The 288358-nt window shown below is 39.3% G+C and overlaps 8 protein-coding genes and 2 long non-coding RNA genes across 13 annotated transcripts in view; 5 read left to right on the top strand and 5 right to left on the bottom strand.

Moving 5' to 3' along the window:
• Positions 1–2919, top strand: part of LOC121655503 — a 22307-nt gene extending 19388 nt beyond the window's left edge. Inside the window, exon 3 of the long non-coding RNA XR_006013224.1 lies at positions 2897–2919. This is a non-coding gene — a long non-coding RNA (uncharacterized LOC121655503). The remainder of the gene's footprint in view (positions 1–2896) is intronic.
• Positions 1–13267, bottom strand: part of LOC121655501 (inositol polyphosphate-5-phosphatase A) — a 161901-nt gene extending 148634 nt beyond the window's left edge. For both annotated transcript variants that reach the window (XM_042010199.1, XM_042010198.1), the window contains exon 1: positions 12767–13267. In XM_042010199.1, the coding sequence (XP_041866133.1) occupies positions 12767–12844 (78 nt within the window). In that variant the 5' untranslated portion in view covers positions 12845–13267. The remainder of the gene's footprint in view (positions 1–12766) is intronic.
• Positions 13268–39652: 26385 nt separating this feature from the next.
• LOC121655833 lies at positions 39653–55833 on the top strand. 2 transcript variants are annotated; one of them, XR_006013318.1, is made up of 3 exons: positions 39653–39738; positions 55236–55301; positions 55399–55833. It is a non-coding gene; the product is annotated as an uncharacterized LOC121655833 (long non-coding RNA). The 2 variants fall into 2 exon arrangements; XR_006013317.1 differs by lacking the exon at positions 39653–39738 and adding an exon at positions 51049–51117.
• Positions 55834–76968: 21135 nt separating this feature from the next.
• On the bottom strand, positions 76969–87407 carry pwwp2b (PWWP domain containing 2B). 2 transcript variants are annotated; one of them, XM_042010942.1, is made up of 3 exons: positions 87005–87407; positions 83230–84952; positions 76969–80894 (listed from the first exon to the last, which is right to left on the bottom strand). In XM_042010942.1, the coding sequence occupies exons 1-2, from the start codon at positions 87142–87144 to the stop codon at positions 83230–83232; spliced, it is 1863 nt and encodes a 620-aa protein (XP_041866876.1). In that variant the 5' UTR covers positions 87145–87407; the 3' UTR covers positions 76969–80894. The 2 variants fall into 2 exon arrangements, with proteins under 2 accessions (XP_041866876.1, XP_041866875.1); XM_042010941.1 differs by having other exon boundaries at positions 83234–84952.
• A 648-nt stretch (positions 87408–88055) lies between these two features.
• LOC121655657 (leucine-rich repeat-containing protein 27-like) lies at positions 88056–96982 on the bottom strand. The gene is made up of 9 exons (XM_042010442.1): positions 96433–96982; positions 96222–96352; positions 95917–95975; positions 95483–95632; positions 94519–94714; positions 89660–89762; positions 89085–89173; positions 88378–88498; positions 88056–88283 (listed from the first exon to the last, which is right to left on the bottom strand). Exons 1-9 carry the CDS (start codon positions 96646–96648, stop codon positions 88176–88178), a joined length of 1173 nt encoding a protein of 390 aa, XP_041866376.1. The 5' UTR covers positions 96649–96982; the 3' UTR covers positions 88056–88175.
• Positions 96983–98482: 1500 nt separating this feature from the next.
• On the top strand, positions 98483–232614 carry LOC121655782 (serine/threonine-protein kinase 32C-like). Its single transcript, XM_042010623.1, has 12 exons — positions 98483–98927; positions 143813–143868; positions 182019–182170; positions 201325–201498; positions 211262–211299; positions 213306–213395; positions 213602–213705; positions 213840–213956; positions 219399–219524; positions 219830–219958; positions 224622–224689; positions 230218–232614. The coding sequence occupies exons 1-12, from the start codon at positions 98846–98848 to the stop codon at positions 230417–230419; spliced, it is 1338 nt and encodes a 445-aa protein (XP_041866557.1). The 5' UTR covers positions 98483–98845; the 3' UTR covers positions 230420–232614.
• LOC121655783 (placenta-specific protein 9-like) lies at positions 232609–245579 on the bottom strand. Its single transcript, XM_042010625.1, has 3 exons — positions 245301–245579; positions 236426–236517; positions 232609–235997 (listed from the first exon to the last, which is right to left on the bottom strand). Exons 1-3 carry the CDS (start codon positions 245362–245364, stop codon positions 235848–235850), a joined length of 306 nt encoding a protein of 101 aa, XP_041866559.1. The 5' UTR covers positions 245365–245579; the 3' UTR covers positions 232609–235847.
• Positions 245580–253781: 8202 nt separating this feature from the next.
• LOC121655280 (L-threo-3-hydroxyaspartate ammonia-lyase) lies at positions 253782–258973 on the top strand. Its single transcript, XM_042009817.1, has 10 exons — positions 253782–253916; positions 254304–254420; positions 254766–255007; positions 255124–255289; positions 256075–256174; positions 256280–256355; positions 256507–256632; positions 256869–257036; positions 257129–257186; positions 258875–258973. Exons 1-10 carry the CDS (start codon positions 253782–253784, stop codon positions 258971–258973), a joined length of 1287 nt encoding a protein of 428 aa, XP_041865751.1.
• Positions 258974–261828: 2855 nt separating this feature from the next.
• tmem254 (transmembrane protein 254) lies at positions 261829–265181 on the bottom strand. Its single transcript, XM_042011130.1, has 4 exons — positions 265045–265181; positions 263400–263503; positions 262743–262802; positions 261829–262567 (listed from the first exon to the last, which is right to left on the bottom strand). The coding sequence occupies exons 1-4, from the start codon at positions 265129–265131 to the stop codon at positions 262447–262449; spliced, it is 372 nt and encodes a 123-aa protein (XP_041867064.1). The 5' UTR covers positions 265132–265181; the 3' UTR covers positions 261829–262446.
• A 3804-nt stretch (positions 265182–268985) lies between these two features.
• On the top strand, positions 268986–271193 carry LOC121656099 (dorsal root ganglia homeobox protein-like). Its single transcript, XM_042011145.1, has 3 exons — positions 268986–269007; positions 269621–269805; positions 270268–271193. Exons 1-3 carry the CDS (start codon positions 268986–268988, stop codon positions 271030–271032), a joined length of 972 nt encoding a protein of 323 aa, XP_041867079.1. The 3' UTR covers positions 271033–271193.
• Positions 271194–288358: the final 17165 nt, after the last annotated feature.

Genomic DNA, 288358 nt, shown 5'->3' with positions numbered 1-288358 from the left:
AGAGATCATGGATGCAGCTGTGTTGCGTATCTCTATGAAGCTCATGAAGCTGATATTACGGTGGAAAAGTAAGGACGTTACTTTTTTGCCATTATTCATTCATATAAACAAATAAATAAAAACATATTTTGTATGCTAAAGCTCAATAGGTTTTTAAAAAAGAAAATTAAAGAAAAATCACTTTGAAAAGGAAATTGGATTTGGTTTGGTAAAATATGAGATTTTATTTCTAGGCCGTATCGCCCAAAGTTTTAGTTGTGTGTTTTTTTTTTTTGTTTATTTTTTTTAAGAAAATCCACAGGTTTAGGAAAGCTTCTTAAAAAAAAACAAAAAAAAAACAGCCTGAGGTTGTAACAGGTTGACGGCCAGGCGAGTCTAGACCTGGAGGTTGTTTGGTAAATCCTGCCGGAGACGGGATGCCTTAGGTAATCACCCTCAGCTTGGGCTGCAACAAAAGTCCTTTTGACCACCAACATTTTGATACGACATTCATTCTCGATTAAATCATCTAGTTTCTTTAACAATAAATTTTAAAAAAAGCTCAATTCTACACCTTTGAATCATTTTTTGTTATTTTGTAATATTAATTGGCAGTTAAAAAAAAAAACACCCTCTATTGATTTGAAAATTAAAAAAGCCTTTAAGTCTTTGCATTTATAAAGCAAGAGGCAAGTTTTTGCTGAAATGTTTTTAAAAATGACTCAACTTGTAAAAATATTTTCAATAAATTAAAAAATATGGATGTGAGATTTTTAAATTACATTAGTTATGTCATTCTCACTTCTGGCCCAGTTACTTAGATAACTTGGTTTTGTCTCTAAATGTCATAATCTAGTTAAGAATAACCTAGTTAATGCTTATATATGTGAAACGTTGCTAATTCTTTTACTCTGGTACCCAAAATGATACTGTAACAGTGGAAACTTTTGACACTGTGTGGTTGTCAGAGGTTAATGCTTTGATTGAAACAGTGTGGTCAAATCACACATCTTATAAACTATTTACTTATGAATGAGTCTTTGGCCTTGTCAGTGCAATCAGTGGGGGTGTGAGGGTTTTTTCCTTTCTGGCTTTCCCAACAAGGATAATTATGGCTCTTGGAGTGAACCCAAACTTCCCCTGCTCTGTGTTGACACTCCCACCCTTATCCCAGTTCCTTATCTGGGTCCAGTGGAGCCTGGCTGTTCATTGTCCCGTTCCTCTCAAACACATCATCAAATCCTCCTGAGCGGGGTCAGTGAACTCTGCAAAAAAAAAATTGGCTGTGTCGCAGCACTGTAAAGTCCCCGTCTCGTGTCATACATACAGAGATTCAATGTGTGTTTCTGCATGTGGATTCACTTGTGAGCGTGTCACTACTCCTTGGAGAGCCCCACTATAAACCCTCCTGTCTGGCTCTGTGAGCAACTGTTTATTTTTTCCTGGTAAAAACGCTCCTGTAGGTTTGAGCCCAAACAGACTTTTAATGGAAGCAAGGTGACCTGATACTAGGGAGACGGAGCTAAGACAAACAACCTGATGAGCCACGGATACAAACAAATTGAAGGTACAACCATGCAGTTGCTAGCCTTCAGTAATCTGCCGCCATGTGTCAGCGCTGAACCTCCTGCATTAGGAGACAAACGGAGGAGCTTCTTTTCTCAGGTTAATTATATCATAATAAGAACTGAGACTTCCTAATTTGGATAAAGATTAGTGATGAATCACATCTACATCCACTGCATGACCTCAGTAATGTTCCAGTTTTGAAAATACGAGCAAGCAAATCGTCAGCTCAAAGACAAAAACTGCAAGCAACTTGCGTCAGAGCGCATCATCATCTGCATCATCATGCAGAACCAATCAGTGATGGCAAATTAAACTTCAATTCTCTTATTGGTTTTAACAGCAATGCATCATTGAGAAAATATATTATAATGAACTGTAATGAAAGACAATTATATAAATGTGGTAGGAAACAAAAGAAACTGAAGAAACATCCATCATTACAACAGATTTAAAGGGTCATAACAACAGAAGAGCTACCAAAGTAAATTGCTTGCAAACGTCTTTTGTGAAGCAATTTATTCCCACAAAAATAAGGGCTAAAATGTTCAACACAGCTAGTGAGCAATGTTAGCTTCCCACAGTTTGGTCTTTCACAGGATCGACCCTAAGGCCAGAATTCCCATAGCCGCTGGCCTGAGGAATTCAGCTCTGGATTGTATCTGAATCTTGTGCTTTCCCAAAATAAATTCAAATGACTACTAGAAATAAAAGAAACCAACTACAAAGTAGCTCGTTATAAGGACAGTCGGCCACTTCATGCAAACATTCCACCATAGGAGTGACTATGTCGTGGAAACCCAGAGTACAGTGTGACAAATACAATGAAGATTACCTTTTATAACAGCAGCCTCAACTCTTCACACCGGGCTTGGCTATGTACAGAGTAGCCCACAGATGCAGGAACATCTTTCCACTATCAAACTGAGGTTTCAATGCAAACTAGTGTACCCTCAATAATACACAACATGCAAAGTATGCAAAGCACATTTTATTGCATCCAACACTTACACAATAATCATATCCACAGCTCTGGCACCATCATATAAAACCAAGTAGGGCTGCTCGATTATGGGAAAAATTGTAATCACGATTATATTGTTTGAAATTGAATTTGAAAAAGTTGTCTGTGGTAATACAGACTAGTTTCTTTCCACCAGGTCCCCATAGCTATTGTTTGTCTCAGACCAGCAGCATGTTCTGCCCGGTGTGATCTGGAAAAAATGAGTCTGGAAACATTTCGTTTTCACATTGAAATCCGTGTCAATAAAATGTAGCGTGACAGTTATATACGGCTCTATGGAGAGGCTTGACCACAGGTCTGTAGCGGTGGCGAAACATTGGACTGTAGCCACGTCCTTCATAACACCCTCACTACACTCATCATCCAGGGCAGCAGAGACTCTCCACTAACATGGAGACAAGATGGCCGTGATGCCGTTTGTCCAACGTGTTGATGAGTTTCTTAAATCCGGTTTGTTCACTGTGTTAATTGAGAAAAAAGTTGTTTGTTTATAACGTTTGTCTCTCTGTGTCTCTGGGAGCTGGTGTATTACACGTCTGCGTGAACGAGCGCAACATTTCAAATGCACGAATGTCGCCTGTCGCTTGGCTGGAGGAGGGCAGCGATTTTCGCGGTCGGGGCTGTGGGAGGAGTCTGCAGCAGAGCGCTGCAATGCCAGTGGCGCTCGATTTCCAACTGAAAAACAACACAAGAGGAAACTGCGAAGGACAAAAATTAATTGTGATTAAAATTCGATTAATCGCCCAGCCCTACTACCAAGGTGTTTATTAAAGCTTGTCAACTAAAAATGCATACTGTTTTAACCATGTATACATACATATTGAGCAATGCTTGAATTTCACCAAGTTATTACACATTTTTTCTGTAAATTTAGTGTTTGTAATGATGTCAAAAGTTAAAAATTCTGTTTAAATGTGAGGAAACTTTGAAAGTAAGCACCAAGCACAAGTATCTAAATGCACAGAGGCATTATTTGGCCAGGACATCCTGGCCTGCATGCCCGTAGAAAGCAGGCTACAAAGACACTTTAACTTGTAAACTGATGAAGCCAGGAATCAAACAAGAGAACTGAACTATTCTTCCAGAGCTCACCAGGTCGGTTTCCGTTGCCATCGAGTAGTAGCTGGACTGTTAATGCTGCAGGGCGCATGTGAGGATGAGGAGGTAGCAGCAGATAAGACATGAGAGTTATTGTTAAATCTGCAAGTTCAGGTTGGTGAAGGTGAAGGCTCTTCTTCGCAAGCATGTCTAGCTCTTAAAATATTTAGCTTGTAAAAGAAACAAACATCTTATGTAAACATGTTTTAACAAGACACACCTTTACATATAATCATAACTGTGTGGGTGTGTGGGTTGCGGCCATGAAAACTTATTGTATTGTATAATTGTGACCTGATGAAACAAGACATCATCAGCAATTTAACAATGTCTTCATTTACCAAACAGGGACTGTAGCATGTGGAAGAACCACACACAACCACAGCAGCCTGGTACTCTACATCCTACTCATGCTGGTCACCAGCTTGGTCACAACCTGCTGTGGGATAGCATCCCATTCTTCAACCAGCATTTGTCACAAGTAAGCCGATGTGGTTTTAGTGGTCAGTCTGGCACAACAGCAGCCTAGACTGATCCAAAAACGTTCAATGGAGCTGGTTACAGAATCTCATCTCAACATCTCTCTGCTTTGAGATTGCCTCCAGTGAGGCAGGGGCCTGCATCCACACAATGTAGAGAAGATTTGACACGTTTTTCATGGGCACAACCCACATACCCAACATCTGCTGCTCATCCCACATATTCATTTTCAAATAGGCCTGTCGCGATAAGCAATAAGTCAATTAATTGAACGATAAGAAAATAAGAGCACGATAAGTTTGCCGGCCGCGATAATTTTTATTAGTCCCCCCTTTACCATAAACTGTGTATGACAATAGGTTTCACTATGGCGTATTTCGACTCAACGCTCTGGTTTGTTGCGGAGTGATCTCTCTGGTGTCATACTTGACTGCAGCATGTTGCAGCACGAGCCGGTAAGCCGCATTTGTTTTGCAGGGCTGCCAACACGCAATGGCCGTGAGACTTGCGCATTTAAGTGGCTTCTCACGCTCCTCAGCGCTAAACCTCCGATTCTCATGCTGAAATATGTAAATAAGTCGAATGGAGAAATAATAGATGCAAGCACCTCCTCTTTTATCATTTCGCTGCTCCCCACATGTAAGCAGAACACACACATCTAGCTTACGACGTCAGTACAAAGCCCCCACTTCCTGGTCTACCGTAATAACCCCTGTAATCCGCAGGCACATTACGCAAATAGAGTCAGCCTATATACTAGTGTTGTGCGATGTGTCTAACTTTGTGTGTGCGATCCAGCAGCTCAGTGCGTGTGAGAGTGAGCGTGAGCGCAGAGGGAGGAGAAGAAGAGCTTATGAGGAACGAGAGTAGCAGAAGAAGAAAAGGTGTGAAGAGAAGAGACGGAGCGGTTAGGCAGAACAGTCAGGAAAAACAATAACGGTGCGTTATAATAAAGCCGTTTCTCAGCACAACCGCTGTTTCCTTTTTTTTATGGTGCTCCACGCCGTGAGCGGCGAGAGAAGAGAGTAATTGGGAGTTAACCCCGAAGCCAACTCCACTTCGGCCCTGGAGAGGACGGATCTCCCCCGTGTCCTCCGACTACTATCGGCGGATAAGAAGCGGGAATGGTTAACACTAGCGTATTTGACAAAATACACATTAAGAGCAATGCCGGCTAATCGAGAGGTTTGGGAGGATTCCCAGTGGGCTGCATTACTTTTGGGCCGGCGTCCCGGCTTATGTGAAAAAGGCGCTTTTATTTATTTAGTTTATTGATCTTTGAAAATGTGTACTTGCATTATTATTATTATATTAGTTGAGAATGGTCTCAAAATGACACATTAGCGCTTTGCGCAATATTATCGTTTATCGCGATAATTTCTGAGAAAATTTATCGTACAGCTAAATTTGTTATCGTGACAGGCCTATTTTCAAACATTACAAACATGGGTCAAATTAAAAGGGAAATAAACGGGGTTTCCAACATTATAAGACTCGTTGCTAAGCAGCATTGTTACAACAAAGAAGTAAACCACCATCATAAATTTACTTGTACTAGATTTATAAGAAGCTAAAGCTAAATTAAGTATGCCAGAAATTGTTCAAAAGCAGAAAAAGTTAAACAAGTTGAGCTAACAGAGCAAAAACCTTAAAATAACTTGTTTTAAAAGGGGCAGTGCTGGTGTGTTTAATTACCGTTATTCAGTTAAAAATCTTTTTTCGGTCCAAGTGCTTAAACTCACTTTCTGTTTAAACTTTAAACAAATGGAAAAACTAACCATATTTAAATTTAAATGACTTTCAAAGTTAAAAAGCTAATTTAATAAATACATGACGTAAAGTTGAGTTATTGTGTTAAAATGTCATTACCTCAGTATGGACCAATAGTCATGATTTTCTAATAACGACAGAAACCTTAAAACATAAAACACTTTACGTTTCCAACTCAAGATCATCGGAAACTTGTTGGAGTTAAGCTTCTGTTCTTTGCTGGTGGTATTTTTTCCAGTTTTTCCCAACATTTTCCCCCCTTTTGAAATCCTAATTTGGTATTATGACAAGACAGAGGAGGGCAGAGCAGGGAGCAAACCAAAATAGCATCATCTGAGCTTTCTTTCATAAACTTTTCCACTCCTGCAGCAACGCAGTGGAAAGGGCTTTGGCAGAGAGAGAAATGCTACAATCAAACTGTCACATGAACTTTTTAGTTATGGTCTTCTACTGTGAAGCTAAAAAAAAAAAAGGACAAAAGCATAAAGAGCTGGGTAATAAATAAATCCTTCACATGAAGAATAAATGCACTGCATAAGTTTTGCAAGGACATTGCTAGAGCTAAATATACACACCATGAAGGACTAATTATATTATTCAGTTTAGGGAGTTAATGCCATCCACCATGTGACTAAAAGCTCCAGGATCTACGCTGGCCGCAGTCATTTATTTAAATAATCTAAAGGAAAATGTCTTTGACTACTTTCCAACCATGTAAAAAACAAGTCACAAAGAATACTGGAAGATATGTTGACGTCTTGGTAACGGGGGGTGTTTTAACCATTTATTCTCCATATTCACTCAGTGAAGTCTGAAACAGCCTCAACCAATGAGCTGTCAGCGGACAGGAGAGTAGAAGAAGAAAAAGAGACGTGATGAATAACAACAAATATGTTGAAAACCCAAACCCGCAAGGGGAACTATTCATAGTAATCTGTTACATCACCATATGGTCATAGTGGCTTGGAAAAACAGAAATGTGTGTGTATGTGTGTGTGTGTGTGTGTAAAAACAGTGCTTGAACTGAAATTTAAAAAACTAGCTTTCACTGCAGTGAGGACACTTGAAGGGAATATGTTCACCAGCATTAGGATGACTTGAATAAGGAGAAGTTATCCCACACAGACTGGCAACACCAGCTTCACACCCTCCGCAAAAGATTCTGCTTATCAGATTTTAATCATCAGGATTAATCCAGCTGAGCATCCCATTGGAAAATCTCCAAAGGTCATGATATGATCTCCATAGCTGTCTGTAGGCCGGATTCAGTAACTACTGGGTAATGACTGAAATCACACCGGCAGTGTGTTTCCTCTGAGCCACAGAGGGAAAAGGGTGTTTTGCTCTTGCTGTATAAAAGCAAACAAGCCAACAGTGTGAATACACAGAAGGCGAAGCATGAGTTTTAGGAAGTCGCATCCTGTTACTGTAATAATCAAACTTCACGCTTCAGGAGCTAAACGTCCGTCTCATTTCAAAACAAAAATGTTGCCTTTAGCGTCATGGTGTGGTTAATTGGTGACACCCATGTGCTAACAGCATGTCGTCCACCTCTGTAAACACTGCAGGGCTCTCAGATACTCAGCTGTGACTGATGTGGTGATGGCTCTTCCTCATCATCACCTTCATCACCTGTTCTTCCAGTTAGTGTGACTGGCCTGTTGTTACTCTTCTCCCATCTACATCAGAACATTAAGTACTTCAAACAGAGAGTATCTTTTTCCTGGGGAGTAAGAATCCTGTGGAATACATGCAGCTTATCCCACAGAAGTTAAATAAGGGGATGGGCGTATCAATACTTTAATATCTACCAATAAAAATATGTTTTAACTATCACAATGTACAATCACTGTGCTTTTACAAAAGATGAAATTCTTTCTCGCTTTGGAAATATTGAACAAATAAAATGACATGGCCCTGTCTATACCCACTGTGTTCTCAATGTCACATGATTACGGCAGCCAATCAGATGGCACAAGGTCTGATCATGCTGGTGTTTATTTGTTTTTTAATATTTCACTAGCTGCAGGCTTGAGCACTTTCTTCTTTCAATTTAAGAAAGTTAATTTTAGATTAAATTGTAATCTAATTATTAACATAATAAATTTCATTTTATATATTTTATTATGAATTTATGCGCATTTCTTTCAAGAACTTATGCTCATGAGTTTTATTAATATTTCATATCGCCCTTACAATAAAAGGTATTAATGCACACTGTACCGTTGTGTGATTTTCTTTTAAGGGGAAAAAAGTATCTGACTTGGTGTCGATGACAAAGTACCACGAATTGAATATTATATCAAAAGGAAAAATGTTTGTATTGCCCATCCTTAGATCAATGTTACATTACTTGCTTGAGACAGATTAAAGAAATGTGTTACAAGGTGCACAGGCTGCACACTGAGCAGACTTTTAAAGCATCACATCTTTTAAGAACTGCCAAAAAGCAAGTAGTAAAATAATAATAACCAGTAAATACAAGGTTAAGAGTGGAATGTAGGTGGTGGCAGGGGGAGGTTTCTGGGTTGAAGTGTCGACTTTGATGATGCTTGTTTGGCCGAGCCTACTGGATCAGAGAAATACAAATATACTGAACAGAGAGCGGAAAGAAAAATAAAGAGGAGAGGAAGAAAAGAGAGAGAGGAAAAGAAACAACCCATTTGTTCCCTATTATCCATCTCTTACTTATTAATATTAGCTAAGCCAATAATAATAAAAATAATAATTTATTAGTATTATCTTCTTTTTTGTTTGTTTTGTTGTTTTGTCTTTTTGTTATTGTTGTTCTGTTTTTAGTAATTGTTGTTATTAGATTTGTTTGTATTTTTTACTGCACCCACCTTGACAACAGGTCCTTATCCCCCATCATATACATGTGCATATTCTTTTTTTAAATATATTCTTTAGTATTTTTCTTTTATTTCTAATAGTTGTTTTCTTTATTAAGTATACAATCATGATCAATAATAAAAAATACTCATTTTAAAAAATGTTACACGGGCTGCCAGTGTTTAGCTTCAGGTAATGGCGGCCTCTCTAAATATTGGCACTTCAAACCTACAAGCTCCATCTTAACTCACTGCAGAGATGACGGGCCAAACAGAGAACGGGGGAAGAATTTCACCTCCCAAAGACAAAGAGGAGCGTGTCAGGCTCAAATGGCAGTTAAAGGTTAAATGTTGACGGCAGTTTTAAACACAGCACAAACCAATTTGCTCTCATAATCAGATTAACTGAGAAAGGCTCACAAAGTCAACAATAGGAAAAAGGCTGTTGGCTTCAGGGCGACTGTCACTGGCCTGAGATGGAGTTCAAACAACTACTGAAACTGGAGCCTGAGATGATCCGAGTGGGCCTAACAACACGCCGGGCCTGACCGCTGGCACAACAGCGGTTTAAAACATTCAGGTTCCCGTTTGTAAGTCCAGACGTGTGCTGCTGTGGTGGGTTTAAATGAATACGTCAGCAAAAGCTGGATTAATGGTTCAAATGGAAAACATATTTTGCTGTAAGATAATCTTTTTTAATTCTAATTAAAAATTTTACATTTTTATTCTATTTAATTAAAAAAAAAAAAAAAAATGATTAGAAATTCCAATCATAAGAGTCATAATGAAGGTGAACCGTCTGGACTGTTGATGGAATAAATTTTCCCATAATCATTTCATTGTAAAAATCAAATGGTTTACTTGACTATTGTCTAGATGTGCAACAAATTTTTTATTTATTTAAAAAACAATTAATAATTCTCTGCCATTTAAATCATACTTGAAATGTCCATTGTCAGTATTGTAGAGCATCATATTGTCTCTGTACCGTCTATGATTCAGGCAAAGAAAGAAGCGTACATGACTACTGCACAACAGCCGGTAGCCGCTGCGCAGGGCCGCTGCTAGCCATGTGGGTGCCCTAAGCACAGCTACTTTTGGTGGCCTCCATTTCTTTTAAATGTAATAGCTGTTACAAAATATAACTATGCATTCTGTGATGTTTGGGGGTTTTTTAAAAATTTTTTTGTCATTTTTACTGATCACCACTAAATTCAGCCCTATGACAGGTCTATGCATAAAAAAGCTCTTAGGTAAAATAAAAACTGAACCCTGAAAATTGTAGAGAGGGACTTTCTTACGAAAAAATAACTAAATAAACCTGTGCTGTATGGACTAACACTGCCAAAATAATGGCAGAATTTAAAGGGAATTTTGCCTAAATGGACAAAAATCTCCACAGTGATGCATAATTTAACTTTCTTCTTGTTCAAAGTATTGTTCCAGATCTACCACAAGACCAGCAGAACCAGTATCCTAGAATCACATTATAGAACTGTGAGATGGGAAGATAAAATCTTAATAAATTAATAAAGGTACTTTTGCATTGACAATGCCATCAGTATTTTTTTTTTTTTCCTTCCATCATTGACTACGAGATGTTTAATTACAAAATTCTCCAATTCTCCTGTGATTTTGTGATCTTGCGGATCCGGCTAGGTGGACTGCACTCACGGGCGCTCTACATCTAACACGCTCCCGGTGTGAACTGACCCGCCGCGGAGGTCGGAGCGAAACATGTAACTGTCATGTTAAGATCGTTACTGTCCCCAGAAAATCAGTTCATAAAAGATAACACAGTCATGACATTTACAGAGTGTCATTGAACATATCAGAAGCCCAATCAATGCAGTGATCAATGATGTGTCCCCTTTATCATCTCTGATGGGGGGGGGGGGGGGGGGGGTGTCTCTTCATTTTTTCCCTGTTTATCAGTCTCAGGGCGATCCTCCATGCAAGTCAGTACAGCAGACAGTCAACAACAGTGGATGAGACCTCGCTATTTACAAGGCTGTAAAATCAGTAACTTTGCTGTAATTATGAATATAATTAATGATTTTTTTTAACCCTGATTTTTTTGGTGCAGCCCTTGGAACTAGTGCCCTATGTGCAATGCATGGTGGGAGCGGTGGCACTGCTACAGAGTACAGCAAAAAGAAAAAAAGAGAGAGAGAAAAAAAAAAGTACAAGTCTTTATGACACAAATAAAAATTAATTCACGAAAGAACATAACACCTTTGGCTTCTGGACAATTAAAGACATTACCATGATTTTAAATGTTTTTACAATTTAATTAAATAAATCTGAAAAAATGTTATTTTTGAAAAATTTTGCCAGAAAGAATTAAAATTTGTTTCCCTGAGGTTATTAAATTGTAAACGGGGCTCAATTTAATACCTTGATTTCCAAAGCACCTGAAGTAAATACTACAGTATCAGTACTTAGGCAAGATAAAAAGTTTCCAACTGTTTAAACATGTGGAAAAAACTTTATCTACGTCATTCTAGCTGGACTCAAGGCTTCCCTTCTACTGACCTCATGGACCAATCAATTACATCCGTCCACAATCATCTGATTTAATTTTAATCCAACACCTTTGGTCAACAAGGAAAAAAAAAATCTGTGTATATTTCAAAACGCAGGCTTGCACACTGGCACTCCTTGTTCAAACACACCACGACTGCATGTTGAATCTGTATGAGAAGGTAAAAAAATGTACTTATTGTTCCTAAAGGAAAAAAAATCTACATTTTCTATGTTAAGATCAAAGAAGAGATATGTTGTGTTTTGAGGCCTGACACATTTTTTACATTCTATCTTGAAAGGATCAAGGTCAGGCTGTGCTTCACACACACACACACACAACACATAAGAGATCTAATACTGAAAGCAGAATTAGAAAGCAGTCCACAAAGACTTCATTCAGCCCACATATTCAAAACAAGGGGGTACCAACACATTTATAGACTTTAGACTTCTTTATCCATAACCAGCTCACCCACTCATAGCAGGAAACATGCTCCAATGTGCTTTTGGGCCTGGTCTGTTAAAGGTTTAGTGTAAGAGGGAAAAAAATACACACACACCAGACACCCAAAGCATGGGGCTTGTGAGAGACAGGCTATTTATAGGCTTACTCCACTGAAGAAGCTGGCTCTTCCCTCATGTTTGGGATCAACAATTCACATGGGTGAAAGGAGGAAGTGGGGGGACCCTCTATTGAAACAACATTGAATTTAATATAAAGTGGATGAAGTTGAAGTGTTTTTTTGTTTTATTTTTATCTTAATTTTGCGCAATCTAATTCCAAGCGGTAAATACACAATGACAACCCTCAGATCCTTAAGGGAGCAGAGACACCTATCTCATAGAATATGCTTCTGATTTATTAAGAAAGCAAGTATGTGGTATTATCTAGTCACAAATCTGAATTCAGCTTGTTATAGTGTCAGCTCTTGTACAGCTTTTGCAGATGCTCTGGAGTTGACTCTATATTGATTCATAGAAAACCTAGAACTTAGTTTGCCGCTATTTGTGATGCATAAAAGCCAAAGCAAAGGTTGGCAAGCATCTCCAGAAACCATGTGATGCACACAAGCAGATTTACATCTGCCTTAACAAAAAAGAGACACCTTCTGGAAGATGTCTGCATCACCGAGTACTTTAAGTTGCAGGCTGGATGATTTTACTAAAGCAGAAGCATCTTTTATGTCATTCATACGGGATAAAAGGGCAGGAGACATGAAAGAAAACGGGTTTCACCTTTGACACATATATAGAGCCAGCATGTGTCTTTATAGTTCTCAGAGGCCCGTGTGTTTAAACGGGATATTATAACGGTTCAGCGGCTGCGCGAGCTACCGTTCGCGACTTGAAACACTAGCGTCGTGACCAGCTGAGACGTTATTTAGCATAACGTGGAAACGGAGGCAGCATGTGAAAAAAAAACATGCCCAAATACAAGGTTAGTGTGAGGAGACAGCAGTGACAGAGTGTGTTTATCAATGGAGAAACTCACATCCTCGAACAGGGATCCAACGTTGGCTGTCACCAGCAGTATTCCTGTGCCTTGCGCTGTTGTCAGCTTCCCTGCCATAATTCTCTATCAGGTGAGTCGGCGACTTGTGCAGCGGACTTTGTAGGTTAAGAGGCGTGTGGAGACAAAAGAGGAGAGGCCGGAGAACGTCTCGGGAAAGTGGTTAAAACACTGTGAATCTGCGACTGAAGCCGGGGTTGAGGCGGCTCGGCTGGAGCATATTTTTTCAGCAGTGGCCGTGCATCTACTAGGAGTTGCTTTGCAGTTGAAGGTCCGTTGGTAGCGGTGGGTTTGGTTTGCGGCTGTGCTGCTTTTTTTTCTCGCGCTACTTTTTCACCTTCAGAGCCATCGCAAAAGTTTCCGTTTTTAATCCACGGCGAGTGCCTGGCTCTTTTCAGCGACGAGTGTTTCCCTACCTTTTGAGCTGTGTAAAACTCTCCCTCCTAAAGCAGGACGCTTTTCCAGGACCATAGCCTTCACTGTTAAGAGAGGATAGGCTGGAGTCCTTCGCTGCTCTGACGTCACCGCGCCAATGGAAACACGGGGCTGTCTTAAAGGGCCAGCGCACCGTAAACACGACGGCTGTGGACTCCCATGTCGCGGCGTCCATTATCGGACACATCGGGTTATCCCAATTTGTTTTTCACACTTCGATCCGTTTTCAAGTATTACTTCGAATTATATTTTTCTACGTTCAGGCGATGAGAAAAAGCCAAATTGAAATTTGTCACTCTTTTTGTAAACAGGAATGTATGGAGATGTATAGTGTAAGACTATAGCACTATCAGATGTGAGGAGGATCACATGGTTTTCGCCTAATTTTCTTAATCAGGAGAACCTGGAGCCCACCTGTGTTACTCAGCCATGACCAAAATGACGTCTCCGCTTACAAAGCAGCAGCCATAACTTTATTTCTGCTTTCCCTATTTGCTGCACTTGCAAGAATTGTTAGGATGTGTAAATATCTGTAGGTGTTAGTGCAGCACACAGCAAAAAACGAAAAGTTCGCCTACAAAACCACTCTTAGGATCAGCATCCCTTTGGGAAGATGCAGCTCTAAACCTCTATTTAACCATAGCACAATGAACATTATCTCCACAAAGGCCTATGACCAACGTTTTTAAATATTACTTTCCATTTTATTCCAGTTTAATAAAAGAAAACATTTTGTTTTTGTGTTTAAATTGTCTATGTATTCATGATAAAATTTTGCAGGAGATTTTTATGTATTCTTAGATTTACTTAGTTGAATTAGGTTATTTTTGTTTGTTTCTTTTGAGAAAGTCTATTTTGTTATTTAGCTAAGTTTCTTATACTTATACAAACCATTTGTAGGAACTAGCGTAATGTGCTATTCTATATGTGTGACTGATGCTCTTAACTATACGAGTACTGGTGTTTATTTCTTGATCTGAGATAAATGCAACACAACACGGCTCAAGCTTACAGCTGAAATAAACAAGTCTAAAGGCACACCAACTGACACTGCAGCTCACTCAGTGATGGATTTGTTTTGACAAAGATGAGTGGGCAGGGATGAAACTCCTTCTCTACCTCTGAGGTACTCTGACAAGTTCTGGCATGTCAAACAAGCCAAAGTGTACCAAGTGAGTCAAGTGTAATTAGGATGTTCTTGGAAAAGTCCTTTCTGTTTACACACAGATTAGTGTCAAGAATTCTCCACCGGATATTTCACTGCAGAGACAATTAAGCAACATACCTGAAAATGTTGAAATTGTTTAATTATGTTTCATATTCTGAGATGGTATCTTAATTTTTTTTATATCTGATGTTTAACATCATTATTGTTTCCATAAGTGATTGATGGTTTCATGAAAACCAAAAAACCTGAAGTTAAATTACCTGTTGTAATTTGTGACAGTCAGAATAAGAACCGATCAAATTCTCTAAATGATAAAGAAGCTTTGACATTTCTTTTATTGTCTTTTTTAGCATAAAGTATTTTGACTTTATGAAAAGAAACAAGAAAAGAATGACCCACAATTTCTTAAGGTTGGTTATTTTGACACAGTCAAGATTTATGGACAACCCCATTCCAAGTAAGTTTGGAATTAGTGTGAAATATAAATATTAAAAACAATCAAATAAAAAAATGACTTGTAATTCTCATAAATCCATATTTTATTCCCAGTGGAATGTAAACAATATTGATGTTAAATCTGAGACATTTTACCATTTCATGGAAAATATAAGCTCAACTTTCAATTTGATGTCAGCAACAAATCTCAAAAAGTTGGAAAAAGGACAAAAAAAGCTGTGAAACTGATTGGCTCAAATAAAGAACAACTGGAGGACGATGCATCCACCAATTGGGTTAATTGGCAACAAAGAGAATTTCAAAGAGGTAGAGTCTCTCAGATGTAAGGATTGATAGAGGTTCACCAATCTGTGACAACTTGTCCAAACATATTGGAATATTTTTTTTCTCAACCTAAAATTACAAAGACTTTGAAGATCCCACCATCTACAGGATAGTAAGATTTAGATAATCATAAGGGGGAATCTCTGTGCACATGGGACAAAGCTGAAGGTCAAATATAGATGCTGATGATCTTGGGGCCCTCATGCAGCACTGCATAAAAAACAGACATGATTCTCTATCGGAAATCACTGCATGGACTCAGAAAGACTTCCAGAAATCGCTGCCTGTCAACACAGTTCAACCTGAAATCCACAAATGCAGGTTAAAGCTCTATCATGCAAAGAGGAAGCCATTTGTGGATAGGATCCAAAAATACCCCCGTCTTCTCTGGACAAAGCTCTTAAAATGGTCTGAGGAAAAGTGGAAAACTGTTCCAAGGTCAGATGGTTCAAAATTTGAAATTTTCTTCGGAAAACATGGTTCAGCAGACTAAAGAGGAGAGGGAGCATTCAGCTTGTTATCAGTAGACAGGTGAAAAGCTGCATCTCTGATGGTATGGGGCTGCATTAGTGCCTATGGTGTGGGCAGCTTCCACATCTGTGAAGCTCCATTAATGCTGAAAAATACATGGAGGTTTTAGAGCAACATCTGCTCACATCCAGACGTCTCTTTCAGGGAAGGCCTTGCAGATTTCAGCAAGACAATGCTGAACCACATCCTGCATCCATCACAGCAGCATGGATGCACAGGAGAAGAGTCCGGATGCTGAACTGGCCTGCCTGCAGTCCAGACTTTTCACCAATAGAAAACAATCAGGCCACTATAAAACTAGAAATCCAACAGCGAAGCCCCAGGACTGCTGAGCAGCTAGAATCCTGTATTTATAGGTTTATGAAATTGGTAAGTCATTGTATTCTGTTTTATAAACAGAACATAAATTTTGTAGCATCCCAACTATTTTGGAATTGAGGTTGTAGATAAATGAGGTCAAAGTAAAGTGAGAACAGTTGTTTTGAATGTGAGAATCCATCTAGTGAGAAAAATATGTTTTGCTGTTGTGAACAGCCTTGGCAATTAATATATTTACACGACGACCCACTTTTCCTTGCCTGCTTGAAATAGCACAGCTAGATCACATGGAGCAACACATTCAATGTACTGTATGTAGTTCATCTTTGGAACAGTTATAGTTTCACTACATCAGACTCACAGCCAAGTATGCAGTCAGATTTTCTTTTAAACACAGCTGTTTTTTCCAAAGTCCTTTAGAATTCCCCTGCTGTGCTGCCTTGGTCATGTGATGTTTTCCGTCAAGGTCAGGTAACAAACAGAAGAAAAGACATAGGATGTCATTTGTTTTTGACTATTTGACCACACCTGATAGTCTCACATCATCCAAGCAGTAAATATGAACATCTACATTAGAATATTGTGCTGAGTGCAGTTTGCACAGCAGCACATGTTGAGTTTTAAATAACTTATAAACCTTACTAAATTCTTTTTTTATGTTTGCTTTGTGTTTTTAGTGACGCTGAGGGATTTTTTTAGCAGGCATAATTTCCAGCTGCTTCTTGCGAAATTTAAACTAAGTTCAACTCTTTCCCATTACTAAGCAAATGTGACGCAAATGTCTCAAAGCAGAAAGAGTTGATTGTTCATCATGATAAGTCATTTGATTTACATTTAAGGGTGCCGTACATATTTAAAAAAATCATACATGAATTTGTTGTGAAACTGACCTCAAAATCTTTGAAATGAAAACGTGAAAATTACAGAGATTCTATACAGTGAAAAGCTTGAAATGTGTCTCAAGAGGAGTCAGTAGCTTTAGAAACCATATTAAATCACAGAGACTGATTTCAATTATTGCAAGCATTGAAATAAGCTGTTTAATCCATCTTTAATCCTAAGATTTCGACCTAACAGATGCTCCCTAGGCATTTCCTCTATTCATCCATCTATTTTCTGTACCCACTTCATCCTCTTTAGTGGGGTTGGACTTTTACCTTGTTTATCTACACCCTGTCCAAAAAAAAAAAAAACCTAGGATATTATGTAACATTTACATAAAAGCAGAATACAATGATTTACGAATTTCATGAACATTTATTTTATTCCCAGTAGAACATAAACTACATATCTGATACTGAAGCTGAGACATTTTAATATTTCATTGAAAATATGAACTCATTTTGAATTTGATGGTAGCAATACGTCTGTAAAAAGTAGTTCCAGGGTGATGTTTAGCATTGTGTAGCATCCTCTCTTCTTTTAACATCTGTCTGTAAACATCTGGGAAGTGAGGAGACCAGCTGCTGGAGTTTTAGGGAGGATTGTTGTCCCATTCTGGTCTGATGCAGGATTCTAGCTGCTCAGTAATTCTGGGGCTTTGTTCTTGTTTTCTTTGTTTTATAGTACCCTGATTGTTTTCTATTGGTGAAAGGTCTGGACTGCAGGCAGGCCAGTTCAGCAGCCGGACTCTTCTCCTGTGCATCCATGCTGCTGTGATGGATGCAGGATGTGGTTCAGCATTGTCTTGCTGAAATCTGCAAGGCCTTCCCTGAAAGAGACGTTGTCTGGATGGGAGCAGATGTTGCTCTAAAACTTCCATGTACTTTTCACAGATGTGGAAGCTGCCCCCGCCATAGGCACTAATGCAACCCCATACCATCAGAGATGCAGCTTTTCACATGTCTACTGATAACAAGCTGGATGCTCCCTCTCCTCTTTAGTCTACAGGACACGGCGTCCATGCTTTCCAGAAAGAATTTCAGATTGTAATCCATCTGACAACAGAACAGTTTTCCACTTTCCTCACACCATTTTAAATGAACTTTGTCCAGGGAAGACATTGGTGTTTATGGATCCTGTTCACATATGGCTTCATTTTTTTGCATGCCAGAGCTTTATCCTGCATTTGTGGATTTCAAGGAGAACAGTGCTCGCAAACAGTGATTTTGGAAGTCTTTCTGAGTCCATGCAGTGATTTCCAGTAGAGAATTATGTCTGTTTCAATGCAGTGCTGCATGAGGGCCCCAAGTTCAACTGGATGCAGATTTGACTCTCAGTCTTGTCCTTCACTTGTCTGCACAGAGATTCCTCCTGATTCTCTGAGTCTTTCGATGATATTGAACACTCTATATAATTATATGCTTGGAAATATTTTTTTCTGAAATTATTCCACAGTGTTTTAATACAGTGTTTCACAGATTGATGAACCTCTGCCCATTTTTAGATCTGAGAGGTTCTACCTCTCTGAAATGCTCCTTTTATATCCAGTATGTCACTGACCTCTTGCCAGTTTTACCTTATTAGCTTCTCCAGTTGTTTTTGAGTTGTCCCAGTTACGTTTTCAGCCTTTTGTTGCTCCTCTTCCTATTTTTAGAGATGTGTTACTGCCATGAAATTCAAAGTGAGCGAATAATTTTATGACTTGTTAAAATGTCTCAGTTTCAGTATCTGATATGTTGTTTATGTTCTACTGGTAATAAAATATTGGTTTATGAGATTTGCAAATCATTGCTGTCTGTTTTATTTACATTTAACACAGTGTCCCAGTTTTTGGGGAATTAGGATTGTTAATTTAAAAATAAAAATCTTAGAGCGAATAATGGGGAAAAGAATAATAGCCTAAGTGTTAATGTAATTTGCCTTAACATGACCAGGCTCAATCAGCTGTGATTGGAAGACAACTAACTTTTTTTTCTTTTTTAAATTAATCATTTCCAAGCATATTGCACCAACATACATTTGTCCCATTCTGTTGTATGTAGGATCCTTTCACAGACCAAATGTGGACCCGTGCTTTGATATAAAATTAATTCCTAGGTTTTGTCAAGAGGCACTTGGCAAATGTCACATTACAGTTTTTGCCTGTTGCTTGAACTCTAAAGACACCTGCTTAGACCAAAGTAAAAAAACTTGAAGCTTTTGTTACTATACCTGTGTCAATGGTTTATTTCCCAGTGTTGTGTCTTGTGTGCTTGTGTGTAAAGCTTTGACACAATGAGCCGAAGGTTTGTAAAAAGTGTTCAAGCAAAAGGCAAAAACTGTGATAGACTAGAAAGAAGTGCACGGATTTTGACAGAAACACTTAGAGAAGCAGCCAAGGCCTCATGTAATGGGTTATTTCAAATGAGAATGACTGCTGGTTCTTTCCTGGCATCACAACACTTGTTTGTTGATGATGTCCAGATCCAATATTAGCTCATTTGTTTACTGACCCAAAGCTGAATGGCGAGCTGCAAAAACACAAGAAACCTGATCTGAAGCTGCAATTACAAACTTCAAAAGTCTTGTAGAATACAGTCATGCAAACCTGTTTGGGCACAGTTGTGATAATATTTCAGATGTATGTGAAATATTATGTTTCTGTCGCTACTTAGATTTTGAACATCTGGCTGAGGCGAGGTGTGACATCATTCTCAGATCATCTGTATTATTTACAAGCATGCTTTTCACGCAGCATGATGTGATCCCTCCTGATGGGTTTGAGCGAGCCCAGAACCATAAATAGATCACTCCAGTCAAAGGTAGTTTGTGGTCATTAGCTCATGGAAAGTCATATGACACGCTTAAGGACCGTGCAATGTCTTCTAAAAGTACAGACAAAGTAATAAAATGAGGATGAGCACTAACTTTATTCAGTAAACTCAATAAATGTTTAGGTTTCTTCAGTGCTAATGTATTACATTTTGTGTAAACTGAACTGTATTTCACCACATTTCCATCCAGTGGTGCAAAGATGGCACAAGGAAATTGAGGCAATCCTCAGATGATAAAGATGGTTGCCACTGCCAATGTTAGCAGCATCAGGTGTGTGTATGAGTGTGTGTGAGAGTGTGTTGTGGGAGTGGAGGGCACAGTCATGGATAACAAAGAGTCGTTGAAAAGAGCCGAGAGATTATTGCCAAAATGAGAGTGCTCACAGCTGTTTTTGGCACGAGAGAGAGACTGAGTGTGTGTTTGTGTTTTGAGGGGGTGTATGTTTATTTATATGGTGTCTCGCCATGTTCTTTATGCGTGGACATGATAAGCCACAGAAAATCTATAATCAGTCACTTAGATACAGAAGACAATGATGACATTAAAAGGGTAGGAATCAGTGCCAGCACTGCTGAGTGTGTATACACACACACAGGGATTTAATTAAAATGAGATCAGACCGGCTTTGAAAATAATCCAAATTTGATCATATCTTTTTTGCTGAATTTAGACCCAACACTGCTGTAGTAAATTAAGTAGCATTAGGGTTGTGTAAAGTGTCAGAACTGTGATAGAAAATTGTCTGTGTATCATAAAGCTTAAACTGTACTGTGACTGAGGCTCGATAGATTTGCTCCAGAGGAGCTTGAAAGAAGATTAAAAAAAATACTATTGGCCATCTTGACAGGGAAAAAAGAAAGATTTTGAGTAAAAGAAAGAGCAAAAAGAAGGAAATGAAATTAGTGCCTGCCTAAAGATAAAGCTCAGCAAGCACAGCATAAAAAACAATTTAAGCTAGCTGGATTTTTTAAAATCCACATTAAGGATGAACTTGCTTATGAATTATTATTAATAATGAATAAATATTATGAATGAATTACCAGAGCTTAAATGTGTTGGCATTGTTCATTCATAATGTTGAGTATCCTGTAGATCTCTACTTAAAACTTCAAGGGATAGCATAAGTTTAATGAAAGTGTTTAATGGAAGGTGGAAATGGAAATAGAGCTATTACTATTGACACCTGAGAAAAAATGAATGTTTTTTTGTTTTGTTTTTTTCTTTGAATATATTGGGTCACTTGTTTCTTAAAAGTTAGATTAAATGATTGAAGCAACTTTTGCATTTATCATAACTGGAGCTAGCTTAGCTTAGCTTAGGATTATTTCAACTTTCATGGAAATCAGGAGTTTGGAAGAGTCTGAATTCACTGAAAAAAACATAAACAACCCCAAACCAGTAGAAAACTTATATTTTTCTACTGTTTCTGTGTACAGATAAGCACACTTTATGTGTTTAATAGTCAACTACATAGGTATTGTTGCTTTTTTAAGTCAAAACACTATTTGTCTAAAAATGACAATCAAAAAGGCAGAATGCAGAGAATTATCTCAATATGTTTCTTTTGTATGGCAACGTTACCTTATAGTATTTGCAAACCTCATGTTTTCCAGACTTTATTTTTTTAATTTTATTTTTTTATTTACTGCCACAGAATGATAGCTGATTATATGCAGCTGTGAAAAAGTGCACAGTGCACTGGGAACAAAAACTTGCTTTTAGTAACACGTGTAATTGTCATGGCAGTATAGCTTATTTTGTGTTTGTTTAAAGCATCTTTTCAGCACATCCTGAGAAATTAACACTTTTATTTCTCAAGCTGCAATATGCAAACCACAAGGACCAAGGTTGACTAGATGTTAGGCCGAAGATCGACAGCAGTAAAAACGATTTTGTAGACAAGACGTGTGCTTGGTTCTACTTTAAATTCCGTTTTTTTTTTTTTTTTTTTTTTTTACTGCTGCTGTATTTTTTTTAAATTATGATCTTAAAATGAACTAAATGCTAATGTGGTATGCTAAATTTTGCCATGGACAGATTCAGGTTAGTTGTATCAATCAACCTCCAGTTGTTATAACAAACTAAACTGTTTTTGACTGTTTTTTCAAAGACAATTTGTCTTTACAGCACATTGAAGACAGCAGTTTGAAGACATCATATTTAAGTTGTGCTTCATGGATGGGTGTGGGCTTTTCCTTTGTGACTTCTTTATTGAGTGCGGCAAAACCTGTGGTCAAAGGACGTCTCAGTCCAACTGAAATAGGCTATTATTAGATAATAAAAGGTAAACACATTCATTAGCAAGATAGGGGGACCATTAAGAGGAGAGGAATCATGAGTTTGGTGCACATGTTAATGCCCTGGTGAGCTTGAAAAAGCCTGGATGTCTACAAAAGGCAGAAGAGGATCCTTTCTATGGTATTGCACATTCTATTCAAGAGAGAGATATATTATTCTCATTAAACTATTTCTACCCTGAATTTAAAACTGTATTGCTGCAGTCATGCTAGGGCCTGCATATCACCAACCTTTACTTATTGCTGATCAAATACCTGGAGGGAATAGTGAGTGGAAATGGGCCTAAAATAACAGGACAAATATGCATGGAGCGCTGTGTGCATACAGATAACAACACAGGTAATGTGTTCCACGAGGGTCAGTAAATACTACACCGTTAGCTTTTGGAAAGAAATCCCACGGGGAGGGGATGTAAGGAGGGAGTAATAAAATTTGTGTGTGTTTCTGTGTGTGTGTCCACTGCTGATAAAGTTGTTCTACTTACTGGCCGAAAGCCCCTCCTTCTGCGCTCTGGGTAATGGAAAAAATTATGTTGAAATTCCAGACTGCAAGCAAGTATGTGCACTTTGACCCTGACCTCTCTACTGCTTAAATTCACTTATCTAAAAATAGACAAACCTGGAAATAATCAGGCGCTCACGTGTTCCTAAGAAAGCTGGGATCCAGCCACGCAATGACGTTCGAAGACTCGCTCAGCGTGAAGTTTTATCTCCAGCTGCACATGGGAATCAGTCATGTAAACCTGATGTATGCATCCCAGGAGAGGCTGTTTATTAGCATGGGAATATAACATGAGAAAACAGTTAGGGAAGGTCTGTGTACATATTATCGCTGGAGGAGTGTGGATGAAGTGTCACTGAGTCATGTCACTCCAACATATTTCCATTTAAATAAAATGTTTGCCTAAAACATTCTTAGATGATTGGTACCAATCTATAATAGGTTTTGTTTAGTTAATAATAAAAGATGTTGATCATTAATACTGCCTCAAGTGTGTACAAACTGAAACCTGCATTATCAACCTTAAACAAATTGAAAATGATCTGTGAGCAAACATGTGCCAAATATTTGCTTATGTATGCATTTAGCAGATGTGGAGCAGTGTTAGAAGTTGTGTTACTGGCAAGGTGACCCTTTTAGGTAAGATTTTAGCCCCAATCAAGGTTTGAACCAAAAAAAGGAAGCTGAGTGATTGAAGTAAGATGAAGTGCGATTGCATGAAGGGTCTTACCTGCAGTAAACAGCAGTCAGAGCACTCTCAGTTTAGAGAAGCAGCTATTCGAAACACTCACTATTATGTCCACCTTGCTACTACTGTGTTGGTCTTTTTCCTTCAGAACTACCTTAGTTCTTGGTGTCATAGATTTAACAATGTGTTGGAAAAATTCCTCAGAGACTTTGCTCCACATTGACATTACAGCATCACACAGTTGCTGTATCCATGATGAGAATTTCTCGTTCCACCACATCCCAAAGCTGCTCTACTGGATCGAGATCTAGTGATTGTGGAGGCCACTGAAGTACCACAAACTCATTGTCATGTTCAAGATGATATGAAGCCATCAGAAGATGGGTACAGTGTGGTCATAAATGGTTGGACATGGCTCGCAACAATACTCAGGTAGACGTTGGTGTCATGCTCAGTTGGTACTAAAGCCCCTTTTCCACCAATGGGTCTGGGTTGGTATGCATTATTTTGCATTTCCAGAGGCACAAACTGGGAAGGGTGCCAGAATACGTATATGATTTTACCAGTCCTACACTTTTGGGACCTTCTGTTGGGGACCCAATCTTACTGATCCTAACCTAAAGGGCAGAGCTTGACACATTGCAATCCGTTGAATATGGAAAGAATCCTCCCTCGGAACTAAGAACAAAGTGGCAACAGCTCCATGTTTAATATACGGTGGATTTCTTTGTTGTTAAAGTACATGTCAAAAAGAAAGACACAAACTTCTGGATGTCATCCATTCTTGTCCTTTGTTTCTGTGTCATGTTCTTCTTTGTTATAATTAAAAGAAGGGGTCACAACACTAAGACATCCCTCTATTTGGTAGCTATCTATCAATATCCGGCTAATATCCTGCCTACCATGTAAGGGTAAGTTGAACAGTGGAAATGCAACAGAGATCAGTGTTTACCAAACTGCACCAAACCTGGCCTGTCCCGAGCCTTGGTGGATGTGGGGCTTAAAGTGTCCAAAGTGTGCCAAGAAAATATCCCCCACGCCACACACTACTACCACCATCTTGAACAGAACAAGATGGATCCATGCTTGTTGTTTTCACCTGACTCTGAGCCTACCATCTAAATGTAGCAGCGGAAATGGAGACTCATCAGACCAGGCAAATGTTTTTCCATCTTCTCTGGTCCAGTTTTGGTGAGCCTTTGTGAACTGTGGGCTGCTCTTGGTTGTGTTGTTATGGCTGATAGTGCTCTGCTGTGGATCATAGAATTCAAAACGGACAACGTCGAGCGAAAGTATGTGATTAATAGAGCTACTGTTCACTAAGTTTTTCACCTGTTCTGCTGTAGTATTTATCATTTCTGGTGTTTAGTGCTTTTTATTATTAAACAGATTTTTGTTGGCTTTTTTCAGCTTCTCTGGACTTGAACTAACCTTCAATCAGCATACCGAGCAATGTGCAGCATCAACTCTGAAACTATGTTTTTCAGATTTTTGAATGACCTCATGTCTATTGCACTAAAAAAATCTATCAAATTGAAATAGTTTGTAATATCTTAGACTTAATATTCCCCCCAAATGCCTGACATACTGTACATAATTTAAAAGTTTTGGTGTGTGTCCTCAGCCTTGCCTCCAAGCACATCACATGCTGTAAAAATTAAAGCTTGAAGCTAATATAAATTATGTGACCTTGTGCTAGGGTCGTGTGTGATGTGTGTTTCTGCGGCATAATATTATTTAGCAATTATTTTAATAAGTGATTCCAGTGAATTTTGTAGAAATAGTTTCACATTTTGTACATGAACTCAAAAGACCAGAATACTTCATTTAAGCTTTCTGTGACTTTGTTATGGGATTTTGAAACTCTCACAAGTTTCATGCTTGACACCTCTGGATTTATTTGGCTATTTAGCTGCAAATTACTCTATTATTCACTGACCAACTTTGTCCTCATGCCCCTTGGTGCAGGGCAGATTTTTTAGAGTGGGTTTGGTTAAATGTTTGTGCTGAAAATCTCACATAAGAAAAGATAAGATAAGATAATCCTTAATTTGTCCCACAGCAGCAAAGGTGATAGTGTAAAACCAGTGTAAAAAACAGCATTAGCGATAAGAACGAAAACTGTACAGAACAAAAAATATATAAAGAGTCTACCTAAAAAATCTATATAGAAGTCTATATATTAAAAAAGCATATATACAAAATAAATGTACATTATTGCACAAGTGTTTATATTGCACGTTTGTGTTTTCTGTTGTGGCTGTGTGGCTACTGGGAGCAGTGCAGATTGTAGAGTATGACAGCAGCAGGAAGGAAAGACCTGTGGTATCTCTCCTTCACACACCGCGGGTGAAGTAGTCTGTGACTGAGGGAGCTCCTTAGTGTTGTTAAAAAGTCCTGCACAGGGTGAGGCCTTTCCTCCATCAGAGACGAAAGCTTAGCCATCATTCTCCTCTCCGCCACCACCTCCACTGGATCGAGGGGGCATCCCAGGACAGAGCTGGCCCTCTTAACCAGTTTGTTCAGTCTCTTCCTGTCAGCAGTCGAGATGCTGCTGCCCCAGAAGACCACACCATAATAGATGGCTGATGCCACCACAGAGTCAAAAAGGATATCAGCAGTGTCCCCTGAACTCCAAAAGACCTGAGTCTCCTAAGGGGTGCACCAAGTGATTGGACTATTTGATGAAAATATGGTGGAAAATGTTTTGTTTTTTGGATAAGATAGACATGAACAAACTTTAGCTAGAAATTAAAGATGGTATGTGAGCAAAATTAATTTAATACAAAAAATAAGGAAATGTGTGTTTGGTGGAGAATTTCTCCCTTTTAAAGCAGCACGGCTGAACTCTGGCATATTTTCTCACTTTGGTGCCCCCTAGTGACAGCTGATTCAGCATCCATCTTGCATCCTGTGTCTTCTCTGAGCTCCCTCCAATCAGCAAAAGTCAGTCTAATGTTGACTCTTATTTCTTGTGCATTCACTTTTTCTCTTTGTTTTCCTCGCTTCCTCCAATAATGTCCTCTTGGGTTTCTTGACCAGAATGGCCAATGTGTTGATATTGCAAGAGATATTGGTTAGGACCCCCAGTTTGCTCATTCCATAGAAGCATATCTTCCAAAAAAATAATTTTTATTACAATAAAACCCACAGTTTTTTTTTTTACAATTTAGTACAATGACAAAATAAATAAATAATAAAAAAAAACTAAAAATTACAGCTATATTGAACGAAACACAACGCCTGTCCATCCCAGTTTTACGTTCAGATTAATATTTTTGTGTCATCAAACCATCATAACTTTGGTTTTACATGGTCTACCAACATCAAACAAAAACCAGAAGATAGTTTAAAACCTGTACTTTCCAGTGAAGCTCACAGCTGCTGCAGGTGACCTACTTTTGTTCACCATGTCACCATGAAAATGTAATTTGATCCGAGCCATCTACCCTCTTACACCTGCATGGTATTGGAAGTAACAACATTAGATAAACAAACTACTTTATTTAAAAATATCAGGTTACTTAAATCATGTTCAAGTTCACCATCAGGTTAGTGAATGGAGAAACTGTTACCAGCGATCCTGATGAAAGAGATGTTCCTGCTTCTATGAACACAGTCCTGTGACAGGCTACCAGGATCAGTCAATGTTAGCCTCGGATTTAACTCTCCATCCATCCTTCAGTTTCACTTTTATGACAGCAAGGGAAGAAAAGCCTTTATTGAAGTGTCTCGTGATTTTTATGCAGTGTGTAAGGACAGAGATGTTATCCTTGGATCTGTGATCACACCGGCATGATGTTCACAGAGCCTTATTATCTGTCATTTACACCTTATTCATAATTTGTAAATTGGTTGATACTGGAAAATTCTTCTGCATACCGCTACAGGGAGCATGAGTACCACCAGTGGTACGCGTACTACAGTTTGAGGACGATAGTGTTATCCCATTATGATTTCAAACTTTCACTATTTCATTATTAGTAACTGTTGAACCTTTGTTAAATGTTTGTTCCAAAGAAGAAAAAAAACAGGCCATTTTGCTTGCTTTTTCCACAGTGTGAACATGAAAGGGTTAAAATAACAAGTATAATGACTTCCCTTTCTCCTTTTTAATATCATATTATATACTTTTTATAATGACTTTTGACCTTATGGATCCTTCTCAACAGTCAAGATGAAGTCATGTTTGAATGAATTAGGCAGCATTAAAGAACTGGCTGTTCTCAGCTGCCGTCAGACTCAAAATCACATATTTTTTCTATTTTTACTTTATTTAATACAGTGTGTTTCATTTGGAGAACATTGTACAATTTCTAAGTATATTTGGAGTTTTTAAGTAGCTAACAGGTATTTCATTTACTCTCCAGTTTTTCTTTGATGTAAGAATAGTGACCAAAAAAGTTAATTAACCCTTTAAAGTTGGACAAAAGAAAAAAATAGGGAGAAAAGTCTGATCTTTTTAATCTGAAGACTTTATTTTGCTCTTTAACTAAATGTTTTTAAAAAAATTACAAGAATAAATTTTGTATATTCATATTATGTACATTTTTACAGTGTGATGTCAAAATGTTTGCAGTGCATTGTTGAATTGCAATTGAATCCACCAGGGGCAGAAGACATGTATCAGACCAGGGTTTTGAGCCAAGATTGTACCATAAAATAAAACAAAAGGTCTCAAAAACTGTCTGTATCAAAAAACATTTCATACAGTATAGGGTTAAAGTGCATAATCAGCTGCCATAGCTTAAACCAGCTTCATTCACACTGTATACCCTTTTCAAGTTCAATAAAGGTCAAATGGCTCAGATATCCCTGTCTTCATCAGTCTTATTCAGCTTTAAAGAGAAGGTGAAGAACTGTTATGTCCATTTACCATTCTGTCTTTCTGACTTTCTCTGCGATTTCTGGTTTTGCTCAGCTTCTCCTCCCTCTATACCTGCAGCTGCTCTTAATGGGATTATTGCACACCTGTCCTGCATCAACCCATCAAACTTTGCAGCATAAAATCCAGTTTCTCCAGACACTCTTTGCCAGTCTGGTATAACAACGCTCCCTGTGGTATTGAGCCCCCTCCAGTTATTTGTATTCGTGGACTTTTCCTTTGTCAACATTACTCTTTTTAAATAAACCTTTCTTTTTTGCCTGAAGATCAACCATCAAGTCCTTCCGCTGTGTGGTGTCATGACAAAACAGACTGGCCAAGAGACAGATTCCACTGATCCACCTGTAATGCCACAGCTACTGTTCAGTGCTTGATCAGTCTAAGTCGCCTGTGTTCAATACCCGGCCCCTCGCCGCCTGCATTCAAGCCATGGCCCCCTCGCCATCTGCGTTCCAGCCCTGGTTCCAGCCCCGGTCCCTCGCCGTCTGCTTTCCAGCCCTGGTTCCGGTCCCTCGCCGCCTGCTTTCCAGCCCTGGTTGTGGTCCCTCGCCGCCTGCTTTCCAGCCCTGGTTGCGGTCCCTTTCTGCCTGCTTTCCAGCCCTGGTTCCAGCATCTGTCCCTCGCCGTCTGCGTTCATCCCTGGTTCCAGCCCCGGTTTGTCACAGCCTGCGTTCCAGCCCTGGTTAAACATTGCCTGTGTTCAAGCCTCTGTCCCTCGCTGTCTGCTTTCCAGCCTTGGTTCCTGGTCCCTCGCAGCCTGCTTTCCAGCCCTGGTTCCAGCCCGGTCCCTCGCCACCTCTGTTCCAGCCCTGGTTTTACATTGCCTGTGTTCAAGCCTCTGTCCCTCGCTGTCTGCTTTCCAGCCCTGGTCCTGGTCCCATGCTGCCTGCATTCCAACCCCACCAAGGCTTGCTCCTTTTCCTGCGTGGGTTCCTGCAGACAACGCCACCTCTGGTTCCCATTCCCAAGGGGGTTCCCGAGAGGGACTTGTTGACCATCTATGGCCTACAGGCTGTCTTCCAGAGCCCAGTCTGCTGTCGTCATGGCCTTCAGGCCCACCACTTGTTTTCCACCCGTGGGCCGGCCTCCTGAGCCCAGTCTCTGCTTGTCCCCCTGGCCACCCTCCAGAGATCCGGTTCCTGGACTGTTTTTTATTCTTAACTGCTCAAAAACTGTTCAGATCTGAACATTTGCTATGTGTCAAGATGCAGTCTGATCCTGTAAAATTACCTCAATATCACCAAATCTACTCCTTGAGTTTCCAACGAAGTGTTCAGTTGATGTACTGTAGGGTTTTTGATTAGTATCTTTCCTGGTCCTTTTACCTGACATGAACTCCATATTATCTCTGTGGATTGTGGTAATATGGTTGTGGGTCTTTTCTTTGACAAACAAAAAAAAAAAAGTTCTGACATCCATCTGCTTGGACTTTTGAGGGACATTTCATGATGTAATGAGGACTTCAATTTATCAATGTGTCAATTTATCTTCCATGTGTAAACATGTGACAGTATTGCCATCATTAACGTATTTTTCCTCTTTCCACAGATTTTCCTAGTTAAAGCTTGGAGTGTCTGTTTTCTGTCCTGTCCTCTCCACCCCAACCAGTCAAGGCAGATGGCTGCCCTCCCTGAGCCAGGTTCTGCCGGAGGTTTTTCCTTCCTGTTAAAAGGGAGTTTTTCCTTTCCACTGTTGCCCTGTGCATGCTCAGGCTGGGGGATTGGATCGAAGTCAAGATTTGATGCAATCTGTTGGTTTTCCTTAACTAGGCTGTTTTTAATTGGCTCACACTGATTGTCATCCCTAACTTTGTTTTGAATTGACCCTATACAAATAAAGCTGATTTGAATTGGAACATAATGCATGACTTTCTCTTCAGCCCTCTGTAACCTTGTTCGTTTCAGTTTGAGTGTTGACTTATATTCAACATTTCAGAATTAAACTTTTCCTTTAGCTGGTTCCTAAATTTGATCAAACATCAAGTCCAGTTTCTGCTCATTTGTCTTTCAGTTATTTGTGCATTTCCACTTATCAAAGCATATTTTCTGTTCAGACTCTTTGACGTCTTCTGTAATTGTTTATAACCTTCTAATTTTTGTTTGTACTTGCTCCAGAATTTTTCCACAACTGACTTTTAAAATGGTAATTTTATTAGGTCCACATGTTCAATTGGTGCTTCACACATCAGCCAATCACATGGCACCAACACATTGCTTTTAATCATGTAGACTGCTAAAGATAAATCCATCTTCCTGTAAAAGACCTGGGAAAACATGTCTTCATTACCTGTGGACTGAACTATTGCACTTTTCTATATTTTGGTCTTTAGCATTTATCTCATTGCCTGCAGTTAGTCCAGAACACTGCTGTATGCCATAGAAAGTGTGGACACATCACTCCAGTTTTAGCAGGTTTCTTTTTACTGCATGTCTGTTTTTGCATAGATTTTAAGATTCTTTTACTTTCAAAGTTTCAAATAGTACAAGACCCCAGTCATTTAACCAGTCTGCTCCACTTTTATAAACCCAAAATATCACTGAGATCACCCACCCTGATGGTCTTACTTTAATCAAGTACTCTGTTTAAAGTAATCCGGTCTGAGAGCTTTTTGTTTTAATTCAATCTCAGTTTGAATGTCTTAGGGTTTTATGTTTATATTGTGATGTAAGCATGGGTCCATCCTGTCCTTTATCAATGGCTGTAGGTGGTGTAATGGTGTGGTGGATATTTTATTTGTCCACTTTGGGACAAAGAAAGCACCATTTTAACACCAGCGTGGCCTGGTTTAACCACCACAGCCTACCTGAGTATTGCTGCTGACCATGTTCATCCCTTTATAACCACAGTGTAGCATCTTCTAAAGTCTGAATACACTGAATATATAACTACTTTCTTCTTTTAAATGATCACATGCCTATTTTCATTCACCCAGTTGTCTTTTTTGTGGGATTTCAGGTTTACTACTTTAGAATTATCCTTCAGAGAGTAATGACTATTTTATATTTTTCATTTTCCATTTAGTTAATTTACTTAAGAAATATGTTAACCGTTTCCTTTTCATTTCTATAGAGGCTGGTTTCTACCAGATGAAATCATCTGTGGCCTCAATACTCCACAGATTCCAACGACAGTTTGTTTCTAAGTATCAGAGTAAACATGAGCTGGGCACTGTTATCACTTTGTGTGAAAGTGATGTTTAAAACAGACAAAGAAGAACACTTTTCCATTACTGAGCATCAATATGAGACACAAATAAGTGTGTATCTAAGCATCCAAGAGGCTTAATAAAACTTTCTTAAATTTTTTTTGTCACACAGGATTATATACAGATTTAATGAACAGACTGATGTAAGAAATATTAATTAATCATTCTGAACTTTAATTTGGACATTGTTATAAATTTAAATGTCTAAATCAGGGGTGTCCTGCTCCAGTTCTCGAGGGCCACAATCCTGCAGGTTTTCGATGTGGCCTTGCTCCAAAACCACCTGACTCAAATTACTGAGTCAAAACTTAATAGGCTGTTGGCTCTATTTAATTTGAGTCAGGTGTGTTGAAGCAGGAAACACTGAAAACCTGCAGGACAGTGGCCCTTGAGGACTGACTTTGGACACCCCTGGTCTAAATTAATCATAAAACATACAAAGTCCAACATAATATATGTCTTCATTGAGTCAAATCAAAGAATAAGAAAACACTGAAAATGAGTTCAGCTTATTGTCCCACAAAAACCAGAGCACAAAGTGGACATGCAGGCCCACGAAAAGCTTGGAGGGGTTTCACTAAACCCCGTCACATCACTTCAGTTGGGTCAGTACACAAAATTGGCCTTTTTTTGCCTCAACTGTGTCCTTACATCTCTGGCATATTTCTCCACCTCCCTCTCTTGGCTAGAGTCGATCCCACTGCAAGGAAACCTATTTTTGATCTCCCAGTGGGTATTTTATAATATCGCTCTGTACCAATTTATCCTCCCATACCAATTAATTTGGAACATGATACTCTGCTGGGACACAGGTCAGTTATTTTCTGAAAGAAGCCTGAAAGATGGCCTAAATCATATTTAGCTTAGAAGAAACAGACTGGTTCAACAGTCCCTGCTCCAGCACGTTGCTAATACATGTAACATATGTAATCAGAACATAATTATCTTTCAGATAAATTTACATTAAAATAAAAATATAAGTGCTAAAATGCATAAAGAGGTATTTTAAACTACTGGGGAGAGTAAAAAAAAAGTCTAAAAACAGTAAAGTATTTGTGAACTTACTTGCTAGAAGCTTCTTCCAGTTCTAAAATTTCAACACCCAATATTTATTCACTAATAGTGGTTCAGATTAAAAGAATCAGGTTCTGTACTTGGCCCCAGCTCTAGGAGGTGTTGGTGTCCTTAACTCTGTTAAGATTATTATACCCTATGGTTTTACCGCTGATTATCTTTTAATTTCTATACAGCAAACAACTGATTCCAGCTACAAAGCTTTCATAAACCAGTCTGCACTACCTGAACAGCAACAAGCAGCAGACAAAGTTAGTTAAGACTAGTCTGACTCCCAAACTAGGACTAAAAGGTGAGAAAGTTTTGGAAAGATTAGACAGTTTGGTAACTTATTCACCAGTGAAATAAAATTATTTATCTAAGTCTTGTTTTTGTAGTGCTGCATTAATCCCATTTGGTCAATATGCAGCTTGAAAGATCAGATGATCTTAGTGAGTAAAATAACAACAAAATAATAACTTATAAATGATGAAAACTTCACACATTTCTTTTTGTTTTAATGCAAAAATAAGATCTATTAAATAAGAAAGATATAAAAGACTTAAGTTATCCTCCTGCCTTGTAAATGTTTTATATCTAAACATAAACGTTGCAGTCAAGTAGTCAAATTAGGAATTACTTACTTTTGATAGATAAATAAATAAATAAATAAATAAAATCCCATATGGAATTTTTACATTTATCAAATTCATCCTGTGGGCCAGAGTTGGCCCTCTGGCGGGCCAGGTTACAGGAATCTATTGGGAAAATGTTCTTAAGTCCAAACTCTTAGCCCAAGAGCTCTTATTCACCGAGACCTCTGGTCAGCTGACTGGATACAGATTCTACAAGTAGAACTGACCGAAAAACACGAGGCTGATGGAACCCGAAAATGATGTTGCACACGTTGAAAATACAAGAGAAACAGACACTTACCAACTCTGCAGTTGAACTGTTGTCCTGGCGTGTAAGAAGCCTAATATACTTGCTCGGGCAGTGGTTGGGGGACAGCCTGGGTGGGCCTGGGCACAGTGAATCTTGGGTTCAAGCCCTTGTATCATGCATTGTGGTCAAGTGTTGTCAATGCATGGTGGACTTGTAGCACAAAAAATATTTCTCCCTTGGGGTGGGGTGGGTGGGTACATGTTGTTCTTGTCATGCCCAGTGGGGGTTTTCTTATCTGTCTGAGGGGGAAGTTGGTCCGCTGGCTATATCGCTGGAAGGCTGCCGGCCCCAGAGGTATCCATGTTGCTACACCTCAGGGAGAGTGGAGGGGAGCTCCTTGGGGCTGGGCACTATTGGGCATAGTTGCATCGATATTACTGTAGATCATCTTAGCCAGTCAATTAACACTTTAATAAAGTTACATAAAAGGTTTCCTTATGAAAGCTTCTACTTCATAGTAGAAGCTAAATCAGACTGGCCACAATTAATGTGCGGTAGATATAACAAAATGTGGGGGCTTCTTCTGAGAACTAAGGTCCTCATGGTATGTACACCAAGCATCTTAAACTGCTTCTTCCTTCCACCTGGACATTCCTGGCAGCTAAAATAAAGATGCTACACTGTGGTCATCAAGGGATGAATGTGGTCAGCAACAGTACTCCAGTAGGCTGTGGTGGTTAAACCAGGCCATGCTGGTACTACAGGATGCACCCGGTGTGGTCTTCTGCTTCCGTAGCCCATCTGCTTCAAGGTTGAAGGTGTTCAGAGTTGTTATTTTGCAGACCTTGGTTTAAACCTGTGCTTATTTGACTTCCTGTTATCTTTCTATCATCTCCAACCAGCCTGCCCATTCTCCTCTGACCTCCGACATCAATTACATCTACATGTATAAATGCATTGAGTTGCTGCCATGTGATTAGATATTTGTGTTAACAGTCAATCGAAAAGGTGTACCTAATGAAGTAGTCGATCATATTTGGAAAATTATACTATATTGTCCTGCTCTTATGTCTTTTTTAATAATTTTTTTCATGGCAGGGGGAACATTACTCCACAGTGTCCTGTAATTATAAATACATTCATATTAAATCTCAAATTTTCCAGATGACCAACGCTAGTATTGCTTTACACACTTATTTTTCATTAAATTATTGAGCTTGTCAACTTTAGAGCTAAACCTGAAACTGAAGCACTTATATTCCCTTTTTCTGTAGCTTGGAATTACTTTCCATGACATCTTGCTTTTTGATACCTGAATAAATAAAAAGATACCTCACTCTGTTAGTCTTGGAACCGGTACTTGCCTTTGAGTGATGTTTCTGTCTATTTTAGTGGCATCTAAAAGCCGACACAAATTTCCAGATAACAAATCTTTATGGCTGACTCTATCATCTTTCATGAGTCAGTTTTATACTCAAGGCAGGGCTTTTCACCAATTAGGGTGTACTCAGAAATACTTGTGTGCGTCACAATGCTATTGTCACTAAAAAAACAACAACCATTTTAGGAGCTGTAGCCCGTTAAAAACACAGAGGAGGTTTCCGTGTTCAGGGACAAGATCACCTCTCCATTCATTCAAACCATAACTGGCAATATGTCAAGCCAACGACCCTGTGATTCAGACTTCTTGTAATGAGACAGCTGTACTAAATATAAACTGCAGGGATTAGCCCCCCCCCTTCCCCATTTTTTCTTTTTCTTTTTCTGCTTGTCAAACACAAAGCTCCCCGAAGGTGCTGAAAACAGGCCTGTGTGTATCTAGGAAACGGCTGCTGCCAAAATGGGAAACAAGCCGGGTTCTGTCCTGCTCTCCAGAGCCTTATGTAAATGTCCTGGCAGAGTGGGGCTTAATTGACATCAACTGGTGGCTGTGGCTGGACTGGAAATGATTGAATTTTCTACCTTGTGACCTACAGATGTTTGCCTTCAAGTTTATAACAGCACCTCCCTGTGTAGTTTTAGAAATGGGGAGAGATGGTAAAGCTATTTACCACAAAGCAAGTTTTAAAACTATAGTTTGCTGCATGCTGCTCATCATTTTAATGTAGAGAGAAAAAAATTGAAATTATAAATGTTGAAATAATGGCTCCTCAATGCAAATCCTGAATCACAGCAAACATGATTAATTGAAAGAAGGCAACTCATTCTTGCTTTCATCCAGGAGATGGCAGTAGAGGTCAATATTATTTGCAACACAAACCATCTTGTGAGAGGATCCTCTCATCACACACTTTTTGTCTCGTTAAGAGTAAAGATAATCTTCATAATCTCTGCAGTCTTAAAAAGAGACGACTGAAGAGAGAGACGGGTTGCCAGAAAGGAGTTTATTTTAATTATTTATTTAAAAGGGACTTGTTGCACATTAATAAACACAAGTGAAAAATACAAAATATAAATGTGCACAGTTAGCCTAGCAGCTAATTTGCATATGTTGTCCCTTGGCAGGTCTCAGACAACTACAATACATATGAATAACAACAAAGTACAGACAAATAGTGAAGTGCAGACAGGTTGTCGTAAATATTGTCATGGGTTTTTGTTGGAGTTTCTGTTTCTGTCCTGGTTTCCTGTTTTATTGTGTAGGACTGAGGGGTGTCCAGCTCCAGCCCTCAAAGGCCACAATGAGTCAGTAATTAATGTGTTATTGTTCAGAACTTCATAAGCTGTTGGATCCATTTAATTTGAATCAAATGTGTTGCAGTAGGGAAACATAGAAAACCTAAAGGATGGCAGCCCTCGAGGACCAACTTTGGACAACCCTGGTGTAGGTGATCCCTGTGTTCATGAACTAGTTTGTTCCTAAGTTTTTCATTTCCTGTTTTATTTTGTAGTTCATTCCCTTCTGTAGTACATTTTATTGTACTTCCTGTTCTCTACACACCTGGTTTCATTTGTTAATTTTTTTTTCACCTGTTCGTTTAGTTTTGTTCTCCCCTTTGGTTTTTTTGTGTTATGTGTATAAAACTGCATCATAGGTTTAGTTTTTCAGCCCTGTTTGACCTAATTATCATGCATGCACACCTCTTATTTACTATCATTAAACCTTTAATTCCTACATTTTGGTCCTTCTTCATACTTCACGCATTGTGACAAATATTGCATGAAGTGCATATTTCAAGTGCATGAGACCAGAGTGCAGTTTTAAAAATATAAAAAAATACAATCACCACATCGCATTTAAGTACATTTGCTACAAGTACTTATACACAATTGTATTGCTGCCAGTATGCAAGATTAAATAATTAATATTTAATTAATTAAAATGGAAAAAAGTTTAGTGGAAGGGTAACCGATCACCTACCATGAGGGGAAAGAAGTGTTTACCATTAGGAGGACGCAAATCAATCAAAAGAGCATCAATAAAGCCGAAGTCGTAAAGACACCAGTTTTCAGTTCTATGGTTAAAAGGTGCAGGGTGAAAAAAAAAAAAGAATATATCATTAAAAACTGTTTTTATTAGTTTTTGGTTGCTTTATTAAAACACCTGTTGTGTTTTTATTTTCTTAAAATGAGCCATTTATATCTACATACATGATTACTGCCATATTTGTGCCACCATTTTTTCTACGGTGTCTCTGAATGGACAAACAACTCTGTGTATGAAGTGAGAAACCTCTGAGCTTTAAAACTATAGTACCAGCTTTTTTAATAGGTGCTAAAACACTGTTTAGGATAAGCAACGCCTCAAAGGAACCATAGAAGAAGACAATACACCTACACAATGTTGAAGTAGTTACTTGTAGTGCAGTCATTACTGTACCTGAGAGAACTGGATCCACTCAAAGATAAAAACGTGTTTATGTCTGGATTTGGGTGCCAAGAAGGAAAGACATCAATAATGATTACAAAAAAGTAATTGTTATACAGTTTGGGAGGTGTGATAAGGTGAGTTCCTAACTATTTGAAGTGCAAGATTATTCTTAGGTGGGAAACATGTAAGACAGTTGTCAGTCTTTCCAGAAAGTTCAGCCTTGCAGTATTCAGAGAAATAGCAAAAAGTGCAAAGGCTAAATTTCAGACTCAACAAAGTCGCTGTTTAATGGTAAAGCTGATGCAGTTGAAAAAAGAATGAACAAATCTGGCTTGTTTGGTAGATTTTTTTGTTTCCAAAAATTAAAAATGGCAGTGCAGCTTGATTCCCGCGATGGACTGGTGACCTGTCCACTGAGTGGACCGTGAACTCATCTGTATACCAAAGTAGTCTAGAGCAGGGTTCTTAACCTTTTATGTGCTGGGGCCCAGATTTTCCCGTACAAAGTGGTCCAAAGCCCATTAACTGTATCGGTTTCATTTGTCTCACTCTTTGTATTCAATAACTAAATTAAATCCACTTGCAGTTTAACAGCTAAAACCTTGTAAAATATGACATAATAAAAAAAATGTAAAAAAAAAAAAAAAAAAAAAGAAGATACAGTCACAAAGACATTTATGTCACATGTATGGGAAACTGCACATACAACAAGAGGTCTAATAGGCTATTAATTTATTGAATAAAATCAGACTAACAAGAAGGCTTTTAAAAGCTCAAGCCAGGCTTATTAACACAAAATCTATTAAATATTAGATTTTACAGCAGCAAAAACAATGAAGGATGTAAAAAAACTGAGAGGAAAAAAATGGAAATTTGATCAATAAATTGATGCAGTGAATAAATACATTCGAAGTAATAATATTCAGATTAAAAAGTAAACAAAATTATATTTCATTTAGATATTTAATTACAAAACATAATTATTTATTCATTTAATAAACTTGACGTTATCTGCATCTGTAGCTTAATTTCTTTTTTCTTTCCCTCTCTTTCTCTCTCTCTCTCACTCTCTCTCTTGTGTGTGTGTGTGTGTGTGTGTGTCTGTGTGTGTGTGGCTTTCCCACACATTTTGGCGTTAGCTTACACTCCCTCTAGACCAGGGGTGTCCAGCTCTAGTCGTCGAGGGCCACAATCCTGCAGGTTTTCGATGTGTCCCTGCTCCAAAACCACCTGACTCAAATGAATGAGTCATTGTGCAAAACTTAATAGGCTGTAGGATCTATTTGAATCAGGTGTGTTGAAGCAGGAAACATTGAAAACCTGCAGGACAGCGGCCCTCGAGGATCGACTTTGGACACCCCTGGTCTAGACCTTGCTACCTCCATTTAATACAACCATAATTAATTGGATTATTCTTGTGAAATATTTTTGCCTTTTAAGAGGTCTTTGGGACCATTTTTGTCTTCATTGTTTTTTTTCAATTAGGAGGGGGACTTTATTACGTTAATTACAATTAATTAATTGCAAATAAATTAACGCATTAAGAAATAACACATTTAAATGCAGTTTGAATTATAAAAACAATGCAGAACATTAGTCAGTGCACAAGTTCCTGGTACACCGATTAGAGTAGTGCACACATTATTGTTCGCCGCTATAATTAGTGAGTTTTCAGACCCCTCTAGCGACCCTATTTATAAAAAATCGACTAGTGACAAATCCAGTGACTTTTTCTGATGTTATTAGGGACTTTTGTGGACTGACGTGAAAGCACATAACTGCAGGCCACTCCCCCGGTGCAAAAGCACTCACAGCTGCAGTGTCAGAGCGGCAGATGTTTCCTTACGAAGTGAGGACTGAAGGAACTGAAATGCACATTGAGTGTTATATGGAGCTGTTATACAGTCTAATGGCTGCAGTAGTGCTCCTTCCTGGCCTGGGGGTGTAGCTACCTTGCTCTGAAGGAGCTGCTTAAAGCCACTACAGCAGGATGCATCATGTGGGTAGAGTTGTCCATGATAGATGTTAGCATGGCCTACATCTGTCTGTCTGCTGCCTCCTTGATGGAGTCCAGTGAACAGCTCAAGATAGCTCCAGCTGTTGGGATAGTTACTCTAAAAAAGTAATTAGTTATTTGTTACTCATTACTTCTGTAAATTGTAATGAAAACTAGTTACTGCATTTGAAGAGTAACTTTACTGCTTATAACTTTAATTTAGCATTTCTTAACTCATAGACATGGACAAACATCGTAGCCGAATCATCACTGCCTGTCTGCGTAGTGTTTACTTTATATTGTAAACAAAATGGCTTTAAAACCACAAGAACAACATCCCTGTCTGTGGGAAGAAATAAACACACTTGTCTCAAAATAATTTTTTATCTAGTGTTTTTCTAAATCTGGGTGATTCAGTAGTCGACAGGAGGAGCTCGTCTCCTACAATGAACCCTGCAACTAGCTTGTAAATTTCTGTCTGTCTTACCGGCTGCTGCGCTCCAGGAAATGTTGAAAACAGCTTAGCTTGTTTAGGCGGGTCGGCTGCTGAAGGACTCCTTCCACTGACTGGCGAGGAGGATCTTTCACCACAAGTTTGGACTGAAACTGGACTGAACTGAAAATAATGTGAATATCGGCACTGACCAAAAGCCCCTGTCTCCGATTCTCCAGCTTTTCATTTTCCTTGGTTGGTGCACAATCAGGTATGTCATGCAAATTGATCTTTATGGCAACGTGCCCAGGCAAGCATACACACAGGAAGCAGCATGCGTGCACCACTTAAAACAGATCAGAACTTTACACACAGGCAAACACAGCTCGATTAACGCAGAAAAACGCGTTACTGTAGTCCAGTAAAGTAATTTCGTTACCAATATTTTAAGTCTAATGCATTACCTTACTTCGTTACCCACAAAAGTAATATTGTTACTTTGTAATGCGTTACTCCCAACACTTTTAACCAGTTTGTTAAGTCTCTTCCTGTCTCTGTCTGTGCTGCTCCCTCCCCAGCACACAATGGCATAGAAGGCTGCAGAGGCCACAATGGTGTCATAAAATGTCCAGAGCAGAGCTCTATGTACACCGAAGGACCTCAGCCTTCTCAACAAATGGAGGCGACTGTGGCCCTTCCTGTACAAGGTGTTGTTATTATCTTTCCAGTCCAGTTTTTTGTTGACGTAATGCCCAGGTACTTAAATTAGTCTAACAAGGCAGAGTCATTGGAGAACTTCTGCAGATGACAGAGTGAAGTTGTAGTTAAGGACCGAGGTGTACATTGTGAATAGGAACAGTGAGAGCACCGTCCATAGGGGACCCTTGTGCTGCAGACTACCACATCTGATTCACATCCATCTGATTCAGTGAGATAGTTGATGGTCCGAACAACCAGTTGTTGGTCCACGCTAGTTTTCTCCAAACTCAAAGAGCATGACTCAGCTCTCACATGGGTTTCCAAGTGAGACCTGACCCGATGCAGCAGGTAGATGATGGCATCATGTACCGCGATGCCGGGTCTGTAGCCGTCTGCAACTGGTCCAGCAGAAAGCTCACCCGGGTAATAAGATCGCCAAGGACAGTACTCTCCATGGTCTTCATCAGATGGGAGGTCAGAGCGATGGGTCTATAGTGGTTTTGGCTATTTTGGGAGCCAAAACCAAAGGTCTTCCACAAGCCCAGGACTTTCTCCAAACAGAGGCTCAAGTTGAATAAGTGCAGGACCACCTTACTGAGCTGGTCTGAACAGTCTGAACACCCGAAGGCTGATGGTGCCTGAAAGTTTTTTGTGGCCCTCTAAGTGGCGCTTGAGACCCAAGCATGGCGCATGGTTAAAAATCACTGGTCTAGATCATTGTTTCTTAATTATGGTCCTTACTGCCCTGCACACCTGATTCACATTAATGGACCTCTTAATGAAGTTCTTCATAAAATGTGGAAATATGTAAAGCATGCAGGGTAGTAGTACTAGAGGACTGGAATTGAAAAACACTGGTCTAGAGTAAAATGTGTGCCCATGTGTCTGACAGCTAAAGGTTGGCTAAAGTTTTTGTAACAGACCCCAAACTCTTTTAAATGCAGTGCCAGGACCTCAAGACAGCTGTGCAAAAATGCACGCCTGCAAACCTCAAAGAACTATTATTGACGGCAGAGTGGAGTCAAGCTAAACTGTGGCAGGAAGATTACTATGATATTGTCAATGCTGTCAAAAGTAATCCATTTATTGTAGGCAATATTAATAAAAGTGAAGCTGTGATTGTGTCCCCACAAGAGGTATATGAGATAGTGATGAAGTTGGATAACAATAAGGCATCTGGTGCAAACAAGATAACAACTTACTACTAGTACTTTTTTAGTACTTAAAAAATCTAAGCAGGAAATTGTGTCCCCTGCTTTCTATTTGTTTTATGGGATTTCTAATAAATGGAGTCTTACCTGACACATTATTGTTTTAGTGCCAATTGTAAAACATAAAGCTGGCAAAATTAATAATAAAGAGAACAATAGGCCCATAGCTCTGACCAGCACTTTGTCTAAGGTGCTGAAGAGGGCTATTTTGAACAAGATGGAAGAGTTTTTGCTGACCTCTGACAACCAGTTTGACTTCAAGCCCAAACATAGAACAGACATGTGCATCTATACTTTGAAAGAAATGTTGGATTTGTATGGTCTCTTTGTACGCCCAACAGTCTATGTTTGTAAAATGGGGAAATTATTTATCTGCACCATTTAGTGTGTCAAATAGAGGGAGACAGGACAGCATTTTGTCTCTCTTTTTGTTTAATGTATATATGGACGACTTATCAAGACTTTTAAATGGCTGTAGAACGGGCTGTAGGGCTGGCAACAGCACCATCAACCACCAAGAGCTGCTCTCAGTATGGCACAGACTTTGATGTAAAATATAACTCAAAGAAAACTGTCATCATGATCTTTCGGAGCAGAGAGGGTTGTAAGCAAATGCTTCCTGACTTTGTTTTGTCTGGTAAGAGACTGAATGCCAGTGATGAGTGTGAATATTTGGGGGACAATGTAACTGCAGACCTGTCTGATGATAGAGACAGTGCAGAATGCTTTATGGACAGGCCAACATGCTAACCTGCAGGCTTGGAATCTGCTTACCAACTGTAAAGATTAGACTCTTCAAGGCCTGATGCACTCCAATGTATACGGCCTGCATGTGGAGGCACTACAAAAAAAGCAGCATGCAGAGGGTCATTGTGGTATATAATGATGGTATACAGATGCTGCGTAGGGTCCCACGATGGAGCAGTGTAAGCCAAACGTTCGTAAATGCAGATGTTCCCACTTGCACTGCGGTTCTGTGCAGACTCATGTTCAGGTGTATGTGCAGGCTGTCAGACTACAGCATTATCACTACGTTGACCAATCCCGGACTGAACTCAGTGCATTACTTATCTATTCTATGGACTTACTGGAGTTTAAGCCTAAATAGAAAAGCATGTTAATTGTTTTATGTGTGTTATAAATATGGATTGTATATCGTGTCTGAAATAAAGTATTGAGTTAAACTGAACAGCAGCAAAGATGTAAAAATCAGAGGACGAAAGTTCCTCCTTAATAATGTGGAAAATTGATAATGTCATAGAGAACACACTGGCTTTAAGTACCACTGTTAAATAATTTACTGTAATGTGTCTTGAGGTTGTTTTTGCCTAATTTTAAAAAAACCTGATAAAGAAGAAAACCTGATTGAAAGATTTCACAAACCTGTAGGATCCTAGCAGCAAAGCTTGTTTGAACAGTGAGACTCTACCTTCACCTTAGACTTGTAGCTTCTGAGGCATGTATACTTGTAGCTACAGGTAACTCATTTCAAAGTTCAGTGAGTCTATTTCTTGTTGCAAATTCATGTTGTCATTTCAGGTTTGTTCAGTGTGAAATGGTTGAAATGCACATCAAAAGTAAGATTTTATGCAGTTTTGCTGAGTGTGAAGCACATTTCATCACCTGCTATGATCAAAGATAAAATAGAAAAATCAACAGCTGTGAAATTAAGATACAAATCTTAATTCTGGTAAACGCTGTACTGGCATTTAAGAAATATTTCACACTGTATAGGAAATGTGTTCCAATAACAAAGAGACGGCAGTATGAACTTTCAAAGAGCAAAAAATTTACTCCAAAAGCAGAGTTACATAAACTCTGAACTGAGCTCTTTTCGATTGTCGCACCTATTCACTCAGATTAATTTGACTTGAACTCTGAGTTTATTTTAAGATCAGTTTCTATGAAAGGTTTTTTCCTAATAAACAAATATCTTTCATTATAAAAATTTAGAACATTATGAGGAAAGCTGCCGAGTTTATGTGCAAAATCTGAGAAAAGCAATTCAGTAGAAAGTGGTCGAAGTGACCTTCAGGTTTAAAGCCAAGACCATAAAGATGAAGATACTATACCTCTTTCAGCGCCACAGACATATTTCATGACATTTAACAAAAAATTATCTACTTAAATACAAGTCTCTTCAGCTCCCAAAACTAAAGGAAGAGCTGGCCCTTCTACAACTGGAAAAATATTCTGTATCAGAGGATCTAAGATGCATCTACCTGTGATGTAAACCACTGTGAAGCTAAATGGAAAGATACTGAAATAAATCTAGATTTACACCCAGTTCACCATTTGATCAGAGATTAAAAGCAATATCAAAAACTCTACAACTATTTGGACGTTCATCCCAAATTTTAAATTGTAAATATCATATAGAAAGGCCAAAAGATACAAACTGAAAGACATTTACAGACCAGTATGACTCAATCTAAACTTAATAATTATGGTCGTGGATTCATCCAGTGGACAATAAAATGAATCACAACATTAAAGGCTTTGGAAAATAATGGAGGACAATCACGTTTTTAGGAAATAAGAGACAACTTTTGCTTAGATAAACATGATTTCTTAACATATTTACAAGCAATAGATTATCATAAATGAAGAATAAATGTTTTAGTCAGAGCCTTTCATGTTTAAGAAAATATAGAATGATGAATGTTAATGTTATATATATAGATATACACACACTTTGGCACTCATATGGTTATAACAGCTGAGATAAACTGAACTATGAACTAGTTCATGAAAAGTACTTGCTACAGACTGAGCCACAGGGGCTTTTTCTGCAAGCCTTGAAGACAAGCAGACAATTAGTTTTTATAAAGATTTAATCTAAATTTTGTCTACAGCAGAACTCGTTTGTCTAGAAGTTGCTGATCAAGTCAACAATGATTTAATGTAGTCAACTACCAATCTGGTGCCACAAGGTGGCAGTGTTAGATTTATGAAGCCAGAATAATGAAGGTCCTGCAGTTTGTGATGACATTCACAGCTGCATGAATCTCCAGCTTGTTTTGTGTTTATCGTCTGGATTTGGTCGATCTACCGTTATTTCGCTTTGTGATCTTGCAGTCAAGACAAATGCACGTTCATGCAGCTAAAAACTGCTCATTTGTAAATTAAGCCCAAATTGTTCCCCAGAAACTTTCAGATTATTTTGATTAATTGCACCTAAGGAGGCTTTAAAGGGTCATCCTTGGTGGCGTCCAGGTGTTGCCATGGAGATGTGTGGCTAATACACACACTGAGCAGGACACCCATCATCCAGTCCAGATGAGGGAGCAAGATAACATCCTGAGTGACAGGTCTGTGGCAGCTGGGTGGTGAAGGAGCCTCTCCACCACCCCCACCCCTCATCTGAGGGTCCATTCGCCAAGGGAGGCGTTTGTTACTGTGTGACAGCTGTCACACTCCCCTCTCACTCTCGCCCCTTCCTCCAGCACAACTTTCCACATCATTACCTTTCACCATAACCTGCTGACCCCCCAAATCCTGACACTTGTCAATAAAATGAGGACAGAGGGGGGTGTGATTAAAGTCGTTCAGTTTACAACTTCTGTGAGGCAACAAATTAATGCAGATTAACATCACGGAAAAGGAATCCACATAGTAGAGAAGGAAGCACTGAAGAGGACAACATACACAGTCTGGAAACCTTTTAATAGAAACCTATGAAAACTAGCAAGAAGCATGGTTTATGAGGGACAGAGGAGGATGTATGAATGGATAAATGTATGACTGAGTGAGAGGGAAGATGGATGGATGGATGGATGGATGGATGGATGGATGGATGGATGGATGGATGGATGGATGGATGGATGGATGAAGATGGAGGAAAGAAGGGGAGAATTGATGAGGAAGGGAAATAAAGGGAGGGAAGGGTGGAGGGCTAGGAAGGGAGGAATAAATGAATAGAATAGGGAAGGAAGATTACAATGAATGATGTAGGAGAGAAGGATGGGTGAATGGATGAGGGCAGGAGGAAGGGATGAATGGATGAAGAAGAGGAAGAAGGATGAATGATGAATGGGTGAGGATGGGAAAGGATGGATAATGGAGGGAAGGATGAATGAAGTGGTGAAGGTTAGGGGGAATGGATGGCAGGATGAGAAAGAGGGGAGAAGGATGAAGAATAAATGACTGAGGGATCAGAATGAGGATGGATGAGAGCATGAGTAAGGGAAGAAGAGATGAGTGGATGAGGAAGGGAATGAATTCAGTGAATGAGGGAGGGAAGGACTGCTGAATAAACAGATGAGGGTGGGGGAAGGGAAGGATGAATAAATGGATTGAGGATGGCAGGATGGATGAACAGATGACAGTGGAAAAAGATGTATGAAGTAAAGAAAGATGGATGGGTGAGACAAGAGAGGGAAGACGAAAGAATAAATGTGGGAGGGTGAGGATAGATGAAGGGATAAAGTACAGAAAGAGGACTAGATGATAGAGGGAGCAGGATAAACGAATGAGAGAGGATGAATGTGGGCAGTGAGAGTAAGGTCGAGAGAATACTGGTCTCCACTGGTGAGCTGAAGCAGGTAAAAGATGCCTCACCAGGTGGTCTGAGGTGTGACTGAAACGTGTCCTTGCTTCCAAACCAAAGTTATCAGGTAGATTTAATTTGTGAGGCGGCATGCAGAAAGACATTGACACTTACCAGCAAATGCATGACAAGACAAAAAGTTTGAAGGTGCCCAAACATTAAAAGAAATCTACAAAGTTTTGTTCCTCTTTATCAAACAGAAAACGATTTTAAATTTTTTTATGTCATGTTTACATTAGCATGTTAACATTAGCTGATTAGCAAATGTTTTGTCCTCAGCTCTGCAAGTAATACATCATAAATTAGACTAAATGACGTTTACTTGCATGCTAACTTTAGCTAATTAGCAAATATTAGCATGCTGGTTATTCTCACTCAGGGACTGGGGACAAAAATGAGCTCTGGCTAAATCCGGTGCATTTTACATTAATAATGTATAGTAATGTGCTCTGTCGCTTTTTAAAAAGATAAATAATCTCAGACCCAATAGATATCAAGCGATTTCCAGTGTCGTAACAAATGCTATTCAGTCATTCCAGCAGAAATGTTTCACTTCCACTAGAGATCCCTTGAAAGTTGTAATTTCACAACATTTTCATCATTTAATGACACTTCTCTGATTTCCTAATGTTTCTTGGCCCAGCTGTTAAACGACAGTCGGTGGTTGGAAGTTATAAGCAAACAGTGAGTCATTTTAGGTCTTTTAGGTATCCTGCCAACTCAAGAGTTAAGTTACATAATGCAAAAAAAAAAACAAAAAAAACATCATCATTTGTCCATAGAGTGAATTTTAACTATGTGTGTAAGTATGTGACATAAAAACATGAGCGAGCTGACAAAGCGATGAAACAGGCACAGTACAGAAAGCAGATGTTGCTGTTTATTACAGGATGAGTCAGAGTCATAGACATGTCAATTCTTCTCGATACAACATGGCTGTGTTTCATAATGTAGCTATTCTGGCTTTATTAAAAAGCCAATATCTTCCTTATGCTATCATATATCCTTAATAAAAGTGTTATCTGGATAGTTTGTTAGACATGGGACTGGTACTGATGTAACAACTTGAGTCAAGTCTGTGCAAATTTTTCCCTTTTCAAAAAAAAAGATTCAGATAAACATTTGTCACACCTTTTCTGAGTCAGGAACAGGAACGTGCTGAATAGGAGTATAAAATGTGCCTTTTTAGCAGGTTCATGTGAAGCATTGCATCAGATTTCAATGATGTTCTCCTTTCTTTGTGAGAACGGTTTAATCTTTAATTGCAAAGAAGTGGGATGACGACTTTAGGCAGGAGTAACCGCCTCCTCTCAAGGTTGTAAATGCTCTGTGTGGGATTCTTTCCTGTAAACGCACAAAGACATTCTGACTGGCGCTGCAGACCACTCTTGTGCTGCAGAGTGCAGAGAAAAGACTATGAATCACAGCATTTCTGTGATTTGTTTCTAATTTGATCCAACATAGAAAAAAATCTGAAATGAAATGCTTTTGATTCACTTCCTTCAAGTGTGGTTAAGCTGAATATGATATTCAAATAGCTACAAAAGAGTCTGAACATTTTAAGAGGGCCAACAAACATTTTGTTCACCAAGTAAAATGAACTGGCCAGCCTAGTTGCTGAGTCACACCCTGAGTTTCTTAATCAGGGAGGATGTTAATTCAATGACACAGTCCTTCCTGCACGCACCCTGTCTGTTAATTCATGGTCTCCTTACCTCAATCTCAGCTTATACAACACCTTAAAAGAGTGTAAAGACAGAGTTAAGGCCCATTTATGCTCCCTTTATGTGTGCAAATAGGTATGTGCATTTCAAAAGTCACTGCTCCCGTACTTCTGTACATCCTTTATGTTGGGATGGTGGTTAGGCAGTATATCCACCAGAGGGCAGTGCAGAGTTTACAGTTCATTGCAAGTATTAGCCAATAATAAACATGGTGACAGTGGACAAGATAATGACTGTACATTCTCAGACAGAGATGACAAGAAGCAGCACACTGACAGCAGTCGTCTCTACAGCCATTAAGTATGTTAGTGACCTTTTCTTCTTCTTGGTTTCTTTCACTTGTCACACATCAGTAAACTGCTCAGTACTGCCACTATGGTTTCAGGCAATACGCATCCAAAAAAGCTATAAAAACAGACCAAATCACGCACATAAAGGACAGAGGAAATGGACGAAAGGCTCTGAATCCACCTTCAAAATAAAACAAATGGTCCTTTAAGGGCTATTTGTGCTCCCTTACGAACGTAAATAGGGACGTTCGTTTCAAACATTGTCATACTTCACCATCCTCATACGTCCATGCATGTTTTGCTTTGCCATGGTTGTTAAGTCCCATCCTCCACTAGTGGGCAATGCTAAGGTCAGAGTTCACTCTCCCGAGCCGACATCAGTTTCAGACACAGCGCTAATGAATCACTATAAAGTTGTTTCCAACACGCCCTAAACACGTGCATAGTCTTTCTTCAAAAGCTTGTGCAGTTTCTGCAGTTGTTGCAATTTCTGCTCATCTTCATTCTTTTTCTGTTTTTTTTCCCCTTCTTAATCCTCTTCTTCTTCTCTGGTTTGTTTCTTTTTTCTGGTCGCTGTCAGCTATTCTGTTCAGCGCTGCCCCTGCGATTTCCTGTGGTATTGCTCCGTCTTCTGCGTCAAGCAACTGATAGCTAAAGGCCCATGTATGCTCCCTTAAGTACGTAAATAGGGACATTGTTGCAATTGTTGTGCTCATCTTCATACTTTTTCTGCTTTTTTTCTATTCCTGATCCTCTTTTTCTTCTCTGGTTTGTTTCTTTCGCTGGTTGCATCTGCTCAGCACTGCCCCCACAATTTCCAATGGTATTCCTCCATCTTCTGGATCAAGCAACAGATAGCTAAGCTCAGGGAAAACTGACCAAATTATGCGCGTAGCCGAAGCAGGAGACAGAGGAAACTGTCCGTCTGTCTGCGTATCCGTTTTCTGTGTTGAGCATAGATGTGCCTCAGTGGGAAATCAATTAACAAGTTATTTAGTTTTTATCTAATTTAAGACCTCTACAGAAATCTTACCTCTACAATTAAGAAAGATGGTGGAGAAAGACCTATTAATGTGGCTTATAATAGACATGAAGTCATATATTAATACCAAATGTAAAACACTGACAAGCAAACATGCAAACCTTTCTGTTTCCACAAAGTACTAGAAGTTTCCACTTCTGATACCAACTTTTTGGTATCAACTGTTTTTTAGCTTTAGTGGGATTTATTTCACAGTAGCTTGAAAAGAAATGGATCAGAGAGAGTGGGGAATGATATGCAGCAAAGAGCCCCAGGCCTGGATTTATATCTGGTCCAGCTGCATTGATGAGGTGTAGCTCTGTACATGGGATGGTTGCTCAACACAGTCCCACTGGTAGTTTTAAAGAAACTTGATTTATCTCAAAACAACAAAACAGTCAGTGAGAGTCCTGAGACTGATGATATATATATATATATATATATATCATAAATAAAATTTCAATGACTGTTGTTCCCAATAAGACGTGAATGAAAATGGAAACAAAGAAAAGCGCCCACTGATGCCCAACAATGTTTATGCCCTCACTTCTGGTGTTTTTTGTTTATTGTTTTACTCATTTTCAAATAAGACATAGTGCACTTTAGGGGGAATCCCGTCCGATGTGATTTAATAGCAGTCTGGGATGGCAAACAATTAACTGCCACAACCAACCAGAGCCTTCCCAGATATGATATAATATCCCAAATATTCCCAAAAAATTAATACTAGAAGAATGTCTTCCTTTTTTCTCTACTGTCTGACCACCACAATACCTTTGTCTCTTCAAGGTTTGCTTCTGATTGACCCGTTTTTTGACATGAAAAGAAATGTGCAATACATGTAGTACTTTTATACAAAAGGAACCTGATTTATCGAATAGTCTCAAACTGTCATTTGCAAGACTTTTTCTGTTTTTCTGCAAGTTTTTGCACCACGAGGAACTTGTGACTTCTCAGAGCATGGCACTTTGTCTTTGTCTAAGAAATGTCTCCAAGAACTGCAGGGCCGTGGCCCTCGTAGGAACGTATTGAGTAGGCCTGCTCTAGATCAGTGGTTCCCAACCTGGGATCACCCATTTTGTTATGATTGTCTACAAAGTCTTTTCTTTATCTACAAGCTGGGGCAACTTCCTTACCAGTTGAGCACATTGAAGAACAAGAGAAAGGAAACTTCACAAAATAACACAAAATGCAGACTTAAACAGAATTTAAACTTTTTACATGAAATTTCCATGCAAAACCTAAAATTTTTCCCTTTGCACAGAAAAAAAAAGCAATTAGACAAAACACAAATAATACAGGAAATGGATGCCAGGCCTGTAGTGGGTGCTGAAACTTTGCAATGACACACTCCATGTGAGACCTACATGCTCATCATACTTGAAGGTGGGAGGTATATTAATTATCTGACACATGTAAGCTATGCATCTTCCCACAAGAAGCAGGTTTAGTTTTAGGACCAAATTACTTAAAAGATTCAGAAGCACAATGCAGAAGATGGAGGTCCGCCACTGTTGTTGTTGTGATGGTTGGGGGTGCACAAAGATTCTCGTTTACGTTGACATGGACAGGATTCACCTTGCATTTCAAGGGCATTTCAATCTGAAGCCTGTTCTCAAACCTTTGTCCAAACAAAAAACTCTTCTACCGTGTAAATGAGAGCCTGAAATTTATCAAAATGTTTGCTTTATACTGTTGTTGTGTAAATGGGGTCACAGCTTCTGTTAACAATGGGAGAGTGTGTAAGCATCATTATCTCTCCAGATCTTGGCAGAAGGTGTTTTCTGCCTCAGCTAGCAATTTGCACTCCAGTCCAATTACACACAGTCCATTCAAACTAGCTTTTCTGTACCCACAAAATAATATATCTTTAGTTTTAAATTACTTAGAATAATATGGAAAGAAATGGCTGACATTCGATGAGAGGCAGGTCACACTCTGGATGGGTCACCTGTCCATCAAAGCCTATACAAATGACTGTACCGTTTTACCTGGTATATTTAGTTTAGTGTGTTCACATGTAATTCTTAGGTTCCGCCACTAGATGGCTGACCCGGATGTAGTAATGTATCACATCCGGCAGGCAGTGTGGCTCAGAGAGGCTCGGCATCACGTTGCTACTGTTTGAACTCAGTGATAGTGTGCGTCCATCAGAAGTGAGTAATCGTATATGATTCACTCTTGCCTTGTATAAGCCCCTATACTCTGCTCCTCTTCTGTTTCACTGAGAGTAATGGCAGTTTTAAGTTCTTTGAGAGTATTTTGGAAAGCTAACTGTTAGCCATTCAGCATAGCATATTTACCGCCTGTAAGCCCAATTTGATGCAATCGGTCTGTGTCAGACCTGGCAGTCTTTCACATAACACTTCCATTTTATTAAAGATAAGGCAACGCAGGCAAAGACGATGCACAGCTGTTTACAACAAGGATGCAACCAACATGGCGATTGACTGCGGCTATCCCGAGTGTGATGTCAGCTGACACAGACCAATTCATGTCCGTGGTTCATATTACATCGTTCATGTGAGATACATCATGCTGAGTGCATTAACAGTTGCTTTATTATTTACAGGCATTTATGTTGTATATTTAATAACCAGTTATAATCAGACATTTAGGCACATGTTAATCCCTGTGTGGACAGTTACATTCACCAGGGGAAACATGTACTCACAATTTTATTTCTTTTATTATTCTTTGTAGAAAACCACACACCACACTATACACACACATCTCCCCTCTCATCAATAAAGACTGTTCAACGTTGAATCCTGGACCTAGTCATTCCATCCTTCCACCTCACCTCACCTGAACATAACAACTGTTGTCCTAAACCGACACCCTGGAGCGATTGCTAATCCACCCACAAATTAGCTACAGTCCTCCCTACAAAGCCTTTAACATACAGATTTAATCCAAGTGTATACAATGAAAGCGACAGTACTCCATGCAGTACTGGGCTTTTACAGGATAGCATTATGCCCTTTGTACTAAGGTGCTTCACTGCAACCCCAATCCAAACCAAAGAAACTTTAAAAAGAAAATGAATGACTACTTATAGTAAGGAACAAATGACAAATGATGGTGATAATAATCAGAAATGTTCTTTCCTTTATCAGATGAAATAAGAGGCATGCAAAGAGAGACCCTCCAATCAAGGGTTGGGTTTATAACTGTGTTATTTTTACCTTTGTTCAATCATTTTATTTCCGGATAACTGCACTCTGCATGATTCACCGAGCAGGCATCAAACTGGTCTGGCTCTAACTCTGTCCAAAAGCTTTCACCACTATAAATTGGACCCTGAATAGCTTTATAATTTCAGAGTTGTTATCAGTAGGAGAACAGGTTTGTGTGTTGTGACAGGAGCAGTCTGTGCACCAGGGGGCATTAGATACAGATATTCTATTTCACCCCAGCTGAGGAGGGAAAGAGTGATGATAATTAATTCAGATGTGCTATCAAATTAAATACAGATTGCACCAGATTTAATTAGGGGGTGAGTAATTGCTACTCTGATTAAGGGCGAATCAAAGATACATTCATTCTGGTGGATTCATTTAAACACTTGAAGGATAATGTTGAATGCTTGAAAGCTGAAAGGCCTTACTGGATAGCTCAAGCAGATATTCAGCACAGAGGCAGTCATTGATTTCCACCCGGCTGATGTGTGTGTGTGTGTGTGTAAGTCACTCCTCTGTGGGCTGGAGCTGTCGTGGATGAGATGAGTGGAAATCCTGTGAGAGGGTGAGGTGGCTGTTAGGTACCAGGGAATACCTCAGGGAATAATGGGTGAGAAATATGTTGCATTTCTGCTCAATTTCACCACCATCCTTCACTTATTAAGGATGGAAGGGGATCATTTATGTCTACTCAAGCTAGCTGAAGTAAATGAACTAAACCAGTGATTCGTTTCTTCCATATTCTTATAACGTGCCCACAATTGCTATAGCAAACGAGGGTGCATTTACACCAGGATAGTCTACTAGACTCAGAAAGATTGAGGAATCGGTTTAGTTGAGGGGAGCAACAGTCTTCTGGACTGAATTTGCGCTCACGCTGCACTGCTCAAACAAACTGGACCTTTTTTTAAAAAAAAACGTATCCCATTCCTCACCAGGGGCACTGCTACATCAAGAATTACTGAAGCAGAAGCCGAGACACACAACGAAGAAGAAAATTTACTCATCTATTGCTTATTGCAGGACGACTTCTGTTTCTACCAAATGACAGCAAAACATGAAGCTGCAACACATCCCAGACGTCTTGGGTTGGTCATATTTCAATAAGAAGTTTTACGGCCCACCTACATTCGCGATTTTAGGTGGACCGAGTCCACCTCTAATCTGGTCTGATCTGATCTGGAGTTTGTTTATTCCAGGGGTGCGCAAGGTCAGTCCTCAAGACCTACTATCCTGGAACTCTCAGATGCAACCCTTCTCCTATACGCTTGAATCAAATGGCTCAGTTCCCTCATCCACATGTCATTCAGCTCTACAGACGCATGGTAAGAAGCCATTCATTTGATTCAGGTGTGTTGGGGAAGGGTTACATCTACAAGCTGCAGGATAGTAGATCTTGAGGACTGGACTTGGGCACCTCTGGTTTACTCATTCACAATTTTCCAAATGAAGCAGACTTTCTGGGCAAATGGTCTAAGATTCTAATCAAAAAGGCAGGTGTGAATACACTCAAAGACGGAATCTCCCTATTCCAACCTGTGTTGGTTTTATTAACATTTGTTTATTCAGGTAGTCCCATTGAGACACTCGGACACATAGAGAGACTACTACACTATTACAGCATCCATAAATCTTCTATCCAACATGTTTTTCTTATTTATCCATTTAAAGATTTCTAGTTAAAATACTGCAGTTATAGTATAACATGGTAATTCATTAAAAATGTCAGAAACAGCTTGGACAACTTGTGGAATGCAGATGAGCATGTCAGGGGAATGCTGTAATCCTACAGATTCTGTGGCCCAAACTGAAATTATAAATGAATAATTAAATGACCTGTGAAGGACTGGAGACCTGTCCAGGGTGTTCCTGCCTCTCACCTGCTAATTGCTGGGATAGGCACCAGCGATCCTCTGAATTGGAATAAGCAGTATAGAAAATTGATGGATGGATAATTAAATTTCCAATATTGAGTCCAAGAGTCAGTATTTATATGCCATCATCATTTATTCTTCACCAGTAACACATATACTGACACATATGTGTCTGCACAGGGCTAGACATGAGGAGGAAGGACTCAAATGTAGAGCTAGGAGGCAGGAGATGGGTGGATGTAGGAAACAAGACTTAATTAATCAAAAATGCTGCAAAGGCAAGACATTTAAAAAACTTAAAACAAACCAAACTCAGGGAACCAAATGACTGACTGTCTCAAGCACTGGTGAAAAATAACAAAACAACGATCTGACAATGAACAAAAGAAACCAAGGAGTTTTATTATAAAGGAAGCTGATGAATTAGAAGCAGGTTAGACAGTGAAACCAGGTGTGACAGGGGAGCAAGAAGTAAAAGCTAAAGAGAACACAGAAAGGAGACACTCGTGGTCTGTAAGAACAGAAAACAGGACATTGAAAGTTGTCTTCATTTCTGCTTTTTTGTGCATATGAAAGGTTCAACGAGATTGAATGGATAGGTTTGAGGAAGCTGGCCGAGGCGGTGAGGAAGTATGAAAATCTATACAACACTTCATGTGTAACATATCAAGACATGGACATGCAAGCCCCCACCAGGTGATGCAGACAAGGTTTCTCATGTTGTATGAAATTTCCTGATCAGAAACTCACCTTAAGAAAACAAAGATTTATTTGGTCTTGTGGTGTATGTACAGGCGTGAAGGAAATAAGAGAAGACTAGAAACCGAAACCCGAATCAGATAAAAATGGACTTACACTAGCAAAAGCCAGGTGTTCAGTGTGTGGTTAGAGCCTGCACAATATTTAAATAGTGAGCCACAAACTGAGTGCCCCTGATTGTGAGGTAAAAGTAGCACATCACCATTGTTGCCTGGGAGTTAAAAACTAACTTCCAGCAACCAACGCTGCCACAGTTTCCCTCTGAACTTAAAGTCTTGAAATCATTTGGAAAGAAAGCTGGACTAAAGTTTGTAGAGCACTGACTGAGTCCAGCGTTAGATCTGATCCCTTGTGCACTGTTCACATCCATCATGCTAATGTTGAGAGTGCTAATACAGCTAGCACATATGACAATAACATATACAACATAAAAATATAGATATTGATGTCTTTTTCTAGCCAAAACTCGGTACGGTCAACAGTAATTACAGTGGGGACAAAAAAAGGATCCACCTTATGAGGAAGGTTAGCTCTTTTAAAGTTTCTAACAGACCTTTATGTAATTTTTTATCATTCCTTTACTGGACGTCTTTTTACATTTTCTTTTATTTGTTGGTTTTAGGTGAAGGACAAGAATAGTCTCAGCAGAATATTCAACATCTGGTCCAAGATCACAGGAGTCCAGATGACTGACCTCAGCTCTGTCTGGAAAAAAAAGAACCGTCCAGAAAGCCAGACAGATTATGAGCTGTTCTGACCACGACCTAAACCACGAATTCTGTTTAACTCCCTCAGGACGGCGCTACTATGCCCCTCGTAGAAAAACAACCAGATAGACAAATTATTTTATTCCTTCTGCCATCATGCCTCTTAACGCTGCTGTTTGCAGCAAGTAGACATGGCCAGGCATGGTGTTTATTGTTTTATTAATTATTTATTCTCCATGATGACCTGAGTCTTTGCTGCTTTCTTTTGTCTTTTTTTTGTCCTTACATGGTCATTGATTGCCATTGATTGATAGCCTGAATGTTTATGTTTATGGTTGTGATTGTTTTTATGTTACCCATCTGGTAAACTGAATTGCTCTTTGGGGATGAATAAAGTTTGAATCTTGAGTATCTATTGTCTGATTTTATGCTGAATTTTATGCTGCTTGGGCTTTAGTTTGTATTCTAGTTAGCTTCTGCTTCCTGTTGTTCTGTTATTGGTTGTTTATGTTATTTATTTTGCTCCTCTGTCTTGCTCCTAATTCATCAGCCATTTTGTCTCAGTTTCAGTCAGTCAGTCAGTCTGATTTTCAGTCAGTCCATTAGCTTGAATTCTGGTGACCTGTCCAGGGTGTACCTACCTCTTACCTGCTAAAAATGCTGGGATAGGCTCCAGCTTACCCGCACCCAGTAATGGACTAAGCGGTACAGATAATGAATGAGTTGGCCCGTTCGTCCATCTCTTGCATCCTTTACATGCATATTTGCATAATTTCAGAGGCCTTGCGGATCCCTCACCTGATGCAGTTAATGTAGCAATACCTCTAGAAACTGTGGGGTCAGTGTTGAGCCGTTTAGCTAACATGCAACCAGCAAAATTAACAAATCAGAGAAGTAGAAGAGGAAGAAGAAGACAAGGACAACAACTGTAGAGATGGCGAGAGCTTTTAAAGTAAGGCTGAGTGAGTGTGTCAGGCGGTTGCAAAGGACTTTATAGTGGTGCATTATTGCCACCAATCAGTGTCTGTAACTGATGTTAGAACACGGAAGTGAACTCTGGACTCAGCACTGCCCACTAGTGGATAAATTGACTTCATAACCATGGCAACGTAAACGACATATGAAGGTCGGTGATGTAACACCTGAAACCTATTATGTATGTAAGGGAGCATAAATGGGCCTTAATGTGTTGGATAGAAAGAGAGGTGGGTGACAGAAGTGGTCCAGGGCAGGTTGGCTTCATATAGGATTGTTATTTAGAAGACTAGGATGAGCTACACAAGCTAACAGCCACTACCTGGATGGAAACCTGTGGAAGATAAACTGCAGCGTCCTGATAAGCTGTTGTGTGACAGGCCAGCTGGCTGATGCAATCTCTGGAGTCAGGTGGGGGAGGAGCACCATGCCCAGAAACACACACAGAAAAACATACATACTAGCCAAGACTGAAACATACAGGAGGAGAAAAAAATACAAGAAAAGAAAACAGTAAAAATGTAGGCTCACATAAGTAAGACCACAAATCCCAGCTATGATAAAAAGAAAATGAGTTTAAACGCTTTACAATCCGGTGTAACAACATTAAAGCCAGCAAAATCACTTCTTTTGAATGACAAGTAAGGAGTAAGCTATCCAAAATGTTCATCAGTTCAGAAGGTTTTAACTATCCTTTGGGAGTGATTATAAATATTTAGTGCTACAGAGCTCACCTCAGCAAAGAAATGAGAGCTAAACCTGTAAATTGATAAAATCATTATTCAGCCATCATTAGTCATGCCCTGTGCAATATGTGCAAACAGATGAGATATCTCTGATTAGGTTGTAAATTGTCTGGAACATGGTAAAAATGATTTCATAGGAAGTGTGTGTGTGTGCATACACGTGCATGCGTGCTACTGTGTGAAAGATTTTAATGAGTGTTTTTTTTATTGTTATGTAATTCTATTTTGATGTGTAAAGGCTTGTTTTATTTTTAATATGCATGAATTAAAATATGCCTATATGTTTTTTTAATCATGTAAAGCACTTTGTGTTGCCTTGGACAGGAAAAGCGCTTTATAAATAAATAAAGTTTGACGTTTGAAGTGTATCAGACTGCGTGTGCTGCTGCAGAAACAATGTTGTTTCACCCACAGGAAATTCTCTTTTACCAACAATTGTTTCCACCTCACAGTGTGTATCAGCTCGGCTCAGGTGGTATCGGTTATACGGTACTACAAGCAACAGAAAAGGAAGTCATAGATAAATAAAAGCTGTACTGTACCATATAATGGAAACAAAAACACTAACAGAGGCACTACATATGGACAAAAAAAGATACCTTCTTCTTGATGAGAAGGTTTCTTCTTCACACTCGACCATTAAGCTTAATCTTTAACAGTGACAGAAGGAATGATGGCCCTCTGATCACATTTTATTTTGTTTAATCTATTGTCTTGTCTCTTGTTTTAATTGTATTTAACTGTTTTTAACTGTCTGTGTAATTTATTTCATTTCTATCTGGATGCTCCTAAATTAGCTTTGTTGTGTTATTGTGTCTTAGTAGGCTTGACAGGTTACATTATGCATCTTTGTACCAATTAAAACTAAGTACATCCTTACTACTTCCATGGGAATTAATGGAAATTAAAGAAGGGTAAGTAACAACCAGGTGCTGCCAATCAAATACACTTGATTAATTGATCTTTAGCACGAGCACTTCTATAAAAGCTATTGCTAGTTTGCAACTTTTAGGTATGTTAACAAAATGTCAAAACCAATGAGTTCTGCCTATCAAGCTGAGAAAGGTTTAAAGGCCATTTCCTAACGATTTGGAGCTCATCATTCAGCAGTTAGAAAATGCTATTTTTCAGAAGTGGAGAACAATGAAGACGACTGCTTATCTTCCCAGGAGGGAACGTCCCAGTAAGTTGAACCCAATGTCAGTCTTTGCAATGCTCTGAGAAAATGAAAATTTAAAGGTCCAATGGACATCAGCATTTTTGGTAAAAACCAAACACAGCATCTCAGTACAAACACCTCATACCAAATGTCAAGCATGGTGGTGGGGGGATGATGATTTGGGCTTGTTTTGCAGCCACAGAACCTGGAAACCTGGGCACCAGTCACTGTCAATCATGAAGTCTTCTATATGCCAAAATGAGAAGTATCCTCGAGTCACATTTGATTTGAGGATACTTGCCTTGAGGCAGGTTTTAGCTGTCTGACAGCAATATATACAACAGCAAATCTACAACAGAATGGCTATAAGGTTGAGTCCAGACCTCAACCACATTCAAATGTTTTGGTGGAAACTTTAAAGTAGCACTACATAAATTTTCAACATAGAAACTCTTCTGATTAATTGGCATTTATTATGTACATTCTTGGAGCCATCATTGCCCAACAACATTCCAAGTCTGGAATTTGTCATTTCATTCCTGAAGAAACCCAGGAGGACATTATTGGAGGAAAAGAGGAAAAGAAAGGGACAGATAGAGTAGGAGTCAACACTGGACTGACATTTACTGGCTGGAGAGAGCTCAGAGAAGAGACAGGATGCAAGACAGAAGCCAAATTAATGTTTGTTAGGGGGGTGCCTTAGTGAGAAAATCTACCAAAGTTCTCTAATGGGGCTTTAAGAGAACTGTGCATAAACACCAATGAACAAAAGCAATGTTTTAAAGAAGAGTTAATTTCTCTACAATGATATAAGAGGCTGCTAATATTATACAAAAAACAATTACTTAAAGTTGTTGCTGCTAAATATGTCTGAATTTTGAAGTGCATGTAGTTTTTCCACACTGTCTGTGGTATGTCTTAGATTTTATTTAACAAGTAATAGCACAATGTTATACAAATAAGACTTTCTTTTATGTGCATTTTTATATATGCAGGCAAACATACATGTGTACTGTAAATGTTGCAGTTTCTGTTTTAATGCAAAATTAGTAAAAGTTACTATAAAGAGAGACTTTAAAATCCCTGTCCACAGTGTATCTACTGAATTTCTGTATGATATTGCATTTTTTTGCTGGCAAAACCAAAAAGAGTTCCCGTTTTTTGCTCCTTTTACACCACTGTGATACAATATCTGACCTTTATTCAAAGCGACTGTAAGTATTTCCTGGAAGGCACCATAGGGAACTGAATCCTCAAAGTGAACTTGATGCCATGCCCTGAGGCGCAAAAGGGGAGTTATAGATCAAAACCTCCATTTGTTATTACCAATGCTCACGTCTTCTTGCCTTTGCCTGAAAACATGTTTATGTTTCACTCAAGTGAGAGCGTCCTTGATGAGGCCTCGATACTGAAGCCTCTTAAAAATCTCTGTTTCACATGGACAAACAGAGATAATGACTGTGCAGTTATGGGAATGAATGTACAGGTTGGCATTTCCTCCCTCCGGGAATTCAGCCCACAATCAAAACCTGAAACACTGACTCATCAAGATACGTAGAGGGAGAAGGCCAACAATAAGGAAAGAAAGAGCTCTTGTAGTCACTTTTGCACGTTTTCATTTGTGTCAGTCGTTACTGAAATGGAAAAACTTTTCTACTGATTCAATGTGATCTCAGGTGCAGATCTCTGGGTGTTTTTCCAGATGTGGGACTGAATATAAAGTGAGGGATTTGGAAATTACATGAGCAGCTTCTTTTACCCACTAGTGGGAGGGCAGAAGACTTAGCAAGCTGTGGTTATGCTCTTTTGGAGCAACATCTGATGCTGGTCTGCCATACAAGGCCAAAGAATGTGAACTATGAGGGAGGGCAGGCAGTGTATAAAGAACGCTGTCTGGCCTTTGCATCTCAGGATGCATGCATTTACTTAGTATGGTTGGGAATTTTCATAAAGGTAAAGGCAAGCATCCACACACACACACAAAGACTTAAAAAATATCGACTAATTAACCATTCCCAGGACTCAGGAAGCTATGCAAACTCAGCTGCTCTGACTTACAGTAAGAAAGTAAGCTTCTCAGCTTAACCACAACCTGAACACAGATTTGGTTTCTTTTCTTTCAAAGAGCTGAGCTAAGACTATTTCCACACACCCTGAAGGACTGGTGGAAACTCACAGTTGCTTATACCATGTCTTATTTTATGATTTTTTATCTACATGAACTATTCATGTCTGTACCGAAGCTCCGGTTAAATCACGAGCCTCCTGGCTCATATGAACTGAGGGGAATGTTGGGGAGGATGATAATGGCTTCATATCTTTTCATAGCCATAAAATTTACAGCATGGATGAGTTTATTTCCATAGAAATAATCAGTAGATGGACATTTGCCTCATCTTTCACTGAATGAGCCTTGAAAAACCAAGATGCAGTACCAGTTAAAAGATGGAGGAAGGTTGGTATATTAGCTTTCAAAATTATTTTGGTTGCTTTAATAATTTATGCTGTGGTCACATAAGTTTTGTTCCCATGGAAATGTTTGCATTTGTTTTGGGAATGTTTGAACACTGAATTCAACAAAAACCTCTCTGAAAAGATCATATAAATGGTTTAGGCCATAAAAAATAAAGAAGTTAGAATTGCACTCTGTTTACTTTATTTTATGTCTAAACTACATAAAACATGAACTTCTGGCAGTTCTAACAAGATTCACGGTTGACGATTATAGGGGAATGCATCTGACCGAGGCCCAGACTGTGTTTCTGACACAGCATCTTTCAGACCCGTCAGGTCAGATTTATGGTGAAGACGACTTGATGAAGTTCAATCTGAGCATCAGAACAAAGAAGAAAGAGGATTTAAATGACTTTGAACGTGGCATGGTTATTGGTCTGAGTTTTTCAGAAATTTTCACCCACAACCATCTCTAGGGTTTACAGAGAATGGTCTGAAGTAGAAAAAATATCCAGTGAGCAGCATCCAAGATATGCAGAACAGCATCTCTGAACACACAACACGTCCAACCTTGAAGCAGATGGGCTACAGCAGCAGAAGACCACACCAGGTGCCCCCTGTCAGCTAAGAACAGGAAACTGAGGCTACAATTCACACAGACTCACCAACACTGGACAATAGAAGATGGAGAAATGTTGCTGGTCTGATGAGTCTCCATTTTAGCTCCACATTCAGAATTTGGCAGAACCAACATGAAATCATGAATCCGTCCTGCCTTGTATCAATGGTTCAGGATGCTGCTGGTGTAATGGTGTGGGGGATATTTTCCTGGCACAATTTTGCCCCTTAGTATCAATTCAGTGTCATTTAACCACCACAGCCTACCTGAATATTTTTGCTGACCATGTTCATCCCTTTATGGCCATAGTGTAGCATCTTCTGATGCTACTTCCAGCAGGATAATGCACCATGTCACAAAGCTCAGATCATCTCCTGTGGTGGAACGGGAGATTCTCATCATTGATGTGCAGCCGGCAAATCTGCAGCAACTGTGTGATGCTGTCATGTCAATATGGAACAAAAACTCTGAGGAATGTTTCAACACCCTGTTGAATCTATGACACCAAAATTAACCCGATACTAGCCATGTAGACCTTATAAAGTGACCAGTTAGTGTATAAAATTCATAATACATGTGAAAAAAGACAGTAAATAAACTTTAAATATAATTTGTCTAATCCTAACTGGTATGATTTTTATATTAATGCCTGTGTCAGCTCACTCTCATCCCATTATTAAAAGGCTGCTAATCCCCCACATCCTGTTAACCTCTCACACACACACACACACACACACACATACAAGCTGACTAGCCGGACACTGCTAGACACCTGTCCCTTCCAAGTCAATTAGATTTCAGCCTCTTTTAGAGGAGAGAGTTTTGGGAGCCATCCGGAGCTCCACTAAGCGCCTGTTGTGGTGCTGCAAAGTTAATAGTCCGGATTAGTCAGACAATGGATGTGGAGGTGGGATCAAGCTGCGAGGAGGGAGGGTTCACAGATGGGATCAGCATAGCTGCAGGGCTGGGCTGCAAACACACACACACACACAGAGGGACACAAAAAGTCAACCAAGCATGTAAAAAACCCACACTGGTGTGCATATCCAGGTATATAAAACACAAATCGGTCTATTACAAGCACTGACTGCTGTTCTCATATTTATTTTTCACACATTTTCTTCACAGATAATAATCACTTTATCACATTGCAGAGGAACAAATGAAACAATCGCATTTTAAGACACGCACACACATGTTACCTAATCCATTTTTTCCCCTGGAAACAGCTCCATCGTGACCAATTACATTATCATATTTCACAATCACATAAAAAAACTGTTCAGATTCAAGATATTTGTTGCTAGTTTCTGGCTCCTGATACGTACAGTTAACCAACGAGAACAGGACTTACGTGTGAACGTGTATGACTCACTATGTATGAGTCAACGATCTCCAAATATCCTTCTATATTGTGCCAGATGCCTTTGATGTTGGAAACAAACTGTGGTTGATAATAATTGACAGATAAAGAGGAACTCGAGCAGCCAGAGGGCACACATGGATTTAACTATAACTCTGAGAAGCCAAACAATTAGAAATACACAAGTGAGTGAATATGAGACAAATCAGAGATGAAGGATGAGTTTTTAAGATGCTTATGTATTAACACCTCTATGACAGCATATGCAAAGAATCTCCCCTCCTTCCCACACATTTCAGGATATTAGTGTCAGCTACTCACAACGCTAATATCTCTTTCTGGGATTATTTGATGGCCACATTCTTTTAAAAGAGGATTATGAAGGAAATTTATATGTCTTGCTGCTGTTGCATCAAGTGAATACACAATCAAGTACAGTCAAAGATTAACATGTGGGTACAAATGATTCTCAGGGGTTTCATTAGTTCACATAGCAGCTGGACTAATTTTGGCTTATTACAAATAAACACAGGTGAAGTAGGGTTTCATTTTACAAGGAACTTTTCCTCATATTTTTTATGAGCAGGTCATGGAATATTCCAAGCAAGTTTTAGCTCAGAAAGCTAAAACTAAACAAGTAATATCATTAGCATATGGCTGATGCTATTACTTGGTTTGCAAGTAATAGCATCAGCTGCTCTGCACAGATCAGTAATATCAATTATTGAGATGAGAGAAATGTTGATAATTTGGCCAACAGGTTGTTTCATATAATAAAAACTGTACAACAGTGCTCTGAATTAAAACAGGAATTCAGCATAATAAGATCACATATCCTTTTGGTCCAGCTATTTTGACTTCCAAGGGTAAGTCAGTGTGTTAGCATGCTAACATGACAATTCTAATGTTTTTAATGAGCTAGGATAATGTTTAGCACTCTATTTTTCTTTTGAGTATTCTTACATCTGCGTATTTGTACATAATATAAAACTAAGCCTAGGCTAATCCAGCAGGTCATCTGTGTAACTGCTTCTGATGACAGTACGTCTATCCATCGGCTATATTCACTGTATCGCGATGTTTCTATTGCTGGCACTATAAATGTAGCATTGTTTTGTCATGTATTATTGCTAATAACCTATCAGCTAATCACTGGGAATTAGGTTGTATTTTGTGCCCTGTTCAAAGCTCCAGTAGTAAACCTAATTTTTCTTTTCCCCCTACGCTGATATGTAATGGCATATTTCAAAACTGATATTAAAAAAGCTCCCAATATTAATATGAGGCATAATCACCAACTCCAGACCTCTTGAGCCAGTGTCCTGCAAGTTTTCAATATGTCCATGCTGCAGCCCACCTGACTCAAATAATGGGTTGTTAAGAGGCTGGTGCAGACCTTGACAACAAACTATTTTATTTAAACCAGGTGTGTTGCAGCAGGGACACATAGAAACTGGGAGGACACTGGTCTTGAGGTGTGGAGTTGGTGAGCCCTGCTATTTAGGCTATGAAAAACATTCTTGGTATTAATTTATGTTTGACTGGATGCATATAGCACAGCTCCTCATTACAGGCCTTCAGATTGTAATTTTTATTTTATATAAATGATTTTAAACCATACATGTGTTTGTCATTTCTAAAAAATACCATTTGGATTGGATTTGGATCACAAGTTCAGAATTTGTTGTAAGAAATGTGACAAATTTCTCTAAATCTTGTTGGGAAAGTTAAGTTTTTTTTAAATAAAGTTCTAAGAACTTGTAGGTGCTTTAGGTGGAAATGTGGCTTTGCAGCATTTAACTGCTGCATGACATGTTTGTATTCATATTGATGCACAAATTCATATCTCTAATTCTCACAGCTACAGTGCAAAAATTAATATCAAGTTTCAACTTGTTTACTTGTCACATGCACATGCAAGATGGTAGTGAAATGCAGTTGTACATGCACATCCATTTACCACAAACAACACAGTATTAAGTTAAAAATACAATAAATATAAATATAATAAGCCACAGTGCACAGATTGTGCAGTGATGTGCTGCTTAAAGAGTGACTATATATATATTTATACAATATCATGAATATGTCATTCAGCTATAATATCACTTTTTATATCTTTGTTCTAACTCTTGGGAGACATGAAAGTAATGAAGATGCAGAGTGTGTCAAATGGCATGTTTTCTTGAATTCTGTTCTGAGAACACAATTTACATGATGTTCACATTGTTTTCATTATCATTGGACCCCTATCTTGACTAGTCAAAGTATAATATACATATATATAAATACAACTCTGTTTTACCATCTTCTTTGTGTTATTTGACTATAACTGTTATCAGATATAACAGTCAAGAGGCAGTTAGATAATGGTATGACCTTTAAACTTGCTGCATTTCCTGATAAAGTACATGGGAATTCTTGATATGTGAATCTGCCCCAACAGGCTGTTATACAATCATTAGTCATCTTAGTCTAAATTATCCTTTCCTTTTTGTTTCTCACACAGATGCTACTAACCCCCTTCCTTCCAATGATGTTACTAACATTTGAGTAGGTTTTGGATTCTTGAGGATGTTGTGCGTGACTGCTGTGTTCAGGAACACCAGTACAGTCAGAGGACAATGAAGGAGGTGGAGGCTGTGAATAAAAAGATATGAGAAGGCCAGATGGGTGAAACATAAGACTAAGTATTGGTTTATGTGCTTGGGATAAAGATAAATTAACACAGTGACTTCTAATTATTTATTTAAATCAGCATCTTTTAAATGTTATGAGGAGATGCTGAGGAATTGCTCATGATTTCTCCATGGTTTATCTCTCAGTGTGAATGCCCATCCCCCTTTGAGCTGCTGCAGTCAGAGCAGGCAGGCTGGTAAAAGTTGGGGGCAGGGCGGCTCTCCCTGCCTGCCTTTCTGTCTCTGGAGCCTGTTGAGAGCTGCTCAGAGAGGCCAGGAGCTGCTGCTTATGGCTGAGCAGAGCCACAACCACATCCTGGAAGATTCAATAAAGTCATGCATGCCCATGGCCACAGACTTGGTCAACCTGAAATAAAAACGGCCCTGACAAAGAAGTATTAATGTTTACTCAGCCTTTCGACTTGTGTCAATATTTGAGGAAATCCTACGTGTCTGACAGGGTGGGAAGAGGCATGACACACAAACACACCTGTGTTTCAAGGTTTAAAGTCTACGTGACGGCTGCTTCCTGCCAGACTTAGGACTACCAAGTAAAATGTCAAGTGGGGCCACATGCAGATCACTGAGTAATGTATCTAGTCTCTTCTTGAAACTATGTGGAGCAAGGAAAGGCTGCATATTTAAGAAGCACAACCAAATAAAAAGAAACTGCACAATGTAGCTCCATGGTACTGTCCTGTCTGGAGCTGTAATTGTTTTAATAGTCAGCTTGGAGACATGCAACTGTTCTGAAGCACACATTTCATTCCACACACCAAACACTTCAAAATTAACCACAGAAATGGACAAATGTACCATTTTTATTAACTTAATAACATTACAAAGGCAGAGAAATAAGAAAAGGCATGCTGATAACTGAATGCAAAGAAGATGCTGAAGTGATCGAATCCCAAATGATTAACCTGGATCAATAAAAACGACTTCATTTACAAAGCCTGGCCAGCAAACTTCGGTAGTCAATACAGATGGCAGCAGTGAGAAATGACTAGGAGGCATCAAGGACAAAGGAGGTGACAGCTTTCCTGTGCTTGGCTCTGGAGACGCGCCAAGGCTGGGTTTTGAAGCTAATTTATCATTTGTCGTGCAACACTATAGACAGGTGGAATGTTTCAAATAAACACAAACTTGTTTGGCTGCATGGTTTTCTTTGTTTCTACACTAACAGAGACAACAGTGACGGTGTCTTAGAGAAATGCTAATAACATTTTATGATATTGTTATTTGTTTTTTATGATATTGTGTCCTCATCAACCTGCTGGTAATTTACAAATGCCAGACAGGGGCAGCTCAGTTTTGCATTACTGTCTCCTTTCATAAATCAAGTCGGCATCATGGGATTAGCTGAGTGATGACCAGTTTTGGCTCTGTTCCTACCTTCCTTGCTGGCATAAAGGTGGCAGATTAACTTTGGCCACCCTGTGCTGCCTTTGACCTTTCACACATGACACAATGCACAACGAAGGTGCACCAGTCCCAAGTTGAGAAGGCATTGTGAAAGGGGCTAAACTGGACAAAAAAACCTACAAATAATCTTTAGCAGTTTTCAGGCTTGACGATAAAAGGGTCCAGTTGGTTTTCATTCATGGTCAAATGACACTGTGGCAGTAATTTATCAGCTCTGATAGTGGTGGAAATATAACACCCTGGTGGATTTTTTCGTTTGAGTAGTGACAACAAGTGCACCGCAAAACATTGACTGAGGGGTAAAGTACAACCCTGCTGGTATTCGTGCCATCATGAAATGACTGCTGTAATTATGTGTATTTGTTAGTTATCTTAAAATCTGCTGTGATGTGAACATGACATCTAAATAATTTTCCCTTTTGGATGATAGCCAGAATATTGGGCTTCTGGTGAAGCCAGTGGTTATCCAAATAACGAATGTCTGTGCCAATGCTTCCTGTTCCATTTTCCAAACTGAAGGCTGATACATCTTAAAACATATGGGAGCTAACTGAGAGTTATAAATTCCAATTATAGACTTATTTATGGTAGACAGATTGTTCATAAGCAAAATTAATAAAACAGAATATTGAAAAAGCTGCTCAACAGAATAGACAACAAAACACATTACAAAGTGAACAAACAACAAAGTGTGTTCAGAGAGAGGCTTCTTCAGCTCTGCTGCAATAAAGAGTGGTACAGGAGGTCTTACCTGCCCTCAGCTTTAACTCAACAAAGATTGTTGTGACTAATGACCAATTCCTGATTAATTAAGTGGCACATTGTAAATCAAATTCTGCCAGTGTATTTGTTTTTGTGATTATAAAGTATAATTCTGTTCTGTTTTTACCATAAAACCTTCTTCAATATGATTATTCAACAATACCTGGACAAGTGAAAAACCTTTGGCACAAAAAGATAATCTACACTGAAACAAAGTCCTGCAATTAGTTCTTGATAAAATCAAAAGTCATGATGTTTTCTTTTTTCTTTTGGTCTTGAATAATCACTCAGTTTGGTCCATATGCATAAAACTCTGTAGTTTAAAAGGGATATATTGTTTTTTTTTTTGTAAACATCAGAAATCAGTGTCTAACTTGCAGGTGACGGCATTCAGAGAGTTGTCAGATTTAGCTTTAGAGATAGCTTTTAATTTGTCTATCTAAAATAACTCAAGCCAAAAAAAAAAAAAAAATCAAGCATGAGATGTGTATTTTTCCATCGGCATTAGGCTGTTACAGAGACTGGGTGTGTATAGTATGGTGTTGCAACCTGGACCACATTAGAACATTCTGTGGTTGAGAAAGTGAGAGACAAATTAGGCAACTGTCTCAGGAAGTAACACATCATTCTAATTTATCATAATAATAAAACATGTTAAGTTTGCTTGAAGTGCTGTGAAAATTTTGATGTTTGAGTTGTAGGTGGCGAAAAGGTTTGCTCTTTTCATGGCTTCTTTCTGAGGAGGTTTTAGCTTTAGTTTGTCCATCTGGAATCCTTATAACTCACTAAACTGAAAGCTCTGACCACTGTCTACTGCAGGAAAACAACACATTAGTGCACTCATAAAAGTTCATAAGTACAAAACACATATTGTGCAGCCTGTTGACCAAGTAATATGACCTTACAAGGATCTGTGGATGATAAGGAAGGAGACACAGCAGTACAAACATAGGCTCGGTATGTTTTCATCACCTGAAGGCTAGGAAATGTATGTTTTTCTGGGGCTAGTATTCTAAAACAAGACCCAGCTCCTCCTGCAACCCTTTAAAAAAAGCCAGAGACACCAGAACTATGTCTAAATACTTATTTTCTTCTTAAAGTTGCATCAGCAAGGTCTTCTAACACCACCGCAGCCATCCAAGTACATGACCTTTACACATGGCTGCTGTCATTTAAAGCTTCCACAAATTAGAAGGAATCTCTGCTAATTTTTTCATGTTAAGTTTTGTAAGAGATTTATTCAACTTGACCATTTTAGCCTTAATCTGTTAAAAAAACAAAAAAACAACTAATGTACATGTGTGCAAAAAAATGCATCAAGTGCACACATTCTTGTGATAAGTTTAACTTATAATTTTATAGCTCTAATTTCTTATGTCATATATATATATATATATATATATATATATATATATATATATATATATATATATATATATATATATATGTATATATCTTCCTCTGTTTTACCACATTTAAATTTCTTTCTAACATCTTTTTGTATGAATCAGGCCTCCAGGGGACTGTCCTATTAACATCCGGATCATGTTACTCTTCATACTCCTCACTCTGGACCACCCAATGTGCCTGACCTGGAATAGCAGACGTGCTATCTGTACAGCATCAGGGCAGATTTGCTTTCTTAGCCTTGGCTCAAAGGTGTGTGTCTGCATCTTCTCACACTGAACTCATATAGACCAGGCTTCCTCCAAAGGTAATTAAGGCCACAGCTTGCATGAAGGCATATCATTAGCTGTAATTGCACACATGCTCCCACTGTCATGTGACCACCCCCCCCCCCCCCCCCCCCCCCCTCCCCTTTTTTTTTTTTTTTCTTTGTTCCAGATTTAGGCTGCACTGATCCATTAAGGAGCATTGCACAGCTTCACAGGCTGTGAACATGATCATGGAGGGGTTGAAATGATGCTACTCCATTTCAGTGTACGTTGTATTGAAATGTGTTCACATCTGGCAATGGGAGGAAATCAAGTTCTGAGTTTGAGTGTGTTGTAAAAATGCAGCAGTGAAAACAATATGAATGGATGGTGAATTTCAGTGTCAACTCCAGGAAATGGAGGGATTTCCAAGGAGAGATTATGTTTGTTGTGTAAGCACATCCATGTGCATAGGTGCATGTGTTTTTATATCAACACTGGGACTCTTGTTCCCTCTAGCTTAGTTGTGGGACTAGTTAGGACACGTTGAACAACAAACTACAGAGTTTCACATGGAAAAGTAATTAAACTGTTGCATCATTATGGCTGGTAACTCACTTTAGAAATATCCACCCTTAATATAAACAACTACAGTACATCAACGTACTCCACCTTAATGGAGATGGAATTGAGGGTTTATGCAATACCAAGTGGGCTACTGTTTCAGTATCAATGTCACTCTGTCTGCAAGTTGTTAGTGACAGTTTCAGAGCCTCTAGATGAGGCGATAAAGCCAGCAGACGTATGTTTTTATAAAAAAAAAGTGAGCCGTGTCAGTTTTTTTCTTCCCTGACCTCAGTGCAATAAACCACAACCTGTGTTTTGTGTTCTCACTGTTACAGAACCAAGCTGGATTTACCCAGATACAGCAGAGAATGCTGATGAAAACATCCACTGCATCAAAAACTGAACATTAGCACTTTCTTTTACCTGTGGCAGTAATTCGGCCTGTTTATTTACTTTAGAATATGTCGTATCCACCCATATCCTTCTAGTCCTCCACCATGGTGCATCGCGTTTGTACAGTCGTCCAAGATGGACAAATGTGATGACGACATCTGAAGTTGGTTATTTTTGTTGGTTTGCATAGTGCAGAGATGGTTTGTAACACATGCACATGTGGTCAAAGTTTAAAGCTGAATTTTGACTGTGGCACGTTGTGATGACTACCCACAGAGCCAACAGACACTAAGCTTATGCTGTTTTCTCTTTGAGATGGTTGAGTGTGAAAAGTGATGGGAAAATTCCAGACACAAGTTAAGGATAATAAAAGAGAAAATAAAGTGTTGCAGGGAAAGAAATGAGTTCCAGGAAGTATTTTTCCATCATCAGTTTCCTGGAAACTGTCAGAAAAAAAAGACTTCCTCCTTCATGTCACAAACTGGAGAAAAGATTGTCCAGTCCAGGTTACCTCAGCAACGATGGTGACTCATCCATCCTCACCTGTCTGACTCAGACACCTTAACCTTGTACAAGACTTGAGTATCTTGTGCATTTGTAGTCACTAACAAGTCTTGTGAGGACCCAGTATCACGCCCTCCTGATGTAATGTTGCTACTTTGTCATGCTTCTTTTGCACACGGCTGTTATGCTTTTATTGTTTTATGTAAGGCACTTATCTATTCCCCATCTCATGTCCGGTAAATTTCCAGTTATCTATTGGCCATCACAGCGTAACTGGCTCCACAGATATCAATCGAATCCAGAAAAAAAGCCGAAACAGAATAATGAGCTTAAGAATCAGACAATGGAGCCTCTTTTAAAATGTTATTTCGAGTTGCACAATAAATGATCACACAGGGTATGTGGCAGATACACACAAGTCCAGAGTTAAAACCAGTTTAGGTCATGTTCATGGATTACTAATGCAATGAAACAAGATAGTTATTGGATGATTACACTTTCAATCTATCATTAAGGAAACTAATAGGACCATTTTGCTGCTGCAGTGAATAAAGTTAATTAGATGATATGTCCACTGTTTTGAGGCTCAGTGATTGGGCTAAATCCTTGATATTCAAGGATCCACTGTCTGCATCAGACTACCCCTCTGTTCTCTGCAGAGCCTAAAGTAGAGGTGGAACTGGTTACTGTGGAAACAGAGCTCATTTACAAGACTGAAATCCCCATATTTGCTTTCTGGACCCAACTGCCTTATGTATCCACAACCTCCTTTCCCCTTCTGCCATTCTTCTGATCACTAACAATGTGTCTGTGTGCTAGGACCATTATTCCTTTTTTTTTCTTTTTGCAGAGGGCAGATACATCTTCTTTGCCTGCAACATATACACCACATAAAAACCAGGTACTTACCACCTGCCAAAACATTTAGCTCAGTACTTGTGGCTTTTAAACTCTTAAAATGAAGGGTGGATATAATCAGTCGGTTATAATGAGAAATTTATTCTATTAGATGACAGTGGAAACCGTTTCCTACAGAGCCCCTCTGGTGCTTTCAGATGAAAATATACTTCACTGCAGGCTGCAGTACCTCCAGCCAGAGGCTAGAAGAGACAACTGTCGCGATTTGTGCAGTCTCTGATGTTTTTCGCTCGCAACAGACAGTGCTTGACACCCATGTCTTTGATGGAAGGAAGAGAAGTCCCTATAATATTCTCTGTTGTGCTCATCACTCTCTGGAAGCCTTTTCAGTCGCAACATAGACAGATGCCATTGGTTAGTATGCTCTCTATGGTGCTCCGTTAGAAAGTCATGAGGATTTCTCATCCTGTGAAGGCTGCACTTGCTTAATCAGAGAGTGCTGTTCTGGGTCCAGGATAAATTGTTATGCACACCCCAGGAACTTGGTGCTTTCTACCACTTCCACTGCTGTGTTAATAATCAGTGGAGAGTGGCAGGGTGGGCTCTTTTGTTTTGTCAACATTCAGGAGAAGATTGTTCCTCCTGCACCAGATGCAGCACCCCATCTCTGCAGGTTGGTCATCAGTTTTCCAAATCAGGCCCACTACTGTAGTATCATCTGCATATTATATGAGTGATTAGTAGAGGACCTGGCAAAGCAGTGGTGTATCATCAGTGTGAAGCATAATAGACTCAGGACACAGCCCTGAGGAAAGCAAGTACTCAGGTTGATGACTGAGGAGGTGCTCTTTCCCACAAGCATGGGGCCTTTTCAGAGAGGAAGTCCAGAATCTAGTTACACAAGGTGGTCTTGAAGACATGGGGTTCAGTTTGCTTACCAGATGCTGGGGAATGATCATGATGAATGCAGAAGTGAAATCAGCAGCATTTGCACATAAGTGTTCTTTACCTCCAGGTGGTTTAAGGTCAGGGGTAGTGCAGATGAAACGCATCCTCTGTAGAGTGGTTTGCACAGTAGGCAAACTGGAACTGGTCAAATGTGGAGGGGAGGTGGGAGGTTATGTGCTACGTTTGGGTTCCCTTGTAGTTTGTGATCACATGGATGCCATGCCACATATTCCTGGTGTTTTATTGGATCATGGAAAAACCCCTGCATTTTGAGTCCATGGGCATGCTTTGCTTGATTAGCAAGATTTGCTCTTGCTGATCGTAAAGCCTCTGCAACACCAGATTTAAAGACAGTGTTCCTTGCTTTCAGCATAGCGCGTACTTACATGATGGATGGCATACAGTCATCCAGGGTTTGTGGTTGGCCCATGTAGTGATGTTCCTCATGACACTGATGTCCTCTATGCACTTCTGTAGGTATTCTGACACATAAGTAGCATATTCACCCACATTGATGCTCTAGTTGTATGTTGTTGCTGCTCTGAACACATCCCAGTCTGTACACTCAAAACAGTTCTGTAGTGCTTCCATAGCTTCCAGACCACACTCTCACCTGCTTTACAGAGGGCCTCACTCTGACCAGTAGAGGCTTGTGGCTTATGATGGGATAAGCATTACTGAGAGGTCATGGATAAAAGTGTCTGCTAAATGACTGTAGAATAGGTGATCTGAAGAACCAAGGTGGAGCGGGGGTACTGCTCTGAATGCCTTTCAGATGTTACTGTATGCCAGGTCTAATGGTGCATTTTAGTTGTCTTGGGATTCCGAGTCGAGAGTAGGTGACGACATTACCAGGTAGTTGGCGTTCCAGTTACATCAACTGTAATGATTAGCTCCTGAAGACCTGGAAATTCAGCCACACACAGAGGGTAAAGGTTTGAACAGAGTAAGGTTTATTGAAACCGGGAGAATGGTGGGGAGAAACCAAATGTAGTCCGTTAGGAATGGCGGGGCAATCCTGAGAGGCTGTGTGTAGAAGAATCCGGAAACGACTCCAGACATTATGGCGCCACTTATCCAAAAGGCATAGTCAAGGGCAGGCAACGTTCAAACACAAAAAGGCAGAATCAGGCTACTTATCAAGGGGGCAGGCAAATCTCCATGGTCGTTCCAAACAAGGGTCAATATCCAGATAGGCACTTGACAAGAACAAATCCGGCGTGGGTCAGGCAAGAGAAATCCAAAGTCGTGACAGGGTCGATAACAGGAGGTCTGAAACAAGAAAATCGCTGGATGACTTTTACAATCTGGAGAGAACTCAGAGAAGAGACATGATCCAAGATGGATGCCGAATTTGTTAGTGGTTGTAAGGGAGCTCCTCAGTTAGAAAATCAAGTTCAGCAGTGCCACTTTAATCACCAGAATTAAGTGTCTCTGAATAGTTATGACACTGTGCTTAATTGTAAGAGATTGCATCATGAAAACACACTATCTTGTTCTGTTATATTTAGCTGCTTTCAAATAGGATGAGAATTTATGTCCCCCCAGAGTTACCAAAGAGTAGGAAGACTGTTGTGTGTTTAGGTGGGATTTGTAGTTTTTGGGTAACAGTAAGGAGGTGGAGCTGCCATTGAATGGCATACCTGGTGTCCGTCTCTGGTTTTTGTTTTGTAGGAAACTATTCAGTTAGGCAAACCTAAGCTTGGGTACATCATTAAAATTAAATCAAAGATTAAAATAAAGCTGAATTATATTAAAATCATCCAGGTTACTTGTATGCTATAGCTATAAATTCCCATGCATAACTAAAGTGTGGCCACGAGTTACTTATCAGATTCTCATGGATTTGTAATCCATGGCCACAGTTTGGTAATGCATGACCATTGATTAATATATTTTCTATTGATGTCACCGGATGGGCTCTATAGTTTCCATGCTTATTTACTTATTTCCCTCCCTTTTAGACCATTTTTACATTCAGTTTCTTGCTAATTTTCTTAATATTGTTTTCCTGTTTTGTCTATTTCCATTTTTTCTTGAAGTGCTTATGATCACTTTGCCATATTCTTGTGTTAAGTGTGTTTAGTCTTGTAAGCATGCATAATCATGGAAAAGAAAAGGTACTCTTCTCAATAAATACATTGGTAGAATATTGGTAGAGTATGCTGTAAAACCAGTTATGTTTCTCTTCACAGCCAAGCGATCCACAGTTTAAAGCAATGTTGGCTCCACTTCAATGAAAACTGGCCCCACCATGACAAATCTCTCCACAGCAGTCACTGCTGCTTTGCTTGCACGTCTCAGAGCAAACAGAAATTCTTTGTTTCACACATGTTGTGTGGAAGTATATGTGTTGGTTTCCTTGGCTCCTAAGCAAAGTTCCGACAGTGTTTGCAACCCTTCATTAAGAAACAACCATTAAACAAAACCCGGACCTAAACAAAATCTAGACAAACAAACAAACAAACAAAAAACACTACATTCTATAGCTCTAGAAAATTATATTTATGCAATGTAAATAGATGGTGCTGGCAGCAGCTGTGCTGTAGCAGAACTACAACAGGGACTCCATTCAAGCTGTATCTCTTGCATCAGTGGGAGACACACCTTTGTCAATTATGCTGGTTGACTTCTTTTTTACCCAAATAGGTCACAGGGACCAGCTTGCTATCTCGGCTGCTTGCAGTCTTTTTGTTAAACTAGGCTAACAAACTCCTGACATCTCTTCACAGTGAGCAGACAGAAGACTGATGTGTCTAGTACAAGAGACAAAGCAAGACAAACAGCATGCTTGTCATACTCTCCTCGTTGGAAACTGATGTCTAGCAACTGTTGTTTTTATTTTTTATTTTTTTATTACATTGTTGTGAAGAATATATTCAATTTTCAAAGCAGAATAATTGCATAATTGCAAAACAATTACCTAAAAATAGTTGGGATAATGAACTATCAACAAAATCTGAGTAGCCTAAATCCAAAAGACACTTCCACAGGAAGGACTGATCTTAATAAAAACTCTTTAGTGCAAGCAACCCTAAATTTGGCTGCTCGCTGTTGAATCAGTCAGTTTACTTTGAGCTTTGGTACTGGGGAAACACAGCAAGGCAAACACAGCCATGTTAGTGCCATGAAAGAAAAGCAGGCAATGAAACTATGATGTGATCGGGAAATAGACATGGGTCACCTCACCTTGACCAGCCTATCCACTGAGCTCCACACACTTTATGCAACGGACATACTTTAACCAGTCCTATTTATGACATGAAGGTAATAAATCAACTGGCATGACATGACCACAGCTGACGCCTGAAGGTTGGGCGAGGAGTGTGCGGTAAAGAGGAAAAATAAAGAGGTTTAATATTTATCCTTTGCCAGTCAAACCTTAGTTTATTTGTAGATTTTGAAAAAGTCTCAAATTATATTTGCATTAAGCAAGAAGAGTAAGACCCAAAATCTGCTTCACCCTTTTTAGCAATGCAAACCTGAGCACATGATACTAGATGACTAATGATCAGGCTGAAATTAGAGGGCAGGGAGTTATGACCTTAAACAAACCCAAAGGTTATGTTAATGAGAGCAATAATGTGTCTCATATAGGAAAATTAAGAATACTGTAAGTGGTGTATTAACTAGGTTAGAGTAAGAGTAAACAACTGTCATGTCCAGAGGTAAATAAATCATCTATGTTGACAGTAAATCAAGCTAGCTGGTCTTCTTGCTAGCTCAAGCTAACTCTGCTTTCACAGTGACAAACTATTGAACATTTAAAAACGGCATAAAAAGGAACCTAACATTGTGGATATTGTTAAGGCTAAAAACCAAGGCTAGGAGAATGGTTGAAATGCATTAACCTGGCCTCCTACCCAACAAAACACCCAATGCTAAAAGCAAAGTAGCAGTCAGTAGGTTTTAGTACATGCTAGGTGATCCTCTCCTAGCATGCCATTAATGACATTAATGTTCGCTCTGGGACATAACACAGGACAATCGACTAACTTTCCCACTTCAAACCTTTTTAGAATAAAATTTCTACTTAACATTGTCATTCCGCTTTACAATTTTTTTAAATTTTAATTTGCCCAAATGCAAGGCTAACATGCTAACTTCCCATTAGCATGAATTGTGAGCAATTTTTTATACTAATTTAAAGTATATATTCATGATATAAACACCGAATTTATCTAAAATACACAAGAAAAACTTATTTTCACTGTAACAAACCATGAAAGCTATAAAAGTTCATTTCCACTGTAACAAAGCTGAGGTTCGTTGCATTGCCTGGGACTTGTAAATAGGTTGTATAGCACACTAATTGGTTTTCATATACATTTGCCCGTTAATTGACAGTTTGGTACTTTAAAGAATTACAATCATGCACAAAGGTTGAACTGTTTATTTAATACTGATATGTGGTTTGTTTTACAGATACCTGCAAAGACAGCTGTTAACAGTGATAAGCAGAACATTGTGTGTAAATTTGAAGTCCATAGGTAATTTAATGGAGTAATGGAGTTTTACTTACCTGGCGCATGGCCTCTCCAGGGTGACCGGGCAAATGGGTTGCAGGTGGCCTGGATATCTTTTGATGATTTGGGAGAGACCATGTGGCAGGAAGATTTTGGAGTTTATTTGTATATTGGGTTTTGGTTTAACTTTATGATTGTAGTGTTAAGTATATAGTGTGTAAATACTTTTAGCTTTGTAGAAGGAATTTTAATAGAGAAATGCATGTTATAATTGAGGATGCACCTGTTGGGGGAATGATACAGCCCAATCAGCGGCAGAGAATAAATGAGGTTGATTTGCTCATTTGGGGCAGAGTGAGATTGTGAATGAGAGACAGAGAGTGTGCGGCTGCTGATGGTGACTGAACTACCCCGCAACAGAAGGAGTGAGTTTCTGTTTAAACCTGTGACTGATGAATAAAACCTTTTGGATTGGATTCTGCGGTCCTCGCCTCACTGTTTCCCAGCCGCTCTTAGGCCAACCTGCTCACATCCACAAATGCAGGATTAGGACTGGCATGCCAACTCTATAGCAGACACAGCTGTAAACTGCTCTTTTTACATGAAGAATTATCCCTTTAGTCTGAGTAAACTTAAAGATGGAGCCAATCTATCCTTAAAAAAGAAGTTTGACGTCAGTTTATTGAACATGAAAACACACATCAGTTTAACCAGCACAGAATATAAAACTGGTGAAGGATAAACCAATTAAACACTGGGTATTGCATTTTTTGCAAAGAATGGGAGCTAATGAGACACAAAGAAATAAAATAATTAAAAGAAGATCATCAATTATGGCCGTCAACAAAAATATAGTACTGTGCAAAAGTATCCAAGTTACCCCTCAATTCTTTATATTTTGCTTCCAAACTATCAGACTCACTTGTAATCCAGCATTTCTGAAGGTTTTTGATAATTTTTCTTCGGACCTTGGCTGCTTTTTCACTCATTTTCAGTCCAGTCTTTGAATCTAAACATTTTCAGAAAAATCTGTCTTTAAGATATTACAATGAAAAACATAAAAAAGCATTAAAAACAAAAGGCACCAAACTCAAACCAATAACTTAGCAAAGAACCAATTATAAATTTAATCTTTTAGGCACTTTGCTAGAAGACATAATTTTCCCCATTTCTTAACATCCACAAAAAACAGAAACAAAAACAGCCAAAGATAATGGTTTGACTGGCCTAATATACTGTATGAATCTCTAAGACCTACAAATAAAAACTTGGGAAATCAATTCAAACTTGATGAGTGACAAAAGAAGAAGAAGATCTAAATGGTATGTCATGTTAAAGTAGGAAAACATTTAACACAGAACCTGAGATGCAGCCGAGCCCCAAGTCTGATCTATGCTTCACCACCAAAAATGGTCTCCATGAAGGGTGGCTGTCAAGAAACCACTAAGCTAGTAAGAAGACTGAGGTATGCCACATGACACAAAAACTGGACTAAAAAGAAGTGACAAAAGGTCTGATGGACTTTTAAATTCTCCCCAGTGCAGAAACTCAACTTTACTGAACAGTGTGGGATCATCTGGACAGAAAACAATAAAATGGAAATAAAGGTGCACATGGAAAATAACTTTAAAGCTTACTTTAATAATACACTATATTCTTACTTGGGTTTCCACCTATTTTCTAAGTTATATATAAAAAATGAGGGGTGGCTTAAAACTTTTGCCTGGTACATTCTTTAAAATCAGCACCATTTATTTAATGCTTGCTTTAAATTTGACAAGCTGAAATCTCAAAAGCCTCGATATTTCTGACACTATGAAGCCTAATTTTGGAAAGTAATTGAAAACGAGAAGCTGCATGGTACTACTTATGCTGAATATTAGGATTCACATAACATTACTGACATCTTAACCATTCTTATTTCAAATAATCACATGAACATCTGAGCCCTTCTGATCATCAGTGACAAAAGTGACTGACCCACAACTGCACAAATATTGCTTGTATATTTTATTTTATATACAGTACATGTAAAAAAAAAAAAAAAAAAAAAAAAGGAAAAAAAAAGTAGCCAGTAACACTGACCAACGTGGGCAACAGTAGACAACCACGTTGCTTTTACACGGGAAAAATCCTGACGACTTTTCCCTCTCAGGCATACATACATAGACTCTTGCACTGCTCTGCTCGTTGCGTGAAAGCTGCGCTTGACAACAGTCGGCCAAAAGATTATCCAAAAAAAAAAAAAAAATGGAAGAGAGGTTTACCTGCTCCCCTGAAAACAAACAAATAATAAATAAAACCCAAACATTTCTGCCCTAAAACGTTAGCCTGTTTTCAGTTCGTGGATGAGCTGAAAGCAGACAAGCTGATTGGCTGGAGTGCGACCGTGCGCAACCTTTGTGTAGTTTTTAATGCAGACCGGGTTGCAACCGACAGCCGTGCCCTCTTGCTTTCACCCCCCCAACCCCCTTAATCCAACAGTGCTGCCTTCAACAGAAAAGCCACTAAAGGTCAGTGTTGCTCGATGCAACTGAAGACTCTGACTAGTTGCAAGCCAGCTTTTCTTCAGCACAAGCAGCAGCTGAATTCACAGTATCCTTACAGCATGTTTTATTTTTTTCCCCCCTCCCAAAGTAACTCCTCATAAAGCTTTAACTGATAATGCATAGGGGGGGCTGGGACACATTTCTTCACTCTTTATTTCTCCAGTGGAAATGTAAAAATGAGGATTATTTTTGTAGTGAATGTGGCAGATAAGTTTAGCTGACAGAGAAAATGCAAAAATACAGTGTACACAACCATCTGTGTCTGGTGTCCCCATAAAATAAAGACAAAAAAAAAACAAAAACAAACAAACAAACAAAAAAAAAAAAACAAAAACAAAAGGAAGAATTTTTTGTATCTCCAAGGCCATGGATAGTCAACCACATATTTTTAACTTGCTCGCTGCCTATCAGTGCTGTATCTCGCAATAGTGTTTCAAACAAGTAAGCTTACAGCAGGCCACCAAAGGTACAGATAAAGTGCTTTTTCTTTTTTTCCTTAAATGTGTCACTTTAAATAATTAGATGTAAAAATGGTTCTTGGGATATATGAAGAGTTCAAGGGAGGGGAGGGGGGAATATGTAGACGGGAGGCTTGTAGAGTTGAAAATGAAATGGAGAGAAGACACAACATGACTCTGGAGAGGGACAGAGTTCAGCATAAATACATCCACAAATCCAACGAATGTTGCAAAGAGCTACACAGATGAAACACTGTGGTCACTAGAGGAGCTGGAGCAGTCGCTACCGTCTCTGGATGGAGCCGTTCACATTTTCAGAAGATTCAGGGTAAGACCTTCAACTGTGGGTAAAAAGTCTGATGTCCAAGAGCAAGGAGAGGAAGAGGAGGGCGATTGAAGATGCCACTGCCTCCCTTCGTGGACGAGTTGGACCTTGGCGAGGACCGTGATGATGACAGCAGCACATTAGGGGGTTTTTGCGAGACTGTTGTAGAAAGATGATTTTAACAAACCATTGCAGACAATAAATACATTCGGGTCCTTGTAGTGTTGTTATTCGGCTCTATTTGAAATATGATTAAATCTAAAAAAAAAAAAAAAGTAATAGTTCAGTTCATGACCATCAGATGCCTGGTCTTTTTTTTTTTTTTTTGCTCCCTTATCCAGTTTCATCACTTCGCCTTGGCAGCCATTTTTCCACCAGCCTCATGAGGAAAAAAAAAGAAGCATATAAATAGTAGCCGTGGCAACCACACGTACTCCTTCCTGGGACTTGATGACAGAGTCTGAGAATTCAGGAAAACCTCGAAGACCCCTCCTCAGTCCTCAGCCTCTACACCAGAGAGAAAAAACACAAAAAAAGTGGGTGAAGAAGATGGAGAACAAAGTAAACACAATGAGCAAACATGGCAGGTCATACATTCGATATACTGTTTTTTTAAACTGGGTACGAGTGGGAAAGATGTGGTTCTCAATGCTCGTCATCAAAAGATTAAAAGGCAATGTCAAGTAAAATCAGCTTTTTCCCCAACGAGCTCGGCGAGGAAAACGTTTCCTTTATGAGGTATGGAAAAAAAAAAAGGAAAAAATCCCCACCAAATATAGTCTCGTCTTAACCCCTTGCTGTTTATTCTCAGCTACCAACCTCCTCCCAGCTGCTGAGCCCAAAACAGAGTAAACAGCAGGGTTGGAAAAGGCCTGTCCGCTTCGTAAACCAGAGTTGGGCTTTACTGAAAATATACTTTAATGTCCTTAACCAGTTTTGTGTTAAAGCATGCTGTCAGCTTGGTGTGAGCCTCTCAAAAGTGGCAGCTGAAACAAAATGATCCAGCTGACAGTCAGCCGGACAGCCTGCGCTTGCATTATGCTGTCCGCTGCATTGAATACAGCGACTGTTTGACTGTGTGGATGAAACAGGCCGGAACAGAAGAGTTAAATGTGTTTGTTAAACGAGCAACAAGCTGGAAAATCATCTTCATTCTCATAAAGTTCTGACTAACTTTCCAAGACCTGAAATGTTTACAAAATGAAATGAAAAATGACAAATTTATGGTAATAAAATGTTTTTCTGCTTTATTAAAACACCTAAAATAAAGTCTTTATACTGATTCTGGTTGTATTTGAATTTAAAATGAGACAGGTGTTCATCCAACATGTCTCCACATTCAAGACTTGCTTTTCAAAAAAAGAAAAAGGCAAAAATTGCTGACATTTAAAAGAGGCTGTTTGCAGACTGTAGCTCACCTTTTGATTGTATGTTGCTTTTTTCTTTTTGGTAATTTCTGACATCGCTGCCTACATCTCCACACCAACATGCCATCTGCATTCTTCCAGTTCTTACATAATTGTACCAACTCTTTGCTGTCATTCTCCACTTTGTTTCCACTAAGTCAGACGAGTCATTCATGAAGACACTGAAGACCAGACTGAGTTAAATGAGGGTGTAGGGATGTCACAATTACTTGATTTCACAATTAATCGCAGCTATGATGAAATAATAGTGAAGATCCCTCAATATTGTCACTTTCTATAAAAGATTATATCAGAAACGTAATCGGCAGATCAGCACAGCTCACAAGAAAAAGTTATAAAACATCCGTGTCTTACTGCTTGTGTGGTTTTATTTTTTATTCTGTTCTTATTACAGAGGAGGCACAGTGGAGTGGGGAAGTATGGCAGAGTTGGTCCCTCCCAAAAAAACGGATTTAGACCACTATGTTGGATTTCTTTGGTTAAAGAAAAAATAATCAAGGTGTCACTGTGAAGGATGGATTGTCAGCCTGTAAAACAGTCATAAAAGTTGCAGTGGAAAGAGGAAATACAAGGAATATGTTTCCCCACCTGCAGGCTTTGCATGCCGAAGTAAAAGTAAATGTTCTGTAATTGGGTTAAATTAGGTTAATGTTTACCTGGTGTAACATTTAAATGAAAGTCAATCATGTTAATTGCTGTTATTTAATTGCATACGAATCTGGTTGGGTTTACAGTGCAACATGACCAGTTAAGCAGCGTTCAATGAACGTTACATTATAAGCATAATAAAAATAAAAACATCTCAAACCTTTTTGATGGATAGTTTCTCTGTTCAAACATGACTGATTTGGTGTAACGCCGATGACTTTTTTAGTCATTTTAGAGGAAGCTGTATTTATTTTCAGATACTTGGTCTGGCTTATTTCTGTATTTCCACTGTTCCAGTATTATTTATGTCTCAAACAGCAGCTATTCAGCTAAATGATAACTGGAAGCCAAAGAAGGATGATTTTCCCGGTTTCCTAATTCTCTACTCAGCTTCAAAAGAAATGTTCAAAACCACTGTTATAATGAAGTTTACAGTAAGAAGGCTCCCGAGTCCAGGTAGAGGTCCTTTTCCATCTGTTATCTCTGAGAGAAATCCAGAGTTAAAATGTAGGTTTTATTTATTCCTTACAGAGCAGAAGGGATTTTCAGTTACTTTACTTTGTTACTAAAAGTGTTCTTGTGATTTTTATACATTTAGAGTGAAATCAATGCATTATAATTGTAATGCTGTGATTATTTTTTTACAATATTCATACCAAAAAACACCTTTAATGGTGACATCCCTATGAAACACACTGCGATGACTTTAATATTCCAGGTGACAGATGATAATCTTGCAACCAAAAGGAGAACTATTGTGAACTAACCTACGTGTCACAGTGGGAAAGCAGTGATGTAATCTCTGGACCCATGTGACCAACAGCTTTGGCCGCCTCCAAGATGGCTCTCCTGTACATCCCTTTCTTCTTGCGGTTGAAGCGGGACCTGAAGAACTCTCTGAAGGGCGACAGTTTGGCAACGGACAGCTGGGAAGTGGTGGGTGAACCGAACCACGCCACCTTCGCTTGGGGCCACTGGGCCTCGCAGTTGGCCGTCTCCTGTTTACGCGTGCCGCTAATGCTGAGCACGCGTGCTGGCCACCAAGGGAAGCCGTGGATCTTTCCCCACACGATGTCGCCCACCGCCACCGCGTGACCCTCCTCCGTGACACATTTTGTCATGCTGCGAGTGTGAAGCCGCACGGTGAGTGGCGGCACTGTCTTGCAATCTTCCCGAGGAGTTACAGAAGATGAGGTGACGGAGAGGTCTTCGCCTGGCGCCAGGTCGCACAGCTCCGGCGAGGTGCCGTCAGAGCTGAAGGACTTGGACTCGTCCAGGCTGTCGCTGCTGCAAACCGACAGGCTAGAAGAATCCGCTTTTCGTTTACGGAAATTGATCAGAAGAGTGAGGTCGCTGTGGCTGCGGTCTGCCTCCTCCCCAGAACTTCCTGACCATAACTCCAGAGAGTTCTTCCCTTCACCCGAGTCTTCAGAGTGGGGGAGACATGGCCCAGGCGCCCTGGGGCTTTGCCTCCTGGCCAGCTCGGCTTCATACTCAACCATAGTCTCCTCCCCCTCTCTTTGAGGAGGTCTTAAGTGGATCTTTGGAGGGGGTGACTCTTGACTAACGTTTGCAAAAGGCCTGGTTAGTTTAAGTTTGGGAATAGACACAGTGAGGCCAGACCTCGTGGCATCGAGAATGTGCCGCTGTTCCTTGGTTGTGTCGGCGGACCCCTTGTCATTTTCTCCCATGCCATTTTGCACCAGCTGTTTGGGGCAGAACGGCTTGACTGAACCGTGAACTCGTGAGGGGATCTTCATCACCTTCCCCTTTCCCTGTGGAGTGCTATATGAAATCTTTATGACAGGACTGTGAGGGACAACGTCACCTGCAGGGTACTTTTCCCCGTCAGTTTCACCCCTTTTGTCCTTTTTAAGGCGCTTACTGTCAAAGCTGGTGCCATTTTCACGTCTTTTGGTGTCCTTTGTTGCAACAACGTCCTCTTTTCTTGACAGTTTAGTTGGAGCATCCTTATAATCTCCCTCATCATCATCACTCTGTAGGGTATTCTCTTTTCTAGAAGTCTTCGTGTTGCTCATGGCATCTTTGCTGTCCTCGTCGCTATTTAACGTGTTCTTACACTTTTCACACAGTACCTGCCGTGGCCGCAGACGGATGGTACTTATAGTCATACGCCCGGGCTCTCGCGTCCGCCTCTTCTTTCTTTTTATAGGTCGTGGAGGGGGTTGAGGTACCCACTGGCTGTAGGTGTGCCGCACCCATAATGGCTGAGGGAAGGGGGCTCCTTCAAAATAAGGAGGATAAGGAGACTGTCCAGCTGGCACTGGTGTGGGGACGGGGCAGGGCGGAGGTGCGGTAGGTGTGCTGCTTTCTGGGAGAGTGTTTTCATCCTTTGGTCTGTGCGAAGCCTGGCTGGGGGACTTAGGAACAGGCTCCACGCTCAAGATTTCTGGGATTTCACAAGCTGGTTTAGATATGGGGCAGTTTCCAAGTTTGGCCGTGAAATCTGGTAGACAGAATAGCCCAGTCCTAAGATGAAAGAGAGAGATAAACACATAATAAATAACTGGAGATGTTACGGCTTCACAGTACTACAGCCAAGCTCTTGTAAGCCCCCCCACAAAAGCCAAGTTACACATTCAAAGAACTTCAACAAAAACAAATGTATTTTTGTAACAGTTTAGCCAAAATAAAAAATAAAAAAGCCCTCAAAGCTTTCCACAATAATCCCGCAAATGACAACACCTACACCAAGGATGCACTTTAAATAGAAACCCCCCACGCTATAACACCACTGCCTATCACCTGTGTGCTGAAACTTCTTAGTGAGTGGGGGGTTGGGGTCTGCAATGCAAGCCGTGCTCTGTCATTCAGCCTCAAGCTACAGAAGTGGAAAAACTGTATCTCTCACTTTTGTTGGGAAATTTTTATGCGTCCTTTTACTTATTCTGGGATCAACACACACGTCCAACAAAGTACTTCAGTCTGAGAAGTGGCTGACAGGGAAAAGTAACATGGCTGTGCTGATTTAGTCAGGAGACAGCAGACAAAGAGTCTACAGGATGCCCAGGATCTCTCTCACCCCCACCTCCTCCCCAACATCTGACTGAACAAAAACAATCCCATGAATCACTCGGGATTCACAGGAGTAGCCAGGAGATTTCAGTTTGTTTTTGCATTTGTGTATGCTTGCGGCTCATGTGCGGTGCAATTAATAATTAGTGCTCATTTGGGGAGCCCATTTTCCTCCCCCCAAGAGAAGTAGCTAGCAGAGATCTCTGAGTGAACAGTCTCTTGGTGAGGTTGGCTCCTCTCACCTTTATATATGGCCCTTTAGGCTGCCAAATATTAGCCTTCACTGTGACTGACATGGCACAACCAGTGCTGCCTCTGACAGGGAACAGGCAGTGCAAGTTAAGCAAAGCACAAGGACGCACAATATGACCAGAGATGATTCACAGTGCTCTTGCCATTTCATGTTGTGTGTGCAGTGTAACTACATGGAGAGATTAGCATGAATGATAAAACTAAACCATGGTATTACAAAAATTAATTACATAAAAGTTGTGGGAAACAATGACAGGAAATGGCTTTCCTTAAGTGGAGAAGGAAGAAGTCATATTTTACCCTCTGACAAGGCCTGAAATATGGATCTATTTTAAGTTATTTCAAGGCCTCCATTTTTCTCTTTTGGATGGGTTATTCTCAGGGCAACTTGCAGCAAAAGAAGGGGCAAAGCTGTTCAGATTTTGATTCTGAAAGTCTATAAATAGTCCATAGTCAGTGACTGTTAAGGTGGACAACACAAGGCTTATACGTGTTACATATAGTAAGAATGCCAGAACAGATCACATGCTGAAATGTGAAATTATACTTGGATAGCTCTCTCATTTGAACAGGATTATAGTTATTGATTAAAGACAGGGCCTTTAATGTCAAACAGTCTCTAGATGGTTACCACTTAAGATTTTGTTTAAAGGACTACACTTGTGTTAATCAAATCACGGTTCATGTCGTTTTCCATTGTTTCTATACATTAGACATGATTGACTAAAATAGGGCTACATCTCAAATCAGGCCCAATATTTCAGATTTGTATAAACACCACCTCAGCAAACTTCTGGGCATTCGTTTGCATGTAGAAATACATATAAATATGACTAATAAGCTGGCACTCTTCGGTCCATGCCTACTTTTATTTAATACGTTTGAGGTGCTCTGTATTTGATTGGGCTAACAATAAGCTATAGATGAACCAAGTAACAGTGGCTGCTGTACAACATAAGTCTTTAACAATCTCTGCAGACTGGATAAGTGTCATGACAAAATGTTTTGCTACAGTAATATAATAAATTTCGTCGTCTCATTTTGTGATAAAATGTTATTTGTTTGTCATTAGCCAACATGTTAGCCGTTAGCTACCTTGTCAGCTACAATAACCTCTTTTTTTAAAGGCCCAGCATGCTAGCAGATATCTAACAAGCTAACTTTTCTTAGCATCAAAGGTATATTAGCCTTTAGCACAGTTTGGCAAATTATTTCACACGGGAATATTAAGAAAACGAAGGAAATTATACTCACTTTTTGTTAGAATCGAGCAATATCCCCGTGTAACTCCTTTCTCGATAGGTCAGTGTCACCACCAGTGTATCGTTAACTATATGATCGATAGTGACAGGTATCCGAGAGCCGGCCCGCAGCTCCTCGGCCACAGCCTCCATGTTTCCCGGGATGAATTGTCCGGCTCCGCGGTACTCGATCCCGGCCAAGGGAGCCACGGTCGCGTCGGCCAAAGATCCGTCTCCCTTCGCTATTGGAGCAAGAGGCTACACCAGGGCATAAAATGACGCCATCACCCCCACCAAGTCAATTACAACAGTACTGCTACCGCTGACATCACGCTCTCTGTGCTACAGGAGCAAAAAATCTCCTAAGACAAGGCCTACCCTTTCTCTGTCTCACTGCGACGTTTGATGGCATTCACAGCCGCGGACTTAGTGTGTTAGTTACTGTGAAAGACCTCCTCATACCCATGTAGAAACATTTTTTTTGTTACTCTCCAGTAGACACTTTGTTTTTGTTCAAACATAAATCAGTCAATCAAATTTTTATTTGAATAGCTCTTTACAATAAAAAGGTACTCAAAGTACTTCACAACAGAATCATGAAACGTATAAAGACTACTAACGTTACGAATAAAGTCTGATCAAACATATATTCTCAATCAAGTTTTAATGGATACAGACTATAAAAAACAGATTTAAACATTTAGTTATGTATGCTATCACAGAAGAAATAATGTATTTGATAATAGCTTACAACTAAAATGTACAATTCAGGAGGATTAATATTCATCATTACTGGCCTATAATGTTTACCTTTATTTCCTATTTTGATTGTATTTATGTTTTAAGGCTTCGTTATGTACAAAATACATACTGATTTGATAGTTTATCACAAAATAATTATTTTAATATCTAGTGAATCTATGATCCCTTTAAAAACCTAACAGATTATTTTAACACAATAAATAAATGTATTATTTTGTATATATAATCAGTGTTTTATAATGGAGAAGGTGTCATGGGCAAATCCTGGAATGAAAAATTTCCAAACACTCCTTTCCCACTAAAAGACTTCAGACATTTATTTTCAGGATCACAATGGCCATTTATATTGGATCAGCTGTTTTTAAAATCAATATTCAGTGTGAGTTTCAACACAACAAAACTCAAACCACAGTTGAGTAAACTTAGGAAAAAAGGCTCTGCCAGGGGTCGGTGAAATTATAGAAACATCTTTTACAACGTGTCCCCTGATTTCTTTTCCTTTCCAGAAGTTGTTCCCGTAGCTTCCTCATCTGTCATGCACAGAGAGAAAAGAATTAGATGAGTGATGTGATTTCAATACTGATGGCTTTTTGTCAATAGCCAATAATGAATCGTGGGCCTCACATCTTCCACATCCTCCTTTGTCACTGCCATCTGCTCGGCCATAGTGCCCCTGGGATTCCTTTGCCTCTCCTGTATCCTCTCTGCACGGGCATGGATATGATGCTGCAGCTCACAGGCATATCTAGAGAGCCAAACAGGCCAAAGGTCAAAATTTTTAACTAAAACGACGTAGTATTTGGATGCTATGGTATGGATATTAACATGATAGGCTTTGTTGATAGTTAGCAGATTACATGTGTAGTGGCAGTGACTGATAAGTTATGTTTTTGGTTAAGATTGATTCAGTTAATAAAAACAGAACAGCACATGTTGAGCTATGTGCGTGTGTGTGTGTTTTTTTAAAGGCATTTTGTCATTACAACAGAACAAAGGAAGCACAGCTAATGCTCTGTGATATGTGTACAGTCTCTCTTTGTCCACTAGGTGTCTCTAGCTTTACATCTTGAGTCACATGGCTTCAAACTGTAACCATGCAAAACTCTTGAGGATAGCTTAATTTAAAAGTATGCAATGTACATTTTTTTAACATTAGAAATTGGTGGGGATCCCTCATAAACATTTACTGTCAAATCTAATATGCATGTCGACCAGACAAAGTAAAACAAACAAACAAACAAATAAACAAACACTGCTGGGTCAGTGCTGGAGGCTTAGATTTTCCTGGACTGTACTTGACAATGTTTTTGACATTTAGAGTTCCAGTTTACCTGCCCTCTTCTGTCTCTGTGCATATGGCACATGTTGGCCCCTGAAAAGTGCCACTCCTGTCCTTGGAAGAAGGTTTTGAAGTTGTTTCCTGTAACAGAGTGAGACAGTGTTTTCTCCTTTATTGCAGAGCTTGAGTGCAGAAAGGATGATACAGATGTTGCAACATATCCTACCAAGCGAACGCCTGCAGCCCCACATAAAAGCTGCAGCACAACGGCCTCAGTGTTTTAAATTACCTTAAAACATCTGCTTATTTACCCCGATGCTGCTGAAAAAATATATAACTCTTCTGCTGTATGAATAAAAAATGTAGCTAATGGCCAAATATCTCCAAACCATCCACCTGTGTGTGTATGCCTCATGTGTTTCCACAAATACTGCCTGCACTTATTGTCAACAAGAGTATTAGTTAGGCTACTACCTGAAAAGCAAGTTACTAGCATCAAACTGATTAATCTTCTGGACATAGAGTGGATTTATTGTTTCAGTCTTTTTGTCAATAAGACAGAGGTGGTGCTTTACTGCCCCCTGGTGGATGGGCAGTTGACAAGCATTGATCCATGACATGCCGTACCTCTGGTTTTCTTTGTCTTTCCCGTCTCTTCTGTTTGTGCTCTGACATTTTCTTGTCCTTTGTCATCTTGGCTTGTGTGCACCTCTTCTGAAGCGTCTGTTGACTTGTGCAGGGAGAGACAAATAAAAAGGAGTGTGATTGTTTCTGGGTTTTTGTTTCATGGTTATGAGGAGGTCTGGAAACATCAATCGCTGGTTAATTGTTTTGGCTGATTCATCACTGTAATGTCTTTTTTTTCTGTCAATGTTTTGACTACTGGTGAAATCTAATTTAATGGTAAACTATAGCAATGCAAACAGTAAAGTATATAGAAAATGTAATGTAAACTGAAGCAGCTTATGTTCTCATCTCAACCTTTCTCTTCTCTTGCAGCCTTTTCTTATGCTGAGCGTCAGACAGAAGAAGCTCAGGAATAATGCCCGCTTTGGTTATTGTACTTTTCCTGCTAAATTAAAGACGAACCAAAAAGTTTACTTTCATTTCTCTCCGGAGTTCTGGGTCTCAGCGGAAACAGCTTGGAGAGATTTATATCACCTGGTCCCTTCTGTGGAGAATGTCATTAAAAAGTGTTTAGCCATCCTTTTCCAGGGTATTAAGTCCTTCACAATGACAAACTAAAGGTATCCGCTACAACAACTATTTTATCTGCTCCCTCCCATCAGTGAAAAGCAAATAACACTTCTCTTCAGATAGATGGAGGATGAAAATAAATATTATTCCCAAGTAATATTTGCTACATGGATATGCTTTTAAAAGAAAAAAAACACACTGAAGACCTTTAAAAATGTCTTATAAAAACAGGTTATTTTATAAGCTATATCAAGTTGAAGAATATTATTGAATGATTGACAAAATAGACCCTAAATTGCTCATACACACACCTGAATTTGATATGCAATAAAATTTTAGTTGCATTAATGTTTTTTTTCTATCTGAAAATTACATAAGAAGATGAATAAAATGGTATGACGTAAGGCTCTGATAAAAATGAAACATTTTAAGTCTTAAATTATTTACAGTACCAGCAATAGGTTCATTGTTTGGTTTTATGCTGCATTTGGTGGAGAATTTTATGGATGTATACAGGAATGTCATGTCACTGCAAAACAAATTTACCTGTGGGAATAAATAAATTAACCTGAACCTAAATCCAATGGTTCCTGTACAGTACTGAATTGGAAAAATTATAGAATTAAAATAGCAAATTAATCAAAAACATTGATTGTTAAAAATTTCTTTGGTATTTTATGTTTTGTCTTGCTGGTTTTTCAGGTCTTGCTGATAGGTCATTCCTACAACATCAGAAAAGGGAAGCTTTTGTCTCCTCTGTCATGTTGCCATTCCTCCCAACAAAACTTAAAGGTTCTGTCTGTCTTACATCATATGTATGTTACTCTAAAAGCTTAATGTACTTTTCTGCATCAGCATAGATGAGCTTTGCCAAGAGAACTGATACCAGACCATACCATCTCAGTGCCTGGATTTTGGACTTGCTGTGGATAAAAATCGGGAGCATCTGAGCACGGTGTCCATTTTTTACATGAGCTCTGGAATACTGATTGGTCTGACCGCGGGACACTGGGGTCTATGGTTCATTTCAGATGCCTCCGAGCCCAGAGAAGCTGCCACTACCTCTGAACAAAGCTAACATGTGGATTCTTTTGTTGCACAGTAAAGTTTTGGGTGGTATTTGTGAATGTAACTCTGTATTAAAGTGCTTGACAGAGGTTTGCCTTAGTTATATCAGCTGATCTTGAATGCTGTCTGAGGGATTACAGTTTTGGTCTGCAACCTTTAAGCACTAAAATTCCTCCAGATTCCTTGATGGTTTCTTGCTCTGTAGAGGTAGAACTATTCAAAAACTTCAAACCATCCTTTGAGGGCAATTTTTAATTATTTTTGTCACTTCCTCTGAATAAATGAATTATTATTAATGGTAGTAATATTCTGAGTATTTATTCGTTTTTACCATATTAATACCCCTAAGTTCTTTTGGTCCTGACTTTCTATGGAATTTGTTGCAGGTTTCACTATTATTTGCATGAGAGCCCCATTAACAAGACAGAACCAACAGAAGAATCAATCAAAATATGAAGTACATGATTTGTCTGATCATGTTTCTTGTAATTTCCTGCCCACTAATCCCCTCTCTAACATCTTCACATCTGTTTTCAGTTGCTGCAGGTTCAGTCATAATATTCCTGTTGTTGCAAACCTTGTTTCTCCCCATCCGATTTTTCCCCCTCTATGTTTAATTAAAATCAATCCATTTTGGAGTGTAAATAGCCAAGCTAGCATCAAAACATAAAGCTTAAGTCTCCAGCAGAAAACAGGAACATCATTTTGGAGCCCAGTCCTGAATAATCTGTAGAAGAAAGTAAAGATCAAAGCATTGGCAAGGCAGCCATTGAACCTCTAAAACCTGAAAATCTCTGCAATGGAGTGATTTACAGACCCAGTAGGAACATGTGTTGGCACCACAGACAGAGCCTTTCTTTATGGAAGCTTGTTTATTTATTTAGTGGCAGTTATTTACCTATGGGATCATATGATTCTGCTTTTATAAGCCCAACTAATGCTCAGAATAAATGCAGACAAGCTGAATTATTAGTCACCTAAGGGAAACTGTAATAAGTGAAAAGAAGATGTATATTATGAAGGGCAGGAGTAAAACAGAAAGCTAGGAGAAGGAAATTTATTATAAGTGGGAAATGTAACTTCACTGATATGAACGTAAAAAGCTAATAGTGCCAACACGGACATAGTGATAATTTTCTAAATGTGTTTCAACTATAAGACAATACAGGCGGACAGAGACAGCAGACAGAGTGGGAAGAGTAAAGGATGAAGGAAAGTAGTGCTAGCTAACAACAGATGCTGAAATTCTGAACATGTTTTTAAGAAGGCACATTAGTGCACTCCAGATATTACACCGGCGGTTGTGAGTTACCCAGGCGGCTGTATAGTGAAATTTGCACACGACAAAATGGTAGTGGGACTGAAAGCCCACAAAAACGAGTCATCGTACCTGCAGGAGGTGGAAGAATCTGGTGGACTGGTGCAGAGAAATTAATCTCTGCATAAATGTGGGAAAGACGAAGGAGCTGGTTGTGGATTTTAGAAGGAGGAGCCACAGCCCCTCCTCTCTGTTCATCAATGAAACAACAGTGGAAAAGGTCCACAGATTTAAGTATCTTGAGCCTTGTTTCGGCCAACGGGTGTGGGTTGGTACGGGGTGGGTCAGGATGCATTTTTTTGTGTTTCCACACGTAAAAACTAGAACAAGTACCCTTATATCTGACCTGACCCATCCTACTTTGTTGGCACCCTTCCATTGGGGTACCAATCTAACCAACCCGACCCAAAAGGCAGGAGTTTGACACACTGCAATCTATTGATTGGTTGAGAAAAAAAGTCACTTTGCATGTGACCTGGCATAAAAACAACGCAGGTTCATTACTACTCGGTCAGTGTTGACGTTCACTAAAGTGTCCTTTGATATGCAAACTCAGTAATTTCAGAGGTTTAAGAGATTCAACGTCCTATGTTACTGCTATGGCACCTAGCTATCGCATTGGCTAGGTAGGCTATCCCATTTCACGAACGGTTAGTGTTTTCAGAGTGCACAGACTACGTAGGATATTCCGTAGCCTACGTAGTCTGTGTATCCCGAAGTGTACAGACCCTGAATTGGGACACAGCTGAGTTGTGTTTTGGTTATACTTTAAGGAGGGCGTTGCGCTGCGATGGTGTCATGCTATTTCGTAGCTGAGGCATCTATCGCTATCCGGCTGATACTCTGCATACGAAGTAAGATTATGGTTGGCTTTCAAAATGCAACAAGATTACAGTTTACAAACCATATTCGCACCCTAACCGTCCCGTCCCAACCCGCACCAGTTGGTGGAAACAAGGCGTTGGAGTTCACATTTTCCGGGACCTTAAGAGGACCATAAATACATCCAACATCTTAAAGAAGGCCCACTAACACATTTCCTCCAGAAGCTGAGCTAGGCCAGCTTCAATACTTCAGTGCTGGCAGCTTTCTACAGGTGTGAGGTGGAGAGTCCACTCACCTGCTCCATCACCACCTGGTATGTTAACTTCTCAATCACCAACAGCACTGCAGAGGGAGGTGAAAACTGCCCAGAATATCATCCGCAGCAGTCTTCCTTCCATAGAGGACATCTATATCAGCAAGTGCAGGAGCCAGGATTCTACCCACCCGGCTCATGGACTGCTTGACCCCTACCCTCGGGCAAGAGGCTATGGAGCATAAAAACCAGGACTACCAGGCTCAAATTCAGCTTCTTACCAGAGGGCATCAAATTCGTGGACTCTATGCCACACCAATGCACTGCTGTGCCACTTGTCATGCTGCTACCAGCAAACACTGCTGCTTTACTCATTCCTAACATGCTGCTCTGTTTTAATTGTGCACTGCAGTACTTACTTAATAAGTTTTACTGTTATTTATTGCTATAATTATTCTTCTATAAGACTAAATTATTATAGATTATTCTTTTAGGATGTTGTACAGTGCTGGTCCTGAGTACAAATTTAGTTTCATGTATACATGCAAATGACAATAAACTGGAACTGACCTGAATATTGTCAACTCAGAGTTCACCTAATAATAGAATATAGTTTTTGCAAGATACGTGTAAGAGGAGGGACTCTGACTGGTGTTATCCCTAAATATTATATGTATTATATATATTGAAGTTTGTAAGGTAATGTAGAGATCCTGATTTAGACTATCATCCATCTTCATTATTTAAAACTATTATCCCAATTTTTTCACTTTCACACATCAGAAAATCACCTCATATTCCTCACATTTAAACCCTTCTACCTACCTTTTGGGGGCAACGGGAAGCTGTGATTTTGGCTTGTTATCACTGTGTGCTGCCGAGGCCAGCTCAGCTATTTCCAGTTGGATGAACTTGTCTTTGAGCTCCCTGAACTTCTTCATCTCATCCTCATCCACAGACTCCTCCTCCTGCTCCTCCATATTGGACTCTATCAATTCTGACAGCTGTAGCTTCTCCACCGCTGGCAAAGAAACAATCGTGGCAGCATAAAAAATGTTGTGAGGGCAGATGTTACTGGCAACAATGGTCGCTATCGACAGCTATCATGGCTGGTAGAAACACATCATGACTGTCTGAATGACTTACAGGTCACTGAGTTTTTAGTATCATTTACTAAGGACAGCATTTCTTTCTGAGTCCCACATGTAATGTGTTGCTAGATGTAGCTTTTAACCATAATTACACAAAAAAATGCTATATATTATGTGCTGTCACACTTGTAAATGAAAGCTGTGCTGTGCAATCACATCTGCTGGACCTACACTCTCAGCCAATTACAGTAAATAAAATGAGATTTCCCTCTCATCTTTGTTAATAACCTTGCATGCAGGCAGATAAATCATTTGATTGAGGGATCTGGCTCTGCTCATTGTGCAGCAGCAGCCTCTCCTGCGGAGGGCTGTCCTGGGCTTCTCACAGTGATTACCTCCAGACAGTGCTCAGTGACATAGAGCTCCTGTTTAGAGCCCACAGGTTATCGATCATTTTCATCTGGCTAAAAATATTACAGAGCTGGAAGCTGGAGCATAGGAAGGGGGGTAGGGGGGTCAGGCGAGTGGCACGAGCCGTCTCCAAGGGAACAGAAGTCACGCCAGTGAAGTGGTACCAGGGCGAGGAGCTATTTTTTGCTACCAGGCGTCCTATCTTTGACAAAAAGAGCAGATGGCTTGGAAGTACATGTGTGCATATCGCTGGTGTGCAGCTCAAAGTTAAAGTGCCTTTGATTCACCTGGAGAGGTCCTCGTGTTAACTGTCCGCTCTGCCAGAACACTCCGCAGATACTGCAGGATGGACTTGTATCCCTGGTGCACAACGTCTTGTGGAGGAAAACGGATGGGGCAGTTTCTCAGACACAGGGCTCTGAGAGTGGTCACATTTCCTTGAAAACAAAGGCAAATGATGATGTTTGTGTAGCAACTTACACACAGAAGACGCTTGCATACTATAAATTTCTAAATAACAATAATAATGGAAATGATAGCAACAGAGCAGTAGCAGAAATAACAGCAAGGATCAAATAATTTTTTTACTAAACTGCATAAATGACCTCTTAGTTTTGATTGCACGTGATTCAAATGTAAATATGCTTGTTTTCAGAGCTGACAATCATAAAACAAAAAGGAAAAATCTGCCTTTAAAGCATGAGACATGCTAATAACTCACCCAGCTCTGGTGGAAGCTCTGAGATTGGATTCCCTTCTAGCGCTAGTGTTCTCAGAGACCTACAAGATCACAACCGCAGATTATCAGATGAGTGACAGTGCTATGCTTTGATCAAGAATCATCTTTTGTCTCTAGCTGAACAATGAAAACGCAAAGGGGAAAATTGTGCAAAGAGAGAGGGGGAGAAAGAGAGAGGGGGAGAAAGAGAGCGAGAAAAGATCCATTGTGATTTTTAGGAGCTGGAATCAACCACACATAACAAATACCATTAGACAACTCTTTAAATATTGTAGTTGCAAGCTGACCTGTGAAAGCCAATTTCTGCAGGAAGAGATGTAATTTGGTTCTTTCTGAGGTCTAGCCACTCAAGCTTGGGCAAACTAACAAACAGTGAATCTGGGATGCTGGCGATTTGGTTGCCTTCCAGACACAGATACTGGGAATGAGACAAGTTAGAATAAATAGATAAAACAGAAGAATACATACAGGATATAACTGGTAAAGACACACACTGACCGTTAGTGAGCTGTTACTCAGAACAGTATCTGGGACTTGTTTTAGATTGGATCTCCTCAGACACAACATCTCTGTGGAGCAGCTTTTGGCGGACTCATGCGGTTCAGCATCGTCAGGCATAATTTGTTGAATCTGTGTTTTGACAACACCGTTCCCAAAGACGAAGCGTAGCCGGTTGTCTCCTTCTTTCTCCGGAGAAGTCATTATAGAAGTCATTCTGGCATGTTTAGGATTCAAACTTTTGTTCAGCGGGGGCCAAAAGTGGCTTCTTTTATTTTTTATTTTTGCGGTCGCAGTCTTCTCTCTGTTGTAGAAAATAACGGCTAAGGCTTAACTTGGCAATTTTAAATTTATTCAGTCTGTGACACCACAGCTAACAAGTCAACATAATCATAATCAGGTACATAATCGTGTCTTAAACGCATTAAAATTACTTACTGCCTGAAAAGAAAGAAAAAGTTAAGCTAACTTATCACACTGGCTCGCAAGTTTAACGGCGTAACCATGGCAACGAGTTCACACAAACTACGGCAACTGTTTACGGGCAAAACAAGTTAGCAGCCACGAAATTCCAAACATATTAAAAAAAATTTCTAAATATTTAATTTGGAAAACCAAATGACATAATAACATATTTATTGTTTTCTATGAGGATCAAATGTGACTTTACGTAAAATGCAGCAACATGAGCAAATAAATGCTGATGTACATTTTGTTGACTGTGTTAATCCGTTTTTCCCCCTCAGTGATCCGGCTCCACCCATCCATCTTCTAATGAGGTTGTGAAATAATTCAGTGGGGTTCGTTTGGGAAAGTGACGGTTTGCATTTAAGCGGAAAAGCTTCCGTTTTGTACGGAAGTATCTCCGCTTCACTTCGCCTCTCCGTTGGGTTTGTTGTATGAGTTCTTGTGTATGGCAGTCGGTGAACACGGCTACGTCAACTACAGTCACTGGCCAGCAGCAACTGTCACATTTTTCACTGATGTCAAGTTAGGCGGAATACGAAGAAGTGACTTCGGGTTACCATCTTAAAAATAAAAACAATACTGGTAAATGTTCGATGAAAACCAGAGCAATCTCATTTTAGTTCAGGGCCAAACTGTGATCTCAAGTGTGTCAGACCAGTAAAATAATAACTCAAAAGCCCATAAATATATAAAAACTTCCAATTCCCCCCTATTTTTATGCAAATAAGTACATTATCAGGATGTTTTCATTGAATGAACTATCCTATTAGAAAACATTATGAACAACTTGCATTTTCTTTTTAAAATTTAAGTGCCGTTTCAACATGATTTTGTCCTAGTTCATCAGTTCATCAGCCTGTTCATTAAAATTTACAAATCACAACAGATCTACTAAATCATAGTTATCTGAAACTGAAAAGCAAATTTTTTTACATTTGGATTAGAGTATTTTTAAATGTATATTTGAACATAAGTGTAGTAGTCTTGACCACCTGAACTGACTCACCTCATAAACTGACGTGAGATCTATTAAGTAGGAAAGATTTAAGATAAAAGATAGAGCAAGCTATCCTGTTCAAACATTAAAAAATGCAACTTTACATGGCCAAATTACAATTTACAGTTACTTTTTATTAAAACAAGAACAACAACAACTTATCAGTCTTTTATGGTATTTTTTATATTTACCAAATTCATCCCGTGGGCCACATTGGACCCTGATTTAGCCCTTGGGTCTTACTCTTTACACTCCCGATTAAATAAGTTTACTCGTGAGTTGCATGGGTTAAATGCCGCGGTGAAAATAATTATTTGGAGTAACATTGTATTAATTTTTTGCACCAAAATATGACACACAGTGCCCCTAAATGAGATAGGTATAAAACAGCTGGAGAAAAAACAACGTTCATCTGTCAGTGGAAGTGTTGTAAGTAACAACTGAGGACAGTAAATTCAGTCTGAATGAACAGAACTAGTTCTAAATCTCCATTTTAGCCATACCGCTGTACTAACATGTAATACTTTTATTTGTGAGGGAACGCTGTTTAACTTCCGGTTTTCTTCCGGCTAACTACGTCCGCCTTGACGCAGCTCTCACTCAGCACCGACAAACAGAAGTCTGTGGGGTTCGACTGCGGAAGAAAACTGAACACAACCAACACCGAGTGACTATTCCAACCGACCGCTCCAACTCACAACTGTCTTTGTTTCACACATTCACCACAGTCCGTCGGCACGTGCTCGCACTCGCTCATTTCACTGCCTTGCAAAGACTTTAAGCCCTTGCTGCTAAAAAGAAAGAAAAATACATAACGGACAGATAAAGCAAATTAACGAACAAGGGTTTGGGTGAAATGTACGCCTGGTATCACTGTCTTTTAAGGAGGGTGTCCAACACAGAGCTGTAGTTTCTCTTCAAGAGGCGAGGAATGCAATCTGAGCATCAATGTTTCACTGGGGCAAGTGGAAGAAGAGGATGGGAGCCAATAGTTCTTCAAAGAGACCAGTTTTCGACGAGAAGGAAGATGGTGAGTGACGAAAAAAGTAGAAACGCCTGCAAACATGACTTCTGTAAACATGTAATTTAAATCATATGTCTAAACTTAGTTTTCCAAGTTTCTATGTGAGGCTTGTGGAACCTAAAATAAGGAGCAAACTAACTTTGTTTTTGGAGGTGTGAAATCCATCTTCCTACTCAGCCAGCTGCAGCTACTGTTTCAGTTATATCACCCAGAGGAGATAAAAAGTAGCCTTAACATTTATATTTTTGTCTTATCCGCTGCAGTGCATCAGCACAGAAAGTTTCCTCACAGATAATCCATTCCTTCTGTCAGGGCAGAAAGTTTATTCAGGCACTGTAGCATCTCTGCTTCTGCTGGGAGAAAATACTGAAATGCCTGAATGCACTCAGTTTTGCAACATGGACTATTTGAAGACATAGTATTAATTGCATAATTAAAGCGAGATTAGTGTCATACATGAGAGTAATGTTAATTCACTGTCTTGCCAGTATATGGGGAGAAGTAAGCCTCTTGGAAGCGGACCCAATAAGCTCAGCAGTGAATCTTTGTGACTGACTCCAGAAATGTTGCAGAGCTATCTTTAAAAAGAAAAAAAAAAACGCTCTGGCCAAGTTGCAAGGCTAAACTTGAGTAAATGAGGTCATTTCACTGCAGGGATGTGGTCATATGTGTGTGTTGAGTGCACCTTCATCCAAGGCTAACCCAATTAAGGCTATAGCATTTTGTCAGTCCAGCTCTGGTTCAGACTACTATCAAGGCGAGTGGATATAGAGAGGGATAGGAGTGGCCCTACAGCTTTAAGTGGTGTGCTCTCCTCCTTGCAGCAGCTGATCAAAGCTAAGACCTACATTAAGAATATATTAAGGTTTAGAGAGATGTTCTTGTCCAGAATGATTTTGTATGATTAGAGTGAAAACTTGGAAGCAGAGGGCTGAACCATTCCATGCCGAGATTTTTTCCTCAGTTTTGTTCCTGCAGAGTGTGAGGAGAAAGCAAGGGATCATCTTTGTAATGAAAAAAGTCAAAAATCTGAGTTTCCCACCCACAAAACACAAATAACAGTCAGTGCGGCTGCATTATCATCACCATCATTGTCTTAATCACTTACATTGTCATAGCCACTGTCATCATGCATATGGATTGATGATGGATCAGTGGTGCTGAGATGCTTTTGATGTAATTATAAAACATTTGCATCTCTAGATGTAGTCAGTGAGAAAAACCTCATCTGCTGAACATACGTGCCTGGTTTGGGCAGGAATGCTTTTTAAAGAAGAGCCACTGATCACCTTGAACTCTTAAAGCGCTGGTTCTGCGCCGCCTTTGTAAAGCAGCTGCTTCTTTTTTACCTCGTTCATTGTTCAAAGAGCTGCTGAGAGCTGATAACAGCCTGGCTGAATCATGGTGCACTGCCTTGTTGATGCTGACTTAGAGACTCTAGATGTCTTTTGCTGTCTGTCATGTCTCTTAGAAACTGTATCCCCCCCCTCCAACCCCTCCGGCTTCTTGGAGAGCAGCATGTGTCCTACATTAGGCAGTAATATTAGAGCGGCGTTTGGCTCTAAAGGCTGCAAACATAATCAAGCGGTCAGGTTGATGTCGAAGCGTAGCTGCCAGAAGGGCTTTTTTGGCAGATAGTTTGATGAGCAGAGGAAGGCTGTGGAATTGATTGAGGTGAACATCCTGCCTGGTTGTGCGCTGCTCTCTTTCACTGACCCTCTTTGACAACATTACTCTGGGTGGGAAATAAGTCCAGTGGTTAGATAAATACTGATTAAGTCTGGTCCATCGGCCACTCATCCTCATTTGAGAGATATCGGTTTTATGCTTCATTTTCCTGAAATGTAAAGCTCTCAAATGATGGTTTGGGAAATTATGATTATTAGATTTTTTTTGAAGAATGAGATGAGAAGATTGACATCGCTGTCAGGTATTTAAACTATAAATGATGTAAAAAAAAAAAAAGAAGAATCACTGCTTTTGTAGTTTATTCAGCCAAATCACAGATATGAAACATAAACAGCTGAACGTTTTGGCCTTTTAAGTAAGGTTAAAAAAGGCTCAATCAGGAGGAACAGAGAAATCAGCTTGCTTTTTGCATTTTTAAAACAAATACATACATGCACAAGTCTAAATATGCAAATGCGTCTGCACTTTAAAGGCAGTTCTTGCAGACCTGATCAGGCTGTTGCACCCGGCTGATTGTCAGGAAGCACAGCGGGGAGAGCTGTCACTTAAAACAGTGGAAACGATAATAAAACTTAATTTAGATAAATATGTTTGTTGTTTTCAGTTGGCTAAGTCTAAAGGTTTGAGCAAGTACAAACAAAGTGGGAAAGATGGAGAGGGGGAAACATACAGATCAACCAAGGCAGACAACGAAGCACCAGAACAAAAACTGAAACCAGTGTGCTGTAAAAGTACAAAATGCACAACAAAAGAAATTACAAACAAATAAGCAGAAACAGAAGTCTGCGTTTGGTCCTCGACTTTCTAAAATTTGCTTTAAAAAAAGGGATTTACATCCAGAAAAGCTGAATATTTACCATTTTAAGTTAGATTTTATTATTTCACACACACACACACACACATATAGATTTGCAGCATTTCCAGTGATATTTTTTTCTCATATTAACAGCAGTGTGAATGTGTCACCCCAAGGTAGCTACTCAAAGCTTATAATAGAGCCCAGTTTTCTACAAATAAAATGGTAATGAACAGAATATGGGCCAGCTATTCGTTTATTACAGCAACATACAAAACAGACACACAAGAAAAAATCCTGACATTCTGATAATATTTGATTAATATATATGGTGGAGATATTATTTAATATTTATGCGACACTAATGAAAAATCAGTAGACTACAGATGGAAAAAACATCAGGGTATAAATCAAAGTTCCTAATATAATTAAAAATTTGCCTAGAATTAGATTAGTTGTACAATGATAGAGCTGCATTTTTAGATTTTTCTTGAAGATGGAGATGAAATTAGACATTTTTCATTTCTCATCTAGCTCATTTCAAATGTAGTCTTCTGCAAACAATACTAAAGCTGGTACATTTTAGACTCCCTCTCCCCAGTTATTTGTTTTTTATTCTTGGTGGCATAAGTGTGCACAGCAAAGAAGACTGGAATGAGGTTGCACAATTTATGGCTGAGTTTGTGGACAATCTGTGTACGTTACACATGCATTTCAAAGATAATTATTCTTAGACCATGATAAGGCACGTATGACTTTCTTTTGGAGAATTTCCAGCTTTTTTAGGTGGTTTGATAAGGTGTTACACCAGATAACATTGGAATAATGTAAATGAGGCTCAAATAAAGTTTAAAATGGGTGAGAATTACAGAGTTGAAGAAGATATCTCAACTTTAAAACTAAAGCTGCATAATTAGATCATCTGTTTTTGTCAAATCATTATTATAATATTTGAAATGAAAAAAGTAATCAATAAGCATCCCCAGGAACTTTGTAGAGTCGACTCTTGTAAATTCCTGTGCTTTTATTTTAGGATTAATTTGTTTTGCATCAGGATTTTTATTATAACAGAAAACAATATAGTTTGTTTTTCTGATATTGAGAGAAAGTTTATTGCACCGAAGCCAAATGTCTGTTTTTACAAGCTCACTATTCATGATTTGTTTAAGTTCATTTGAATTTTTGTGAGCAAAAAACAAGTTTGTGTCATCAGCCAATAATTTTATGTAATACAGACGAAGAATTCACAGTGATTAACATAGAAAGTGAAGTGGTCCTAACATGAAACCATGGGGGACCCTCAAAAGAAATAAATACTACACCAATCTAACGGTAGGCTGCTCATACCATAGTGTTGAAGTTTATCAGTTAGGATGTCAAACTTAATGGCATCGATTGTTTCAGATAAGTATGTGAAGCTGTCAATGCCAGAGTTGTCTTGTTTAAGTGACTGAACAGTGTTCAGTTTTACCATTACCCAGTCTCCGTATGAAGGGACGTCTCGAACTCCCCGAGTCCTTGTCTGAACAAGGAACAGTACCAGCCTGTCGCTTTTTAAAGAGAGCACTTGTTGTGAATATGCTACAATTCTCAAGAGAAACTGACAAATTCCTGCTTTAATTAGGCAAAACACAGATTTGGTGAACTTGTTTTTGCTCCAGAGAATCTTCGGAGTCATCAAAAAGTGTCTGTGCATGTGAATGCAGGACATGCTGATGTCTGTTTGTTGCATCATGTTGTTTGATCATTATTCAAGAGCTAAAGGCAAATTTTTATTTCTGTGGACAATAAAGTTGTATTCTCCATGTAGGCTTTGTGTGTGTGTGTGTGTGTTTGCCTGTCTGAGTGTGTGCCTGGCTGCTCATCCCATCGAGGATAAATTTCTGAGGCAGGGAAAGCAGATTTGGTTGAGGATAAAGATGGAGTCAGAGAGATGGCTGATTACGGGCACTGAATTCTGAGCCACTCTCTTTCTTTCATCTTTGTCAAAGACTCAATTTCTCTCGCTTTCTTTATTCAGTGCAGCTTCTTGGCTGCTGGCTTTCTGTCACAGTGGTGTTTTGCTGTAATTGGCCATAGTGGTGACCAAAGATCGGTGGAAAAAACCTCCTGGTACTGTTGGGATGTCACCCAATCTCCCTTAATGCTGCTAATGGTCAAATTTGTTGTAAAGCTTTTTTCTTTCTTTTTTTTTTTTACGAAACATCAAAAACTTGTCAATCAAAATTGAACAGCTCAGTGAAATCAGTATAATATCTCTGGAAGGATGGCTGTAAGAAAGCCAGTCTTAAGAAGGGGAACGTGGAGAAAAGGCCAAAGTATTCCAGATGTCTAAAGAATAGCACTGAGAATCGGTGGCAACCGGTCTTATGGAGTGATGAGTCCCCCTGAGATTCTGGACCTCAACATTATTAAAGCATTGTGGGATAGTCTTGACAAATAACAGAAAAAAAGGCAGCCAACATCCAAAATAGAGCTTTAGAAAGTCCTTCAAGAAGCCTGGACTATTCCTGAAAGAAATAACTTGACTGATAGAGTTCAGACTGGTGCTCAACATTGACTTTAAGCCAACTTTTTTTTTTGCCTAGTTTCATTTTATATTAGCATGTTTCAATAGTTTGCTCCACCTATTTCCTGTTTTCCAGACAACATATAAAGAAATAAAGAAAGGCTCAATTGCACAGTTCTGTACTACATGACCCATTTTACAAAGAGATGACTTAACAAATATAATGCGTAGGGCTGCAATGATTAGTCGACATTGTCAACAATGGGGCTGCTACTAATGACTATTCTGATGGTCGATTAGTCACCGACTATTAAAACGACTAGTCGACCAATCGGATTATGTATCTCATAATTATTAAATGGCTCTTATTTCACTTTCAGCTTCAAATCTTGCATAAGTTGTTATGTAAGTCCGATGTGTCTTCTCTTTAAATGTTCGAGCGTTGCAGACGTACTCCCGTGGTACGCTAGGTCCGCTTTGCAAATCTCACATGTATTTAATTTATTTTGTAAGTTTAATGTGAAGTTATTTCAGACTTTTGACGTCCTCTGCCACCGTTTTGCTCCCTGGTCAGCTGCCATAATTTTCCATTGGCCGACTTCATTGTACTTGTGCAACTCTCAGCAGAGATAAGAAGACGATGTCTCACTCTGTCGTTTTTTCTTTTTTTTGCCAACAATAGTCAACAGTAAACTCGTTGTCGACTATTTTTTATTGTTGACTATTGTCGACAATGTTGATTAATCACTGCAGCCCTAGTTGACAATAAAAATAGTCGACAACGAATTTGACCGTAGACTTTTGTCGGCAAAAAAAAACCTACAGTGTGAGACATCGTCTTTTTCCCTATCGCTGCTGAGAGTTGCACATGTGCAATAAAGTCTGCCAGGGGCAAAATATGGCGGAGGACCAGGGAACAAAACGGTGGCAGAGGATGTCAAAAGTCTGAAAGAATTTCACGTTATACTTACAAATTAAATTAAATACATGTGAGATTTGTAAAGCGGACCTTGCGTACCACGGAAGTGCATCTGCAATGCTCGAACATTTAAAGAGGAGGCACGTCGGACTTAAATAAAAACCTCATGCAAAATTTCAAAACTGAAAGTGAAATATGACCCATTTAATAATTGAGATACATAATCTGATTAGACTAGTCGTTTTAATAGTCGATGACTAATCGACTATTAGAATAGTCATTAATTGCAGCCCTAATGTGTCCATTGTTGTTAACACCATCAAGTCTTTAACACTCCAACATCCATTCATTGTCTATACCACTTATTTCAATGCAGCATAGGGCCAGATTACACCCTGGACAGATTGCCCGGCCATCATAGGGCAAACAAACAGAGAAAAGCAACTACTCACGCTCACATTCGCTCCCAGGAAGAATTTAGAGACACCAGTTGACCTGAAACACGTGCTATTGGACTGTGGGATGTAGCTGGTGAATCTGGAGAGAACCAATGCATACACAGGGAGGCACCCTAAAGCAGGGGTAGCCAACGTTGGTCCTCGAGGGCACCAATCCGGCAGGTTTTCCAGATTTCCGTGCTCCAACACACCTGACTTAAACTAACGAGTCATTGTGGAGATCCTTATAGGCTGTTCGATCCATTTAATTTGAGTCAGGTGGGCTGGAGCAGGCAAATCTGGAAAACCTGCCGGATTTGTGCCCTCGAGGACCGACGTTGGCTACACCGGCCCTAAAGCCTAGTACACATAATGATTTTGGGCTGTTTTTGTTCCGATTTTGCCTCTTCCCGACCTTGGACGGCAAACGCCCAATCATCATGAGATTTCCCTGTACAATTATCAATTGGTCTGAGGTGTGCTACGAGCAGATTTGTCCCGACAATCCGCTCTGAAATGGGTCGTACCCAACAATCAGAAATATTGAACAAGTTCAATATTTCAGAGCTGATTTCTGAGGAATGTCGACAACTCGTGCATTGGGACTGCGTGGATGGTGACGTGGTACGGAATGTAGCCAATCAGAGAGCGAGCTGGCTGGGGAACAAGGAAGTAAATAAAGTCCGTGTTCACGTCGTCTCCAGTCTGTTATTTTTTCAGTTCTGTATTTGTCTGCTAACAATAGTTCCATGCTGTGTGTTGTGTTTTCCGGTTGTTGCTATGTTTCTTCTTCGTTTTTTGCCAGTTGTTGCTACGGTTCTTCTTCTACGTTTCAATGTTTGTCCGGCTCGGAGGACTAGATTGTAGATGAGTTGCGGGACAGCATCGTTATGTGAGAGTTGTCCTTTGATTAGATTATCGGAGCACACCACACACAGTACGATCAAAACTGATTTTTTCATCTTCACGCGTGAGGTCTCGACCAGATAAAAAAATCTCATAAGATTAAAAAAATCGTTATGTGTGTACCAGGCTTAACATATTCCACCAACATGGAATTTGTTCCACTCTGGTTACTTAATGTAATTTCAAACTCTTTCAGAACGTAAATTGGCACGACCACTAGAAGTTGGTTCCTTGGAATGTAATAATACATTGGTCCACACTGGTACGTCGATTCAATGATCCAGTGTTCAAATCCAGTTTGAAATGATCAATCAAACATTTACACAGTAATCATTTAAATCATTTAAAAAAATCATTTAAAATTGTAGCAGAATTGATGTTAACTTACATGAAATCGTCATCTTTTGAATCAATACAAGATCATATTGTCAAATTAGTGATTTTTACTCCTTCTGGTTCCTCATTTAAGCAACAATAGTAAGTTTTCAAGATGAAACATGACAGCATTAGTGGAGATGTCGTATGCCAGATACAGACTAGAGGGGTGAGGAATATTCTTTCTCTGTTCAGTTCAAAGTAGGGGGGGGGGGCTACAGATGGTTTGTTAGATGGTGTCAAGATTGTAGGCATCACAAATGGAAACCATAGTTTAAAGAAGCACCGTGGAACTTGGCAGATTATCTAACGATGGCTAATTTGGCATTCATCTTGTATCCCACCTGTACTCTGAGCTCTTTGCAGTCAGTAATAGTCAGCCCTGTGTTGACTTTTGTCTTTTCTCTTGCCCTCTCTCTTTTTCTCTCTTTCTTTTCCTCTTCCAACAATAATAAACTTTTGGGTTTCCGGTGTGTTTATATTTACTTGCTAGCATGTGACATGATGGGTAAAGTAAAACTCAGTTAAAATGTCACGTGACATCCTGGAAGCAAAAGTTGTGGTTTCTCAGCCTCGGGACTTTGCTGACCAGAAATGGCTCCAGAAATGTAAATCATAAATGTCTCTGTGACATCAAACGAGTCAAGAAAGAAGAGTTTTTACTTTTAGAAAGTGAAGTATTGCGACTTTAAGTGATTCAAAGCCTCCGATACACCATTTTTATGTTAAGAACCAGTGTTGGTGATAGACCCGCCTCACTCACCAACTCGTTTATGATCCATCACAAACGTACATTTCAAACATCATTGCCTTAATACTTACATTCATCCCTTACGTTAGCATGGTTGTTAGCCAACACATCCACCAGAGGGTAGTGCAGAGTTCACCTCCAAGTTCAGACATCAGTTGTAAACAATAATAAACATGGCAACGGTAGAGGAAATCATGATAATGTTCATTATCTGAAAGAAAAAAAAGTAGGTAGTGCAGTAGATGGAGATAGTCTGTGCAGTCATTAATTACATTGCGGCGGCTTCTTCTTCTTTGTTCCTTTCGCTGGTCACATGTCAGCTATACTGCTCAACACTACCCCGGTGGTTTACTCCGTTTGCTCCATCAGGGTATGTATCCCCAAAAATGGACCAAATTGCGCACATAAATGACATAGAAGATGGATGAAGTGCTTCATAGCCTTTTTTTGCATAGAGGGAAATTGGGCCTTTAGATCACGTCAAACTGCTAGTGAGGCTGTAGCGTGCGACCTAAACTGATGCAAGAAGACACATCTCTCAAGCACAGCAGGGGGTTGTGATATGTACGTCATCATGAAGAGAAAAAATTTAAAGAAAGTCATGTTTGCTTGGTCAAAAACATGCTTATGAGTTGTTCTTTAGGCTCTTCCTTCCACATGACCACATTCTTGTGTAAGGTGTTGAGAACAACTGTGTAGGACACGCTCAATTAGTTGGTTTCTGTTGTCATTGCCACCTCTTTCCTCTTCCAAACAAAATTATTATACACTACAGTCCAAATAAACTTGGGCAACAGAAGCTCACCGGTGTTTCTCACATTCAGTTATCGGCAAAGTCTGTAAATAGCATACTGGACCGTACCGGCCCGAACCGAAACCGCTCAATGGAAACAGACCTTAAGATCCTTTATTTAAATAATTTTTGCCCTAAATTAAAAAGTGTTGAATTACCATAACGCAGAAGGAAGATGAGCCATCACCTGTTGCTGCAAACTCAAGATAATAATTTAAGATGTTTGTGGAAGGGAAGGTGTCAGTGGTGTACGCAGCATTAAAACATGAACTAAGATGAGAATCAAAGGTGGGTAAAATGCAACTCTGCAATAAATGATGAAAAAATTTAATCTTTTTTTTTATTTATTTTTGCCTTTAATTGAGTAGCCTTAGTTTCAAATGTCAAACCATTAGATGCAAAGAATATGTAGTGCAAGATGTTGTGTACAAGCATAAAAAAGACCAGTTTAGATCAAATTTGTTAATTCTATATCATTATATTATTACCTTATTACTTCTAGCTATGGTTTTATGTCTCTGTTATTGGCTCTAGTTGTGTTATTAAAACCAGACTACTCTTAAGCGTCGTCCTACAGCGTTTTTACGTCTGACTGACTGCACCTGCTGTTCTTGTTGACAGCTTTGCGTTGACATTTCCACTGCAGACGTTTTGCCTGGCCACAGCTGGAAAATTATGGGTCTTTCTAATCATGTTAACAATGGATCTGTTCCAATAAAATGTCTCTGTGAGTCAGCGTGAGCAATAGCAGCACCTAAATAAATGAAGTTATTATTTCAACCTGTCCTTTTCCCCACTGAAAGAAAAAAGAATGCCCTCTGTGGTAAGCCATCACTTTTTCTCTTTTGTTTGCTTTTTCATCACGGATTGACACTCTTGCACCATGTCTTGTATCCTCTCATAAAAGCTGCTCCCAAAGCCGCATTTGTACGCTTTGTCCATGTCTCCAGGCTTATGTAACCTTGTTTGCTGCAGGTGATGTGCAGGTGATGACAGTTGTAGCAGCTCCGCAGCCAGAGCGAAGGAGTCTTCAAAGAGACGAGCTCAGCTTGATGCTGACATCAGAAGGAGGAAAGGTCGTTGTTGCTTGTCGAGGCGTTTGTGTGTCTGTTTCTGTGCAGGGAGGAAGGATTAAGACAAGAGAAATACACTTGAAGTGGGCTTTGTGGGGTGGACGAGTGTTGCTATGGATCCTCTTCACTGTTGATTATGTCTTTGCTCTCTGCTGTTTCAGACTCCACGTTTGCTCTTTCCTGGCCTGTAGAAAGGATATGAGTACACAGAGATTATTGTAGGCCAAACATCTTTTTCTTCATAAAAGCTCCTGATAAAGCAAATAAAGCCTCTAGTTTAGGTGAATATATGCTTTTACTCTGCATTCAGCTCATACTCGCTGCCTCCAAGCAGAGCTAGTTCCTGTCAGAGAGAAGAGAAGCGGCGCTCTCACTCAGCCAACTCCTGTGGGAAACCCGAGTGAAACTGTAAGTACATTTTCACCGAGCTCAGGCGTCCTTATAGTGAATGAGAAGGATCCCAAATTACAAAATCAGCACAAGTTGCTTGACGGGCTGACTGATGTAAACTCTCTGTAGTTTGTAATCCCATTCATTACGCAGTGTGAGCTTGTTTGTATGCTGTCTGGGAGCTGTTGTGAACAAAAACCTGGGATCCACTGTTTCATTAAACCACCAGCTTAGATATTATTACCCATTGAAACCAATTAAAAATGTGTTTTTTTTAGATAATGTCATTATTCCCACATTGTTTCGGTGTCAAATTATTTCCATTTTTTATGGAGTCATGGTCTGACTAGTTGTCTTAACCCAATTTTTTTGATAAAGTTGCTGGGATAGCTGGGTTTACTCCCTTGGTCTCTGTTGCTACACCAGTTAAGCTTTTCATTTTCTAAACACAAACACAGTTTACAGTAATGATAACGGGACATTTAACCCACAAACTTCAGAAGGTCTTTGATGTCAGAAAGAGGCAGACTGACCCAACAAATTTCATCAGCTGTAACTTAAAGCTCGAGCCCGGAGCTGATGAAAACTCTGGATAGCCTAGTGGCATTAAATTACTATGTGAACTAGCTAGTTACATGCTAACAATCATGTTTGTTAAAAAATAAATATACAGTACCAGTGAAAGTTTTGGACACACATACTTATTCAAAGTTAATGTGTAGGTGTGTCCAAACTTGTGACTTGTGCTATATACTGCAGATGGAAACTAGCTAGAAAGCTATAATCTGGTGCAGTGCAGGGAAAGGTATCGTCAGGAGAAGGGTACAGAAAAGTTTCAAGAGTATTGGGTGTACAGTGGAAGACAGGGAAGAGAGTCATCAAAAAGTGGAGAAAATATGGGACAGTAGTAGTACTGCAGTATAATAGATGTCTCCCCAATAATCAAGAAAATGGCAAGATGAAAACTTCCAAGAAACCTTCAGCAACACTAAAGGAGCTGCAGAAATTTCTGACAAGTATTCCACGTGTGACAACAATCTTTCTTATTCTCCATATGCTTGGACTATGGGTTAGGGTTGTAAGACTGCAGCCTTTTCTGACAAAGAAAAGCTTCAAAGCCAGGCTATAATTGGCAAAAACTCTCAAAAACAGATGGAAAATGTGTTCTAGTCTCATCAGACCACAACACAAGGTTGACGTTTTTGTAGGCATTTGGTACGTTGCTTCACCTGGAACCGGTGCTTTAGTCAAGGTCAAAGTGATTCTGAACTGTTCCAAATACCAGATTCACTTTTGGACCACAACCTAAAGTTGAAGAGAAATTTCACCTTTCAACACAACAATGAGTCAAACAGACATCCAGATCAACAGAAGTCTGGCTTCACCACAAGAAAACGAAGGATAAGGAACGTCCCAGCCAGAGCCCTGAACCTAGATCCAAGAGAAAGTCTGTGTGGTGACCTGAAAAGGGCTGTGCACAAGAGATGTCCTCACAATATGACAGATTTGGAGCGAGTTCGCAAAGAAGAGTGGGCAAATGTTACCAAGTCAAAACATGCCTTGCTGATACACTCCTACCTAAAAAGACAAAATGCTGGGATTAAATGAAAAAGTGCTTCAACAAAGTTGTTTATGGCGTGTGGTGTCATGAAAGGGAAGACCAGATTAAGGTAAAAAATATATTAACAGTAGTAACACAGTTGACGTTTTCTTCTGACTGCATCAGCTGCTGTGTATAAATGCATAAAAGATGCCAAAAGGGTCTATTTATAAATGAAAGAATGAGGTGAGAGGAAGGTGACCTGACAGTATGGGCGTCCTCTTTGATGTCACAATCCCACACCACCCACGGTCACCGTGAATCTTTACATGACGCTTTGAGCTCATTTGTGTCGCCAGAGGGTTTGTCACACTCACTATATTTACATGTACACAGCAAACATGGTTAATTAGAGAAATCTAGTTGGAAAAATGTGTGCATCAACCAGTAATCAAAATTTTCCCCTACTTGCAGCTATATATATATATATATATATATATATATATATATATATATTAATCTAAGGGCTTTGGACTTAATTAATTTGGACACAAGCATGCACCACTACATATAATCTTCCCTGTCACCCAGTTGCACAAAGTAATACTTCCAGATTTGTCTTAAATCTGTCACGCCGAGTGTTCTTATTAAAGCTCAGCTCTCCATACTCTTAAGTACTTTTTTCCAGCTGGAATCTAACCACTTTAATCCCTAATCTTCAATAAAGGTTTACTTTGATTTTCATATGGTATTTACACTATCAAAAAACACATTCATATTCTTTTTCTTGAAATACTCCACACTGAGATGCAACACTATTAAATGTGAAAGACTCCTCCCTTCCAGCTGCCTCTTCGTCCCATGGGGACGGTGGCATGAGGCAAACAAACCTGCTTCATTTTATCAGGGCTTCAGACTAACTTTTAGCTTTGGTTGCACTGGTGCATTTAACATTTTTTTTATAAGGATTGTCTTTTGGTTATTACACATAGACATTCATAGTTATAAATTATTGTGAACAATAATGAGGTTAAAGAAAATGTTTGTCTTCATTTGAAGCATGAAGAAAAAAAACATTTTAAAAATAAACTTAGAGTTTAAGCTTCACTGAACTGAACGAAATTAAACATTTCAAACTTTGAATCATAAGGCCGTGCTGCTTCAGGTAAATTGTCCTCCTCTGGATTAATTTTAATCTTTTACATTCTGCTTTTGTGAAAGGTATCTCCTGTTTGGCTGTACTATATACCGCGTTTATGGCTTCTCAAACAGCCAGAAACATCCAGGGTTTTGTTATTCTGTTCTCTTAAAAAAAAACAAAAAAAACATGGTCGTCTCTCATATTAATAGTTTTGTCAGACACGGTAAATATTTATTGTACAACTCAAACACAGCGTGAGTTTGATGGAGGCCGCTCTTGTTTTTCTGTTGACGTTTGTCACTATATTCTCATTCTTAATGCCTCACCAGAAACAGCTACAGCTCTTTCAGTTTTTCCAGATCTGCGTAGTGTTGGATTTCTTAATTTTTAAAAAAAAATAACCTCTTTGCCACTGCTGAACTTTTGGGGGAGACTTGGGCTATGTCCACACGGCACCAAAGCCAGTTCAGGTGTGAAAAGGGTGGCGAAAACTAGGAGAAAGGCTTCAACATCCCCCACGAAACTATTGTAGTACATACTACAAGCCTGTGGGGGGCGCTAAAGAGTAACACCAAACTAGAACAAAACAACGCATGCGCAGATCAAGGCTCACTGCGTGTAGCAGGAAGTTCACTTGGAAGAAGAGAAGATAGCTGAGGATTCACTGCGAGGCAAAAAAGAAACATTTGTTTGGACTGATGAAGAAGTCGAGCTTCTTCCAGTAACGCTGGACTACAAAGCAAAAAAACTTGAGGAAGGGTGGATTGGGAACCGGCGCGTGTTTGTCACATTGACGTTATATCCTCGTTATATCCTCGAGTGGTACGGTTACGCTGTCCTCACAGTACCACAGGCGATGGAGATCTCTAACCTATCCACCTTAGTACCTGGTTTCAGACATGATCGGTTTCATGGAGGCTAATCCCTGGTTTCGTGGGGTTGAAAGAGTGGATTGCTAAAATACTTTTGCGGTTTTAATGCAGTTCGGTGTCGTGGGGATGGCCCCTTGATCTCAGTAAGTGCATGTGATGTCACACAGACGGGAAGCTGCAGTGGTCAAAACAGATTCAGCTTTCATGCAGCTTTTCTGCTTCATTTTGCTAAGAACTTAAATTAGTAAGGATTAAAGAAAACGACCACGTATGACCAAATTCCACCATACTGCATGTTTCCATGATTCTCATTTGCGTCGTTCTTCGTTTTACAGGATGTCTTAAGCACATCGGTCTTAAATTCAAACCAACACAAAACACGGTGTCCACCTCTGATCACAGCTGATCACAGGTGAAGTTCTACCTGCTCTCTTGGCTTTTTAGCACAGTATTATTACTCTCTGAGCTCCAGTAAAGGCTGTTATATACTCTGCAAGCAGAACTTTTTTCTTGTCCTTGTGGCCTTGAAAACAAAATATTTGTTCTCACAGATGTGGTTTGGGGACATCATGAGGCTTGTTCTCGACACATCAGCCAAGCAGAACTTTCTTTTTGTGGGACTACGGGAAGTAGTGTGTGATTGGTTGGAAAAGCGTGAAGCAGAAAGTTGTCAGTTCCACATTTCCGATGATTCGAGGCTGAATAGATAGCTTTAATTAACAAATCATAGAGAAGGTGAGAAAGTACGAAAATGAAGACAACTCATGGTATATAAAGAAACGGACACCCCTGCGTGCACAACCCCACCCTGCCACTGAAAAATGTTCTCATCATCAGATCAATTGTTCATTGCACATAAACGCACCGACACCCCCGCGGTAATCCCTGCCCTGACGTGGACTCAGCTTCTCGGTGAGTACGAATTGACCGCACCAAAAACAAACTTTTTCTTGATTTTGCGGCCTCGAGAAAAGGAATGAAGTTCTCTCTTCTCGCAGAGTAACAAGCTTAATGAGGGAATGCACACAGAATATGCAGAGAGACGTTCAGAGATCATAAAAGTCCTTCACTCACACCCGTAAAATGTTAGGTGCACCGGTGCAACCAAGAAAAAAAAAGTTAGTCACATTTAACAAATTTTTCGTCGCATGTATGACCAAAAATGCCCTGTTCATTTCATGAACCAGGAGTTTTTATAAACATCCACTCTGCTGCTTACAGGTGATGGAGAAGATGTTTCTAGTGGATTTCTGGTCAGAAAATGGTTTTTAGCAATAAAGAGGTTGTGCTAATTGGATTAGGGCTGATGCATCATGTGAGTGCACACCTGACTGTTGAACTGAATACAGCTCTGTCCTTAATACCTGTGAGAAACTTGGAAAAGTCAGGTGTATCTAGGCCAGAACATGGTGTGTCCTGCCTCTTCCTCAAAGCAGAGCACTGAAAGGGAAAAAAGTAGGCCACACTGTCCTTCTCCTCTCACCTTAAATGCGCCTCTAAATGCAGCTCTATACATGTGTTTTAGTGCAGGCAGTGTTTTGACATTTTTAAGTATCACATCTCCTATGCTTGCAGAGCAAAGCTACAGCTTGGCCTTTCTCTTTTTTGAAGTGTGTTTCAACCTTTTAACTCCACTGTAGTGAGTTGTTAATGCACAAGGATAAACTCTTGGTATCAGTGTTCTTTCTTTGGGTAAGCCTTTGCATACAACACATGTTTGCATATTAAAGAGTTTATAAATTTTACATTATCTCATAAAGGTGCATACTTCATGTGAAGCTGCTGTTTGAAAAGGGGATACATTTTTTATTCTTTCACCTTCCATTTAAATTGAATGGGCTGTTTTCTTTGTGGTATAAATATTTTTTCTTTAACTAATACCTGACTGTAAAAATTTCCTTTTACTGTATAGCCTGACTATTTTTCTCTTCGCACAAAGGCTGTTTGTGACTCCCTCTGCTGCCTTTCCTCCCACCACCCAGCATCGTGCTCTAAATAGATCCCTAATGTATTTCTCTGCCAACAGTCAAAAGGTTAGTATGGCATTTTAACCCCAGAGCGTGATCCATTTCTTCTCTGATGTGTCACAGCTCAGTGGTTTGTGAAACCAGGCCTCCCTGAAAACACACCAGTTTAGTTGTGTTTGCTGTAGTTCTTAATTAGAAAAAAAAAATTAAAAAGGTATACATGAGTCGGTGAACCTGATTATGCGTCTGTTAGTGTTTGTATACAGAGTTAATGATGCAGAAGAAACAGTCTGAAAACTGCAGTCTGTATCAATGTAGTTGTTTTTATATACTGTGTTTCCACTGAAAGTTCCAGGGTCCTCATTTATTAACCTTCCAAAGAAAATCTTCAAAATTTTATCCTACTAATAAAATTTAAATAAACGTAAATAAAAATATTTTATGTGTAGCCCTGTACATTAATATAAGCATGAGCTGTTGATGAATCCCATGCTCCCGCCTATTCATGGTTATTTATACTAAGAAATGCCCTCAATTAACCATATATGTCAACAACATACCTCTTTGGAAATCACACGGAGATTTATTTTGTATTTCATGAATGAGGGAACACAAAATGTTTCACACAAATAAAAAATAAAATGTTTTAAAGCACATTTATAAAAGTGCAAGAGCAGGAGTTATTATTTTAACAATACATTCATATAATTCACTGTATATAAGAAAAGGCTTAACTAACCAAAAAAGTTTAAATGCTGCAAGAAAGGATGGAGTTGATCAATAATTTAAGGATCAGAAAAATCTCCATCAGAAAAAGAAGAAAAGAACAAGATTGATATCAAACTCAAAAATTCATTGTGATCCAATCAGTATTCATACAAGCCAATTCATAAATAGTCTCGCTAAGAAAACCAACCGATTGCATCAAATCTCCCTCATCCTGAGCATGAACAGGGCAGCGAGAGCCAGTAAGTACGTTTCAATTGCCCCTTAGAATTACGCAAAACCCAAATATTGCAATAAAAAACTGATAATGGAAGCACATTTTGGAAAAAACTCAAATGTCTCTAAAAGGTTTTTACACTCTCACAAGGTGCTTTTTCAGACGTGTCAATATAGAAGTATATTGCAAAAGTGTCATTTTGCATTTTACACACCTTTGGATGTGACGTAGGGGTCACGTGACCAGCTAAAGATGGCGCTGTATTTATAGACGGAGGAGGAGACGGAAATCTTTTTACAAATAATTAAAGAGAAAAATATAACCACCACGCTTGATAGCAAACAACAGCGAAATGCAGAGTTTTACAAAGAATTAGAAATCTCCTTCCTCCTCAAAGTGAAGTCTTGCGGGACGAGATTTTACGAGAATTATGGCTAATGCGCTAAACACCATTCAATGGAAACACCTGCAAATCGCAATTGTGCTTTGTTAAAGTTTTAGAAATATCACTTTTTTTTGTGAAAAACTGTAATGGAAACGCAGTTAGTGGCGACAAAATATAGTCACGGCATGCTGACAAGACATATTAGCAGCTGGAGGAAAATAAAGCCCAACAGAACTTCTACTGCTGAAACACTATGCCAGTGTTTTTGGAGATGCAGTTCTTTGCTGTTTGACTTTACCTCACTGATTTATCCAGGGGAACAGAACATATTCTGGCCCCAGAGAAATGCAAGCATCCAACACATGTGGCGTAATGGAGCTCAGTGAACGTTGGGAATGTCATATTTGTCTCCCACTGCAAAATGTTGACCAAAAACCCGTTTTTATATGCACTGTAATGGCTTTTTTTTCCAGATCCACCAAGGTGTCAGGTGCATAGTTGAATTATAACAAAGAAAAACGCAACACAGAAATAAAGTAGTAGGATGGCTTTAAACAGCAAACAAACCATGGTATATTTAAACATGTTGCTGTCACATGGGAAGTGATCATTCTTCCAACCTGTCAGTGGGTCAAATTGTAAGATTGGGACCCCAACAAAAGGGTCCCAAAAAATTAGAATGGCTTGATTTGGATATTTTGGCACCCTTCCCAGTTCTTTCCTGTAGAAGGGCAAAAAATCCCATCTTGTCCCGATCTGGTCCCTTTGGATGGAAAAAGGGCTTTACTATAGCTCTCTAACGCAGTTCCCAAATGTCAGTGTAAATTTATTTGCAGTTTCTCTGTTTTACCACTAGATGCTGTAGTCAGGTCAGACCTGTGCGTACATTTATATTTCTGTGTGTAAAAACAGAAAAGTTGGTTAATTCTATCATTTGTGTAGAAATATTCTTATGCACTAAATAAGCACAAGCAAATTCGTGAGCACGGCTGATGAATGATAGTTCGGAGTGTCAGTAACTGTTTTCAAGGACCTACAAGGTTCCTTTCTACATTTGCACTGGACTACGGTGTTGCGCACCCTTGGACTGAACGTCAGGTGGATTAATGGGAACCAAAGTACTTGTGTTCTTTTATGCCCACCAGACATGGCTCTCTGATATCCAACATGAGTTGGAAGGCGGATCCAACCAAGTGGAAAACTAGTTCATGTGCTGCTTGAGCTGCTATTAGCTGAACAGAGACACTGTGAAGTACACCTGTGATGATGAAACAACCCTCAATCACCAGCTAAAGCTTGAGATGGGCTGTACATCGGACAAAACGCAACTGACTATATAATTTATCTGTCTGATATGTACTAAAGTAGTATCTCATTCTGTGGGAAAAGAAATAATTTTTCAGGCTGGTTCAGAAGTTAATTAAGGATAACATTCAGTGATGGTGCAAAACAAAAGAGGGACACGCACCTGCAACAACAGCATGAGGGAGATGCTGCTGTTTATCGTAATTTACAGCTTCTAAAGGATACCACTGAGTCAGTCCTAGAGGAGCTGTGCCAAAACAGATTTTAATGCCTGAAATGCTTGTAAGTAAACAGATTATATGAGCCATTGCCAAGATCGACTTAGACGGACTGGCTCAGAAGTTTCTAAAAGGCTCCTGTTTTTGGTATGGGATCATTTTATATGTGCATTGAAATTTCACTGAGGTTCCTGATCCCTGGGCAGTGGAAACAAGTTCCTGCAGCAATGCAAAGGATAAATTAGTACTTTCTAAACGATCATTCATAGGATTATGTTTTTTTCCCCTCATAATAATAATAAGCTAAGTACTTTGAATTATTTATCACTGAAAAAGGACAGATGAGCCTCATCAAAGTGCCTGGCAGTATCAGAAATGGCATAGCTAAAATCTGCAGAACACAAAGGGCCAAATTTACAAAACAGGGCAAATTGTTGCAAAGTCATGATCCAGACTGTTTTTTTTCTTTTTTTATTAGTAACACTGGGTTGATCTGCAAATACTAATGCAGCTAATTTAAATCATGACCAAAACAAGCTACAAAGAGAAGCAAAAATTAGCATGGAGTGGCAAAAAATGAAACTTGCTAATAGTCGGGAGTGGGAGGTTTACTAATGACAGTGGTGCTGCTTGCTTCTTGTGCAAATGTAATATTTGAGCATGACAATGGCCCCGCATACCTCTGATTAACTTTATAAAAATATTTTCAATGTGCTGCTTGGGCTTTTTTTTGCCTTTTTTTAAAACGAAGAAAATACTGTTAATCGGACTTTCTTGCACATTTATTTAATATGTTATGACTTTAATCCTCATTTTAACTACACCCAAATGTTTCAGAGGTTTTCTTCTTTCAGGACAATGAACATCACTTAAGAGTAAGATGATTATTAATTCATTAAAGGCCAACGTGTAGTGATGATGTGTGATGATCATCCATCACATACTCTGCTCCTTGCATCTCCTCCTGCAGCACCTTTCACATCATGTTAAATGCAACATTAAAAACATACTATTTTTTCCGAAGTAAATAATGACAAATAACAATAAATAGTTTACTGCAAACCTTTTATAAATCACACTGGGAGATTCTCCCTTCCCCAAAATTAGCACTCTGGAAAGGAAACATGCACGGGCATAAGAACCAGCTGCAGTACTCACCATGTAGACACCTTTCAGGCGTGCACTTAACGCTGTGGCTCTTTATTTAATCCCGTTAGTAAATCTGGCCTTAAGGCTAAAACCAGCAAGTACTTTTTATTCCTGATTCATCTGCTAATTACCATGAAAAATGTCCTTCACACTTGATTAGAACTAACAGTGCAGTTGGTCCAGAATTGAAATGATAAGCTCGTCTTACTCGTCCCACAGACCAAAACACAGACGCATAAGATGGGGAATAACATACACAATACATTGTAAGATCATATCAACATTTTTTTTTACATGGACGGATCAAATAAGGTTTTTTTTTTTACTTTTATAAGGACCCAGCCGTAAAAGCAGCATTGGTGGAGACATGCTGGTGACCTTTTCCGATGATGCCTTTATTGGCTGACCTGGTTTCGGTGTGCTGGTTCCGAGTTGTTTGCCTTTGAGGAATCCAATAAATCCTTTCCTTTTTTTCCACAGAAGAAACTTGACACTATGCTGCAGAAATAACTTATACAACGAATGACTTTCACTGTAGACAATCCATATGTGTTGTCTAGCCCAAGATGTAATAATAGGCCAGAAGACCAGTCCAGGACCTACACTGCTCTTGTGTTTTTATTAACTAGTTCAGACATGATGCGTACTCACTGATTTTGGCAAAAGAGTTGTGAATCACAGGGACTAAATTATGCCAATACAGGGACTAGATGATGTGGCAGCACTGCAACATAACAGTGAAACACTTACACACAAAGGGATCCATTGCCATGGTAACGTCAGAAGTTTTCACACGGTCCAGATGATGTTTCTTGTGACGATCCTGTGCATCCGAGACTTACCATGCTGCAGTGCAGAATTATCCTCTGAAGTGTCCTCGTCTTGCTCCATCTTCATCTTGACAGCCTTTAGAAGTACAATACAGCCCCCACGGTGATTTCTCTGTGTGCAGTGGGCCAATTTCACATCTCCCTTTTTCACTCTCAGCAGCATGGCTCCCTGTCTCTGAAGATTTACTTCGACATCTGTGTGACTTTGTCATACCTCACTCAAGTTTACAGCTTCAGAATGTGGTCCATACTTACACATATTATACACCAGGTTTTCTAGAATAAGCCATAAAATTACATTTCTACCTCAGTACCTCTGTGCATGTGGTTGTATTCATCTAAATGAATTGGGAGGCATTTCCTTACATGTATCAAAGAGTAACTGCATGATGCAATCCATAGATGAAATATTGAATATGCTGTTGGACCAGTGCAGATGCTAAGCTTCTTAATTGTTGCTGATCCATATTAGGTGGAAATTTATGGAAAATTTTTGGAAATTTAGGTATTTTTACATCGATTTGTTTAAATTTCCAGTGACTCCCTTAGTCAGAGGTAGAGGGATGAAAATAACCACATAAGCCTCGTACACCAAAGGGTCAAGAAATAAAAAGAACAGCAACATAAAATAAAAGATGAGCTAAATAATTATAAATAATGTTAAGATTTAGAAACAGCAAAACAGTGCTGAACAAACATAGATGGAAATACCGTAGGTAGGTCAGATGCATGTTATTTTTAATGGACGTGAAGTAGTCTTCAGGAATAGTTCTCCAGGATTCTTGAAGGATTCTCTGAAGGTCTTCTTTGGATGTTTTCTGCCTTTTTTCTGTTTTCTGTCCAGATGATCCCACACTGCTTGAGTAATGTTGAGGTCCAGGTTCTGGGGAGGATACTTCCTCCATCAGACCTGTTGTCATTAGTTTTCAGTCCCGTTCTTGTGTCATTTTGTATCAGCCTTTTCTTCCTGTTGTTCTTCCTAAAGAATAATTTCTTAACACCCTTCGTACAGAGCATTCCTGATGAGGCTTTGGTGAACTATAGATGGATCAAACTGAAGGTTCAGATGTATCTCTCAAGTCCTGTCAGGGTTTTTATTATTATTGTTTTTTTCATTACATTTGTCCTCCACTTGTCCAGTTTCTTCAAAATATTTCAAAGAAACATTTCACACCATGCTGAAGTATGAATTTCCTCATTGGTTCAAAAAACTATCTCATGCCTCTCACCCTGTGTTATTTTTTGCATGATTCACAGCTGCAACAACAACAACAAAAAAAAAACAAGCTGCTTGTCACAAAGATGCTATTTAAATTATTAGCAGACAGCGCTGGTTCATCACTTGAGAAATTTTATCCATCTAGTGGTTTAAAAAATTTAAATTAATAATTAAAATTCCCTTGAATATATTCAGGTACAAGACTGGACTGAAAATGATTAGAAAAACAACCAATGTTCAAAGAAAAACAGTGAAAAAACTTCAGAAAACCTTGAGAACTAAGACTGGTTTAAAAGGTTGAAAGAAAGTTTGGCTGCAGGGAATCAAAATATAAAGAAACGAGGGGTTGTTTGAGAATTGCACATGACTTCAAGGCCTGCGTGTCTGTCCACGTACGTTAGGAGACTGCTGTAGAGAGTAGGAGGTCAATAATGGGTGTTAAAGTAAGCAAGCATGACTGCTTGAGGAGAAAAACAGTACTTTCCTTCAGCCACTAATGAAGCATCACATGGCGCTTCGGCAGTCAATGTGCACATCCCCGATCCGTGTCCTCTGTCAATGTTCCTCAAGGCATCAGCCGATCAAGTTGACCCTAATTTAATAAGTAACCTTAGCAACAAGGTATGGCGTAGGAGTCACAAACCCTTTAGTTGTTTTGAATAGAAGTTCATCACATTAGTGAGACACAAACACACACACATACACAAAGGAAAAAAGCCTTAATGGCCACTTTAATTTTTCAGCAGTATGACTCTTTTGTGTATTCCTAAAAGCTGCCCACCAGATGGAGATTGGATAGAAAAAAAAAGAAAAAAAACTTCTCAGGGTAATTAACACTCATACAAGAAGACTGGAGACGGCACAAACACGACTGCTGGAATTCGGTGCATCTCTGTGTCCACAGCTCACTCTCCTCCTCCAATTATCAGCTATAATCCATAGTTGAAATTGCCATGCCTTTAAGGACACCGAACTCTGTGGTGCTCATGAATATTCACACGATGCCCTGGTTAGAGAGCTCTATTTAGACTGTATTAGCGCTCCAGTGTACAAGGAGAAAATAATGATGATAGCTGTTCACTGATGATAGTGATTTACGTAAACAAATTCATCAAACGGAGCCTTCAGCACACTGCAGATGCACATGCCTGTCATGTCAGGGTGAAATTTAAAACAGCCAAAATAGCTGGTGGAGTTTTTCTTTTTCCATGTTAACTATTTTAGAGTAAACATCTGCCCCATGCAAATATCTTACTTTGCTAGTAGTTTCTGATTGGTGTTAATCCGTTCCATGTTGCTTAAAGCTTTTTACAAATGACTTTGACATGCAAACTGATTCTCTAGGGTGTCATGCAATACCACCGAGATAAACTTTACACAAAAAGTAAGGTCATGTGTGTTTGGTCGATTATTTCTTTGTTGTAACAATCGTTCTTGGCAATAAATCTAATTCCACTGGGAAAGCCTAAAGACATCCCTGCTTGTTAAATTAAGAAATTGTTAAATGATCAATATGCCATGTTTCTTCCAACTGTAATCATCCATTAAAATAAACATCAAACCAGAGTTCATAGGAAAATAACCTTCTTTCTTTAGGCTAGTTTTTCATGTGTGCAAACCACATGCTTCTATCTGCTGCTCATCCCACAAAAGCTTAGAAATGTGGCTCCATTTAAAAGGAAGATAAACAAGCTTTTGAAAAGTATAAGATTTATTCCAAAGAATCATGAATAAATCAGAAATAATGAAGCACAAATTTCCCCACAAGTTTTATATCTCTAATTTTTCTCTTAAAAATAAAATGGTCGTAAGATGCAACTGTCTGGATTTAGATCTGAGGAAATCCAAGAAACACTAAACTGACTTTGAGTCAAACTGATGTCGACAAACTCATGAGGTGCATTCAAGCCTGTTTGATTCAAGTCCAAGTCCGTTTGCTCGGAAAGTCCGCTTCGTTTGGGGAATTTGGAATGCACAAACAAAGAGGTGGACTCTGGTCTGCCTGCAAACGCCTGAGTCTCGGTGTGATTCAAGTGGATCAAATACAGGAAGTGGACTACAAAGCAAAGGGGCAGGGCATTGTGGGTAAACACAACGCGTGTAGAGCAACAGGCAGCTCTGGGTGGGAGAAATGACTCGCGTTCTGATGCGGAAAAAAAGTTTTGAAAGAAATATGATCGACACAAAACCACTCGGATCCACGTTTTGCTGATTTGTGGTGGAAACAGACGTCAACCTGCATTAACCAAAAGACTGGCAAGTTTTCTTCTTTGTAGTTTGTCTCATCCTCTCATTCAGTAGTTCTAAATTCATCTAGAATGAATCTAATCTATGCAGGTGTAGACTGAACATCCTGTCTGGCAGTTGGAAGTCATCTTTGTGGTGTTTGTGTTATTTTATTAGAAATGTTTGCTACACCTCCTGTTAGTTACTGGTTTCTTCATGCTGGTTTGGTTTGTAAAAGCCTACACTGTACGTAATGTTGAAGCAGAGCCACTCTTTCACGTACTTTAAATGAAAAAATAAATTTCTGAAGTAAATTAAATTGATTTGTAACTATTAAAACACGTTTTTACAAAGTATTTTGCACATAGTTAGTAAAATACAGACTCCATAGTGCACTTTAGCCTAAAAAAATAACATTTTTCAGAGACACAGATATGCATAGTATGATAGTTTTAGATTTTCTGCTTTTATTCAGACTTATGAGCCACCTAAATATACACTGATTTGCACCATCTGCACCTCCATTAATAAGATTTTAAACATGAAACTACTTGAAATAAAGCAAGCTGCTAATGTAAGGATTCCAGCCACCACATTCCCCTTTATCATCATCCAAGACATGCAACCTTCACTCCGCAGATCAAAAGAGCATGTCTTTTCCCAATATGCTATAATGAGAATCCCATCAATAAAGATCAAAGTAGATCAAAGTGAGGTCAAGGTCAAGATGGCCTGCAACCAACGTTCACACTTGGAAAATCTCAGTGACAAATTGAGAGGAATTTTATAGTACGCACTTATGCTGCTGCTCTCAATACATTCAACTGGATGCTTGAAATCAAAGACCCCCGTGTGTCCCTGCAGCAGCTTGGCTACTACAGACCATGAAATATGGCTTACTGCTGCCTACAGTATTCAGTAATCACGTGGGAAAGAAGCTGCTTTAAAGCAAACAGTTTTGTTTTTTTTCTTGTGTAGTTCTTATAGTAATCTTAGTTGCACTGTCAAGTGTCGCACGTACAGTCCGATTCTTCTGCTAGTGGTTGTGTGGAGATAATATGATTTGAGAACATGAGGTTAACACATAGTTTTTATTCTTTTCATGTAATAAAGCTGGCAAATCAGAGAAATAGCTTGGAGACATTGATAGAACAGTGCAGCACAGGTTTGGATGGGAAGTGGGGATTTTATAAACACACAACATGAAAGGATCGATGACACTCAACTTACTTTTGAGTAATATTTTCCTTTCACGCCATATTATCAAGTATGATGTATTAACCCTTTCATACAAACTATCTGTCACTGGACATGTATTTAAAGGCTGTTTTCTAGTATATGCATGGGTGAGGATGGTATCTTTGCAGATTAGCCACTTCAGTGGACATTAATGAATCATCTGCTACACTCACCGAAGAATAAATAAATGGATTATAAAATGTCATATATACACATACACTGTAGTTACCAAGTTTGTCTCAGTGAAAACAGGAATAGAAAATAGAGCCCGACAATTGATTGGCCGGCCGATTAAATCGCAGCAGCAGAAGACCACACCGGGTGTCTTCTGTCAGCTAAGAACAGGAAACTGAGGCTACAATTCACACAGACTCACCAACACTGGACAATAGAAGATGGAAAAATGTTGCTGGTCTGATGAGTCTCTATTTTAGCAGAATTTAGTGAAAACATCATAAAAGCATGGATCCATCCTGCCTTCTATCAACATGACGAAAGCACCTTGTTGAATTAATGCTACCGACAACTGAGACGGTTCTGAAGGCAAAAAGGGTCCAACCTGATATTAGTAAGGTGTACATAATAAAGTGGCCGGAGGGTGCATATTTATATTTTTGCTTGAATCTTTCAGAATTCATTAGAATTTCAACCACTAGCTTTATCCAAACCTGGCCTCTCAGCAGAGCTCTGAGACTAAAGCGCCTGCACACAGTGAAACTCTGCTCCATTGTATTAAATGGTATTGCATAGATCAATACATTGAGTACTACTGAGATTAAAGGTATTAGGTTGCCTCTCCATTAGGATGGTGCTTTACCTCCTGTATGGTCCCTAGTAGCACTCTAGCTCATTTGCTGCATTCAGTTCAGGTGACAGCAGAACCGTATCATTGGTCCGGTTTATTGATCTTGTGGTGATTTTCTTCCAATTATCATTGTGGGGGAATCCAGGGTGAAATTGGAGGCAGCATAGTGGAGAATGAGATGTTGTGGGTGGTGCTTTGATTTATCAAGCAATGCCTTTTCCCAGCCGTCCTCCTTCTTAGTGGTTTTCCTTTACATTAAGTAGCTTAAAGTTATAGCTGCCAGCCCAGATAAGGATGTCTGTCTTAAATTCTAACCAAATCTAGAGATTATGTATTAAATTTGACTTTAAAGCATTTATAAGTGACCTGCATTTTCCCACATTGCATACTTTATATAAATAATGAGGCTTACTGACTCCTTTCTAGCTGTTCACATTGCATTACTAACATGAACCACAATTGCGTTAGTTGCACTGAATCATGAGGTAAGACATGAACACGAGCTAAAATCATTGCATCCTGATCAATGGCCGACAAAACAGAACGCAGGGATGCACAGAAAACAGGATCAGGATCACCAAATCTGGATTTCCAGCATGTAGATCAATGTGTGCTGCCAGCTATGTGAATAACAGCAGGTAGAAGAGACGGTTTGCATGATTTGCGAGTTGAACCACCAGGAGCATGTAATAAGATGTACATGTATTGTCGTGCATAACATCGCAACCGGGCAGAATCTGCCTCTCTCTGACAAAGTTAATGACGCACATGTGTCCCGTGGTGAGGTACCGGCCCAACCTCTGTCATTCTGTCAGAATGAGGGATGGACGGGGCGTGTAGAGGGATGCAATCATTAGAAATTTCATTTTTTGAAAGGTTCTTTACTGATTATGCAGTGATGAATAACAGGAATATTTTATTTGTGTTTGTTATAGGATTTCTTTGGGGGTTTATTTCACAGGGGACATGATAATGTCATGTTTTTATTTTTCCTTTTTTTTTAACCATTTTATTTTACTACGGTGAAAGACTTAATAGGAGCCTGTCCCTATGTTAACTACTTTATCACTGTAATGGTTAAGTCAGGTGTAAAATACAAATATAAGCATATTTACTGAATAAAGAGTTCTATTATTTGATGAGCTGTTAGGTTGTACCGCAGTTTCTTCCTGAAATCCGCCTTGTAATCCTGCCCTCTGTTGGGATCAGGATAATCCTGGTTTTTTGGATCAAAGTTATCCGGATTCTACTCAAAAGTTTTGAACAACCCAAACTGAGGGTTTTATCGGGATAACAACCAGGACTGGATTACGTGATCAAAGTGGATTTCGGAATCCGGATTTCCCTTTTGAACAACCCATTTTCAAGATTTGATCCTATCTGATAACCGAAATCCGATCGGATTACGTTTGAACAACCGGCCTATGAGCTTCTGCTTCAGTTGCAGCTTCTCTCTGTAACACACGGACATGTTTGACTGTTATAACCTTGATGGTTTTGTTAGGCCAGGGTGTTTAGAATTATATTGTGATAAGTAGGCTAAATTATGGGTTCCCTGTCTCATAATCTGTAAACTCAAAACTGTCACTATAGTCTGACTATCACTGGGTTGTGTGTATTTAACAGGCTTACCATTGTTCTCTTTGTTAGTTTGGTTGTGTTGTAGACACAAAGGCATTGAGGTGAAGGTGAGGTTAGATGACGTGGAAGACAAATTGTCTCCTGTTGTTGCAGCAGATGACATTTTTCCTTCGACCTCTGTAGAGCTGCTTCTGCATGACTGTACAAGTTAACCAGCAAGTCGTTTTACATGTAAACCAATTCATTTATGAGCTGTTGCATGATGAAAACTACTGTTTTGAAAATTAATTGTGAACCTAACTGCTTTTATCCTCCTAACTTGTGAAAACAAGGGGCTTTGTTGCATGTTTAAGGAACAAAATTAAGTAAATTCTGACATCTTAAATGTTATGTACTGATGGACTTCAGGTCTTAAAGACTTAATAATTGGGATTTTTTCCTTAAAAATAATTTAAAAGATTCTCATTTGCTGTGAGGGATAAAAGGAAGTTTCCCTATAAATAATCTGTCTCCTACATCAACAATGTCTTTGTCAAGTTTTTCTCCTTCAAAATAAGAGTTCCGTGGCGGAATAACTTGGGTGCACCGTGTTGCTCTTTCCAACTTCCTGGTTCCTTAACCAATCATATGCGACTTCCCACGGTTGCCTAACAACAACAAGGTTTGGTATTTTATGTCGGCAAATGGGCAGCAGCGTGCAGGTATGGAAGTGAGTAAAAGAACTGGACCAGAAATAGTTTCAGAAAAACCTAAAAAACCTTTACATCCTGCTAAAAAAGCAAAAGACCAAAAACGGAATAAAACGAGGATCAATATTGGAGAATCTTTTGAAAGGTGGAGAAGTCTGAGCTGGCAAAGTTTCTCCTCGACAGGTAAGCACCGGAATTTAGCTCACAAACCGACAACCTACTTGAAACTCTCCGAGGGGGAGGGGGGAAGAACGCTCTCCATGTTTTTCTCTTTCGACTGCAGTTCTGATTTGAAACACTAGGTGTCAATGCTACTTATTTCACCTTTAAACTTAGAAATCTGTACAGAAATGGCCATATAACTGTTATTTAAACTGTCATTAGTTAATATATTTCTTTGTCAAAATAAACACCTTTCATTTCTTTTAGGGTCCTTCTTTTATCCCAACATCTAAACCACATCTCAAACTCAAAGAAATCTCAAACTCTGGCCTTCACGGGCCACCATCCTGCTGGTTTTTCATGTGTCCCTGCTCCAGCACACATTTTTCAATTCAGATCCAGCAGCTTGCTGAGACGTTCTACCCAATGACCCATTCATTTGAAAACCCTGATCTAAGCATAAACTGGTAAATTTAAACAAACATATCTATTTGACAAAGCAAGCTTATTTGTATAGTACATTACATTTCATCTACAAGACTATTCAAAGTGCTTTACATAAAAGTTTAAAAGAATTACAGTGAAGAAGAAGCATTATTAAAAGTACATACAAGAACATAAAAAAGTAAAATTTTAAAAACAATTAAAAGGGTGTGGAAAAATCACCATAAAATTCTATAAAATAACTAAATTAAATCACAATGGTTAAATGTAAGCAACAGTCTTGATAAGTTAAAAGATACGGTCCAGATTTACTAAATGGGTGCATAAGAAAATAAATGTTTTTATCCTGGATGTATCTTTGGATGGCAGCTAAATGCTGCTTCTTTGTGTTTACTTTAGACTCTGAAGGTCTGAATGATTAATTGTTTTTAAATTGAAATGGCGATTTAAGACGTTGCAATTAGTAAATCGCAAAGAGCGTAAATAATTTACGTTGCACGGCGCCTGATCCAGGTTTCAAGCCTGCAGCATCCACAATTTTACAGATCCACTCACCTCTGACATCTTTCCTGTCGTCTTTCTCGTGCAACAGCTCTTTTTGAAATATAAGATATTTGTCCGGTCGTGGTTTTGCTGTATCTCCGCTTCCATTAAGTTTACGTCGGATTTGCATTGCGTTTCATTCCCCACACTCGCTTATTATCATCCTCAATGCTGTGAGGACTGAGTTACCGGGTGTTTGTGCAAAACTGCAGAGAATTCCCGCCCGTTGCAGGTCGTTCATAGCTCAACTTTACGCTTTGTTAGAATATAAAGCAGTTCATATTTTGATGCCATGTGATAATCCTCCATCTCATATAGAAAATATATTTCTGCATGAACAATGAACCAAAGCTGAAATTTAAAAGATTAAATCGCAAATCAAATCTCAATATTTGTCAGAAAAATCGCAATTGGATTCCCCCTGGTGTGATGTGTTCAGATCTCTTAGTCCTGGTTAAAACTAGCAGCAACGTCTGGAAGTTCTTCCAGTCTATTGGAGATGAACACATGGATGGGTTTCTCTTGGTTGTTCTGGGAGACTAAACTTTTAATTCTGTTGGTGTGTGTAAGCTGGTAAAAAGCTGTCTTAGTGACAGCTTTGATGTGGTTGTTCAAAGTCAGATGTGAGTCTGTTAACACACAAACTGCTATTCCAGATAAAATTAAAATTTTGTGATGACAGAGACTGTTAACTACCTCCTAACCAAGAGAATCCCTCAACTTGGGGAAAAGTGACAAAATACAATCTAAGGTGAGAAGACGAAAACTTAAGACCTCTAATTGGGGTTACGGTAACCCCTCACCCCCCAGCAGGAAGTCCTCCTGTCTTGAAAAATGAATTTCAGGCCCTTTTAATAGGTAGGGAGCCTTGACATCATTCCTAACTCCAGTGTCCTAGTTACTTGTAAATGTACTCTAAATTCTTTTCTGCCCTCTAGTGGCTGTTTTGTTTCGATGTAAAGGATGTATATGGGCAGTGACGTTTGACACAGACGTAGCTATTCATTTATGTAGAGGGAGCATAAAAGAGGCTGAAACATGGTACAAAAATGGATTGAGGTGGTTAAAAATGCTAATAAAGTCATTGCAAAATTGTTTAGTGTTGGATCCAGCTATTGGCTCGAGGGCTAAAAGAATGACTACCACCTATGGTAAATTGTTGATAAAACTTGTTTTTATTTAAAGACACTCAAACTCATAAAAAGAAAAACTTTGATGGGGTTAAAAATTTGTTGAATCACATGTTCTTCCCCCAACTTTTTCCAGATTCACATTTTTAGATTCACTGCACCTTGACATGGGCTTTCTGCCAACAACAGCTTCCCACAGAAAGCCATCCAGGAACCTTTTGGTGCCTACGCAGCACACCGTTCTTATGTGTCAGCAGATCGCAGCCCCTACGGTAGAAAAGATGTTCTTCCATATCTTCCAGTGTTAAAGCCAATCCATCCTTTTCCTCCTCCTCCCCTGGCTGCTGTTTCCACAGCATTACAGACACTGTAGAGAATTCGAAGGTGCCGGCACACTGTAGAGGCGCTTGTTATCTATTCAGCCTTGCTTGCTTCCCTCTCTGGAGCACCACTTGACTTGACACAATTTACAAATACATTCAGTGGAGTTTCATTGATTTGAGTCATTTTACAAACATTAACAGAAGAGCGGATAAAGGGAACTTTTTTACCTCATGAAGGTTTTTAGAAGAGTTTGCCCATCTGTTCAATGATGCTCTCTGATACAGAGTGACCAATTAACCTAACATGCATGTCTTTGGATGGTGGGAGGAAGCCGGAGAGAACCCACGCATACATGGGGAGAACATGCAAACTCCACATAGAAAGGCCACCGTCCCCCCAGGTTCAAACCTCCCCCCAGCCAAGACTCAAACCAGCAACCTTCTTGCTGTGAGGCTGCGGTGCTAACCACCACACCACCATGGAGCCAATTTCAATGGTAGCATAAAAAATAATATATTTAATGTTTATTACTTATATCAGTTTTTTTTTTCATTTTCAAATACATTTTATTAACTTCATACATTAAATATATTTTATGTTTTATTATCATATTGATTATAATTCTACTTTTCATTTAATCTATATTAACGTCTCTTGTACCTGTTTTATTTTTAGTTTATTTCTTATTTTATTTATCAGTTCATTTATTTGACATATTTACACATTTATTTATTTAATCGTTTCCACATTTCTTACAACTTCCAGATCACAATGGATCTACATCACAAAACATTCGATAACAGGTATCAGTGAAAAATACAGTATTTCACATTATAATCAGAGTAACTTTACAAGATCTTGGAATTATTTTACATGTACATACCGTACATTTCCACATGTGTGTAGTAATTCTGACCACCTAAACTTACTGACCTCATAATACAATCTGAAATAAGTTCTATCAAGTAAGAAAGATATAAAAGATATAACAAGTTGTCTGCCTCTTATGTGCACCCGTGGAGAGTCTCCAAGTACCCCTAGGGATACATGTATTCCCATTTAAAAAGAGGAAAGCATTGGAGCTGATGCTGAGCCATTTATTGACTGAAGTGCGAGCACTTCACCCCTGGTGTTTGATTTCACTTCTCAGCTGGCACAGACGTAGTTCACTATATGTTGTGATTTATATCGTCGTAAAGCCTCTGTAACATCATAACTCTTCCTCCCAGCGTGTGAGAGCCGGTATGGCACTAAAAAGGAAGACAACAGTCAAAAACACCATGTCCCCACAAATTATCCCCTAAACACAGAACAAAACCTCTTTTTCTCCTTAATCCAAGGAGCAGCTACTTTTAGCCAGGCAGCCTTAACGGCATAGGGATATCTGTGTTTTCCTCCCATTACCCGATGACTCATACATCAAGGAAGCGTTACGGAAGACTGACCTCACAGATCAATGGTAAAAAAAACAAAAGCTGAGGTGGATGGATGGATGTGATTGGGCTGTTATATTGAATTCTCTGGATGATGAGTGAATGTGGCGTGAGTTTCCTTTGTAAATACCGTCTGACACATCACATCAACAGGAAGCCTGAGTGTTGTGTGAGAGGTTGACCTCTTCTATGACTGCGTCAGATTTAGATTTGGTCAAGGTTTCGTGAAAGATATTGATTTCATGTGGAGAGAGTTTTCAGGTTGACAGGTCCTTTCAAGGGCTTCGGGTTTGACTTTGATAACTTGATGTTCATGGCAGATAAATAATTTGCTCTTTTTGTCATAAAGAATAAGAATGTCAGACACATACTCATGAGAGTGATAAAATAATGTTAATATATGATAAATTTGATGTATTAACACTCAATGGCTGCATTATTAGGTACATCTATTCAATGTCTAAGCAGCCAATCACATGTCAGGAAGTCAGTGTATTTAGTCATGTAGACATGGTCAAACCAGCTTACTGCAGTTCAAACTAAGCATCACAATGAGGAAGAAAGGGGATTTAAGTGACTGAACGTGGCAAAATTGAATTAAATATGCACCCATAGATATCTTAGAGCTCCGACACCCACCAACCACTTTGTTAGATACAACTGCTTGTTAGCACAAATATTTAATCGGTCAATCACATGGCAGCAACTTAATGCTCTTAGCCATGTAGATGTGGTTAAGAGGCCTTTTTGAAATTCAATCTGAGCATCAGAATGAGGAAGAAAAGGAGTTTACTTTACTTTGAATGTGGCATGGTTGTTGGTCTGAGTATTTTAGAAACAGCTGATCTACTGGGATTTTCAAACACAACCATCTCTAGGGTTTACAAAGAATGGTCTGAAGAAGAGAAAATACCCAGTGAGCAGCAGTTGTCTGGACCAGAATGTCTTGCTGATGTCAGAGAGTATCATTTCTGAACACACAACACGTCCAAGCTTGAGGCAGATGAGCTACAGCAGCAGAAGACCACACCGGGTGCCTCCTGCCAGCTAAGAACAGGAAACGGAGGCTACAATTCACACAGACTCACCAACACTGGACAATAGAAGATGGAGAAACGTTGCTGGTCTGATGAGTCTCCATTTCAGCTCCACATTCAGATGCTAGGCTCAGAATTAGGTGGAAACATGAAAACATGGATCCATCCTGCCTTGGATCAACGCTTCATGCTGCTTGTGGTGTGGAGGACATGTTCTTGGTCCACTTTTGACCCCTCAGTACCAACGTGGCCTGGTTTAACTGCCCCAGCCTACCTGAGTTCATGCAAAACAAAATCTGTGACACAATTATTTTAAAGCAAAAACATCGGAAATGTAATTTGACATTTTTATGTTCATGTTAAAGCAGACATATTTAAAACAACCTTTGCCAGATTATTGATACTGAGTTTAAATATTTTTACAAAACGTAAAAGGAAACTGTAGATATTAATGCAGAATATAGTGTAAACCTCACTTCTTTAGGGTCTCAAACTAAATATTTAAAGGACTTGGTTATAATTACCAAAGTCATACAGTCTGAATTTATCGTAGTTAAAAATTAGATATCTGCATTTTCCTCATCCAGTCAAAATAAAATGTTAAACCTTCCTCTTGTGTTTGCTTTCTCCTTGCGATTCCAGCAGCCATTTTGATGACATTTGCAGCAGTTGGCCTGCCATGTGCATCGTGAGGTACTGACCTCCAACCGATTTTACCATCTTTGAATTTAAATCTTTCAGGGACAGCAACTTCATAAACAGTAGCCTCCTCTTCAGACCCATCTCCACAAAGTCAAAATGAAGCAAAGAAATGAACGCTGTTCGATATTCGCTCTTTCCGGTGCGCCCACGTGGCAGTAAAATGTCAATGACGCTCCTTTGTTTACGCGCAAGCATTTATACCTGACAGATAAAGTCTCGTTCAAGTGTAAGATATCGTTGGAAAGCTTGTAAGATGTAGAATTTGACCAAACTTTATTTACACTGCCAACAAAATGGCTGTAAATGGGAGAATATGACATGTTAGCGCATGACGCAGTTTCACCATTATGGATTACTACGCTGTGAGGTTTGGTCGAAGAACAGTGTGGATAGACTGAAAATGACCACAAAAAGGTAAGGAAATAAAAAATATCGCTGTTTGTGAGAATAACTTTGGGATTTGTGCTGTATTTGGTGATAAACATGCTGTCTGATAAGGCTGCTGTGATATGCGACGGTTAGCTTTGTGTTTGTTTTGAGACTGACGTGAGGTGCTTGGCAAATATCTTTTTATGCTTGGTATCATATGAAAGTGCAGCTTTTCTAGTTTCATATGATACCCAATAAGTTGGGGTGGAGTGAACGTATCACGTGTTGTGTTACATTTTGTTTCGGGTGTTACTCGTAATGGTGGCGCTGTTGTTTGTTTGTACGTATTTTAAAGTTGTTATTAAACAAATACTTTGTTGACTAAATGCCCTTGGATAGTTGATTTAGTGGCATTAGGTATTCTTCTTCGTTGATATTATAAATAAAATATCCTTACATCACTAAGGTAACTTTTTTACACACGTGAACTTGTGTTTACAGCTGTTGGACCCACTGGTGGGTCCGTCTGGCTTAATCAGTATAGTTTTTTTAAAATTTATTTTCACCAAAAATATCCAGAGCTTGGCTCAGGGAAACTGTTCTTCTCATTTTTGCATATTGCCAGTTGGAGATGTGTACTCTGCAAGTCACCAGTTCTATACTGAACGCTGGACTTGCCCAGCTTTTTTTGTCTTGTTTGTGTTCAGGTTTACAGGAAAACGATGCAAAAGGAGAATCCTCTCAAGCTCAGATGGCTGGCAGAGGAACAGGTTGTCAATGTGTTGAATCACAGTGTTCAGTTTTGGCTCTTAATTTTTCCTTTATAATCTTATTTTTACAACTGGGTCAAAACCGACCCTAACGAGTGTTTTCTAATTTAGAGAAAAACTTTATTTTGCTTTATTTTGATGAAATAGAGGTTCCTGTCAAGGTCAAAAAGCCTCGGTCCAATAGACATGTTTAAGTGGTTCATTTACTAACTTACTTTTAATTACTAATTACTAATATAATTACTAAGAACAGGTCGGTGCTGACCCCAACACAAGTGGAAGTTAAAACAAAGCGAAGGCAAACATGTATTGGTACACTCCTAGTAGTCTGGCTTTTACAAAGCTCTTTTTTACATATTGAGACGTCCTTGTTAATCCACTGGTGTTTTTCTTGGTAATTCATACATGCCAAACAAAGGCAACCCAGTTCCATACTGGTTTGTGCTTCCAGACACCATCAAGCTGACATTGCAGAGTTACATCGTTGGCTAGAGCAGTAAGTTCCACCATTACAGCTTACCTTTACATGAGCCTTTTTTTCCACTTCTTCCTTGTCGGCTCTACTTGACTCTACTTGGTTGAAGTTATTTTTATCAAAAGGCAGCAAGAAAGTCCCGTGATGCCATTTATATGCAACACAAATACGACACAACAATGGAAAACAATGAGGAGATGGGGTACCGCCTGCTCAGTCTATGGCTTTTTGTCGGATTCAAGGTAAAAGAGGAGAGCCAGAGAGGGTTGTGGGTGGTGAGACGAAACATCCTGGGGGGTGGAAGATATCTGTCACAGCACCCCTACTCTAGGTCTCCTCCACCTGGCACACCATGATAACACCACAAATGTCCCACCTCAACCTCAACACCACATCCCACATAACTCTTCATTAAATTTCTAAAAACCAGTGGTCTGATCCTTGCTTGGGAATCATCCAATGACGTCACTTTCTGGCCAATCAGTGGCCCACAGTGTGTAGACATCACATTTTCGGCTCGACTCGGCTCGCTTGAAACTACGGCCAAGAAGGTGCTAAAAACAAATACCTGGTACTAGATGCTACTGCCTAATAGAATACCCTACAAACTGGGTCAAGTCAAATCAGCCTGAGTAGGTACAAGTGGAAAGGAGAAAATACACAACCTATTTAGTCTTTGATACTACCTCCCACACTGGCTCAGAGGTGTATCAGCAGCAGATCAACTTCAAGGCTCACTGCTGCCTTTTGTTCTTCATATATGACTCTGAAGCCCTAGCTTGAAAGGCTGTAAAAAGATCCTGCGGCTCTGATGTGCGACTTGGCCGTAAAGATGATGTGAACTGAAGTATTTCCTTTTTAACCATTCATCTCTACACACATGGTTCAGGTTGGGCCCACAGTCCTGGTATCACTGGTCAGGTTCTTCAACTGGCTGCTTAAATTCCAAAATGTCTGAAATGTTTTGCAAGAATCATGTTAAGACATCATTTTGTTTTGTTTATTTCTGTTCATTTGTGTTTGATGGCTGTCAAAACATGGATGAAATGAGTTCTCTCCGCACTGTATCAACCATGTCTTACGTTGCCACAGAGGAAGAATAACTTTACCATTATTGTCTTAATTTTAAATTGTCCACCAGCCTGTCGTGCCCTGAAACTAGAAGCTTTCAATCAGAAATGAGTAGAAGCACACTCACCACATTAAAACTGCAGTTTTATTTTTACAAAATATTAATAAAGCAGTGTATTCACAGCTGTAAAAGTTATCAGCATCACACAAAAGCAGTTTACTGACTTTGTATTAATTTCCAGTTTGCTTTCTGCAACTTTCAGTGTTGTAAATAAGGGTGTATTCCTCAGAAAGTGTTTTAGCTTGAGTCATGATTAAGTAATGGTCCAGTGACCACAAGACACAAAAACTATAGAGAAATGTGATTATTTAGGAATGAATTGATTTTTATGTTTAAAGATGTCATAAAACAAATATTCTGAGTTCTGCTTACTTTCAGACTGCTTCGTCTAAACCTTTTTGCTTTGGGTTTCTGCACAAATGTATGGAAACAGATGTGTAAAGTATGAAGGAAGAGAGAGGAAGATTCAAGCATAATTTAGTATTTCCATATCTGGTCCATCATTGTGTAAAGTGGATGTGAAAGTTGGATCATCTGTCTGGTAAAGTAAGAAAACCTGTCAGACTCCGTCTATAAAATGCTGATGTCATGTTTCCAAAGCTGCTAAATGAAAAGCTTGCGTTGGAATACAACCAGCATGAGTCAGAGGAAAATAATGTATCATTTTTTAATTTAAATAAGAACTGAACTCAATCAGTATTTATATTTTTCTTTCATGTCCTTTAATCTCTGTTTTTTAATAGCAGACGTAGCGCTGTGTTCACAGTACAGAGTCTCCATGTCAGTACTAGGGTGCAGTCAGAGTCATGCCAGATGAGAGGATTAGCCATGCACAGAAGTCTGAGAAGAGAGAATCCACAAGGAATTAGTCTTCTTTTCCAGACAAAACACAGAAACCACACCTCTTGTTTTTTTTCTGAAAGCAGCGAGCTTTATGGGCTTTACCTGTTGCCAGCAGAGGAGCCCAGCATGTGCTTTTTGTTTTCCCACTCTCGGCTGCCTTTGTCTACATGGACAAGGAGCTGAACAGAAAGTAGCGAGAGCTTCAGAAGCAGACTGCATTTTAAGGTGGAGCTGCATGAGTTGGCATCATGGCTTCTGTGCCCACATCTGCACACACAACCACATACCCACACACACCAGAGATAAGACTCAGTAGCACAGATGCCCCACAGGGATGTCAGTCAGTGGCCTTTATCATCAACTTAGAATCCTCCATCATCATTCCAGTAGTTTAGCTAATTTCTCTTAAATCACTGCTAATTCATTCTTAACCCCTTCCTGCTGGGTCCAGCAGCTGAATGCACAAGTTCATGTGTGTAAAAAAGTACTTTAGTCATGTTGGGGTATTTCATTACTAATGTTTCTTTAAGAAGAAACACTAACGCCACTAAATCAACACCCCAACTGCGTTTTGTCAACAAAGTACTTATTTTATAACAACTTCAGAATATCTATGCAACAAATAACTATGCCATCAACATGAGCAACATCTGAAACAAAACACAACAGAACGTGTGATCTGTTCCCCCCACCACAACATATTGGGTGTCATATGAAACTAGAAAAGCTGCACTTTTAGATGATACCAAGTATAATCTTATCTTGGCCAACTACTTCACATCAGTCTCAAAACAAACACAAAGCCAACCTTTGCAATTCACAGCCAGTGCATCAGATTGCATGTTTATCACACAGTACGTCACCAAACCCCAAAGCTATTCTTACCAAAAGCAATGTTTTATTTCCTCACCATTTTATAGTTATTTTCAGTCTATCCACATGACATAATACACGTGACATAATAATACATAGAATAATGTCTATCATGATATGTTCCACTTTGTAAACTAAAAAAACAATTAGGCGAGGATAAAAACGTAATTTTTTCCTTTGGTTTATAACAATTTGCTCAGGCATATGAACATTCACAATGTTTCTGACACTGGGATTATATAGAGTTATTGTTGATTTAATTGCGGTAGGTCTGTTCAGGCGAACCACACTTTCGAAAAGCCTAGGGTTTAACAAGTTAAACAAATACACAATATAATGCAGTTGTAAAGGCCTGGACATACTCCGCCGGAACAGAAATATTTTTTTCTCCAGGTGGCACGATAAAGAAGAAGATGAAAGTTTGTTCTGGCCCGGACATTTCATTCTTCATGAGAAACGTCGTCCTTGAGGCAAGGGTTGCCATGTGTTGGTGTCCGTGTTTTTAAATGCCTAACGTGATGTATAGATTTTTGTACTTCCTCCCCGCCTCGGCCAGCTGTTGCTCAAAGCTCTACATTCAACCATGTTGAATCTTTCGTGTCAGTGGAAAAGACAACTTTCTGCTTCCCCATGTCAACCACTTCAAACTATTATACCTCCCACCTCCCACCTTTCTCGTGTGATGTTCTGTCCTGATGACGTCTCAAATTCAAACTGTGAGAACTCTGAAACCATGACTGCGAAATGAAAATGAGTCCCTGGAAGAAAGAACACATTTTTCTGTTCTAGTATGTAAAGGGCTTCAATCTTTCAAACTCCTCCTTTTAACAATAGTAATGATTAATTCCTTGGAGTTGTTGTCACAAGCTATGAAACTGTTATCTGGTTCCCAGCTGACATGTTTGGGCCTAATCCAGGCTAAGGGACTGGCAAGTGCTGTGTAAGCCAGATGTGGTCCAGATGTCAGTTTCTGGCTTGGATGTGGATTATGGAAAGTGTTGTGTTAACCAGAATGGGTCCGAATATGAGGAGGATGTAGATTAAGACAATTTCCTTGTGGTCTACATGTGGTGGTCATATGGCTGAGTTTTGGCAGTCACACTAACATGGAATCAACGGCGCGAGTCAAGACCAAATATGGGTCAAACCAAACCGCAGATGTGGACCATATTTGGGCCAAACATTTTTGCTAACTGGGTCAGCATTTCTTTTATTGCTTGTATCTGTATGAGTGAGTTTAGAGTAGGTTCGGCTTGAGAGTAGAGTTTAGAGTAAATAAACATCAGCAGGAGAACAAAGTAGCTGAAGTAGCTACAGCTAACAGAGTCAAATTCTACAAATATTTTTGGATATTTAGTTATTTTCATATTATGTATAACACTTAATCATGTCATACAATTTAAATGGACCAAATATGCTAAAAAAAATAAGTTAAAAAATTGCAGTTTAATATTTAACATAAATTGTACAGAAGCTCTGAAGGTTAAAATCGACTCAGATTAAAATCTTTCATATCACTATTCATGTTTTTAGCATTTATTTGCAGAACCTTTTTCTTGGACTGCATTTCATTATGTATTTTTAAATATTATTTAGATTTACAGGAATTCTTCATCAAAGACTTTAAAGCTCTTCATTACGAAAAGACAAATTTTCTCTTATTTTCTTCAGACTAAATAAAAAAAAAAGATTCTCCATTTGCTATGAAGAAGGCAATGAGCCACATTGAAAAAATGAGCTAAATGACTGCAGAGCTGAGTAAGAATCACTTTGCATTTGCCTCTGCTCTGATGCTCCCATGTGAAGCAACTATTCCTAATATAAAATATTTATTTGGCTCAATATAATTCCGGGGAGTTGACTTTAAAATTCAAAATGTCAAATCTTATAACTTTTCCATTCATTTTCCAAAATAGTTCATTTCTTGTCCACATTTTTTCTTTTTTTTTTTTTTTTTTTAGATTTTCTCATAATTTTAATTAAACTTAATGTTTATAACCTTTAGAACTATGAATATATAATTTGTCCTTTCTATCTAATTACCAACTACTTGCAAACTTGGCCTATAGTCCATCAGACTAAGCTGTACGTTAAGTGTCAATCCTTCCACTCTAGAACATGCTGCATGGCAGCATCAAGCTGTAGTAGGTCCGTCCGTACTGTTTGAAGTTTTGACATACAATTTATTTATTTTATTTTTTTTAAATCACAATCAGGTAAACTTTTTAAGAAGGTTCGGAGGTTGTGCTGCTCAAGTGATTTCTCTACGTATTTTGGCCTTTTATTAAGACTTGCTATGATGAGTTTTTATGGCAGCGGAAGAGTCGTTTACCAGTGGGGTCAGTTGATTAAGCTTTTTAAAGTCAAGATAATTAACAAAATAACACACCAAACCCCAAAGGAGTTGAAAAGAAAGCGAAGAGGATGCATGACGGGAGCGAGACAGAGAGAAAAATGCAGGAGATTAAACTGTTTCTTCCAACCTTTCTGATGAGTAACGTGAGATCGCTAGCAAAAAAAATGGACGAGCTTGAGATGACTACAAGAAAAAAAGCCAAAGGACAGCTAAAGGGAGGTGGAATGGCAGGTGGAGGTGGTGTTTTTTAGCCACTGCTGGTGCCATCCTGGACATATTGTATCTGTAATGGAGAAAATCTGTACAAGGGACATCGAACTGTTACCTGTGAGTTTTCGTCCAAAGAGTTTACATGTGTTATTCTGGTAGTGGTTTACATGCTGCAACCACAGCCTGTGAGGTCAACAGCTCTGTCGTTGCTAGGCTACAAACACAGCATCCTAACGCATTTATTGCAATCTATAAAGACTTTAACAAAGTCTCCCTTTCTACTAGGGCTGCAACTAAGGTCTATTCTGATGGCCGATTAGTCACGACTATTAAAACGACTAGTCGACCAATCGGATTATGTATTTCGTAATTATTAAATGGCTCTTATTTCACTCTCAGCTTTGAAATCTTGCATGAGGTTGTTATGTAAGTCCGACGTGCCTCCTCTTTAAATGTTCGAGCATTGCAGACGTACTTCAGAGGTACGCAAGGTCCGCTTTACAAATCTCACATGTATTTAATTTATTTTATAAGTTTAACGTGAAGTTTTTTCAGACTTTTGATGTCCTCTGCCACCATTTTGTTCCCTGATCGGCTGCAATATTATTCCCCTGGCAGACTTTATTGCGCATGTGCAACTCTCAGCAGAGATAAGAAAAGAAGATGTCTCACTCTGTTGTTTTTTTTTGTTTTGCCGACAATAGTCGAGGGGTAAATTCATTGTGAACTACTTTCTACAACATTTCAGCAGTATGTCAGCTGCGCCACCAGAGAAGAAAAGATGTTGGACTTGTTTTATGACAATGTTAAAAAAGCATCGCGCTCCTCTGCTGTGCCTCCTTACCAGACCATAATCTGATCTTCACCTTCAAGCCCATCGTTCAGCAGCTACCAGTCATCAAACAGACTAATAAAACCTGGTCTAATGAAGCTGAAGATGATATGAGAGGGGGTTTTGAGGCCACAGACTGGACTTTCCTCTGTGAACCACAGGGAGATAACATCAACACCATGACTGAGTGTGACAGATTATATCAACTTCTGTGTTGACAGCATCGTCCCAACAAGAGCAGTGAGGTGCTTCCCCAATAACAAACCCTGGATCACCATTGACCTGGAAAAAAGCTAAAAATCAGAAAGAAAGTCTTCATGGAGGGAAACAGAGCGGTATTAAAGACAACTAAGAAACAAGTCAGAACAAAGATGAAGTACGAGGAGGACTAGAGGAAAAAGTTAAGAAGGAGCTCCAGCAGAGCAACGTGAGGGATGTGTGGTCAGGGATGAAAAAGATCGCCTTCAGGTTAAAGTCGGATCAGATTAGCGGAGGTCTGGACGGAGCTAATGAGCTGAACATGTTCTTCAGTATGTTCAGTTCACCTCCTGCCTCCAGCCCAACAAACCACACACCCATCATGAGCCCACGGCTTTCCTGTCACACCTCCGCTCAGTCCCTGCATCTCAGTCGTGGACCTTAAAGATGCACTACTTAACTTTTGCTATTTTCTCAGTGACAGTATTGTGGAACAATAAATTTTGTACATGATCAATGTGTGAATAATGGATAATCTCCTCACACAGCCACTATTAAACCTCTCCGGTCTAAGCCATGATTATCTATTTTTGGTTCTACCTGGTCTGCTTGTGTAAAATTGCTTATATAACATCAGACCTGTTGTATAGAAGTAAGATCTCTACTGTACATCCTTTTCTTTTTTTTCTTCCAGAATATGTATCTAACAGCAATTACAGTTATATGACCAAAAAGGGAAAATTGTTTTTGTCCACAACGAGTCAGAGGGTAAAAAGTATTTGCCTTATTGACACAATGTACCTGTTATCATTAAAAATGGTCATGCTTGAGTTTTTCTTTCAGAGGAGGGAAGCTGCTGGGAGCTTTGATTTATGTCTGATTGAATCAATAAAAACATGGACATTAATTCCTTCTAAATGTCTTGAAAGTAATTTCCCACTTCCTGTCTTTTTTTTCCATGCAGACCTTCTCACAGTTTACTCACAAAATAAATTTGTTGCAGGCATTGTCTGCAGGTGAACACACCTGAAGGAGATGTTGAGATGGGAATTAAATTGTGTGACCAACTCTGTTTTACTTTCTGTAAGAAAGTTTTACTGGTGGATTACCAATTTTACAATTCGACGGATGTGAAATTGCTCCACCATGGTTCTTGTGGGCATTCAGACGTGTATATCATGAATGGGCCCCAAGTGTCATTATTTAGAACTAACGGAAGGTAGTAAATGTCTACCTTTTAGACAAACCAAGCAGGATGCTAAACTGGGTATGCAAACAAGATGTGATATCTGTTGCAGTACAGGGACAGATGTCTGCTGACGTTTCTGGGTTGTAGACCCCAGTCAGTTGAAACTAACCTTTAGATATGATGACTGCATGTTAATGTGCAGTTTTTCTTTGGTATGACTGGAAAAATACAAACAAAGCTTCAATGATTTATGGAGGAGATGATTATCCATTCTTGAGTCAGTGTGTTATTTAACAGTTTAAGTAACACTGCATACATTTCCAAACTAAACTCTGTGCTTCCGACCCATTTTGATGGCACACTGACATTCCTTATGTACATTTCTGGAGCCGTCATTTCCCTGCAGCGTCCTGAGTCTGAGAAAGTACACTTTACAACAGTCTTGAATCATTGATGCATTTTATTTGAATCGGGTGTGTTGCAGCAGGGAAAGATCTAAAACCTGCAGGACAGAGGCCCTCGAGGACCAAATCTGATAATCCCTGTCCTGCAGTGTGTCTGCTATGACCTATGTCTCCTAACCGATCAATAAGGACCTAGCATGATGTAAAAAACTGATCCATGCAAACTCGGGGCCATTGTGTGAAATTCAGAACAAACATAAATAGATTTTGAGGTCAAGACAACCACACCTGAGGAATTAAATCAAAGAAGCAAATCTGGTTGGGTTTCTGTATGATGTACTCCAGCTCAAACCACAATTAAACAAAGAATGATGCAGCTCGGAAAGAAATTATCCAGAAGTGCATTATTATATTAGTAAAAACAGCGTAAAACATATAAATGCACATGGCTGGGCAGTCATTTTTATCAGTTAGCATGATGATTAGAAGCTGTCTTGCTCTTCACACTCGCCGCCTCTTAATGATTAAGCAAATTTGTTTATTATACTGTCTGCACACATGATGTGTGCATGATGTGGCCTGACCTGCAGATGTGCAGCAGTACTGAGCCAAAAACAACAGCAATGGTATCACTGAGCTAACACCTTGTACTTTTTACATATTGCTTTCTGTTGTCTAATTTTGTGTCTGAACTCTCTTTCTTCTGTTTTTTTCACAGTAAACTTTGACCACTTCCAAATATTGCGGGCCATTGGGAAAGGGAGCTTTGGAAAGGTAATGTAGCCACCACCGTGACTGTGAGTTTGTGTTTGTGCATGCCCTTTATTGTCAATTGCCTACCACAGCCATTATCTCTGAGGAATCAGAGAAGTTTGGCTGAAGGAGCTGGGAAAGATTATGCTTTAAATCTCATCATATTATGGTGCTTAAAAGATAAGTAAATTTTCTGTTTTAATAGCAGCATTCAGCAGGGCTTATGTAATTCTTTCTCTAAAGTCACTTTGAGCAGAGCTAATTAACTTTTCATCTCATGCCAGCCAACCTGTTGGGAGTTCTGACCCCACGTCTCCATTTAATTACAGAGCAGCACAATACTGTGGCTGCATTTGCCATCGTGTGAAATTGGTTGGGCTGACTACAGTGGGGAGGAAACTGCGTGTGCTGTGAAACCAAATTATTGCTGTTCTTCTCAACTTTGGTGGCGTTATCGATTAAAAACAATGATAATATTGGTACTTGAAGCAAGTGCTTTGTTAGCTGAAAAAAATATTTCTGTTAGCAGAGAAGGCCTGTATCAGGCTTTAGTAATGACTTTTGAGCACAATGTGTGCACAATTGAGCTCTAGAGATTGGAACAGTTTATCCTCATTTTGAATACCAAACATCAAAGTTAATATTTGTTCATTGAAGCTACTTGAGTCTGTTTACGCCTTTACAAGTTCTTTCTGCTTTGCTCCTCTCAATTCACAATCTTTTTTTTTTTCTAAAAACATGTCCCTTGGTTATAGAAAGTTATCACACAATGCTGAATATATTACCATGTGAATTTATGTTAATTTATACTTATTGCTTTGTTCCCTCAAGCCGCTGACATTCCTCTCTTAATACTGAATGGAGTCTGCAGTAGGGCAGGAAACAGAACACTCTTACTCAATAATTTTAATATTATTTATACTCAGTCTAATTTCTCATAGTAACCTCCACATGCTCCATTCATTGTTTGCAAATAAGCCTTCTGACCAAGACTGACATGCTAAACTACTAAAGTATTATCAAATTAAACTCACTAAAATGACCCCATATATCCATCCTTTTTACCCCCTTATCTGAGGTCACGTCACAGTGGCAAGAGGTTGTCTTATTCCTCCTGGAGGAACCCATGGTATTTTCAGGCAAGAAGGCATATATAATCCCTCCAGTGAGTCCTGGATCTGCCCTGGGGTCTGCTCCCAGTAGGATATTTCTGGAAAATCTTCAAGGGGAGCAACCAGGAAGCATCCTAATCAGATGCCTGACCCACCTCAGCTGACTCTTTTTCATATGGAGGAGCAGCAGCCTTACACCAAGCTCCCTCTGTATGTATGAGCTCCTCACCCAGACTGAGCCCGGCCACCTTCTGAAGGAATCTCATTTTAGCCGCTTGTTTTGGTTATTACCCAAATCTCATGACCATAAGAGTAGGTTGGAATGTAGACTAACCAGAAGTTACCATCCTGCCATCCATCCTTGCCATGACTCATGAACAAGGATACAAGGATACTTACACCTTCATTGTAGGAGGGAGCACTCCACCTTTTTCCAGTTGTCTCAGACTTAGAGGATCTGACTTTCATCCCAAATCCTTCACACTCAGCATGCAGAAGATGCTGATCTGAGGAAGTGAATAGAACTACCTGCAAATCATCAACAAAGATCAGGGATGCATTCCTGTGGCTCTGAAATCAGACTTTGCCTTCAGATGCTGTCCATGAACACCACAAGCTGCAGTGGTAACAAGAAGCTGACATTACAGACAGCTCTTATGCATACAAAAACCTAAAAGCCCACAATAGTGACTCAAGCACCCCAGACTCCTGTAGTAACCCCCCAGAGAATCATGTGAAGGCCACAGTGGTAAGCTTTCTGCAGTCCACAAAACGTATGTTGACCAGATCATCAAACTCCTGTGACCCCCTACTCTTCGAAGGTAAAGATCTGGTCTATAGCTCCATGACCTGGTTGAAACCTACACTGTTCCTCTTGAATCTGAGGTTCGACAGTTGTTCCAACACCCTGAAGTAAACTGGAAGTTTTATCCCCAGGTAGTTAGAACACACTCTCTGGTCCTCCTTTTTACAAAATGGGAACATCAAAGTTTGCCATCTTAGGTACCTCTCGAGTCAGTTTGATTACCTTTCAGGGTGCTTTGATTTGATTATTAAACAATTATCAGAATTTTCAATCTATCTCTTTTTCCCATTCAGGATTTTTTTTGCTCATGCTGTGGTTACGTCATACTTTAAATCCATTCCCTATCCATTATTTCAAGTAACTAAACAAACTTATCCCCACTCCCTTTTATTTATGTAAAACCATCAATAAATCCAACACATGTCCAACATATTTTTCATATTATGGTAAATATTTTTACGTGGAATCTACAAAAAAAAATGTGTTCGCAATAATTAGGAGCAACAACAGGTTTTCCGTCAGTTTGGTGTACGTTGTCAATTTATCATACCCTTGGTTAATGAACATGCATAGCACAGAAACTGTAGCCCATTTATCAAAGAGGAATACATAGCTATGCCATTTTGATAAAACCGAGAAACAAGGCTATGGTATTCTGACAATGTATGTTAAACCATCAACACCGGCAGCTTCTTGTCCTCCTCCAACCTGGGCTGAGGTGCTGCCACATGTTTTGCAGTATTACTATTATATTTTATTTTGCCTTTAAACAACTTACATATGTAGTGAGTCTTGTCCAGGCCTTCTCTGTTCTCATGTCCATAAAAACCAAATGCTCGCCTTCAGATCTGATGAGTAAATCTCATGCTCAGGAACAGCAGCTGAAAGTTAGCTACTGCCTTGGTATTTATTCTTTGCTGCCTGGATGCTTTAGGGCAGGGCAGCAAACTTATCTGTGTTAGGGGGACCGGTCCATCACCTTAAAGTGTCCAGGCGGCATGCGCAACTTTTATGTTCCTACCACACTTTGCAGCTGTGTTCCTATCATTTAATTATTATGAAAAATAATTGATTTTGAACATTTACGAATTTTAATGGAATCGGCACGTATCACATCACGATGAATTGATTAAATAGTGAATCGGCCTACCCCTACAATCAACCCAGTCTACCACTCTACAGATGTTGTCCTGGACCTTCATGCAACACTGAAGAGGCGTGCCATCCAAAACTGCCCGACATCCAGAGCCTTCAGCATGTCAGGATGAAACTCATCCACTACCTTGTGCTCTGCCACCAGGTAGCTTTTTCAGTACATGGGCAACCACTGCCAAGGTGATGGGCATGCCCCCCACCACCAAGAGTCTACAGAACTTTGCTCCTCCAGTGGAGGAAATCAGAGAACCATATTTTCTCCGATGGGCACTTGCTGATTTCGAGTTGCTGGAATGTAGACCAAAAATGTAGTGGCATGGACCCAATGAAATGACCATGACACACAACTGTAGGATGGATTTGGCTCAAGTGGTAGGGTGGTCAAATCAGTATCAGAAGATTAGTCATTTTATACCCACCATGTTCTTGTGGTGAAGTGCCGCTGGGCAAAACAGTGAAACCCCACACTGCCAACGACAAGCTTTTTGGAGTGTGAGTGTTTGGAGCACGCATGGGAAAATACATCCCAAGGACTAGTGGGCGTGAACTGTCTCTCAGTCCAGCCTGTGAAATCCTCAAATCAAAACAAAGCAGAAACAAAAAACAGCCCTTTGTTAGTTACTTCTGAGGTAATTTCAAGTGCAACAAGAGCTGCCTATATATAGGTTTGATGGAGGACCTCTAGTTGTTTGACAGTGACTGGTTAGCTGTGATGGTAGAAACAGACTTATGATTAATTTAAAAAGAGAGGTGTTGACTGCAAATGTTTTTTTTTCTTTTGAAGTGTGAAGTGTTGGTTCAAAAGTGTTCTATATGTCAAGGCTGCTTCACAGGTGGGCTGTTCCCTGTGAGGTCCCCTGAGCTGGTATAGGAGGTAGTAGCGGAGGTGGAAAGGGCCTACCTCTTCTGTGCTTTCATGCATTGAGCTAGCATCACAGCATGAGATCTTGAAGTTGTGATTATGCATGATGCACAGTATGTGACTAGCACACCTTGGGATTTAAAGACGTAAACAATCAGCCTTGAATCATACATGTGACTAGTATAAATATTTCAACATTGTGTGGTGAACATGCAAAAGATTCTGTTCTACTTCTGGTCAAGTAGGGAGGTAGTATGAAGGATGTTTCACATACACTTATTATTGTCCACAGTACACATCAACACTGCCAAGTCACTGCTGTGCATCCGCTGATTCTGTATCGTTTTGATTTGTGAAGGGACACAATGGCGCAGTTAAAGGTGGCCCGTTAGACTCATTTCTTAATGGGCAAAGGTGGCTGAGAGAAGGGCTTATTGTTGCCACCATATAGTTTAATTAATATGTATTCATGAATAAAAAGTGCAGCATCAATTTACAGCTTTAAACTTCTAAAACATAAGGCCCCCACATTTAGGAACATTGAAAACAGATGGCAGAACTGTGCCAAAATAGGCTTTTAGACCTAATGTTAACTGTCTGTATTGAAACTGCTTTGATTTTGTTCTGCTTCACTTTATTACTCAGCCTCTGCAGATATAGTGTTCACATATTGTACTATGATTTGAGAGGTGTTTAGCTACAGCTTCATCAAAAGAGATGTTAATTTCAACAATTTTTTTCTGAAACTTACATTTTTTTTTGTTATATTTTTAGTTGCTGCTTTTTGCATCATAAAATATAGCTTTAGCTTCTGTACTTTGTCATTTATTCTTTACCACTATGATATATACAGATTTTTACACATCCTAACAAATCTCCCTTTAGTATGACTCCAAAAGTATTCAAATAGACATTGTGGTTGCAGAGATGTGCTCATTTCATTATAGGTGCACAAGTTTTCAGCAGGTGGCTAAATATAGGTGGAGCATCAAAGGGTTCAGCTAAGCATGCTAACTGCTACAAACTTGTCATTGCTGGTAAAAAAAAAGATAATAAAACCTTGGAAATCTCTTCAAGAATACCAAAAGTATGCATCATAATGGCATCCAAACTTTTCAGATGATGATTTAAATAATAAAAGACATAGGTGGCTTTCATGAGTCTGTATTATATTTTAATTTCATTGTGAGGAACTGAGTTAAAATTTAATTCTGTCTGATGGCCCTTGAATAATTTAATATGATCCCTTGGAAAGATTATTGCCTCTGTTACAGAGAATAAAGTGCTGCATATATTGAATACCAATACATATAACACTCTAGATCACTGTTTGAACTGGACCTAAACATTGTAAACTTAAGATAGATAAACCTAGATGAAGTTAGCAGTATGAACATTTACACTCTATTTTAAGTTGACACAAGCTTCCACACACAGTCAAACTACACTCACACACACAGACAGATGCAAATCACACAGACATGCAGGTAAAGTTTGTCCTTGCTGGAGGTCACGTTATTTGTGTTTTATGGCCTGCTGCGGACACACTCTGTGTTCCTGCTGTTTCTAAATACCTTAACAGCAGGAGGTTAGCTTACCATAAAATACACCTAAGCAAGGGGGCAGTGTCATTGGAAATAAATGAGATGTTTGAACAATGACTGCCAGACAAGACTAACATAAATGTGGAAAGTCTCTCAGGCTACTTTAAACCCGTTTTTAGTAGCTGCTTTTTGCATCATGAAATGTAGCTTTAGCTTCTGTACTTTGTTATTCAAGAAATTTGGTTGTAAACTACTGTATGTGAAGCTATATCTTGCTATAGCAGTACAAGACCCAATCTGTGTACCATAACTTGTGTAGGTGATCCAAAAAGATGGCTTTAGCCTTGTGTGTGTGTGTGTGTGTGTGTGTGGACTTGTTTGGTGGAGAATTGTGAGTGGTGTTAGAGATGTGAAGAGGAGTCCCTCTCATTACAGACACAAGAGATTCTGTTTTGTTTTGCTCCTCATATCAATATTTGCTTGTGCTCAGCCTTTTACATTTATATTAGCCTCTTCATGCACCCGTCTTTTCTTTTCAGTCTCATTCTTCCATCACAAAAGATTCTCATTTTCTGTGCTTGTCTCAAAACTTGGGAGCCGAGACTGTTTTAATCTCACAATGGCTGCACTGCTCAGAGTGAACATTTGTCTTTCTCCACCATTACTGTGTGAACAGTTATGCAAAGTAAGCACTCACATCCGATTGTGAGACTCGGGTTGTCCCAGAATGACAATTGTGGAAGATATGAGGTGACACCTTAACTTGGCAATTTGAAAATGTGAAGGTCCTGCATCATATTGTGAGACACATCCCCTGACAGCCAATTAAGAGTACCAGGAGCCAAATACTCAGTGTCAAAAATTTTCTGCTGCTAGCCTGCAGCCTGTTAATGCAGAGTGATGCCACCGCTGTGTGTTTACTGACATCAAGTCCAACAGTGAAGCATAACTGATACCTCACCAAATTAGTATATATAAAGAAGGATTGGATATGATCATGCATAAACAGTCAACTATTGTTGAAATGGATTTTAAGATCATTTTAGTGATAGATGGCTAAATTGGTGGCTGCTCAGCACATTCCAGTGGGACTGCCTGAGTTTGTCTCAATCTGTCCATTTTCCTTTGCTTATCCCAGATTGGTTCATGGAGGCAACAGGTTCAGAGGGAATCCTAGATGTGCCTTTCCCCCTAGTCTTACTCTCCAGCTCCTCCTGGTGATCTCAAGATGTTCATAGGACAGGAGCTATGTTCTGTATATATAATCCCAGAGAGCAGCTATGACCTGCTGTCCTGTAAATTAGATAAATAGCATCAGAGTGTTTGCATTTTGATTAAAGGACGAGGTGTAAACCTAGAAAAATGTGACTTTAAATGACCATATCCGATTTTTTTTAAAGTACCTACGTGCATACATCTCTTCCTGTTGTTGAACGTGGCAGCGCCCGCACTCTTAGCGTTCGCTGCTAATATGTCCAGTAATACGTTGCAAAATAAACCACACTGGTGAATGAAAACAGAGTTTGACATTATCTCGGAAAGAGAAGCTGGTTTTGGAAGGAAGCGACACAGTTGTGTGTATATGCTAAGACTTCACCAAGTATTGGTAAGTCGCGCCACAGTAAGGTCGCGTCATCGGAAAAGAGGACGTATAAAAAATCGATCTCTAATTTCATGAATTGATATTGGACTTATTAAATTTGAATCAATTCAAATCGGTAAATAAATTTATTAAACCCAGCCCTAATTTTCAGCATCTCATTCCATTCCTTTTGGTCTGTATTTCACATTCAGTTTCCACAGTGGTGTAAGTTAAAATCTGGTTAGTTGCATCGCAGGGGTATTTGTCTCTATTTTAAAGCAACATTTAAAGAAGCTCAACAGATTTTTCTCAGTAATGAACTCCCCTAACAGTGGCTAATTTGGCATCAATCTTGCATCCTATCTCTACTCTGAGCTCTCTGCAGCCAGTAAAAGTCAACCGGATGTTGACTCTTTTTCTATTATCTTTTGCTCACTCCTGTTCTCTTTCTTTTCTTAGCTTCTTCCAATAATATCCTCTTGCATTTCTTTGATAAACCAGCCACGGTGCAAGTTCAAAACGACCAATGTGTTGACACTCAGCTGTAACGTGATGCTACTAACTGGAATACAAAGTTGTGCAGTGCTGGTTCTCACCCTCGGGATCCTGCTGGGGAACGATGGCTCTAGGAATGAACACAATAAATATCACTGTGCCATGAAAATGAGTCTGAAATACATATTTTTAAGGAAAGTTACACAGTGCTACTTTAAAATCAGACACTGAAGATGGCTTTAATTAGCTGGAGACAGTGCAAACTGCGATGGTCAAGCAAGCTCTATGATTAAATAGAAGAGCGCTCAGATAATAATAATAATCATCATTTTTACTTTAATTATCCAAATGGGGGAAATTAGCCTCTACATTTTACCCATCCCTAGATTTACCAGAAAGACTGCCAACTTTTAGCACCCAGTGAGCAGTTAGGGGCTTGCTCAGGGGCCCAGAATGGTTCACCTCTTTTGGGCACACTGGAGACTTGAACCCTGGAATCTAACCCTGGGACCCAAGGCTTTAGCCACTAGGCTACCACCCTCTAGATTGTGAAAGTAGGTTGGCAGTAGGTCTGAGCAATACATTCTTAATGTGATTGTTTCATTACAGATAAGTTTCCCAATTCCATGTGACCAACACTGCAGCCCAATCAAGGAAACTGACTTTAAAAACTACAGCAGATAGTGTGACATCTTAAGCGTTGTCTGTGGTAAGACAGGCTAGTTTCTTTCCTCCCAGGTACCAGTAGCTATTGCTTGTCTCAGACTAGCAGCTATGTTCTGCCCGGTGTGATCTTGGAAAAGTGAGTCTGGAGAAATTTTGTTTTCACATCGAAATCTGCGTCAATGAAATGCAGCTTGACATTTATATATGGCTCTATGGTGCAGCTTGACCACAGGTCCGTAGCGGTGGCGAAACATTGGACTGTAGCCACGTCCTTCACAACACCCTCACGACACTCATCATACAAGAGAGACACTCGACTAAAATGGAGATGAGATGGCAGTGATAACGTTTGTCCAAAGTGTTGATGAGTTTTTTAAATCCCAGGTTTTCACTGTGTTAACTGAGCGCTGGTCTTTGGCGTAAAAAAAAGTTATGCTTGTTTATAACGTTTGTTATCTCTGTGTGTCTTTGGGGGCTGGTGGATTATTTAGGTTAGGTTCACACTGGAGGCTGAAGTGACCCAAATCCGATTTTTTTGCCTCCACGTGACCTGTATCTGATCTTTTCATGACAGTCTGAACGACACAAATCCGATTTTTTCAAATGCGACCCAGGCCACTTGGACATGTGGTCCTAAATCCGATATGTATCTGATCTTTTGCCATGCGACTTCAATCTGAACAGCCAGGTCGCATTAATCCGACCTACACGTCATACACAACATTGTTTATAAACTTATCTGTAAAGGCACTCACATCACTCTCTCACCACTCCTGGCTGCGACTCCGTATCCACACGTGGTTCTCCTCTTTTGTAATCTCCTCACTAAAACAAGGATATTGAAAATGTGCTGGCGACGGTTGGACAATAACTTTAAAATTGCAACATACGCTCCGCTGTTACCGTCCATGTTTACTTCCGCAAACACGAAGACGTCATGCACGCTCACTGTCACTCGTGTCCTCGTGTCTTCTACGCATGTAGGACACTTGGTGCGCATAAGGTTCATACAGGAGATCACATACAAAACACATTTAATTGGAAATGTGAATGGGCTCTCAATAAAATCGGATTTCACAAAACAATCCGAATTGAGCATTATGCCCTGCAGTGTGAACCTAGCCTTAATCGCGACTCTTTTGTCCAACTTGAGAGGTGTTGGGAACTCGAAAAGTCAAAGAAAATGCCACAAAAATTTAAATTTCCTAGTTGGTAATTTGGGCGAAGCTTCCTTAAAACATACTACTATGTAAACACATGAGCTCTTAGCTTTATCTTTACTCAAGATCAAAAACTCATTAGATTTTTGGGTTTTCACTTCCCTTTCTTGAAATATAATGAATGCAGCATTTTCAAACATTGATAATTTGGCCTACTTTTATTAATAGTGGCTTTACTTTAAGGATTATTCAAGTAGAAAATGGAGTTATTCAGTTGGAATAGAGTCCAGGACTAGCAGATGGTTTCTCTGAAGCCTCTCTCAAAAAGGGCAACCTCCCATTCCCACTGGCAGCAATCTTGACGGGGAGTTCTGTGGAGTCCACAGGGAGATCAGCCCTCTGTTGTGTGGATTCTTGCAAACAATCCACAGGGATAATGACGGCACCAATCCATGCCACCATGTAGCCAATCAACACATCCATGTGTAAAGTGGACTGGCCAGCAGACCCACAGATGACAGCAATGAACAACTTTATGCATTTTAATTAACACATTATCTCTGTTAACTGGTTTTAATAAGAGAATATCAAATTAAATACATTTCTTGACTGTAGTCCAGCTGGAATAACAGATGAGGGCTTCTTAAAGGCTTTTCAGATGCATGAAAACTGCACAGATCTGTAATACTCAGGATTTGTCAAGTGAAAATTTTTTGTCATGCTGTTGCTTTGATCACATTGGAACTAGAAAGTCACTGTGAACTTTTACTATCTAATCATCTTCTTTGTGGTACAAGCATCTTGTTTATCTCAGTTTCCCTTTGAATTACAAGTTCTGGTTTCCCTCGTAACCCCATCGGCTCTGCACATGATTCAACTTATTGCTGTTTCAGGAGATTGCATGTTTTGGTCAAGTAACATAGCATCATTAAAAATAAAAAAATATGACAATATTGTTTGAATTCCCAGAGTCTCTTCTCACTTCTTCCTCTGTGTTTTGGAGCATCTGTACTCTGGCAGATGGGGTGAGATGTGGTAGTTGCAAGGTGTGGTTAATTTGTCTGCAAAGCTCGTTTATGACATGACTGCCACAGCTCTGAAAGTTCCATACACAGGATAAATTACCCATCAGTATCACACTTTGCCCCCCCCCCCCCCCCCCCCCCCCCCCCCCCCCCCCCCCTTCTTGCTGCTCCATCTTCTCATCTCTCAGCCGCAGGGCTTGTTAAAGCCCGAGCTATGAGAGCTCGAGGGTTGGGGAGGGTTGACACTCGAGGGGGACATGACAGTCATTGGCACTGACAGCAGTTTAGTGACAGCTCCGTAATGCCAACATCCACATGGACAGGTTAACATCCAAAAGGAGAGAGGAGGTAGATAGTGAGAGACGAGGAAGGTCAGAGGTAGTGGAGGATCTCAGCTGGTGGTTTCTACGTCTTCATTCCCTTCGCCATGTGGAAATAAACCCTCATTAGGGCCTAGTGTGATGGAAGTAGAAAACCAGATGAGCTGAGACAGGCTCTGGCAGTAAGTGGGAGTAGAGGAAAGACAAGGGCAAAAGGACAGCAGGAGAGACTCTGACCCACTCAACATATCGGAGAAAGGTAGCAGCGTCTGTGGAAAGGTCAGTTGATGATGAAGCCTTTGTTAGCATTTTCTCTCTTTGTTAGCGCTGCAGAGCCTCCAGTCAGTGCACTCGGCATCCTCCTGCCTCTAAAGACGGACAGCAAAGTCTGATATCACTCCCTTGCCTTCTTTTTACCTTCTAGCTGCAGGTGTGGAGCCCAGAATTTTTTTACAGAGTGAATCGTACTTCTGCAGCGTAGCCCTCGGCAACCTTTTAGCCCAGAAAAGACTTCTCTTTCATTACATTCTGCCTCTATAGTTTTAACAGTATGAAGCCCAGACTGCATAGCCAGTAAAAGAAGCAGAGACCATATGGATGAAATAGCTTCAGGACTCATAAACCCTGTTGAACACATTTCCAGGGAGCTTTGTTTTTCATCCACCTCCATTTATGTAAGGGTGTATTTTGGCTAAATAATTTCAACTTTATTTTTGTTGATATGTTGGCTAAGAATATTTTAAAATAGAGAAATAATAAACCATCTGGAGGCGCTCATATTAACATCTTTGCCAACAAGACGTAATATGCATGGTAGACAAAGTAAAAGGAAGCAAATGTTGGAACCAAGAATCCATCATGACCTCTAAAATTTTCCCCTTCAGTCTGCATCTCATGTCATGACAAACACATTAATGAGCTCAGTACTCTGAATGATACACTTCCACTGATATTTGAGTAAAATTCTTAGTTGAATTCATTACCATTCCAGCCATTCATCCTTTGAGAACACCTCAAGTATCAGTATTGACATGTACAGCATCATTAATCCGCCGCCTGTCATAGCCAGAAAAAGCAGAGTTTGGTTTTGCCTCCTCACTGTGAAGCTCCATGGAGAATGAATTGCTAAACTGTGACCGCGGCCAGCAATTTTCTTTTTCAGATAAGCTTACATTTTGTGATTAAAATCGATCCATATCTGTGATTAAAATAATTCATTTGGCTTTAAAAGTTTAGATAAGAATTTCATCAACTTTTAACCTCAGTGCCCTTTTATCATCAGTGCTGTCGTCTTAGGCTGAACTTCAAAAAAGATGAGACAGCTTAAGATTCTTATCTTTACAGTCTTTAGACTCATACAAAAATATTAGTTTTACTGATATTTTATGTTTTGAGTTCATTTTTAAAGAAAAATAACCCAAAGAATCATCCCTGAACATCAAGCTAACTGTAGTTTATTTTACTAGCTTCAAATGGTTTGAAGGATAAGCAAAAGTAAATTTTTAACAGTTCAGAGGGGTTATATCTTCTTTTATTCTTTATAACAATAAATGAATAACAGCAAATCTAATTAAATTAGATTTTCAAGCCAACTGTCTTTCCTAAGGATTAGCCAAATGTTAGCTGTGTTTACCTATATATGTTTGTCATAGTTGGGTGGGTTGTTGAGCGGTTTAATGTATGAATTGCCAAAGAGAAACAGAAATAGCTTAATGAGGCCAACTTTCTATCAACAATAACATAAAACCCCCATGTGAAAAGACCAACAGTGTTAATGGATATGTGTGCTACCACATTTATGCTAAAGGCATGCTAATCTTATAATGGAAACTATATACATGTAACATTAGCTTATGCTCGTCTTTATTACTCTAATTTTCATGTTTAAATGACAGGAAACAATAGTCAACAGAGCCGATGAAGAAAAGTTTTTTTTTCTTTTCTTTCCCATCTCATTGTTGGCCGATAGGTTACAAGAGGAAAAAGAGACACTTAAAATAATAGAAGATATTAGGTTAGATAAGAATAATACAACTCATCTGGTAAAACTGCCCTTTTATGGTGATATTATTTGAAGAATGAAATGACAAAATCCCCTTTTAACTGTGGGTCGACAGATAGACAGGTAATCCGATTAATTGGAGCATTTTTTGTTGGTATTCAATTAATTGGCATCCACTGATAAGAACACTTAGGGTGCCTTCACACCAGGACAGTCATGGGTTCGATTGGGCAAAGATGCCGAGAAATGTCACACCTTCCTTTAGTTTGGTCCGCTTTCACACTGTACTTAACTCATTTGGACCAAATCACCTGGACAGTGTCATACAGTTGCACTAACTGCTCACTAGGGGCGATATTCCCTCAAATAGTCAGTGACAAGAATAAGAAGAAGAAAATCAGGCTTATCGATCAGATCAATTAGACACGACTAAAAATGACTCGTTCACTGCAAGTGAACAATGGAGCAACAACAAGTTTATGCAGTTTTGGGGTTTCTGTTTTTACTTTGATGTTCAAACCTAATATGGTTTTTACCAGAGTCTATACAGTCTGAGCAGCAGGAGAGACAGTGAGCGCTCCAGCATGTTGTGTTATGACATGTTCTACGTCACTTCCACTCTTTGGTTCACTGGACAGTCCGTTTGCTTTCAGCCTGTAAGTGAACGGCGCCAGGATTCACATAAAGTGAATCAAGATCCCCAGTTTTCAAGTGGACCAGAGTTCACTTCTAATGCAAATGAGCATTCACACTGCTCAAAATTAACTGTACCATCTGTGAAAGTGAACCAGGGTTAATTTAAAGTGGAAAAAGGCACTGGTGCCTCAAGGCTACATTCACACTGCTGGCAAATCTGGACTTTTTTGTCTACTTGTGACCGATATCTGTATTTTTACACTCAGATCCAGACCACTTTCATATGTGGTTCTAAATCAGACATTTGGCTGATGTTTTCCAAAGCTGCCGCAGTCTGAACGGTCTTTTATATTTGTGTAAAAGACTAAATTTCATGTCATTTAAGTAAGACAGACATCACAATTGTGCACTTGAGTATGGGGGATGTGGCAAAATCAGACATCCTCTTCTGTGCATCAAAAATGAAAATATTAATGTTAGATAAGGGAAACTTGATTTATTTTATACTGTTTGTGCATATCTAGCATGTGATGCTACATAGCCAAACAGCATTTAAAAAAATCAACATTTTAGCCCTGATTTTGAAATATTGACATCAGCCATGGAAAAGCCTATATTAGTCAAATTCTTGCGATAAGCCTGAAAACATTCATCAGACTCCTTTAAGACCAGGAGGAGGTGCCTTCACTGAATTTTAATCTAGTGCTACAGAAAACTGAAATAACTTCAGAGAGGTGGGAGAAGATTAAACTCACACTGTGGGGAAAAGTTAAAGTTATAAAAATGATAATAGCCCTATCAATTCAATAATATTGTAATGATGCAGCCTATCACATTACCATCTTCCATCTTTCAGTGATATGGTGATTTACTCAGACATTTTCTATGGGAGGAAAGAAAGCCAAGTGAGCGAGCGAAATATTTGACTTTTGTACTTCCTACAAAAGAAAAAAAGAAGATATTTTCACGGGTTTCATACTTTAATGCAAGCCAGATGTTATCTGTAAATAAAATCTGAATGCTACAGTCATCAAATTAGCCGGTAAAAAAACAATAGCTGGGTAGAGCTTAAAACCCTGCCTCTGTCCACATCTACATCTGAAGTCAAAGACCCACATTTTCAACGATTACTAGGAGATTAAAGCAGCTTAAAGTCAGAGAGAACCAAAGTCAGGTTAGCATAGAAACATGTGGGACTATTTACTCAGAGCATGTTTAAAGAAGGAGAATATGTTACACTGAACTGTTAAGTTGGACTGTTAAAGGGTTTTTCATTGATTTTATGTTCAGGGTTTTAAGGGTAAATCTGAATTCAGACTCCATGAGCCTCAAGAGATTGTGTGTTTAAGGTTAGCAATAACTGACCCTACCTTTAATTTTTTAACTAGCAGGTTAACTGTTCCACTGCCTTCAAACAAAGGGATATTCCTGAGGTAATAAGATGAAAATGTTGGTTTACTTTGTAAAGCTGAAATCTGGCAACAGAGCGGCACAGAGAATCAGACCATGATAACTATCTATGATTGTTTACAGCAGTGGTTTCCAACCTGGGGTCCCTGGACCCCCAAGGGGTCCCTCAGAGAGCATCCCCAGAGCACCCAGAGGCTTTGAACAGTCAGAGCCATTGTGATTAATGTCCAAACATTGTCCCTATTTTAAGAAAAATAGTAAGGCTATACGTTGTTAACTTAACTTTGGCTTTATCGAAGGGCAGGACTCAGCCAGGATACAATATTTATGGTGAAAATCTCACATAAAACAAAGAATGAGACAAGTTGAGGTGTATTCGCTTAAGTTTTAAGTTCATTTGGATGTTTCATTCACATGGAACCAATGTTTTGGGAGCTTAAAAACACTAAATTTTGTTAATGAGAAATGTCTTGAGAAATGTCACAGTGGAGATGATTCCTCCTTATTTTGAAAAAATAAATAAATAAAATAAAAAAAATAAACAAAAAGAAAGAAAGGGTATATGTTGATAATTAGTTTAACTTTTGTTTTATCAAAGGAAAGAAACCAGCCAGGATGCATTTATAGTGAGAACCAGCTAATGAAAGCCTATCATAGTTTCCATATGGGGCAGGCAGCAGGGTCCACAGCATTTTTGTAGTTGCATTAAAGGGGTCCTCAGGGAAAACAGGTTTATAGGGTTGTTTGCATGTGCGATGCCTGTGCAGCTCACAACTGTGGATTCAATTTATGAAAAGCTAGCATTGCACCAGAGGTCAGAGTAATGTGCATTTTATTTGAGAACAGACATTTTAATGAGAACTATACACAGTTTACACTTGTTGGAACGGTTTTGAGAAACACCACCAACACCCGCCTCTTATTTCCCCTGGATTTTAACAGCTTGGATTAACAGAAGCAGGATATACTGCCCCAACAGCTCGTTTCAGTCTCCCCTCCCCCTCTGCTGCTCTACTGTTATTTCGGCTGAATCCATGGCAGGACATACCTGCCACAAGAATAGAAGTTGCATAATTTAACAATGTGATAAAAATAGCACACAGCTGATTGGAGGCTGAAATATTTACTATCTACAGGTTTCATTTGTGGCTTCACATCTAACCATTTTGGTTTGGTTGAAATAAACTTGGCTGTTTGCTCTGTTGTGTCATTTGTGCTAATCTGAGCTCAGTTTTTAAATCCTAATTTATTGAGTTGGTAATACTTTTGACTCCAATGACTTTGAACTGATTAATACGTACTTCTGTGACATGACTAACTATGAATGCAGATTTCTTTCTACCTGTGTTAGACTTTAGTAGCAATGCCAGTGTTTTGGTTTGGTCCCATGAGGATTCAGATGGTGAACTGAGTGACGTTTCTCTAACAGACGGTTCAGGAAAGAAAACCTGAGTGAGAGGAACCAGAACTGCCAGTTGTCAGAACTGACAGGTGAACTGAAATGCCATGTTAAATCCCTGTCGTTAACAAGTCAGGGATCAGTGTAGCAGGAAGGGTGTCAGTGCAGCTTTAACTTTTACTGTTCACCACCTGATCCCCTGCCTTTAAATTCAACATACAGGTGAAACTCCAAAAATTAGAATATCACGCAAAACCTAATTTATTTCAGTAATTCAACTTAAAAAGGTAAACTAATATATTATATAGACTCATTATATGCTAAGTGGGATATTTCAAGCATTTAATCATTATAATTTTTATGATTATGGCTTTTAACTTGTGAAAACCCAATAATCAAAGTGTCAGAAAATTAGAATAGTGTGAAATGGTTCAATGTTGTAGCCTCAAAGTGCTACACTCTAATCAGCTAATATATTCAAAACACCTGCAAAGGACTCCTGAGCATTTAAATAGTCTCTCAGTCTCTTTCAGTAGAATTCATAATCATGGGAAGGTTGCTGACCTGGTAGCTGTGCAGACAACCATCAATGACTCCCTCCACAAGGAGGGAACGCCTCAAAAGGTAAATGCAAAAGAAGGTGGATGCTCTCAAAGTGCTGCGTCAAAGCACAGCAATAAAAAGTTGAGTGGAAGAGAAAAGTGTGGGAAAAAAAGGTGGAACAACCAGCAAGGATGAAGCAGCCTGGAGAGGATCGTCAGGAAAAAGGCCATTCAAAAGAATGGACTGAGGCTGGACTTAGTTCTTCCAGAGCAACCACACACAGACGGATCCTGGATGTGGGCTTCAAATGTTGTTTTCCTCTTGTTAAGCCGCTCCTGAACAAACACAACATCATACGTCTTAGGTGTCTTACCTGAGCCAAAGAAAAAAAATGAACCGGTCTGTTGAGCAGTGGCCCAAAGTCCTCTTTTCTTTAGATTTTTGGTTTTTCATAAGCTGTAAGCCACAGTCATTCAAATTAAAATGAATAAATGCTTTAAATATCTCACTTTGCATATAATGAGTCTATATATTAGTTTCATCTTTTAAGTTGAATCACTGAAATAAATTAAATTTTGCGTGATATACAAATTTTTTTTAGTTTCACCTGTTCACCATGAGGTCATGGCAGTTACCTAAGAGCATCTATTTCCATCGTGGTGATCTGGAGCAAGATGGTACATAAGTGCTTGCAAATTCTTTCATGTCGATGAATATGTATGAGATATTTCAGCCTTAATGAAACCCTCAGTTACTCCTCTAATGTCGTTAGTGCATCTAAAGATAACATACTGGCTATAAGCCTTCAGGCCCTCTTTATAAATCTGTATTCTCCTTCACTTTGATGCATGTAATCCTCATTATGCCGTTCTTATATTTCCCCACCTTCATACACGAGTGGCTTCAAAGCCTCTTTGTTTATTTAATTTAAATTGGAGGTATGCACAACTTCTAAACAAGCTCATTTATACGTTTGTGCTTTAAGAGCGGGTTTCTCCTCTTTGGTGTCTTTTCCCAAGAGGCGTTTTCAGAATATTCATATTAGTTAAGTCACGTCTATTTAAAGTTTGTCTTTAGTTTTACACATGCAACACTATATTTAGAAGTCTTAGACCTCAAATGTTTCTTTTTTTCATCTGATTTGCAGCAGCTGTAGCAGCAGCGTGGAGAAATGTACAGGAACCAGAATAAACTGTTTGGATTTAGATTTATTTTGGTAACTGAGCCTTAATTTATTTAGTCAGATCAGGCCTTTTTGCTTTGTTAAAAGGTAGGAAATGATTATTGAATATTAGAAATTCATCACAGGGCTGCACTTTGTATGAGGATGGACAGCATCAGATTATCTAGGTAAAAGCCTCGTTTTCACATTTATGTGTATTTTATTTCCAATCAGCTTGATTCTTTTGGGAATACCTGAAATCTCTGATAGATGTCAAAAACTCTGCCTTCAGTTTTGTTTGCCCTCCAGAATTTACCTCAGGTAAGTTGAAATATTTAGATTTTTATGGTGGATTTTGGAGGCACCACACTGGGGGCAAAGAATTTTCATAAACACAGTAGCAATTAGGCTAATACACTTCTAGCTTCACAGTCAAAATAATCACCAAGTATTGAACACATTCAAACAAAAACCTTATATTTAGTCACATTGGTAGTAGTACCTTGTGTCATTAGTGTACATGGTAATTCCATGCCCATATTCCATAAAACCGGACAGAAAAGCTTCACTCCCTGTTGCTAAGTGAGGTTAATCCATCTGAAAACCCTTAAAATTGTCCTCACATTAAACTCTTAGGTTTATATGCCATTCAGAGTTACAGAAGAAAACACACACATTTGTGATAATGTGGCTTAAACTGTGTTTTCAAACTTTATATCTTCCCTGAAAAATACAGCAAAATATAAATTTAAAAACTCCATACTGAACCAGCTTTTGCCACAAGTAATGTGCATTTGTTACAAGCATCCAGCAAACTCAACAACCAGTCATACTGATTTATGTTAAAATGGTAATGTTAAACCTGATCTTGTGTTCTGTGGAGGGAATGGTTTCTGGTGTGATGCTGAATCATAAATGTAAAACGCTTTTCTAAGATAAATAACCTCTTCTGGACTTAAGCCTCCTGTAAAGGTGACAGCATGAGTTATGTGCAGTAAAAAATATCTGGTAAAAACCTGCAACTACTGCACAGAATTTAACACGGCAACGAATGTCAAATTGCCCTGCTGCTGTGAACCAGATGTTCCACAGGTGTTCATATGTTTTTTTGACCAGCACAAAAAGACCTTCAGTCCAATCTGACTCTGCTTATTAATGGCCATGCCTGCAGTAATAGTCCATTCTGAAGCTGAGCAAATGGATAGCCAAGCTCAGTAACCACTTAGATTTCCTGCAGGCTGATAGCAGCCGCTGTGGATGAGGAGACATCCAGTGGAATGAACCAAATGAAAGTGCAAATTATTCCTTCTTCTCCCTGGATGACATGTTTATCAGACCCTGAAATTGTGTTTGCCTGGCCTCTTTTAAAGAACTCTTTCCAAACATAAGCTCTGCAACAACAACAACAACAAAAAAACATGTATGTATGAAAGCGAGTCTGTTGCAAGTGAGTTTCCAGGTTGTCCTTTTACTTTTTAAATCACAGCTCACCGGTGATGAGTGTTAAAACCACTGTACCGACTGTGAGCACAATCTGAAACTTAACCTGAGGGAATGATGGATGTCAGCACTTAATGTGCAGTATATTTCTGGTGAGGTTTAGAGGGAAGACTCAGGCTGCTCTCTCTCTCTTCCATCCTCCAGTCCGTGTCTCTGCCATGTGCCTCAGTCAAAGGCTTTTGGCCGACTTGGCACTAACCTGACCTAGAAAACAGAAAATCTGCAGCTTCCTGAGTGAGTCCACTAAATTTAAAACCCAACCTTTTTCTACTCTGTGCTGAATTGTCCCAGAAGCTTTAGACCTGACGACAATTGATAGGACTGCTATGTATAGCAGAACAGTAAAGAGGATGAGGAGGAAGAAGGCGGCGGATTGGAAAGGTAAACAACAAACAGACATCCGTAGGATTTAAGAGGAATGCTCTGCTTTGAAGCACAACATGAAAGAGCTTTTTTTTTCCCTTTTTTTTTTGTTTGACCAAGTGATATGTTGAGCTAATGAGCATTTAATAAGTGCATGTGTTCAAGGAGCACGTAACATTGAGATTAACCAGTGGGAGGTATCAGTACAAACAGAAGAGCTGGAGGCTGAGATAGGCATGGGTTCAGAGCCAGATCACATTTCCTTTTTTTTTCTTCACACACATTAAAGATTTAGAGTTGCCAAAGGGGATTTTGGTTTTATTCTTGTTTGTTGATATCGCTTGCAAGAATTCGGATACACAAAAACACCAACAAGATACGGGCCATGCTCTTCTTATACTTTTAGGACTTTGATTCTTTTAACCTGATATGCCACGAAAGTGGCGGAGACGTTAAAGTCCGGCCGACGCCAACAGTTTACCCTGAATCCCGCCCAGACCAGTATTAGGGCTAGGTATCATCACTAATTTCCTTAATCGATTCAGTTCAATTTACAATACCTTATTTGGATTTGATTTCAATTAAATTGGATTTTACTTGGTATCGATTAATTTTTAGCTAATTGTGTAACACCACCTATTTTTCTTGAATAGTAAGGACGTTCTCAGATTCACTGACTGCATTTATGTGACAAACAAAATCAGTTATCTGGGAGTAATCAGATTACTGTAATAGTCTGATCTGACACATCTACATGCATTTCTGAAATACCAGAACAATACAGTGTTTCTCCAGATTCAGAGCCTGAAATGTGATGGAAAAAAACCCTCTCAAGACAAAAAAGTGAAACTTTTTAAATGTCCTGATGAAATCGTTTCATTCAGTGGAGTCGCTCTAAATATTCTTTAACTTCAGATCTCAGATAACGTGTTGATGTTAATAAAACCTACAAAGAATACTGGATCCATTTTAAGCTGTAATATGACTCAGAAGTTCCTACAATGACGTAGATGCAGCTTGTTCAGCTGTGCATGTTGCCATGACGACCATGATGCTATTGCCATAACACCGAGCAGGAGAAATCCTCCACCTGCTCCTCACTGGAGCAAGATGCTTCCATCTCCACCTGCCCAAGAGAATTTAGAAAACGCTCATATTTTTGCAGCAGGTTAACGTGTTTTTCGACATGTGACCCTCTGATGTGTGCGCGTGCACGTGTGTGTGTGCTCACTGCCGTGGACACAGAGAGCAGCTATGACATGCTGTCACGTAAATCAGATGAATAACATCAGACTTTACTTTTTGTTTAAAGGATGAAATATAAACCTGTTCTAGAGGAAATGTGACTTTAAATGACCATGTTGGATTTATTTCAAAGTAAATACCGGCGTTGTGACATCACTTCCTGCTGCTAAACGTGGTTGCGCCCTAACCAATATATCTGTCAGTTATTTTAAATCCATGGCGTCTTCGTACATCTTTTAGATTCCGGTTTTACCAGGCAGGTTACAGATTTCTGAGGTGTCACTGCTTCTGAAAACGTTTGTGTTCTGATCTGGATTTTTCCAGAAACTAAACTGTGTAATGGATAAAAACTTTTCTATAAGTTCAAGTTAACGTTCACTAGTTTTCCGCTTGTCCTAAGTAATGTCCGAACAGAATTTACCTTGGGATTTGTAGCTAGTATGTACAAAACACTTTTCTAATGGATGTTGTAAAGATTAAATTATTATATATTATATTTCTACGCAGAAGACTTTCATTGTTATAGCTGAGGAACCTGCTCTATGTTGTCTGTAAAGTTGCCCGGGTCAGCTTCTGAAATAAAAGGATTTTCTGCAGACTTATGTCGGGACTTATGATTCTAAAGGTTAAACATATCGAATGGAAAAATAATCCATCTGTTTTCTAACATCTGGGACCGGATCAATGAGGCGTCAGTGTGAGTAGAGACCTCCAGCCACCTGCTACGGCTCTTATGGAGAGATTCCCAGACATTCCCAAACCAGCCAATCGAAGTAATCTCCTCAGCGAGTCCTGGACATGATGGAACATGTCCAAAACACCTTCCCTAGGAGACTTCCAGAGGGCACATAAAACACCTTAAATGGCCCCTTTTAGGAACGTCTATTGACTCTGCTCCAAAACACATCGCAGATGACCAAGCTCCTCTCCCAACCCCTACGGAGGAAGCTCATCTCCACCTCTTGGATTTGGAGTCTTATTCTTTCGGTGGTTGGATACTAACAGCTTGAGAGCATAGAGGAGGACTGGACCAAATTGACATCACTGGTCACCTTCTCCATTCTACCCCGACTCATGAACAAATAACTCCTTCACTTGATGCAACAGCAGCTTATAGATTCAGCAGGAATGATGTGGTTTATGTCCCAGAGATGAAAATCTAAAATCCTGTTCATTCAGATATTTACATACAGTACTTTTGTTTATATAGTTTAAAAATGTTCACTTGTACATCATTATATTTGAGTTGCTCAGCTGGAGTCGTGCCACTGTTAGTCTTTTTATGTAGTTAATCTTCCTCTACATCAGAGTTACATAATCTGGTCCTACGAGAGCCTCAATCCAGCAGGTTTTCCATGTATTCCTGCTTGAATCAAATGAAATAGCTCTATCAAGTTCTGCACAATGACTCATTAATTGGAGTCAGATGTGTTGGAACAGGGACACAAAGAAAACCTGCTGGATTGCGGCTCTCGTAGAACCAGATTGAGTAACCCTGCGCTACATTTGTAATAGTCTGCACACACAATAAAAACTAAGTTGTTTGTAAATTAGTTTGTGATCAATAGAGGTGTCAGATTAAGCAGTTTGAATTAACCATGTTATTGTCACAGTGAGTCACAAACGACAAGATCCAGAAACCAAAGCAGCTGTCATGGCTTCAGCCAAACACTGGGGAAAAATTCTTTCACCTTAATTTGTCACATACAGCATAATATACAGGGCTCCAGACTAACTTTTTTTATGAGGAGCACAGTGGCCCCTAACTTAAATTTTTAGGAGTGCAAGCAGAAAATGTAGGGGCGCACACTGAAATCGCCTTGCATAGCAAATATTCACATTTCTCCTCCTTTTCACTGTATTAGTGATAAATACTTGAATAATAATTTCAGAAATTAAATTAAATTGACTTAATTGATTGTTTTATGTCCGTTTTCTGCAGTTAAGTTGATTTTGTTGTGTTACACATTTGTTATCTTTTTTTTTTTTTTTTTAGTATGGTTAGTTTAAGCTGGCTCCTTTTATAGGTTTACATATTCATTCTTTACTGATATAGTATTCACTTTGAATTTTGGGGTAAACAAAAAATTAAAACAGCTAGTCTTTAACTCTTTAATGCCGTATGTGTCATATTTCATACAGTTTATGAAACCCTTTGCATCACTTTAAGGTAAAAACTTGGTTCAAAACTCTGTTTTACACAATCTGATACTTGTCTTCTGCTCCCTGGTGGATACATAATAATGGTAATATTATTATATAGGGGATAATATTAAATATTTTTTACATTTTGTTAAAAGGCAAATAAAGATTTATAAAGACAAATAAAAAAAAAGTGGACTTTTTCTTGGGTTGGGCTTTAAATCCAGACTGATACATTGTTTGTATATTACAGATCATTTTCGTGTTTGAGTTTCATCACAGCAAATCTTTGAGATAGAAAACCAGCATCAGTGTCACTATATCAGCTAAACAGGTGGGAGTCTGCAACAGTCAGATAAGGTCTTATTTTATTTTAATGCTGCATTTAATATCAGAACACACAAATAAACTTAATCACAATGACAGCCAAACATGCCTTATAACCCAAACTGTCTTCTTGTATCTCAGTAAAATATCAATGTGCCACCTTGCTCTGTTATTGGATATGATAAATCAGCTGTAACGCCTCTGACACTATCATGAGACCCTGGGAGATGATGCTGCGGAGGTTTACACGCGCTGCAAAACTTAAAATTCAATTGCTTTTCTGTGTCAAGTGTCCTTCAGGAAAACTCAATACTCTCACCTGTCACCAGCTTATCTCTGTATATCATAAAAGTCGTGAGTAAAAGTGGAGTGGTACTTGGTAGGATCTGATATTTCTTCTGAGATGGTGTAATGCTTTGAAATGAATGTCCTGGTTTGCCATTTTCAGCATAGTTTGAGGTGCCTGTAGGACTGTCAGTCTGAGTTTGTTTCTGTTTCTTTTCCCCACATCTCTTCTGTTGTACTTTTGGGAGTCAGGGTATGAAAGGGAATTCAGAAAGTAGTCCATCTTGAATTCTGCTTAATAACTACCCTTTTTGTTTACAACCCTAATTCCAAATAAAGTTGGAGTGCTGTGTAAAATATAAATGAGAACAGAATATAATGATTTGCAAAGCCCATCAAATCACTTCATCCCCAGTCGAACATGAACAACATATCAGATGTTGAAACTGAGACATTTTACCATTTCATGGAAAATATTAAATCGTTTTGAATTTGATTACAGCATTACATTCAGGGCTGCAACTAATGATTATTCTGAAAGTCGATTAGTCACCGACTATTAAAATGACTAGTCGGCCAATCGGATTATGTATCTCATGATTATTATAAATGGATCTTATTTCACTTTCAGCTTTGAAATCTTGCATGAGGTTGTTATGTAAGTACGACGTGCCTCCTCTTTAAATGTTCGAGCATTGCAGACGTACTTCCGTGGTACACAAGGTCCACTTTACAAATCTCACATGTATGTAATTTATTTTATAAGTTTAACGTGACGTTATTTCAGACTTTTGACGTCCTCTGCCACCATTTTGTTCCCTGGTCGGCCGCCATATTATTCCCCTGGCAGACTTTATTGCGCATGTGCAACTCTCAGCAGAGATAAGAAAAGATGTCTCACTCAGTAGGTGTGTTTTTTTTTTTTTTTTTTTTTTTTTTTTTTTGCCGACAATAGTCATTGTAGTCAGTGTTGACTATTTTTTATTGGCAACGATTGTCGACAACGTCGACTAATTGTTTCAGCCCTAATTACACCTGTAAAAAGTTAGAACAGGAACAACAAAAGGCTGGAAAAATAATTAGAACAAATCAAAACACACTGAAGTAGCACTGGATAACCAACTAGGTTCATTGGCAGCATTACTGGGTATAAAAGGAGCATTTCAGAGAGTCTTTCAGATGTAAAGCTGGGCAGAGGTTCACTGATCTGAGACTATTTTTGGAATAATTTCAGAACAAATATGACTGGTTTAGAGAAATAGAAGATTAGGAGATAATTGGGGCAGTTACATTAGACTTTTCAGCTGATATCTATCGTCATTTAATACAAAAAAACAAACAAACAAAAAAAAAAAAACAGTCTGCCCAGTCCTGGATTGAGTTATCTGACCAACAGGACACAAACTGTGTTTCTAATGGAGACTGTTTTGATGTCAGAGGTGTAACACGTGGAGTCCCACAGGGAAGTTGCCTTGGACCACTGCATTTTTACAAAAGATCTACCACTGATCCTAAGTAGAGCAAAATGTGGGATGTATGCTGACGAATCAACTATACGGTATTTCATATATCATTTCATACTTGTTCATACTTGTTCCAATAGATTTAGCTTAGCTTTAGTGATAGTGTAAACTGTAAACAATACGTGAGTAACTTATAGAAGTACTCTCCCTCACCCCAACTAAATCAGTTGCTTTTAAAGAAATAGAATGAATAGTCTTTTAACGATATCTCTTCAACACCCAGTGGAATCATTATCCAGTGGCCTACTGAATTAACATTCTCCACCCGTGTGAGTGCAAGTGGGCAGGAAGACTGAAGTTAGTGCTGGACACATCAACTGAGTGGAATTTAAAATTAGTCTCGTGATCTGCAGCAGATGGGTCATGCTAGCAGATAGGTCACCCTGAGTCTCAAGTGGAATTTTCCAGCTAACCAGATAACCAGTTGCAGCAAATTTTAAATAGACTCAAACACTGTAGGTGTATTTTGGTGCAGGTTTTTATTTAGAATAGGGGATGTTTTGCTGTGGTTTTTATTTGTAGGAACGGTGTCTGTCTGCCTGCCAGGTGCCCGGCTGACCCTTTAGAGAATAACAACAGGAAACAGCCTGCCAAGCTCCTCGTTATTACTGCTTTCTCCTTTCTTAGCACTGATTAAATAATGATTGTGCTGCAGAAAAACAAAGTTAATGTCATGCTTCAGAGCTCAAAACAATTAACAGGCATTACAGGTGTTGTGATGCAAAGGAGGAGTTTCTTGAAGCAGCTGTTTTTGAAGATGAGATAGAAAAGGACTCACATCTGTGGCTTACCTTTCCTTTAAATCCCCCCACATCAGAACTCTTCTAACACTGTCCACAGCAAAATCGATAGGTCCCACCTTAATGTTTATCATGTGCATGTGGCAGTCTGACTATCACTAAAAAGCTGTCTTTAGGAGAGATAAACAGGTGTTAGGTGCAGCTGGTGGTCAGAGATTACAGCCAGTGTTGTGACAGCATTTCAGCCTGAGCCAGAACTGTTGTCCTTCATGCTGCCTGGAGACGTGGACTCTGTATGGGAACCATGGACACAACCCATATCGTTGACCTTTTTTTTTCTTTTTTTTTCCCCCTTCAATTGTGTTTGCTCATTAACCACATTGCCATTCAAGTTCCCTGGTGCATGAGAGCAGTCAGAAAGGTGCAGTGCTGAATTGTCAACTGGAGTGAAAAGAGCTAGTTTCACTCTTATCCTGTTTATAAAACTGCTGGTTAAAACACTGCAGCTGAAAACAATGGTTTTTATTTCTTTACACATTATGACCCAAATATGTTTCATTTTTGTCTGATAAAATTAATTTCTTTAATTAAAAATAGCCTAACAGATGTTGAGGATATCAAAGAGTGAGGCATTTACCCTGTTATTTTTTCTCCCATTTACCCTGAAAACATGTCTTAAGGCAGTGGTTCCCAAACTAGGACGCCCCGCCCCGCTCCTAGGAGGGGAGCCCAGAGCTATGACAACTAGGCTAAATAAAATGTTTAGTTTTTGCACTACTAGTAAAACACAGGCAAATGTGGGAAAGTACCAAAGAACAAATGATGATGAATCAATAACAGACTATCCTCCAAGAAAATGTGACAAGGTATACTTTGCACTGGTCTTGACCAGGTAATGGTTAAGTAGTGGTAATGGTCTATTGTGGTTAATGAAGACAGGCCACAGTGTGTTGTATGTCTCAAAACGTCAGCATCTGACAGTATGAAACCCTTTGGGGACTCCTCTTCCTGAACTCAAGGAAAAGTCAGCTTGTTGTGGATGATCTGCCAGCGAGAGACACCCAGTGCTCCCACCTCAACTTGGCGCAAAATCAGTAGCTAGACTCTTTTCCTCTGTTGTTCCCCGGTGGTGAAACAATCTACCAAACTCCGTCCGATCCACAGAGTCCTTATCCACCTTAAGAGCAAGCTAAAGAATCGGCTGTTTAAGGAGCATTTACGCACTTAGCTTAACTCGTCTACTGAACAGAATAAGTTAGAAAGATTTGTCCAACTCAACTAAGTACTGAATAAGCTGCTTGCACTTATGCCCAAAATGATGATGTGATGAAATCGTGATGTCATATTTAAACATAGGACACATATATACATATATGTGTATGTACATTAGGGCTGCAACTAATGACTATTCTGATTGTCGATTAGTCACCGACTATTAAAACGACTAGTCGACCAATCGGATTATGTATCTCATGATTATTATAAATGGATCTTATTTCACTTTCAGCTTGAAATCTTGCATGAGGTTGTTAAGTAAGTCCGGCGTGCCTCCTCTTTAAATGTTCAAGCATTGCAGACATACTTCCATGGTACACAAGGTCCGCTTTACAAATCTCACATGTATTTAATTTATTTTGTAAGTTTGATGTGAAGTTATCCCACACTTTTAACATTCTCCGCCGCGGTTTTCCTCCCTGGTCCGCTACCATGTTTTTTCCCTGGCGAACTTTATTGCGCATGTGCAACTCTCAGCAGAGATAAACAAAAAAAGAAGATGTCTCACTCTATATTTTTTTCCCCTCTTTGCGCATGTGCTTTGTGCAACTCTCAGCAGAGATAGGGTTAGAAGACGATGTCTCACTCTGTAGTTTTTTTTTTTTTTTTTTGCGGACAATAGTCGACTGCTAAATTCGTTGTCGACTATTTTTATTGTCGACTATTGTCGACAACGTCGACTAATCGTTGCAGCCCTATATATAATAAAATAATCTTTACAACATCCATTAGAAAAGTGTTTTGTACATACTAACTACAAATCCCAAGGTATCCCAAGGTAAATTCTGTTCGGACATTACTTAGGACAAGTGGAAAACTAGTGAACGTTAACTTGAACTTATAGAGACAACGTCGACTAATCGTTGCAGCCCTAATGTGTATATATATATATATATATATATATATATATATATATATATATAAACAAAAGTCAAAGTGGATAAAGATCTGATTGTGGTGAAGAGAAACTAAGTGTTAAATGATAAAGATTGTCCAATGCAGCTGTTGTCTGTGCTTTTAATCGTTTTTAAATTGAATTTAGGAAATCGCAAAGGAGAGCATTTAGGTTTCATGTTAAACAGCCCGATTCAGGTTTCAGACCTGCAGCGTCCTCGGTTTTCCAAATCCTCTCGCTTCCCTCGATTCCTATCGTCTTTCTTGTGTGACAGTCATCATGTGACAGCTTCGCTCAGCTGTTAAGTCACATTGAATTTTTAAACCTCATCATGCATTAATTTCTATAAATTACTGAAACTCTGTGACAAAAACAACACAGAGGACTGAAAACTGTCCAACTTCTGAAATGTCCTGATGAGTGAATAAAAACCATTTTACTGAATAGATTTGATTTAAACATGGGTGAAGAATTAGAAAGGGACGGTAGGACAAATCCCTACCAACGTCCAACAAGTCCTGACTCGTCCTCACTACTACGTCTTGCTTAGCTGAATTTTCTTTTTTTTTTTCTTGTTAATAGAGGGAAAAATTAACTTTATTTGTTTGTACTACATTGAAACTGGGACCAGGCTTTTGCTTTATTGTCTTCTTGTGGCAAATATAGATATGAGTAACTCTGTCCCTTAAAAACTCTGTCAGCTTATTCCTGAGAGAGATGAGGTTCTATAAACACCATTTTTCTGGCAGCTACTTCTTACCAGCTTGAAGTGGGTGGGACTCGGATGAAAAATACAATCCCATATATTAATTAATACAAAGGACAAAATAGACCCTAGCAACTGAAACGAAGCAGATTAATGCTTGCGTTGATGTCCCTTGCAGAAATATGTATTTTAAAGTTGATTCCTCTTTACTTAGCTTATTTGGCAGTCATACTTTCTGTGGATTTTTGATGTCCAGTGAACAGCATCCTGACTTTTCTTTGGCTGAAGCACTCATCCTGGCTTGAGGCTGGTAAACGCAGAGCTTGGCAATTCATTAGCCAACTTTTTCCACTATTGCACAGCCAGCTAATGAAGATATTTGGCCTTTGAAAGCAGAATTAATTTTATCTCAGACCAGTTTTCAAAGGTAAACTGTACAGCAGGTGTTCCTAAATTAGAACTGAACAATGAAAATCTCATTTTAAATTTAATAGTTTGCAGGCTCATGCTGGCTATTAGCATTTTGGAGATATTACAGAATTAATTAAAAAAGACTTTTGTATCCATTACTGCTGAGAACTAGTCTTTGCCTGCGGCTCAGTCCTGTGCTGGCATGTTGCAGTGATAGCTGGTATCTTCCATCTCGGCTGATTTGAGGTCGAGCTGAAAATGTCTCCATTCATATGCAAATGACTTGCAAAGCGTTTCGCATCCACCCTCTCGCCTCTAAATTGTTACTTTTTTCTGCTCTATTCAAAACTTGTCTGATGCATTGAATTGCTAATATACTCTATGAATAAATGAATAAATCCTTTTTAAAGTAATAATTTTACTCTGCTGGCCAGATCACGGGGATTGCACATAATAAGGGTCTAATAGGAAATGACTGACTGTGTATTTGATTGTTTGGGAAAGACAGCAAGTTTACACTTAATACAGCTCACAGTCATTAATAATAATCAAAAATGATGCAAGGCAGTGTTCTGTGACAGAAAAGAACATACAACATATAAAAGGAAACAGATTGTATATGACTGACACTATGGTGTAACTTTCAGACAATATAACCTTTATTTCTTTTTATGTTTAAAAAAAAGTCACCAATCATCAACTTGTATCGGGTTGGACCAGTTTTTCCTCCAGAACTGCCTTAATTCTTGGTGTCATAGATTGAACAAGGTGTTGGAAACCTTCCTCAGACGTTTTGCTCCATATTGACATGACAGCATCACACAGCTGCTGCAGGTTTGTCGGCTGCATCCATGATGAGAATCTACCGTTCCACCACATCCCAAAGCTGCTCTACTGGACTGAGATCTGGTGACAGTGGAGGTCGTTGGAGTCCAGTGAACTCATTCTCATGTTCAAGAAAACAGTTGGAGATGATCTGTGCTTTGTGACATGGTGCATTATCCTGCTGGAAGTAGCATCAGAAGATGCTACACTGTGGTCATAAAGGGATGGACATGATCAGCAACAATACTCAGGTAGGCTGTGGTGGTTAAACCAGGCCATGCTCGTACTGAGGAGACCAAAGTGTGCTAAGAAAATATCCCCCACATCATTACCCAAGCAGCCTGAACCATTGATGCAAGGCAGGATGGATCCATGTTTTCATGATGTTTCCACCAAATTCTGAGCCTAGCATCTGGATGTGGAGCTGAAATGGAGACTCATCAGACCAGCAACGTTTCTCCATCTTCTGTTGTCCAGTGTTGGTAAGTGTGTGTGAATTGTAGCCTCAGTTTCCTGTTCTTAGCTGACAGGAGACGCCCGGTGTGGTCTTCTGCTGCTGTAGCCCATCTGCTTCAAGGTTGGACGTGTTGTGTGTACAGAGATTATATTCTCAGACCTCTGACATCAACAACTGCTGCACACTGGATATTTTCTCTTCTTCAGACTGTTCTCTGTAAACCCTGTAAAGAGATGCTTGTGTGTGAAAATCCTAGTAGATCAGCAGTTTCTGAAATACTCAGCCCAACAACCATGCCACGTTCAAAGGCTCTCCTTTCTTCCTCAGTTTGAACTTCAACAAGGCATCTTGACCATGTCTACATGACTACATACATTGAGCTGCTGCCATGTGATTTACTAGTTAGATATTTGTGCTATCAAGCAGTTAAACAGATGTACCTAATAAAGTGGCTGGTGGGTGGATATTCTTTTGTCTATAAGGTCAGACCTCTAAGATATCTATGGGTGCATATTTAATTCAGTTTTCATTTGTATTCAGTAGGAATATTATGACTAATATGTCCACTTTAGAAGTTCAGTTTTTTATGTGATGGATGAATTGATGAGAACAAATTAAAAACTTGCAGGCAATTTAATCATTGACAGAAGTTAAATGAATTAATGCTGACATTGACATGACACACTGAATGAGATTTCATCAGGTTCTTTTATGATAGAAGAATAGGAGCAGAAGCAACATCAGTCAGCCATAATAATGATTTTTTTATTGGTTTCCAGCTAAGTCACACAGCTTGTACAAGCCTTAAAAAAGATTCACAAGCTTAACCACAGAACATACGTAGAGCTATGTGGTAGAGCTGTCAGTGTTGGTACCCTTCCTGAAGCATACCGTGCAACTTTAGATTTATTTTGCACTTCTGCATAGTAATAATTCGTTCATCATGCTAGGTCTCCAAACCTTAGTGAAATATGATATAATCTGCAGCTGTCAGAGCTTTGCATCCTCATACTATTGAAAAAATGTACTACAATCACATGGTAACTGAGTTTTGCACCGAGGCCTCTTTTTTATTTCTGCAGCCCTCATTGCTGGGATGTTTTTAACCAAACAGATCACATCCCCTGGAAAACCGTTTTCCATCCCAAAGATAGAAAATAAATGTAATGTTCACTGACGGCTGTGATTACAAACATTGTCCAGTCTGTCTCTCATGGATGGACGGATGGATGGATGGATGGATGGATGGATGGATGGATGGTATGTAAGGGAAATATAACTTGACCCTACCTAAATGTTATTGTGTCTTGAAAGCCTGTTTTTCCTTATTGTAAGCAGTTACATGTGGATAAGAATCTTATGTGGAGAATTTATTTTTAATCCACTGTTTGTGCAGGTGCTGCAGACTTGGCTTCCTAAAAAAAAGTGAAATTCTGTCTGTGCTGAACTCAGCAACTCTTATAAAAGAGGGTCTGGAGCTGCACACGATCATGGCCAAGGCTGAAATAAGCCTTAAAAGGAGTTGTGAAGTATGGTTGGGCTGATAGGGAGAGTATAAACCCAGCTTTTTTTAGGTTTGATTCAGGAGTGGGGAACATAATATTCTTCATGTTTAAACTGAAGAATGTTTGTTTTGTTTTGAAAATCTCAGTAGTTTTTCTTGCATCCTCTGGAGCTTTTTGTTAGGAATCTCAGAACAAGTGAGGGCTATGATTACCCAATACAAGTCCCCACTGATCTTGGCCTGTGACCTAAAGTCGGCCAATTTCCAGCTTTGCCAGCTATGATCAGTATTTTTCCAGGTCGGGCAAAGGATATCAATGAGCACAGCAACACAGACCACTTTACACTTTGCCATTTTTTTATGAAATTTATCTTCATTTCAGACCCCCTTAGTGATTTGTTTAAAAACAGACAGAAAGAAAAAGAAAAGTCTCCCTCTCTGCAGGAACTCCTGTTTCATCTTTGCTCAGTCAGTTGTGGAGAAAACTGGCTGCAGCCTTTCCCAGTTTTGTCATTGTGATTTATTTAGAGGCTTGTTGCACTCTGTCACGTTTAACTTTCCCTCTAAGTGATCTTTATACATGTAATCGTGGCCTAAATCCAGCTGGCGTCTTAAACTTTGGTTAATCATGATTATTTTTTGGATACTGTTTCTCTGCTGTAATAAAAATAATGAATTAAACAGATCAATATGCTCAGTCTCGCCAGAAAAGATCTAGAACATACATTTGTCTAAGATGTAGTCATGTAACAACACATGGTTATAACCACTGGTGTAAAACCATGTAGAGTTTTGTAGCTATCTAAACATGTGATTTCCATATGTAGCCCTAACTATGTAAATTAATTCTTGGCTTAACTGTGTGTTTTAATTCTTCAGTCTAACTATTATAGTGAGAGAGCAGTAGAAATTGATTGTGGAAAGATAAAACATCGAACCTGCATTCTAATCCACAAAGGTCCAAACACAGTGAGCACTCATTAACAGAAACACAAACAGATGAAGGTAAATAAATCCCCATTTTTTAAAAAAAAAGAAGCTGGGATGCTGTGTAAAACATAAATAAAAATAGAACGCAATGATGTGTAAATCTCATCAACCCAGATTTTATTCTCAGTAGAACATAAACAACATATCAGATGTTAAAAGTGAGACATTTTATAATTTCATATGAGCTTATTTTGAGTCTAATAACAGCAACACATCTGTAAAAAGAAATTCCAGGGTGATGTTTACCATTGTGTAGTGTCCTTTCTTCATTTCGTAACTGTCTGGAAACATCTGGGAAGTGAGGAAACCAGTTGCTGGAGTTTTAGGAGAGGAATGTTGTCCCTGTTGAGAGATGTAGTGCCAAGTAGCCGCTGGGCAAGGCTCGTTTTTGATGACGATGTTATGAACTGTGAGAAACAAGTTTTTGGGCCACCTCTGTCTCCAAGTGTTGAAAGAGACTATTTTATATAGAGCCTGACTGATTGATCGACTGGCCGATTAAATTGGCCGATTATAACCCTGTTCATATTAATCATAATCGGCCGGAGTTTTGCCGATTAAACGCTAATACATTCTTAATTGCTCATAAAACAGTAAATGCTGTTAAGTGTCAGTCGTAAAGAACAATGTCATTGTGTGGTCTGTCCACTAGATGGAGCACCGACTCCATTAAATCCTCACCGCTGTCACTAACTACAGCAGTAGCCAGGCAGCACTGCAGGGGTGGGCAGAGCGGAGCGGACAGATACGTTTATAAAGTGAAATTAAGAAAGGCTCAAACTCTGTTTGCCATGTGTCATTGTGACCAGCTTTTCATTTATGTTAGTTGTGCTAACCTAGCTTAAGTTACTCCCTGTCCGTTCATGTTAGCAATAACATCACTGTGATATCCCAGCCTAGCATAGCATTAGCTAACAGCTTAAAAGCCAGAAAGTAACTGCAGAAATAACGTTAAGTGAACAAAATATTAGAGTACAGAACGAGCGTTTATCCCTCCGTTGTGTTGAGACGCAGTTAAAGTGGAGTGATGTGAATGTAGAGAGGAGGGGAAAAGTTAAAATGATGAATATTACTCTCTCTTTCTTCAGCAACTGGCATGATTTCATGTCACTCCTACTTTTACTTTGTCAGAAAACACTAGAACGTGACTCAGGCTGTATCAGCAATTTACTGTGTTGTTGTGGAGTAACATAAGTGCCAGACTTAAGTGTTTAAAATGCAACTCTGTCGACATGTTTTGACATCAGAGAAAGGTTTTTATTTTGGTTCATATAAATCATGACTTCATAGCAAAGAAAATAATAGAGAAAATGGGATTTAACATTAAAGGGCCTCAGAGGGCAGAATAAATAATGTTTTGCCAGTAACTTCACTCATTATATTGCTCATATATAGCATACACCTATAGTCTAAACCTAAAGATAAGTTCGTCAGTGCATCTGGTAGCTATATTAATGCTTGCTCCATAGAAAGAAAAATTCACAAGCAAATTTAAAATAAATTATTTTATTCACATATATTGTTTTTAATTAATTGGCTGATTAATCAGTTATCAGAATTTTTTTCTTCCAAATATCAGAATCAGCCTCAAAAAAAATCCATATTAGTCGGGCTTTAGAGTTAAATGAACCCATTCCCGATGATGACAATGAGGAGAAAAATGCAAAAGCCTACGCAGAGCTCATTCTGTTCCTGGATGATAAAAGCCCATCACTGAGGATTATTATGCTAGAAAAGGGAAGCCCAGGATAATAAATTTGTACACCGAGTTAACCTCTTTGCAAAAGTCACCAACTGAAAATCTCACAGTACATGTCTTCAGAGCCGAGACTGCAATCACTGCCTTGAGAAACGCAGGTGAGGTGCTCGGTGGGACCTATTTGATAGCAATGACTTTGAAACGTCTGCTAGAGGCATTCAGACCGTTTGCAATCCACGTGACTGAGACTGACGATAAAATTACTTTTGCTGATTTCAAGACAAAACTCTGAAGTTATGAAGAAAATATGGGCGCAACAGCGATTGAGGACATTGAGGACAAACCTAATTTATTTATAGTTTATATATTATATGTAAACCGTATATATTTATTGTAGTAAAAAAAAATTTACCAAGAAGACAGTTGAAATTTTAGACTTACATGATAAGATTTGATGTAGAAATTAAAAATAGTGGAAATCCGAACTCAGACTTGGGAGAATTCTCAAGAACAGAGGAAGAAGTGCCACACGTTTCACTTTGTGCTTGAAGAATTCATGAGCACAATTACGTTAATGGTGTTTTACACTGTAATGGGTTTCTTTTTAATGCCTCATTTACCTTAATGTTCATTTTTATATGGATATGTAATGTTTATATAATATTTTCTACATGTTATATTAAATGGAAAAACACTCATTGCAATGGAAAAAAATAATGTAAAATCTTTTATTCATTATTACAATTCCAGTGTAATGTGAACAAAACAAACACATGCATTTTGAGGTAAATCATTTCAGGCTGGCATCATCATATCCATAAAATGTGTTGGAGGATGCATCTGCACAGCTGCACAAACATCTATCTGGATGGGACAGAGGCATTGCCTGCCAAGTGGCAATTTTGCTGAGTTTTATAAGAATGGAAGACTGAGCAAATGAGGAAATGATGTGCTGAACTTTGCAGTGTTTTAGAACAAATGAAACAGCCATTAGACTGTAATGAAACCTGTGGGAAAATCCAAGGTGGAATATTCAGACCAACAAAGTGTCCACAACAACATGTTTTTTACATTTTATTCGCTGTCTTTAAAGGTGGTCGACTACTTCATATCATGTGCAAATGAGCTTGTGATTTAGTCTTTTTCACCATGCTGACAGAACAGGAATCTATCAGGATCATTTTCATCAATGTAATGAAAACCACGGTCTTTGTTTCCATCTGATCCACTGAAGCTTTTTACCTGCAGTATAAAAGTTTCCTTAATGCTTTTATTAGTAAGATTTTTTATAAGTCTCAAGTTTTTGTTTGGAATTATTGCTTTAGAGGAGGGATGTCAAGATTTAGTGGAATCATCCTGCACTAAGATTCCCCAACAATGAAGACTTTTTAAGATTAAAACTCAAAATAATCATTAAATTTACCTTCAGCTACTTTATCAGGTCCACCGTGCCAGTACCGGGCCGGACCCTTTTTTTCCTTCAGAGTCCTTGTGTCAGTTTCAACAAGGTGGTGAAACCATTCTTCAAAGATTTTGCTCCATATTGACATGACAGCATCACACCAGTCCAGTGTACTCATTGTCATGTTCTAGAAAGCAGGTGGAGATGATCTGAGCTTTGTGACATGGTTCATTATCCTGCAGGAAGTAGCATCAGAAGATGCTCCACTGTGCTCATAAAGGGATGGACATGGTTAGTAACGATACTCAGGTAGGCTGTGGTGGTTAAACCAGGCTATGATGATACTACATGTTGGTTTATGTTGTTTTTACCAACAGCTGAAACTCACCAGCAACATTTTTACATCTTCAATTGTCCAGGTTTTCTGGTCAGAAATAAGAGTTTACTGAATCTACTGTTCTGATTTTAGCCCGGAATGATATATCATTCACATCTCAAGAGCTTCTTAGCTTTCGTGTAGGTAAATGGAAGGGAAACTGGGTAAAATACATATTTGTATGTCATGTCCCTTTTACAGGGCGTCTGGTACCAACAGGTTAAACTTCAGCAAGTCATTCTGACCATGTGGACATGACTAAATGCACTGAGTTGCAGCCATGTGGTTGGCTGATGTGACATTTATTTTAACAAGCAATTGAACTAGTGTTTCTAATATAGTGGTGAGTGTACTATGTCATATTACTCAGTTTATGTCCAAGGGTTAACAAAGGACACTTGAATCAATAATTGCAGATGGTTTGTACCAAACACTTTGTCTTTAGATTGTTGGTTAAATCATTATTGGAAAAACCATAGATTGTTGTACATACATTGTTGTGTAAATGGATTTTTCATTTATTTATATATATATATTTTGCTACTTTTGGCTAGAAAAAACATTATTGGTTAGATGTTAACTGCTTATCAAATTCAGAACAGCATTAACAGGTTTAAATCAGTCGGTACAGAAAGTGACTTAGGTTTTAAAAACAGCTCTGAATAGGTTAAAATTAAATTATTAGGGTTAAGCAAATTTTTACAATACTGATCCACAGTTTCCTATTTCAAGTGCTTCCCGATGAATAGAGGGGGGTAAACATGAGAGAAGCCAAATAGTGGGTTAAAAATAAATAAATAAATAAATAAGCATGCCTAAAAATACTTTGAATTCACACAGCTGTGCTTATATGAGCTGCACACTGGTTTCATTTTAACTTCATTCATGCACAAAGATCAGCAGGACTAAAACTGGACACCTGGTCATTGAAATCTGACCATGATGCAGGATTTTCTTTGTCATTTTTTCCCTTTTATATAAATTAGGTACATATTAATATAAAAAGAAAATATTATGTCCAGATGTTAATGTCCTTGGTCCACCGATTGTTTTGGGTAGTTTTCTGATCTAAATGTAAAACACGAAATTTTAAAAAAGCCGAATGAGTGACAACTAATAGTCAGCCTTTAAGATCAGCCCCTCGATCTGCTGGACAGAAGTGTTGTTATAATAACTCTTGGAGTCCCGGTCCTGACCTTTTCCAGATGCCTCCTGTCAAAAATCACAAAACTCGTTTAGAATAATTAACGAGGGCATTTGTTTGGAGGCGGCGTTTGCTACACGACTCTCTTCATTAGCGCAGCTCAGCGTGTCAGCATTTAATGTGGGAGTGTAGGGTATCCATCGCTGCCGCTGCATTAATCAACAGCTGAAGGATGCTGTGGGCTGTTTTCAAAACGTCTTCTATTTGCATAGCTGCGTGGCCGCCTCTGTGGAGCTGAAATCCGGCTTAGACGTCATCACAATTAGACCTGTGTGCGCAGTATGTCTCAATTTAAGCATGTTTTTCTCTGTAAAAATCTCTTAAATATGCTTATTTTCCTCTAACATGTTAAATTTTTTCTCCCTTTCATTTCTTTTCCTGCTCCTTCCCCATTTTTCTCCAACCTTCTCTTTCCCTGCTGCAGGTATGCATTGTGCAAAAGAGGGACACCGAGAAGATGTACGCCATGAAGTACATGAACAAACAGCAGTGCATAGAGAGAGATGAGGTCCGAAACGTCTTTAGAGAGCTTGAGATCCTACAGGAAATTGAACATGTTTTTTTAGTAAATCTCTGGTGACTATCCTGTTTTTACACTTTCAGTGTGGTCTGCTGTCGCCTGTGTCGATCGCCTGCTTTGCCTGCCTGTGCATTTTCGTACGCTCAGCCTTAAGAGAGTCCCTAAAGACAAGTGCATGCTTCCTCTCAGAATCTGCTGCAGCCTTTAAATAGATGTACTGTTTGTGAATATTCCTGGTGCTGCACGCACACATTTGGCACTAAGTGATATTAAAAAAAAAAAACACAAAGTTTTGCTTAATTAAGGCTAAAAACTCATTTTCCTCCTGCAACCAACAGCTATTGAGTTAAAGTGTTTACACAGGAGATATTTTAAGCTATTAGTTTAAAGTCTGGGCTCATGAAGCACACATTTGATAATTACCATGGTTTGAAATGACCTTACTCTCCCACCGAGTCTGATATGTGGGTGAATGGAGGATGCTGTCATTATCCAACATAAATTTTTTAGGGAGGACACAATTCTAAATGTAATGGGGGGGTGGCATGACAATCACATCATATTACTCAAAAGCACTTTACTAAATTGTAATTGGCAGGATAGTAATCGTGTACATGAATATCTTCCCTGAGCAATCACTGCCAGAATATTTTGCCACTCGCACCTTCCATGAAGAATTGATTGTGTTTGCAGCGGATGTGTAGATGAACCAGGACAAAGTCGTGTCCTCTGAATGATTTAGGTTTAGATTACACCTTGCTTTGGCCTGCTAGAGAAGCTTCTCCACACGAGCAAACTGAAAGCATTTTAATGAGTGTACAGTAGTTGATCAGCATTATTTATTTATTTATTTTTCACATTTCCCAGCAGGAGTATCCGGCTGTGTTCTAGTTTTCTATTTGCTGGGCTGCTCCACTCTCACGCTCGTCCTCTGCATCCAGCACTATTTTAAGTGCCCATTAGTGACAAACACACTATATCATTGCAGCTATGTGGGAATTAAAAGTTTCACACCTCCTCTTTCTGCTCATGAGATACTCGGAGAAGGGCCTGTCCATCTCAGAAAATCTCTTTTACTTATCCAAGACTAACAGTAAGCATTATTTAGAAACTTTAAAATGTCGCTTAACACGAATACGAATGCTGCAGTGAATGTGGTTGATCACGCAGATGTTGCCTGATCTTGTTTCTTTATCCAGCCTTTATTGGAGCGAAGTAGTGAGTCATCTCAAAGACATGAGGGACACATCTATGACAAGCTTAAGGCCTGGTTACACTCAATGTATCATTCATTGCTTCAGCAGATTGTACCATTAGTACGCTGTCATGACTGTTTATACCAGCCCTATTCAGTTTGGTCCCATGAGGGCCGCAGTCCTGCAGGTTTTTAATGTTTCTCTGCTCCAACACACCTGACCCTAATTTGAGTCAGATAGGTTGGAGCAGGAAAATGGTGTACACGGGGAGAAAATAAAGATTTAGTAGGTTCTTTACTGACACCATTCTGGAGAATCCGAGATGATGATGAGCGTCAGCTGGAAGTGAGACGGCAGCAGGAAAGCAGGTGAGGAAACTGAGCTGAGTGGGTGGCAGGAGGGAAAAAGCATCTGAAACTGACTGACAGACACAAGAGTGATGTGAAACACAAAAAAATATTGTTATCCAAGCAAGTTAGCAAAGAGCTAACATGTCAAAGAACCTGGTGCATCCAGACGATGATATACAGCCGCTTAGATTATTAAACAAAGGGAACTGGTTAGTTAACTGGGCAGAGGGAATGATGTGCCTTGCATGTAAACAAACACACCAACACAATGAGAGACTGACTATGGAGGCTCAGACTCCATGAAAGGAAATATAGACTCATCTGTCACTTTATTAGGTACACCTGCTAAATTCCTTGTTACAGTAGTACTATACAACTATTTCAACTAAAAACTCTACATTTCTGAGTCATTTGATGGCATAGTGATATTTTTTATCTGAAATCTCACTTCAAAACTTTGTATTCCAGATTGTAGCATCCTGTTATAACTGAGTTTTACTTGACGCACCGCATCACACACACCAGCGAATTGATATCAAGACACTAGCTGTTTTAAACATGTACAGTGGCTGATTCAGCAAAGAAACCCAAGAGAACATTATTGGAGGACGTGAAGAAAAGAAAGAGCAAAGGGACAGAGCAAGAGATAAGATGTAAGTCAACATCTGACTGACTTTTACTGACTGGAGAGCTCTCACAGTACAGGTAGGATGCAAGATGGATGCTGAATTAAGGCCATTTATGCTTGATGCAAAAGACAGATACAGAGATGGGCGGGCAGTTTTTTCCGTCATCTGCAACGGTTATGCACATAATTTGGTCCGTTTTCATGTTGCTTAGCTATCTGTTGCTTTACACAGAAAACGGAGCAATACCGCCGGAAATCGCGGATGCAGTGCTGAGCAGAAGCCACAGAAGAAGAAGAGGATCAGGAAGGGAACAATAAAAGCAGAAGAAGAACGAAAACAAGCATAACTGTAGACGGCGGCTTGCAGGAGTGAACTTTTAACTTAGCACTGCCCACTAGTGAAGGAATGGAAACATGGCAATGGAAAAGATGCATGAAGACGACGATCCATGAAAACGTTTGAAACAGACGTCTCTATTTATGTATGTAAGGGAGCATAAATGGGCCTTAAGCCATCATTAGGGGACGCTTCACTGAGAAAATCTGTTCAATAGTTCAATAGTGCTTTGATAATAAAAACATTTAATCAGCCAGTCACATGGTATGAAAAAGAGAAAATATCTAGTGAACAGCAGTTTACCACATGCTGATTTGGTTGATGACAAGGATGAAACCAACAAGACCAAAATGTCTTGTTGATTTCAGAGGAGAATGGATAGACTGGTTGGACATGATAGAAAGGCAACAGGAAAGACGGATCTATACTCGCGTGGCGTCTGTGTAGGGGGTATGCATCGTTTTGGTGTCGTGTTGCAGTTTTTCCTCCTAATCTGAAGGTGGCAGGGATGGTATTGGCCGATAAAATTACCAGATTCTTTTGACGGTTCACTTCAGTTTCGGTACATATTTTCTGTTTTTAAAAAATAATGCTGTCCAGTATGATTCAGTGTCTTTATTAGCTTGTGGAAGAAAACAAAGAAATAATGTGATCAGCCTCTTATCAACTTGATCCACTGAGTGTTGTTTTTAAAAATTCAGCAAAAAGATCCAGAAATCTGGAAACTTGTAATCCCAAATTGACCAATCATAAGGGAGTACTTATGAAACTAAGGCTACAATTCACACACACTCACCAACACTGGACAATCGAAGATGGAGAAACGTTGCTGGTCTGATGAGTCTCCATTTCAGCACCACATTCAGATGCTAGGCTCAGAATTTGGTGGAAACATCATGAAACCATGGATCCATCCTGCCTTGGATCAATGGTTCAGGCTGTTGGTATGGAGGATATTTTCATAGCCCACATTAGGCTGCTGTAGATGGCTGTAGCTCAGGAGGACAAGCAGTCATCTGCCAACCTAAAAGTCAGCAGATCAATTCCAGGCTTCCCTGACTACATGCTGAAGTGTCTTTGGGCAAGACACTGAACCCCGCGTTGGCTCCTGATATGTCTATTGGGGCATGAATGTTTGTGATAAAGTAGATCAAGATATAACCATAGAAGTGCAGTGTAGAAGTAAAACATTGTTAACATGCTGTTGTCATGAGTGTGTGTGTGTGAATGGGTGAATGTGCCATGAGGTGTAAAACCCCTTTGAGTGGTCAACATAATTCGAAAATTGCTTATATAAGTGCAGTCCATTTACCATTTCTTATTACCAGCAGAGCATGGTTTAACCACCACAGCCTACCTGAGTATTGTTGCTGACCATGTCCATCCCTTTATGACCACAGTGTAGCATCTTCTGATGCTACTTCCAGCAGGATAATGCACCATGTCGCAAAGCTCAGATCATCTCCAACTGTTTTCTTGAACATGAGAATGAGTTCACTGGACTCCAACGGCCTCCACAGTCACCAGATCTCAGTCCAGTAGAGCAGCTTTAGTGGAACGGGAGATTCTCATCATGGTTGCAGCCGTCAAATCTGCAGCAACTGTGTGATGCTGTCATGTCAATATGGAGCAAAATCTCTTAATCAAGAATTAAGACAGTTCTGAAGGGAAAAGGGGTTCCAACCAGGTAAATAGAAAGTGTAGTAATAAAGTGACTGATAATAAATAAAGTAACTAATAAAGTGTATTTGCTTGTGTTCTATATCAGAATCTCTTGTCGATGATGTAAGAAGTTTTGTGAAAGATATCTGTTTCAGATTTGGGGGGAGGTGGACTTTCTTTTTTCCTGCTTGTGTTAAGTCTGTGTGAAACATGTATAGAAGCTGTCAAATCTGCATCAGAAAAGAGGCATCAGGAAGGAGTGCAGGAGTAAAATCTAAATTGTTGTCATTCCTATATGACCGAGATATGCTGGGTAGTGCATGAGAATCAGAACAACTGTGGTGATATTGAAATAATATAATTGCCAGATGAGTCCCAGACCTAAAAAAAAAAAAGTCTGCTATCGATTTCTATTTTAGAGGCCAGGATTGTACACATTTTTAGTCAAACACTAACTAAAAATTTTATTTTAATTGGATTCATGCTAATCAAGACCATAGGTTCCCACACAAATGCTCTGAAGATTATTTTTTTAAGAACCAAATCCTGCTCAAAGAAAGTGTAGTTCAAGGAAAGTTAGGCAGGAAAGAGAAGAGACATTTAAAACTCATTAGTTGTTTCTACTGCATCTGCATATAACTGCATTGTTTTGCATTGTACCTGTGAGCATCACAATAACTGAATGCTTAATTTAGCTGCTGCTTGAGACAGCGTCTCCGCTGGGCTGGTAATAAGATAGGACTGATGAGAACTCTGCTTCATTTTCCTTTTGTCTCCCTCACTGTAAAACAACGAGGAAAGTAATTGGTTCATTGCGTGGGCATGCTGTTTTTCCCTAATCCTGGGAGATCTGACAGTTGCCTGATCCATTGGCTTCTCAAACAGAACATTACGATTTCTGGCACTTGGCATTTGGGCTTTCGGTGCATTATTAATGGACGTGTGATAGACCAGCTGGGGTTTTTTCGGAGGTGCCAATTCTCAAAAGCAAACTATAATAAAAAAGAAAAAAAGATCCAACTCATGAGAAAATGCTTGCTTTGACAAAGGTTCTTTGAGTGTGTTTTTTTTTTTTTTTATTGATATCAGGGTTGGAGAAAATGCAGGAAAATACACCAGACTGCTGTCAACTGAAATAATGACTCCCACAATCACAGATTGGGGAGATGGCAGATCATCAAGAAAAGAGAAGAGGTGCAAAACAGCAGAGAAAGTATTTGGCATTGATTTGTTTTGTCAAAGAAGAGATGTGCAGACTAAGAGGATTTGTAAGATATCCTCCAGCTCATACCTACACACAGGCACGCTTTGTGTCTGGAAATGGGGTTCTGGTTTCATTGAGTCATCCTGAATTGTGCTGTGCTTTTGCTGGTTTGCTTCAGAGGAAATGCATTTGGAAGCAGCCCTGTGAAAGGCCGCACTGAATCCCATCAGTCGGGTAAAGGCTGCCTAAAGCAGGGAGGATGTTAAGTCTGCAACCCACAGTAATTGCTAAGACCATTCCCTCAGTGCACAGAAGCCTTGTGTAGGAGTTGAGGGTACTCCAAATGGATTACTTTAGAGGTGGAAAAATTAACCATCATCTGCTGCACACAACAAAATCCACACAAATCCTTGTAAGGATTTGCAACACATGAGAAAACACAGATGTCTTCTTTCCCTTATTATGCTTGAAACCATAAAGTTCAATGGTCACCTTAGACTAAGGATGCATGAGATGCTTGTTTTGCAGCATTTTGTACATTTTTATATGTTGCATCACCACAAATCTTTCTTAAACCCAATCACCTGTTCTCCCTAAAAGTTCTGAAAGGCATATATGAATCATGACCACACAGCGCAACAGTGTTGTGGAAGAGCTGTAAGCAACTGTCATTAAAAAGGAACAAGGCTGTCCCTTGAGCTCACCCTAAAGATTTCTAAAGCTTGCAGGGTTGAAAACAAGGATGAGTCAGCTGTAGTGCCTTCTACACACCGTCCATCCCGTTATGAGTAAGAAAGCTAGCAGGGGCAGCGGTGAGGATGGATGTGTCTTATCCTGTTCAGCCTCCATTAGGAATATTGATTTTAGGCCTGGATGGAACAAGGCCTTGGGAGACCATGGAACAAATCAGTCAGCAGTTTTAACAAGACCCGTAATGGGGTGGAGGTCCAAGGAGATGAATGGACGGGTGAAGTGATAGATGGATACATAGAACCATATGTAGAAATATAGGTGCCGTATAAAACAGTAAGTACAGATGGTGGTGCAGGAAAGGGTCTTAAAGTTGCATAAATGCTATGAAATGAACGAGTGTTTTGGAGAATTCCTTTGTAGTGAGTTTTGAAAGGGTTGATGGTCCATGAAGAACACCAGCTTCTCCTCCTCTCCTTCAACTACTCATGTCAGCATGATTTCTGCTTGTGAATCAGTTTATTAGTATCGCTGTTGCTAATGTAAATGAAAACATTTGTAAATGGAACTTGCAAACAGAATGGTAGTTCTTCAGCATTTTGCATGACGCTTTATGAGATTTAACCTCCATCAGAAAGCAGAGTCAGCTTCGCCTAATTGTTCTGGTTTCGATGTTGACCTACACTCCAATCTATCCTTCAAGCTGACTCAAAAAGTACTTTTCCAACTTCTTCAATCATAATCTCTTTGGACCTCATTCACCAGTATTTTAAAAATCTTTTGTTCTTAAATTGTGCTAAAGTTTTTACGAAAATCCTCAGCAGTCAGATTCACAAATGTGTTCGGAGACCGTAAAATTGTTCATATCTTTCCTCTTAGTTTGGTGAATACCAATCTCTTCGTACGTTAAAAGGTCGTACCAGTTGGCCCTACTTTCAGGTAAACACCCCAAAATGGCCCTAAAAGGTCATAAGATTGATGAGCTGTGTGCAGACAGAGATAAGACAGGAACAAAAAAATAAAAAAATAACGAACATAATACCAAAAGAAACCATTAAAATAAATAACTAATAATAAAGATGTGCATTGCAAGCTGTTTTTCTCATTTTTAAAATGTTATATATGGTTGAAAGTAATACGGTGCGATTCTAATGGTGTGAAAGCAGTTTTATGTACAACTGGGCAATCGAACTTGGACAGCAGTCTTCAGTCTGGTCCCATGAATGTGCCACGTTGTCATGTGTCTAAAGAGGAAGTGGTACACTGTAGAATAAATTTTTCTCTCTATATATAATTTATACAGTTTGTAAAGCAAACTATCTCCTGCTGTGTCTAAACACATCCAGCATTCTTTTAAGATGCTGGTGGAGTGAGTGGTGCATCCAATGAAATAAAACTTATAGGTGAGACTGAAGGTTGGTCAGTGGTGTTACTGAGGTCAAGGCATAACCTCCATTTCCTAATAAAACTTACCATTCTGATAAGAAGCCACTGTTGTCAATCTGCATGTTCTCCCCTTGTATACTTAGGATTTCTCTCCGGGTACTCCAGCATCCTCCAACCGTCCAAAGACATGCATGTTAACTGGTGACTAATGTCTCCCTAGGAGGGATTATGAGCGTGAGTGGTTGTTTGCCTCTATCTGTTGACTCTGACGACCTGTTTAGCATGTCCTGCCTCTCGCCTAGAAGCCACTGGGATAGGCTCCAACACCCCCTCAACCCTTAATTTACATAAGCAGATATAGATAGTGGATAGATTGAAAGACACACCCAGCAGGTGAATCTGGGACTTGTAGGTTGGACATTTATGGAGTGATATTGCTTGCGTTAGAGGGAGCAGATCTGATGAAGGTGCTTTAATGCTCACATATGTAGCGTATTGCATGATGGTTCTAGGAAGACCAGAAATACAGTAAAGTTTGTCTTGACTATAACTTGTTCTTGAATGAATAAAATTAATAAAAATTTAGTTAATTTCCCCCATGGGAAATGGTCATGTTAGGTCATGATCTGGAATATCTTGCTGTTCTTATCTAAGAGCAAAGATGACGTTTTCTGTGAATCTCAATCATCATAAAAAGTTCTGAAATAGAATGGTTGGCAGATGAGGCCCATTGAGATATGCCATAATTCTCGTCCTCTTACAACTAACCGTGATCACCTTGGTCTTTTTGCCAGTTGGGAGTAGGTTATTCCTGCAGCATGACTGCAAAGACATCCAGCAGCCCCATATTCTCAACACCTGCCCACCTCTAACACACCCAACAGAGACCCTCTGCATGATTCAAAGCTATTCTGGGAGTTTAAAGGAGTTCAGTCCCATGTAGCACTCCTTCCACAGATTATTTTGTTCAGGACTTTGGACTTTCTGAAAAAATACTTCACATGCTACTTTTAAACAGGAACTTTTTGTAGGACGTGGCTTTCAAAGTGCACCACGTAAAAGCAGGCCAGTAGAGGTGTTGTGTCTTCAGGCTACTGGTAGGAGGCTGCAGAAAGGCAGCGCTCAGTCACACTATTGTTAGAGGAATCCTCAGAGGAGCATGCAAGTGTCTTGTGATTCAGTCATTCAGCCAGCTCTTAGCCAGTCGTCAACTTTATGTAGGCCGGAGAAACTTTGCAGGCAGCTCGGGCCAACAGAATCACAAGTTCGCTTTTTCCTCAAATGTGTTTCTCCTCTTCTGCTGTCCCCCTATTTCCCTCTCTGCTCCCTGCCTCCCAGGGCTCATTTGTCATTGTGGCCTCATTATTTCAGCCTGTTCCTTGTGCTCCTTCCAGCCAGCTAACCACCCTTTCTTCATTGCTTTGACTGTCCCAGCTAAGTCCTGTCCTGGCATTTCTGCATGGCCTCCTCATGGTTTTGGACAGTAACAGCTCTCCCCTGACCCCTAAGAACTGCCAGGCATTCATTCATACTCCTTTGTGCTCATATAAAGCTACACTCAGTAATCTGTCATAATCATAACTGCAGGAGAACACATTAAATGAGATTAGTGGTTAAACATTATTTTGACCCATTTCAGCACCACAGTGTTTAGATTTATAAACTGTAAGAAGAGTTTTGACCACAGATTTAAAATCTTTATATTATACTGAAAGTCTGGATGTGTAAAAAGCACTCATGAGTCATCCAAGATATCATTTAAAGAAGCACTTTTGCAAACACGCTCGCTAATGGTGGCATATTCAGCATCCATCTTGCATCCTAAACTCTGAGTTCTGTCCAGAGAGTAAAAGTCATTCGGATGTTGACTCGTCTTGTCTCTGGCTCTGTCCCTTGCTCTTTCTTGTCCTTCCTTCTTCCAGTAATATCATCTTGCCTTTCTTCACGAAAGCAGCCACGGTGCGTGTATCAAAGTGGCTGGTGTGGTGATATCCAGTTGCAAGCGTGTGACAGTGCGTAAAGCAGAACTCAGCTGTAACATGACGCTGCGTGCCAGAAGAAAAAGTTGTGAAGTGTGGTTTCTCAGCCTCAGGACGTTGCATAGCAATGAGCTCCATGAATGTACAAAATAAATCTAAATGTGCCATCAAACTGGTCAGAAACAGTTTTATGGTTATAAAGTTGCAAAATTTGACTTAACTTAGTTTTATATTTTTAAATACCTAATCACATTTTATCTCTATATAAATCCTAATGTATCAGATATTGAAAATATTGAAGAACTTACATTGCTTCTATAGAATTTTCATTTCAGTTCTTTTCTGACTTTTTAATATTACCTGCTATATTTTAACCTAAATATTTGTATGTTCTCCTTCTTATACTTCCAAAAGATGATTTTTATTTTACTTTTAATAAGCGATGCACTGATTAATTAGATGTAAAGAGTTTCAACACTAATATCAGATGGGTCTGCAGCAGTGTTTGGCCGAGAAACACATATGGATTTCCAAGTGAGGAGATCCTGCAAACCAGTTTAACAGCTTTTCAGACCGCTCACCTACTACTTTGGTGGGTCAAGTTATTTATGGCATATGTAGTTTAATTTGTTGCTAAATATTTACCCTTTGAATGAGTGAATACTATTATGTACAATGATAATTCACCACCTAGCCAAACAAAAAGTAGCCACCTAGATTTAACTAAGCAAAAAGATATGAGCTTCCTATTGGATAATTAGTTTGGGCGATTATGTCATAAATGTCCATCAGAGATGAGAGAAAGTAAACTCCTTATATCATTAAAAGAATTGTTTTTTATTTTATTAAACTGCACAATAAAACTGTGCTAAAAGATAGAAATTGTGCAGTATTTCACCAATAAATGTGCCAGTCTGGTGTGTCAAAGAAAAACAAAGTGAAACAAAAGCGATCAAATGTGTTTGTCCTGCATTGTCATGTATGAAAAATCCTTGTGATTCACTGATTTTAATCAAATATATCTATTTACAGAAAGGTAACCAAATTTTAATAATCTTATAAGTGAGAGATGACATGGCATAACCAAACAGACTCAATTGTAATGCTGGAGAAAGAGCAGGAAGTTATTCCTCAAGCAGAGCCTGAAGCTGGAGTTGTTTGCTTTAAGAGCAATTCTTGGTGTCGATATCAAATTTATTTCTATAGTACATTTCACACAACAAGGTTGACCAAAGTGCTTTACAAATCAATGTGAAAAGACAAGGCTCCAAGCAAATGAGTAAATGCTGCTAAGTCAAGATGTGCCATGCTGACAGACTCCTACCCAAGAAGACTGAATACTAGGATTAAAGTAGCTCTATGTAACTTTCTGGCCATATATATATAATACATTTTATTTGGATAGCACTTTATATTGCAGGGAATCTCAAAGTGCTTACAGAAAAAGGGCTTGCATAAAAACTTCTAAAGACTGTGGACTTCTTAGGTGGTCTGGTAGGGGTTCCACAGTCTTGGGGCAGCAGCTGAAAAGGCCCGATCACCCATGCTACGAAGCTTGGTTCTGGGAACTTGAAGGGTGTTTGTTGTTGTAGAATGAAGGGTTTGTGAGGAGGTGTGAGGGGTGAGGAGTTCCTGTAGGTAATGAGGGGCATGTCCATGAATGCACTGGTAGGTAAGGAGGGAGGCCTTGTATTCTATTATGAGTGGGACAGGGAGCCAGTGAAAAGTTTTCAGGATGGGGTGATATGATCTTGATTGTGCACCCTCATCAGGATCCTGGCAGCACTGTTCTGGATGTATTGCAGTCTCTGAATGCTCTTGCCAGAGTAGTGCATTACAGTAATCTAGCCTATATATATATATATATATATATATAGTGCTGGGCGATATGACGATACATATCGCGGGGACGATAGAAAAGTGTCTATCGTGCCATTTCTCTTCTATCATTTCTATCGTTTCAAACCAAATTTTATCAATTATTACAACAAATATATCATTAAATAGGCTGCGACGATTTTATTAACGTTGTCTTGTCACTACGCATACTCTAAGTTTATATAAGTGAAAATAAAGAAGAATAAAAAAAGATTTTTTGCAAAGAAACTCCGTCTGGTGGTTTTGCGACATGACGCTGCTTTACGTCTTTGATTTTCGCGCGGGTTTGCAAAATGCTTTACGTTAATCATGAGTGCTGAACGATGGACGCGGAACAGGTTGATGTTTCATGCCCGGAGTCGCAGATAGAGACAGCTATGCAGGCAGCCCAAGAAGAAGCACTTTTACCCAAAAGAGGGGGTACGTCTGTGATTTGGTTACATTTTGGGTTCAAGAAGTCCGACACGGATCAGAAGATGGCCATATGCAAACTATGCCAAAAGACTATTCCTGCGCCCGATGCCAACACAACAAACCTCTTCTATCACCTTAAGAAGGTCCACGAAAAAGAATACATGACAATCCAAAAAATCCGAGCTAAACCAAGTGGAACAGCGGGGGCAAGTTGCGAAAAGAAAAACTATAGCCAGCCGAAGATAAAGCAGTCTTTCGCACAAGGTACGCCATATGAGAAGGTGTCCCAGTGCCATAAACAAATCACATGTGCCATCTCGCGTTACATCTGTAAAGGCATGGCTCCCGTGTATATAGTTGAGAAGGACAGCTTTCGAGACCTTAAATTAATTAATTAAATAGTGTTTATTTTGACAGTTGAGTTTAAATAACTGTATGATTTTGAAAAAAATGTGAAGGCTACTGTACCTCAACCACAGCTGTTTTCATTTGATACATTTATATTGCTGCACTAAAATGTATGTTTCTCATTTGTGACAGTACAGTTAAATGTCACTTCAAAATAAAGCTGGAGAAAAGTAAGCAATGAAATTTTTGTCAAACGTTTCAGAGAATAACTGAAAACATACTTTATTGTGGTATATCGTGATATATATCGTGATATATGATTTTATATATATGATTTTTTCCATATCGCCCAGCACTATATATATATATATATATATATATATATATATATATATATATATATATATATATATATATATATTTATATACATATATAGAGTATGTCTATGCAGCAGACAGTGGTGATCTGTGCAACTATTAAAAACGTTGCAGGTGTTTCTTGTTCTTTCCTTTTGCCAGTCAGACGTACTGCGTTTGCTCTGTCAGAATACGCGTTCGCAAGGACAATTTGGAAACGATCCAAATTATGTGTAAGAAGCACAAGACAGACTAAATTATCCATATCTGTCTTTAGCCTCAAGCATAAATGATCCTTTAGACACACCGTCACACACCAGCAACTAGAAATCAACACACTGGCCATTTTTAACGCGCCCCATGGCTGATTCATTAATGAAGCACAAAGGGATAATACTGGAGGAAGAGAGGAAAAGAAAAAGAAAGTGTGCCGTAGTGCTTCTTTGAATAAAAAGGTGCTCCAACAAAGTTTTAGTTTAAAGATGTCCATACTTATTTATCCAACTCATTGTGTATTTTCATTGTTTTATTTTTTACCTAACTGATTTCTTAGGTGTGTACACTTTTATCTCCACACTTTTATGAAAGAAAATGCCTTTAAGCAGTGTTTGAATAACTGAATGAAGCCTAGAAATGGTAATAAGGGCACACACAGCCCAACCTCTAATATGTTGTTGGTTTAGAAGTGAGAAGATTGGCTGCATTATGAGGAGAAAGTAGTTGAAGGAGATGCTTAAACCCTTTGTATTTTCTCATTTCTGCACACATGCTGCTCTTTAACCTGCTTCCACTGATACCGTGAGCAGAGTAAGTGTCAGAAAATCTCTTCAAACACTCTTTTCAAACAAGTGCCCTTCAACTAAAACATCTCCCTTTCCTAGTGACAGCTCTTCCATTTGTATTCCTTTTATCTCCAAGACAGCGGAAGTGTCTTTTAATTACATTCTGTCAAATTTGTGGAATTTACTTTGTGCTTATTTGAGTCAAAGAATTGCCCAGAAAAACGGGGAAAAACGTTTGTGTTTCCTCTTTCATTCTTTGTGGGGGCCTTAAAGGTGTCACGGCCCATTAACGTTGAAGATTTCAAATGCTCCGCTTGCTGGCCCTTATCTGACATCTTCTTGTCACCTCGACGACGGTGAGGAGGGAAGTGACAACCAAAGAGAGCCCGCCACAGTCTCTCTCATGACCAAGATATTTCAGCAGTGGACTCAGAAGATCGTTTTGTGGGCTCAGAGATAGCAAGGGGCCGCCTCATAGGAAGCTCATCTGTCAACTGGATGCCGGGAATCAGATTGTGACAATGAGGTGATAAAAAGGTGACTGTGAGGAATCACTGCCAAAGGCAAACAACATCCTGTGGCTGGCCATCTGCTGGGGCTGCTCCGTGTTTTAACAGTGAGGCTGAGATTCAAAGGGTCAGGCCAGGTTGGTTTACTGAGGTTGATGTAGGTGGCTCTGCCGTCACTTCCTTTTGAGCGCCTGTGACAGCAGCACCAGCAGGGAAAAGGAAATGTGGGAGTGCTGGATGAAGAAACTGAAGCATTTTACTTCATTTCCATTGAGGCCGAAAGTACCATACTATTATTGCATTCAGTGGATCATTATGCTCTTTTTCACCCACATTATATATTGTCCTACTAGAAGAGAAAGATCCAACAGGACTGCAGTTGTTTATCCCTTATATCCCAAAGTTGAAGATGGAATTATGTTGCCTTTGCTGCAAACTCAGCCCCCCTTCTCTCTCATAGAGATAAATTGCTCCTGAATATGAGCAACCAGAATGTCCCAGTGAGAGTTCAGGCCCTCCGACTTAAAGATACAGCTATAAATAGAAGTCATACCACCACAGTATGAGAGCTTTAATGAGAAAATAAAGAACTAGCTCAGTAGCAATTACATAAAGCCAGGTTTGATAAAAAGAAATCACCAAGGCTCAGACTGTTTTCCCTCCTGGGGTGGTGGATGAGGGGCTTTTAAATCATTTGTCTGCCTTTATTTTTCTTAGATGACTAATTAGGATCTGTTGTACTGAAAGAGTTTGTTCGCCGTGTAATTTAATGTTTCTTTTCCGGTGTATGGGGCATAAATTGTGGAGCGTTACGAATCCCCACACAGATCACTGTGGGGCTGTGTTTTAATTAGCTTTGCATGATTAGTAAGTCTGATTGACAAAAATGTTGAGTGGACCACAAACAACCTCCAATTAAGGCACATCAAAAAAAGAGCTCAAACTTGACAACTACTGCCTCTCGTTGAGCATTTCTCCAAATAACTGGCATGTTATTGTGATAAGTGTGGATGTTAGTCATGCTTAAAAGGATGGCAAGAAGAGGATGCTTATTTAAACACTGCCAACCCAAGCATACAGTATACAACACTACACCCCTGCGCAGTTTCAGATGTTACATAATAGTAACTGTGTCACGTCTCATTAATTACATCACAATGTATTTTTCTGTTATGAACAATAAGAAACAAACACTTCCCCAATCACCAATAGTTAATACAGCTGTGATTTCCAGATGACCTAGCCCAGTGGTGCCCAAACTGGGGCATGGGCCCCCTAGGGTGGGCCCAGAGTTATGATAAGGGTGCTGCAGGGCTAAATAAAACTTGTAGTTTTTGCACTGCTAATGAAAAATAGACAAAGTAAAACATGTTATAGAGATTGCATTCAACAAGAATCACCTCGAGCATATAGAGAGAATATTGAAAACTATAATAAAAAATAATTATAAATCTTTATTTGTATAGCACTTTTAAAAACAGAGTTTACAAAGTGCTGAACAGCACACAGCAAAGAAAACAATGACAAGACACAGCATGAAAATTAAATAGATAAAATATTATAAAAAGGCCAATCGATAAAAGTGCGTTTTAAGAAGTGATTTAAAAGTTGAAACTGACGGTGCTAGCCTTATCTCCTTAGGCAGGTCATTCCAGAGTCGAGGGGCCCAGACAGAAATAGCTCGGTCACCTTTGGTCTTGAGTTTCGACCCCAGAACAGCCAAAAGAGACCTGCCTGAGGATCTAAGGCTGCGTGGAGGCTCGTAGGGTGTCAGTAAGTCCGTAATGTAGCTGGGTGCCAGCCCTAAACGAGCTTCAAAAGTAATCAGTAAGACCTTAAAATCAACTCTAAAACGCACAGGGAGCCAGCGCAGCGAGGCTAAAACAAGGGTAATATGTTGTCTTTTATTGCAACCAATGAGAAGCCTAGCTGCTGCGTTTTGAACAAGTTGGAGGCGAGAGAGGGATTTATTTTCGAGACCGGAGAGGAGGGAGTTGCAGTAATCAAGTCTGGAGAAGATGAGTGCATTGATGACTTTTTCTAGATCAGGTCGGGAGAGGACAGGTTTGATTTTACTGATTGTGCGCAGGTGAAGGAAACAGGACTTGATGACTTTATTAATGTGAAGGTGAAAATTGGAATCAAATATAACACCTAGGTTTCTGGCAGATTGTCTACAATATGGGCGGTGGAGTGAGGAGGGTTGATTAAGATAATTTCAGATTTAGAAGTGTTGAGTTGAAGAAAGTTTTGTGCCATCCAACTGTTCACATCGTTGAAACACTCTAACACAGCAGCTAGGCTTCCAGTGTCCCCTGGTCTCAGCGGAAGGTAAATCTGTGTGTCGCAATACAGTGGAAGGACACGTTATGTCAAGCTATAACGTGTCCTAGAGGGAGCATATAAAGTGAAAACAGAATGGGACCTAAAATAGAGCCCTGCGGTACACCACAGGCAATGTGGGCAGAGGAGGAAGTATAATTACCTAGGGTGACCGCAAAGGTTCTATCTAAAAGATAAGAGTAAAACCAATCAAGTGCAGTGTCTGTGATGCCAACCCAGGTTTTAAGACGATCGATTAAAATAGCATGAACAGTGTCAAATGCAGCACTCAAATCTAAAAGAATTAAAAACTATGACCTGGTCTAGTATTTTTCCATAAATTTGAACCATTTTAGTAGAGATATGCACTATTATTTTTTCTCAACAAATTGAAAACAACTTCCTGGGGTCTAAATAAAATATCTCCATTATTTTTTGATAGAAATACCAAAGTACAGCAGGAAAGATAGTACAGCAGCTCCTGTTGAACACATTGGATATTGCTACCACTGCTCACAGTGACGTGGTTCAGGGTTTGGATTGGACTGCTCACCCCACCTCTCTCTCAAAAACCCTTGAAGCACATTATTTCCATTTGGGCAACATATTCAGTACAACAAAAAAGCTTGGAAATACCATTAGATCTGAAGGTGTAGGTGTTTCTAAAATTTTTGACTGGTACTGTAGTGAATAACCTGAGAACTCAGACTACACATAGAAAACCAAACTCAGTCAAAATGAGATATTTCAAAGACCTTTCCTTCAACTGCAGTTTGATGTTTGTGCAGTAACGTCAAGTTCAGATTATTACTGTTCTGTGGGCCATAAGATTACAAGGATTCTGTCTTATTTGGTCATAATTTCCACACTTTTTCCTCCATTTACAGAATTAAATTAGCCACATTTCTGCCTCTAGCATAGAAAAAAACTGTTTCATGGAGTTGCATAAAGCTAAGCTAAATCATTTCATCGCAAGGTTTGCTGTTGTTTTTACCTGTAGACCAAAACAAAGTGTGTAATGAGCCACACCTCCCGCTACCTCTTCCTCCCACTCACCTTGTTTGCTAACGAAAGTGCAAACACACTGAGCAAAACAATATCATCGTTGTGAAACATGTTGAAGTAACCGATAACATTTATGTTGTTACTTACTGTCAGGAGAAGGGCTAGCTTCGAGTCAAATTGTAGCTTCTTTAGCTCTTGCAGTGCTTTTCTCTTTGGAAATACAAGGTCAGTGTCAATCCTGCACGGTGGTGTGGTGGTTAGCACCGCAGCCTCACAGTAAGAAGGTTGCTGGTTCGAATCTTGGCTGGGGGGAGGTTCGAACCTTGAGGGCAGTGGACTTTTCTGTGTGGAGTTTGCATGTTCTCCCCGTGTATGCGTGGGTTCTCTCCGGGTACTCCGGCTTCCTCCCACCGTCCAAAGACATGCATGTTAGGTTAATTGATGACTCTAAACTCTCCCTAGGAGTGAGTGCGAGTGCGAATAGTTGTTTGTCCCTAATGTGTTGGCCCTGCGATGGACTGGTGACCTGTCCAGGGTGAACCCTGCCTTTTACCTGTTAATGCTGGGATAGGCTCCAGTTAACCCGCAACCCATAATGGACCAAGCGGTACAGAGAATGAATGAATGTCAATGTATCCCTTTTGTCCCTTTCTCTATCCGACAACTTCTTCGCCAACGACCTTTTTTTTTTTTTTTTTCCCGAAGTAGTGTCAGTTCCTGTTCGTCTTTTGGTCAATGTTTCATTCTGCTCTCTGCCATTTTGCTTCAAAAATATACACTGCCACTGCTCGCTGGCTGAAGCCTTTTACAGGGAGGGAGGACCGAGGGCTCCGAGAGGAGGGAGGAGGTGGCAATTTACATGAACGCATGGCCGGACCAGCTGGTAAACACAAAGCTGGAGATCAACACAGAGAGACGGTGTATGATGACATGATATACTCCTGATGAAATTACACCTTTAGTTCTTCACATAGCCATTTTTTAATTCCTCCAATCTAGAAATGATTCATTTCTGCTTGTTGTTCCTTTAAGCAGCAACATCAGAAATAATGGCAACACATGTCAGGAAAGACAGAAAACATACAGCAAACATTCATTAAAATGAAGCAACAATTATCAAACTCTGGAATTTTACTCCAGTTTCTTTTTGAGCAAATGGTTGTGATATTTGTATTATATGGTGTTTGTGTAAAGTTTAGTCCAATGTTGCCTCCAGACAACAACTAAGATGTAAAACCATTGAAAAGACTTTCTATTACAATACTTTTACATTTATAATTGTTGAAGTTATTGAAGATTTTAAACATATTTCTGAAGTAAATGTTAATCAAATAGTGTTTTTGTTTTTTTTATTACTTTTTTCCATTAATAAACCATTATGGTGTAATGTTGCCTACATGCAACAACCCCCAAAAATATACAAAGAAAAAAAAATAAAAATACAGACATAAAATTTTTTTTTTGTCTATTTTGAGACATAAAAACACTGGCATCATAATGCATGCAATAGAGGGTTAGATAAATCTTTTTTTCTTCATGAGTCCACTTTGAAAAAAAAGCAGAGCTACAGAAAGTACCTGAAAAAAATATGTGCAACACATGTCCTTCCATCCTGAGGAGGACTGAGCCTATTAACCAAAAATAAATGAAAAAATAGAAAAGAAATACAAGAAATAAATGTCTGTAATAAAAAAAATAATTAGATTTATTTTTGTATCATTGAGCTGATTTTGTGTTTTTATTATCACAAAAGCAGTTAGCATACTGTTTAATTCCCACTTACTGAGAGGTGTTGCAGTTTTATATTTTTCTGTGGTTAAGTGATATTCACTGCAGAACATTCACGTCTGTTGTATACCACACGTTTGCTTTGCATGTATAAATACTAATTACCCGGTACCTGTTAAGTTTGATACATGTAAAGAGCATGTTTTCATGTGGTCTTTGGCAGCAGTGTCTGTCCTGGTGTGTATTCCCATAAACATGCATGTCATAAACTTTGCATATAAAGTGCATCATATGTAATGCATGAGAAGGCATCTAAGCCCACATACAGGATGATGTTTGGTCTAATGTTTGCTTCTGTTTGTCAGCATGTGTTTTATGTCCCCTCCGCTCACCTGGACATGGTAACTGAATACTGTATGGTCCCACTACGACCAGGTACTCGTTCCAGGATGAGGAGGACATGTTCATGGTGGTGGACCTCCTGCTGGGAGGAGATCTGCGCTACCACCTACAGCAGAACGTCCAGTTCAGCGAGGACGCAGTCAAACTCTACCTCTGTGAGATGACACTGGCGCTGGACTACCTGCAGAGCCAACACATCATCCATAGGTACACATTTCTTCATTTTCATGTAGCAGTTTAGATTGATTGTAAATTTAAAACCATTTAGAATATTTATGTAATTTATGACTTACTGATGGGTTTTAATGATGAAAATCACTGTAAAATGAACTCCTTTAGGTTCTTGGTTTTCAGATTTTACACTTAACGTGACTTTAAAAAATCATTAACAATGATAATAAATAAAACCACAGTTAACCCCCAAATGCATAAATTAATGTGTGATATTAGCAGAGAGTTGCAGCGTTGCCAACCGATTGCATAATTTTGTGTTGGCACGTACGATAAGCCTCAGGCCAAAGCTTAGTTTTTCTTCTGCACTGAAACAACAAAACAAACCCAAAAAACACAGAAGAGCAGCTCAAGGTTGCGTCTGGAATTTCAAGTACTCCATTAGTTTTATTTCATAGATTTATGTTTTTCCAGCTTGCAGTGACATTATTGATAATTTATTAATATCCAGATTTAATCCTCAGGCTACAACTCAAAGGCAAGGATGAATTTAATCCAACTTTTCTGTGCAACTACATTATCTCCTCTCTGCTGTGGAGCAAATGCAGGGATAATCTATTTTTCTTGGTGTATGCACTGTTAGTTATTCAGAAGCACAAAGTCACAGTGCCTTCCTAATTACCAGTAGAAACACTTCAGGCTATGGACATGACTCATGTGTCTTAGTAAAGACATTTTTTTGCACACCTTCATCGCGTCCCTTTGACTCATCTCACCTGCGTCCACATTGACCTCAAAGCTTAGTATCACGCCATGTCAGCTTATTCTGTCAGATGGCGCACTGCCCTGCAGCCCCTTAGAGAGCTTTACTCAGGTTTTAACTGTTACATTTGTTATATTTTGCTGTAGTTATGCTGCTCAAAATATGTAAAACAGTCCTTTATTCCATACAGTAGAAGCCCGTTCAATAAAATAGAAACTGTTAATGTAATTAGTGCATCACTCTGGATCACTGAAAACCCTGGACAGATTTGCATTGAAATTCCACCAGAAGTAGGTCATGACCCAACTTACAAGTGGTTCATTTTTATGTTAATCTGGATTTGGATTCTGGAATTTGATTTATTCAGCCTCAGTGTGAATAAACACCCGAACCGCGTTTGTTTTTGCTTTACATCTCTAAAGATTGAACACAAGTCTTTGTAGTTCTTGCAACACACCACCTTTAATTAGTGTAGTCTCACTATCCACAGCTATATACCCAGATATGCTGAGCGCAGCAGTGGAGTACAGTAAATGTGTGTGTGTGTGTGTGTCCACTCCAGTAAATGAAGAAGCTAGATCCCCACAGATTGCAGATTTACTGTCACAGATGGCTGAAAAACTGTTTGAACAACATTCAAAATCTTATCCGGACTGCATTTGTTCCTTCTAACCGATATGTGTGTGCATGTTACAAATGTTGTGTGTGTAAATTGTGTTTACACTCTCACATTTTGGGGGCAGAATAAAGCAAATGCTCAAAATGCAAATTAATAAACATTCTAGTGCACAAACTTGTTTTAGAACAGCAGCAATGTGTCAGTTTCATCTCTGAAGAGTGTTTCTACAAACTCAGTCTGAAAACCGTAAAAAAACATGGCGTCATCTCAGCTTGCATTATGTTTTTAAAGAATGCCATCCTCTGATAATCATTTCCTCTCCTGATCCACTCAGTTGAATACTTTCTTTAGGCACACTCAGTCAAACTGATCTAGCCTGTATGTTTTTTACTTAATCCAAGAGATTAGAGATAAATGAATGCAGAAAACATGTTTTACTGTTTATGAGGGAAACCACCACACCTACATCATCGTGGGTTATATATCTCCAGTTTAAAGAAAGAATAGTTTCCCATGACAAAGGCCGTTTCCGGCAGAGGGACGAAGAAAATAAGAAGTAAAAACAGATTTAGGTGTAGGTTGGTTTTAAACCGGTCAGTAAAGCCTCGTTTCCATCAGCAAGTCCGGGTCGGTACGGAACGGTTTGATGCAGTAAATCCTGATCTCTGTTGCGTTACCAACTTTACTGTGCTCACCGGTGGGCTGCATATCAGTCAGATAGTGTTGGAGGTCTCAGCTACGTAATAGCATGATGTCATAGCGGCGCGACGCCTTCCTTGAATTATAACGAAGAACACGATACAGAAATGGAGAATGGTGGACGTCTTGCAGTTTGAGCAGTTTTACATATTATACATATTATTGGGCTGCACTGTGGTGTGGTGGCCAAGCCTTGGCTGGGGAGGAGGTTCAAACATTGGCCTTTCTGTGTGGAGTTTGCATGTTTTCCCTGTGTATGCATGGATTCTCTACTCCAGCGTTCTCCCACTGTCCAAAGACATGCATGTTAGATTGATTGGACACTAAATTCTCCCTAGGAGTGAATGTGAGTGTGAGTGGTTGGTTTTTCTCTTTCTATGTTGGCCCTGCAATGGACTGGCGACCTGCCCAGGGTGTACCTTCCTCTCACCTGTTAAATGCTGGGATAGACGCCAGCTTCCTCCAAACCCTGAACTGGACTAAGCGGTAGAGAGAATGGATGAATGTAGCAGTTAGAACAGTAGTTTCTTATATGTATATATTTTTTTTCCAATGCTATTTCCGGTCGGATCAAAGAATTTCTATTAAAAACTATCTTGAAATTGGACGAACAGTGAACGTTTACCACAAATAACAGGGGCTGTTAATCCAGGACAATAAATTCTAAGACTTCTGGTATTGCGTTGGCTTTCTTCAAATTACTCATGTATTTTAAAAGCATTTGCCAACATTTGTTATTGCTGTGGTTCGTTATATATTTCCTTTAAGGCAACAAACTCATGCTCTTTCACGTGATTTCAACCAAAATGCTTCATAAAGTCGCTGGTGGTAAATTTGGCAGCATTCATGTCGCCTCTGGAAACTTCAGCCCCGTATATTAGGCATGTTGCTGTTTTGCTAACGGAATTTTCTAATGAATATTGATGCCAAATTACTAACATACTGTAGCGCCCGGCAGGACATATTTATGAACGGATGCGGAGTTATTCTGAGAACAGCTGCTTTATTGAACAAATAACGTTTACTGTTGGCCGTAAGCACACCAAACAACCAGCATCAGAAAAAACAACAACGTCAACCTTCTCTCTAGCCTGCTCATTTTCCGACTCACTCTCGCTACTGTGCCCATTTATTTTCTGATCCAACCACATATCTGTCTCAACCCCACACACACTTAATATTACAGTCTCCCAAACACATAAAACATTTTTACATGTAACATTAACAGGAACATCACTGTAGGATTGCTAGAATACCATTAATGCTAAATGTTAGCGCAACAGTGCAGCTGCTTCTCGCCTACCAACTCAAAACACCGGTCAACCAAGACTGCATAACTTCCTGCGTCTGTGTGTGGTCGTGTTGGGTAGGAAACAAAGAATTATGATTCTGTTTCCATAGTATCAGATGGTGTTTAGACAGAAATACTCGCCAATACCGATCCCTTTACTTTTGGTAGGATCGGCGAGTATTTGCGATGCTAGTATAATATCGGCCCATCCCTATATATAACCCCGGGGAAGACCCAGGACACGCTGGAGGGACTACATCTATCAGCTGGCCTGGGAGTGCCTCGCGATCCCCCTTGATGGTCTGGCATATGTGGCCGGGGAGAGGGAAGTCTGGACTTTCCTTGCTTTGTCCGCTGCCCCCACAACACAGCCCCAGATAGTCGGTAGAATATGCACACACACACATATATAGATATATATAGATATGTATAGGAGTTGCTTGTTCCCATGTGGGCAGCTGCCCTTTTTCCCAGCTTGGGTCTTACGAAACTAATGTGGCAAAATGTCAACACTGGGGAGAAAGAAAAAAGCAGACACATGGACACATTTCACCTTTGATATAAAGCAAAGCAGAATACTTTGTAAACTGTGTGGAGCCACTAACGCTGGTGGAAACAGCACATTTGAAGCAACATTTGCATCTATCCTGAAATTCACTCAAAAATAAACTTGACTGACACAAATTTCAGAAACATAATTCTTCTTACAAGAAAATCAAGTTGTTTTTTATTCTGTCATGTCTCATCTTGCTCTATATTCTCTAGACTTTGGCTCCAGACATACATTTAATGAAATACACCTCTAATTTTCATAAACGCTGGGATTTGTCATTGCTTCATGTTGTGGCTCAGGAGCTGAGTCTTAACACATGATTGAATGTAGCCTTTACTGATGTGCATCTGTGGCTATTTTTAGGTACTCAGATGGGGGTATAGTACGCTGTATGCAATATACGCACCACTACATCTGCCAGCAGCCTCACAGCGAGACTGAGTGAATGAGATCATCTTCCGACTCGTTGAGAGTTGGTGGTGGTGATCTGATATTTTAGTGAATAACTTGGTAAACATGGCCGCTGTTTAGTTCCACTCTGTAAGTTTTTTGACAACAGAATACTATACAATTATTTTGTTGCACCAACTGAAGAAAGAAGGGTATCCGGTCTCCTAGCAACAGTCAGCTGTCACCATGCCCAGGGAGGTAAAATTAGTCCTAGGAGAGAAAGGAAGTAGACTTGGAGAGTCCCTTTTTCTCTTTTCTGTTGTCGTCTCCCCTGGCTGCTTCATGCACTCCATGACAGCTTTACTTTTCTTCATAGACCAGCTCACTCTTTAGACGTGATCCTGTACAAAAAGATACTTCTTTGTATGTGCAGTTTCATGTTTAAATGACATGTATGCAGTTGCTGAAAATGAATTAAATGCTACGTAAATTCAAAGTGTCATGTCAGGATTCCACCTGTGTACGTATCTCCTTCCTACTTTGTACCGTGGGTTCCCCATCACGTCCTCTTCCTCTCATCTTCAAGAATCTTGGCAGATGGTATTAGCATTAATGTAGGTTTCCATAGATGCAGCACGCACACACAGGCTTACAGGGTGTGTATATGGTCTCTGCAGGCCTTGTGTGTTCTCCACTCCAGCGTGGTGTGCAGCATAATTAAATAAGCCGTGTGCGCTCTGGTAATTACCCGTAGAGTGCTGGAAGGGCTAGGAAAAGTCAACATGTGTGTGCATGTGTGTGTGCGTGAGTTCCCAGTGTAATAAGCATGTACAGTTAAACATGCAAGCGCCTTCAGCACATCTGTGATGGTTGGGCTCTCCTTCCCTTTGCGAACAGTTGAAATGCAGGGAGTAAGAGGATCTCGTCCCTACTGTGCTGTTACTGACACACACACACAACATGTTGCATCAACATGTAATTCACACATGCATCAGCCTTTAAGCACCTCCTACAGACATAACACATGCTGCATGTCTGATTCCAGTCTTTCCCTTGTTGACCACAAACTAGGACAACTTCAAGTTCAGTGATGACTAACATGAACTGAATTAGACGTTTAGTTTAAGCCTTGAGTCTATGAAACACTTTTCTAACAGCAAGAAATAAAACTGCTTTTTCATGCTTCTTTTTTTTACTTGTCTAGCATTGTAGCAGCAGAGTGATGGTCTGGCTGCTGTGTGATGCTCAACAAATTTGCTTTGCCAAGGGGAGCTTCATGAGTATAATGCTCCTCTTGATAATCTAATACATTTTTTTATTCTTATTTTATTTGTTTGTTTTTTTTTATCTTGAATAATTGTTTATTACTGAATTTACATAATATTGCTGGACCTGACCAGAAGGCACAGAAGACTAAGGGTAAAGAGTGAACAGAAATCAAGAGGAGAGCAGAGAAAAGAAAGAGGAGATAAAGATACACCAGACAGGGAGAAATGGCCTTCAATCGACCAGAAACATCAGAAAACAAACCAACTACTACACCTATACAGAAACACAACAGAGAATATCATAGACCTTTACAGGAAAACAAAATGGTTAATGGACTGTACATACATCTTTTCCTGTCAGCTTGACCACTAAAAGTGCTTTATACTGCACGTCATATTCACCCTTTCACACACACACACACACATTCATACCCTAATAGACACATCGGGAAGCAATGCAGGTTTTAGGCATGTCACCAGGGAAGCCTAGAATCGATCCACCGAAAGAAAGACGACTGGTCTTTCTCCTGAGCTAAAGCTGTCCTGACAAAATTGTCCTGAACAAGCAGACAAAAAAAACAAACAAAAACATGTATCACAGCAAAATAACAAAGTACCAGAAACACACACACACAAAAACCTAAAGAAAAACAGCTTTTAGTGAATAAACCAAGCGGTAAACACAGTGACTGTTTCAAAGAGCAGAGAACTAGTTAGCATCAGAGCTACTATCCAAGGTAAGCAGTTAGTGAATGTCTTCAGGCAATGAAACCTGGAAGGGAAAGTGTTGGAGGAACCACCATGAGAGGAAAACCCCTGCATGGGATGTACCACTGACAGATAGCAGAAGTGGCAGAAATAAACAAGTCCCACCAATGGCTAGAGAGGCCTGGACTGAAGGAGAGCACAGAGGTCCAGAGGAAAAAAAAGAACAGAAGAAACTGGAAAAATACCAAGGCCTCAAGGAAGAGCAGAAGAAAGCCTGGAAGGTGAAGGCAACAGCAGTACCCGTGGTCATCGGATCAGTGGGGGCCGTGTCCCCAACACTGGAGAAGTGGCTCCAACGCATACCTGGAGAAACATCAGACAATCAAAGAGTACAGTCCTAGGAACAGCTAAGATACTGAGCAGGACCCCCAAGCTCTCTGGCCTCTGGTAGAGGTCCTGAGCTTGAGATGAACAGCCACCCACCCTACCCAGAGGAGATTAGGTTAGGTGAGGGAAGAGGTTTTTTCTAAATATATATTGGGGATCGGTCTCAATTAAAAAAAAAAAAAAAATCAGGTTAATTACAGGCCTAATAATTAATTAATCTCAATTAATCACATTTTAATTGCATTACAATATTTGCCCCAAAAAGCAACATCTTTGTTTTTATTTAAATCGATTTTAGTGAACATCTGAATCAAATAATAGACACTGACATTAATATTGTAAACTGAACCTCTATTAATGTCTGGAAAAATGCATTTAATTGCATTATAATTCCCTATTCCCTAAATATCCCTGGCCCAAAATGAAAAGACCTAAAGTTAAAGTGTCATTTTAAGTACTTTAACTAGCAGCTCCAGCTGTTATGTAATTAAAAGTCAACAACATGTTAGGTACTTCTAACTTTTTCAATGTTTTTGTCCACACTCTGATAAGCCAGGGTGGGATCAGCTAGTGTTAGCTTTACGAGCTTTCAGTCATTTTCAGTCTGGTCATGGAGCAGAGGGGAACGCCTCCTGCTCTAACTGCAGCTGTGAGCGCTAACGGATGGGGAGGGGAGGAAACGCTGCTCATCGTGAAGAAGTAAACGTGCTTTCACGTCAGTTTCCAAAAGTCTTCAATAACACCAGAAAAAGTCACTATATTTGTGTTGTCTGAACAATTTGTTGCAGCTTCAAGAGCACTCTGCTGAGTAGTGAAATACTCTCCCAATGTGCCTGTTACAACAAAGAAAGTTGGAATATGATGAATAATATTTTTTGATATAAATTTGAGGTGCTTTTACAATAAAAATGAACCCGTTAAAAAAAAAAAAAAAACACTAAAAACCACAATACATTTTGTTTCAACTTTTCACAAAAGCTGCCACGAAATTTGTGATTTTAGGTCAGAACATCACCAACAACCACTGAAATCTTAGAGGGACTGCTTATTAAATGTTTCATTGTCACCAGGCTGACTACCAGCTGCTTTCTAACACGCTGTTGTGGAGTCTGTCATCAAAAAGAAAAACCTTGATGTAACTGTTCTAACTATATGCCAATATCTAAATTTGGTTTTCTGTCAAAATTTTGAGGAGAAATATGACCATGTAGACAAAAATCCTGCCATTTACCTGAGGCAGCGCTAGGAGTTTTTAATGATCTTCTAACTATTGACTCGTGAGGGCGCGTGGGATTGGGAAAAGCAGAGGAACTAATATTTTGACAACTCGAGCTCTGGAAATCTCTTGAGCTCTGGAAATCTCTGGTCCACACTCCAGACCACTTGGTGGCAGCAATGTGCCAGTTCATTTTTGCCAACCACCAAAAAACAGAAGAAGAAGAACAAACTTAGGTTGACCAATCTCTCTCTGAAAGGTTGCTGCTCATGGTGACATTTTTTTTAACTTGATTGCTTTGCAAAAACAGAACATCCACATTCCCTGGTTTAAACTGTGTTCTTTGTTCATTAATCACTAATTCTGCTCCAAAAAAAAAAACAAAAATAACATGGTGCTTGACTCATTATTTAAATAGTTGACAGTTATTTAATAACAATATTTAAAGAAAATAAATACTGTTCTCATCTGTGATCTGCCTGTGAAATTTATTATTAGTTATGTATATTTATTTATTTAGCTTTTGTTTTTTGTTTTTTGTTTTTTGTTTGTTTGTTTGTTTGTTTGTTTGTTTTGTTTTACACTTGAAGCAACTTTCCTGTGAGGCAGAGTCCTGCAGCTGGAGCTCATTTTTGAAAAAATACCTACTTGGTTGTTTTTAGTACAGTGAAATTCAGCCTGAGCTCTTTTTTTTTCCATGTAATTTCTCAACCTGTTTAAGTTGTCTTAAAGTTTCATCATGGTTTAAATCTTATTCATGCTCATCCTCAGCCTCCATTTGTGGTGGTGCATCTCAAGGATCCATTTTGGATCCATTTCTGACTCTCTTTTCGTTATATAAGCTGCCTTTGGGATCAATTTTCAGGCAGTACAATATATATTCATATTTCATTGTTATGCTGATGACATCCAAACTTATTTACCTTCTAAATTGGATGTCTCCCTCCCACTACAGCTTTTACCTGCCTTCAAGATGTCAAAGACTGGTTAACACAGAATTTTTTTAACCGTAAATGAAAAAACGACTGAAGTTATTGTATTTGGAAATCATTCATCTTTGGATCACTTACCTGATACACTTGTCTTTACCCCTATACCTCATGCTTCTCACTATTCCTCAACTGTTAGAAACCTTTAAGTGTTTTTAGATAGTTATTTTAAACTAGAGTAGCTTTTATTAGTTGTGGCAAATTGTCAAAGCAAACTCTTAAATTCATTCAAAGGACCTTGCAATATTTTTCATGCATGTAATTTTTGATATCGTCTTGGTCTTGCTTGTCTCACCATCACGTGCCGTTAGTCCAGAATGCTGCTGCATGTATGTGTTTTACCAGGTCACATGATCATATAACTGCTTCTTCAGCAGGTTTAGACTGGCTGTTTCCCCAGTTTTGTATTGATTTTAAGACGCTTTTACTCACTTTTGAAGTTTTAAATGGTATGGTACCCATCTGGTCCACTTGTATATCCCCAAAAGGTCACTTAGACATCTCACCTGATGCTCTTAGTGCTGCTGAGGTCTAGTTTAAAGCATGGGGGGCATTAGGTTTTTCGCAGTGGCAACCCACAGACTCTGGAATAACCTACACTTAATATCCTCACAGCCATGCATACCCTATCTGAAACTTACCATATTACGTTGGCTTCTAATTCAAGTTCAGTTTAATTAGCATCAGGTTTTTATGTTGTGTCTCTTTGTTTTCACTTGTCAGTTTTATTGTATTTGTGTGTTTTTGTTTAATTGGTTGGTAGTTTCTTCTTTTCTAAATGAACTAGAACAGCACTTTGGTCAACCTTGTTATTTTTAAATATCCTATAGAAAAAAGTTTAACATCAACATTTGACATGCAGTACATTTTAGTTATTTACATGAACGTCTTTTTTCTGTCTTTTTGTCTCTTGTAGAGATGTCAAACCAGACAATATCCTATTAGATGAACAAGGTAAGAACATTAATTGTGTGTTTTGTGTGTGAGTGTTCAAGAAATTAAACATGACAACATTCGAATCTAGTTCCATAAAGATTTGGTTTGTCTGTCGAGGTCTTGTATGTGTTCAAATCATTTCAATTTATACTCTGAATGCATCTGTTGTTCAGTGTTATTCAGCTCCTGACTATTTCAAGGACATATTGGCTTGGCGAGCATAGATAACCAAATAAGAGCATGAAAACACTTTCTTTTTTTTTTTACATGCAGAAAATTTAGTTTAGAAAATAGTTTGCCCTGAGCAACAATTTGAACCACATTTAATTTCCAGCCAGTTATTTTTCATTACATGCTCCAAAATAACAGACCAAAAACTTAAAGTCATGTTTCACTTTTTTCATCGAGACTGTGGAACATGGGTCTTACGTCCAAGTTAGCCTTAGGCTAGCATCAATGCTAAATTTAGTCCATATTTCTGTGCTATCTAGCTTGCAGTAGTGATTAATACCTGTTTCTCATGTAAAGCTGTGGCAGTCATTTCTCCTCTAAAAGTCATTTTATATGGAAACCTAACTGATATTAAGTTGTTGCCATGTAAGAAATTTAAATCTAAGGACTGATTGTTAATCTGTGTTGCTTTGAAAAGCAGTAACACAACTTAGGATCCATAAACAATGAGTTAAGTCATTGTTATAGTTCAGCCTGGCCAGTTAATTGGACCACTGTTCTTGTTCCAGTACATCTGTAATCAAGTCTCTTACTGAAATGTCCTGGTTGCCACACTGTTGACTGTATGAGAAACCTTCAAGACATTCTGCTGGTTCTAACTTTCTATTAGAATTGAACATGTAAGTAGTCTATCCACGGCACAGATATCTCTATGTTAAGTGATTTTGCCAAACAATGCAGTCATGAAATCCAGATTTCACAAAGCAGAGTGTGTCTGGAAATGCTTTAAGGACAAACTACAGAACTTTTGCAATTTTCTCAGTGATGTGCCTCCTATAGACGGCTAATGCAGCATCCATTTTGCATTATACCTGTACTGTGAGATCTCTCCAGCCAGAAAAAGACAGTCTTATGTTGACGCTTGTCTTATTATTTGCCCTCTTTCTATCTTTCTTCTCCTCTCTTCCTCAGATGTCTTCTTGTGTTTCTTTGCTGTGCGCATTCAAAATGGCCGCTTGCTAGCATGTGACGTGGTGCGTGAAGCAAAACTCGGCTGCTGCGTATAAAAAAGTTATATAGTGCTTTTCTTTTTCTGAATTATAGTTATACATAGTTTAACATAAAAATATATTTTTTGTTCAGTTTTTCTACATTAATTAAAGTTTTTTTCAATCGAACATTTTCTTTTTTTATTGTATATTGATTATGAAAAAATTATCTAATTATTTCAATAAAACAGAGAAGGAAATGATGTTTTTCAAAAAATTATGTTGTTAATTCAGAAAACAAAAAACGATTTTTCTTAATTCCGTAAAAATTATCACATATTTTTTGTTGCATGTATGTTGTTGTATATAAAGTTGTATAAATATTCTTATTTATTTCAGTTTATTTTTAAAAAGGGAACAGTGCATATTAATAAACATAAAAACTAAACCTGAAGTGTGACTTTTATATTTGAGTCTTTACAAACAGATAATTTAGTTTAACCCGATTCATGTCTCTCTATAGACACGTTATACCTGGAAGTAAATGCTTGTGTTTCAAAGGGCATAACTGAGGAAGAGTGGGACTTGCATAATGATCTAATTATTTCAGATACACATCGTGTAGACAGTAGTGAGAGTCCATCATTATTAAAACAACAAGTATGCAGCCTGATAATGAGACACACCAGTGTCTGGGTCAGAGGACTGAGGGGCTTCTGACTGACGCACAGAATAACCATCCAGTTCACTGAAATGTCACATTTAATTCATTTTCTGCTCTAATGCTAAGACATTTCCTTTTTGTGTCACCAGAGACAATTACCACAAATGTTTTGATGGATTTTTGTCCTTGTGTTTTCTTAGGTCACGCTCACCTGACAGACTTCAACATAGCAACGATAATAAAGGACGGAGAGAGAGCCACAGCATTAGCCGGAACCAAGCCCTACATGGGTAATGTTACTCTGCTACAAGTCAGATCTGGTATTAAGTCGGTAAAATCTGAGGTAAATGTACTATTTTTCATGTCATGACTGAGGGGAAAATTCTGTTTTTGGTGAACAAAACATTTTCTTCATTCCCCTGCATGCATGAGCTGTGGTGAGAAGCTTTTTTTTCCTGCTGCAGACATGAGCTGTCTGTCTGTCTGCTGCTTTTAGCCCCAGAGATCTTCCAGTCCTTTGTAAGTGGCGGTACGGGCTACGCTTTTGAAGTAGACTGGTGGTCATTGGGAGTGACAGCCTTCGAAGTGCTGCGTGGATGGGTAAGCCATAGTTGCCATCGTAGCAGCAAAAACATATGAACTTTCTTCTCTGCACACGCCTGCTTCTCCTCACCTTCTTGATTTTTTTCTTTTTTTTTTTTCTTTTACTTTTTGCCACATTCTCCTAATACCAGAGGCCCTATGACATCCATGCCAGTAACTCAGTGGAATCCTTGCTCCAGCTCTTCAGTACAGTCAGTGTCCAGTACAGTCCAGCCTGGCCCAAGGATCTGGTGTCCCTTTTGAGGAAGGTGAGCTGGATCTGATAAATGGTGTGAAATGTTTTGCCTTTTACTTTATCCTTCCTCCATCGTCCATTAACTACACCCATTTCATCTTATGATTTACAGGAAGCTGACCAGCTTACTTGTGGTTTACTATAATAATTGTATACTTGATTCAGCAGATTTCCAGTTCAGTAAGGTGGCTCAGATTATGTTGATGATTTATTTAATCTTTCTTATATCTTTCATACAAAAACTTCATTTTTTAGACTTACAACTTGTTATTCATGAAGATCTGTTGCTTTTGAGGGTTGTAACGTCTCAGTACATTAAAAGACGGGTTTGTCACATTAAAATAAATAAGCAAATAAATAAATCAATTTTATCAACCTCCGCTCTTTCACAATTACATAAAAACAAAAGAAATACAATAAAATAAGGAAAAAAGAACAAAAAGAAAAACACTGGAATTAAATAAAACACAATTAAATATTAAATTAATAACTAAAAAGTAAATATCTAAAAAAAAACTTTGCCTAAACAGTAGTAAATTAAATTAATAAATTAAATGGATAAAAATAAGTAAAAAGACAAAAGAAGGCCATAAAGAGTTTGCAGCAAATTTGAGACACCAGGTATCAAGGGGTTAAGTCAAAGGGTGTATGTCCTGAAGGAGCTGGTTTACAGATTTCACACAAATTAAAGATGCTATCTGGGTAAAGAGAACTGGGATTTAACTGACTTGCACAGAATACATACCCCAAGTTAGCATGTGAGGGCTGAGTCATGCTCAGCGCCTTTTCTCTGTCCTCTGCGTTCATGTCTTGCATATTTTAGTCTATTTCCAGAGAGCTTGCAGATGCATAGACGGAGTAGTACCACTGGAAATTGTGGGGGCAGCATTGTGCAGTATAGCTTACATGCAACCAGCAAAAAGAACAAAGAAGAAGAATCCATGCTCACTGCCGTCTACTGCACTGCCTGTTTTTTGTTTATTCCTGATCATGATCTCCTCCATCGTCGCCATATTTGCGATTGAAAGTAGCGTCAGAAGCGCCCACTGCCCTCTAGTGGATGTAATTAGTAACAACCATGCCAACGTAAAGCACGCATGGGAGTGTGGGGGCAGCGACATTTGACCACGTTTGAATGGATGTGATAATTCACATTGCAAAGGGAGCATAAACAAGTCTTAAGGCTGATGATGAGGTAAGATAAGATAAGATAAATTTTATTGTAATTGCACTGTTAGTTACAACAAAATTGAGGGTGCTTACTCGGAGCCATTGTGCGCCATAAAATAAAAAAACACTAGGTTCTTGACAAGCAAAATAAAGGTAGTCTAAAGAGGTTTTTGTTTATTTGTTTTTCTTTTAATTCTCATACTTTCTATGACTATATAGTGTAAAAAGAAGAAGTCATTGTAGAGGTTGGTTTGCTTAAAACATTGATAGTAAATTTTGTTTGTTATGGTTTTTATTATTTATATTGTGGGAGGAGACAGTAAAAATCTGTGGTTGTGAAAATCTCTGTTGAATCTCTGATTCAATAAACTGTCAGTCCGGATTTTATCATGTTTCCTCATTAGTAAAGACTTTTTATTTTTCTAACTCAGCACTAACCTTTTCTTTGGCCAGTAAGTAAAACTGACAAACACCACCAGCAGCAGCGAGGCATGTCATGTTACTAATTAACCTTGAATTTTTGTCCTGGCTGTTTTGTTCTCTGCCTTGTTGATGTTATAGAAATACATTTCTCTAAACTCCCACCAAGAATTTCTACCAAACTATTAAATCTAACACAGTGAGTTTTCTATCAAATGTAGAGAAAACGTCACATTAAATAAGAAGTAAATAAATAAATAAAAGTGTTGCACACTGCAGCATTCAGTTGGTTATTTTTAATTAAGTGAAATCTGTCTGAAAGAATTAACCTGAACCTGCTGCCTGGACACAGATGGTCGTCCCTGGAAAGAGTAGCTGGACAGAAGGAGGACAGGAATAAAGAGGTGATATCTGTGTGCATATTGAGATAGACACTGAAGTCGCAGAAGAGTATGGATGTTGCATTGGTAAACTTCTCCTAGAAGGAGGGAGAATAAGTCGGGTCCCTCAGGGCAAAGAAGGAAAAAAAAATGACAGATGGGAATCTGAGAAAGAGGACGTGAGGAAATCAAGCAAGTGGGAGAAAGAAGACGGTGAGTGTAGGCATTTTTCTACCTGTGTTTCTTATAACGAGAAATTTAACCTGATATTTGAGGCCCAAATTATTATATATTTTCACAAGTAAAAATGTTCCAGATGGATGAGACAATTCTCTTTGCGTCAAACAGAAATAAAAATGCTAAACATTTTCCCTCTGGCTCATTTTGTCTGCAATAACAGCCAACCTTATTTTCCTTTTTGTCACGAACAAATGAAGTTTCTCGGGGAACAAATGATGTCATCCCCCCTGGAAATAATTGCTTTTTGTTGTTGTTTTAAGATGAGATTTTTCCAGTAAATATGAAGAACCATGGCTCTGTTTTGGGCAGAGTGTTAGTCGATGCATGACTATGTACTCTGTCTGAATGACTGAGTGTTCTGGATGGAGAGATGGTTTCTTCCACTCTACTGCTGATTAATGACCATGTGTACACTCCACCAAGATATACTTAACTTGCCCTGCAGGAGAAAACTGAATCATCCTATGACTAAAGGAAGAAAAGGAAGCACAGGAAGAGTTAACATGACAGCTAAAGCCACATCCTATTATCATTTGCAGCATTTACCCTGAGGTGAAATGTGAAACAGATGGGAGAAAAAATTTTTTTATCAGCACCGGTTTCATTTTTCTCTCATTGATAACTGATTTTACTTGTGTGGTGTTTATTAGTTTCATTTGATGCAACAGTTTTGATTCAAAACTAATCAGCTGCTGATTTGAATAACAGTGCCGACTGTTGGAAACAACATGAGTAAAGTCTAATGGCAACACATTTTTTCAGGGTTTTTAAGTGGAGCGCAATATTCTCCATATACAAGTAAATATATGTTTCTGATCAATAGTAAGGAAAAAGTGCCATTAAATTCAGTATGTTTTTTTATTGTTTTTTTTTTTTTGCTGTTGTTGTTATGACGTTGAGGACACAGCATGTCATAATCTTACAAACAAGTAAATATTTACCACTATTTACAAAGATAGTAATTTGGAATCATTTTGAACCACTGTCATGCAGATGTGTTGTTAAAATAGTAGCTTTTTGAAAAATTAAAAATATCAAGTTTTTTAAATGAATTACTGTATTGTGATCTTAAAGTATTTATTTCAGTTCTATAAAATACATTAACATATCAGCATATTAGTTATGTTTAAATGGACGTACAAGGTCTTTGACTTGCTAACATTTTAATTTTTTTAATAGATTTTTTTAACTTGCAATGCATTCAGTAGAAATAAGCTCATTTTGGCACTTCATTAATTGGTGAACATTCACATAAACTGTGAAACCATGTAATTTAGAACAGAATTTATATTAAAAAAAACTTAAAAATGATGAAATATGAAGATACAATAACTAATAGCAATAATAATTACTGTAAGATATAATGCCAGAGTTATCACAGTCTGTTGCACCTTTCAGAGTCAGCAATAAAGCTCAACATCTACTGCCTTTTTAAGCTAATTACTGTGTGTTTGCTAGATGCCATCTGAGGTTGTGTTTTCTTGATTGAAAAAAATTATTAAGACCTTCTTTGTTATGAAATGGCAGCTCAAAGTATCTGTCAAATTAGTAGGTTATGTGTAACTTATATCTCTAGCTAGGTGACCTAGCTAATTAGCATGGTGAGATATGGGTTATTGAGGTATACGGTAGGTGGAATTATAACTCAGAGTTAATCGTGAAGAGAAATTCAGTTTTTAAGTTTTAGTTTTTTCTACTGGGCAATAAAAGTACAAATACAAACAGACAAGGTAAACAGACATTGTGGGTTAGCTAACACTGCTTAACTAGCCCTTAGCTTTGAAAACCTAGCTAAACTAATTAGCAGGGTGAAGTAAAAGTTAAACTATTACTAGGAATTGAAAGCAAAGTGGGTTTCAAGTTCAGAAACAGGCTTCAATTGGTTTGTTAAGTTTTGGTTAACTAAAGGTGTTTTCTTTGAAGACTAGACTACAGGACAACCAGACTCCCATTATAGGATAGCTAATATTGTAAGCTACCCTGTATTAGTTAAGAAACAGTTCCACTTTATTTATACATAATATTCACAACAACCCCAGTTGCCCAAAAGTGCTGTAGAATACAAATAAAACAATAAAACACAAAACATATTTAACATAATAAAACTAATAACAAGTTAAATTAAACGTCCAGCTCTGCTGTGTTTAAAAGCCAGTGCAAAGAAGTGGTTCTAAGCAAAGACTAAAACCTAGAAATTACTACTATTGGTTTGTTAGCCAAGCAGTGTTAGCCTTACACGGCTTATGTTAGCTATACTCCAGCTAAGCTAATTAGCTGAGTAGGTAAGTGTCCAGCTCAGTCAATCTCCTTAAATTGAAAGAAAGTTATACAGTTTTTCAATATAGACATTTTTCATTTCTTTTAGGTTATGAAATACTAAAATGTGCACAAATCATTTTTTAGTCACTGGATGGTCTATTTGAGTCTAAAATGCTATGCTGGTTTGCAAGTGGTCTTAATGGGCCACTGTTTAATCACATTTTCAAAATCATTTTGTGTAAATAAGAAGAAACAGAAGAATAACAAACCAGACCAATTTTATAAAGCTTTCAGCTATTTTAATATAAAGTGAATACAGAGAGAACGAAACAAGAAAACATGCTAAGGCCTGGCACGAATTAAAAGGACTAAGATATACAATGAAGTGTCACCCTCACAGTTTAGCTGTGCATCTGGTTATAGATATCCTGATGGAAAGAGATCACAGTTGCAGCTGTGTTGGATATCTCTGTGCAAGATATGAAAGTGTATATGGTGGACAAGTTATGACGTTATTACCTTTTTTGCTGTCATTCATATAAATAAACACATTTGGTATGCAAAAGCCTTGATTTTAATATTGTTTTCAATAAGTTTAATATGTTTTTAAGAAGGAAAAGGATAAAAATCAGATTTGGTTTGAAAGAGATTTTATTTTTAGGTCGTATTGCCCAGCCCTAGTATGAAAAATTGCAAAATGTATGAAATGTTTCTTGTGTTCACTTCAATGAGTCTTGTCTCTCTCTCTCTCACACACACACACACACAAGCTACACATCTTTTTTTGAAACCTGTTATTTCAAACTGAACAGTAAAATGGAAAAACACAGATAAAAGTCATATAAAGTTTTATTTTTCACCTTCATTTTATCTCACCTCCCGGAGAGAGAAGCCCGGCTGTGAGTAAGGAGACAAGTTTTGAAGGTGATATTTTAGTTCAGAAGGTGATGCCAGTAACACCGTTTGTGTGCGTCCTTTTCTTGCAGCTACTGACGGTGAACCCAGAACACCGTTTCTCCAGCCTATCTGATATGCAGACATCTCCGTACCTCGCTGACATTAACTGGGACGCTGTGTATGAGAAGAAGATGGAGGCTGGATTTGTTCCCAATGTTAGTGTCAAGCAATCCAATATCGGATACGATAAATATTTTAAAATACACACAAGCACTCCTTCATAGTTCCTGATCATAATGAACATGTGCAGCAGCTAAATAATGCAAAGGAAACCGAAAGCAGCTTCTTTATAGAATCCCACTTCTGTGTGTGCACATCTGCACTTACAGTAAATTCCTGCGTGTGAGTGTCTGTGTGGGCTTTTCATTCTGTGCAGTGCATTGTGTACAGAAGCTTTGTGGGTGAGCTGTGTGTATCCGCTTGTCTTTCTCATTATCTGGTGTGCATCTCCTTCCCACAGAAAGGTCGTCTCCACTGCGACCCCACCTTTGAGCTAGAGGAGATGATCCTGGAGTCACGTCCGCTTCACAAGAAGAAAAAGAGGCTGGCCAAGAACCGCTCTAGAGACAACAGCAAGGATTCACAGTCTGTGAGTTACGTATTCTTATGCACTAAGCTTTCCCCTCTTTTAGGCATCAGTAGTACTTTGGATGTTTATTTACAGTATTTTGGCTCTGATATAAACGTCTCTTTCAAAGTTGAAGGAAAGAGCATGAGATAAAACCAGTTGTTTCCAGTATTTAAAGCGGATGGATTAACCTTTTAAACTTTATAGCAAAGAAAAAAAAAATGTAAACCCTTTCATGTAATTAGTTTTTAACATTCAAAGTGATGTAAGGCTGAAAACTGAGGAAATATTATTGCATTAAAAAAACTCCCAGAAATACATTTAAGGAAGCAAAAGGGACATATGAAAAAAAATCATTCATTTATAAAATTTGAATCAGTAGTAAAATGAAATACAAAGGTTAGTTTCTGAAACAGAGAAATAAATAATAGAAAATTAAAATGTGGCTTTTGATGCTTTTTGAAGCTTTTTCAGTACTTTGTTGAAAAAGAGATTATTTAGATTTTTTGTTTGTTCAGCCAAGAATATACTCACTTTTTAACCTCACTTTCATGTAGGCAACCAGCTCTGTCTAGACTCTAGAGTTTAATTGTTCACGTACTTGCATGTGAATGGAGGATTCCACTAGGGGGCCCATGAGAGAACTCAGACTGGATTGAGTGGCCGAATTTGTAGGGTGTGAACATAAGCGATAAACATGGCGGCAACAGAGGAGATTGTTTGGCTGTAACGGTCTCAGACTTTTTTCCACTTACTTTTGCATGTCTCTATGCCAACTCCTAAATAGTTCTCACCAGCTATGACTATCAAATTTGTGACTGTCCAGCAGCAATGATACAGATATCCATCATTTCTACCCATCACTACCCTTTGACCTTACACTCGGTCAAATTGCCCCTACTGGCTTCTTGGGGAGCCCAAGCAATGCTTCAAACAAACTCAAAACAAACCAGGCAGCCATTGCACGTGTAATTAAAAAGCAAGTACATTCTCAGCCTTAGTGTTTTTACTCTGTAAGATTGTCTTCATAGCAAATACTTGAGAAAACAAGGAATAGAAAATCATTTTAAGTACTAAAAGCAAACACATACAAGAGACAAACAAGGTAAAGAACATTAAAGACTAAAACAAATAAGAAAATATAAAACTGCCTAATTAATTAGCAAAATCTTTTAAATGCACCAACCTGTTCTGTTAAGATTTAAGAGCTGTTAGGATCTGTGAAAAAGCATTTATTCTCCTGCCTCTGATGATTGTAAAACTTATTTTTTAAAATTAAAAGGCTTATTTGCTGTTATACAACAACGTGATCCCTGTTAATTTGAACTTTGTGTACATTTTATTTGTGTAATTTCAGTATGTAGGTGCTAAAAGCAAATGATTGCAAAGAGGATGCCAATACCCAGACATTGCAACTATTATTACTTGCTGCAGGAGTCTTACTCATCGATACAGTGCACACTAACAACCTGAGCTGGTCTGAGATAACAATGCCGCTCAGGTCTGCCTTGGTCTCCAGTCTGGCAATTCCTGTCAAAACAGCATATTTTTAGATTGGCTGTGAGCCAGCTCATTTTTTTTTACCCTTTCTTTTTTCTCCTTCAGCTATTATAAATCGCCTCTATTCTCAGCTCGCAGCCTAAATGAATAACTGCTACAATAGTAATAGTAGATGGTAATCTACGTGCTGCCTTCTAAAAAAAACCCAGCTGACCTGTATTTAATTATAGTCTTCTTTGATTATTCTTATACCCAACAGACAATCTTTTCCTTACTGTCATGCTGTATATGTGACTCCTAGTTTAAATGAAACTCCTCCATCCTGAATGTGGTGGTATTTTTTAAAGTCTGTTGGTTAAAATTATGTTACGGCTTTAAGCTGAGTATCGTTAAGGATGAGTTTTCTTTTAGTGATAGCTAAGTGCACTGACTTAGCTATCACTGACTTTGCTTTATAATAGACATGCAAAGTATCCATGCATGTTACTTTTGTGAGCCGTTTGGTCAAAGTCAGATTTCCACTGCTCTCCAATGGACAATAAAGTGTTTTAAGTCTAATTCAAACCCTTTAAAACCGTCATTTAAAAAAAAAATCTAGGGGTGACATCATGATGATCACTTTAATCTTATATGTTTGAAACTAGCTGTAGTAGCTCTTGTCTCAATGAAGTAGCACTACGTAACGTTCCGACTTTAAAACTCTTTAAAACTGTGCTTCTGATGCCACATGGACATTTTTTATTCACTTCTCAGTGTCATTGTTGCCCAGCAGTGTCCAGAAGCTCAGAAACCACACTTTTTTCCCCATCAGCAGCATTTCACTTTACGGCAGTGTGCCAAATGCTTGCAACTGGATATCAACACAATGGGCATTTTGAACGTGACTGTGGCTGATTCAGCGAAGTAGTCCAGGAGGATATTTTTGGAGAAAGCAAGGAAAAGAAGGAGAGCAAGAGTCAAAATCAGACTGACTTTTACTTGCTGAAGGGAGTTAAGGGAAGAAACAGGATGTAAGACAGATACTGAATAAGCCTTTGTCAGGGGGAAATCTTCCAATATTCAGTAATGGGGCTTTTAGCTCTGCTTTTCAATTCAGCTTTATTTATGTAGCAGGTACTTCACAGATCATATCAATTCAAGCTAATTATTTTTGATCCAGTTAAAATAAATCCACATACATGTCCACTTTACAATAACTGCATTCATACAAGCCAATTTATAAAAATGAATTGCCCCTCTAACAAAAAAACAATGGATTGCATTGAATCTTGTCTTCAATTCAGTCCCCCATCCTGAGCATGCATGATGCAGGGAGTGACAGTGGAAGGAAAAACTCCACCAGAACCCGGCTCAGCGAGGGCGGCCATCTGCCTTGACCGGCTGGCCGACCTCCTAAAATTGTGGAAAAAATGCGAAAGGTTTAACAAGGTTAAATGAATAGTTTTAAGAAACGGTTGGTGGAGGTGGTGAAGAGGTATGAAAATCTATACAACACGTGGCATATTAAGACAATGACACCACCCTGCACTAAACCCTGTCTGCCCGTGACTACGTTTACTAAACTAACTTCTTTTCTTTGCCACCTTAAAAACAAGAACAACGTTGTCTGTTCTTTCAGAGTATGTAACTTAACATCAGCCATGTACCAACTCGCTCCATCCTTTTTTCATGCACACAAAGAGAAACATGAACAGAACACCCCCTCCCTCCATTGTTTCCTGCGCTGATTGACTAGTTTGTGATCTCTGAGCTTCTGACATGTTCAGTGACATTCTGTAAACATTAGTACAACAAAATATTTTTGTCATAACTGAACTGATTTTGTGAAACATTGTTCTTAAAAAGACAGTTACATCTAACAAAGAGGTTGGGCTTACGGCAGCTAAATGGCTAGCAGCGGCCCTGTGCATCATTGACAGAAAACTGTCATTGATGTCATTGAAAACTGTCAAAAAAAGTGTAAAATGTTAAAGCCATACAGAAACAAGTCATTAAAGGCAAGATAATATTTCATTATATCCATCAGAGTGAGTCCATCCCCTTTTTTGTGGTGAACAGTCAACACACCACATTAACATGGATGATCTGTGGGATTGGGTGTGAATATTAATGATTTATTTTCAAACTGTTATCGGAGTTTAATTTAATTTAGTAAATTCCTACAGTGGATAGAAAAGAGCCAGGCTAAATGTTTCTGTCTTTATGTTGAGCTCGGTACTGCCTTCAACTATAAGACCTGGTTTTCATATCCTCCTCTTTTTAACTCTTAGCAAGGAAACTCATTTCAGTGTTTCATTTTTTTTGTTTAATGTCAGTGAATTATTTTGTAATTGGAAACCACAGTGGGCCATTAGTCCAAAGGATTAATGGATAATTAAAAGAAACCAGAAAATTAAGCAATAATGAGAACAATTGGCTTTAATAGTTCTTACTCCCCCTAAGATGTATTGATTATAATCGGCTTATTGTTGTAATATATTATCCTAATTAGAACTATTACACCAGAACAAAAGGATTTTGAAACACAAGATAAATAATAATAACAATAAATCTCAGTTCCATTACCAGCATAATGAGTACTTGTTAAATCCTGGACCCAGATGGGACTGCATATTCAGACGTGGAGTCTCCTTGTCTCATCGCTTGGCGTTCTGCTTCGTTGAGACATTATTTACCACAGAACAGTTATTCTCACTGTATTTATGAGAAACAGCCTGTTCTCATCAGTCAGTCATCATGACATCAGTGTTATTAACGTCAGTGTGTGTGTTTGTGTGTGCCATGTGTTATCAAGCATGATCAGTGTGCGCCTCTAACAAAAGCAGGTTTATGAGACTTGGTTTTTGTGTGTGCGTGCCCCCACGCTGCATTATTACTAAGATTATTAAATTATGAAGCCTTCCGTGCAGTTGTCATGGCCCCGAGTGCTTTTGGAAATATGAGCTTCTATTTTTGTCTCAGGCCAAACATCCAGTTTGAGGAGGGCTCACAAACAATTCATGACTTGTTTAAAAGGAGCAACAAAGGTGGAAAAAGATGCCGTCACCTCAGAGGTCAGGCAGTTGACTGATGAAAGATGGCGTAACATTTTTTTAATTTCCCTGTTGTTTTTGATGATGATAATGATATTGGTGGGCAAAATGATGATGGTGAGTGGGATGTTTTGTCTGTTGGCTGCCTGCAGGAGAACGACTACCTACAGGAGTGCCTTGAAGTGGTGCAGCAGGAGTTCATGATCTTCAACCGTGAGAAGTAAGAGAACACAAGAGCAGCAGACCGTCGATAACGCGAGCTAAAAGCAGAGTTTCCTGTTTTGTCATTCAGTAGTCACGCTTCAAAGCTGCAAGGAAAGACTCATCCATTCAGAATAAATGCAAAGGAAAAACTCTTCCTTTTAAACTCATCTAAATTTAGGTATTGCTATTTTTATTTTTGTAATAAGTTTAGTTTTTGATCATTTATTTAGAGGTGATCATTATCAAAATGTTGCTATCAAACTATCATTATTAAACAAAAACTAAATTATACATGATTGCATCCAGTGTGTGCACAACCAGGGGACAGAAGGCAGAAAACTGGGTGCATATGGCTGAGATGACAGAACGGTTAACTTTCCCAGGCGCCTAAAAAGATGGATGGAAATTATTCAGAATTCCAGGTGGACTAGAGACCTTTTCCAAGAAAAGAACAAGATTGTGGAGCATGCCAAGCTTCTACAAGTCTCAAAGGCAGTGAAGCCTATGTGGTGCTATTTTAGTGTTTCAGAATGCAAAATTTCCACATCATGAGACTTAATTCTTAAAATTATACAAATAATATAAATATATGTATCTGAATATTTGTCATAAGAATTTTTTGTTTGATAAAAACAGTGTTCTTTATCAAAACAATTACTCGCTGCAACACTTAATGGTACACATATAGTTAACTAATGCGAAGCTCATGATGAACTGATGCATTAATGGAGGATCATGAATGTTTGTTGCTCATCATGAACTAATGATGACCTCAATGTGGATTCATGTGATTACTTCACACTTAATGACTCCACTTGTTAAAAATATATGCAAACAGGCACACATTCACTCTTCAGTTACTTAACTACAAATAGATATCACCACCCCCTCCTCAAAATTTCTCACATTTTTTTAGTTAAAGGTGACAGCGTGCACGGACACATTGGCTCACAGCTCTCCTTATTTGTGCTTTCATTTGTGTTTTTTGTGTGTTACCCTTTTGCTCATATGCGCTACACATCACTACAACCGTTTGGACTTATTAGACATCGGTTTTCAGCAAAAGATGATCATTTCCGGTGACTTTCACCACACTTTTAACATTCTGGAAGAGAGAGCGTGACCAGTGGAATCTACATGGATTGTTGTCGGGTATCCTGAGGCGTTCCCAGGCTAGCCAAGAGATGTAGTCCGTCCCATGTGTCCTGGGTCTTCCCTGGGGCCTCCTCCCAATGGGAAGTGCCCGGAACACCTCACAGGGTGGCGTCTAGGTGCCTCCCTGTAAGCCAGGTGCCCGAGCCACCTCATCTGACTCCTCTCAAAGCAGAGGAGCAGTGACTCTACTCTGAGCCCACCAAGCTTCTCACCCTATCTCTAAGGGAGAGCCTGGCCACCCTGCGTAGAAAACCTTTTTTGGTTGCTTGTATTCGCGATCTCGTTCTTTCGGTCACTACCCACAGCTCGTGACGATAGGTGAGGGTGGGAACGTAGATCGACCAGTAAATCGAAAGCTTAGCCTTTTGGATCAGCTCCTTCTTCACCACAACAGGCCGATGCAGCGTCTGCATCACTGCAGATGCCGTACCGATCCGTCTGTCGATCTTCCGCTCCATCCTTCCCTCACTCATGAACAAGATACCCCTATGACAATTAAAACTATGGACCGAGGTTTCCCTTGCCCAGACATGGGTCACCAGGCCCCCCTCTGGAGTCAGGCCTCGAGGTGGGGCATGGAGGCAAGTGCTTGGTGGCCGGGCCTTTGCCCATGGGGCCCTGTTGAGCTCACCTCAAAAAGGTGACATGGACCCCCCTCCCGTGGGCTCACCACCTGTAGGAGGGGCCATAGGGGTCAGGTGCAGTGTAAGCTGGGCAGCAGCCAAAGGCGGGGACCATAGCGGTCTGATCCTCGGCTGCAGGAGCTAGCCGGGGACTTCAATAAGGCAAATTTTAAATCAGTTCTTCCAAAATTTTACCAACATGTTACATGCCCAACTAGAGGGGACAACACTGGATCATGTATACTCCAACATCAAGCATCCTTACAGAGCTTTACCCCTCCCCCACCTGGGCCTGTCAGACCACCTCCCCTACTTCTCACCCTAGCGACACCCCTCTGATTTGGCAATCAAAGCTCACAAAGAGGACAATCACCACCTGGGCTGACAATGCCCTCCCCCAACCATAGGACTGCTTCGAACACACCCAGTGGGATACCTTTCACCATGAGGACCTGAAAACATTCACAGAGACTGTACTGGCCTACATCAAGTACTGTATTATGAATGTCACTGTGAATAAGGGTATTCCCAAATCAGAAACCTTGGATGACAAGCCAGGTCCACATGCTCCTTCGGGCCCGCAACTTAGCCTTCAGGTCATACGACAGAGCTCTGTACAGCACTGCTCAGGCCGACCTGAAGAAAGGCATCAGGGCTGCAAAAGCAGATTATGAGGAGTCATCAGCAATAACCCCTGCCAGGTGTGGCAAGGTATACAGAACATCACAAAATACAGAGGTTGTGATATCACATCTGGGGACTCCAATGAGGCGCTTGCAGAGTAGCTGAACAGTTTCTTTGCCGGCTTTGAGTCTCAACAACAGCACTCAGCCACACTACTGCAACCCCCACCAGCCTCCAGTACCCCCCCACTCACCCTACAGGTATAGCACAAAAGACGTGTGCTCTGGTCAGTGAACCCCAGGAAGGCTACAGGCCCAGATGGAGTTCCTGGGAGAGTGCTTAAGGCATGTGCCCATCAGCTTTCACAGGTCTTCACTGACATCTTCAACCTGTCTTTGGCAAAAGCCGTCATCCCGTCCTAAGTGCTTTGAAAGACTCATCCTACAGCACATTAAAGCCTGTCTCCCTCCAACTTTGAACCCACACCAGTTTGCATACCAGGCGAACAGGTCAACTGAGAACGCCATAGCTATCACTCTCCACTCAGCACTGAGCCGCCTGGCGCACAAGGGGAGCTACATCAGGGTGCTCTTCATTGACTTCAGCTCAGCCTTCAACACAATAATCCCAAACATTCTGGTCCCTAAACTATCCTACTTGGGGCTCCCACCACCCGTCTCTGCCTGGATAAAGGACTTTTTGATCAACCTGCCCCAGTGTGTGAAAATTGGCTCCCACCTCTCCTCCACCTGTACTCTCAGCACCAACTCTCCTCAGGGATGCGTGCTGAGCCCACTACTTTAGTCCCTTTATACATCTGACTGCAGTCCTGCTCATCCAGAGAACATCATTATCAAATTTGCAGACGACGCGACGGTGGTGGGGCTGATTACAGGGGGGAACGAGGCAGCCTACAGAGAGGAGGTCCTGAAACATAATGAGTGGTGGCTTGCACTGAACATCACAAAAACCAAGGAAATCGTCCTGGATTTTAGGCGAAACAGAACCTATCCCACACCCCTGTACATCGACAGCGAGCGTGTAGAGACAGTACAGTCTCTGCAAACCTCTCCTAGGTCTGAGAATACTACAGCGCTTGTTAAGAAGGCACAGCAGCAGCTACACTTCGTGTTCAGGAAGGAACATCTGAACACACAGCTGCTGGTGACCTTTTACCGCTCCACAATTGAGAGCCTGCTGACCTATGCTGTCAGTGCGGCACTCCACCTACCAATTCAAAACAATTCAAGATTGCCTTGCTTCCTGAGTCTGTTAGGGTTGGGCAGGAAAAAATAATTATGACTCCATTTCCCTGGTATTGAATGGTGTTGAGACAGAAATACTCGCCGATCCCGATTCCCTTACTTTTGGCAGGATTTTTGAGTATTTCCGATGCTAAAAGCGCTATTGGCCCAACTCTAATTTAAACTAATGCTTTCACAATGCTGCTGTCAAAAAGGGAGAGCAGAAGCACAACCAGTGTTGAGAAACAAGGGAACATAACATGTTCAACAAGTTTATATCAGTTTTAAATTATAAGATAGTGTTGGAAGAGTAAAGTAATTAGTAATAGAATCCACAAGAAGTTACTAATGAGTAAACTTATCAAGGATCTTTAAATCATCTTTGTAATCGTATACCTGCCATCTGTGGTTTTAATCCCTGGTTAAGCCATCGTCCAATAATGTTTGTAAACAGAAAACCTGCTATTTATTTATTTTTGCTTTTTCTTCAGTAATTGCACACAAATTCAGTATAATTTACTTTAATTGAACAACACATGAAAAATGAGACCTTATAAAAGAACAAAATGCAACAAAACTAACTTGACATTAACGTCACATGGAGAGTTAGGTTAATGTTCTTCTGGAAGTACAGCATTATTATTTATTTTGTTTTATTTTGGATTTTGCTTTGTTCATTTGTTTATTAAAAGCAGATTTCCAACAGTTGGTTGGAAAGATTAGTTTATTATTTTAGATAGGTGGGTGGATTGTTGGTGGATGGATGGTGGATTAAGGATAGATAGATAGATAGATAGATAGATAGACAGATAGATAGATAGATAGATAGATAGATAGATAGATAGATAGATAGATAGATAGATGGAAAGAAGGTTAGTTATTCAGTTTAATTTAATACAACAGCTAACGATGGTCAGATCAATCCTGATTAAACCCATTGTGTAATAGTCCACAGTGTTTAATTTGGTCCTGCTGTGTAATAAACCAATGGTTATATTACAAACTGAGCATTCTTTTCCATTGTAATAAAGAGTGTCTGTGTTACCTGAGCTTAAACCATGACTGCACAAATGAATGTGGAGCTGACGCTGAAAACCCTGAAGCATCACAGCTCTGTAAAATCACTGAGTGAACGCTGACATGCCCAGACAGCTTATCTCAGCTGCTAAAGGCAAAGAGGGATGAGACACTAATTTATTCACGCTATCATAGAAAACTGTAGACCGTGCAATGTATCTTGCTGAACTATCTGACATGAGAGGGCATTCAACTACCAGGGTAGTATTGCTTATAACTCCAGACCTGTTTGACAACCCATGTTTTTTAATGAAACAACATGGATATGTAAATTAGTGATGACAGAGGGCTTTTAGAGAGCCTGCTACTCTGTGGATTAATACTTTATGAGTAATTTTTTGTAGTTGTTAGTAAAATATATGCGGTATATCACAGGTAACCATTATACAGGTCATAAATCATAGTAAAGATTTCTTCTCTGTAGCGTAAAGAGAGGGTTCAGTAATACACTCAATTATTGTCTCATTTATTATGGACCAGGTCCTGCCACTGCACAGTTGCTAAAATCCTCATCAGTGGCAAATGTCTTATTATATCCTATTGCTCTAATTAATTGCAATCTACTTCTATTTATAATTAAGGGCGTAATATCTAGAATTATGCACAGCAGAGAAGAGTACTAAAGAATTTAATTCAGTCATGGCCTCTCATTACATTCAGCTCTTATCACTTTCTTTTCATGCATGTTTAGTTTAAATACTTTTCTGAGGACCAAATGTGCTCAGTAGACCTGAAAAAAAATTAATTGATACAAATGGGAGGAACTTTCGGTTTCCAAGACTGTGTATGTGTTTAAACATCTATTTATTTGTCTGTGTGAGGTTGAAAAGGCGTCAGGAGGAGGGTCAGCTTGAGGCCGGGGGTGACGATGCAAGTGGAGATGGGGATGGAGAGGCGGAAACCGCTGCCACCGATGAGGATGCTCCCGAACCGGAACTGCAGCCCGATCCCGAGCCAGAGCCCGAGTCGTCCTCCAAACTGAGCATGTGCGGCTCCGTGTGCTCCTCCCCCGGCAGCTGCTAGCACCACATCGCCTCACAATGACGATGGCGGGCCTCTCTGGCCACTGCAGAGTTTGTGCCATGCCGACTGATATATTCTCACCTCTCTCCTCTGTTGTAGCCTAGATCGGAGGAATTGCACAGTGGGGGTGACTTGATGCACAGCAGGACGCTAAATGGCTCCCACAATGTCCCCCTCTCCTTTTCTTTCTGTAGCATCCTTTTGGTAAGGCATGAATGAAGCAGAGTCTCAGAGAGTCCCTGCCCCCTGTACCCACCCACCCTAGAGTAAGCTCTAACTTCTATGCAATGTAACATTATAGCATGACAAATAAGGTATCACTTACTATGTGTCATTCATAAACAGAAGCATGCCAATTTCCTGAGCAATAGCAGTTCACTTTTTTTTTGGGAGAGGGGGGGTAGTGTTCTGTTGGATGCACCTCTCTTTTTTCCCAGCCTCTCTATTCCAGATCTGACGGGGTCAAATGAATTATTCAGCACACCAAGGTTATCAGTTTATGTTATTGCCTATGTCTTCACTTCCCTCTTCCGGTGCCCTAATTTGGGGCAAATGTTTTTCACTTTTTCCTGGAGCGCCTTCTTCCTGTTGCAGCATCATTTCAGAGACACATTTACAGTAAGTGATAAGGGCCGGTTTCATGTTGTAAACCTGTTTAAAGTTGTGCCTGTTGATGATAATCAGTATTAGTCAAATCATATTGTAACCATGGATGCATCATAGGGTCAGGATTTTCCTTAGTGTTAACCAGCTGTTTCTTTTTTCCAACGTCTTTATCATGAAAAGGTAATGTAATTAATCTGATATCAGTACAGCAACCACTCTTGAAGATTTTGCTTGTCTATATCTTCATCGATTAAGAAGACCTGCACAATTTTTTGGCCCTGTTCCGTGCTCTGACCCCAAGAACATGCAAGACTCAGTTTTGGGGATAAATATTAGCATTGTCATTCTTTAAGAATTTATGAGAAAAGTGCTCCACTTGGTTTCATCTTTTTAAGTGCTTGGTTAGAAAAAAAAATCTCTCTGTAGAGCTTGATTTGGAGCTGTGCTTAGTTTGTAGCTGTTGGTACTTCAGACTAAATAGAAAAGCTAGTCTTTGTCTTAATTATATTGGTATATTTAAGGTGGTACCGTTAATCTCAGTCTTAACACCTGGGAATATGTAGCAAAAGACCACCTTAAAATCCTACGGCCTAACAAAATGAAAACCGTGTAAATAACATTCAATGTAGGTAATTAAACTCACCACAGTTTTATGTGGGACTGCAAACTCGACGTATAAACTTAAGGAAGACCTGTATGAAGCTTCACACAGCTTCATTCTACTCTTCTTTCCAAGTGTGCAGGCACAACTTGTAGGCAAATATGCCAAAGCTTTTCTAACATTTGCATAACCATTTCTAAGGAACTCTGAGTGTGTGAATGTATGTTTATTTTTTGCCTGTATAACATGAAGTCCTTTCCTTCTACAGATACTATCATTTATATACAATCATAATGTGATTACGTATAAACTGTCAATATCAGGTAAAAAGGGACCTTAAAGTTATGGTGAGACATATTGCGAAATACACCCAATTGGTGTCTTAAAAAGAATTAAATACGAAGATTGATACCACTCTAGTGTCTGTGTGTTGCTAAATGTCAGGTTGGGCTAATCGCATAAGTCTCTTGGTACTATTTGAAAAACTACAGCTAGGAAGTCTTCAGTGGCTTACATAAATGTTGATAATAGATATAGATGCAAAAACTGCAGCTTTTAGCCTCTATGTTATGCTAGGCTAAAGTGATCAACCAGACTTGGCTAATTACATTAGTCTAGCTTTCAATTAAAACCAGCAGCACAGGAAAATGAACTGCTAAGATGTGTCCAAAGTTTAAAATTAGTTTACTGTTATTCTATCTGTCTAACAATGTGGTTTTTTTTTTTAGAAAACACTTAACTGAAGCCCTTATTCTGGAGAAAACAGGTTGTTTGTTGAGATGGCACACAAAGTAATACAATTAGCACAAGCTAATTTAGTGTAGGATTATACATATATTCAGTCATTTTCAAATAAAATGAAAAATGGATGATGTGTTCATTAGTGAGCTTTAGTGGGGAGGCAGGTTGATAGTGTGGGGGAGCCAGTGATGAAGAAGCTACACCAGCTACATCTCAACACTGCAAGTTGCTAATCATTAAAGTTAGACAAATTTCCACTGTATATATATATATATATATATATATATATATAGGAAAGCCTGTAGCACCTTATGTTAATTTTAATGGGCAAGCAATGCAAAATCTGGAGCTTTTAGCCTCTATGTTGTGCTGGGCTAAACACATTAGCCAGGCTAGGCTGATCAAGTTAACCTAGCTTGGCTTGAAAATCAACTGCACAGGAAATGGACCACTAAGATCCATCCAAAGTTTAATGCTAACACATTTAAGCTAAGTTAGGATAGGATTGTTATGCAATTATTTTTGAGTTTTATAAAAGGGTTTTTCATGGTCAGGTATGTTGATCGTGAACTTCTGGGGGAGCCAGTAATGAAGCTGCACTAGCTACATCGTGGCCCTGCTAGTTGCTATTCATTGAAGTTAGATGCCATTTAGGGCATTAGGAATTCATTGTTCTTGCTATTTACACTTGCCTGAAATCTTTATCCCATTTTAAAATATCAACAATTAGGAAAGCCTTTAGTGACCTACATGGATTTTAATGAGAGGGTAATGAGATGTAAAGCAAAAACTGCAACTTTATAATTTGTTGTTACTATTGATAATGGAAAATTGTATTTAAAAAAATCACTGCCTCTCCGCTATATTGTGCATTGCAGCAGTATAATAAATTTAAGAGTACTCTTATTTGTTGTCTTAATAGTTCCCATCATTTTTTTGCCTGTTGATGGTACATTTTCATGTTCTTTTAACCCCCGTGAAAATGTAGTTATTAATTTCCTGCTAATTCCACTAATTCCCCATTTCCACCAAGGGGTTCTGCTTGGTATGGGACGATTTGAATTCTAAACTCTGTTGCATTTCCACAGCCAACCATACCCTTACCCGATAGGTGGCATATCAGCCTGATAGTGATAAATGTGTCAACTACATACATTATAGCGTGGTGTCATAGTGGCGTGATGCCTTCCTTGAATTATAACAAGATAGAATACAACACAGACACAATTGAGGGGAATGGTAGACATCAAGCATTTTATGGTCTCTCTTCTTTGCATGTGGCTTTAAAGAACAAAAAATGGGATAGTTGCCGCTTTTCCCTTAGTGTTGAGTCCCACAGGGGATGATGATTCTTTCGACCAATCAACAGATGCAATGTGTCAAACTCCACTCTTTTGGGTTGGATCGGTGAGACTAGGACCCAAATGGAAGGAACCCAAAAATGTAGGATGGGTCAGATCAGTTATTCTGGCATCCTTCCTATGTTTTTGCCTGTGAACATGCATAAAAATGTGTACCAGTTCAGACCCGTTGGTGGAAGCAATTTCTGTCTTTACTCCATGTCCATTTTAGTTTCCAGTATTGTGCAATGCCTTGCAGACATCCTCTGATAACAAATTGTTTGTTATTCAGACCAAGGCAGACCTGTATAAACTTAAAGTTTAGTTGCAACTATGCTGACTATGCTGAAGATTGGCTCTGTCAGTTGGTTCCTCAGCCAAATCTCTTCAAATAACCTCCCTATGAGGAACATTGTTTCAACATTGATCGAGTGTTGTTTTTCTTTAGGGTTAGATGTGTGAGGGTTGCTAAAGCATACAGTAAATATATAAATTTATAAAGAGACCTAGCAGTAGTGGTCTTCCAGCTTCAGAGTAAAAACACAGACAGGAGACTGGTATAAATCTTCTCCAAATCATTCCCAAGAGAAAAGCAAATACGTGTATTTCCCAAAATGTGGAACGATTTCTTTACACTATATGAAATTATTAGATTTAGAAGCTTTGTTTAAGGGGCATAAAGTGGCATCTTTCAGGTCTCCCAAAGTATGCGCTGAATTCAATAGTGTTGAGCCGTGCTTTATCTTTTCTGCATGTACCTTAACAATATAAGCCTGATTTTTTTGCCAAAGCCTGGAGCTTGAGCCCTAATGGCTAATTTGTGCATGCACAAGCTTTTTGGATAATAGCACACCTCACCTGATTATTGACACAGTCCAAAATCAGATGATAACTGGCCTGCGTGACGATTTCTGGACAGTGAGTTTTTTTAATTCTAAACTGTACAATTCTTGTAATCCCAGTGTTACATGGACGGCATGATATTTTTAGGTGATATGCAATACCTTTTGACATTATGCTTTCGTCAAATATAAAGCCTCATACCCTAGTGGACGAGTGGAATGAGGTCAGCTGTCGTGTTTGATGCTCTGTTGTGGATTTAAGTGTTGCATTTTTGTCTGTGCAGCAAAGAAAGAATATTTGGAATTGGGGGCAAGTTATCTCCTCACCCCAATACAGAAACTGCTGCAATACTAAAGACATAAAAATTAACGTCTCCATTTGTGGAGTAGAAAGTTTGGCTATTTCACAGACTCATGGTATCGATCACCACAACATCAGTTACCAACATAAGCCGAAAGCATAGATGTAATTACATGTTAATCATTTGTAAGTGACAAAAAAAGTGGATTTTTGCCAGTTGATTTAAGTTTAGCTTTTCTCTAAGTTACAATACTAAGCTACAGTTTTGGCATTTCTTCCTCAATATCAGTGATCATTCCTAATTGGACAGTGCTTGCAAACCCAATGTGTTTCTTTGTGTGTTAATGTTCTGGATGCCTTTAGGTGTTTGAATAAAGACGTAATGCTAAGAATTTTTTCCTCTTCTACCATTTTCTGAGTGATGCTCGTAGCTCTGTGGATACAGTCGGAAACTCAGTGCCCTGTCGAGAAAAATGAAACAAGAAGACGACGTGATCTATGCCACCTATTTCCTTCTTGTAATCCTAGTTTGCAAAATGTTCTTGTGCTGCAGGATTTTTACAGAGAATCAGTGAAAAGCCTTGTTTATGTACCAACTGAAACTGCTCTGTGTGTTCAAAAACATGCTGCTTTAATTGCTTTGATAATGAAATAAATCTCCCTACAGTAATCCGGCGTCTATGTGTCATTTATAAACCTGGTTACAGCTCTGATGGTTTGTTTGCATACAGTGTAGGGTAGCAAAGATCATGTGAATTCATCTCTAAATACACATGGGCTTTGCCCATGACTGCAGGAAGAGGAATGTAGGACTAACTGGGAACGAGATGAGGCTGTCAAAGGATTACTGAGAGTAAATAATGCAGAGCAGCTTGGCTTTGTGTAAAAGTCTGCCCTTTGTAAAGATACATACTTTATATAGAAATTCAGAATATATGAACAAGCACTGTTTCTAAACAAAAAAAAAGGTCAAGTCCTCTCTTCATGGACGCTTGTTTCAGGACTGGCCCTTTTCTTCTGGATCCTGCAGGATGTCGACAGTTGGCTCCCCTGTGTCTTCCAACAGGGGGCGCCACTGTGGGGCATCAATAGCCTCTAGAAGAACAGCCAGCTCAGACTCCAACTTTTCAACAGTGTTTTCCACCCTCTGCAGGAGACAGAAGGCAGAGTGTATGTGTATGTGGTTGACATATGAATAATACATTAATCAGTTGTAATATGAATAATAGAATCATCACTTATGAATAATACAAACATATGAATAAAGCAGGAGCCCAAAACTGCTCGTAAGGTAGGGTTAGTGTTTGTGGGTTTGTCAGATAAGATGAAAGTGGAACACTGTAGTAACTCATTGGGAAAACATGTTCTTTGTGTTTATATATATATATGTGTGTGTGTGTGTGTATTTATATATAATAATTAAGACTTGGTGCGGGATGAGAGCCTCAGCTTTGTCAAAAGAGATGCTGAGAATTCTTTAGCAACTTTGTCAGCACAAAATGAGACAAAAAGTCTTGAACTATGGTGGTTTCAAATCACTGAAGGCTGAATCCAAGGTCTATTTTCAAGCCACACCTTCTCCACCACATCCAGGCGCTTGTGAAGGTTCGTGTGCTCCTGACAGGCGCTTGAACGCACCACTCGAGGCCACAGGTCAGAGTCTGGTGCTGAAAACAGAACAGATGTGAAGCAGAGTGTTAAGGATGTCCAGTGCAATGCGATATAAAATGTAAACAGAGTTGAGGAACAAGAATTAGGAGCTTTTTTTTTTTAACTCTAACTCTAAGTCTAACTTTAAAGTAGTCCTGACACTGAAAATAAAATATAATCCAAACACACCCTCTCACACACATCCACACACTTTCTCACTAATGCCTAATTATCATACAATTGCTATGTTATCCTGTGGGTTTAATGATCAATAGTAACAGTTATATTTTCATTCTTTATTATTGTTTCTCTCTTTTTTTTTTTTTTTTTTTTTTTTCTTGTCCTGTCCGCATCGTAGCAGTGGTGGTCTGGCTGTGGTGTTGTGCTGAGCAAATTTGCTGTGCCAAGGGGAGCTTAATGGGTATGAGGCTTCTTTTGAAATCATATATTTTTTTAAATTCTTATTAATTTAATTTGAATATTGGAATTTATGTAATCTTGCTGGACCTAACCAGAGGGGACAGAAAAAGACAAAATAGTAAACAAAGTAAAAAGGAAAGTAGAAAAAAGAAAGTGGAGGCAAAGACACAACAAATAGAAGGCAATGACCCCTTCAGTCCAATATGACACCAGACAACCAACTGCTACACCTGTACATAAACACACCAGAGAATTTCCTACAGCTTTTACAGGTAAACTAAGCTGACAATCATTAAGAGTTTCTATAAGAGACAAAAAGCTGTGGAAAAAAAAATATAATAAACAAACATGTATCACAACAACAACCATAGTACCAGACACACACTCCCAAAAAATCTAAACAAAAGTAGGTCTTAGTGTATAAACCCACTGGACAACTCAGTGACTGTCAACATGCAGAGTATGAGGAATGAGGAGTGAGCAGAGATGAGTGTGATTGTAGCAGACTAGGGTGGCCCAGAGACCCAGGCCATCAGCAGCAATCCCGGTGCACGAACCCAAGCCACCCCACCACAAAAATTACACCGGACCCACCCAGAGGGTGGCAGAGAAGGGCCCTAGCTAGAGCCCCCTGTGATCGCAGGGCACAAGCCCTTGTGGGCCAAGATCGGCAGCTGTTGGTCCCACTAGGCACCAGCAGTCCAGGGCGGCCAGAACGAAGGACCCCAAAACTTATACCTAAGTTTCAAAGGGAACCTTACGTTGGCAAAACAAGTATTGACACAACATGGCAATCAGGTACATGGATATAAAATATATCATGTCTATGTCATATCTTTATGTCTATGAAAAATTTTAATTTGTAGCGATTTATGAATTTATTTCTTTGCTTTATTACAAAAAATCCAGAAATCCAGGATTGTTTATCCTGTCTGTCAGTTATAAAGCTAATGAACTTTTTATTTGCTATCCCAGCGGTCAAAGTGTATTTTTGCATCTATCTCCAGGTATGAGAGTTCTTCATGCCATCGACAGGGTATTTTTAGATCTTGCCTCTGCCTGAGCCTCTCCAAACTGCCAATATTGTACCTTGTTAATTATTTTCTGAAGATTTTGTTTGTATGTTTAAAATACTTGTTTAATACTGCAAAGCTCTGTTTTTCTGCAGACTGCTTGAAGCTTCTTTCCTGAATCTTAATGCACTCGGCTTCATGTTGATGCTGTGCTTCACCATGGGGATTGTCTTCTTGGGACTAAATTCTTCTTACATTGATTAAACAAGAAGTCACATACTATATTTTCATTTCATCCAGCTAAAGAACTGATAATAAAAGCTTTCTTCTTTGTTCGAGTGAACTTCTGAAAAGGTTTTTCTGAATGTCATAAAGCTTTTGCTGTAGTCTGCAGCCATAGAGATCATTATTGTGTAGAGTCCACCAAGTCCTCTGCCTCGACATGTTGGTACCAGGATGCCCCACTCAAGTGATCCTTGCAACTCAGACTATTTTTAGAAAAGAAGACTTCATTAAGAGTCTGGAAGAAAAAGTCAGACAATGTGAAATCCGGCTTCATGAACGGAGTTCCTGCTGTGGAGAGTTCAGTCAGTGGTTGAGCTGAGCTAAAGCACACAGAGACACACATTCTTGGCATGTCCGAGCTAGCTAGCTTGCAGTTTTAGCGTCAGTATAGTTGGCTTTGTTTAGAGGTGAAAATTCACTTCTTGTTCTGCGTAAACAACCTTAAAGGTGTGTGCTGACTCATTTTGTTACCCCTCAACTGAGCCATGTTGTTTTCTCACACTTCCAGTGTTTGTGCTAAACAAAATGAACCAACTCTGCCTGCAGCTGCTTGTTTAGCTTACGGACATAATGTTATTACAGTGAAGGACCTTGACTTTTATACATGGGGTGGGCAAGACTTTATCAGGGGGTGTCATAAACTAAGAAAAACAAACACACACAATGCTGTGATTACTGTGGTCACATTCGAGAGACATGAGAAATAAACATCTTTAGATTAATAATATGGATCACCAAGTGGAAATATTTGCAAGTTCAAAAAGGTCCATAGAAAGGTAAGCTGGTTGTTATGGGGTGCAGTGGAGCTTGATGTGGTAGTAGGGGGATCAGTTCTGGTTTGCTGTCTGGTGGTGGTAGATTGGATCCTTATGTCTGACCACAATGACTTGTGTGGCAGGCTCTACATTGGAAGTTGTCTGGGCTGATAGCGGGGATGGGGTTTGTCTTGGCTTAGTCTATGTTCTTCCTCTTTACAAAAAAGTTTGTAATATCTCCCTTTCTTTTCAATCTTATATCTTCATATATAAAATAAAACTATTTTTTGGCTATTTCTCCACATTTTCATGCCTTAGCTTGCATTAAACTTATCTAGTGGCCTCGCTAGCCTCCTGTTTAAATTAAAATGGATCCTGTAGCTTTACCTTACTCATTGCTAGCTTAGATACTGAGGTACTCTTTTTTTTAGCTCTGATTTGAAAATATTGATTAACTGAGTTGATGTGTAGTCCTTAAATACATGTTTTCCCCACTTTATCTTTAAACTAATCTAGGTATACCATATAACAACAGCACTGCTATAGCTTCATGCTAACATCAGATTAATAGCCTTTCCTAGCATTAGCTGTTGTACTGACACAGGGACAAGAACTCTTGTCAGGATGTCAGGATTATTAAAGGATGTCCAATAAGGAAACCACTTTAAAATTTACTACAAACTGGTGTTGTGACATTGATGATCCTTACATGTATTAGGTGTTCAATCAGATTTCAGAGGTGGCCACCCCTCTAGCTCCGCCCCTGTGTTAATACATTGCTACTGTGTATTGTGTGAGTTCAGTTTGGTTTTGATTTTATAACAAGGCCTCAGAACAGGTTTAGACTAGGGGTGGGGCTCCATTAAAAAATTGTCACTTATTTGGACCGTCACTGTTATGGGGTCTAAAATAAAAACCATGTTTTAAATCTTCTTTTAGACTTCACAAGTCCTTGGTGTAAATTCACTTCAGCAGGGGCGGGTAGGCAATGTGAATTGTTCCAGCCGTTTCCTTCTCACAGTTATGTTTCCAATTATCTGGCTCTCTTTGAAGCCAGACTATTTGAGGAGAAGGTTGCATTCATTCACAGGACTCCAAGCATCCAATCTCTGACACCATCTTAGTGGCAGCATGCCACTGACAACATGTAGCCTGAACTTTTAAATAATTTCTACCTCTGATTCACGGATGAAACAATGTGGACAATTCATGTCTGAAATGGTAATGAGTGTTAGTTTGCAGATGGTGTCAATGAAACAAGCAGGAAGATTTGTCCTCCACAGATAGAAGAGAACATCTTATGGCTAATTTTTATTGGCTAACACAATTCTGATTGGTAGCTTGTTAAGTTTGTTAACATGGGAACCAAAGTAAACACCTGTCTTCTTTCTTTATCAATATATTATTATTAAATATTGCAACTTGTTATTAATGATTGACCATTTTTAACCATTATTGCTTTATTTCAGTTTTAATTTCATGTTTTTTTTACTCTGTAAGGCACTTTGGGTTGCTTTTATGAATGAAGTGTAAGTTGAGTTGACTATTGAAATTAAAATATGTATGTTCTGACTTAAAGACGCATTACACAACTTTCCGATTTAGAAGGTTTTGTTCCAGACTCATTTGATGTCATCTGTAATGTGCATTCATGGAGAGGCTCCTGCCTAGTGGTGTCCTGAGGCTGAGAAACCACACCATATCACCTTTTCATCCAGGACACCGCGTCACCATCGCCATCTTGGCAGTGTCACGTGTGTTGTCATTCCCGGAAAATCCAAAAATGTGTAAAGAGGTGGAACTGAGAGGGGGACTGTAAGTGTGGGGGTTGATGATTGACACCCATCAAACTCCAAAATCCAGCCGCCTATAGCTAAAAGCTAACCGAGCTAACCCGGAGCTAACGGTAGCTAACCAGCTAACAGAGGTAGGTGGGCTAAAGCTAAGGCGTGCTGTTAGCCAGCTAAATACTGTGGTTGTGCTGCACTCTCCCTTCTTGCCATGGATTTTGGAAACCTGTCAATCAAAAGGACACGCCCCTAATTATGCCGAATTTCAAGATTAAATAACACCCAAAGGAATGAGTTTGAAAAAAATTCACCCCCCTCACAGTTGTCATGAAGGTAAACTTGACCTATTAATCCTAAAATGGATTTTTGTACCAGGCTTTAAACATTTCTGCTGTGAAGTTGGCCTTTTTAACATGGGAGTCTATGGGGATTGACTCTGTTTTAGAGCCAGCCCCTAGCGGATGAGAGGTAAACTGCAATTTTTTTGCGCTTCTGCATAGGCTTCCCATTTTACCAGCCGAGGTTGCCACTTGGTCACATGCTAGCAAGCAGGTATAAACACATCATGGCTGATGGAATGAAAGAACACAAGAAGAGATTATCAGAGGAAGAGAGGAAAAGAAAGAGAAGTGGACAGAACGAGAGCAATGTCAGAAAACAAGTAGGACACAAAAGGGTGGCGGGGGGGGGGGATGACTTCTTGGTGTGTGTGTGTGTATACGTGTGTGCGTGAGACTGTGTGAAATATTTTAATGAGTGTTGTTATTGTTATGAAATTCTACTTTGATGTATGCAAAGGCTTGTTTTATTAATAATATGTATAAGTGTTTTTAATCATGTAAAGCACTTTGTGTTGCCTGTGGCATGAAAGGTGCTTTGTAAATAAAGTTTGATTTGATTTGATTTGATTTGATGATGGATGCTGAATTATCCGTCAATAGAGCCAATGTTATGGCTGGCCAGTGTGTGACATACGGACGAACATGAGACTGGAAGTGGGGATTAAGGGTTTGTGGGTAACACTGTGTTACTCTTTTCAGCCATCAGCTACATGAACAGCTGCACTTGTGTTGATTAGTTCACAGTTTGTCTTTTTGTGTGTCCACTCTCCAATGTGAGTCATGCTTAAAGCTTTTCTTTCCTCTTCGAGATGAAGGACTTTTTGTCTTTTTAATACCAAATAGTTCTTTTTCAGAATTCATTTTATTTTTCAAATCTGTAAGCAGAGTTTTGTTTTTGATGTTACCAAGGGCTCAGAGCTGTTTAATGGTTTCCAGACACCCAAGAATACCTGTACACACACACTGACTTTAACCAAAGCTAATGATCCTGCTGGACATTGCCAACAGTCATAACTATTGATTGACCATCTTTGAAATAATCTTCTGGATATGCTTCTGGGGTTACATCTCAGTATCAGTATATGAAAACTAAACATAGTGGATTAAATATACACCCACCCAGGACTGGATTATAAGAAGTTAAAAAAGGCAGAATGTGATCAATTTATCAATGATTTATTAAAATATCTTTGTCCTGACGCGAAGGCACGACAGCCAAACTCGTTCACTTGTCATCAGGTTTTTCTCACGTTTTCATTTTTTCAAACAGTCATTTTTTTCTTTTCAAACTTCCACCAAAACTAGTACAGATGATCCTTAGACAAACTTTCTGGTTGGAAAGATTTTAGATATTTAAACTATCGTCAATCAAATTAATAAAGAAGCCACACAGACAGTGAAATCTGTTCTCAGCAGTTTTGTGTATCATCTCAGTACATTTGGTGCTCCTTCCTGCCCACATAGGTTCGGCTGATGGAAAAAGACACAGTCATGTGTACACCAGTACTTTCAGTTCATAAACCTTCCCACAGTTTTGTAAACCACAGACACATGGGACTGTGAAGGAGAGAAACATTCTGATTTTACTTTTTTTAACCAACTTATCATCTTGGATAGTCAGTTGAACATCATGACTTCTAAGTTTTAAATAAAAATGTATTTATTTCCTACCAGCTGATGTTTTTTTTCTTCCAGGTTTTGCCCTCTCTGGGGTGTTTTGTTCTCCCCTTTTTGGCACACAGAGCTCCAAATGGAAAAGTTTATGGAAAATCCATTTTAAAACATCAACACACAAAAATACCCCACAAAAAGTCTTTGTAGCTTTGTAGCTGCTGGTATCTTACTTTTTATTTGAACATATTCACATCTAATGTTAAACAAAAACATTAGATCCTATAATCATTTTTCTGCTGATGCTGCACTTACAACAATAACTGTCCTAACAAGTCGTTCGGTCCACCACAGACCCCTGAAACCTTTTTCAATAATTATATGACTATCTCATTCTGAACAATGTGCTGCAGCAGCGAGCTGCCTTGATTTTACTATGATATCCTTTGAAAACATTTTACAGGCTCCATTTTGTCGGCCAGAGGGATGCCAAGTTCAGAACATGCAGGAAGCGGGCCAAGAACCAGCGATTTTCTGGGGGAGTGGATGGAGCAGATGTTTGCCTCTGTGTGCGCCCCACAGACGGGGGTGTGTTGATTTCATTCAGGCATATGACAACTTGGCAAATCCTGCCTGGGCTGATTTGACAGTGACGGATGGTTTATCAGTAGTCTGCACTGGGTCTAGACTTAAAAACAGGATGTTCATTTGTGTAAATGTTGGGGTTTATTGGTTCTCAAGAGCAATCTGTTCATTTCTCTGTGACAGAATGTGCTGCTGGTTTCCTCATCAACAAGGAAAAATAAAAGGAGTGGTCGTGTAGGGGGGATTCTTAAATCCATCCAAACCACAGCTGTGATCTCATCTCAGTGTCAGTGTGTGCAAACTGCTGCCTGCTTTTCAGGATGCTAAAGTTTCCTGCAGAGAGAGAGTTGCTGACGTTGGTGACAAAGCTCTCACCCAGCGAGTCTAACAGAGCTGTGTGCTATAAAGTGCACATGTGTTTAATGTCCCTGAAGGGCCAGGATGTGTTACCACGAGTCTGTGTTACCAAACAACGTTAACTTTGTGCTGCTCACGTGAGCCCAAAACTGTTGCAGGTGGTCGAGAAATCACATAAACTCTGACCTGATTCACTACAAGGATGTAATTCATGTGCAAAACTGAAAACTGGTGCAGCTTAGAGCTTCATACACACTGATAGAAAACACTTACCAACACAGGCTCGTGCTACTTTCATGGCTTCAGCTGACTGTTTGCAGAACTTATACATCACCTGACATCTGGATCTTTTACATCGTTTACTTTTCCAACTTTCACCTCGCTGCTTTCTACAGTCACAAAATCAGCTGAGAAATACATTTTGATTAATCTGGCAACAAGACAGACAGTTTCAGCTGCAGTCAGCAGTCAAAAACTCTTCAGCAGCTCACAGCTCAGCTCAAATCTCAGCTCAAAGCTGCTTTCATTTCTCACACGTCAGCTGGCACTTCAACCACTTGATGAGCTGATACTGAAGCTGAGCGGCACGGCGTTGAGGTGGTTAGCTCCGTTGATTCACAAGAAGATTCCTTGTGGCTTGTGGAGTATTCTCCAGGGGTGTAATTAATAATTTGATATAAATGAAAGTGATTGTGTTAAATTGATTGCTGGTTCCTGAATGGAATCAAATTGGCATCTTATTGTGATCTTATATATAAATGTTGAATCATTATTTATTAATTTGATATATGGTATCATGATCAAACCCCCAATTTTGCATATAATTACATGCATAAATACAGGTCAGTGGATTATTTTTAGACCCTGTGACTCGTCCACAGAGTACCCCGTTCACAGTGGGGATCAGCTCCAGTCTCCATACTACTCTGGATAGGATGAAACAGGGATACAAACTGGTACCTTTTTTAACTTGAACTCTCTCATGTGCTTCAGCCTCAACAAAACACTCATATAAATTCCACTCACTATTAAAAACTCAACTTCTTTTCTTCTAATTTGTGTCTTTTAGTTTTAAATTTTACTTAAATGTTTCAAACATAAATGACATATTTATCCTCCCTGAGTGAAATAAAGACTTTTAAAAATTGTACCAAGGATGTGTTTGTAAGTTAACGTGTGCTTGCTTTGTGTGCTTCGTCAGTTGGCCATTCTTGCAGGATGAAGTCAGTGTAATTCACACTTGAGGCCTCTGCCTCTGGAGGATTGGCCCACATTTTTGTGAATTTTCCACTAAATTATAACAACACAATAGATGTACGGATGTCAGAAGCTATACTGAGAGTATGTTAGACTAAATGTAGCCTGAGCTGCTGCTAGATTAGAAGCAGATGTGTTGGCAAAGCCCTGAACACACACACAGCTTGGTCACAGTCTATACACACTTAAACACATCAGTGAAATGCCTTTGTTATTTATGGCACAAACACAGAGTCATTGTGATTTAATATAAAAAGTATCTGCGCTGCTCTGATCCGTGAATCCTCCTCTGGTAACACCCTGAACACGGATCAGCTCGGCTTCCTCTCCATCTGTGTCTTCTCAGCTTCTACCTGTCTGACCTGTAGCCCAACTCCATCCCTTACCTGCTGCTGTGTATCCAATGACGATGAGGAGGAGTCCAATCGCAGATCTGGTGGGATGGGTCATGATGAAGAGTGAAACCCGAAGAGGTGTGGAGAAAAAAACTGAAAAAAAGACTTCTGGGGTCCTCTTTTTATTTTAAACCAGACGAAAAAGAGAAAAAGAGAAGAGTTTGCCGTTTCTTCTCATCCAAAACTCTTTTTCTGTGTGTGTTCAGTGTGTAATCCTTCCCTCCTTGAATTGGTTGCACCCAGTTTCCTAATGAAAACAATAAATGTGGGACAAAAAGCTCTGTATCTGGGAAGGGGCGGGAGCGATGTGCGAGGGAGGGGACTCATTTCTCATTTCAGTTCAGCTGACACTGGATGGCTTGTGAAGAAAAGACTCTCTGGCTGATGTTTGTTTTTTGTTCCTGGCAATTAAAACCAGCAGAAATTAAATTTTACTAAAGCATGCATACTTGTTGTAAAGAGACGTTTTTGCCTCCTTGTTGTTTTGTGTCAGGTAAAGACTTTTATGCTGCCAGTACGTATTTCTATCCATGCTCATAATAAGATTGAAGAAAAATGTTTTATTTACAACCCCAATTCCAAAAAGATGGAAAAGCAATTATTTTTATATCTCATAAACCCATATTTTTTCCCCAAGAAAACATCAACAACATATCAGATGTTGTTGAACACATCTCTAAAATAAAAAGAATAAAAAGGAATAAAATAAAAAGAGCATTTCAGAAAGGCAGAGTCTCTTAGATGTAAAGGTTGACAGAGGTTTACAATATGAGACAAACTGTATCCATAAAATTTTCAGACAAAATGTGTTAATGTATATTTGACAAGATTTTGAAGATCCTATCATTTACAGTGTGTAATATCAGCAAAAGATTCAGAGAATTAGAAGGAATCCTTGTGTACATAGGCCGAGGCTAAAGGTCAGATCAGGATCCTGGATTCTCTACTGGAAACCACTGCATGGACTCAGAAAGACTTCCAGAATTCACTGTCTGTCAACACAGTTCAACCTGAAATCCACAAATTCAGGTTAAAGCTCTATCATGCAAAGAAGAAGCCATTTGTGGACAGGATCCAAAAATACCGCCGTCTTCTCTGGACGAAGCTCATTTAAAATGGTCTGAGGAAAAGTGGAAAACTGTTCCAAGGTCAGATGGTTCAAAATTTGAAATTCTCTTTGGAAAACATGATTCAGCAGACTAAAGAGGAGAGGGAGCATTCAGCTTGTTATCAGTAGAAAGGTGAAAAGCTGCATCTCTGATGGGATGGGGCTGCATTAGTGCCTATGGCGTGGGCAGCTTCCACATCTGTGAAGCTCCATTAATGCTGAAAAGTACATGGAGGTTTTAGAGCAACATCTGCTCCCATCCAGACAACGTCTCTTTCAGGGAAGGCCTTGCAGATTTCAGCAAGATGATGCTGAACCACATCCTGCATCCATCACAGCAGCATGGCTTCACAGGAGAAGAGTCCGGATGCTGAACTGGCCTGCCTGCCGTCCGGACCTTTCACTAATAGAAACATTTGGCTTCCCAGACGTTTACAGACGTTGTTAAAAGAAGAGGTGATGCTACACAATGGTGTTCCATCTTTTTACAGATGTGTTGCTGCCATCAAATTCAACGTGAGCTATTATGTTTCACAAATTAGTAAAATGTCTCAGTTCCAGCATCTGATATGCAGTTTTTGTTCTACTTGGAATAAAATATGGGTTAATGAGATTTGCAAATCATTGTATTCTATTTTTATTTCCATTATTACACAGAGTCACGTGTTTTTTCAGAATTAGGATTTTACTTTTGTTGCATTACTGGACCTGCTTCCCATTAAAAATATATAAACATGGACAAATGCCAAGTTCTTCCTGAAAATATCAGGCAATATTTATGTCCAGCAGAAAGTCAGAGAAACCAAAATCAATTCCCCATCAGAAAGTGCCCTTTACATATTATCGCATTCATTACTTCCTGTTACTCCCACTAAACTGACCTCCCTTACTCGCTCTGGTCCGTAACTCATGCTGCTCCCCACACACAGACAAGCCAAGACTGTTACGTAGTAAACATGGTTATCTTCATTAAGCCAGACTGCCTTCAGCCTCCTGCGCTGCTCCCTTGTCTGGCCGCTTAAGCAGATCTACAGTTTAAGCAGTGGAAAACAAAACTGGGGGAAAAGCGAGTGAAGGGATCAGTGGGGAGATGAGAGAGGAGAGTCAGGAAGCACTTCTGTTTATAAACAGATAAAAAGCAGAGATACAGGCCAAGGTCACGCCGAGGAAATGCTAAATGCTATAACTCACATGTGGCTGTTTCTCTGTGTTTGTTATCAATGCTGTGCTAAAACCACACTTCAACACTTTGTTGCATCACTTTATCTTTTAATTAGACTTTTTGATAATTTGGGAACTAGCTAAAAGAGGTTTTTGCAGCTTTGGAGGAAAGCCAGTCAAGCTTATGTCTATGAAGCCAGGCAGATCTTAAAAGTGCAGAATGAACATAACAGGCTGTAGCATATGTTCATTTAAAATTCCTGTTTGCACCATTTTCATGATTATGTTGTTTGTCATGTTTTGTAAACAGAGCTTGACAGTCCAGGTTTAATGTTGACTCATCTGAACACAGAACATGTGTGTCGTCTTTCTGTCCATCTGAGACGAGTTTGTGCCTGAGATGATGTTTGGCTTTGTCTTGAGTAAAATAGTTCAAGTTAAATGTTTACATGCAGCAGACTGTGTTGAGTGAAAAGGGTTTTCTGAGTTATTCTCGAGCTCATGAGGCCGTAGTGATCACTGTGACATGATGGCTTCTCATGCTGTGCTGCCTGAAGACTCAAAATTCATGTGCATCAGTAGTGGTTTCTGTCCCTGGCTTTTAAATGGGGATATTTCTTCAGACACATTGAATCTTTTAGCTGTATTCAGCACTTCAGAAGTTACATTGAGAATTTTTTTCTTTTCTTTTTTTTACTTTTTGGTGAAGTCTGAGGTGGATGCCACTTTTATATCTAATCCTGACACCCTCACTTATCACATTCTTGTAGAATCTTCCAGAAAGGTGTAAATTGTGTATTTCATAAACCTTTACCGTTTTTATCTCTTGCCCAACTTTGTGTTTTTAAGGCATCTAACACTTTTTAATTTTTTTTTTCTAATGTGTTGAAATTCAGTTTCCTTCAGTCAGGTTCTCATTGATGGCTCAAGACAAAAAGTAAGGAACAAAGCATCAAGAAGAACAAAACCCTGGAGGATCATGGCATCCAGTGACCAGCGTCATGCTGATCTGTGGTGTAACAGACTGCTGGGGGCAGGGTCACCTTCTCACCATCTATTTCTGTCCTCCGCTCCTCTTCCTGCTATCCGTATGTCTCTTTTTTATGTTCAGTCTAACGCCTGTCAGTGGTTATGATGACCAGATGTCACCAAAGGCACAGGAAGATGAAAGGAACACTCTAAGTGCTCATTTTGTCCAGGCTCTGGGTAAACTCAACATGGACCTCATTAAGCCTTTTTGTCTGAGCCCTGTGTCCCCACTTTGCCCCCCAGCAAATGCTGCTTTTCTGCCACTTTTTTCAAGCCGCTAAATCTAATCTGAATGATATGTGTGATGGGGCATTTGAAGTCTTTTGTTGACCTTTGATTTCCCTTGACTTTGTTCTCCTAATCCTATTGTGGATTTTCTCTACTTACAAAGTCTACCACCAGCTTGAAAAAAAGAAAAAAAAAAATACTTTGGCATTCTTGATTAATAAGAGTGTGTCATCTATGACGCAGTTACTGTTGAAGTCCATTTACTAGCATTCAGTCTGAACTCAAACCCTTTCACTGTTACACAAAGTGAATTGAAGATATTGCATAAAGATGTTACACTAACACATCAGAAAAATAATAATATACTTGAAATTAGAGACTGTGGTATTAATCTTTTCACAGGTACCCTCCATAATATGACCTGTGCTTAGTCTTTGTTGCGGTCCATAGCTTCTTTGTCTTTGGATTTACTCCTATGTTCCAGGGGTTGCTTTATCACGTGGTGGTTTAGCTGTCTTGATTTCCTAGAAGCAGGGACAGAGATCTTCTAGTGGTCATTGGTCACCTTTAAATTTTCAGAAATTTAATATTAGCAGTCCTCATTGTCTAAAATAAATATAAAATAGAACATAAAGCATCTGACAGGTTAAGCTTTCATCTTTTTTTTGTAGTTTTTGTAAATGTGTTTTCATCAAGACATATAAATGTATTGTGTTTTGAAAATGCTGATGCAAGTTGCACCAGTGATGGATCACATGAGGTCTGAACGGGTTCAAGGCAGGATATATATATATATATATATATATGTGTGTGTGTGTGTGTGTGTGTGTGTGTGTGTGCGTGTGTATAAAAATATAGAAAGCAAATGTGTAAATTGAGATTTAATCTAAAGCATATTGCCCAGCCATAGATAAGATGGTGGTGTCCATTACAGCTTAAAGAGAAAAATAAATTATTTAATTTCCAGTGTGAAGTGTTTGGTCATCATACCAACAAAGCAAACAACCAACACATTAAGAAGAGACCATTTTAATCTGATAACATTATCTAATTGTGACCAGTTTGCAGGACATTTAAGAGTTAGACAAACACAAGAACGCCTCTGAAAATGAGCTTATCTCTTTGTGAAACTTTACTCGACTCTACACTATACCAACCCACTCCAGCTCATCCTTACAGTCAATGGGGCAAACATGTATTCCTCCAGGAAGTCTTTCCATTAAATGCTGGCATAATTGAAGCTGCGAAGGTCAAATTTGAGGAACACGTGGGTCCAGTGTAGATCTTGCTTAGCTCTGATGAGCCTACTTAGTTTTGGCTGTAGCCAATTTAGGGCTTCACCATTTTCAGTTAAGTCTCTCTTGACTGGCTGTCAACCTGTTTCTTTCTGCAGTTAATGTGATAGACTGTTTGTTTTGCTAAAATTAACCCAGGGACGCCAGTCTCTCTGGCTGTTCTTCACTGATATAAGCACTGACTGCTGTCTGCCGCTGCCTACGTATTTCTTGGAGGCAGCTGAATGGAAATGCATCTTTTAAAAGAAAAAGAAGATAAAGTGCTGCTTGTGGATCTTTTTTCTTACAGATTTCAGTGACATAGAAATTAAATCAGGAAAAGTTCTGAGCACAAACCTACTTTATTTCCCTCCCACCCCACAATCCTTCACTTCTGATCCAACGTCCATAGTTGTCTCCTCTGTGTGGCTGAGCTTCCAGATCACTGCTCCCCAGATAAACTCTAATTCTGCATCTATCTACTTAGACCGTCTGATTAGCGCCACGTCACAGAAGGGGAAGGTAATCCGGGTCTGGGCCCAGGAATAGAGCCTGGGAGGGGACAGACCACAGGAGGGACACTCCACAACCACCATGCATGTGTTCATGGGTAATCCCTTCTTAAGTAACTCTTGGGTAGCAAAAGAGGGAGGGATCTGGAGCAAGGGACGTTATACCGTAGGAGCAGCGACGGTCAGTGTCCTCCTATCCCTCGGACACAACCCAACCGGAGCAGAAGAGGGATTCAGCTTTTGTCAGTCTTTGTGTTGCAGGTGGAAAGTTGACCAGGATGAACTTTGCTGCCCAGTTATTCTACTCAAGTTACTTGAGCGAGCGGCTTGAGCGTTTGTTCTCACCGAGGCCTGCAATTAAAGTCAGCGAGGAGAATGACCCCTTCTGGGAGAGGTGGGAAAACCAGCATGTAGTGCCCAGGAAACTCCAGACCTCTTCCCAACTTAGATCAACCTTGTAGCATCACATTTGCCCTAGAATTCAGAGGTAGCTCCTTCTACCACAGCATCATTTTTATAGCTTAACCTTGTCCTTCTCTGCATCCTTCTCAGTTCTGCCTGTACAGTCACACTCCAAATCTCCTCCCCTATTTGTCGGTCCTTAGAAGAATTACACAAAACCAACCATCAATACTCCATGCCCATATTTGACTTTTGCTGTTCCAAAATCAAGGTCCAGTAAACTCTCTTCTAGCACTTATTTTTCTCCTTAAATATTTTCCCTTAAAACTAATTTCAGCTCCATCCATGTACCCTGAAAAAATGGCCTTATCCTCTTCCATCTCCTCATCATCTCTCCATCTTCCTTAGCTTCAGCTTCTTGAAGGATGAGTACTTTCTAACCTCCAAGTCCATTACTGCTCACTTGTCCCTTCTTATTTATCCCCCTCCTTGTTTCCAGTTAGTTTTGACATACTTAGAGTAAGAACTTAAAACGAAGCAGTAGAATTAAGGGTTTAATGTTATATCTCTTTGTCTCTGCTTTCATTGAGCTTTCTGGATTTAATGAATGAATCTCATAATTTATTTTCCTATATCTGCGGGGAGCTGAAACAAAGCAGCCATAGAACGTAAGGAAACTGTTCCTGAAAGGAACCACCTTGCAGCGAAGCAGCATCAGTGATCAGGGTCTTGTGTAAAGAAGCATTTTCTTTTCCCAAGTGTACTTTTCCAGCAGGAAGAGGAAGCAGCACAGCAACCTGTGAGGGTGTTTTATCCTTAAAAGAACTTTAAGACGCTACATAAGCCTGCTGGATTAAACTACTCCTTTACCTTTTGCTTTGTCCTCACTTTTGGCTTTTTTTGTGCCATTTTAAGATAAAAGCCATCATTCACCATTTCAGCTCTTCATCTTTTCCTTTGATGACTCATTAAGGTTGCCATGTTGCTCTGATTTCCCCCTTTGATGCTGTCTTTTTTAACCCTACCTACAAGCCAAAGCACCCTAATCACAGATGCAACCTTGGACTTTTCTTATTTACATACGTGTGAAGTAGTCTGTCCAGAACTAAAAATAATGGAGTAGAGCACAGAGCAGTAATGGACCCCGGAGAACAGGTGAAAGGTCACAGTATTGTTTATAACAGATCAATGAGGTATAAATAGAGAAGGAAGGGGTCTGCAGAGCCATTCAGACCATTTGTTTGGGGAAGCAGTGCCATCTGGTGGCTATTTGACATGATTTTAGCACACTGCATGCTCAGCAAAGCTCTAATTTGTAGATTCTCTTCCAACTCAAGCAAATCCCTTGTTAGACTGTAAATCTGAACATAAGTGGCATGGCTCCAGTGGGCATCCATACTAAATTTATATTCCAACCATTTGGATATGCTATAGTAAGTAAGTCATGACTTATCTCCAATACGTAAGATAATCCTGTTATTTGTCTTCGGTGTGTAGAGGGCCTGGTTCTCATGAATTACTCCACAAGAGTCCGATCCAGTTTTGCATAGTGTCATTTGAGAAACGAGAGTCAATCTGGACAGAAATTGAACTATTTAAATTAATTGTACCATCCATTGTCCATTTACTGAGCTGTAATAAATCAAACTGTCCTGCGTTCAGTCCTAAATTGCCACTTAGTTAGTGTGTCCCCACAAAAAGAGGAGCCCAACTACCCAATAAATCATAAGTTGACTTATTGATGTAATCAGTCACAGAAAGTGGAAGCTGAGTTGACATGAAAGGTGAATCGATTCATCTCAGTCTGAAGAATGAAGGGGAGGGTGTTTGTGGTTTCTGTCAAGGTGTGTTTGATTTCAAATGCGAAAACGCTGAAAGTGTCACTTTAAAAATGTTTGTACACCCCGTCTGGAATGTTAATAGAACTGTTCTGCATCATCAAAATGTGAGGTTAGTTTGCAAAGTAACAGGACGCACAAAGTTTCTACTAAAAATGTTTTCCTGATTTCCTGAAAGTAAACAAACACAAAACGTTGTGTAGGAAAAGAATCATAAACTCTGCTTTAAATCTATATTTCACCTTAGTTTGACCAAAAGAGAGCATAAGTTTGCAGGTTCAGTCTATAAGTAAGAAGTGTTTATTTATTCTTTACATGCTCTTGTATGTTGTTCTACTATGATACTAGATTTTTGCTCTTGTTTTCCACTTAAATTGACTTAAAACCAAACAGAAGTCTCTTACCTGGTAGGTAAGTGTGGAAAACTTAAAGCTCAAAACTAGGCCAGGATCGAGGCAGACTTGTGGAGTTCTGGAGTTTCCTGTCTGCAACATTAACTGATCAAGACTCCGCAAAGCTCCTTGTTTAATAAATTTGTCTGAAATTAAAAGTGCTAATTCAGCTTTAAGTATGAACTGATTTGAATGATTTCAAACTTTATTTTGCCATGTTTTCCCTGTTAACAGGATAAAAAAACGTAGTCAGGTCTTCCACTAGTCAGGTCTCTCAAGCGTAGAATCGGTTTCCAAAAAAATGGTCAATGTTTGTCCTTTGTTTTCCTTCTCAGGGAGGAATTGCGTCTAGGCCCTAATCAGCCTGGCGGCCCTTACAAATGTGGCTCTTTCAGTAATGGCACTGCAGGCCGTAGATCTACCCTCATCGAACCGGAGCGTCTGAAAGACTTTGGTGAGGAGGAGCTTTTCAATGGGGACGTGAAGGTCCATGAAACTAAAGTGGTGGGAGGTCCTGAGATCAAGCTCATGGATCCCCCAAAAACCAGAAGACTCAGTGAGTTCAGAATGGTCCCCAGACCTCCAGCTCAGTACCTCCGCTTTGAGGACATCAGTGCTGCAGCCTTCAGGATCCAGTCAGGGATACAGAAGACACCTTGCACGGTATGTTTTTCCACATGAATTTATACAGTCTGCTACATTCGGTACGAGTGAGAGATGGGTGACCCCTGACCTCTGCTGAGGGGCCAAACATCACTTCTGTCTCAAGACAAAAGAAATATGGAGCAGGCAGATGGACAGTTTACAACTATGAGAACAATTCAAAAGATCAATATTAAGCAATGCTATCTATCTTGTCCTTGTGTATGTTTCCTAACTTAATTTTAATGCAGGTTTCATTAAATTACGTAAGTTTTTATGTAAACTGAGAAGAATGAACTTATTTTTTTATCTCTACAGAAGATAATCTGTGCTAAAACAACCTGAGTTTCCTAAATTAACTGAACAGATAAAGTGAATTTGAATGCCTTTTTAAAAAAATGTGTGCAGTACTCTAGACTGTCCAAACAGTACGGGATGGATATCTACCTGAAGAAGGAGCACCTGCACTACACGGGCTCGGTGAAGGAGAGAGGAGTGCTGTACCTGCTCACCTCCCTCACACAGGTAAAACTACCTGGAAAGAGGCTGACAGGTAGGGTGATATACCCTCTCAGCCAGTCTAGCTTGAGCTGCTTTTAGTGTTAATGCAGATGCACTGACTGATCTGTTGTCCTAAAAATAGTCAAACTGTTTGATCAGCATCCATTTACATGAGTTTACCACACATTCATGAGGAAGTGAAACCAATTTCTACCAGATCACACACAACCATCTATAAGAGCTTCTTATAAATTTTAAGGTTGACATTGTATGGGTCATGGCTTAAGGGAAAAGGTGCTGAGCAACTTCACACAGAAGTGTGTAAACAGACTGACTGAATGTGACTAGCATGAGTTTGTATCCAACCAGGAGCAGCAGAGGAAGGGTGTGATTGTGGCCACTGACTGTAACTTCTCCATGGCCATGGCTCATCACGCAGTGGAGCTGAAGATTCCTGTATTTGTCATCATGCCATCGTCCTGCTCCTCACCCCGGCTTCGGATCTACAGGGACTACGGTGCCATGGTCATCTCCTACGGCAGCACCACCCACGACTCCCAGAACCACGCCCGCCATCTGGCCAAAGAGAATGGATACCTCTACCTGGAAGAGTCAGTATCTGTGTTCATCTTGAGTTTGGTTATAGTGGAGCAGTAACGGTATCGGGTGCAATCCTTCTGTCTTCTGTTGAAACAAGTTGGCTATTTCTTTCTTTGTTGACTGGCAGGGATGAAAATGCAGTGTACCTGGCAGGACTGGGCACTGTGGGCATGGAGATCTTTGAGCAGGTGTCCAAAGTGGATGCAGTTATTGTTCCTGCAGCAGGACAGTACGGACTTCTGGGTGGGACTGCTGCAGCCATCAAACACCTCAACCCTCAGATTCTTGTCATAGTAAGTACCTTGAAACTTGTTTTTTCATCTTAAGAATGATAATACCTGTATATACTGTATTATATACTGTATTAGATTAATATTTTTAACCTCTTACTTTTATTATAGTTTTATAGTAAAGGTGACATTACCACTCACATCCCACATTTCTCTATAAACTGTTTTTCATTCTCCTTATAAAGATGAATATATTTGAACTGCTTCCCTTATTTCTCTATCAGCATAGGAAATATGCTGGGAAGCTATTATGCACTGCTAAGTTTAGCCTAACAGTGAATAATATCTAATGCAATACAGAACCTATTTAATGGTGTTTAAATTACCATAGACAGCTCTATTATCATTAAAGAGTCATTCAGTGTCAGCTCTTTATTATCCAGTTATTCCATACCAGTTAGGATCCCTCCATGAATGCTTCCCACTGGTGGAGTGAACAGGGAATTTTGGTCTTTTTTTGCTTCTCTAGTTAAAATATCAAGTGTAATTTGTTAGATTAAGCCTAACTTGTATATTAAAGCAACGTTTTTAACTACCTGATATAATTCAATTAACTTCCCATATTTATGCTCTCATTGGTTGGTGCCCACTTACCATCTGCTCAAAGGCTGCAGCCACAAAACATCCAACGCGCACAGCAAAATAAAAAGAATCAAGACAAACAATATAATTAGAGTGGGATGTCTCTGCAGATAAATACACTACCACACATTTCTAGTGGGTCATATACATGATGATGCATCATCATTAATACAGCAGAATAATAACTGACAGACTTTCTCCAACAGGGTATCGAACCAGAAGGTTTCCCTCTGCTGCGACAGTCTCTGAAAACAGACAGTCCAATCAAAGACTTGCACAGCAACCCTAACAAGAAACTTTATGGAGGTGAGCTCATCTAATCTTATCTTACTGAATATGTGAAGCTCTATTCGAGTTTTTCCTCCTGCAGTTAATGAATATATGATAATCTCCTTTCTGATTTCTTGTCAGATCTTATGGAGCGCTCCCTTGGTGCAAACACCTTCCAGCTGGCAAAGAAGCTGGTAGATAAAGTCATATCTGTCAGGTACAGCATCTCCAGTTTCATGGCCATGTGCTTGTTGTACAGTTAAAATAATGATGTCTTCATGGACACTGAAAGAAATGTAGTTTTGTGTGTTAATTTGTTCTGTTAATTCAAATATTAACATCTTTTTTAATTTTATTTCCCTTCTAAGAGAGGAAGACTCTCTGGTGGCGATGCTGAGGTTTCAGGAGTTTGAACGCTCCACAGTGGACACAGAAGGAGCCATGGGACTGGCTGCCATCTTGGCTGGGCAACTACAAGAACTGAGAGGAAAAAGGTGGGTCATCTATATTGTAATGACTGCCTTAAACCCTCAGCAGGAGTTGTATTACAAGTTATTACTTAATCATACTAAAAAAACAACAACAACAACAACTTTTATTTCAAATATAGTCCAAACTCCAAGAGGTGAACCGGTGTTCTTAAAGATGGCATCCTGGCAGTATAACAGCGTGAGCAGTGCTAATCCATTTGGTCATAGCTAAAACTGGCCTCCCTATCTTTCTGCTGTAGGGTTGTTGTTGTGGTGAGCAGTGCCAACATGGAGCCAGAGCTGGTGAGGCAGTGTGTGGACCGGGCTTTGGTACTGGACGATAGGGTCAGTAAGTTCTCGGTGGAGCTGGGAGAGTGGCCAGGAGACATGGCCAAACTACTGGATGTACTTTCCAGGGAGGATGTCAGGTAGAGACGGCTTCTGCTGCTTTAATCTGTTTTATGTTTGTTACCTGGTGTTTCCTTGAATTCTCTCCTACCTCTTTTCTTCTTCCATCCAGGTTGTTGGATGTGTGCCATCGCAGACACAGTGACAAGTCAGACCTCTTCAAGGCAAAGGTAGGCGACTAATCTCTCTTTTTCAATCCGCTCATCATTTCCATCATTACCTAAGAACAGTTGGGGTTGGCAGGGCATAGGAGAGAATTTTAAACCTCACAAAAATGTACAAAGAAGTGTAGTTAATGTAGGGCTTTGTGTTGTATTTACATTGCAAGAAGGCCTGGTGCTACTTTCCAAAAAATAAATTCTCATTAGATCCTTCACTTACACTTAATTGATCAGTTATAATTAATCGAAGGTGAAAGGTTTAAGGTTTGTCAGTTTGTGTAAATGTGGTTGCTCCTAATTTATCAGAAACTTATGAGTATTCAGTATCGGAGGGTTATAGTGACATCTAGTGGCATAAATAGCTAATTACAACAACGTGAATCCCCCACGCCTTTGCCTTCCAAACATGAATCTTTTACCTGTTTGGCTGCTGCAGTATCATGGAGGCACCACATGGCTAGAAGGAGGTCCTACATCTTCTTTTGATATAAATTGTTCATTCCAAAGTGCGGAAAACTGGCTGATTCTCAAGTATTTTCAAAACTTTTCCCAGTATGTTCCCATGATGAAATTTAAAACCGTGAACATTTTCTAGTCCTAAGTGAAGTTTTTGATTATATCCAGACAGACAGAAGTAACAAAGTTTCATTATCACGTTTTATTTTTGTTACTTAAATTTTACAATTTCCCTCTGAGATAAATATTTAGTATTTAATTTCCTTTTGTTCATTTTACATGTAACCAAAGCAACCAGCAAATCCATTAGCATGACGCTTGCATAGTAAAAAGAATGTATTTTAGTCCTAGCCATGATCTTTTTGTGATATTAACAACTAAAGTCATTGTCAGATATAGAAATTAGATTTAAAATTACAAAACTGATAACATACTTGTAGTGGTATACCCAAGAGGTCTTGTTAGTAACTGAGGAGGATAATCATACTGCAGTTTAATTGTCTAACTGACATTATTGCGTAACCTGTTTGCCTAAAAGCAAAGCAGGAATTGACAAAAGCTTTATCTAGCTTTTTTTTTCCACTTACTTTTCTTTTGATATTGTTATTATAAACCAGATTTTTGGATTTTGTAGTTTCTTGAAGGAAACACTGGAATATGACATCTTGAAAACTGATGTCTGCTCTGATTGTATTTCCATCCTGGTGTTTGTAGCTGCAGTACTTTACAGGGTGCCATTAAGGGCCATATTAAAGGACAGAAACATACTACTCATAAGACTAATAACTATGTTGTATTTTCGTCAATGGATAATCCTTAATCTACACCGTAACTTTAAATGAGGATTAAAATTGGAAATTTGTGTTTGCAGTGTTACTCCCAAGCGTAACAAGAGTCAGACTTCAGTATTGTTGTATAACTGCCTTAGTTTGTAGAATAAATGACTCTCAGTTACTTTTAAACATGGGCCACTATTTTGTCTTTGTTAAATAATTCAAAAGAATTTACTCAGTTGGTGACTTGTCTAATCTTAATAACAGATTTGCTTGGTATTCTCACTTGGAACAAGCAGAATAGTCTGAGCTCTTTATCATTACCTGTGCAGCCTACAGTCACTGTGGTGTTTAATTACTTGTTGTGTCAAAAGGTGAAAAGTCTTGTATATAAACCAGCAACCTGCTCACGGCTCTAATCTTAACGTCTGTGTGATGTAAGGGTGCTAACTGTATTTATGTTGACAGGTGGAGTGTGTGGTGGAAACCAGGGATAAGACACAAAGTGCTCAGCTGCGCAAGACACTGAATGAGCGCTACCCTTCAATAAGCTGGCTGGACCGGTGATCACAACTGCACCATACACATAAACTGAACAGAAAAATATATTCTAATAAAATGTGGAATTACTTGTAAGCACATCCTGTAACATACACACCTATGATGCATGAACTCTGTCATGTTAAACCAACCTGATTACTACAAGTTTATTCAGCAATGAATGTACAGAAAAGCCGTGAGATTATAGAACAAAAATGATTTATATTACTTCAGCTGCTGTTGTTCTGTTTATCATGGCACACTGATTACTGTAAAGTGGTTAGATTGCATTGAGGATGAATCTAGTTTTTATCTGAATCATACACTTTGCATTAGCAGAAGGATGGGCTGTATAGTTAGATGCAGGCATACTCCTACAGTACACTGTACAAATCCATATCACATATATAAAATATATTTTTCGATGAAGGATGTTTTTAAGGCACTGTACATATTTCTGTATTTATATTCTACAGAGTAGTAGTGAAAATGTATTCAAGAAAAGGTGTTCTCTAAATAAAACTGGAAATATTAGTCCAGTTCAGACTGTTGTTGTGGTTTCTGGTGCAAAGTTCACAGCAGAACAAAAGGCTTGACATGAGTTTTCTGTGTGAGGCACATTCTTAAGAGTAAAAGTGACATGTAATGTGAGGGGAAGTTGTGTCTACACTATCCACCCCTGATTAATGGTTTGAGACAGCTCTAATGTAGATTGTGTAAGTTAAAAAGAGTTAATGCTCTTAAGTTTATTAGCAGAGGACATCGTGACCCTGTGCTACTGCCTCATTCAGCCTGTCACACTGAGCTCACTTGGATGATACAAACACCTTATTGCTGGAAGTCATGCAACAGTATTTAGAAGATGGAGTAATTCAATATCAAGATCAGAGAAAAGTCTAATGAATGACTTGACAACTTCAGATCAACAGGCTACAGATATGTAGCACAATAGGGTTAATGTTAACATTTTTGCACCTTTAAAAGACTGCAACCAACTGAAAATAGTATTGCATTTTTGTAAACTGTAAATCTGAATCATTTATAAATATTTGTTTATCTGAGATAGTGGCAGAACTTTAGTGATAGCCGTGTTATTTTCTTTTTTGTTTATGCACATCGTAAAGTCCTTTTTTATGGAAGACTTTTTTGTTTATTGTCACTTTACTGTTCCTATCATTATTTAAATGATTTTAAGGTCATTTCCCTCTGGAAAGAACCTCACTAAGGAAATAAATACGCTTCAACCGCACCTTTTACCCGTCGAAAATAAGCATGCTTGTTAGTCAACTGCTGTTAGCTTTTAGCATCAAAAAGCTGCTGCCATACTGTAGCTGTATGCTCTTACACCCATTATATTCCTTTTATACACACTTTTGTTCATTTTACTATTTTCTTGTTTTTATGGAGAACACATGTGGCCACTTTATTAGGTACACGTGTTGCAGAGAATCACATGACAGCAACTCAGTGACTTGCTTAAATTCAAACGGAGTATCAAAACGAGAAACAAAGAAGATTTAAGGGACTTTGAACGTGTTATGGTTGTTGGTCTGAGTATTTCAGAAACTGCTGATCTACTGGGATTTTCACACACAACCATCTCTAGGGTTGTGTGTGAGGGCTGTCGCACTCCTTGTGTCAAGCCACTCTTGAACAAGAGACAACGTCAGAAGCGTCTCACCTGGACTAAAGACAAAAAGGACTGGACTGCTGCTGAATGCTCCAAAGTTATGTTCTCTGATTAAAGTCAATTTAGCATGTCCTTTGGAAATCAAGGTCCCAGAGTCTGGAGGAAGAGAGGAGAGGCACAGAATCCACGTTGCTTGAGGTTTCCAGTCAGTGATGGTTTGGGTGCCATGCCATCTACTGGTGTTGGTCCACTGTGTTTTCTTAGGTCCACGGTCAACGCAGCGTCTACCAGGAGGTTTTAGAGCACTTCATGCTTCCTGCTGCTGACCAACTTTATGGAGATGCAGGTTTCATTTTCTAACAGGACTTGGCACCTGCACACAGTGCAAAAGCTACCAGTACCTGGTTTAAGGACCATGGTATCCCTGTTCTTAATTGGCCAGCAAACTAGCCTGACCTTAAGCTCTTAGAAAATATATGTGGTATTCTGAAGAGGAAGATGTGATACACCAGACCCAACAATGCAGAAGAGCTGAAGGCTACTATCAGAGCAACCTGGGCTCTCATAACACCTGAGCAGTGCCACAGACTGATGGACTCCATGCCACGCCGCACTGCTGCAGTAATTCAGGCAAAAGGAGCCCCAACTAAGTACTGAGTGCTGTACATGCTCATACTTTTCATGTTCATACTTTTCAGTTGGCCAACATTTCTAGAAATCTTTTTTTCTATCAGTCTTTAGTAATATTCTAATTTTCTGGGATTTTCATTAGTTGTCAGTTATAATAAAAAGAAATAAACATTTAAATATGTCAGTTTATGAGGAATGAAAGTCTACATTATACAAGTTTCACTTTTTTTATGAAATTACTGAAACAAACTTTTTCATGATATTCTAATTATAGGACGAGCACCTGTACATTTATTTCTATATGAAGCACAGTTAATTGTCTTTTAATTTTTTAGGCTGAAATGTAAACAAGCAGTTACTAATAGCCATAATCAAACATATGTAAAACTCATAACCCTTTTTGAAGCCCTGCACAGTTGATGCCCAGGCTTGAATTCACTTCCTGATGACAAACGTTTCAGTACCAATAACAGATTGACAAGGTATGGAAATAGATTTCAGCTCCTCATACACACTTACACTTGAGTTTCCTGAATTCTTAAGATTCATGGACATAAGAGTCACACAAGCCTGAACAATCTAGCCTAAAAAAAACAAAACAAAAAAAAAAAAAAAACGACCCTTTGTAAATCATTCTTTATTGTTCACATGAAGTGGTAGCATTAACTTCCAGTATATTTAAAATCTCAAAGCACCTTAGCACCAAGAAGACAAAAGTGACATCAGCTCTCTTTAATTATCATCTTGGATCTTCCTTGAGTCCAACCTGTTTGCCATAATAATGGTGTTAGCAGCTAAAAATATCCCTAATGCCACCAGGAAGGCTGCCTGTAAACATCATGGGAGCATAAAACAATGCTAATTAAATTCCCCTTTGTATTGCACAGATAATTCAGCCAAGGACGAAACATCAAGTAAATTTTGCTCATTCTTCTGAAACTTCTGAACTTCTGAAACATTAATTGCACAAGATCCTCATTCAGCTTTGTGCGAAGAAAACACATGGAATGAAATTGATATCTGCTCTTCATGGGAGCAAAGGTTAAACTAAAAACTAGGTAAAAAAGTTTGTAGTGTCTCAATCAAAGAAATGTCATCACTGCAAATACTTATGAGTTAAAAGGAGAAGGTATAATTGTTTCCTACATCTCTGTGGTCCTAAACACTAATTCATAAGAAAGAGAAAGAGATAGAGGAAGAGGCACTTGGGAGACACTGATGTGGCTTCTCCTGCTGGCCATCAGTGCTGTTTAGGACGCTTGGGGTTGTATTTGAGGAGCAGGCCGAGGGAGGCGAAGCCAAACAGAAGGGTCTGGAAAAACCACATGCAGCGGGTGGTCGTGCTGCTGATGCCTTTGTTGCTGAAAGAAAAAAAATAATACTGGTTGCTCAGCCCCAGAAATAGTCTATCATTTGCAGCTCAATTGTGCACAAGCTGCAAGGTGTACCACCTATGTGGAACAGCAGTAGACGTTAGGGCGATAATATTAGGTTACAGCACCATCTCATGGACATGAAGGGTCTTATCATTCTTACCTGCACACACTGAGTGCAACACAGGCTTCAAATACATGAATAGCTGTGGCTGCCCACCACCTGCAAACAGAAAAAAATCCAATAAAAAGTTACATCAAGCCGTCATATCACCCCTGCATGCTGAGTTTTCTGGAGTCACATGACAATAAAAAACACTTCACAAATGATTCACCACTTAACACTGAAAGGTTTCAAGCTCCCCTCTTCATTTAAGAAACTACAACTTAGTCACATGACTTCAAAAGCAACTAAACATAATACCTTGATTGCTCTGTTATTATTCTAATGGTCTACAGCAGTCATGTGACTTAAAGGACTAAATAAAAACATGTGGAGCTGGTGGTAACGATCTGTTAGTGAGGAAAAAACATCATTCCACTTATTGATTAAACACTGCATTCAAGCTCTGCAGGGCAGCTTTGCACATATTTGAAAATGCTCATTTCAAAGTTTCACTATAATTTAGAAATCTAAACTCTTTATTTGAGCATCTGTGAAAAGTTGTGTTATGTAGATCTAACTGGTTAAAGAAATGAGCTCCTCTGGAAGGGTTAAAAATGGTCAAATCAGAATTCAGATCTTAGATTGGTTTAGAGCTGCATACTGCAAGTCTTCATGCATCAACAACAGCAGGTCAAACAGCATCTAATCACTTACCCTTTGTACATCAAGTCTGCATAGTTGTCCACAAGGTATCTGCAGAAGCTGCCAAATACGCCGAGGTACTCAAATGGTATTTTTTCTGGAGCAAACACAGTGCACTGTAAAACAACAGAGTGATTCAGCATTAAGCACTTATATATGTTCAACATTTTTTTTTTAACCCACATATAAATTAATAAAACTCATAAAGTGAGTCTGTGTTGCACATTTCACGGCAGGCAGCTGACCCAAAGAAGCATTACTGGTTCCTGTTCTGAAAGCCCAGTAATTCTAAAGCTACTTGTAGAAAGCCAAGCGTGGTTGATAAGATTTTCCAAAACTTTATTCTCATGCACTGAGCTGCCATTTGTGGTATGACACGGTGAAAGGCTCTTGCGGCACTTTGGATTCTGACTGTAGCATCTGTGTGCATCACAAAGGGAAACCTTGTTGTAAGCAATTAAAAATAAAACCATATCATCTATACTGTATTTGCTCAGCAATGTTGGGTCTGTATTCAACTTCTGTCTAAAAAAAACGAATAGACATTTAGATCATCTGATGTTAGGATTAGACTCTGAAAGCCTTGACTTAAACTAAATTCTGCTCTAACTCGCATCTAATTTAAACACTTAAATACGTAAGTCATTTCAACAGCTGTCCCTCTGAAATCAGACCCACCATCATATTAGACAATAAGGAAAGTGTCTTCATATATTACGCACCAAAACTCTCTTTTAAAAATGTAACCACAGCATAAAGAAATGGTACAAACACTGAGCTGCTTTTTGCACGTGTCATCGTCTTCCTGTGTCCACCTGTGACCCAACATGTTTGTATGGAAAGTACAAAAGGAATTCTGTTGGAAGGCCCTCACAACAAGAGAATGCAGTGCATTTACTGGTTTGGATGTTAGGCAAACACAATAATAGATAGTTTTGGTCAGCTTTTCTAAAGTTATTATCCACGCTGCTGTACACGTGGCAAGTGTTGGTCAAGCGATTGTTTGTGAATCTGCACCTTACGACATTAATTTCAGCAAATAAGTGTAAGAATGTCGTTGTTTATAAGTCCAGCACAACATTTTCTGATAATATATCTGCCGATAGCCAGAGCAGTGTATTTTATTTAAAAGCTCGGAGCTAATACAGACAAGCTAGCTTTATGTTAGCTTCACGGTTCTAGCTCTAAATTCATTATATATTTCACTATTGATGTTTTATAAATTAAATTAACATTGTCATGTTTATTTTAATGTAAGGTGTCAGGTTACTGTTAGCTTCACCGAAAAGATTATCCGTCTTGGCACACGTTAACTTAAACTACAGGTCAATGCAGAACCAACTTGTATAATGGACTTTGTCCAAAAACTTCTTTAACCTAAGCTCAAACTGATGGCTTCATGAATGCCGATGAGATTAGCTATCCTCAACAAAATAATGGCAATGGGTTCGACAACACTTTCACAATATGACATGTTAAATGGAACTAGACTAAATAGATAAACTCTAAAATTCCGCACCTTTACTTTTATGTATAAAAACTGGTCGAAAAAACCCGGAGGACATTTTACGCAACACAATACGTTGGCGTTTACGGAATAGAGAGACAGACTAGAATTTTCTGTTGGATCGTAATATATCTGATTTGATAAACTTACAGTGAAATATCCAACTGCCAATGTAACGGAGACAATCCAGAAGAGGCTAGTCCTTTTAAAGTAATCGCTTCCGTCACTTTTAGCCATGTCTGCTGTCGTTCCACGATGGTCCCGCTGCCAAATACGACCGTGTAACCGTGAGGGGAATTAAAAGAAGACAGAGAGACCGGGAGAGGGAGTTTAGGGTCTACTCGTTTTCTTTTCTTTAAAAACAAAGAAAAAAGCTTGGTATTAGTTGAATTAACCAGTACATTTTACTAAGACCCACATTAAACAACTGATATAAGCATTGGAGGTATTCATATGGTGTTTTGTGGGTTTAAAATACACATTTATTTATTTTTTTTGATCAGAGGACAGATCAGTGCGTCATGTCACCCCGTGTGGTATCGAGTTTTACTATTTAAATTCAATAAATTCGTTTAAAGATTAGCTCATAGATTTTTTTTTAAAGCATTTACATTGATGTTTAAGATTTTAAAAATCTTTACGCTGTTATCTCATAGATAATTTAAAAGAAGAGTTAGAATTAAGTTTATGCCATCTACAACAGGAATTCCAAAAAGTTGGGATGCTGTGTAAATGTAATTAAAAACAGAATGCAATGATTAGCAAAATTCCTAAATCCATTTTTTTTCCAGTTTAATTTAAGAAAAACATCAGATGTTGAGACTAAGACATTCTACGATTTCATGGAAAATGTAAAGTCATTTTAAATTTGATGGCACCAGATAAAAAGTTCCAGAAATTTTTGCATTGTGTACCAAACCCTCTTTTTTAACAACCGTCTGTAAACATCTGGGAAGTGAGGAGACCAGTTGCCGTGGTTTTAGGGAGGAATGTTGTCCCATTCTGGTCTGATGCAGGATTCTGGCTGCTCTACAGTCCTGGACCTTCATTGCTGTATTTTTGCTTTCATGAAGTTCCAAAAGTTTTCTATTGGTGAAAGATCTGGACTTCTCTCTTGTGAAGCCATGCTGTTGTGATGGATGCAGTATGTAGTTTAGTATTGTCTTGTTGAAATCTGCAAGGCCTTCCCAGAAAGAGACATTGTCTGGATGGGAGCAGATGTTGCTCTAAAACAGGGGTACCCACATCCTGCCATGGCACCTTACTATCCTGCAACTTTTAGATGCATTTATTCTTCACACCCCTAAATCAAATGGCTGAATTCCCTAATGTGCATGTCATTCAGCTCTGCAGAGGCCTGATAATGAGTCATTTGTTTGATTCAGGTGTGTTGGCGATAGGATGCATGTAAAAGTTGCAGAATAGTAGATCTCGAGGACTAGACTTGGATATCCCTGCTCTAAAACCTCCATGTACTTTTCAGTATTGATGGAGCTTCACAGATGTGGAAGCTGCTTACATCATGGACACTTATGCACCTCCACACAAGTTTTTGACCGGTTTGCTGATAACAAGCTGATAACAAACTAAATGGTCCATCTCCTCTTTAGTCTGCAGGACTATTCAGGCTTTCCAAAAAAGTTTCAGATTATGATCCATCTGACCACAGAACAGTTTTCTACTTTGCCTCAGACCACTTTAAATAAGCTTTAGTCCAGAGAAGACAACAAAGTGTCTGGTTTGTGTTCACATATGGATTCTTCTTTGCATGACAGAGTTTTAACCTGCATTTGTGGATTGCACAGTGAACTGTGTTCACAGACGGCAGCCTCTCGGAAATGCTTGAAATTATGATCTGTTGGGAATAAAATATGCAAATCATTGCATCCAGTGTTGCAACTTTTTTGGCATTGGAGTTTTAGTTGTCAGATTTCTCTTTTTTTATTTTTCTAATTTCGGTAGAAAGAACAATGCTTTTCATTATTTTACAAGCAATTTATTTTTTTCTTTCTTACTTCCAGCTGTGAGGTTCCTTACATCTACCAATTAACCACATCTGTATATTTTGCTATTAGCTGATGTCAGATGTGTCATTCATTTATATTGCAGTATGTAACCTAATAATGTCTTAACTATGGATATGCTACACAGACCTAATATTTCTTTACATAATTTTTCTTAAGTACCAAGTTAAAAACAGAAAAACACTCCAAAAATCTAACACACACATATATATATATATATATATATTTTACCTGCAGTTAAACAAACAGGTTTCTTTTTAATCCATCATCCATCCTAAGTTAAGACTGCACAGCGAGTGCCTTACTCTCCCAGACGGGTGCAGCATCACCGTTTTCTTATTGGGGGATTATACTTTTACAGTTTACAAGACATGATAAGCTGATCAGATGACTGTTTGTTTTTTCCAAGTTTACAGATTTCTGTGGTCACAGGGTTGAACTAAGCAAGGTTCCTTATAGTGATTTTGCATTAGCTGAATAGCCTATTGGCTGAAATAGTGTTTAGTTATCTTTAATCACTTGATCATTGTATGTAAACCTGGGTCTAACAAGTAATCTGATGAGATGGTGTGCTGCTGGTACTCTTTCTCTTTTTAGTTTATAATATTCATCACTAGATACAGAGATACATGGTTTGACTTATTTTTCTCTTTATTAATATACATTATCCATTAAGAACAGTTATTAAAACCATAAAAATTTGGAAGCGCCCACCAGTTGGGAAAGCCCAGATGATCTTTGATGGGATTTCAATAAGTCAGAGAGAGAGAGGGGGAGATCTTCTAGGACTTGCAGGAGCCGTGTCCACACACAGGGACATTGATTCCACTTCTTGTCCAGATAAAGATAAACAGCAGAGGTTATTGTGTTCACATCAGATAACGCTGGACTTCAAGCTGCATTGTCTTCTAATATACTTACAAATACTGTAAACCGGCTTCTGCACTTTGCTCACTATTGAGTGTTGGTATTTACACTGTCAATCCTTTTCACGTGTAGCTGATTTTTACATATTATTCATGCAGCCATGAGGGGACAGGTCAAAGGTGTCATTAACCACAGCAAAGCATACATGTAAAACATGTAAGCTACAAAAACAAATAAATAAAAAGCCCTGACAGCTCGGTCAAGGCCTGGACATGTCAAACCACATGACTAGCTTGCAGCTCACTTTGATGCATCCATTCACAGCAATGAGGCTGCTGTGTGGCAACAGGTAAATGTCCAATTAATCACTGTATAAGTCCCCTTTGTTTTCTTCTGTGTGATTACAGGGAGCTGCTTTGCATATGAAAGCCACTGATAGGCTTCAGCTTAAATTGCTGTTTTGCTGTTTGCTAAAGTCTCTAAGTTAAACTTTATTTTTTAAGACTATTGTTGGTTGATTAATGTTAAGCAGCTTGCAGAGCTTCCTGTGGTTGTGCTTCATACTCATCAGATCATACCCAGTAGCAAAATAAACTGAAAAAATAAATAAATGAGCTACAGCCTTTACAATCTGCTGCTACCTTATATACTGAAATGATGTCTATTAATATGCATCAGAGTGTTATGCATTGATAATGAAATATATATTAAACACAAAACCCCAAAATGCATTAAAGCCTCTTATGCCTTGTTTTATAAAAGCTAAAATGAGACCAAATAATTGTAAAAAAAGTGATGCAGAATATAATATGTGTCACATATGATCACATGAATGTCGTCTTTTAATTAATAAGTTTCAACGACTCTAACGATGGAAGAAAAACTTTGTTTTGTCTCTCTTGTCATGTGTCATAAGTGCCATTGACTTTGCCACTTCTCTGAAACAGAGGAGGTAACGTTGGGTGTGTAAAGGGGTAGCAGGGTGGGGGATGCTGTTGGGGTCAGAGTACTTCTGTTAACCATCCATCCTCAAAGTAAAACAACACCCCACCCCATCTGTCCTGGCCTCGATGGATTCTTCAGGGGGTCGAACGTGATGGTTATAAAGGTACTCTGATACACAGAGACTCTGAGACACTGAGTGAGGTAGCACTCTGCCATACTGACCTCATTCCTGACCATTTCATCTGAACTGCTGCTATGTGGAAGGATTCCAGCAATGGTAAGAGCTGTTTGATGATCTGATAGATTCAAGAAAATTAAGGATTTAACTTGTGTTTTTTTTTCCTCTCTTTTGACATTTTTCTTCTTTTATTAAAAAAATTGTATTTGGATAGAATTGCATTCAAAGACCCTGTTTGCAGTACAATGTGCAGAGTTATTGCCTCAGTGGGCCCAGATAGGATCCATCAATGAAAGGAAAAAACCCAGTGAACTAACAGGCTTAAAAAGCTAAAATATGCAACAAAGATTAGAAAATTGGAACCCAGTTTGGTTTAATGTAAGAAAAAATAAAAAAGAGACAGCACAACAAAGCGGATCACTAGAAATAGTTCTTTCCAGATAATCAGATGCATAACAGCACTATCTTTATTAAACTCCGTGTACTTGTTTAGATAATACAGAGTCAAAACCCCACACACAGAAAAAACACACTCTTTATCTGCAATCGGTTAAGTGGCATCTCCTGTTGAGTTACAGTTGTGTACACACCTAAACAGCTTCTGGTTCAGTTTTTACAGGAAGAAATGTGCATAATTGATACTGAAACATGTTGGGAAGAAGTGTTAAGGAATCCGGTCTGATGTAGACTCTGCTGTCTCCTCTTCCCTCAGATGATGTCAGATCTGTGGCTTCCAGTGGCGGCTCCTCTCGCAGCGCCAGCCGCAGGAAGAGGACCTGTTTCTCTAAAGAACACGTGGAGCTCCTGCGAGCCACCTTCGAGACAGACCCGTACCCGGGCATCAGCCTCAGAGAGAGCCTGTCCCAGACCACAGGTCTACCTGAGTCACGCATCCAGGTACAAACCCTGCTGCCTCATGAATTAGAATAATGTTATTATGAAACGAATGAAACAAACTCAAAGCTGAAGCCATCTGGTTATTTTTGATAAAATTAGGAATTACATTTAATTAGGGAGCTGGATTCTGATTAAAGAGACACACGCATGCTTTGCACATTTTTTGCACTGTTATAAAAAGACTCTGTTTTCAAATGCATCCTTCTTGGTAACTATAGATACCATTATCCCTTTATCACTTTATTCTTTTATCTCCATCTTATCTTCAAAGATGACACATGTTTTTTTTTTATCAGGATCTTGTTTGAAGGAGTAGACAGAATGTAGAAGGCTGCCAGCTGACAGCCCCCACACTTCACTGGTGCCTTTTTGGCCACTGATTAACAATGATTAACAGAATGTGTGGTTTACCACCACTTCTTTTCTGACCAGAAGCTCCCTGTTTTTCAATGTTCTCTCCAGGTGTGGTTTCAAAACCGAAGAGCTCGTACCCTAAAGTGCAGAGGAGCCAAAAAAGCTCTGTGGCAGTCTGACAGTCCGGGCCATGAAGTTTTTTCTCCACCTCATCTTGCTGCCAACAGGGGGCCACTGGCTGTCCCTCTGCAGCCTCAACGGCCTCCACCAGCCTACCCAACTCAGGTGAAGAAGGAGATGGAGGAGGGCAGCTACTATGAGCAGTGTCCTCCTCCTTACGCCACCTCTGAGGAGAGTGGACAGTACAGTTCCATGTATGGACTCCAACAAGGAAGACAGCTTGGCGACACCACCAGTCCACCATTGAAGTGTTACTGGCCTCAGCCAGGCAGCCAGACCTCTCCTGTACCATCTTTGTGGTGCAGATCTCCTCTTGAGAGACAAGGCTACAGCTCAAGCTCCAACCAGGCAGCCTTCATGTATCCAGGTTCTGCAGAGCAGCAGATGTTCGTGACCCCATCCGCCTCCCAGTCCTCCACTCCGGACACGACTGATTCTGGATACTGGGACGTCAGCCTGGAGAACAGCCCACCTCTGGAAGGTCAGTATGTACAGATGGAGGATTCGTGGAGTTGGGCTGCGACGGAGGACAACAGAGAGTCGGGACAACCGGCGTTGATCCAGCACACCCCCCTGCCCGTCCTGTCCCTGCAGGAGATTCTGGGGGAGTTGAATGAGGACTGGCTGGGAGGAGAAACCGTGGACAGCTGCACAGATGGAGGAGTAAACCATCCTCTGCTAAAGACTCTGTGAAAACAATATGCAGCAGACATTTAGAGATCAGATGTATAATTTTAAATTTCAGATTTTTCTGTGCTGCTTACCAAGTTTCTGCTCTGATGTTGGACATGAAATCCATATCTTCAAAATCTTACAATATCTCTTTTTTGTTGGTTTTTTTTCCTACAGTGACAAGTTTGATTTGGTTATTTATTCATTAATTTACTATTTATAACCTTTATTTATGATTTTCTGCACTTTTATACAAATAAATCAGTCGCTGTGCAGTGTATAGTGGCGGTTATCACTTCATTCAATCAATAATTTTCTTGGTGTTAATTTATAACTAAAGATTTGGCTCTGTTGACATTTACAGAGCCAATCCATGACACAAATTCCTCTCGTATCCAGATTTGCTATCAAGTTGGGAGGGAAAGTAGGTCATTTTCTGTCACTAAGTAGATGATTCTTTTGAGCTGAAAAAATGAGGAGAATGTAGCTTCTGTCAGGATGTGACTGCAAGAATTACATCAAACTATTCCTTATCAATCAAAACTAGATGAAAACTTTGTGGCTGATTCGGATAATTGTATGCAGGGATAGCTGGGTCTGGCAGAAACAATCCCATTTGTCAGGGAATGCTGATTGCTGGTTGGTATTCAGTCAAAAGAGACATGGTGACTGTATGTCAGCTTAGTTTTCTTTAACATTGCAGCATCTTTATTTTCATCCTTTGGCGGAAGCAGAAAAAAGTTTAATTTAAAGCTTTTTAGACCTTTGTAATACCAACAATAAGTCACAGCACCATACATACTGAAGTATCTTCTGCCCCAGTAAACCAAACAAGTTAAAATAAAATGTAGTAGTGTGTCTTCACAGAAACTGTTAATGATATGTTGATTTTTATAGCTGCAGCCTTTAAACACTAAGCAGACTTCGTCTCAGGGGTCCAAATATTCAGCCTTAATAACAAGCTTATCAGATTTCAGATTCTTCTTGCATAAGCTGGGAGAAGATGAATCAGAGTACTGATCTGAAAGCTGGGAGCAGACTCATTTATTACAGAACAGCGACTAATGCTAATTAATTCCAGAAAAGGTGGGACTTTGTGTAATAGAATAAATTAAAAACTAATACAATGATTTGCTTCTTTCAACAACTGCCTGTAAATGTCTCAGAAGCCAAATTTTTTCTGTTGGAAACTGAGACATTTTATCATTTCATAGAAAAAATTTGCTCAGTGTGAAACTGATGGCAGCAACATGTCTGTAAAAAGTAGTTCCAGGGTGATGTTTAGCATCGTGTAGCATCCCCTGGATTTGAATCAAACTGATTTGAGTTTGACCTTCAGTTTTGTCCCATGCACACAGTGATTCCTCCTAATTCTCTGAATCTTTTGATGATTAAATTATTCCACAATTTTTACACAGTTTATCTCAGATGAACCTCTGTCCATCTTTATATCTGGGAGGCTCTGCCTCTCTGAAACACTCCTTTACCCAGTTATGTTACTGGCCTATTGCACATTAATTTAACTAGTCAGCCAATGAGATTTACAATTTATTGCATTCTGTTTTTATTTACATTTTACAAAGCATACCAACTTTTTCTGGAATTGGGGTTGTAAACTTTTATATTCTCACAAGTCCTCCATATGAATGAACAATTAACTGCAGCTTTAAAAAGTTTTTAAAATGAAATATAAAATATTTTATGTTTTGTGTGCATGTTTGGTCTTTGGTGATAGTGTCTCCTGCCCTATATGCCAAAAAAAAAAAAAAAACTTCATTTCTACATGTATATTCTAAGCAAATGCCAAGATCTTAGAAATTAGGTTAAATTTCCAAAAGCATGAATAATGCCAAGGATCTATGTTCTGCACTTTGTCCTTCAGTCTGTCTGCTAGTGTCCTTGCCCTGTTGCCGGGTGAGTACATTGTGGAAGATATAACTCCTGTGTCCAAGTTTATTCTCACATTTTGTCCTTCAAATGAGGTCAAATGACTTGTTTCTTCTTATCTATGTGGATAAATAAAACTCTGCAGAAGAATATTTGGTCTTTCCATGGGAAGAATACTGCTGTCTGCAGATGGAAACACTTTCCCTGAAAAGAATAAAATGTATTAAATGCAACAATCACATCTTTTTATTTTGCTCTAAAGTCACGTGTAACTCCAAGCTGAAAGCCATTTTCCCAAAATGTTTGACAATATTAGAATGGCTGAACGTATTTTTTAAAACATGTCCTTTAACTATGCAACTCTAATGTTTCAGGTAAAATTTTAATATGGCTGCCTGTTGTCAAGATGGTGTCAATCCTTTCACTTAAATTCAAATTTCTGAGTTGTATTTTATTCAGGGATTAAGTTTTAATTGGACAAAGTAGTTGTCCAAGGTGTAAGCTGTCTTTTAATCCATATTTAAAAGGGTTCATCCATTCCAACCAGTTCAAATTCTTTCTTTGAGATAGCTGCAGTGTGACCTCATCTCAGCCTCACAGTAAAGACAAAAAGTCTGCATGTCTTACCTGGAAAATGTGCCTTAAAAAGCTTTGTCAATACCAACCACTAAACAGATGACGTAAATTTCAGCATACCCGAGATGCTTGTCTTTAAAATGCATAACAAGGACAGCACTGCCGATGGGGTTGATGATGCAAGACATGGCATGTTTGCTCAAAAGCAGCGGTCTTAGAGGTAAGCAAATGTTTGTCAAAATGCATACAGAGAGCTTTCCCAACTGAGGGTGGTAAAAAGAAGCTAACATTTGGTAAATAGTGTTAATGAGACTTGACAAAATATGGGCACAGAACTAAATGGCATTGAATAGCTAAGGTTTTAGCATTGTGTGCATATAGTGGTGTGCCTGCAAATGTGATGATTTCAGCCATCATTGTATCCAGGCATTCGGTTATGTATCTACTTGCATAGTCATTTTTGAATTTTGAATTTTTGAATGCATGAATGAAACATCAAGCAGTGACAGAGTTAAGCCCCCCCTCTTACCCCAGCTTAATTAGACAACAACGGTAAAACTGTGTGATAAAAATGAGATATGTTTATTCAGTATGCAATGTCAAGACTACAGAAGGGCCTGCATTCCAGTCAACAAACACCACACTAAACAGTTATAAAATATTAGCATACACTTCTATCAGATATAACCTATCAAATTTAATATCAAACAACAATATTTCTGTAGTAAAGTGGCTTCCATCTTTACAAACTACCTCAATTTCAGGATGTTTTTTTTTTTTTTTTTCATCTAGAATTGAACATTTCATATTTGAAAACCTGTATTTTGGTGTCAAGATTGTATAAATTAAATTAACCAGTTACAATTTAGATAGAAAAAACTGAATTTTTTTTTTTCTTTTTTGCTAAGGGTCAGTTTGAAATAAGACATCATTTATGAAATAAAAGCCATGATATATGACATAGAAGCCATATTGTTTATAAGTTTTAAGTACATTCTTGCCTGTTAAATGTAACTTGTTATCGCCTAACTTTGGCATTTATTTAATGAAGTGATTCAAAAGTGCAACAAAACTCTGCTTTTCTTTTGTTTCAACCAAACCAGAACCCTGAAATATGTTCTGCCCAGAATGTGTTGAACCATTTGGGTTTGATTTTTGGTTAAGATTGCCAGCTGGTCTGTGGTCTCTTTTCTGTTCAAATGTGAAAAGAAAAGAAGAACATTTAGTAGCTTTTTAATTTTTCCCTTCAGCTACTTCAGCTACTTTAGATCTTTCAACCCACTAGAGGTCCTCAGCTTCCCTTTCAGTCTGAATCCTGCCTGGCACACCGTCCTTAGCTTCCCTGCTTCCTCTTCCACAATCAGCTCACCTGTTTCCACTCTAGTAATCAGTTTTCTGCCATTTCATTTAATAAAATTTACTGAACATTTTGGTTATCTATCTGATTTAGTGTCTTACTGAGAAGTGGTGCATTTTAATTTTGACTGTATTTTATTGTTTGGTCAAGAATAGTTTAATTTCTTATTCTGGGTATCAGCCTGTTTTTCTCAAACCATTTTAGCTCACATTTCCTTTTCAAACATGCAATGAATATAAGCTCAGGGTAGAGTACAGGATGTTAGGCTCATGGTTTAACACTGTTTCCTGCAACCATGAAACTTGTTTATGATGTCCATACTGTTCTGGCCTCCTGCCTGCATCCTCACGATGAGAGGAAGGGAGTAATTCTTTTGTTAGTGTCTGATGTGGGTTCCTGCCCGAATAAGAGAAAAACACATACAATAGGCTTAGACTCATTGTGGCTCTTCACCCTGCTGTACTCACTAAAGATAGAACAGCAGAGGAAATGTTGCAGACTGCAGTCAGGCAGGTGCTCACCAGCACATGATGCATAATAAGACATAGATATGGCTGAGTGCAAAGAATACTGGCAGTGAACCAAAACAAGATTAGGTCTTAAAGGAATTTTGTAAGGTGAGGTGTTTATGTGTTAAAAATTCAGTTGTGATCTCAGTTAGTAAACTTTTTAAGGTCAAAATGTCTTAATTCAGGTATGTAATAAAAACAACTTCTTTATCAGTGTACAGAAAATCTGATATTTCTCGGAGTCTGAGACTTACATCTCTGACTCTACAGGCCTCAGCTAACATGTTAAATGGTAAAGTTCATGACAGAGAAATTAGAAAAAGACTGAACAAGTATGGCTTGTATTCAACCTAGCAGATGCCCACAGTAGCATTAAGCCTGATTTTTGGCAGTGGAGTTTGTCTGTGAAACCTGGGATTGGTGGGTGGTTGCCTTTGGCATTTTTGTGAGAGATGATGAATGATTAGGTGTGTATTTTTAATCTGGTTAGGTTGGAAGGCTTTGAGATGAGGGTCAGCAGGTTTCTCTGCAGGTGGCTAAGGCTGTCGCGAAGCATCGCCCTGTATATAAGCAATAAGCTGAAGCTCCCAATCAGCAGTCTGGAGGAGTTCATGGTGGGAGCTGCATCAATACTTGGAGTCCAATGACCCAAGGTCATCCAAGCTGGGATTGAGCTTCCGAGGCTGTGGGCGTTGCAAAGTCAAGGCAAAGGGTGCTGGTGGGTACAGTGGCACCGAGAAGAGCTGGTTTGGGTAGTGGCAGAACACCCCGCTATGGCAGGGCACAGGGGAAAGGAGAGGAGGTCGCTGGTCCTTGAGGAGGTGTGAGCTAGAGTAAAGGAGAAACAGGCGAGTCAGATGGTGGGAATGAGACAGCAGGGAGCCTGGAACGAGATCGGAGCAAGCTGTGGAGCGCAAGGTCACTTGGACTGGGCTGTGGAAAGCTGAACCCCATCGTATAAAATTCTTGATCCAGGTGGTCTATGTTGTGCTGTCTAGCCTATCTAACTTCTTTACTTGGGGTAGGGTGGAGACACCAGCTTGCCCCCTCTGCCAGAAGAGAGGAATCCTGGAGCACATCCGCAGCTGCTGTCCGAGAGCCCTGGGTAAAGGGTGCTACCGCTGGAGATATGACCAGGTCCTGAGGGCCATAGCAGATGTTATCTGCAGTGGGATCACCCACAGCAAGAGCCTTTGCCCAATTAGGAACACCATCACTTTCGTCAAACCCTAGCCTGTTGGCGATGGCGTGTGATTGGGAGCTGAAAGTTAATCTGGGAAAGCAGCTGAAATTCCCAGAAGCAGTTGCCAAGACAACATGAAGGCCAGACATCGTCCTCACGTCAGTAGCATCCAAGTAGGTAATTCTCTTGGAGCTCACTGTACTGTGGAAGGACCAGATGGAGGAAGCCCATGAGAGAAAGAGGGCAAAGGCCTCTGCAGGATTTACAAGATGCTGGGCATCAATGGAACCAGCCAGCAAAGGGCCATCAAGCTGGCAACCAGCGCAGCAGAGGTGGCATCAAGGTGGGTGTAGATCAAGAGGGGAGAGGCATGGCAAGTAGGGTAGCGCTACCTAGACACAAGCTGGGGCCTGATCAACCCTGGCTTGGTATTCTGGGGCAGGGTGTCTGATTGTCAAAAGACCCGAAACCCCCAGGTTACATCACTGATGATGTGTGCAGGGGCACCATAAGGTGTATCTGAGAACTACGCTTGGGTATGTGAAGGCTTATTTTTATTTTTTTATTTGATTTGATGTTGAAATTATTTTATATTTAATTATAGTTATTATTTAAAGCTCTATGGTATGAAAGTGTTATGTAGATAAATTTTTATTTGATCAGTAGCACATGGCTGCCACTTAACTTCTTAATCACTGTGGGAGCAGGCAAAATGTATTTAGATTTTTTTATACACTTTTACTGCATTTTGGCTTTTTAGTTTTTCTGTTTTGAATTCTATAATTAAATGGTATGTACTTTTTCCCCACTCCTTCTATTTGGTAATTTCTATGAAATAAAACAGGCTCTTCAAGCTTTTAAATGACTTACTGTGTTAAATCATTGGTCCCTTACCCAGCAAATCGATGTGATTGCTGCAGTCAAGAGCTTTTTGTAGTTTTACAAGAGACTCCTACACTTCTCAGCTGGTAATTCAGGAGCCTAATCAGCTTCAGATAAAAAGCATTGCTTTGACAGGTTCTGATAACTGTATTAGCAATGAATGCAAACATTACTTATTAATATCTGATTAGAATAAAATGAGAGAGCCTCTCTGGATTCTTTTCTTTATATAAAAACCAGCACAAAGCCAATAAAGGTCTCTCCAGAATGCTGCATCCTCTTTTCAAAATGAAGCTTGAGGATTTCTAGTGGGTGACTTCAGAGCAATGAAGCGTTTTCTTCTCATCAGACATTGGTGCTTTTGGATGTATTATATTTGGGCTCATTGTCAAGTCAGGGGACTTGATCTGTGTCTGAGGCAGACTCATTGGCACTGGGCAAAGAAGAAAAGCATATCATAGCATGATTAGTTTTAATGAGCTTAAAGGAGCCGACAGCAGAAGCTAACTGTAAGGCTTGATTTGTTTAAAGCCTTGCATTTACAATTTTTATCTTTGTGTGCCCGGAAACAAAGTTATTACTGATGCTATTTTGAACATCTGAATTTGGTCTTATCTGGGAGGGAGAAGCTGATTTTTGGCTAATGGGTGCCTTGTCACAACAGTGAACTGAATCTACCAAAAACCACTTTATCCTCCTTATTTGTGAAGATTCTGACAGTTTTCAAACCTTACATTTATAGGATGGCTGCAGGGTGGCCCTTTTGATGTTTCACACAACTAATTACTCAATCTGACATTCTGGTCCACACATCTTGGTGTGTGTGCTGCAGGCCGGTTCCTGATTGCTTGCTTGTTTACCTGCACAGCTGAGTCATGTGATAGTACATCATCAAAACACAAGAAAGGGGAGGAGGAGCAACGTGTGACTGCTCAGAGAGGTACTTTAGACAGACACACAGCCAGGTCGCTTCTTTGAAGAAATGCAACAGCACATAAAGGAGAGCAACTGAAACTAAAGAATATCGATACCAACGTTGGTACTGATATTATCGATACTTGGACTGAATCGCCCACCACTAGCTGCAGTCTGTCAGTCGGAGTGCAGTGTAGGGACCAATTTGACAAGCTAAAAAATCACAGGGTCGACAGTTGTAAGTGCTTGGTTTAGGGGCCTTACATACCATCTACAACAGTGGTTCCCAACCTGGGGTCTGTGACCCCTCAAGGGGGTCCCCCAAAGAGCACAAGAGGTTCCTGAGACTTTAAACATTAAGAGCCATTGTGATTAATGTCCAGACATTGTCCCTATTTAAAGAAAAAAAAAGTAAGGCTCTATATTAATTTAATTAACTTAATTTAACTTTGGTTTTATCGAAGGACATGACTACATTATTTATGGTGAGAATCTCACTTTTGAAAGCATAAAACCAAGTATGGTTTCAGCACGGGGTGGGGCAGGGTGTCCATGGTTTTTTAGTATATGCATGAAGGGGTCCCTGAGGAAAATAGGTTGGGAACCACTGACCTATGATACAGCTGCTGTGACTTTTTTCAGCCATGATCTCAAAATTAACAAAATATTAACTATCTGTATTGTTACCATGTTCACTATTTAGTTTACACCCTGCAAATTCAGCAACTCTATCAGGTCAGAGTTCTCTACTTTGCCCCCTAAAGGAATTCTCTGCTAACAAACATACCACACAAGCAAGTATGTGAACAATTACGCTCACAACAGACTTGGTTTTCAATGCGAATATGAGGTTAAAAAACGTATATTGTCACCCCCAAGTGATTTCACCCATCGATATGATAAAGCATTACACCCAAACCTGTCCCTCGGTGTAGATCAGTATGCCTGCCTCAGTATGCCTGTTCCTGTTGTGTCTGCATGTTGTTGCTGTCTAGTCTCGGACGGGTTGTACTGGAAACAATTTCGTTGTACCTGTGTTCTGCACTGTGTATAATGACAAATAAAAATCTTCTTCTTCTTCTTCTTCAAAAGAACAGTCAATGAAATATCCAAACTAAGAAGGTTGGTTAAGCCAAACCAAAGCATTCTGGTTTGATGAAATAGTGCTGCTGTGTAATGGGTTGCAGGTGAAGCAGGACATATTGCTTAACCTTTGCTGCTTGTGCAGTTATCTTGTCCCCAGTGCCTCCAGATAATGAAAGTTATATGACCAACGTGCCTCACTGCATTGTGCTTAGCTCACCCTCATGTGCTTTCTATGGACTGAGTCAAGACCTGCTCAAAACAGCTATGTCCGATTCTCCAGCACCTGTTCAACACCAGCCTGAGTCAGAGAAGAATCCCGGTGCTGTGGAAAACATCCTGCCTTGTTCCAGTGCCTAAAAAACCACAACCAGCTGAACCAAAAGACTACAGACCAGTCGCCCTGACATCTCACGTCATGAAAGTCCTGGAGAGACTCTTACTGGCTCACCTCAGCAAGCAGGTGAACACCTTTCAGGACCCATTACAGTTTGCATACCGTAATGGGCTTGGGGTTGAAGATGCCATCATATACCTGCTTCAGAGAGCCCACTCTCATCTGGACCAGTCAGGCAGCACTTTGAGGGTCATGTTCTTTGATTTCTCAAGTGCTTTTAATACGATTCAGCCTGCTCTGCTGTGTGAGAAGCTGCAGAAATTCCAGGTGGATCCCTCCACAACCACCTGGATTTACGAATACCTCACAAACAGACCACAGTTTGTGAGACTGAAAGGTTGTGTGTCTGAGATGGTGGTCAGCAGCACTGGAACACCACAAGGGACTGTACTTTCACCATTTCTATTCACGCTGTACACCTCAGACTTCCAGTACAACTCTGTGTTCTGTCATCTGCAGAAATACTCTGATGACTCAGCAGTTGTTGGGTGTATCAGTGATGGACAAGAAGCAGAGTACAGAGAACTGGTCGGTCAGTTTGTGAAATGGTGCGGTGACAATCATCTCATCTTGAATACCAAGAAAACAAAGGAGATGATTGTTGACTTCAGGAGGAACAAGAACACACATAGAAGTGTTTCCATCATGGGAGAGGAGGTGGAGGTGGTGGAGGAATACAAGTACCTTGGAGTTCAGCTGGACAACAGACTTGAGTGGAAAAGCAACACTGAGTACATTTACAAGAAAGGTCAGAGCAGACTCTACTTCTTAAGGATGCTGAGATCTTTTAACGTCTGCACCAAAATGTTGCAAATGTTCTACAGGTCTGTTGCTGAAAGTGCAATCAGCTTTGCAGCAATCTGCTGGGGCAGCGGCATCAGAACCAGAGACTTGAAAAGAATTAACAAACTGATCAAGAAAGCCGGTTCTGTGCTTGGAGTAACTCTGGAGCCGCTGGAGTTGATCATCAAAAAAAGAATTCTGTACAAGCTGACGAAGATAATGGAAGATCCTTCACACCCTCTACACAACGCCGTGACGAAACAACAGAGTGTGTTCAGTGGGAGGCTTGTTCAAGTCCGATGCAAGACAGAGAGATACAGAAGATCCTTCCTTCCAGCAGCTATCAGGCTGAAGAACAAAGCCCTTAATTAATTAATGTGATTGTTTAAAAAAAAAAAAAAAAAAAAAAAAATTACTACTACTACAATATTGAATTTCCCTTTGGGATTAATAAAGTATTTTTCATTTCATTTCATTTCATTTCATTTCAAGTTACTTCCTCACCACTGAGATCATCAGAGAAAACACAGCAGCTCCCCGGTGTTTGTAGAGGATAGGGTTAGGGTTAGAGTTACTGACATGGTCCTTTGTCATTTTATTTATTTATTCAACTAATAAATAATAACATGCAACTAATGAATAATACTGTTTAATTTACATTCATTATAATTATAAAAAAAATCAATATTTTATTAAAATTCCCAAAAGTAGGACGTTGTAAAAGGTTAATTTATCAATGCGATTATTTAAAAATCTCATTAAAAATATTTTTTTTTACAGAACATGAAAAACATATCAAATGTTAAAAGTGAGACATTTTAAAATTTCATGAAAAATACCAGCTGCAACGTTTCTCCATCTTCTGTTGTCCAGTGTTGGTGAGTCTGTGTGAATTGTAGCCTCAGTTTCCTGTTCTTAGCTGGCAGGAGGCACCCGGTGTGGTCTTCTGCTGCTGTAGCACATCTGCTTCAAGTTTGGACGTGTCGTGTGTTCAGAGATGCTATTCTGCATATCTTGGTTGGAACCAGTGCTTATTAGACTTCTTGTTGCCTTTCTATCATCTCCAACTAGTCTGCCCATTCTCTTCTGACATTTGATATCAACAAGACACTTAGGTCCATTTAGCCCATGCCACATAGTATCATTTAGCTTCTTCTTCTTGTAGTTGATGCAAGTGGCTGAATTAACCTGGGATTGGTCTTTGCCATTGCAGAGTGCACTGGAAACGGGGAAGTATCATCAGATGTAAGATTACCATTTTTTAGATCCCCATTCGGTAAGTGATGACAAAGGTGTAGTTACACCCAGGGGCAGAGCTAGAGGGGTTGTCAGGGTGGCACTGGCCACCTGTGAAATCTGATTGGACGCCCCAGGTCTAGAAGAGAATGTTATTCCATATAGGCATGGATCACCAATATCACTACACCAGTTTTTGCCATGATCATGGGATATGTTTGGGTTCAGTTTAGGTTCTGTCATGATCATGGTTTGCGTCATGTTTTAGTTTTGTCATGATTTTGGTTTATAGTTCTGGTTTTTGTCATGTTTAGTTCCTTTTAAGATCATGGTTTAGGTTTTTGGTGTTATGTTTAGTTTAGTTTCCTGTAGGTAGCTTTCTCTCATGTGTTCTGTGTTCTGTTCTTGCCTCATTAGTTCACCTGGTCTGATCACCCATTGACTTCACCTGCTCCTGATTATTTCCACTCTGTTTAAATACCCCATGGTTGTCAGTTGTCGTCGTCGTCAGATACTTGTGGTAATCCCTGTAATGTGTGGTTCCTTGTTCCTGAGTTTTTGGAAATAAAACCTTTGTTACCAGCAGCATTCTGCCTCCTGACCTTAACTGCCTGCATTTGAGTCCTCACCACCTTCAGCGCACATGACAGCTTTAAGCTAATTTTATTGGAGTTTCCTAATTAGTCATCCTTTAAAAATCTTGACATCTGGCTGAACATTTCTTGAAGAGATTTTATCCCTTTGCCTTTGGAAGTACAACTGGCTACTAATGTTATGAAAGCCTGTTAATCTGATGCTAGTATGAAGCTATGTAACAGTGCTAATCTAGTTATATGGTAGCACTAGAGTAGTTTTAGGATAATGTGGGGAAACCATGTCATATTTAGTTTTCAGAGAGGGTATTGACAAACTACATATCGACTCAGTTAATCAAGATTTTCACAAACTGAAGAAGACTCGGAGTACCTCCATATCCAAGTTACTTAGCATTGATGAGCTAGAGCTACATGATCCAATTTAAGTTAAACAGGAGGCTAGCAAGGTTGTTAGTTCATTTTAAAGTAAGCCAAGGCATTAAAATATGGAGAAATATATCCTATAATCAGTCTGACTTTATAGACGATATATAGAAGGGGAGATATTTCTGAAAAAGGAAGGACAGGGATTAGGCGGAGACAGAACACAGCCCTTATGTCAGCAGCCCAACAGCTCCCAAAGTGGAGGTGGTAAGCCATTATGGTCAGACACAAGGATCCAGTCTACCACCACCAGACAGTAAAGCCTGGTACACACATAACGATTTTTGGGCTGTTTATGTCCAGATTTTGCCTCTTCCTGACCTCAGACGGCAAACACCTGATCATCGTGAGATTTCCCTGTCCAATAATCATTTGGTCTGTGGTGTGTTACGAGCCGATTTGTCCCGATAATCCGCTCCGAAACGGGTCGTAGCCAACAACTGGGAACATTGAACATGTTCAATATTTCAGAGCCGATTTCTAAGGAACACTGATGACTCGAGCATTGTGACTGTGTGGATGGTGACGTGGTATGGAATGTGGCCAATCAGAGAGCGAGCTGGCTGGGGAACAAGGAAGTAAAAAAAGTCTGTATTCACGCCGTCTCCAGTCCGTTATTTTTTTCAGTTCTGGCTTTTTCTGTTAACAATAGTCCAAGACCACCATCATTCCCTCATCTTATATATCCTCTTCCATGCTGTGTGTAGTGTTTTCCGATTGTTACTATGTTTCTTCTTCTTCATTTTTTGACAGTTGTTGCTATGGTTCTTCTTCTACGTTTCGACGTTTGTCCAGCTCGGAGGACTAGATTGTAGATGAGTTGCTGGACAGCATCATCGTGTGTGTTGTTCTGTGGTTACATTTTCGGAGTACACAACACACAGTACAATCAAAACTGATTTTTTTTTTCTTCACGTGTGAGGTCTCAACCAGATAAAAATCTCATAAGATTAAAAAAATCGTTGTGTGTGTACCAGGCTTAATCCAGAACTACTAGGAGGAGAAGCAATCAACCCCCTACAACCACATCAAGCTCTACATACTCGCCCCAAAACAACCAACTTACCTTTCTATAGACTTTTTTTTAAACTTGTTGCAGATATTTCCACTTAGTATTCCAGACTATTAAAGTAAAGATGCTTTATTTCTCACGTCTTTCTAATGTCACCAGTTATCACAGCTGAGTATGAGAGTGTGTGTTAGAGAGGGTCATGCCCACCCTCAGGCCCCCCCATGTATAAAGGTCTAGTTCTGTGGCCATTAGAGGCTAAACTTTGATGTTAAAGTTTGAATTTTATGGGATTAATAACTGAAGTGAGACTTTAAAGGTATGTTATCCATATTTTACTATCTTGAACAATAATAGACTATTTTTCATTTTGTGATTGTTAATAAAAGGTAGAATTTATGATACATTGTACTTTGACACAATTAATCCCACGTCCAAAGTAAACAGAATAACTGTTATTTTTTAAAGTGGCTTAGCATTGTAACTTGATCAAAAATAGATTTGCAATTACTTGGCCATTAAAAATATGTCTAAGTTTGAACCAATCTGTTTGTTATTGTACCACATCTCACATGTAGCCACTATTGGGTTCTGTTATGTCTGTTATTTTTATTACTAAAATTTTGTTTGTTTCTTTTTTATCTTTGGATTAAATCAATCAGATGACTCAGACTCCAATAAATAAATTAAAAGAAAAACAGCAGTGATTTGTTTCATGTTTGTTTACATTAGAGGGAAACCAAGCTCCAGAACGTATGACATCATGCATTGACATCTCCTTTCATTGTGCATGTGTCAGCAATGAAAAACCTTATGTCATTCCTTTTAAATGGAACCTTCCTCATTATAAATGTTGGAAAGAAATACTTATAACTGGCTGTTCTTGCTTACTGATCATCTCATGGTTTGCAGGGATTGCAGAACAGAAACATTTCCTCCGCATAGTTGCAGTGAATCCAGCTTTCAACATGTGGTCTGTACCATCATGAGGTTTATCATGTGTTTCAAGATTACTAAATAATACAAAGGTCCTTCCACTTATCCTGTTGGCCTACGTCCTGACACGATGTCTTCTGCTTGTAATCTGCTGAGAATTTCATGTGAAAAGGGTTGTTTATGTTTGAGGTCCAGGCGGTACCTCCTGCTCACCTTTTTAGTTCAAGCAGAGTCTCACGCTGTCTTTTGCCAAACGATTTCTTTGCGCATGAATCCAGTGTGTATGATTACTGGTAACTGTTTAAAGAAACTGTCTTGTTTTCCTCCTTCTCAACAAATACATGCATGTGTTTATGAGTGTTAACAGCTTTACTGTTGGGGAAACTTGTCGGAGACAGCCGTGTGAGTGATGGTCCTCAGCTGCTGGCAGTTCCAGGGATGAAGCCTAGCCCTCACTAAAAATATGGCCTGTAATTTAACCAAACCCTCCCAGAGAGTCCACGCCGGCTAATTTAGGAGCTCATCTGAGTTCTTTGTGATTGCACTGCACCACTCTGCCCCCCGTCTACTGACTCACCCTCAGTTTACACTCCCAGACTGACTGATCTCGGTCAGTGACAGGGATCAAGTATGTGTGCATGTGTGTGTCTGCCTGCGTTCATACTATACGATCTAGTATAACACTGATAGTATCAGGAAAGTGGATAGGAGATGTGAAAGAGAAGAGCTCCTGCATTTGTTTGCCTTTCCTAAAATAGAAGAGCAAACTTCTGTCTGGCTAGACTGCAGTCCTCTGTAAATACTGATGTAATACTATAAAATGCATATGTTTGTTTTCAATACACAGAGAATATACACAAACATAATATCAGGACTATGTCTCTTGGGAATGTGTAAATTTTCTTACATGAGTGCAGAATACAACAGACCAGGGCATTAGTGATGCAGCCACAGCTCAGCTGAGCTCCAACCAGAAATAGACTGACTGTTGATATTAAATGTCTTGCACATGGGAAATAACTTCAGGAGCTCACTAACGAATTCAAGGGCAGCAGATTTCACTGGTACCTGTCAGCACTAACATACGCTGTAGCAATCTAATGAGCCGGATATATGCTTGAACCACAGTATCTGCCCTTGAATATATTGTAAAACCTTCTTAAACCTCCTTCAGGAAGAATGTTCTTTATTATATGAGAGATAACTGAGTGGCACACAAAAACTCATTATTATAGAGCAGGACTACTCAGTTCAGTTCTACCAGGGCTGCAGTCTTGCAGGTTTTCAGTGTATCCCTGCTCCAACACACCTGACTCAAATTAAAAGGATCCAACAGCTTGTGAAGTTCTGCACAATGACTCATTAATTTGAGTATGGTGTTATGGAGCAGGGAAACATTGAAAATCTGCACGACTGAGGCCCTGGTTGGACTAAACTTTGGAACTGAGTAGCCCTGTTGTAGACCATAGTCATGATATAGACAGTGTACACCGATCAGCCTTAACATCATAACCACTGGCAGGTAAAGTTACCGTGCTTCTTGTGTTGGAAGCAGAAAAAAAACAGTTTGAGCAAATAGCATCACTGCAACAACATTCTTGGGGGATGTTTCTGGTCTGCAGTGGTAAGAAAAACAGGTCCAAAGAAGGAGAACAGATAAGCCAGTGACGTACATGGAGAGCAAAGACTGTTATCCAGTCTAGTAGAAGAGCTACTTTAGCATGCACAGCTGCAGACTGGTCAGGGTGTAATGGTTATGTAAGCATCAGAGATGGACCAAAGAGCAATGTAAGAATGCAACCTGGTCTTTTAAATCAAATTTACTCTTACATCATGTGGTTTTCCAGGTGTATGGTTGCTGTGTACCTGAAAAACACATGACACCAGGAATTTGCTCCATACTGACATGACAGCATCACACAGTTGCAGCAGATTTGTAAGCTGCACATCCACGATGAGAATCTCCACCACATCCCAAAGCTGCTCTATTTGATGGTGATCTACTGTGGAGGCCGTTGGAGTCCAGTGAACTCATTGTTATGTTCAAGAAAGCAGTTGGAGATGATCTGAGTTTTGTGACATGGTGCATTATCCTGCTGGAAGTAGCATCAGAAGATGCTACACTGTGGTCATAAAAGGATGGACATGGTCAGCAACAATACTCAGGTAGGCTGTGGTGGTTAAACCAGGCCATGTTGGTACTAAGGAGCCCAAAATGGGCCATGAAAATATTCCAAACACCATGACACAACCAGCAGCCGGAACCATTGATCCAAAGGCAGGAGGGATCCATATTTTCATCTGTTCTCCTTTCATTTTGCTGTTCTGTCAAAATGGTTGAAGGGTTGGACCTAATAAAGTGGCTGGTGAGTGTACATTTATATGTGAAGGTAGAGGTTCCTGTTTTGCTTATTATAACTTAATCTGCTTTTAAATTTTAAAAACATCACTGATCATAGGATCACATAAGGATCAACTGATGTTGGAAATCTTGTCTCAGCAGGCAGCTCCTCTCGATCTAACATCTCCTCGTTGCTGCTCGCTTGACAAACCCAGTAGAGAAATCATAGTCTCCGATGCAACACCTTCAGCAGGAGTAACACATCCATCCAACCCATCCATTGTCTAGACCCGCGTATTCACAGGGAGAAGAGGGGGGTGGGGGTGTCACAGCGGCTACTAAGCAAGAGGCAGGGAACCCTGGACAGGTCAGGGGCACTACATGTATGAGGTAATTGGACATGTGAGCCGCTGCAGCAGCTGTCAAATGTAATGATAGCAGGAGATTCCTCGGCCACGGTCCCTGCAGCTGATTGGACGGCTCATAGCCACCTAGGGACTATCAGCCTATAGACACAGAGTTTAGCTCCAACCAGGAAACACAGTGAGGGTTAAAATATCAGCACTGTGATTATGTGCAAGTGCTTTTAGTATATTTAACAGTAAAAAAATAAAAAACTTAATTTGTTTCAATGCAAAGCTCACATGTATGTCTGTAGTTTGTATTGCTGTGGTAAACTGCAGTAATTCCTCACCTGATCATGGTTCCTCAAAGTTCCGTGGACCTCCTGTTGCTCCAGGCCTCGACTTTCAGAGCCTTTGGACCAGAGAGCAGGGATAATTAAGAGAGACGGGAAAATAGCATGCACATGTACATGTACGTGCTCATTCCTTTCCAGTTTTTTAAAGAGACGTGCTTCGATATGATGGCTGTGAGCGCTAATTCAAGGAGACAGCCCACACCTGGCCAACTGCACTGCAGAGGTCAAATCTCTGTACCCCACCTCCTGCTTTCACAAACACACACCTCCTCCTGGGGCGTCTCCATCTGCAGCACTGTGGCCCCACCTCACACATCCCATCAATCCTATATGCACAAGAAAAAATACATACACTCGCGTGCTCTGCAAGGATGAATCATCCACCCAAAAGGAGTTACTACAGTTCAGGGCCTGAACAAGCTGGTAGTGAGAATTCTCACATTATGTTTTAGATTATTTAGTGGGACAAAGGCTTAAAGTAAAAATGGTTTAACTGAAATTTTGTCTTGACTTTACAGAGACTTTGGGTGGTGT

Source organism: Melanotaenia boesemani, chromosome 16 (assembly GCF_017639745.1).
Source record: "Melanotaenia boesemani isolate fMelBoe1 chromosome 16, fMelBoe1.pri, whole genome shotgun sequence".
NCBI lineage: Eukaryota > Metazoa > Chordata > Actinopteri > Atheriniformes > Melanotaeniidae > Melanotaenia > Melanotaenia boesemani.
Note: the sequence above shows the minus strand (reverse complement) of the source record. Positions and strands in the feature narration are given on the sequence as shown.

Excerpts from the sequence above, each read along its gene's own strand:
- LOC121655782 (XM_042010623.1), top strand. The coding sequence starts at position 98,846 with ATGTTTCACTGGGGCAAGTGGAAGAAGAGGATGGGAGCCAATAGTTCT. Across the intron at positions 201,499-211,261 it reads AGCCAACACATCATCCATAG|AGATGTCAAACCAGACAATA; the intron begins GTACACATTTCT and ends TGTCTCTTGTAG. Across the intron at positions 213,396-213,601 it reads CGGAACCAAGCCCTACATGG|CCCCAGAGATCTTCCAGTCC; the intron begins GTAATGTTACTC and ends TGCTGCTTTTAG.
- LOC121655657 (XM_042010442.1), bottom strand. The coding sequence starts at position 96,648 with ATGACTTCTATAATGACTTCTCCGGAGAAAGAAGGAGACAACCGGCTA. Across the intron at positions 95,633-95,916 it reads AGAGCTTCCACCAGAGCTGG|GAAATGTGACCACTCTCAGA; the intron begins GTGAGTTATTAG and ends TTTGTTTTCAAG. Across the intron at positions 94,715-95,482 it reads TAACACGAGGACCTCTCCAG|CGGTGGAGAAGCTACAGCTG; the intron begins GTGAATCAAAGG and ends TTTCTTTGCCAG.
- LOC121656099 (XM_042011145.1), top strand. The coding sequence starts at position 268,986 with ATGTGGAAGGATTCCAGCAATG. Across the intron at positions 269,008-269,620 it reads GTGGAAGGATTCCAGCAATG|ATGATGTCAGATCTGTGGCT; the intron begins GTAAGAGCTGTT and ends CTCTTCCCTCAG. Across the intron at positions 269,806-270,267 it reads TACCTGAGTCACGCATCCAG|GTGTGGTTTCAAAACCGAAG; the intron begins GTACAAACCCTG and ends TGTTCTCTCCAG.
- LOC121655280 (XM_042009817.1), top strand. The coding sequence starts at position 253,782 with ATGGATCCCCCAAAAACCAGAAGACTCAGTGAGTTCAGAATGGTCCCC. Across the intron at positions 254,421-254,765 it reads TGCTCACCTCCCTCACACAG|GAGCAGCAGAGGAAGGGTGT; the intron begins GTAAAACTACCT and ends GTATCCAACCAG. Across the intron at positions 257,037-257,128 it reads CTTTCCAGGGAGGATGTCAG|GTTGTTGGATGTGTGCCATC; the intron begins GTAGAGACGGCT and ends TCTTCCATCCAG.
- tmem254 (XM_042011130.1), bottom strand. The coding sequence starts at position 265,131 with ATGGCTAAAAGTGACGGAAGCGATTACTTTAAAAGGACTAGCCTCTTC. Across the intron at positions 263,504-265,044 it reads TGGCAGTTGGATATTTCACT|TGCACTGTGTTTGCTCCAGA; the intron begins GTAAGTTTATCA and ends GTTGTTTTACAG. Across the intron at positions 262,803-263,399 it reads GCAGACTTGATGTACAAAGG|GTGGTGGGCAGCCACAGCTA; the intron begins GTAAGTGATTAG and ends TTCTGTTTGCAG.
- LOC121655783 (XM_042010625.1), bottom strand. The coding sequence starts at position 245,364 with ATGACCCATCCCACCAGATCTGCGATTGGACTCCTCCTCATCGTCATT. Across the intron at positions 236,518-245,300 it reads CATTGGATACACAGCAGCAG|CACCAGACTCTGACCTGTGG; the intron begins GTAAGGGATGGA and ends TTCTGTTTTCAG. Across the intron at positions 235,998-236,425 it reads GCCTGGATGTGGTGGAGAAG|AGGGTGGAAAACACTGTTGA; the intron begins GTGTGGCTTGAA and ends TGTCTCCTGCAG.
- pwwp2b (XM_042010941.1), bottom strand. The coding sequence starts at position 87,144 with ATGGAGGCTGTGGCCGAGGAGCTGCGGGCCGGCTCTCGGATACCTGTC. Across the intron at positions 84,953-87,004 it reads TTGCTCGATTCTAACAAAAA|GACTGGGCTATTCTGTCTAC; the intron begins GTGAGTATAATT and ends CTTTCATCTTAG.